Genomic DNA, 220,590 nt, shown 5'->3' with positions numbered 1-220,590 from the left:
CTCTCCTCGTGGTTCGGTTGGCTCAATGTGGCTGTCTCTTATTAATTACAGGATCCTATCTGGAATATAAGGCTAACTTCTCTATGACATCACTGGACGTGACATCTCAGAACCTAGAACTTTGGCAGACGGGGGGCTAATTTCACTTTTGTGCCATGATGAGTTAGTCAACGTGTGGTCAGCCAAGAATCAGCCAACTGCAGGCCTTGTGTGCAGAATCAATAATGTGTCTATTTATTTTTGATCTTCTATCATCTATTTCCCTGCATCCTTCTTCCTTCCCCAACCCCTCAACCACCAAATGAGAAATAAGCAAGGTAAATAAATGAAAGTTATTTCCAGTTAGTGTTTTGAAGGGATGATTTTGCAGTTAAGAAAAATACCAAAGCCTTAATCCTATAATAAGTTTCTTGTAAATTTGTGAGTCAGAGTCCCTCTACTGTTAGTTTGCTCTAATTATTTAGGAGGTGATGAAATTCCACTCTTACAGACTGGATCAGGGTTTGGCAAACTTTTTCCGTAATGAACCAGATAATATTTTGGGCTTTATGGACCACATGCAGTCTTGGCTGCATATTCTTGGTTTTTACAATCTTTTAAAAATGTAAATACCATCCTTAGCTGGTGGGTCTTACAAAAACATTAGCAGTTTGCCAAAGCCTGCAGATGATCATTTGTTATTTTTCAGAATTTAATGTAAGCAAACAACCCAAACATGGCCGTGACCACTGTTCTTCAAATCTTCTTCAGAGCAACAATAACAAAAAAGTGAGAACTAGCAGAATTCTACAGTAAAACAAAAACAGCAAAATCTTTCTTTCTGTTTTTTCCGTACATCCAGTCAGGTTTCTCTGGAATGAATTACCTGCCGTTCCTTTTTGTGTGTGTTAGATGAAGTATGAAGTATCAATGTTTCTTATGTAGCCATACACCAAGTTGGTTTTTGTAGTGATATTTGTCAGTTGCCTCCCAGCACCCATTTCCTTCACTTTCCACCAAAAATATGCTGATTTTTCTGTGGGCAAATTTATCCTTCCTCCATTTTATCTCAGCTATGCAGTTTGTATGGGATTAATCAAACGCTAAATCCAGGGTTAAACTCTGATCACCTTAATCCAACCAACAATCCTACACTTTATAGGCAAAGGGTTAATGAAGAGAGAACAAGAAAGCAAGAGAAAGCAATTCCTGGCACTTGTGACAGAGTTACTAAAATTTCCTCTTTCTCCATCTGGATTTAAACAAGATGCTGGCTGGCAGCAATTATAAAACACACAGGAACCCAATCTTTGGTTAAGGCCAATATTTCAGAAAGAAGTGAGGAGACATAGAAGAAACCTGGGTTTTTGGTGATATCTTGATCCACCGGATTAAGTGTTGCCAGAAGCTCAGTCTAAGTCTGGAATTCTCATTTCCATAGACAGTAAATTCCTTTATAGTTTAAATTGGATTAAGTTGGGATTTCTGATACTTCCCTGGAAAGCATTCAGAAGCAATATTATAGAAATTCCTCCAACTGGGTCAAATTGCAAGAACTATGACTTCACATAGTCATTGATGTTTTAAATTTCTCATATAAGGTGCAAAATAGTACGGCAAAATCTCACTTTAGCAACGAGGAATTTAATTTCTGGCTTCCCATATGTCCGGGCTCAAAATATTCATTAATGCTCTGAAATGCTCAGGGAAAATGTGGAAGGAAAATGAACTTTGGACTCAAACAAATGTTATTTTTCCGTTTCATGGTATACGAGAGGTGCTAGACTTGGATAAAGGAACTCAGTTTCAGATCTAAGTGCTGGTATTATGAGATCTTGAGCAAATTATTGCTTATCTAAGCTTCTATTTGCTCCTCTGTGAAATGGAGATAATGTCTACTTCATAGGGATATGGTGAGAAATAACAGATAGAAAGAAGTCTAGTCAAGTGTGTACAATCCCTAGCCCAAAGCCAGCAATCCATTCTGGCTTTCCAGGTTTATGTCCCAGAAAGGGCTTTCTTAGCTTTTAGAGAATAGAAAACAAACAGCAATTCAATGTACTCCTTTCTAGGCTGGCAGAACTCTAAAAAGGAAAAGAAGCATAGATTATACCCTAGTGTGCACAAGCCTTAGATGGCACACTGTGTTGGCCACACCATAGTGTTGGTCAACATTTATAAACTGAAATATTTTAGGAATAAACAAAGCCGCATACTCATCTTGAGAAAAGTCAGATCTGGCAGCCCTAGGCCTATCATCCTGTGTCGCACGATAACTGTCAGATGGAGAGTAGTGGCTGCCCCTCTGGAGGGGCATGCTCTTTCTAGTTGACCCGTCTTCACCATCTTCTGTTGCTTACAGAACTTGAGGTGGAGTGGCAAGATGCCATTTTTGTTGTGGGTGTGCAACTATTTTTCTTCTACTACAATAATAGATATTTGAAGTATTTCTAATGTGTTTGTCCATTGTCTGTTGTATTCTTTTTCCTTTGTCCCGAGGGCGTTTTAATTATTTATGTTACTTTCCTGGCTTCTATTGGCATTTGAGTTTGAGACCTCTGATTTTGATGCTTCCACTATCACAGCCAGGAATGTTATTCACGGTTATGTATTGCAGATCTTATCATCTCCTTCTCCTCCTCCTTCTCTCCTTTTCATACAAGAAGGAAAGATGGATGTTGAAACATATTGAACATCTCCCAAGCCCCTAGTTGAGAACTACTGCTTCAAAGTGTGGTTTAGGTTCTAGGCATCGTTTTCATTTATGTTATCTTACAAGTACCCAGTTAGTTAAGGTGATTGTGTCCACCCTACAGATAAGATGAATGGGATGCAGCAAGTTTAAATAACTTGTCCTAGTCAGAAGTAATTTAGAATTCGAGTCTGGGTCACATGTCACATAGGGAGGAACACGGGTCAGCTAAAATATGCAGGTCTGTTAGAAAGCCATTTAGCAATGGATGAACTGAACATAGAGTGAATTCTTTTTTTCTCTGCACCAAGAAGACATCTACCATTTCTATCATCCTTTTCCTTATATAATCAGCTCTTCTTGAACTCCTCTCCACTGCATTTGGAAAGAAGATAGTACAGAATTAACTCTCAGAAACAGCTACTAAACCAACACACTCCTGCTACGTGCTTGGGTTCCCAGAAGTCTAGAAAGACCGGGCCAGTACTTCTGCCCTTCAGAGGAGGGCTTGTAGAATTTTCCACAGAATTTGCTGCTAAGCAGCTTGCCCAGCCCAAGGGCAGGGAGGGTACAAGCTGATGGCTCACAGAAGTCTGTTTATTCCCAACTAGAATTAAGCTCTATTAAAATCCAGAAAATGGCCAAGTTCACAAGAAATAGACATCTTTTTTGTTTTGCAGAGAGAGTGCTGTCGGTAAGCAGGGCAAGATTCTAGTCCTGGAAAAAAGCTCCTGGTCAAGAATTTTCTAGAAAAGAGCAATCCAGGCTTTCCCTTTGCCCTTGACTGGCTTCTTTGTTTCCCTGACATGTACTCACATGTATTTTCCTAGACTCATGTCTGACCTCATTGTTGGAATCATGAAGCTCCAAAACTGTCTGGGTGGAGTCTCTCAGAAGTCAGGGTTGTGATTTTTTTTTTTTTTAATGTATCCAGGGGTGGAATCCTGAGAGTGGGTGAGGAATTTAAAATCTTGAAAAATCAGCAAGAAAAAAAGAGTGGGGAAGAAAGAAGTAAAGAGGGAAAGGAAGAAAAGAAAGCTGGTGAGAGGAAAAGGGAGAGGGGAAAAGCAAAAGAGGGCAAAGTGAAAAAAAATTTAAAAAGATAAATGGAAGAAGGAGGATGAGAAGGGAATTGTATGCAGAGAGGATAAAGGACTTACAAGTAGGACTGTTATTATGCAGAGAGGAGTGAATTCTCTTTAGTGCTCTAAGAGCTTGCTCTTTAAGGTCTTACAGACATTGGCATCCCCTGGGAGCTTGGTTGACAAGCAGAACTTCAGGCTCCATCCCAGATTCACTGAATAAGCATCTGTATGCCAAGATCCCCCCGGGGATTCATATGCATATTGATGTTTGAGAGGCCCTGCTCTAGATAGGCTTCTATCAGAGAGCTGTCTGTGGAACAGTGGACCAGGAGCGTGGGCATCAGCTTGGCCTGGGAATTAGGAGAAATGCACATTCTCAGACCCAACCCCAGGTCTACCAAGAATCTCTGAGGGTGGGGCCCAGATGTATACATTTTAACAAGCCCTCCAGGCGATTCTGATGCATGCTCAAGTTTGAGAAGCACTGGGCTAGAAAGTTTTTTAACAACCGGATTATGTTGGTCTGGTGTATCATGTCTTCAACACCATGATAATGCAGGAGTATTTTTCAAAATGTTTAACGCCCTGAGTGACTTGGATGCTGATCAATCAGAATGGACAACAGCTGTGCATCTGCTCAGCTGGGTTCTCGGCTAGGTATTAACCCTTTCAGTTGCTGGATTTGGGGGAAATCCAGGGTGTTCTGGGGAAGGATTGGGTCAGCCTCAATGAGGTTGGACATGGGAGTCGCGCTGGGGGCAGAGGCTACTTATCAGCCATTATATATTCCAATAATTTCACAATTGGTTAAACTGGCCATTTCTGCATGGAACAGCTAAAGATTAGTCTTGTGATATTGATGAAAAATGCAACAACTGCTCTTCCAGACATCAAGTGGACAGCGGCAACATTCAGAAGTGAGTTATTTACCAGAAAAACATGTTTATTCAAAATAAACAGGCATGGGGCTGGCCTCGTGGCTGAGTGGTTGGGTTAGCGCACTCCGCTGCAGGCGGCCGGCCCAGTGTTTCATTGGTTCGAATCCTGGGCGAGGACATGGTACTGCTCATCAAGCCATGCTGAGGCAGCGTCCCACATGCCACAACTAGAAGGACCACAACGAAGAATATACAACTATGTACTGGGGGGGCTTTGGGGAGAAAAAGGAAAAAAATTAAAAAAAAAAAAATAAATAAACAGGCATATTTGCTTGGAGTTTCAGTGCTGAGATGGGAGTTGATAACCTTCAGTGATCTCTTTACCACTAGGAAGCCAAACTCTTCTAGGTCCCTGGGCCAATGGCTAGCCTCAGGGACAGAGCAGGAGGGAGCTCTGTTAGTTGAAAGGCACTCGGCCCTGGCTCAAGGTTCTGCGGCAGGAGTCATGATGGTGGCTAGTGTGACTAGTGCATATCTTGGATAGTGTGGAGAAAAAGACAGGCCAGTGGTCAAGGACTCAGAGAGTGATTAAGACAGACAGGACCGTTCTCACTCTTCACCCAACCCCCGCAACTTCAGGGAAGTGAAAGAAATTATATTCGCCTAAAACTGTGTCAAGGGCAAAGTGTCCACAAAAGTGAGTTATTTAGTATTACAGGAATTATTACCATCACAGGGTGATTTCTGCCAGCATGTATTTCTTACTATAAATCACAATATCACAATATGTGTAATTTAGTTTAACTGAATTGCCATTAATTACTATATGGTTTGGGATTCTTCTCTCCCCCTTAATGTTGTCAGGGGCATTTTCCTGTTATCTAATATACTCGGACTGCATGATTTTTAATTGTTGCATTCCATTTCATCATTTGGGTCACTGTGTGTTTTTTTTTGAAGAAGAAGATTAGCCCTGAGCTAACTACTGCCAATCCTCCTCTCTTGCTGAGGAAGACTGGCCGTGAGCTAACATCCATGCCCATCTTCCTCTAGTTTACATGTGGGACGCCTACCACAGCATGGCTTGCCAAGTGGTGACATGTCTGCACCCAGGATCCTCACCGGCAAACCCTGGGCGGCGAGAAGCGGAAAATGCGAACTTAACCGCTGCGCCACTGGGCAGGCCCCTGGGTCACTGTGTTTTAATTAACTTTTTTCTTATTTATGTTTTTTACAACCTTACAATCATAAAACTACACTGATGAGCATCTTTCTAATAAATCATTGTGGAAACACTTATTTAGAGTAATTTTCTAGGAATATAACTATTTCTAGTAATTTTTGATATGTGATGCCAAACTTCCTTCTTGAGTGCTACACCAATTTACATACACCAGCAGTCCATGAGCTTGCTCATCTCACCATACAATCACTAGTATCATTATTGATGTCAACACAAATGATCCATAATCAATCTATAAATCAAAATTGAGGTGAGTTCATTATGAGCCAGGTCTGAAGACTATAGCCCCGAGCCCTTCCTGGGGAAGAAAGGGCACCAAAGAAGAGGGGTGTACAGAGTGGTTATATACCATCTTAGAACAAAGAGCAGACATCGCATATGACAGGAATATCTCTTTTACTAGTGTCACAAGATGCTTAGCTGACACAGCAGATCAGCAGGTCAGTGGTCACAAGGTGAGCGCAGCAGGTCCATAATTAATCCTTAGTTTCCAGGAAGAGATGCCCATCCTTAAAGAAATGTTGATATGGGGGGAAGTTATATCCCTTCCTTTATGGGCATCATTCTTGTCCTTGGGACATAGTAAATATTTAAAGCAGATGTACAATGCACGCTCAACAGGCCACGTGAGGCCCTTTTGGAAAAACAAGGTCAGGCCAAATTAGTTTTAAACCAAATGGTTGCCTCATATACTCTAAAATATCCTATTGCTTTTCATTTATTTCTCATTAATTTTTATAACTTTAATTATTTTTTTGTTAAATTGATAGGAAAGATGGTATATTATTTTAATTCTAAGTGTATTTCCTTGATTGCTAATGTGGTTGGACATATTTCTATTTTTTTATATAAAGGTATTTAGTATTTAGTGATTTTTTTAAATAGGAGGTCCGTTTAATTTCTGATTTATAAGAAGCTCTTTATATTTTAATTTTTTTAGTATTAATGATTTTTTTAGGTATAAAAATTAATTCTTTTTAGTCAAGTCTATTGGTCTTTTGTCATTTTTTCTTCTTTTTTTAATTTTTAAATTTTTTTTAAAGATTGGCACCTGAGCTAACAACTGTTGCCAATCTTTATTTTTCTGCTTTTTCTCCCTAAATCCCCCCAGTACATAGTTGTATATTTTTAGTTGTGGGTCTTTCTAGTTGTGGCATGTGGGATGCCACCTCAGCATGGCTTGATGAGCGGTGCCATGTCCGCGCCCAGGATCCGAACCGGCGAAACCCCGGGCCCCCGAAGCGGAGCATGTGAACTTAACTATTTGGTCACGGGGCCAGCCCCTTTTGTCATTTTTTTCATTAGTTATATGCTTGAAAAGATACTCTCTTTTTGTGGTTATTTATGTACTCATATTTTTCCTAATAACAAAAAGTAATTTTAGTTTTTACATTAAACTTTTTTTGTAATGATTAAAATACTTATTGTAAAAACCTAGGACAATCAAAATACATAAGGGATAAAGGACGTACCCACACCCTCAACAAATAAAATATTATATGTACTCCTCCCTTGTTGTATCTATGTACATTTTACTCTTTAATACTTTCACTATTTATTTTGTTGTTGAGGGACGAGATGAGAATATATGTACATTTTCCCCAAGTCAATTTACCAAATGTCAATCTCTCTCCATTGCTTTGTGATGTTTCCTATATAACCTATTGAGATCATATCTAATAGGGCATGTTTAAGCATTTCTATTTTTTCCCAGAGATTTGTGTATTTATTCTTGTATCGGACCCACATTTTTTATTACACATTTAATTAATATATAAAAGCTCATATTACTTGTCACTGCAAACTTTTCTTAGCTCTGAAAAAAATCAGTGCTGGTAAAGTTATATAAAAAATAATTTTTGCATGTGAAAGACAATAGAGTATTCATATCTGACATACGGAAATGTAAATTGTGTGAAAGCTGAATGTTTGAACATTGGATCCCCCTATGTAGGGCAGGTTTGAGATGAGGTGTAAGAAAACTAAGACTGGATAAGTAGAGTCGGGTCAGATTATGGAAGGACTTTAAAGAAAGGAGTTTAAGGTTAATAAGCAATGAAGAAGGAGCATTAAGGGTTCTTGAGCAGTAACAGTGATGAAGGAAAGCCATGCTTTAGGAGGGATTAGTATGATAATGCCATGCAGACTAGGGGTGGAGACACTGCTTCAAAGAAGCATTTTGGGAATTATAGAAATTCATCTGTGATGGAATGAGGAATTTTACAAGAGCACCACTGGAGCAGAAGGCAACGCGTCCTCTACGTGTAAAATAGAAATGATGGCATTGACTCAACAACTATTTGTCAAGTTTCTATATACTCTAGGTTTAGAAGGGACAGGAAAGGCTCAGAGAATGCCACCGTTATGAGCCTTACACCCTGAAGAAACAATAATACCACTGATCAAAATGGGAACATTTTCTTCTGCCGCGTGGACTGCTGGATACCTCGTTTCCACTCAACTCACCATAACTAACCTCCAAGAGACTCTGTCCTCGTCACTTTCTCTACACTAACTCCCACAGGGAATTCAAACATTCCTATGGTTTTTTGTCCATCAGTCTTCAGGTGGGGATTCTAGTTGTGAATATTCTCCACGTGCTCTGACTTACAGATGGTCTTAGCTTTGCTCTACTCTCTCCAAGTCCCAGGAAGGACGAGCTAACGTGGGCCCTTCACACTGGCGGTCCCTAGCATCAGTTTATGTAGAACGACGAAAAGGGTCAAACTTCTTTCATCCTTCATCTAGGTCTTGGAGAGAGTCCTTGAGGATGGTTCAGCACATCTCATCAGGGTATAAAGTGGTCAGCATTTCGGTTCCAAATTTTTGGCTAATTAGAGGGTGACCTCCATCAAGCTCAAAACAGGTCTCAGTTGTCTCATCTGTAAAATGATGGGCATAGATTAATGTTAAAAGTTCTTTACAGTTTTAATGTTTTGGCAAGAAAAAAGTCACTGTGATAAATTTAGGAAAGTTGCTTCATTGGAGCAGACTACCATCGGAAGGGATAGGAGGAGGTAGGATGGCATTATTAAGGGGATCTACAAGTGTATATTGCTTGTAGAGAGAATTTCTGATGTGTTCCCTACAGGAACCATTCATTTAAAAATGTTATATGGGGCTGGCCCTGTGGCCAAGTGGTTAAGTTTGTGTGCTCCGCTTCCGTGGCCCAGGGTTTCGCTGGTTTGAATCCTGGGCGTGGACATGGCACCGCTCATCAAGCCATGCTGAGGTGGCGTCCCATATGCCACAACTAGAAGGACCCACAACTAAGAATATATAGCTATGTGCCGGGGGGCTTTGGGGAGAAAAAGGAAATAAATAAAATCTTTAAAAAAAGTGTATATATGTACCATAGTTATTAATAAAATAAATAATTCAAAAGTGTTTTCTCAATTGACATAAAAATATAATAATACTTGTGAGGGAAAGTGTTTGAAGCTGGAATATATAGCCTCATACTTCTAAAGTTTCTAAATTACTGTGCTAGAGTATTTGAGGCGGAAATCACAAGTTAAATTGTTAAAATTAGGTGTGTGATTAGAGACAGGAAGCATGGGGTAGACCCAATATTCCTAGGGCGTAAGGAAGGGAAGAGATTGCTTGTTATTATGAGGAGATGTGTTGGGGAGACCATTTCCTCTATTATAAATAATTTGAGATAAAAATCGATTGATCAGTCGGTATGGGTGAAAACTAGTTGTTCTAACTAGTCGAAGAAATGAGAAGCAACAAGAAATTGTGGCTTACAAATAAAAAGGGGAATAACTCAGATTGCGCACACAATCACACACAGCCAATTCTGTAGCTAGTAACTGTCTTGTGTCACAATGGTGTGGTTTGGTGATGTTATGCCATCTTTTGGGAAAAAACTTAACAATAGCAGAAAAGGCAGATTTTCTCAGTGTGACATAATTTTAAGGTGTTTGTTTATTTTTTCTTCAGGCATTTCAAAAATGGTTTGAAAAATAACATGTGTTATATCATTTTAATTAAAAGAGTAATAAATATTCTGAAGAGAATTTGGAGGCACAGGAAAGTACAAATAAGAGAAAGTAACTCATAATCCAAACAGAGAAAAACTATTGTTCGACTCTCAATGTATTGACTTTTAGCTTTTCCTGCACACACACAGATATTTACTAAATTGGGAGTATGCTGTAAACAGATTACTTAAATATGCTTTAAAAACATTTTTAAACCAAGAAACAACATCTTTTAATAACTCGTTTATTTTCTCCATCCTGAGTGCTGGTGGTAGAGCTCTAAGAACTTTGCCCTCCTGGAGCTGGGAGGAATTTAGAGAGCCCTTGGTCATCTCTGGTCATTTTTCAATGAGAAACTCAAAACTAAGTGAAATTAGGAGACTAATCCGAGGGACACCTGATCCAGTGCCTTTTCCTCTTCCCAAGGCCACTCCTCTGCATACCAATGAGAAGACTTTACTGTAAAAAGCTTATTCTCTCGTGAACTATAACTCCCCAAGAGCAGTCTTCTGGGAGGACCTTTTAGCTTCGATAAAACCACTTGCCAGGGATGGAGCCGCACTTATTACAACTGGTCTGGGTGTGAGCTGCCCATTTCTGCAAATTATTCTTTACTAGTCTTTAGAGCAGAACTGCTTGTGTCTCCTAGATGATGGATCAGTAAACTTTTTCTTTAAAGGGACAAATAGTCACACAAAAGCAGCCATAGACAATAAGTAGACAAATGAATGTGGTTGCATTTCGATAAAACTTTATAGTCAAAAACAGGTACTGGGTGGATCTGGCCCACAGGCCTTAGTTTGATGGCCTACATCCTAGATTAAAATACAGTTACTCAAGGAGAACAAAAATACCTAAACAGATATGAATAAATAAATATATGAATCACTATGTATCTAGTTGGACACATGGGTTCATCAAAAGATGATGGAATCATTTCTGGGTACCTTTGAACCACTTTAATTGGGGTGAGTTCCATGTGATCCTGTGAATAAGAGGGAGACACATGAGACGGCTCTGCCATTTTAGAACCATTTGAATTGCAACCACTTTTATTTTATGTCTCCTTGCTTATTAACCAGTCTTTAAAATTTTCATGTTAAGTAAATTTGATTTAAGGGGCTACATGGTTTCATGGAAAAAACTGAACTCTGACTATGTTACTGAATACCTGTGTGACAGTGAGAAAGCCACTAAATCTCTCTATGAATAAGTATTTTCATGTAAAGGTGTGTGTCTCGAGCCATGCTTCTTTGGTACACTGGTGTTCCTCAGTTGAACTGAGCTGTTCTACTGCTAAAGTGCAGCAATTGTGGTCTTTTCTTCCATTTCAGAGGATGCCAATAAACTGAAGAGAATTTCAGTTCTCTTTCATAATTTTTTCTTTACTCTTTGGCCCGTATAATCTGCTTGCTGATCCTGTACTTTTAACACTGATGTCCACTGCTACTTGACCATCACAAAATTAGCAGGAATCCAGGGACCTCAGCCCGGTCCATGGCCCAGATATTCAGCCTTCTCACCCCTCTCTTTGCGTTTTCACACCTGTTATTTTGAGCCCCCTGCTTTGCCTTGTTTAGGCTCCTCGTCTTGCTCCTTGAGTTTGATCCCTAAAAAAAAAAAAACATTCAAATTGCCTCTCTAGAAAAGTCTCTGCTTTTGCCTTCAGGCCCCACTTTACTTCTACCCCCACCTAATCCAGCCCCAGCTCTCATCACCTACTCCACCAATAGCCCCCATGGCGTCTGCCTGATCTGTAGCGGGACATGGCCTGCCCCAGAATCTACAATTAGTTGCTATGTAGTTTAAAATGTCAGTAGTTCACATTGTTCATCAGAGGGCACCTTGACCTCTGATTGCTCCAAACCTAAACACGTTTGAGAACTGCTGATCTTTGAAATGGGGCTAAGACGACTTGGCTTGCCTACCGCACTGAGTTGTTGTGAGAATCAAATGAGATTATATATGGAAACTGGCTTTGAAAGCTTTGAAGTGCTCCACAAATCCATGAGATTGTTATTGTCATTCACTTAACACAGAGCAAATAGTCTCTGGGCATCTATGTGAAGGCATAAAGATGAATGACATAGTTAAGACATTTAGAAGTTAAATAGAACCTAGGTCTTAAATTTACTGAAATAGAGTTTCTCCTTGGCATGTTTGGGCAAAATCCTCTTTTGGGTTTTGATAATGCGATTTCACTATAGAAGCAAACAACTCAAGGAGAGGATTCAGAGTGTATTGCTCTTTAATAGGCATATCTTCTCTCTCTCCCTCTCCATCCCGTCCTTGCTTCCTTCCTTTTTTTTTTTTTTTTTGCCTCGAACTATGCTTTTGTACATGCAATATAGCAAACAAAAGGAGTGTTTGGGGGCATAGAAGAGGTAGATTTCAGTGTGCGTGAGTCCGTTTGTCTAGAAGCTGCTGGATGGTCAGGTATATAGTTCAATCACTTGTGACTCCCTAGACCTTTCCCACTGTCATTCTTTTCAATGACACTCATTGGGACGTGTGATCTAATCTGAGAACTCTGTCACAAGTGCTGCATGTACTGCAGGATGAAGGAAAGGCACACAGTCTACAATTCCCACTTTGCCCAATATGAACAATTCTGGGATAAGGACACCTTGTAAGAGCCTTTCCTTGGCACTGGAGTTGGTAGGTAATCAGCCAGCCTTGTCACTTTAAAACAGTTTGGTGCTGGATCAAAATATTTTGCACCCCTTTCCCTCTATCCCTTCCCCAGATGCCTTCCTTCCTCTCCGCCACCCTCCTCTCCCAAGAGATAAGGCAAAACATGGAGAAAAGCCAATGCAGGCAGGCCTAGGAGATTATATTACCACTTTCAAAAATGTAAAACAACATGAATTGAAGATTTCAAAATAAAACACAAGTCTTTATTTAATTAGGCTATTTAGGGAGGGCATGGGAGCAGGTTAGGAGTAACTGGGAGTAGAGAAAGATGAGAATTTGGAGAGCAGAGTCTCAGAGAAGGGTCTTCTGACCCACCCTGGGGAATTTTCTCTCGAAAAGGACAGGATTTCACACACAATGTTTATAAGATGTTGGGAATATGAACAGTGCTGTGTGGCAATCACTATGCTAGATTGTCGCAACAATGGATGTGTGGGAAAAGGGATTTTTGACCCTTAGTAGAGCATATAAGTCAGTGTGATGGGCACAGGTCAACTTCAGGGGCATAGATACCTTGTGGTAGGAAAGGAAATGGTAGCAAGTTCTCAAAGGATCTTCACAATGTTTATTCCAGAGATGTCTCATTTTAAGGAACCAGTGCCAAAGAGAAAAAGAATGGCAGATATTACTTGTTTGGGAAAACTGTAAGACAATCTCAGGACCTCCAGATGGCTGAGAACACATCAGGGAGGGGTGAGCTGGAGCTTCTGCAACAGCAATGGATGCTCAGTAGGAAAAACATCTACAATATACAGGTGCCACGGTCAGGTCCAAATTTCATGTGCTTCCAAAAATAGAGAAGGTGGACCCAGCACATCTTCAGAGGTGGCTTTGTTGCTTAATGACACCAGGTTAAATTCCTTCTCCTATGTTGGCTGGATAGAGTGAGACCAGATTTATCATCTTCCTTCTGAGTCAGTGCTATTGGCAGGGAGTTAACCCTTGCAGATAGTCAGGGGAAATCCAAAGAGGAAGAAAAAGCAAAGGAAATTGTGCCCTTGGTCCACATGTCCTCCCTCCCTACTTGGGAAGTAAAAGCTTCCCCTTCTGCTTTATCCAGCAATTTGAAAAGCTGGTGGAGAAAACAGCTAAGCTGGAGACTGTGGAAATTCACAATACGTACAAAGAGTCTTGGGACTTGCCAGCTTCTGAGGGAGAGGTGGTATCTGGCAATGGGGACAGGGAAGTGGGACTTCTGGAGAAAAGAAGTATTAAAAGGAGAGTATAGAGAAGGGAAGGTTTAGACTAGGTCTCTCTACTCTATTAGGAACAGCTATGAGGGGATATCATGAAGGTCTGGGTATGGCAGCCTTACACTTTATTGTGGAGAGTGAAGGGACCAGAGAGCTACATGAAGAGGCATTCTCACCTCTTACCACTAAATCTGTTAGGTTTTGATTTTATCACCTTTGAGAAAAAATTACTGACTCTTTTTTGGATCATGTGTATGTGTTCCTGTATGTTTTTCCTCAAGAGGGGGTGTAGTCAAGATCTTCAATAGCAATGGGAGGAGAATATTTCCCCAAGTCAATGTCATATAGTTTTACTGTAAAGAGTGCATGATAAATGAATCTAACCAGCAAAGATCCCTAAATAGAGAAGACATTTAAAGGGTTGAAGATGAGGAACCTATCGCCTGGTTGAGTGAAGATGCCAAGGATCTAGCTTAGGGCATGCCTTGGCCATTTCCACATGCCCTCCACTCTTTGATGTGGACAACTGATTCTTTCTTGCTCTTAAATAAAGTCATATGCAAGTGTACCTTCAAGCTCCATTTTTCAATCACGTTACTGCACCTAGAAAGCCACCACTCTCTGGGATATAATAGTGATGTCCAGTACATTCTCGTACCCTTTTATTATACTGCAGAGAGAGTATGAAGAGGATGATTGCTGTCCAGTGTTGCAATTTATCTGCTCTTCTTGAGAATGCAGTTAGAGAGAATCTAAACAGGGAAGAGGTACATACTCCCTGGAGGAAGTGCTAGTCGCAGTGGCCAAGATTCTGTTCTTCACTCTCTTCCTAATGGTGTCACTCTGGGTAAGTCCCTCACTCCTGAGCTTCATTTTTAAAATCTGAAAATCAAGAGAGTTGCTGGCCTCTAAGGAGCTTAACTTTACTAACGCCCTTTCCCCTTCCAGTTACAACAATGCTGCAGAGTTGTGCTCTCAAGGAGACTGACTAGTTGTGATGGTGCCCACACAAGCCCATTTGGGAAAGGCGCATTTCCTGGGAGAGAGGTATAGCAAGTTGAAGATCAGCACAAAAGGAGAAAAGGAAAAAATGATCATATCATCAATCCAAAGACAAAGTCAGAGTGTAAGGGTGTAGTCCAGAGACTGCTGCCAAAAAGACAGGCCCTCCAGTGCATGTTTATGTGAATCACCAGGGAATCTGATGACAAGGCTGATAGTGGGTGGAGAAGGCAGTTTGAGTGTGCGAAAGGGAATGACTATTATAAGAGGTATCTTAGGGGGAAGGAATCTGGACGTAGCCAACTCCTTTTTCCCATTGTCTCCACTCAGCTATTAGGAAAACCAACAGAATTAAGGGGAGAGTCAGGATCTATGAGCATTCCACAAGGAATCACACAAACAAAAACAATGATGCTTAGGAAAGAGCCTTTCTCAAATCAAAGTTCAGGGTTTCAAAGAACTCATATGTTTTTTCCTTTATCTTGATGTTTATTTTTTATTAGAAATAGCAGAGTTTAGAGAACACAGAGACTCAATAAGGCTTTTCATAGATCTAGAAATTACCTCTAGAGACTTGGGCCAGTAATTCACCTAAGCCTGTAAGTTGTCATATGCCAAATACTGTATGGTACAATGCCAGGAACGGAAGATTTCATCTGATCATTTCTTACTGAATCCAACATACTACAACAGTAAGATATACCATTACGATGCCAATTAGAACACACCATGACATTGTAAGATGCGTGCCCATTTCAGAGATGTTAAAATATGAAAAATATATATATTTTGGGTGACTGAAACATGTTAAATATCTTAACTCTGTTGAATATTGTGGTTTCCGTGAAAGTCTAACTTTAACTTCTAGCTAGACAGTGTTCTATCTGGGGATGTGGTCAGGTGACTCCGGACAAGGTTTTATTAATGCTCAAGACCTTATTCCAGTACCTGGGCCAGAATGCTGAACACCAAGTGTCTAGAATTGAGTGGGGAGAGTCACTGGTGTGTTGGTAGCAGGGGTGCTGGGTGGTAGGGTACAGACAAATGGACTGTCTTAGTAAATTGACAGCATGGTACAAAAATGAGTGCTCTTCAACTCCAGTTCCAAGCGCTTGACAGTACAGTTATCTCAATATTGTCCCTTCATTAGTGGCAGAGGTTTGGGGACATCAAGGCATCAAACCCATAAGACCCACAGAATGTCTCATTCACCTGTCTAGAGCATCAGAACGTCGCGTTGGGGCTAATGTTGCCTGTACTTTCCTCTGAAGGGTTCGGTTTTCAATATTGGCGTTAAGTTCCTCCAGTCTAGCTTGGTTGAATGGACAGAAATATGGAGTTAGGAAATGGGAGAGTAGGGGTTACAATCTCATAGACTGTTAGTGTGGCAGCGGAACTCACAAACAAATGTACTTAACTGAGAAAAATGGACTGATTCAGTAATTGTGTGAGTACCTGCTTATTTGGAGGCTCTTTAATCCTCACAAGTAGGAGTAGGTCCTATTATTGCTTCTATTATGCAGATGAAGAAAGTGAGGCATTTGGACAAGTGAGGGGAGGGCCAGGATTTGAATATGGGTGGTTGAATTGCAGAGCTTGTGTTTTTAATCACTGCACCCATAAATAAGAAATAAATCTTACCATTAAGGAGATTCAAACACATAAACTAGCCATGATATAAAGAGAAAAGTGCTTTAATAGAGGTGTGCACAAAGTGCTATCGAGCCCAGAGGATGAAGTAATTACGTTCAGAGATGTTACATTTTAATAAGAAAACTGAGCATGAGAGTGAGTCAGCTACATTGTCTTTTTAAGGAGGGACACATCTTATCATTCTATAATTTCAGACCATGGGTTTCCTGGGTACCATGTATTTGCCTGTTTGTGGGTTGAAGAGCAATGCATTCACTCCAAATCTTATGGATATCAAAAAATAAAAAATAAAATAAAAGGTTCATTGATAATAGGCAATAAACGTGATGTAAACACTTTTACTTGAAGAAAATCTCAAACACACACAAAAGTAGAGAGGATAGTACAACGAACTAAGCGTCCCTCACACAGCTTTAGCTATTATCAACATTGTGCTCTGCTTGATTCAGCTATACCTGCCTCCCCCTACATCCAACAATTTTTTTTCCTCTGGAACATTTGAAAGCAAATCCAAGCATCTATATAATTTCACTACTAAATACTTCAGTATGACTATCTAACACACCAAACCTTAAAAAAATAATCAAAATACCATGATCTCAATCAACAAAATCAACAATAATTCCAAACATTCATCAAATACCCAGCCTGGGGCTAATTTTCCTGATTAATAAACATGATTTTGATGGAAGAACTTTTATATTTTCGTGTGTAGAATAGAGGTAGACAGTTTCCCCTCTCAGTTCTATTCTGACCTATTTGTGAAGACACAAACATTTCTGAGGGGCAATTTAGGTCGTTAGGAAATAAAAACAAAATGAACAGTTTTTATAGATCACACATAGAGCAAAAATTTATTTGTAAGGTTAAAGCCACAAGGTAGATTGAAAAACAAACCCTTGGCAATGATGGAAATGAAACAGGATGTGCCAAGGTCAGTACCACTGAGGAGGTGGGCTGCCCAAACTCCACCCACATCGAGGAGCCTGACAGTCATTTTGCACAGGAAAGCCGAGCAGCTAACTCCTGAGTGTGGTTTCACTCTTTTTCTTGGACCAAAGTAATCTGTCAATATCAAGTCTTCCAAAACCTCATCAGTACATCAATAGGTAGTTATGCGCTAAACTCTTCTCAGCATCCTCTGAATCTATCCAGCCTTCAAGGTAACTATCATCATTTTTATCCTTCAGATTTCTTCTGTCTTTGATTTTGGAAAGGGAAATTATGAAAACAGAATTGAAAAATTCTGTTGTTTTCCTCTGAGAAAGAAATTATACATATATATAGATAAGCCATATATATATATACGTTGTCACGCATTGCTTAATGATGGGGATACATTTTGAGAAATGCACCATTAGGCAATTTTGTTGTGCAAACATCATAGAGTGTACTTACACAAACCTAGATGGCAGCCTACTACACACCTAGGCTCTATGGTAGTAATCTCATGGGACCACCATTGAATATGTGGTCCATTGTTGACTGAAATGTTATGCAGTGCATGATTGTATATATGTACACACAAACATTATCTCAAATATCTTATTTTTATGATACAATATTCCTGGGGACACCCCTAGATGCTTTTTTGTTATATTGTATGAAAGCTTTTTTCCCCCACCAGTCTATTATTTCATTCATTCCTTAGTTTTTGGGTTTTTTTTGTTTTTTTGGTGAGGAAGATTGGCCCTGAGCTAACATCTGTTGCCAATCTTCTTTTTGCTTGAGGAAGATTGTCCCTGAGCTAATATCTGTGCCAATCTCCCCCTGTTTTGTATGTGGGACACTGCCACAGCATGGCTTGATGAGCAGTAGGTCTGTGCCCGGGATCTGAACCCATGAACCCCGAGGCACTGAAGCAAAGTGCACAAACTTAACCACTACACCACCGGGCCGGCCCCTGTTCTTAGTTTTTATAAAGTTTAGCAATATACATAAAAGGAGTCAAGTTAGTAGATTAAAGTGTGCTATATATCGGAAGGTAAATTAAAAGAAAACCAGGTAGAACTGTTCGGACGGTTTACAAGTTTTTAACTACCAGAGTCGGGGACAAGCACATCAGTAGGAATCGGTCGAGTTTAATGTCCCATTCTTGTTTGCCCTGTGTGCACTTCACTGCTGGTTGTCTGGGTACTAGATCCTCAAAGTACAGGAAGGGTATTAAAACTGTGTTAAAATCTAAAGCATATTAAGCGAACATAGTGTGAAGCAAAACTTCCAGGTAGCTTCCCTTTGGGGGAAGCTCTTGGGTGTGGTTTGGAAGGAGTTTATGATAGGAGACTAGAGGTTCAACTAGACCAGTTCAGCTAGATGGGAAGTTCAGCTAGACCAGACCACAAAGACTGACCCTGCTCTAAGAGGAGGAGAAAGATGACTGTAACTTGGGTAGATGTGCTTTTCCTTCAGTTTACTACAGAACTAGCAAAATATTGGTATAACGGTACACGTGAGATCAAGAATAGAAACGAGTGGAAGTGCCTTCCTGCTGCCTCCCTCGTCCCAGTTGGTGCAGTTATCAAAGTGCGATTATCTCGACAGCCCATGCAGTGAGGAATCAACCAGAGCTGCCGCCTATTCTACTCTTTACTTTGGTGGCAGACACCTTAGCACTCAAGAGTCTACCCTAGTAAAGTATAAGCATATTCTTACATGCTGCGCCATGGTGACAGGCTTCTGGGTTCCATTTCTGTATTTTTGGGTCTACTCAGGTTTCAAGTGTAGCAAACAGTGGCTTAAGACCGAGATCATGAACTATTTTGATAGGGATACAAAGTTTGTGGGTGTGTGTGTGTGTGTGTGTGCGCGTGCGTTTAGGAGAGCTGGCTATATCTCACCTGTTGCTTCTCCTTCTGAATCTTAATACGTCTCTCTCTCTCACACACAAATACACTCGCATGCGGAGTATATTTATTCTGGAGTTGGATATCCCCATTGGTTTGCCTGTTCTACTCACTGGCATTGTTGACTAGAAGGAGTCTCAGAATGAGGGAGGGCAGAGCTCACTCTCCCTGTGTCCTATATAAATTGACCTTTGGGTGGTGGCGGGGGGGGGGGGTTAGAACAAAGTCAACACCATCTGAAAACTCAAGAACAAACAGTAGAAAGAACAGTGTGGAGTAGTGATTAAAATGGTGGGGTTAGGCGAGAATTGGGAGCAGGGGAAAGTAGTCACAGGTAGAGGAACTAACTTGTGTGAAGGCCTCAGGATGAGAACACAGATATTCAGAGAACTGAGAGCCAGTCATCATGAGGTCTTCTCAAAGTTGCAATTATGACTTATGGAACATTTTGGGCTGTCCTTTAACATAGCCTGGAGTTATTTGGTGGGACTCTTACAAAAACCAAGGCTACTTTGTGATTAGTAACACTTTCTTTTGCAAACATCAGAAACATAGACTGTAATAATAGATGACCACAGTTATAAAGCTTACTTGGGGTTGAAAATGCAGCCATATTCTAGCTAAGGTTCATTCTCTAGAAAGTGTGCTGTGGCTGACTACTCTGAACCCCAGCCTTGAACTTTTGGTGTTGGGCAGTAATTTCTAGATCTTGTAGGCATTGCTTCTCTGTACCTCAGTTTTCTGAAGTGTAAAGAGGAAGCTTTGCAGAATTAGCTGAGATGGGTTGAGGAGGGGCTGAGAAGACAGAGGGACACCAACATTTATTTAGCCATGCTAAATGTTAGGCATCCACATAATCTTCAATTCTCATAACTTTATGAGACAATGTAGGAGAAAATACAATGTAAATTACAAAGCAGAATACAAACGATAAGGAGTGCACAAAAGAGTTTGGGAATATTTCCCCTTTGACTCTATGTTTCACAGATTCTCAATATAGCTCTTCTGAAGAATGTGGTATAATTGAGAAGAGCACGCAGGCAGTTTTGGCTGCTTTTTTTGCAGTCTTCACCTTCATCCATTCTTTCAGGTTTTTCTAGTTGGCAGGTTCGCACTCTTTACAACCCTTGCTGTTCGGATACCCGCTGACTTACAGAAGCATAAACTTGCTTGAGCACTCTGCTGGGAAAGTAAAAGAAGAAGTGGACGTAATGAAAAGAGGAATCAATGATTCAGAAGGGCGAGGATCAGATGTGTAATTAGACAGGTTGGGACTTACCAGGGTGGAGCGAACCCACTAGAAAATGGTTTCTATTGAGGTGTGGGTGTGACCAGCACTTCCTCTGAAGAGAAGGGGCAGCGTCTGCACTGTATCTCTTAGAGACACCCAAACAGATCGACGTGTGCCTCTTTAAAGTAGCTTGGCTTCGTTCACAAAACTTCACAGCTGAAATATTCAGCTGAGGATCCTCTCCTATATTAAGTGGCTTTGCCTCCTGGTCACAGCAGCTCAGAACATGTAGCTGCAGTGCCAGTGGAGGACCTGAGGCCCTTACAACATCCTTGCCGCTTTTCATTATTTTCAAAACAGTCCTTTTCTTTTAGTTTCCATCCAAGTCTACATTTTGGGCCCAGGTTACTTTGAATGGCTGGTTTGTAAGATAATTAGGGGAAAAAGTGAAAGTCTGAATTGCTGTCACTGCCTTCGGGTCAGAGTTAGGAGGAAATCATGAGTAATTAAGTATAATCCCTTCACAAATATGAATATTGCTGCTACTCTGTTGGTTGTTAAGGAAGCAAAGAGAGTAATTCTGATGCAACTTGGCTGGCAAATTTGAGACATTGTGTCACCTGGAACATAAAGCGCAAGGATACACTGTAAAGACACACTGATAGTTTCAATAGTTAATTTGTTAAGTTCTTTAATCTGATCATCAGCAAATATTTTCCTCCTGTGTATACAAGTGGCTCAAAATTTCTTGATATTTCCTCTTGGTGACAGTTTCCATGTTTATATTAATCATCTTGATCTGAACTCTTCTCTAAAGATTCCTGAAGAAGTGTTTAAACAAAACTATACGAAGGCAAGATCTTTACATGTATACAATACATGCCAATGCATATGCCAATTACTTAGGGGAAACAGAAGGGTGACGTATGCATTAATGCGGGCCTTTTGCTTCATTTTCATCAATTTAAAATTACTTTTTATGAACATGAAAGTATATTTATGAACATAAAAGTAATATATTTTCATTGAAAGTAAGTCAGAAATAAAGGGAAAATTTGGATAAGAGATAAAAATCACCCATAGATCCACGTCTTAGGGAAAATCATTATTAACAGTTTGGCAAACCTCTCTCTATGCGTGTGCATATTCTAGGTAATTGAGAAGACACTATAGACACATTTTACCTACTGTTTCCTACTGAACATTATGCCATAATCATTTTTTCATGTTATTAAAACTCTTTGTAAATGTAACATTTAATGGCTTCATAATATTTAATTCTATAAATATATCATGAATTTCATAACCAATTCCAGGATTTTTAGTCATCGAAGTTGTTGATTTTTTAACATTAAAAATGCTGTGATTGGACTATAATTAGTTTTTGGGTGGTGAACATGACGTAATCTACACAGAATTCGAATTATATTACAATGTACATCCAAAAGCTATATAATGTTATAACCCAGTGTTACTGCAATTAAAAAAAATTAAATTAAAAAAATAAAATAAAATAAAGCCACCATTATCACACTTAAAAAAAGTCCTGTGATAATTATCTTTCTGCATAAATATTTGCCTCTAAGTCAGAGTTCTTTTTATGGGGTTGCTTCTCAGGCAAGGAATTACTGAAGTAAAAGGTATGAATGCATATTTTTAAAGTTTTTGATACATGTTGCCAAATGTTTTGAAGAAAGGTTGTACTAGTTTACATTCTCTACAGAGGTTCATGAAAATTATTTTATCTAATAGCCAACTGCACGTTTTCACTAAAACAAACATGGCCACCACCATCACCAAAAACTGCCAATTTGGAAGGCAAAAATTCACCTCATTTAAATTTGCATTTCTTTTATGCTTAGTGAGACTGCTCATTTTCTGTCTGTATTTCTGTAGTGAATTGATTTTCACATCTCTGCCGAAACAAAGTCTTTTCTTACGGCTTTCTATTAAATCATAGCATTTTAGAATATTCTTCTTCTGTCACGTATGTTTTTGCTTGTTTTAAAATTCAGTTTATGTTAATTTTTGACTTGTGAGAGAAGTTTCCACAATTTTGTAATCAAATGTATTTATTTATTTTGTAGGTTCTCTATAATTTCATTTTTAACATTGTTCTAAAATAATTTTACAGTTATTTAAATTGTACAATTCAGTGGTTTTTCATATATTCACAAAGCTGTGCAGCTATCACCACTACTTAATTGCAGAACTGCTTAATTTCATCATCCCAAAAAACCATCCCGCCCCATCAGCATTACTCCTCCTTCTTTCCCCACCCACTTGCAGTCCCTAGAGATCTGCCTGTTCTGAGCATTTCACTTAAATGGAATCATAGAATATATGGCTTTTTGCATCTGGCTTCTTTCACTTAGCACAATGTTTTCAAGGTTCCCAGGATTAATGCCAGTCTTTTTTTTTTTTTTTTTTATCTCGTGCTATGTTTGGTTTTTGCCACATCTTTTGTCTTTTCTGAGAAGCCACAGGAACTCAAAATTTATTTGGCCATAATACACTCTAACTCACTGGCTTCATTTGTTCCTCAGCTTCCACGGCTTCTTTCTTTTTACAAAGATTTTTAAAATTTTTTTCCTTTTTCTCCCCAAAGCCCCCCAGTACATAGTTGTATACTCTTCGTGTGGGTCCTTCTAGTTGTGGCATGTGGGATGCTGCCTCAGCGTGGTTTGATGAGCAGTGCCATGTCCGTGCCCAGGATTCGAACCAACGAAACACTGGGCCGCCTGCAGCGGAGCGCGCAAACTTAACCACTCAGCCACAGGGCCAGCCGCAGCTTCCACTGCTTCTTACATCAGAGCATTAAGCATAATGGGTATTAGTTCGAAAAAGAAAAGCTTTACTATAGTAGAGAAGTATCTTTCTAGTTTGAGTTTTAGAGATTATATTAAGAATAGATTTTAAATGTTGCCGAAACGTTTTCTTACATCTATTGAAATGATCACATGGTTTTTAGTACTTGACATTCCTGTGATATAGGGTAGGAATAACTTTACTATGGTTGCACAATTTTTTCATTCTTGTGGCGAAAACCATATTCCACTGGACCGTTTTTATCTATTGTTGTTAATTATTTTATGTTTGCTACATGGATATTCCAAAGTGAAGTAGTGTTCGAATACAGTGAAAAAAAGCACATTTAGAGGCAGACATATCTGAGTTTTAATTCAAATGCCAATACTTATAAATCTGTGACCACAGGCATTTTCCCTTCTCATTTGTATTACGTATTATTTTTGTAGATTTTTAACCATGTGAGTATGGAAAATTTCATATCTTGATATTTTCCTCACTTTTTATTTTTATGCTTTTTTTGGTGAGGAAGAATGATCCTGAGCTAACATCTGTTGCCAATCATCCTCTTTTTTTTTTCTCCCCAAAGCCCCAGTACATAGTTGTATATCCTAGTTGTAGGTCCTTCTAGTTCTCTATGTGGGACACCACCACAGCATGGCTTGATGAGTGGTGTGTAGGTCTATGCCCTGGATCCGAACTGGGGAACCCCAGACACCAAAGCAGAGCAGGTGAACTTAACCACTCGGCCACCAGGCCAGCCCTGATGTTTTCCTCATTAAACTTACACCGCATGCATTTTCTATGTTATTGCATTATCTTTGAGGGTTGTACAACATGTGATTCAGAAATGTGCTCAAGGTAGCATAGTTTAGACTTCCTTATTGTTGGGCCTTTCATTCATGTCCATGTTTTCACAGATAACAATAATGCTATGATGAACTTTATTATGCCTAAAACTTGCTTTATATTAACTCAAAGCATACAAAACTACTTTTAAAGATTTTAAAGATTTCCTATTTCATCCCACATTTGCCAGCATTGTTTATTAACGTTAAGAATAAGTCACTGCTAGGGGCCAGCCTGATGGCTCAGTGGTTAAGTTCACACGCTCTGCTTTGGCAGCCCGGGGTTCACTGGTTTGGATCCCAGGTGCAGACCTACACACTGTTTATCAAGTCAGGCTGTGGCAGGCATCCCACATATGAAAAAATAGAGGAAGATGGGCACAGATGTTAGCTCAGGGCCAGTCTTCCTCAGCAAAAAGAGGAGATGCAAATGTTAGCTCAGAGCTAAGCTTCCTCAAAAAAAAAAAAAAAAAGTCACTGCTAATCTGATAAATAAAATGGTTTCTCACTTTTGTTTGAATTTGCATACTGTATTTGGGAGGTTGAACATTTTCTCACACACATAAGAATTTGTTGCATTTCTTTGGTGAGTTGTCTGTGTTCTTGAATTCCATAATTTATTTTCAATTTATATAATAAAGACATTATAATAAAAACATTATTCCTTGGTCTGACATAAAAATGTGTCTTTATACTTTATGATTTTTTTTTTTTTTTGGTGAGGAAGATTGGCCCTGAGCTAATATCTGTTGCCAATCTTCCTCTTTTTGCTTGAGGAAGATTGTCACTGAGCTATCATCTGTGCCCGTCTTCCTCTATTTTGTATGTGGCACACTGCCACAGCATGGCCTGATTAGTGGTGTGTAGGTCCATGCCTGGGCTCCAAACCCGCAAACCCCGGGCTGCCTAAGCAAAGCATGCAAACTTAACTACTACACCACCGGGCTGGCCCCTGATTACGATTTTTTGAATGACACCCAGAACTTTCTATTTACTTATGCTACCAAATCTGCCCATCATTTCCACTATGATTTTTCTATAACTTGTAGGTTTAAAAGGTTTTTTTAAGCCTCCAAATTCTTGAAAAAAATTAAGTCTAAAAACCATTTTCACGCTTTTAATATGGATTTTTAACTTCTCAATCCACCTAGAATTCATTTTCATGCAATGAGAATACAAATCAAAAGAATTTCAAATTTTTACAAATTGTCTAATTCCAGCCACTGAATACCTCTGTCTCTCACTTTCTAACATTTTATAACAAAAATTCCACTGATTATTGATCACTTATGAGTTTTTAACTAGAATATTTGAATTTCTATGTATAGAGTAGCATACTGATGCTTTTGTGATCCTTGATTCAGCATTTAATTATTCTAGCTTTTTACTATGATTTTTTAGTAAAGATGGTGCTTTTCATTATTTTTCTTTAAAATATTTTAATTTTTAATTTTTTCCCCCCATTGGGACATATTATATAATAGGTTTTCTTTTTCTTCTTCTTCTTTTTTTTTTGGTGAGAAAGATTGGCCCTGAGCTAACATCTTTTGTCAATCTTCCTCTTTTTTTTCCCCCCAAAGCTCCAATGTTGTTGTATATCCTAGTTGTAAGTCATTCCAGTTCTTCTCTGTGGGATGCTGCTGCAGCATTGCCTAATGAGAGGTGTGTGGGTCCACACCCAGGATCTGAACCTGCGAGCCCCGGGCCACTGAAGCAGAGTGTATGAACTTAATCACTCAGCCACGGGGCTGGACCCTCCATTTTTTTTTTCTTAATGAACATTAGAACAAATAACTTGGTCATGCTCCAAAAAAAAAAATCCAATATGGCAAGTATGATTGAAATTTCATTACACCTACAGTTTTATTTTGGAAAAATCAACATCTTTAAGACATGTTGTTCTCTCATCCAGGAAATGGCATGATTCTTATTATTTGAGCATTTATAAATGTTTATAGATATAATTTTATAGTGTTCTTGCTTGAGACCCTGCACATTTCTTATTTATATAATAGATACATACATGTACATAAATACATATATATGTATAAGTATATATATATATACACGTATATATACTGGTATTGTGAATACGATATATATATTACTGATATTGTGACTAAGTTATTGTATATTATATTATCTTGGTATATTATAAAGTAGTTAAATATATAATACAAATATAGTAATTATTATATATATTACTGATATTGTGAATAGGATCTTTTCCACTATGTGTTCTGTTTATAAATGACATCCAGGAAAACTCTTTATTTTTGATATTTATCCTGTAACCATCCAGTTTACTGGACTCAGTGTTTCTAATGGATTTTCCCACCTTTGGGTTTTCATCTTACAAGGGATATCATCGAATCTTCTGCCAAAACGAACACTGTGACTCTTAATTTTCTCATATTTCTATCTTTTATTTATTTTACAAATTTCTGTATTATTGCTTTGGCTAGAACTCACAGAATAACGTTCAAGATCAATGGGGGTAGTCTTTTTACTTTGTTTCTAATTTTAAAAGGAAGCATTTAATGGTTCACTGTAGGACTAGTTATGGTTTGTTTGAAACAGATATACTTTAGTATACTGACAAAAACATTTACTTCTTTTTTTAGAAATTTAAGATTTCACTGTGAATATATCTAGTACTGAAATTTTAAAAATAACACTTTCAACTACATGTAGTATTATTACGCTGTGACTCATATTTGTAGATAAGTAGGCTCTCATATCATTTGCAAATCTCACTCATACGGAGCTTTACTCCCTTGTACTGTCTGTATGACACAACGAATGTGACTTAGTCTGGAATATAGGTCTTTTAGTCTATTCAAAGTAACCCAACACAAATTCTACTTAGTAGGTACACTCAGAACTGAATTTTGTTTTCAATTGCAGTAGCTTTCCATAGCTTAAACTTTCTGGTACCATCTTTCCTTTTATTACTCGGATTTCGAGATTCACTTTGTAGTTTTATGATTACAAATGACAAAGACCAACATAGTTTGGAAGTTGATGGGCTATAAATAAACTAAATAAAAGGCGTACTCATAAGCATGTAAGGTTGGTCAAAAAGGGTGAATATCAGAGGGAGAGGAATCAATGGCTGTGGAAAGGGCAGGACAGTGAAGAGAACCATAGGACAATCAAGATCTTTTTCATTGTCCCTGCATTTCTTCATAGTGTTACAAGGCACCCTATGCCCTATGTGGGAGTAGTTCTCTGAGAGGATAAAGATGAGTTGATTGTGATTTTCCCATTTTAAACAAAATCTAGTGTTTGGCTTTATTTTCCAGAAGTCTGGGGAAGTTTTTATCCTGGGAGAAGTATAGTGATGGAGTTAGGTGATGCAGTGGGGACTGAGGGGCAGCTTAGCTCCGGCTTGGGCAGCCTCAATTCTTTTTCGCAGCTGGGCCCAGAAGCACAGTTCTGGGGAACTTTTCCCATTTGTCTTTTTCCTTCCCTTTCCTTGTCCTCCTATTCATATCTCTCTCCCAAACCAGTGAGTTGTAGACCCAGAAATGGGCTCTCTGTTAATCTTCCCATTCTCGCATTTCTTATTCCAGCTGTGAGAAGGAAGGGGCACACTTTATTCTGTGAACCATAGTCATTATGCTTTCCCCCCCATCCACTTAAGCTGATGCCTAAGGCTTTCCAAATATTGGGAAAGGAATTAGCCAGGCTGCCCTCAGCACCAGGATAGCATTCTGTGTGGAGGGTGGTAGGTCCAATAGCTACTCTCTGATTAAATAAAAGGAAACCTTTATTGTTACACATATTGCAAAGAAGATGGAACTAGAATGAAGGGGTCTTCTTCACTGTAACTTCTTGGTGTACTCCATGTGATCCTGTATTGCTCCAGTAGCATAGATGAAAGATCATTAATCCTCTTCATTATTCCCTGGTCACGTCACAAAACGGCACTGTCCAGCAAAATATTATTTAGTAGCAAAATATATTTTAATTGAAAAATCATTTTAAGTAACTGAATAAAAATGGGTACCGGGAACTTTCCCAACAGACAGCAGAGTATGTACATTTTGTGAGAGTGGAGCAGCATCTATTTAATATATTTTTATATAGAAAATACAGGCATATTTAAAAATGGAAACATGTAAGAAAGTATGTCCCAAGGAATAACAAAATATAACACAAAATCGAAAGGTAAACCCAAAATAACAAGTTTACTAAAGAAAACAAGACCCAGCACCGTGTTGGAATTTCTTTGTGTAAGTTCCAGGATGCCCAGGACTACCAGGAAGAGATGATCCTGCTTTTGGGAGAGCTGTTTGGTTGTGCAGTGCTTAAAACCCAGTCCTCCTTTTCCTGGAACAAAAAACAAAGAGATTCAACAGAAAAGACTGAATTGAAGAGTTAACAGCTCTTTCGGGCTGATTCAAACAGGATTGAAAGTCCCACACATCTGGGAATTATCTGTGATTTATTTGCACAAATGGGGGTCATTCTTGAGAGAACTAAGAGGCATGGTGAACAGGTGCTAACTTAGGAAAAGATCTGAGAGTCAGCAGACCTGAGTTGCAGTCCTGGCTCTGTCATTAGTTTCCTGTCTGACAATCCTCTCATCTGTAAAATGAGGAGTCTGGACTTCTTGAACCTGAAGGTCTCTTAACAGCGTTAACAGTCTCTGTTTTTCACTTATGGCATTTGTTGAGGATCAGTTTTCTGAAGATGCTCATAGATGAGAGGAAACACCATCTCTTTCTTAAGGACTGAACTGTCAGGAATACTACCAGGTCAGTCTTATTCATCGGTAGAGAAGGTTACAGGTAGAGGGATTTACTGCATGCCACAAGGTATTTCTCCACCAGTTATCACTGATGCTTGAAAATTGCTCTATCAACAAGTATTTATTGAGTATCAACTTTCGTGCCTGTACTAAGTACGGGGGATACAATCTTTAAAGCACTCAATCTCGTGGGAGTGAAGGAAATAAAAAATTATTCGTAAACACTTCTTGTTTCGATTTCTCAGACAAGCCCACCCCCACTTCAGGGAATTATCCTCCACTTTTCCTTCTTCTGGGAATTGCCAGCCTCCTCTCCCCTGTGCCCAAAGGTAACGTAAAGGTTTTGACAAAATGACCCTTCATGTTGGTACAACATAACCCAACCTAGGACCACACTTGACTGATCCATGGTGGGCCCTTGAATCAATCTAGGCTAGTCAGTTCCTCTCCTGGAGTGGATCAGCACACTCTTGGTGGATACTGTAGTGCGACCTGTAAAAGGTGGGAGCTGTAAGGAGTTCTGTTCTATGTGAGCTGAACAGCAGAGAAAACCACTCTGCAGCAAGAGAGAGGATGGAGCACATGTTGGAGAGAGGAGGTGAGACGGGAGGGGGAGAGGCTTCAGGTGGCTTTCAAGTCCTCAGTTTGGTCCTCCTGATGCTCAGTTACCCCATATCTTTGGGTTCCATGCAAGGTCGCTCTATTGTGATAAGAAATTCCTTTCTTTGCTTAAGGTAGTTAGAGTTGCAATAAGAGAGTCCTAATTAATACAAGTCTCCTGGAAAAATTGATCACAGTATAAGGAGTAGGGGGCCGGCCCAGTCCTCTGGGTTGAAAGTGACCTTTCCTTGAATGTGGGATATGCCTCTCAGCTTAACTTGCCATAATCTTTTTGATTCCTTTATCAAAATTTTGCATAAAAACATTGAGATTCTGTTTTCTTTATTAATAGACAGTATTTTCACATAAGCTAATAACTACCCTTCCCCTGGTGAAGAAAGAGCTCCTACCGTATATTAGGGAACCACACAAGCTTTGGGTCTCCTTTTCTTATCTCTAAGATGAAGGAATTGAAATACAAAGACTAAAATTATAAGAATGTTATAAATACTTCCCGTGCCTTTTTGAGTCATTGTCATTCTTATTCCCTTATCTTTTCTTTCTCACTCTCTCTCTTTTCTTTTCCTTTTTCTCTTTTTTCCCAGAAATCCATTCCAGTTTGAATCTCATTTTCTTAAATACTTTCAACTCTGCTCTTAGGTAAAACTATCCTCTTTACCTTAAATGCTTCCAAATATACTTGTATAATCCAAATTTGCTCCTTGGTGTTCAGTTTATTTTTTTAATCTCTGCAGAGATGGCAAATACTTGAGGTGATAAGAGGACATTCACTGGCACAAGACAGATTTTTTTGTTAATTGAGTTTGCATTTAAATAGATTGTTTGTCTTTGCAAGTTGACTTTGACATTCTAATCAAAATGAATGAAAGGAAATGGAAAAATAAGAGTTGTTTTCTGTTAACTGAATTTCCTACTTTTTAAAGTGAATATGGAAGTATCCATTTGTTTTTAGTGATTCCTATAAGATGGAAGTAAATGTACATAATCAAATCTAAGTGATGTAATACACTGATGTATATTGAAAATCTTAAAATGGAGCTGGTAATATTCCAACATTGCAATATTTGTGAGGATAATGTTTTAATATTCGAAATATTTTATCATGGTACAATGCAATACGCCTGACATTTCCTGAGGTTTAAAGAAGTTTAAATCTTGAGAAAGAAGAACAAAGCTGGAGGCACCACACTCCCTGATTTCAAACGATATTACAAAGCTATGGTAATGAAAACAGTATGGTATTGGCATAAAAACAAACACAAAGATCAATGAAACAGAATAGAGAGCCCAGAAATAAGCCCATGCATATATGGTCAATTAATTTATGACAAAGGACTCCAGAATATACATTAGGGAAAGGATAGTATCTTCAATACATGGTGCTGGGAAAACTGGACAGCCATGAACAAAAAAACGAAACTGGACCACTATCTTACACTATACACAAAAATTAACTCAAAATAGAGTAAAGACTTGAATATAAGACCTGAAACCACAAAACTCTTGGAAGAAAACAAACGGGATAAGGTCCTTGACATCAGTCTTGACGATGATTTTTTGGATTTGACACCAAAAGCAAAGGAAATAAAAGCAAAAATCAACAAGGGGGCCAGGTCAAACTAAAAACCTCCTGCACAGCAAATGAAACCATCAACAAAATGAAAAGATAACCTATGAAATGGGAGAAAATATTTGCAAGTCATATAACTGATAAGGGGTTAATATCGAGAACATACAAAGAACTCATACAACTCAATAGCAAAAAACAATCTGATTAAAAAATGAGCAGAGGGGCGCCGGCCTGGTGGTGCAACGATTAAGTGCAAATGTTCTGATTCGGCAGCCCGGGGTTCGCCGGTTCGGATCCTGGGTGCGGACACGGCACCACTTGGCATGCCATGCTGTGGCAGGCATCCCACATATAAAGTAGAGGAAGATGGGCACAGATGTTAGCTCAGGGCCAGTCTTCCTCAGCAAAAAGAGGAGGATTGGCAGCAGTTAGCTCAGGGCTAATCTTCCTCAAAAAAAAAAAAATGAACAGAGGATCTGAATAGACATTTTTCCAAAGAAGACATAGAGATGGCCAACAGACACAAGAAAAGATGCTCAACATCACCAATCATCAGAGAAATGCAAATCAAAACCTCAGTTAGATATCACCTCACACCTGTTAGAATGGCTATTTTTCAAAATGACAAGAAGTGACAAGAAGTAACAAGAGCTCGTGAGGATGTGGGAAAAAAGGAACCCTTGTGCACCGTTGGTGGGAATGTAAATTGGTGTAGGCACTAAGGAATACAGTATGGAGGTTCCTCAAACAATTAAAAATAGAACTACCATATAATATAGCAATTCTACTTCTGAGTATTTACCCAAAGAAAATGAAGATACTAACTCAAAAAGATATATGCATCCCATGATCATTGCAGCATTGTTTGCAATAGTCAAGTTGGAAACAACCTATGTATCCATCCACGAATGAATGAATAAAGAAAATATGGTATATATATAATGGAATATTATTCAGTCATGAAAAGGAATGAAATCTCGCCATTTGTGACAATATGGATGGACCTTGAGGGCATTATGCCAAGTAAAATAAGCCAGACAGAGAAAGACAAATACCGTATAATCTCACTTATATGTGAAATCTAAAAAAAAAAACCCCCAAAACCCCCAAAAACCAAACCCATAGATACAGAGGACAGATTGGTGGTTGCCAGAGGTGTTGAGTAGGGAGTGGGTGAAATGGGTGAAAGGAATCAAAAGGTACAAACTTCCTTTTATAAAATAAATAAGTCACGGGGATGTAATGTACAGCATGGTGACTATAGTTAATAAGACTGTATTACATATTTGAAAGTTGCTAAGAAAGTAAATCTGAAAAATTCTCATGACAAGAAAAACAAATTTTGTGACGATGTATGATGATGGATGTTAACTAGACTTATTGTGGTGATCATTTTGCAACACATATATACAAATATTGAATCATTATGTTGTACACCTGAAGCTAATATAATTTTGTGCGTTGATTATACCTTGATTTAAAAAAAAGATTTAAATTATTTCAAAAATATTTTCCTTTTGACTTATTTTTGTGATAATCTTTTCTCAACTATGATATTTGTCTGGTTAGAAATTAGAAACTAATTGACAAAGATATTTCTACATAAATTTTCTTGAAGTCAATGAAATAATGAATGTATAGACATTAAAAGATGTGAAACAAAATTTTTTACTTTAAGTATTTCTTATCAATTTCAATATTATTTTTTATGGTAATAAGGAATGCAAATGAACATCAATAAAATGTATTGACTTTATTATTTATTTTACATCCTTGCATATGAAGGATGCAATCTTCCATTCAAGAAGGCAGTTAACTTGTTTAATAAACCTTTTTTCTTTTTTCTTTTTGTGGCAATGTATGGAAGGCTTCGTGACTTTGCGTGTCATCCTTGCTAATCTTTCCTATATTGTTCTAATTTTAGTGTATGTGCTGCTGAAGTGAGTACAAGATTATATATTTTTGAGATATCATTGTTTTATTTGTCAATCCTTAACTAATATTTCTTTGTGTTGGCTTGAGTTCAGATTTAGAGAGTATATCTCAAAATGGATATTTATGGATACAAAATGCTTACACTCAAACTAGAGATACCATCTCACTCTTGGGACAACTGAGCTAGAATTTCAATTTCTCTATGCTATAAATGAACATCAGTTTTTGGTTGACTTACCTGGAACAGTCATGTCCTGTCCAAGATGAGAGACAATGGCATCGGTTTGGTCTTACACATTTTCCACCATTTAAGCAGGGAGACTGGCAAACAGCTAGGATGGAAAATTCATACATTTACTTAATTAATATTTAGCAATTCTGAAGATGTCCATGAAGGCATGTAGAATAAGATTTGACTCTGCTTTCTGCTCCAGCCACCACCATTTCTCATAGACTGTTTGCATTATGCATTTCTGCCACTTGGCTTGACCTCATGTTGCTATGTAGCACGACCTCCCTTTTTCCATCCAAGCTAGTCAAATTTCAGATTTAAGTCCCCAGATTAAGTGCTACCTACATATTGAAATCTTTGCTGATAACTCCAAGTCCACTGATTTTTCTCTTCTTTAATCTTTTTGTTTGTGCAACTAATTTGACACATTCTGTTTTGAACTGTAAATTTTTAATATGCTCAATTAGATTGTAAATCTCTTGAGGGAGATAGCACTGAACTCTATGAATGATTGAGCCATTACATCAGACATCAGCTCTTATGATAATAAGTCAGGCACACAGATTGCCTAAAATAACAGATGATCCAAAAGGCTTTGTGTTTGCTGTGAAACACATTTCGTGGCTTTTACCAGCTTTAACTGGGATTACAGAACCTAGAGTAGAGTTAAAAATTAACCACAGATGAAACCCTGAGGGAACGCCCAAAGATTTACTATATAGACATCTTCCTCACAATCCACAGTCTCACGACCAAATTCTTCATGTACAAGAATCCACTTATTAAAAAACTTAAGGATGCTGGAAACAGATGAATTTCTAACACCAGCAAGTTTAACATATCAAAGAGAAAGAAGAACTCCCTGTAGGAAGAAAATAAAATGTCTGTTGAGAGGAAGCTGAAAATGAGAAACATTTCAGTCTCATTATTTCAGCCTCATTATAGCTCAGAAAGGTAGGCTTCCCCAGACGAAAAGCTCATCTTTGGTGAGTTATAAATAAATGTCACTTCTTTAATCACTCATTCATAAAATATGCGGAAAGTGCCAGCAAGTGCCAGGCACTTGATAAGCACTGGGTGGGAAGGTAGGAGACAAGAAGTAAAACGCCAGTTTCTGCCCTTGTGGAGCTCGCTTGGAGAGTTAAGAGTAAGTAAGTAAGCCACAGAATGCATGTATTTACACTATGACAAAAAGAAAATTATGAAACAAGCCAGGATTAAAGATAGCCAAAATAAATCCCAATAATCTAAAATCAACTCTCCATAGATTCTCCTTGCTAATATAAAAAAAACATGATTCTTTTTCAGGAGCATGATGATGATCTTTTCAGGTGCCTGACCATACTAACAACCTAATCATTATTTTTGCTTCCCCGTCTAAAAGCTTAACAGCCTCCTCCTTTCCTATAATATGGGTGCCCCCATGAGTCCCATTCTGGGTCACCTTCTCATACTATGTGTCTTCTTCACAGCCTTATTGTTTTCCCATGAATGTTTTCCGCTGATGATTTACATATCTCCACCTTCAATCTGGATGTATCTTCCAAGAACTTAAAGCATCAATCAACTGGCTATCAGACCTCTCCCTTGTAGGTTCCACAAGCCCCTCAGTCTCAGCATGTCCATACTTAACTCCTTACCCATACCTTCAAACCTGCTCCTCATGGGTTCTCTATCTCAGTAAACGCACTACTTTCTACCCAGGGGCCCAAACTGGAAATACCAGTCTTGACTCTTCTCAGACCTTTACTCCCGCAATACATCTATAACCGAGTAGTGTTGATTCACCTCCTGAACTTCTCTCAAATCCATCTTGTTTGGTTATCGTTTCTCCAGACTTCATTGCCTCTTGCCATTTCTGCTTCAATAACTTCCTAACTAATCTCCCTATCGTAAATCTTGCTTTCTGCCATCTTCCATGCTGCTGCCAAAATCATGTTTCTCAAAGAAAATTTGATCACATGATTTTCCTGCTTAAAACTCTTCAATGGCTTCTGTTGCTCACGAGACATAATCCAGCATCTTGAACTTGGTTTGTGATGCAGCTCCTAATCTGTCTCTGCCCATCTTTACAGCTTCATTTCCAGTCACCGCCCTACATTTTCTCTATGGATGTCCTCAGCTATACTTTGCTGAGCACATTTGTGTTATACTTTCATGCTGTTGGCTAGAATGATTTCGGAGTGACTCTTCTTGCTATTCCTCTGATTCTGTGCTTGTGAAGCCTTTTCTGAATGTCTACACTTGACTAGTTTATCCATATGGCTCTAAATAATTGTGTGATGTCTATAGAAATGGAATGTTAGGAAACAGATTGTTGTGGTATAGAGCAAGTTTGGAGATAACAGGAAACTTACGCTGGGTCTTGGAGGTTGGGTGAGGTTTGAATAGGCAGAGGAAAGAGGAAGACCATGAGAAAAGGCTGAGAGGTGGGAGGGAGAGGGGCTGCAATGAGGAAGCCATCACTGCAGGGGACAGTGTGTGACTGGTAGGATGGGAAGTAAGGTTTATCAGGTGTGCCGAAGCCAGTCTATGCAGCACCTTGGAAGTCAGAAGAATTTGGGCTAGACGTGGAGACAACAGGCAACCATTTTAGGTTCTTAAACAAGGCAAAGACATACCAAAAGTAGTACGTAATGATGTTATTTTGGAAATGGGGATGGGAAGGTCAAGTAGTAGATGCTGGCAGTGACTCAAAGAAGAGATCTTTGACGAACTAGTGACAGTGTGATAGAGGAGGATGCAAGAGATACTGTGCAGCAAGGAACAAAAAGAGTGCTGATCTGACAATCTCAGGCGAAGGAGAGGGAGAGTCAAGGATGTCTGCATCTAGAAGAACGTTGCCACCACCTGCAAAAATAAGATGCCTGGAAAAGGGCAAGGCTGGTTTGCAGGTGAGTGCAATTTGGCATGCGTGAGAAATGTAGGTAAATATCAAAGTTAATTTGTTATAAAGAAATACTATATAGATTGCTTTAAGAGTTTCATATAAAAGCTTCAAATTTAGGCTCTGGTACATTCACCTTTTCTACATTCATGGATGGCCCACTTTTGGTTTTAGGTAGGGTGACTGCATGTCGGATTTTGCCTGTGACAGGACCTTTCACTCCCATTTCCCTGGTTTACTTACGAATAGTGTCCCTTTCACTCTCAAAAAGGTCCTAGTTTGGAAGCTAAATTATATGGTCACCCCAGCCTTAGAGCTCATGACAAGCTCTGGTGTCCGCAATTCTGTTCTATTTTAAATTTTACCACACTGGAAAGGTGGTATAAATATTGTTTATAGGAATGATGGTGGAGTGTTGGAGTTCATAGTAAATAAATATAGCAAGTTCTATTCTTTTAAGAGTTGCCTAAAAATTAGGGCATTACAAAGGTAAAAATCTGTCATTTTTTAACTGATCAATTTATTAGACATTTACTGAAAAACCTATCATATGCAGGCACTATGTTAGCTACTGGGGATAAAAATATCACAAAGAAACATCCTTGCCCTCAAGTGGCACATAATCTGGTGAGGGTGAGGATAGATTGATAATCAAGCAATTAAACAGATATCAAAGTATAGTGGGATAAATGCTATATTTGATATCTCAAAGGGTCGCTATCAGCAAGGGTTGCTAATGGGACGTGTTTGTCACCAATCAATCAACAGTTTGTTACTGTTGTCCAAGATAAGGAACCATCTCTTTGAAGAGTTTTCTCACTTTAACCTAAATTGTATTTATTTAGAGCCTTGTTCTTTCTAAATAGTCACCACGAATTTTATAATTTAGCTTCGTAGAGTTTAAAATGAATATTCTTCTGAACCTCTGCATGATGTTTTCTCTACATTCTGAAAAATAGAACAGATGACATGCAGAAGGCTGACAACTGCATCAACTTTGATGCTCTTCTTTGGCACATGACCCTGAAAGGTCAGTGTTGAGATGACCATTCAAGGGACCATCTGGAGAAATTCTTGAGACACTTAGGTAACATTTTGTTTCACTGCCACCTCTGAATCTGAGTTACACTCGTCAATGTCCTCTAGGGCTGCATTGAGCCAAGTCACTAAGAAAACAAACCATGAGAGGAGGCCTACCTGTGTGACAGCGAGACCCCGTCCAACCAGGTGGGCAGTCACACTGATAAGGGGCCACACAGCGACCGCCATTCAGACAGGGAAGAATGCATATTGCTAGAAAGGAGATTGAAAAGGATTTGATCAAAATACATGCACACTCAGTTCACGTGTTCTAAAAACACTTTTCAAGAGGAGTAAAACCTTGTGTGACCCACTAGATAATCTTCCCGCATGTGTTCTGTTTATTAATGAGCATCACTGGAAAAACACAATCAGGAAAGTAAGCCTGGACCCTCAGGCTGATGTAATGGTCCTAATGCCAAATGCACTCTTCCGGGAAGGACACACCGTAATCAATGTCTGTTAAGTGCTTTGCTTTCTCTTCACAAAATAAGCAGAATGTCCTCCATTTATTATTGTTTCAAATCTCCATTACAAATTACATAAAATGCTCTAAGAGGGTTTGGCTGCCTCAAGGCTCTCTTCTTGCCTTGAATTAAATGTGAGAATGGGAGTCGGATGGGCTATCCTGTAGGCTCGTGTTGGCAACGCATTAGTATTAATGGGACCACTCACCCTTCATTTCCTTGGAGCTGAGGCCTGATGCTGTCTGAATCAGGCCTCCCCTATGACCTTGATGGCAATCATTCCTCCTACTAGAATCTCTGAGATCTTTAAAGAAGCATAGTGTGTTTAAAAAGAGTGAGATTGTCTTTTGGCTTGCTACTCAAAGTGCAGTTCTCGACCCAAAAGCATTGTCGTCATCTAGGAGTTGGCTAGAAATATAGACTCTCAGGTCCCAACCCAGATCTACTGAATCAACATTTGCATTTAGCACCATCTCCCAGATGGTCTGTATGCACATGAAAGCTTGGGAAGCCTTGGTCTAACACAGGAAGGCAGGCATATGCTCAGCCAGCTAAGCCAGGCCTGTTGTTGGGGTCCCCGAGTCTTCACACTCTCAGCATTAGAGCAGGACGAAAATGGGAGCCCAAGTGGGAAGGAATAATTAGGGAGAAGAGGAAGGAAAAATGCAATTTTTCTTCTTTCTTAATCACTGTGAGAATGCTTGCTTTGGTAATAGCAGCCAAAATTTATTTCCATCTTATATTTTCCTTTCTAGATTAGTTGAAGCAGAGTCATGAGCCACATAACAACATTTCGGTCAAAGAGGACCTGCATATACGATGGTATATGCCCATATACTGTCCCATAAGTCCCATAAGATTAGTACCATATAGCCTAGGTGTGTAATAGGCTATATCGTCTAGGTTTGTGTAAGTACACTCTATGATGTTTGCACAACAAAGAAATCACCAAATGATGCATTTCTCAGAATGCATTCCTGTCGTTAAGTGATGCATGACTGTAGTTAGATTTTAAAAAGTTTGAGAATCTCTTATAAAATGTCTTGCCTTAGAAAAAACTGATATAGACCAATGGCCATCACATTAATGATTCGATGTGGTTTACATACACCACTCCCAACGAAACATGAAATTATTCTATTCTCATAAATATTTGTTAAGATATTGAAACAAAGTGTAGCTGAGACATTTAAAAAGAATTTAAAACACTTATTTATTTAGTTACTTTCTCCTGAAGTTCAAATTCAAATGTATTTTTGTGAGAATCAAAATTCTATATTAATTTGCCAAGCATTGTGTCGATATAGGAGGGACAACTTTCCTTATTTTCTTAATTGGAAGAACTACACTTAATGAAAAAGAGTGAATGGTGGGCTGCAAATATTACCTGTAAAGTGCAATGTTATGCAATGCCATGAATTTATACCAACTGCAGCAGTGAGTGGCGTAGTACATAAATGGACTGGAGATAAGGGAAGATGAAGGCTGGGAAATCCTCTATTACAAGCTCCTTCCCAAGAAAAGTCGTGGGAATTTTTGCCAGGAGGTGTGTGAAGATGGCTTTGGATGGATCTTGATAACTGTATTTTCAAGGTCACTGGTATTCTAGATCTTCTGCAACTAACTGACATATTCAGATGGGCCCTGGGTGCTCTGTCTGGTCTGTTACAGTAGTTAAGCAAATGAATTTCTGCCGCCAGTAAAGCCAGTTCCTAGTAACTCCCCTGAGTTGGCAGCTTCCAGGCAAATGATAGGACTCAAAGTAAGATTTAGGACAGACTCACGTTCTTCACAGAGGCGCCCCATCCAGCCGTCTGGACAAGAACAAGCATTTGGGCGTTGGCAGACACCTCCATTCTGACACGGGAATCGACAGACAGCTGGAAAAGAAGCAGGAGGGGGTCATAAATCTAGGGAATTTGCGAAGGGTGACTGTCAGAAAATAGGGTTGCTCATTTACATTTCATAATATTTCCTTGTGTCAAGCTTTAAGGAGGAGAAACAAAACTGAATCTCAAGATTCAGTTGGGGATGAACCTGAGGGGCTCAGGAGAGGCATAAACAAGCTTGGGTAGTTCTAAGAACGTGGCTATGGAAGTTTTAGTAATCTGGGGACTCAGGGCAGGAGGGGACAAGACAGTTGATATAAAGATGGTCTCTTTTGATCTACACCAGGGGAAATGTCCCTTCCAGAAGATTTGAAAATGCCCTTCCAAAGGTGGCCTTTGATGGCTGGTAGCTCTTGGGTGCTGCCACTGCGCCTCAGTATGTTAAAACAAACAAGTGTAGAAACAAGCAAACACACAGCCCTCAATGGACTTCTGACTTGAAGTGAAACCTGGGCTATTCCTTGAGGATGCCGCCTCCTCAGCAGCCCTCTCAAGATGGGGTCGCACATTCTCTAACATCCCATGTTTGGCGATCTCATTTCTCATAGTTGCTTCTAGACAATTAATCTCCTTTCTCCTGCAATCACCCTTGCCTCTTTTGAGGCTCATGCGGCTCATTCATTGATTTCCTCAATTCTCTCTGCTCCACAAGTCATTAAAGACTTTGGCCTTTCCACCCCAAATCCAAATCTGACCGTTGTCCACATGGCCATGTGGACAACCCATCCAACAACTTGATTATTCGTTTAGTTCCTTGGTTACGTCTGTCTTGTTCACTAGCATAGTTCCTGACTTTCAGTAAATATTTGTAGAATGAATGGAATAATTATTATGATTGGTAAAAAAAAATCCTATTTTATTAGAAAAGTTTAAGTTTTAGAAGGACATACCAGGAAGCCTCATTATCTACCTCTTTCTATTTTGTAGAATTTTAAGCACAGAACTGTTTTCTCCCCCCAAGATTTTATTGAACACACACACACACAAAATTCATCCTAGGGTTTGCGAGTTCAATCTAGCAAGTGAAGAGACAGCTGTGCTCATGTGAAAATGGAGTTCTTGTCACCAGCCCTGAGTATGGCCAGGGAGACCATGGGGTGGGCTCCTGTTCCCTGAGGCCATCCAGTACCTCTTATCTCATACGCAGTCCACTGGCTGGGCTGCCCTGTCTATGATGGGGCTCAGGGGTCTGCCCAGGATGGGTGGGTGGAACTGGAATCTGTGATGAAACACTTGAGTGTCCAGGAGGTGTCCTCATGGCCCAGACATGACATAGCTCTCCTTAGCAGCCGGAGAACACTCCCCAGATTTGGAGAGGACACTTGCCCAAGGAGCCATGATTGACTCAGGAAGGGGTTGAGTACTGGCCAGAGTTCTGTGTGCAAGCTTTCAAAACTCAAACGCATAAAGTTTATGAAAATGACACAGATGTTAAAAGAAAATTTAAGGCTAAGGAAAAATAAAATAGCATGCATACAGTTGTTGACTTCCATATATATTTCCCTACAGCTTCACTAAGAAAGAACCATTCAAATATTTCCTTACCTCTGCAAATAGGAGGTGATGTCCAGGTTCCATTCTCTAGGCAAACACTCCTTAGGGAACCCTCCAACATGTATCCACTGTAACACGAGTAAGTGATCATGTCCCCATACTGATAATGCACACCTCGAGCAATCGCATTTTCTACGTGAGTTGGTGGACCACATGAGATTTCTACAGGAAAACAAAAGAATAATTTAGCCTATGCTACCAACCCAGCCAGTGGATGTCTCATCTCTAAGACTGAATTAGTTTAAAGAGCAAGATAAATACATAAAGATAACCTTTTCACCTATATAATATCTAAATGATACTGGCAACTAAAAGCATAATCTGCTGCTGTCTAGAAAAATTAGACGTGCAAGATCAAAGGTTTTGTCTCCTGATTCAAATGTTGAAGGTGAGCTATTTTATACTCAAGGCAAGAAGTCTGTAGGAGATCAAGAATGAGCTCTGGTACCTTGCCAGAGAGGTGGCTGTAAGGGAAGTTCAATGCAGCATGCTTATCAAATGAGGAGAAGCATGGGGGTTATTTGCAGTTTATGTTTCTAGAGTAGAGATCATTAACTGCAGTCCTGCATATTCCATCACGGCTGTTTTATCAATGCCTAGAACAGTGCCTGGCATGCAATGGGCTCTTGATACATATTTGAAAAACGAGTAAATGAATGAATATTGTTTCTAGCCTATAGATACTCAATTTACACACCTAGATGAGGTTTAGGGAATTCAGGGTTTCACATTAATTTCCCTCTTTTCAAGGCTGTAAAGCAATGACTTTCTACTTTGGAATGTGTGAGACTGACTGATAATCATCTCTTTTGAAAGTGACATATACTGTATATTTTAACAAAATTTTTATAACTAATTTGCTTCCAGAACTTTAGGAGAAGCCTTGAGATAACTAGAGTTATTCTGAGGCTCACAACACAAGGACTGGATTGGAGTCAGGACTCAGCAGTATCCAGTTTGTACAAGCCTAACTTTTGGATGAATCTTCATGAACTGACTTCTAAAAGGTCACTTAGTGGTCATAATACTATTTAAAATTTTTCACAGGGGATGATCAATTTGTATCATCTTTTCAAATTTTCTTCAAAGGTGGATAAAATATTAATTCAATTAATCAATATTAATAAATTAAAACATCAATTCAAGTTGGATATCAAAGACGCATTGATTGTCTTGTGTTATCAGAAACTGGGAAGAAATAAATGAGAAAATACTATCCCTTTGCTCAGGCAAAAAGGGAAAGATAGACAAAGAATACTGTAAAACAACTTAAAAAGAGCTGTATTAGAGCCCTGGATACCATCCTGTAGAAAAATTAAGTAACTTGAATTAGTTAAATTGAACATAAATTACTAATGTAATGTATTACTATTACTAAATTGAATGTAACTAATTATGGTTAGGACTGTCAGGGTATGAATTGCAGTGAAAGTGGCATTTGGACCAGGCTATAAAGCTTGAATGGATCAGAGGGAAAGAGTTTCTAGGTTGGGGGAACAGAATGTAGAAAGACCACGGAAAGCTGATGGTTGGTTTGTAGAAGTGGTTATCAAAGCATGGACTTCAAACCACTGATCTGGGAATCACCTTATTAAAAATGCAGATTTCTGGGGTTTCTAGCTTATAAGTCTGCATCTAACATACTCTCCCTGCGTCATTCTCAGGCACACTAAATTTTAATCATTGATTTGCAGGCAAACATATCAGGATGAGGTGAAAAGAATGAGGGAAGTGGCTGCTCTGGTTCCTCAGGCAAGATATTTGTTCTAAGCCAAAGACTTCCTGTCTAATAGAAAATACAAAAGAGGCATTGAGGAAAACAAACAATAGTGGGAACTGCTTCTCTCCTCTCCAAGGCAACTGCTGATCCTCTTAAGAATATCGAGGAATAATTAAGCACGCACTGAAGGAGCGTTTGTAGTAAGAGCATGTCTGTCTCTTCTTGCTCTTTCTTCAGCGCCCTGAGTGGCGTCTCAAGGGACCAAGGCCAATGTGAGGAATCAGGCCACTTGGGCTGCTTGAGTTCAGGCTGGCGGCTTTAAACCAGCCTAGAGGCTCAAAGCTGATACATTCTTAGTTCTCCTCATTTCCCTAGAGGTAGATTTCATAAGGATCGGGGACCCAAATCCCAGCTAAAATTACAGTACACACTTTCCTGGAGTAAAATAAAAATCCTAATGCTACAGTAGGCTGCTAGTTGAAAATTCAGGGACTTGGTGTATCTCTTCTTGTAAGGAGATATTGCTATTATACATCAATTCATTTATTTTTCAAAACAAACTGACAATATAGATATTATTGGCTCTACTAACACATGAGAGCTCTAAGGTTCAGAGAAGTTAGGGCACTAGCATATGTTCAGAGTTAGAAAGTTTTGAAGATAGAATTCAAATCCAGGTCTGCTCTGATTCCAGAATCCCCCTGGTCTTCATATGCACATTTCTTATCTCACTACTTGGAAAGCAAGTGTTGTGAAGATGGAGCCATTGTAGGCAGACTAGATTCTTATACTATGTAGCTCTGTGCCTTGCATCTGGCTAGACTCAATGAATATTTGTTCACTGATTGCTGTAGAGGGAGTATCTTGGATTACAATGAAGCCTGGAGGGCAGGATGTTGGGCAGGGGAGATGTTTTAAGTGCAGAAAGTGTGCGTTAAGAGACGTCAAGTGGGGTGAGCCCTGTGGCCCAGTGGTTAAGTTCCCATGCTCCTCTTCGGCTGCCCGGGGTCTGCAGGTTCGCATACTGGGTGCGGACCTAGCACTGCTCATCAAGCCATGCTGAGGCGGGGTCCCGTACAGCAGAACTAGAAGGACCTACAACTAGAATATACAACTATGTACTTGGTGGCTCTGGGGAGAAGGAAGAAGAAGGAGGAGAAAGAGAAGGAGGAGAAGAAACAAAAGAGATGTCAAGAGTTATCACAAGGCAGCAAGAGATGCTGTCAGATCACATGTTGTGTATCAAGAGGGTGCTAGCCCAGAGCTTCTCAAATTGTGGTTCCAGGACCAGCAGTATCGCCATCAGCAACACCTAGGAACTTGTTAGAAATGCTAATTCTCAGGCCTTACCTGAGCCCTCCAGTCTGACGGAATCAGAAACTCTGGGGATGGGGCTCAGTATGTGTTTTTAACAAGCCCTCTAGGTAGTTCTGATGCAGGCTCAAGTTTAAGAACCACTGTGAATAATTTTTTATTGCCTCCATAGCCTATTAAAGGATAGTTTATGGACTCTGACAATGTGGAGAAAAACTACGTATTTTAGGTTTAATATCTTGCTTGCTCTTAGAAGAGCACATTTTGAAAATCTGTTCAGTGAATCTTGGTCAGGTAGGTTTCAGCCTAGTTCTGGAAGATTTTTTTCCTTTTATGTTTGGAATTCAAGGTTTTTTTTTGAATTTTTACAATTATCAACACACAAGCTGATACGCATGATAAGGCAGAGATGTAAACATCTATAACTAAGTTCCATTAAAAATAATCTCACAAGGATGAGAAAACATTCTGCACCAATGAAATTAACTCGATTCCACCGGCTGACTTACTTTCACATTTGGCACTTGTCTGAGTCCACGTCTCATCAGGGTTGCAGGTAATGACGCCTTGGCCCTGGAGTAGAAAGCCTTCCCTACACTTGATCGACACGTTCTGATCAACATAAAACTCCTTTTCAGAAAGCAGAGCGTTCTCGGGGATCACAAAAGGGACAGGGCATGGATTTGCTGTAAAAAAGAAAAGAAAATGCTTACTGATATTTTCCCTCTTTTCTTAATTTCTTTCTTTGAAGGCAGAGTATGAGCCCTGTAGGAGCTGGGTTCTCAGGGACGGTAATATGAGGCTTAAAAATATAGATCTTCAGACATTAAACGCAGACTTGCTTTGCATTCACATGAAATTATTTGTAAGGATAAAATTAGACAAGATCTGAAAATCCTAATGCATGGTCCTTAACCTCCTGGGTGGCAAATTAAATTGTTGTCTGAAGTTATGGCTTACAACATTATTTTAGATTGTTTTTGATCAGCATTGGGGAAACAAAAGGTATGCTAGAAATCAAGGAGTTTGTCAAATATTCCCTTAATATTTGAAAATATTAAGAACATAGAGAAAGTGCTTCTTACTGTCGCTTCACTTTCTTTTACTGAAGTCCTTCAGTAGGATGACCCAGAAGGTCATCAGACATTTCTAAGTGAGTTGAATACGACTTCAGACCCACATTCCTATAAACAGGCTATTAGAACTTAAATTGTTGAGTTTGCCAGGCTTATTGATAAAAATTGATTCATTTCTGAAGGAAAAACAGGAAATGATGATAGTGCAAGGATTTCTTGCTGCAAGCGTGTGACACACATATCAACACCTATTTCTAGCAGTTTCAAGTTTTCTGATTTTCAATGGGCGCTAATCAATCTGTGAGTGAGGTAGGCGTCTGATGAATTCTAAAGGCTCAGTTACTGCCTTATGACACGTACTTCGCACAGTAACCAGAGCTCTCTCAATTTATACCTTGTCTGTGAATGTTTTCAGTCCAGTGGTTACAACTAATTATCTTTATTTACTATACTTATATATACTTTATTAATATCACACATTAAACATATTTTCTTTCTTCACCCCTTTCATATCCCCAATCAAATCCATTATACATTTACACCAAAAGGTTTTCATTAAGTCACATTTCCTCTTAGTACCTTGGACTTGCAATCATCCAAGGAATCTGATAAAAGCCGATTCTCAGACAGGATATTTTAGATAACACAAGTAGATTTTTAAAACACCCCATAGTATTTGGTCTGGATATGCACAGATCGCTTCCTCAGGGCCAAGCACACTGATCAGTGGAGTTTTCTCTATGTTTTAGACATTTGGGAAACAAATCATGGAACTGAGTCTGATTAAAACCTCTCCTAAAGTCAACACACACGTTTGCAGAGAGGAACTGGCTGGCTCCAAGTTCCATTTTCAGTGCAGTACGCCTCAGGAGCGCCTTCAAGGCTGTAGCCTCGGCTGCAGGAATACACCACGCTGGGTCCTGCGGTAGTGTTTTCGATTTCCGCTTTCCCGTTCAGAAACCCAAGTGGAGATTCACACTTGCTCTCTAAAAAGAAAAATAAAAGCCTCATATTAAATGCTTCTCCCAATCCTCTTTCCTTCTTCTGCTACAATTGCTAAAGGTACTCAAGGCATCATAGAAAATATTACAGCCTACTCATGTGTGAGGCACAATGATACCCATAGAAGGAGAAAAAAAATCCCAGCATGCCGAGTTTTGGATTAAGACAAGCAGACAATTAAACATTAGTATTTTGCCTTATTGACTCTAGCTGTCTTTATGTATGTTGCCACCTTTCGTTGTTAATAATGCTGGGGGTATGGATGAGCAGGTGGGTAAAATAAAGGAATTTTCATTTGTTAAGTTGCTACCATGGCCAAGAACTTTCCAGACATTATCAAATTTATTTCTTACAACTAGAGTTGGCTAGATAAAATACAGAATGTCCAGTTAAACTACAGTAGCAGATAAACAACAAATAAACTTTTAGAATAAATATGGCCCAGATATTGCATGGGGCACATTTATATTAAAAATTATTTTTAATCTGAAATTTAAATTTAACTGGGTATTCTTTTTTTGGTTTGTCTTTTGGTTAAATCTAGTCACCTTACAACAATTCTGAGATTATCTCATTTCACAGTTGAAGGAAAGTGAGGCTAAGAGAGGTTAAATGATTTGGTCAAGGTCATATTGCTTGTAAGGAGAGATTAAAGATAAAATTATTGGATGGTAAAATATAATAGGAAAATATAAAGGACAGGAAACCACGAACCTGGGGGCAAATTCAGATAAAGGACACATTATATGGTCTAGGGGTATACAGACCCCATAAACTGATGGGTAATTTTAGTGTAATTATAAAGAATGATTTTGCACCAGTGAGAAATGTTATTCATAGGAATGTGCTAGGAGGAAAGCAGGATCACCCTTTCAAAAATCATAAAAGAGTGAGTATGTCTTAATTTTATGATGTTTGTGTGGGTAGAGAAGGCAGTTCAGACCACTGATCCTCAACTTTGGCTGCACATTAGAGTCCCTGGGAAGCTCTTACGCTTAGGGCCCTATCGCAGACCAAATGTATCAGAATCTCTGTGTTGTGGACTTAGCTTTTGGCGTTTTCTTAAAAGCTCCCCAAATGATTCTAATGCTCACTCAGAGTTGAGAACCACTGGATTAGATGCTAACTGACTTCTTTGGGCTTCTTTCAGTCTGGTGAGTATCACATGTCTTAGGACCATGGTTCTTAACCTTGGCTGTAACTTGCAATCACCTGAAAGTTTGAAAAATGAATTGATGTGGGGTCCCCACCTTCAGAGATTCTGACTTAACCGATATAGGGTTCAGATTGGGCAAGAGATTTTTCAGAGTTCCCCAGGATATTCCAATGTGTGGAAGACTGAAAACCATAGGGTTGAGGCAGTGCTTCTCAAACTGTAATGGGCATAGGAATCATCTAGTGATCTTGTTAAAATGCAAATTTGATTCAGTAGGATTGGGGTGTGGCCTGAGACTCTGCATTCCTAACAAGATCCCAGGTACTACTGATGCTGCTGGTCTACGGGCCACTTTGAGAAGCACGGGTCGAGGGAATCCTCCTGACTTGAACAGGCTTCCTTGAAATCTGATTGATACAGATATTGATATATTTAATAATTTAGTAAATTATATAAAGATTGTATAAATCAGGCTGCTCAGTATGAACACTTCCCCCCCCCAGAAATATCTGTATTATTTTACGCCTAGGAAAAAAGCACATAATAAAATATATCAAAATATCAACAGTTTTTATCCCTGAGTGGTGGGATTAAGACTATTATTTTCTTTCTTGCGTATTGGTGTTTTCTAATTTTCTGCAAAGAACTTGTATTACACATTTAATAATTTAGAAGGAAAAGAAAAGCACAGAGAATAGCAGAATTCATATAGAGCTTTTTATTTCTATTTTGCATTGCAGAGATAGGAATATACAAACCACTGTCATTGGAGTTTGAATTAAATCTGCCACAAAGCTGAAACAATCCAGACATGTTTCCTCTTCATTCCCCACTCCCCTCTCCTGCACACACATTCACATACTTTTTGTTCATGAACAGCTGAGATAAAAAATGCTATTATCAGGAAACCTCAGTGATGCCTTTCTGTGACTTGAGAGGTTACTCAATATGTTTTTCTATATAATATTTATATAGGTTTTTGAGAACTAAAAACACCCACATTCTCCATTGGAGTTTCAGCTATATAACATTCCTTAAAAGACATAAGATTCCTGTGCACACAAAAGCTGCTCGTTAATCTACCCCAGAAGATATGGTTGAAACAACAGTGAACGAAGCTTCAAGTACATCAAGTCTCAGGGCCAGCTCGCCCGTGAACTTAATTTATGATATTGGGCAAGTCACTCACTTCACCTCTCCTGGTCCCTATTTACTCATTTGTCAATCAAAGGGGCTGGACTATATCATCTAAGGGGCCCCTTCCAGTTTGAAAATTTAATGGCTCCCCCAGGAATATTAAGAGAATAAGAAAATTTAAAAGCTTGCCACTTTGATTGGTTTGTAACTATTCTAACTAAATACATTGTCTTTTGACAGAGGAATCACATGGACCATATGTTGGGAATAAAGTCATGTGTGTTAATCTACATCTTGCTAAATCAACTTGGCTGTTATAAAATGAGTTAATGCAAAACTCCACAAAAAATGTGAGCATTCATTTATTTGACAGATGTGCCAATATCACTTTAAGATGATGTCAGTATTAGCTAGTACTGTCACCAAAAAGCAACAGCTCTAAGCCTTCTAATTTATAATTATTTGAGGGAAAAGGAACCCCACGAAAAAGAAGGCAAATAAACTCAATAATTAACCAGCTTCTAAACAAAATGCTTGCAATTCCCGGGTCAGTAATCTTATGCTCTACTCCAATTTAATCATTAATCTCTACTACAGTTTTTGACCCTTTTATTGGTTTGGTGCCCTTGAGCAAAAACCCATTAAAGGGTCTCATGCAGTTTATGGAGTCAATTTTTTCTTTAATTACAAACCGGATTTCTAAAGAAAATGGGCTTATACTGTTATTTTGTGTCCTCAGCATCATTTTTGGGACTGCTAAGTGCCACTTAACTTACTTTTGCACGTGGCTACCCCTCCACTCCACTGGCTGTTCTCCTGACAGGTGCGTTCTCCGTTTCCCTGTGAATCAACGAAGAAAGGTCATTGACAGGATCTTAACTATAATGAAAAGATAATAAGGGAATGCAAAGTCATCTCAGCTATGAACTTGAATCTCTCAGCACTAGAATGCTAAATAAATTCACTAAATAAATATAGTTTAAGGGGTAGCTTTACACTTTCAAAAATGTTTCATCAAATTACTTCAAAATTTACACTCTGGCTAATTAGTGTAATGAAGGTACAAATTTTGTTTCACTTTCTATTTAAATGACAACTAATTATAACCAATAGCAAAGAATGATGAAGAACATGTTTGAAACGTCAGAAGTATATTTGCTTGGTATATTTTGAATTGAATTTATTTTTCAATACCTGAGGGGTACAGCGAAGAATATGAATTGTTTTTTCTACACTCGCGAACAAGAAACATGTCAAGATAGCTCATTGGTATGAAGATGGAATGTTTTGACAATGCAACATATCCATTAAAAATAAACTTCCCTAATAAGAGCCAGAGCATGTAAAATTTTAAATATTTTGGGTAAAAATCTTTCTAAAATTTACTTCCCTGTCTTCTGAAATAGAGTAAAATGCATATAACTTACTTGAAAAATTATTTATAATTATTATTTTGAATATACTTTTTGTATATTTTTAAATATCCCACAGCTCTTGGCAGCTCTATATATAGGCTGTTTGCCCCCTACAGTTATCACAGGCTTACATAGACTAAGACTATTGTTCTTGGATTTTTGGACATGATTTTTTACGCGTCCTTGCTTCCTCCTTCTTTGTTGTTCATCTTTTACTATAATCATCAGTGTTCTTAAGGATACCCCTTTTCCATGCTTTAAATTCATAATCTACTATGGAATAATAAGTTAAATTTTATAATATTATGTGTTAAAAAAAGACTAGGTTCTAAGTACTGTTTTAAGAGGCTTGACTCTAAGGCAAATATATGAACTCCAGCACGTGGATTTTGTCACATGTTTTTTCATTGCTCAGAGCCCTTTGGCTATCTTACTGTCTTGAAGCTGTGTTCTAAATTAGAAAGAAGTCTGAAAAGGAGCTATCATCTCTACTTTGTTTTGCTTTGTTTTGTTTGTTTGTTTGTTTTTTTGAGGAAAATTAGCCCTGAGCTAACATCTGCTGCCAATCGTCCTATTTTTGCTGAGGGAGATTGGCTCTTAGTGAACATCCGTGTCCATCTTCCTCTGCTTTATATGTGCGATGCCTGCTACAGTGTGGCTTGACAAGTGGTGCATAGGTGGGTACCCGGGATCTGAACTGGCGAACCCCGGGCCGCCAAATCGGAATGTGTGAACAACTGCCGTGCCACTGGGCTGGCCCTTACTTTGGTTTTTATCTGATTTACTGATGTCATCCTTATTGTTCTATTCAAAGGTATTTCTATTCAAAGATCTTCTATTCAAAGGTCTTTAAATGATCAGATTAATTACTGACAAATCCTTACCTGCAAGAATTTCATTGACTTTGATGAAAGGATACCGTCCTGACTTTCAAAAAAATATTCATTCTATAAAATTAAATGTTTCTTAAAAATATGTACTCATTACTTTCTTCTTATTGAAAAAGCAATAAGTGTTCATTATAGAGAGGTTGGAAAATGTAAAAGAAAAACAAAGTTTTCCAGGATTCTTCCTCCAGAGATAAACGCTGTTAACATTTGTTGTACTTTCTATGCTTATATACTTAGGTATGCACAGGAAAATATACTATTCTAGTTTGTGAATTTTTTTTTAATTAATTTCGAGGAAGGATGTGGCAAACCATAAAAGCCAGCTCTCTAACTATTCGGGTTTTCCCAGAGTGGACTATACTCCTATAGTTAATTTTAGTAAATAGTTTAGTACTTTTTCTGTTACTATTTTTTTCTTGTTGCCTTTCCTCTCATGTTTTGAAAGATAAATATTCTGTTTTGACTATGTGAATTTTTATTCCAATAAAAACTCAGATAAATCTATTTTCTATAACTGTTGATGTGAAAAAATCAAATATCATCTCATGGCTCTCTCCTCAGTAAGTTGCAAATTTCATCATGCATTTCCATCTTTCTTTTTCTCTCTCTGTCCCTTTACACATCTTGGGTTTTTCTCTCTTTTTTTTGGGGGGGTGGGGGGAAGATTAGCCATGAGCTAACATCCGTGCCCATCTTCCTCCACTGTACATGTGGGATGCCTGCCACAGCCTGATAAGCAGTGTGTAGGTCGTACCTGGGGTCTCAACAAGTGAACCCCAGGCTGCCAAACCGGAACGTGCCAACTTAACTGCTGCACCCCCAGGCCAGCCCCTACACATCTTGTTTTTGGTGAATTAAACTGGAGTTTTAGGTCCAGATTAGCTTTAGGTTACTATGTTTGACATAATGTATCTGCTTAATCAACAATTCGGTTAGACAGCTATATTAAGTTCTAGAATAATAGCAACCACTCTATTTCTCATTAGCAGTGATTTCATAACATGCCTATCTCATTTTTGAGTTCTTTATTTTGATTTATTCCTCAGTTGCCTGTAGGAATTTTTATTTCAAGATTGCATGTGTTGTAAATTTTTTGATATTTAGATGACTCAAAAATGTTGTGTACCTTACATATAAATGAAAACTTATTCATATAGTACAAGAATTTAACATGATTTACATTAGTTGTTCTAATTGCCTTGTCTGATTTTGGTAATAAAAAGAACATTGGAAGTGATGCTAATAACTCCCCTATATTGAACTCAGACAATGGATAAAGGACCAAGCTCACCACTTTTTTTCTCTTATCTCCAGCCCTTGCAGTAACTTCACAAATGTGGTTACTGCATTTCTACTATAGACAGGATGAAACAGGCTCAGAAAGGTTTGGCAGGTTCCCCAACATCTTCCATTCAGCAAGAGGACAGAGCCTGTGACAGAGGTCTGACAGGACCAAGTGCCTGCTCTTAACCACTTTCCCAGCCATTGACCTTTGGCATCTGAGGTACTTGTTAAAAATGCAGATTCTTGGCCTAGGAACATACACTCCTTTTTACAACTTCTCAGATGATTCTCAAGCAAGTGGTTCATAAACCACTCTTTGAGAAACACTGGGAAACATCTCAGAGCAGTGGTTCCCAGTCCTGGCTGAACATGAGAATCACCTGGGAGCTTTTAAAAAGCTACTGCTGCCCTAGACTCAACCCACAGAGATACTGAATTAATTAGTCTTGGGTGAGAAACAGGCATTTGCATTTTTTAAAACACTGTCTTGCAGAAAAATTCAAAGACATGAAAAATACAACAGTAGAAAGGACAGTATAACGACTCCCATGCAGCCAACACCCAGATTACACAATTAACTTAAGGCCAACCTTGTTTCACCTAAGGCCCACTCCTTTCCCATGAACCTGCATTATTGTGAAGCAAATCCTAGAAATCAAATTACTTAATAGTAAATATTTCAATAGGAATGTCTAAAAGATAGGGGCTCTTAAAAATTATAACCACAATAACATTATCACACCTTAATGATTCCTGAATATTAATGAAATGTTGAGTTAGTGTTCAAATTTCCAATTGTTGCATAAATGTTATATTTTATCTTGTTACAGTTCACTTGAATCTGGAACAAAGTAAGGTCCACAGGGTTTATTTATCTCTTATGTACCTCTTTAAATCTACAGATTCCTTCTCAGTTTCCTTCCCTCTTACCCTGTCAATTTATTTGTTTCAGAAACCAGAAAACTGGGTCATTTGTTTTGTAGATATTTCCACACACGGAATTTTGCCGATTACCTCACTATGGTGTCACTTAGCGTGTTCCTTTGCCTCTGATACTGGTTGTTGGCTTTAGAGGCTTGACTAGATTCAAATTCAGTTTTTCTTGTTTTTGGCAAGACTTTTTCATAATGGTGTGTTTTCCCACCAGGAGACACATAATGTCTGGTTGCCTCTATTTTTTCTGACACCAGTAGCCATGATGACAACTTAAATCCATTAATTCTTAAGAGTTGCGAATTCTGAGATTTAAATTCTATCGTTTATTGACTGGAATACTTCTATAAAGGGAAACTTCCTTTCATCTACTATTTGGTTATCCAATCATCCAGTTTCTTCCTCTTTCGTTGTCTGTTTTCAAAATAATGAATTTGTTCTTGAGTATCCTCTAATAGTTACCAACTAATTTTCTTTTAGTATCATTATGAGTCTACTGTCACTCATGACATATTTGATGTGTTTCAGTCCATTAAAGTTATTACTCTTATTGATGCTAAAACGGTCTCATCTTGGCCCTTGGGGGCCTCATCCAGTTGGCCCCTGAGTCTTTTTAACATGTAGCCTTTGCTAGGTTGCCTGCTATCTCATTTGACAAGCTTTTCAAGGCTAATCTTTTACATTTCTTGTCCCAGACCTGGCATCGCTCATTTCTACAAGTAACTGGACATCAATATATTTTTTAAGTTTCTCTGGTAATTCTAAAATGTGGCTTGGAGCAAGAACAATTGCTATGGCACCTCTCTCAATTTTGTAGTTAGTTAACATTAATTTAAAAAAATTGTAAGGTGAATTATCTACTTCCTCAAACTTAATGACCCATCAGTTTGCTATATGTTTACATTTTATACCACTTTTCTTCTTAATAAATTGCAACACTAGTACTCTCACATGAAGAGCAACTGGGTTTCCAAAACAGAAAAACGCTCCAATTGCAATCAACCATTACATTATTATCCTTCCTTTTTTTTTTTTTTTTTAACTCTTTTAAGCAGTTAAAACAACATCCATATAAGCCTAGTTCCAGCTTTCATGGACCTCTTTATGACAATTCTTTGATTGCATGGTCAGAAAAGAATGGAGTGCACTATACAAATTTAACAGATCACTGGCAATGAATAATTCTGCAAAACGTACATTAAATACCACTACACAAACAAAAACAGCAGAGAAGGGTTTCCTGAAAAACCAGATGACAACGTTATATAACGTAAAACAGGCCTCTTAAATTTTAAGTTTGATGATATGATCATGCTTTCAGCAAAACTGACTGCAGCATTCCCACCAAAGTAATAGGGAGACCGAGGCGCTGCTGATGGAGTTTTAATATTACAAAGCAGGAGTGGTCATGAGACCTAACTTAGTATTTGGTTAGAACTGCGATGAGGAATTTTCAGGCCAGATCTGCCATGTGGGAACCTGGCATCTCAATCAGGAACTTGACAAGGTTATTTGAGCCCATTGCTGGAGGCAATCCTAGCTTTGCATACCTAAATCCTTACAGTCACCTCCATACGGTGACAGATGGGCTGCCTTGTTGCAGAGTATGATTAACAGGAGGCAGAAACACAGGTTAAATGGGCAATTGAAGTCACAGTACCAGTCTTGTGGTTGGTATACTAATTTCCTCTTCCTTTACCATGGCTTTAATTTTTTTAATTCAAGACTTATTTTGCCTTTTAAGATTATAAATCACCTTAAATATTTATTGTAAAGTGTTAGGATAAGATAATAAAGTATAAAAAAATCTTTTAGAACCAAAATCAGTGAAAGAAATCAGTGCTAATAATGAAAATGTTCCCAAGTAGATCAGAACAACAAATTAATTCTGGTTAAAAGTTTGTTCACTTACTTCTAATTCATAGCCAGGTTCACACTGATAAATAACTGTGCTTTCAAAAGTGTATTCACTGCCAACCACAAATCCATGCTCTGGACTTTCAGGTTTCCCACAAGAAACTGGACTGCAGGATTCATCAGAAAATGGTGGCTCCCAGGTGCCATCAGGCTAAATAACAAATAACAAATTATGTTACATTTAGGAGTTAATATGTATGAATGAAGAAGTTTGCAAATACTGATTGTATGGCAGAATAATCTCCGAAATAATAATCAAGAAGATCTAGAATTTGGTCTTTCTGCTACTTTTTATCTGCAGCCTTAAAAAACACGTTATTTATTAGACGGCCTTAATGGTCATCTCTAAACAATTTTAGACACTTTTTAAACACAAAAACCAAGCTTTTTGTTACTAATAGAATCCATTAAAAAAATCAAGGACTCCAAGAAATATGTTTTCATTATGATGGATGAGGACTGGATGGTTGGTACAAATATTTCATGACATACCAACGCACCCATATATTTCACATAATTCTACAGTTTAATTTAATGTTTATGAGAAATAGCAACTTATAGGCATACCACTCAAAGTTTAAAAACTTGCCTTCGTTTTCTCCATTCCAACATGAATACTTGAAAACATTCTAGTATGTATTTTGGAGCGGGTCATGTACTTAAAAAAATATATATATACTTATATATATATACACACACACACTCTTTTGAGCATCTATGCGTGGACCATATGACTTATGCCTAATTTGTCATGAATATCTTGTTATAGATATTTTAACATTTTATCTAATGAATATCTTGTTATAGATATTTTAACATTTTATCTAATGAATATCTTGTTATAGATATTTTAACATTTTATCTAAATGTTTTTTCACCTCCTCTTGGCACTTTCTTAGTTTAAAAATGGGAATATTGGAAAGAAAGATATATTTGATTATATTTCTACCAAAAAACTTCTCAAATCCTTTGATATGATTGGAAACTTGAGGCATTTTTTTCTTTTCAGGACAGCAAGATACTGCTTGTGTGGGGACATATACATTTATATATATAATACATATAAATGAATTATACTTACACATTCTAATTAAGATAGGGAGTCTTACCTGACATGTTGATGTGTTAACCCCCTCATTGGTATACCCTTCTGCACATGACACAGAAACTTGCTTATTCACACTGAAATCATCCCCATGAATGAGTAGATGTGTTATGTTTGCTGGCAGAGGACATTTTCTGGGACTGCAGGAGATTGTCTCAGGGAACCAAAGACCATCTTTCTGACAGGTGAATGTATCTATATCTGTATCCATCATATAACCCTCCAGACACCTGCAATGGAAAAGCCAAAATGAGCGCCTTAAAGTGAGTACAATATAATTGATGATCTGTTCTTGGATTTAAGAAGCTGTTAAAACGCTCAGTAGACACTTTATGTGATATATAAAATGGATTCAAACATCAGGTAGATGGCATTGCCATGCCAAAACACCAACACAGCAATGATAACCAGATCGATCTTTAGTTATCCACATTAAGGATTAGCCAAGACAAGTCGCTTTAAATGTTGTTGATATTATTTACCTTCATTGTGGATAATATCACTATTGAATTCATTTATTCTAAAAACAGATGACAGTTCAAGAAATTCTAGACAAAGTCATAAAAAGACTTAGATACCAGTAAGAATATAACACAATTAATATTTATTGGGTATGTACTTTGTGCCAAACACTGTTCTAGGCCTTTGAAATAGGGTATTTCTTTTAATCCTAATTATTAGCTATTATCATGTAACAGTAGCATGGGTGTTCAAACTCAAGTTCAATCTGGCTCTAAAACTCTCTGTGATTTTTAAATTTGCATTTATTTGCTCAGCAAATATTTACATAGCACTTATTAAATTCCAGTCACGGTTCTAAGTGCTCTACAAATGTTAACTCATTAAATTCTCATGTGAACCCTATGAGTAGGTACTATTATTACCTTTATTCCCATTTGCAGATAATGAAACCGACATCAAAGAGATTAAATAATTTCCCCAAGAAGTGACAGCTGAGATTCCTACCTAGGGAATATGGCTCTAGAATCCAGCTTTTGCCACCATACTACACTACCTTTTTAATTAAGCCACTTAATTAACTAACATTTATTAGGTGGACATATTTTTTAATTTCACAAATTATAGACTAGGTAGAAGTCCCAGGTTTTGCAAGCTTGGAATGATCTGTTTATCTGCTATTAAGTGAAGATCTGAAAGAAGAAGTAATCAACAGACAATAAGGAATAACAAACAGAGAAGTCTTGAGAAGCAGGCGATACGTGACTTCTCAGGATATCTGACACACCAACATCCACATAAAAACTTGAAAATGCATATCAAAAGCAAGGAATCATTTTTGTTTTTCTTCTCAGCGCATGAGCCACTACTCTTTAGCTTTCTTATTGACAATCTTCCCCCGGGTTTACTTCTTATGGCAATTAAGAGAAAATGAAAGTAGGATTAAAATGCCCACAACAGACATGCTTAAGAAGAGTTGTTGAATTATTAATAAACTCTAAGAAGCCAACCTGTGAAGGATAACCCATAATTCCCTTGGAGATGTTAATAAAATCTAAATTGACTTAGAGAGTTGAGATATCTTTGAACATTTCAGGGATTTATTCCAACAAAAACTTAATTTAAAAATTAATTCCATTATTTTCTCATCCTTTTAAATAATACATTTTACATAGAAAAGTTTTCCAGCAAAAATCACCTTTGTGCATTAAATGCTTAGTTTCTTCAGATAGCATAGGTTGGAAGTCCCCTTAAGAATATCACCCTATTTTTATTGATCAATGAAAGTGGTCTTTTGACCTGAATTCTTCAGCTTTTGCCTTATTTCCTCAACATCGGCACGTATGAATATCATCATAAAGTGATATCACAAAGAAATTTACCAGCATGACCTTTGAAAAACAGCCTTGTGATTTAAGAGATGCTAAAGCTAGCTAGAGGATCTTGCTGTTTCATGAAACTCTATGGAATATGGCAATCAGGGTAATTATATTAAGAACTACAACCTGAAAATGTAGAATTTTATCTTTATAGTCAACGGGTTTCTATATAAGTATGGGTAGAATAAAGGCAAGTGGTAAAAGCTTTAGTTTTTGGAGAGCAGTCCTGAGGTGGTATTTTCTTCCTAATGAGCTAAATTTTTGATCTATGACTTTTCATTTTACAACGCTCCTGCCTGCACCCCTTGGAGACTGAAGAGCCATGGTCTTACCTGAGTTTCACTTTACTTTCATAGGTGTGTGCCTCTCCAGTTGCCACTGCATTGGCAACAGACGGTGGGGGTCCACAGGACACTGGCTCACAGACGGGATGAGGCTGGCTCCACATCCCTTTCTCCATACAAATCAGATCTGAACTGCCTTGTATGACATACCCAGGTCTGCAGTTGTAAGTGATCACATTTTCCTCTAAAGAGCCGCTCTCAGTGATGAATGCATTTGGTATCACTGGGAGAGAACCACAAGAAGTGTGTTCACAGCGTGGGAAGCCAGAGCTCCACTGGCCATTGGCTTCACAGGTGATTTCAGAAAGTCCCAGGAGCTTGAAACCCTTGAAGCACTGAATCTGGGCTGCCTTTCCACAACCAAAATCTGTCCCATTGACAGCTCCATTTTGAATTACTGGTGTGGAACACCTGCAAGGCAGGCAGGACGGTGGGCTGCCACTCCAGGAGCCATTGGAGAGACACTTTCTTGAAGGACTTCCATGGAGCTTATAACCAGAAAAGCATTGATACTGTATCTGGCCCCCATGAGAAAAGGAAAAGCCATTAGGGAAGCCATGAGCAAGATCTTCAGGAGGTCCACAGTTGACTGGTTTACAGAGAGGAACCTCTGCATCCCATGTCCCATCCGACTGACAGGTGAGTTTTGGAGCACCATGCAAGACATAGCCCTCCTGACAGTGGAACACTACTTCCTTCCCCAAACCATAGTCTAGGCCATCCATCGCCCCATTTGCCACCTGTGGTGGGTTGGCACATCTGACAGGCACACAGATGGGAGTGGTTCCACTCCAAGTTCCATTGGTAAGACAAACACGACTCCTGGCTCCCTCAAGTAAGAACCCTACATTGCAAGTATACTCAATCTCTTTTTGGAATGTATACTCATCTCCTTTCACCTGGCCATTAGCTGAGATTGGGGGTGAACCACAGTCCACAGGAATGCAAACTGGCTCATCCCCATCCCAATTTTTATTTCCTTGGCATGTTCTCCTCTCAGTGCCATTCAACACATACCCAGGATTACACTCATAGTACAGCACGCTCAGGTATGTGTAGTTACTTCCTTTGATGGAGCCATTCATAACCGGATTTGGTTTTTTGCATGAAATGGCCTCACAGCGTGGAGAAGTACCACTCCACTCTCTATTTTGGAGACAAAGTCTTATGTCAGAGCCCACCAGAATGTGTCCCGGTTTGCAGCTATATTGTGCAGCGCTGCCCATGGTAGTCTCTGTAAAATGCAAAAAGCCATTTTCAGGAGCAACAGGCAAGTCACATTCGATTGAAATGCAAGATGGTGCACTGCCATTCCATGTTCCATCTTCCTGGCAGATCAGTACAGGGTTTCCCAAAAGTTCATATCCTGGATTACAGGTGTATGAAACCATGGTGCCATATAGAAAGTTTGCTGAATGTGTAGCAGGAGATCCCTTTGTGTTTTTCCAGGTTTTAGCCACTGCTCCCAGATGACGAGGAGGGTGAGGAGTCACATGTGGAACTTCCATCACATCTTCTTCCTGGTCAAAATATCCCTGACCGTCTTTGACCTTAGTACAGTCTCCAAAATCAATGTGAGGAGGGAGACCACAGTCTATGGGTACACAAGTTGGGATGGAGCTTGACCATCCTGACTCTTCACAAGTCTGCATGGCATGACCAGCTACCTGGAATCCAGGGATGCAGCTGTAGATGATCATGGCACCATAGCTGTAATCTGCACCTTCTACAAAACCATTTTCAATGGGTTGTGGAGGATTACAATGGATGGCGTTGCAAGATGGGACATCCACATCCCAATTACCTGTCTCCAAACAAGTCAAGGCTTTGGGACCTTCAAGCCTAAAGCCTCGGTCACAAGAGTATGTAATGGTTTGCCCATAGTGTAGGTTTGTGTAAGTGAATTTGCCATTCAAAATCTTCTTGGGCTTTGGGCACTCAATGGGTTTACATGTTGGTTTTCCTCCAAGCCAGTGACCATTTTCTCCACAAAGGGTGGTAGTATTTCCCACCAACTCAAAGCCTGGCTTGCAAGTATAGAGAGCTGTGCTGAGATAAGCAAGACCTTGCACATCAATGATGCCATTGAGGATTTCTTCAGGTTGGGGGCATTCTACTGGAACACATTCTGGCAGTGGAGAGCTCCAGGTACCATCAGCTTGGCAGAAAGTGGTAGGATCTCCTCTTAGGAAAAACCCATCCACACAAGAATACTTGACAGTGCTTCCAAAATGAAGAGCAGAAGAAGGAGCAGGAACACCAAAGGAAATCAGGGGAGGTGGGAGACATAGAACCATCTTACAAATAGGAAATGAATCATTCCATTGCTGGGATGGCAAACATTTCAGGACAGAGGGGCCCTGTAGAGCATGCCCTTCTTTACAGGAAAACATCACCACTCCTACCTCAGTAGTCAACTCCTTCAACACGAGCTGGTTTTCCAGGAGGGGTGGCTCTGGGCACTTGGTGGGCACACACTTTTGGTTTGGCTTCTTATTCCATTTGCCAGATTTCTGGCATGTCCAAGAATTGTCGCCAACAAGCTCATAACCCTCATTACAGAAAAACTGAACCTTGGACCCTACTTCAAAATTTTCTCCTTTCATGTAGCCATTCTGGATTGGAGGAGGTTTTCCACAGTTGAGAGGGATGCATGACAGAGGAGATTCACTGTGCCAGTGGCGATTGGCTTGGCAGACAAATACAGGACTTCCAACTGACTTATAGCCTGGATTACACTGATACCTCACTTCACTCTCAAAGATCCTCCCAGTTGCATGCTGCATAATAGGGAGAAAACAATTAAGTACAATTTATGTAACAGATAATATGATTAACTAAATACATTAAATAGTAAAAAAGAGACTAAAATGTCTACATTAAAATGAATCAACTTAGACATAAGCAAATGAGGACTTATGTTTTTTCCAGTAAGTCCACTCTATGTTTTTCAATAAGTGAACAAAACAAAAGGTCAATTAAGTAATCTTACTGCAGAAATGTTGACCACAGTGCTGCGGCCATAATACGTAAAAGATCAAAAGTCTCTAAATTGATTGATGAATTGATAGAGTGATACAGAAAATTAGAAATTACTTGGTAAATTCAAAAAAATCTTGCTGACCAAAGTCATGCCATAGTTTGTTGTTTTAATAACATAAAGGGAAACACACACGAACATACATTTATTTGTTAATGTTGTTTTATAGTACAAAAAGCACACAAAATATTTTTCATGGATATGGTCCTAGGAGTTTTATCAGAGTTTTGTGTTCATTCTTAACATAATTGAAAAAAATTATGCTATAAAATAAGGATGGGAAATAAAAAGCAGTATTTTATCTTTAAACAAAAGTTTAATCTTCATGATCTCAAAATTCAAATAAATAAGTGATTCATATAATAAAAGGTCACTTTTAGGCGGTACAAAAAGTGAATTAGTTATGAAAACTAAAAAGATTACTATGGTTCTTTGTTAGTGATAATGGTAAAGTCTAGCTTCTGTGTTGTAGTGACTTCTCAGTAATTTGAACATAATTATTTGTTTTGTTTACTTATTTATTGCTTGGGGACCCCACATGCATGTAAGCATGATGTCATCACAGACTTGATCTGTATTATTAATTACTAGATCTCCAATGCTTATCTGGCGCCTAATAAGAGCTTCAGAAATATCCGTTAAATTAATGAATGAAGAAAGCCTCCTTACATAAACCATATACCATCTTCCGATAGAAAGCTAACATATCTGAGCAAAAGTCTTAAATAAAAGGCGTTTACTATTATTTTGTTGTTGTTAAATAGAAAAGAGAAAAGGTACTATATATGTGTGGGTTTTTATAAAGTGTTTAATTAGAATATTATTTATTTAAAATGGCCCTTGATTTGGAGGAATAGATCCTCATTCTCGTTTTCTTGATGCTTTTAATGAGAAGACGCGTGTTAGCGTGAAAGCAGGGCATGAGGGTCTGACGTAACACTTTGTCCATCAGGGCGACATTGCCTTTAAGCTCACTCAAAGAAGCTCACAAAAACTGCATCATAGTGAGTGGATGGTTTACCTCATCTTTTCTCTAAAAAGTAGAAACAGTCATATTTCTCTAGGTTTCATTGAGACCTTGATTTCTATAAAATAAAACATACATCTATCTTGGAATAACTTTTTTGATAATGCAAAGTGGTATTTTATTAAAATTGGCTTATTCCAACTTCATGGTTAGGGCTAAGATATTGCTACAAAGGGCTTCGAGTGTCTATATGCTAGCAGAAAGTAGAAAGCTAATATATTAAAAGGATTCATAATGTCTATCAAATTTTCTCCAATGTTCACTACCTATAGATTTAGCTACTTCTGTTTTTCAACAACTAATCTGTTTACTGCCTCTGCTTCTGAATCCCCCGTTAGCCACAATGGGCTGGGCCTGTAATGAAAGCCATGGATCACTTGCTAATTAGTCTCTTACCTCCAGAAAGGCATTCTCTACCTTAGGTGGTTCATTGCAAGATACAGGGTGGCATGTGGGTGTGGGGCTACTCCACTGTCCTGTGGCTTCGCAGGTACTCTTCTTCTCTCCTTTGACGTAGAACCCTTTGTTGCAGCTATAAGCTACCATGGCCCCAAAACTGTAGTTTGATCCACTTGCATAGCCATTCATGATGCTTGGTGGCTCTCCACAGCGCACGGGGATGCACTGGATGGACAAGGGGGAAGGGTTCCACTGCCCACCTCTCATACATTCTATCTTGGCTGAGGTGTTCAGTACAAAACCTTCCATGCATTTGAAGCTTACAACTGAGCCTGCTGCAAATTTGGCTTTGCTCACAGATTCTAAGATGCTGTAGGAAACAGATGGAGGTTTTTCACAGAAATGAGCTATACAACGGGGCACAGCCTGACCTTCTGGGGGAACCCACTTGCCCTGGGCATTGCAGATGAGCTGGGAATTGTCTGCCAGGCTGTAACCATCTGAGCAGTAGTAGAATGCAATGTCTCCAAATAACCGATGGGCGGTCTCTGGAGAGGCATGTTCCACGTTGGGGGGCTCATCACAGGAGACGGCCAGACACTGCTGGTTACTTCCACTCCACTCGCCACTGGCCAGGCATTCAATGGTGTCAGGACCAGCAAGGGTGTAGCTATGAGATTGGAAGGAAAGAAACAATAACTAAGGATAATATCTGAGAAAAGGTGTTTGCATCTTCACATTCTGCTTTTATTATTTTATCTGTCCAATAACGATTTTACTTTTACTCTTTAAAACAATACTTACTGTTTGAATATTGCACTTATTGATCAAATGACTTTCATTTGAGATATAGAAATACATCTTGATATTAATATTAATGCTTGTTCAGAAAGGGAAGTGGCCCTAAGATTTTTGCTATTTAAAGAACTCTAAAAATTGTTACACATTTCCTTAAGAAGAAAAAGTGAGGAGCAAGTTATAATTTTGTTTGACTCAATTCAAAATTGGAACTTCAACTGTCTTTAGATGGTTTTAGTTGGTTGATTTTATCCCTAGTCTTTGAAACAATCTCTGATGAGCCACATGTAGCCTACGTATAGTTCATAGTTATGCACTTATATATATTCAATGAACTTTAAAGCAGTGATTATAATTTTGTGTCTGATGTTTCCTAAACCCTTAACCATGTGGTTAGAGTTAAAAGCTGTGTTCTGCACATGGGTCTTCTCTTCAACCAGTATGAATAAATTCTGCTTAATAACTCTTAGTCTTTCTTTATGCACAAGGTGTTTTCCAATATATGATGATAGACTGAGGACGTAAAAAAATCTTAAATTACTCTCAAATGCTCTTTCAATGAAGCAGAACAAAATACTAGGATATGCAGTATTAGCATAATTACATTTTAGTCATTCTTATTTTCATTCTCACTTTCCTACTGAAGAGAGATGACAGAGTTTTAAAGGAATGTCTAACAACTGATCAGTTCGTCATTTTGATATTAAGGAACCGTAAGGGGACTAAAATAATTTGGCACCTAACTTAATCCTTATTAGACATATTAATTTCTTCATTTCACAGATGAGTGAACGATGGTTCAGACAGGCTAAGAAACTTGCCTAGAGTCACACAGCTGCAAGCAGCAGAATTAGGATCTGAATTTGGTTTATGGGATTCCAACACTTATACTTTTTCCATGACATTGCTCTGTCTTTCTTCCTCTCTCTTTTTACAATGAGGTAGGTTAAACCACAATTTGTGGGTGTCCTGTGGGAACAGTATTGCAGTGTCACGAGTACAAATCATTTGACCCACACTTAAGCAATGATTCTTCAGTCATTAGTTAGTAAACATTTCTCCTGAGGTCCCTTTTAGTTTTTTATAAGAATTAGCTATTTTGGAGGGGTTGGAATTCCTTCACCCTCACTGGCAAGACTTATGAAATCTATAGGAGACAGAGAGGTCAAGGAAAAAAATGATAGAGCATCAGCAGAAATGTGTGCATTCACCCTACCTGTGGTCATATATGATGCTACGGACAGAAGTGGTCTCAGAACGAATATGCCGAGATATTTCTACAGCTGAGCACAGTCTCCAGTTAGGGTCTGCTGCAGTTCAGTGTTGGGGATAAATTCAGTTCTTTGTATAAGAACCTGAACTTGATAAATTTTTAGACAACTTCTGTCTTGGAGAATCCAGGAAGGTATACAAAGATAATGATAAAAGCATAATTTTATTATTAAAAAACTCATTATCTCAGGTCTGAGTGCCCAGATTCTACTACTCATGTGTCACGTGTGCTCTGGATGGAAGTTCCATTTGGAGAGGCTCCTGATGTTTAAATTTTTATGGCACACTTTAGATGCTTTTATAGCACACATTGAACCACGCATCATTATCGTCATGAGTCCCTTGATGTTGCCAGCATATTTCACTGGTTGAACTTCACAGACATCACCTGAGACATCCCTGATTTGTTAGGATCCATTGTACCATCTATAAAATACTTCCTTTATTTCATGGGACTATCTGCTTAGAGGCAGAAGCATCTGTCTCCAGAACCTTCCTTTTTCCTCAAAGTCTCTTGAAGACACAAAAATGGTGTTTTGTAATTTGGCAGCACTTTGTTAGGCCTCTGACCCATGATCTTCTGGAAAATCTCCACCACTGCTCCTCCCTAATGGAAAAATCATGGCAAAGCTCTTCTGGAGTGTAATGGAAGATTACCATCAAATACATATATTTTGAACAAATGAATTTAAAGAGTGTATTTTGGATACTATCCCTATTTCTTAGAACCTACACTATCCCTTTCTCTTACCTAAAATCTTGACTTTTCTTTAAGTGTATCAATCAACATTAGTCCTTCACTAAATAATTCTTAAGGGCCATACTCTGTGCTAGAGTCACTTCCTTAGGGCAGGATGCAATGCCAATGTATTTAGCTGTTTACATGTCTGTGTCCACCCCCGACCCCTCCCACCCACACTACCTGGTGCAGTATAGGCCCCTTCACACAGTGGTTGCTTACAGTAGAAATGATTGATCCTACCCAAAGAATGAGAAGAGGAGGAAATTCTTCCCAGATAAAATGGCTTTTGAGGGGAGTCTTGAGAGTGGAAAAGGAATCATTCAAGGCAGAAAAGTAACATGAGCAAAGGAGTATGGGGTGTTCTGGGAACTTGCGAACAGTTAGGAATGGCCTATGAACACCTGGAAAAGGAAGTGATGATCACCAGGATCTTGTGTACTTTTGACAGGTGGTGACAGTTGATGGGTGAAGATGTGACAGGCACAGATTACCTGGAAATGGTTTCCGAAAGTTCCTTTGACAAAGACTCTCATAAGATTTTAGCAGACAAAATGTTGCTAGGACAGAAACTATTTAAGCAGTTTATTAACTGGATGACCCAAAGAGTATTGATTAATAGAAATAAGCTAGTTGGGAGTTTCACATCTTGTAAATGCCACAAAACTCTATCCTTAGTCCAAATGTCCATCAGTTTGTAGGCAATACATAACTGTAGGGTGGGGAATAAGGGTTTTCATAGGCCAGTTCAATGTTTACAATCTTACAAGGTAATATTTAACAAAGATAAAATGGAAGGTCCTCCACATAGATAATTTAAAAAATTGTGTAAATTAAAAAAATGGCTTAGTGGCAGCCAATGTGAAGGAGTTTCACTGAATGTAAGTGGAATGAGTCAATGGTGACATCCTTAGAAGAGTTATTGCGTTTCTAGAAACTCATTTGTCTAGGAAAAGAAGAGGAGAAATGAAATAAATACTTATCTTTTAAATACGATGTGGCAGTTCCTAGATTTGGCATTTTTATTCTGTGGTAATTACATTCTAATTTGATGTGTCAGTGTGCGTTCAATTCTGGGTACCACAATTCCAACTGGGCTATAGACCTATTGGAATAGGTTCACAGGAGAGTGACTGAGATTGAACAGACTTGGGATCGTGTCCACTTATGAGAAAGAGAAGTGCAGACTTGAGGTTGAGCTGGCTAGAACGTCTGTCTCTACATCTTCACTTCCAAAGCTGCAAGCTTGACATCCTAGCCAGAGGGAGGATCATTTCTCAGTCATAGAAACATGTGAAGGGGCTGAGATCCCTTGCTGAAGCCTCTCAATTATCTCTAATGATCCATTTGTAGGAGAATCTTGGGACCAGGCTATCAATACTTGAATGGCTGGCATTTTGGAGGTGCCAAGAAATTTACACTGAGTGGCTTCAAGAAACGGAACTAAATCTGTGTCTTAGATTAGATAACATATCCAGTGTGGATGGGGATAAAGGTTTATTAAAAATAACTATCTTCTAAAATATATCAGTTAGTCTTCTAAGATACTAAAGAAGGATATATGTTCTGAATGACAAAAAAAGAGGAATTAATTGCTAGCTATTGCCTACATAGAACTGTAACTGGTCTCTGATCAAATTGTTGCACCACTTCATTATGTTAGAAGTCTGAATGTGTGTTAAGATTTCTGGGAGACATATTTCGCCTGCTTACTTTTTAAAAGAATTATTTTAAAAAAGATAAAGTTTTGTACATGTGATGACGTATGTCTTATAAATGTTGGCTACCAAAGCAGGAAAAATTGGAACTGGCACATATCTAAAACGCTGGAATATTTAATTTTATTCTGTGCGACATTTTTTATTCTCATTCAAGAAACGTTGGGGACACTCTTGCAGACTGTCGTTTAAAATCAGGCTATACAAATTATAAAACAAATCGTTTTACTCCATAATTTCAAGGAAAAATGATCCATCGATATTACAGTGATGCCATAGAAGGCCACCTTTTAGGAGAAATTGGCTGTAATACAGTAGCATATTTTTGGAATAATAATGACAAACGCTTTGAAAATGGGCAGAGGAATCTTCAGATGCTATTTCCAGTGATTTGATTCACACACTGAGGGGAAGCCTGTTAATGAGCATGTGCCTGGGAAGTTTTATGAGAGGCTCCCAAGTGGGTTATTAGCTCTTCTCTTTTTAGAAGAAGAACCTTACAAGAGCCTTAAAAGAGCAACATATTTAACGAGCTGCAATTTAATAAGAGCAGTGGAAAGCATAAATCTGCATCCGTAATTATTTCTGTTTTCAATTAAAAACGATGATCAAAAATTTTATCTTAGTAAATTCAGTAATGCATTTAAAAGTCTATATTTGAGAGGAATCAAAAGGGAAACATTCTAATAGGATTTTAGGATGCCAATGACCCTTCCTTCTCTCTGAGCTTCTCACCAAGAGTCTACACACAGGGATGAAAAGAAAAATGGGAAACAAGTGACCACTTTGTTAATTTGGGTAAACGGTTGAGAACCCCCAGGGCAATGTTTTGATAAAAGGTGAATTTGGAAAGCCAAGTTTAGGGCAGGAGGCAGAAATGAGGCTCCTTGCTTCTTTCCTTCTCTGCCATTCATCTTACTACTCCAGTCTTCTAAAGTATCTGCTCTTTCATCCTAAACTTGAGACTGGATCTTTCCCCCTTAATTCAAGGAAAGGCTGGTACAAAGCACAACATCAGTAAAGGAAGAAAAAACAATGAGACTGAAGCAAGACTGCACATATGTGCATGTAATTAACAGGCCTGGGTGGCCTAAACAGTGTGCAGAACAGTGACCGGTGTCAGGCCGTCTCAAGGGAGAATAGAGAGTTGAGAGGGTTAGAGAGGGAAATAGGCCCTAACCCTCTTATCAGGCCAACAGCATCTTAGGAAGTGGAAGAAGACAGCAGGACAGGCCCCATTACACAAAAGCCATGACTTGAACACAGTGCTGCCATCCTTGCATAGAACAACACAGTGCATGCTGACCTACGCCCATCAATCACCTAGGGGAAGAGATCGAAAAGGACAAAAAGAGAGAGAGAAGGGGGCCAACTGACTTCCAGTTCTGGCTACAAGAAAGTCTGAAAACCCTCCCTATATAAAACTTGATGAAATATAACAAAAATTATTTTAAATGCGTAGCTGAGCTGACAAGAAAAGAAATCTCCATGTGCTAGAAATGAAGAGGAAATTAAAAAGTGAAAAGTAAGCCTGTAAATGAATGCTGTGGTTGTCCCTGGATTGGACAGGAAAGGGAAGAAGAGAGGATGGGACATACTGCCTTGGAGTTCGAATAGAGAGCAACAGCAGAGTCTGGCATGACCCTAGTCCTAGCAGTTCATTCACAGGATATTCGCTAGAAACATTCCACCTAGAGGCTCGGTGGGATGACAAGTGAGATCTCTCTATTTGCTGGGCAATTTCTTTGCCTGTTTGTTTTTTTGTTGTAGGAATATTGGCACTGACCTAACATCTACACCAATCTTCCTCTATTATATGTGGGATGCTGCCACAGCATGGCTAGATGAGTGGTGCCAGATCTGCACCTGGGATCTGGGCCTGTGAACCCCCGGCCACCAAAGTGGAGAGCGCGAACTTAACCACTACGCCATCGGGCTGGCCCCAGGAAGAAATTTTTAAATGAGTCACTCCACAGGGGAGAGATGGGGCCATCAAAAGCTAATTCTTGCACTGACATTTTATTGTTAAAGATTTCTTTTTCACTTAAGAAAGTGTTAAGATTTGGGATTTCTGTCAGCTGTTTATACAAGTGTTTGACGCTCAAGAGCTATTTGCAAGGAAATATTGTCGCCACCTGCTGGCAGTCCAGTATTAGTAGGACGGTCTTCCATCAGGCGAAACGAATTTCAACTTCCATGCTATTATAGAAAGTGTGTCCTCTTATCTGTGCTGGAATCATCATAATAATGGCAAAGTTTGCCGATTTATTGAGTCGTTTTCCAGCTAGTCTATCACTATGTCATTTTATTCCTCACAATATCCATATGAAGCATGAACCTTTAATGAACTCATTTTATGTAGGAAGACAATCAAAGCACTGAGAGGTTATACCATTTTCCCAAGGCCACACAGTTAATGATGGACAGAGCTGAGACACAAATCCAGAAAATGGTAACCCCTCTGCTGTTGCTGCTTCCAATTGCGTGAAGAGCAACTCGGGTAAATCTGCAGTATGAAAGCGCTATTACTGGTGAGGATATTTACTGAGGAAGCATGGGGAAAAAAGAGATGACATGCCAGTCAGATGACCTGGGATTAAATCACCCCTCAATTCTTTATTGCCTGCCGAAGACCCTAAGCAGATCACCATCCCAGAGTGAGCTCTCCTTTCTCCGTAATTCACAGGGTTTCCATGAGGAGCAAATGAGACAATGAGTGTGAAAGCAATTTGCAATCTGCTCCCTGGTTCTACAAATTTTATCTCTGAATTAAATGAGATTATTAAAAATGTAAAAATCTGAACTTTATTATCCTTTTTCCTGCAGATGTGTCATCTTTTGTTGTGACTTAAGTCTTGCCTTTGGTTTTGAAGAGGATAAATCTACAAATGCTTATTTTGATGTGTTTTTTTGCATCTTTAATTAAAGTATAAAGATATTTTCCATTGAACTACCCAATGTCCATTATGCAAGGCTTAATTTGATAAGTCACTCTAATTCCAGGAAAACATTGCTCCCCTAGGAGAATATGCTCCCTTTCTGCTGTCAGAAAGCAAGAGCATAAAGCTCTCTTTGGCTCTGGCTGCTGGGAAATTTAATTGAGTGTTCAGAGAAGCCCATGTCTGCAGTCAGGGAACATCCACTCCCAATGTTTCTTCCCTTCCCAGGCTCTACTCACCCTTCTTTGCAAGTGTAAGTAACAGTGTTCCCAAAAGTGAAGTTACTCCCGGTGATGACAGCATCTTTGATGGCTGGCGGCTCTCCACAGAAGACAAGATGACAGGTAGGTGGCGCTCTGTCCCAGCTGCCTGACGCCGAGCATTCAATGACGGAAGGGCCCTGTAAGCTACAGGAAGAAAGATGCCACCTCTTTCATTGGCTATTTATTTACTGCTATGGAGATGAGATAGGAAGGAGTTAGAAGCGCCTAGGGGACACGAGGAATTCTAATACGTAAAAGTAAAGTTTCTTCCTATTTTCTTGCTTTATATAAAAACAAGGGAAATCTGAGCAGGCTATAGACCATTTAAAACCATGAATATGCTAAAAAAAATAACAACTCGGTGCAAAACACAATGCTTAATGTGCTCATTGGTGGTGTTGTAGGGCACTTCAAACCTTGCAAATAGCAGATTACTTGGAGGAGAAGGAATTACGAGACTGGTTAGGACCCAGTGACAAGGGAGACAGATACCCAAGAAGTCAGGATAACTGAGGTCCAAGGGTGTCCGTCATCCTTGCCACGAGCTTGGGATCTGAAGTGTGTGGCTCATGACTCTGACCTTTGGTCTTCTTTTGATTTCACAACCTCAAATCCTACATCATGGCTTATCCACCTTCACTTGCCAACCTGATTCTGATTGTCTGTATTACTCACTCTGCTTCTGTTCACTTCATCTGTTTCACTTCAGATCCTGTTGGCCAAGTTTCTGATCACAGCCTGACTCTCTCTGCTGTCCCTTCTGTTTGAACACACACACACACCTTTCATCAAATTAATCTTGTACGGTATTAAGGACCCAGGCCCTTACCTTGGTAAATTTTTTATAACATCTCATGTAATGCTGAGTGTAAGCTTGGTAAGTTGTTTACCAAAAAATCCAGGCATTGTGTTATGCCTCACAAACACTTTTGCTTTCATGCTTAATGTCTGAATGTTTATAGCAATTGAACTAGGACTCTCAGAGTCAAAGTTAGATGGAATAGTTCCCTGGGCATTTACTATGAGCTAGGCTTCAGGAAGCATACAAATTTGAGAATATCTTTTACATTTAGAAACTTGTATTTAAAGTCAGTCAGTCACATGCAAATGAAACCTACTGAGTAAAAAAATGAGTAACAGTATTGTAACAAGCGTGGCTGGTGTCTGTGAACTTTACCTGTATCCACTCTCACACGAATATGATGCAGTAGAAAGGTATGTAAGCCCACTCACAATATATTTCCCATTATTTATGTTTTCGGGGCTAGAACACTTGACTAGTTCACACACAGGAGGAGAGTGGCTCCAAGAACCACCGGCAAGACAGGATGACTCTTTATCACCATCCAGAGTATATCCTTTATCACACCTAGAGAAGATAAAGGAAAATTAGAGAATATAATTTGCTTTATTTTGCATAATTTCATCTGTGCCAAAACCTCCAAAAATATTGTGAATATACTCATATAGGAAGAGTTCTTTTTTTCCTACTGAAATAATGCTTTATAATTATTCTTTTTCAGGGTTGAATACTGTACTTCTCTCCCATAAGGCCCTTGCTGAGCGAGAAGTAGAAGGATAGGCTTAAGGATTTGGCTTGCCCCTGGTGTGTGTCATGGATTAGTAGCTGCAAACAAAATTCTTGGTTGGAGATTGGTCTGGTCTAGTATAAGTCCCTGAAATATTGGGTTTGGAGTTAAAGCTCCAACTTATAAGCAAGACTATTTATTAGCTTGCAGGGCCGTCCTACATGACATCCATTCTGAGAGCATCTCAAGGAGGTGCTGGTGGCAATAGTTGGGTTCTGGTCAGGGGATTTAAGGATTCTAGATATGATGACCATTAGATTATTGGATTAGAATTCTTTACACTACACATGATTCAATTAATTTCACAGCAATTTAAAAACATCCTCTGGGATTATTCTTCACCCTTTCTTCCAGTATTATATCACCACCAGTGTGTCGTCAAAAACTTCTACAAACTAGTTCTGGTCTTAGATACTTACCTATATACTACTTTACTGCCATAGGTAAATGTTGATCCATCAATGCCACCATTTTCTGGAATAGCTGGTGCACCACAGGAAACAGCTTAAAGGAGGAAAAACAAAAAGCATTGCTTTTCTTAGCTAATGAGTGCAAAAGTTTCTAAAACCCTAGGGGGCAGTTCTCGGTTTTCCTGTCATGTTTAAATATGAGCCTAATAGTTGGGCTTTAAATACAAAGAATATTGATACAACACTCGACATTTCTATACCTTAAATTCTAGGATGGCCAAACCCCACGAACATGGGGAATTTACTAAACACACCTTCACAATATGGCATCAGATGACTCCATTCTCCAGACTCTAAACATGTGATTTTGGTTACTCCCATCAGCTGGTGTCCTTCTTCACATGAAAATGTGACTTCAGCACCCACTGTATAAATCTCACCAGAAGAGTGGCCATTTTCTGGATTTCCTGGAGGCTTACATTTTACAGGTTCTTGAAAGAGAGAAACAGTTTTTGTGGGACAATAATGGGCTTTCACACAACCATGCAAGGTCTCATTACACTGAAGATACCAAGTTAGACCCTGAGGAAGAATCCTCTGAAGGGAGATGCATGAAGCGCAGCGACATGTTGGACAATTAGACAGGAACACATATATGTACATTTCTTTCTTTATTATTATTTTTGTGTGTGTGAGGAAGATCGGCCCTGTGCTAACATCTGTTGCCAATCTCCCTCTTTTTTCTTTTGTTTTGTCCCCAAAGCCCCAGTACATAGTTGTATATTCCAGTTGTGGGTCCTTCTTAGTTGTCTATGTGGGACGCCACCACAGCATGGCTTGATGAGCAGTGCGAGGTTGGTGCTCAGGATCCGAACTGGTGAACCCTGGGACACTGAAGTGAAGCGTGCAAACTTAACCACTATACCACTGGGCCAGGCCCCAAGAAAATATATTTAATAGAGATTTAAACAACAATATTTTGAAACAGCAATGAGTAACAAAAATATACAAAATTTATCTGGCCAAAAAGGGAGTTGTTTATTGGGGAAGCAGTGGTGGTGCCAAGGCCTGGCTGAGAAGGGGTTCAGCCCCTTTTATTCCTCTGGACTTCACACCCACTTTTTAAGAGTAAATGACTTTCTTTCAACCTAATGTAAAGGCTGTACTAAAACACATTTAGGAGAAGTTCTCGGCCTCTCGTTCCAAAAAGACTACAGATTAGAAGCCCTTCCTATGTGCACACTTGGGGTTGGCCACCCCTTCTAGAAAGGGAAATAAGTTCAAGGGAGATTTCCGGGTTAGAGTTGAACAAGAGGAGTCAATAAATACTTGAATTCTTAAAAAGGGAAGATACATTGATTCAATCTTTCTGAAGATCATTTTGGCTGCATAAGTCATGGACTTTAAATGAAATACTCTCAAAAAGTAAATGCAATTATGACTTAATTTTGAGACTTCCTCTTTACTTTCTGTCTTATTGTTTTCTGATAGTTGCTTTCTCACAATAAATGTAGAAAGACGTTGATGGGTTGAGAGATGAGCCAGTATTATCAAAATTATCACAAAATACAGAGAGGTGGTAAGGCAAGATCTCAATTTTTTTTCAATGATATAATTCTGTGTGGCCGAGGCAGGGCAAAGATAGTGACAGCAAAGATGTGATGAAGCATCTTCTTTGCTCTGACTGACGCGCTAGAGGTCATTGATTATATTTCTAAATCCATGCTACTATTCTCGTACTGTGTAGACGTTTCTTCAGCATTCTTGTGATATAGTTGGCTCTCAGTTTTGCTTTTCCAGAAATTGGGAAGTTGGGAGAGGCATGATGCTAATTTAAAGCACCTTTAGCTGTTACTTACATGTCTTTTTAGAGAGAGTTTATCTTTTCCATCTCCCCTTTGAAGTTGAAAATATTGTATTATTTTTAAATAACACATATTTGAAATATACACTTGAATAAAAATATTGAAATAGACTTCCCAGTTATACATATACAGGTTACCTGCACATTTTTTCCCATCTCCTGTGTAGGGTGGGATACATGAGCAAACGTAGGATCCATTTGTATTCAAACAGGAAGCATGCTCGCTACAATCTGACCCAACAGCACATTCGTCAACATCTGAAAAGAAGGCAGTTTACACACAGTAAAGTTGATTGAGTTTTCCTATGTATCAAACATTTGTTTTTACTTTTAAATCATTACATATCATCTAATGTATAACTATATATAGTTATATACATTTTTATATATAACCATATAAATTGTTTTATAATATAGAGTTATATATATTTTATAGTTATATTTATTTTACATATATATTTATATATAACAATATATATTTTTATAAACCTAATATTATATATAAATATATTTTTATAAAATTTATATATATTTTTATAAAATTTAAATATAACAGTCATAATCACATTGCAGATATACAATAAAATCTATTATTTCCACAGTTTATAGGTGGGTAAGTAGAAGAACTGAGATAGAGAAAGATACTCTTACTACTGAGTCTGATAAAAATTTAAAACATTTTTGGCACTTCTGTGGACAGCTGCTTTCTCACTATGGCTTGCCCAGAGCTCACTTGGATGAGATGAAGTTAACAAAGGAATGTCACAAGAGAGCCTCAGGAATTTGGGATGACTGTCTCCCATGGAGCTAGAATAAACCCACACAGTATTTGCCAAGATTGATCTCACCAAGGCACGATGGTGAAATGCCATTCCAGCTCCCATTATCTGTACAGAACATCCTTGAATCACCCAACAAATAGTAGCCATTGTTGCACTGGTAGGTCACTGTGCTGCCAGCGTGGAAGTCCTCAGCTGAATAAAAGCCATTCTCCAAAGGGGGTGGCACCCCACAGCTAATGCCTGTAATGTGACCAAGAAGAACACAACTGCATTAGGAGCAAAATGCTCAAAAGATATTTTGTTGAAACTAGCAGTTGAGTTAAGCATGAACTTTTCGCTGCACGCAAACATTAGACTGAAAGTGCTCTAGGGGTGGCAGCAAGCTATAGCCATATCTGTGCCCTGGGCATCTAGTATATTGTCTGGCTCATAGTAGGTATGCAATTCATTCATTTACAAAAAGTATTTATGGAGGTCCTGCTACCTGCCAGACACTCTCCTAGGTGCTGAGGTTACAGTAATGAACCAAACAGACAAAATTCCTGCCTTATGAAGCCTACTATCTAGTGGGAGTAGAGAGACAAGAAACAGATAAATGTATACAACATGTCAGGTGGGAACACATGCTATGGAGAAACTCCCCTCATCACCCTATCCACAATAGCAGTCTTGCTTCCACCCAGCCCTCTCACTTTGTTTTTCCCTACTCTGCTTTATTTTTCTTCATAGGCCTTACTTCTGGCCCTTGCTGTTAATATTTACTGTAAATAAATAATATTATATTTTCTTGTTATTTCCTGCCTTTCCTTCTACAGTGTAAACTCCATAAAAAGACAGACTATTTTCCCATCTGCTGCATCTCCAGAACTTAGATCAGTGTCGAGCACATACTAGGTACTTTACAAAATGTTGAATAAATGAATGAACGGATGCACCCAAGTCAAAAGATCTCTTCCTGTTTTTTCACACCAAGCAATGACCCATCTCCCTTTGGGCTTCAGCCCCTATGTCTGTTTTTCCTTCCCATCCTGTTCCTTGTGCCACCTGGCATACAATCACAGGTGAGGGTCTCTTTGGATCTTCATTGCCCACCTCTTTCGTGGTGCCCAACATAGTTCATTGCACAAAGGAAGTATTCAATGAATATTTACTACTATTAAGTATCTAGCTTTTATCTAGCATTCCTGAAAAGTGTTCTTATGATGCCAACGTTTTTCAAGAGCTACTGAAATGCCTTCAACAACAGCAGCTCACGTTCACAGTGAGGGAGCGGTTGTGTCCACTGTCCTTGATTCAGACAGTACTGCACAGGGTTCCCGACCATCTGGAAGCCTGGATCACAGAATAGACTGATTTTGGAGCCTGGTTTTAAGTTTGCTGATGCAGTTCGGAGATGAGGTACCGATCCTTCTAAAGGTGGGCAATCTGAGGGCAAAGAACACAGGTACAGAGCTTGTCAGCAACATAGTGGTGGCTTCACCAGGTCAAGAGTTTCAACTCGTATGTTGTAGCAGCATGTGAGAGACACTGTACTGATCTTAAAACAGGGCAACACGTAACCAGATCACTGGCAAGGAACATTACTAGAAAAAACTATTTGAGTCAACAACCTTCTCTCTTTCAGCAGAAATCTGCTGAGTATTTTTTAAGGCAAAAAATAGTATTTTATGAATATTAATGAAATATTCTTGTAAGTTATCAAAAACCATGAATTCTAGGACAGCTTTAGAGACTTGTTGAAATATATTGGATTTTATGAGGCAGTTTTGATCACTCAGGGTTGGATTATTCAGTGTGCGAGTTGTAATGTCCACTGTTGTTCTCCGTGTGCCACTTGCCCCTAGGTGGCTGCTAGAAAGTCCAGAGCTCAGAGAGTATCCCATCTCAAAAAGGAGGGTAGGACTTTGGTGGACATTTAAAACCTCAACCATATCCCTCCTCTAATCTTATTTTCCTTATTTTACCTTTTTCCTAGTTTCCTCCACAATTAATTTGTACCCCATTATACAGAACGTACTTCAGTATTAAAAAAAAAAACAAATCCTTTGGTTGAAGGCAGGGTCAAAATGAATTACTAGTTAAACATCACACTGATAGACACACACTATTTGGCCAATAGAGAATTTCAAATTGTGTCCTTTTGCCAGAAAACCCCAGAGTAGCTAAGAGATAGCAGAAGCTATGGAAGACGGAAACTCTAACCAGAACAGAATATGCTCTTGGAATCGATCTTCACTTTCCCCACAATTCCCGACAGGAAATCAGGCCAGGCTAACACGTTTCCTTTATTAAGTTCCTCTGGGCATGAGGTAGCCAGCGATTTCACCTGAAATTTTAAAAACACATCTTTAGATAAACCTTACTTGTTTAGGGAAGACAGAGTTATTATATCTTAATTTCGTCCCATTGAAAACATTTGCAGATGGAGTGGGGCGTGGAGAGAAGTAGGGTTTTGCATGATATGATTTCAGGGGCAGCAGGAAAGTTGTCTTTCCTCTCTCCTCCACCTCCACCATTTACTTTCCCAAATATTTCATTCTTGCCAGAAATTCTGAAATTCTACGCATACAATTTGTCTAAAGCTTTGCAGGTTGCTAACGTGTTGTACAGATTCCCCTTCTCCACTCTCCTGTCTTCTATCTCTGATCTAGAGTTGAGGAAACTGAGGTTTACACAAGTTCTGCCACTATAATAGTAAGAGAAAACATTTACCAAGACTTTACTATGTGCCAAAAAATGCCATGATCGTACATGCAGTATTTTGTTCAATCCTGCCAAAACTCCTCTATGCAGTTCTGTTTGTTCATTCTTCATAGAAAAGAAAACTGAAGCTTATAGAGATAGAGTAATATGCTCAACATCATCATCATGAATTCATGGTAGAACTGAGATCTTAACTGAGGCTGTGGGACTCCAGATTGTCTACCTACGAGCTCATCTGTTACTCTCTGTACGATCTCGTGCCAGCCTAAATTTCTGCATCTTTAGTCAGAGGGATTTGCAGTATTATTCTCTGATTCTTTCCGGCTCCAAAATGACAAAATTTTATAAATTAGTCATGTCCAGTAAAATTTAAAAACAGCAGTAGGAAACTGAAAAGGAGATTCATTGAAAATTACTTTAGATAACCTCTGCCTGATTTAGCCTATGACCATAGCATCAAATGATATTGGTGGTAAATTCTGAAAACCCAGAGGTTGCAATAAGATAGAGCATCATTAGGCTGTTCACATTTTCACTAGGTTTGTACCTTTGTATCTCATTACTGTCATACACTGAAAATGGAATTGACCTGCTGTGGAGACAGGACATAGTCCCAGAGGTTGAGCTGGCTTATGGAGCCCACAAAAGACTCAGCTGGGTTGAATCCCTCTCCTTTTTTGTCTTGTTCTTGCCCAAGAACTAATGCTCCACCACCTAAAGAGAGAAGGAGAGAAACAAGGAGGAAAACTGGCCTGATTGTCTGTTATTCCTAAAATGCTAACTAGATGAAAAAGCATAGCCAATATAAATGCATCAGGGAAAATTATGGAAAAGCTAAATTATCTATAGTTTATGTTTTATCAATAAGGACAAACTCAATGTTTCATATAGCAACTTAAAAAATGGTTGGAGAGGATTTAAAATATTATTGGATTTATAAATATTTAACTATAAAACTACATATATATATATATTATTTTATATAAACAAAATAGCTAAGTCCTATTTTGCCTACTTTCTTCCAGGAAATTACCCTCTATGACAGATCCCATATAGCTGCTCTTCATTTTTTTATTCTTAAGCCTACAATGCTCAAATTTCTATCACCAATTCTAAGGAAGCTTCCAAAGTTGCCAGTGGCCACCTAATTGCCAAATCCAATGGAAACTCTTCAATATTCACCTCTGGTGACTTCTCTGTGTCATATGTTTCCATCGATCATTTCATTCTATTAAGCTGTCCTTCCTTGTGTACTGGATGGTCTGTGCTTGCCCCTCAGAGCTCCTCCCACCCTTCTCCAACTGTACTTTGTACCCCCAAAGTTTGACACCTATGGACTGTACCGCCTGGATGCCTTGTTCCTTTGGTTTCTGTTTGTGCCTGGCAAACAGAAAGACCATCAGGAGGTAAGAAAGTAGGATAAGAGGGAAGTTTAATTTCCTAGATACCTTCCTGACAGGCAACAGACTTTCAGTGGTTGCTTTCTTCTATTTAATATCATTGCTCCTGCTGAGTGATTTCTCTCCATCATTATAGGTTTGCCTGAATTCTGGCAACAACTCCCATCCCTTGTCACTTCAGGCCCATCCCTGGTGACTTTCCACTGTTGCTAGTCATGAGGTGTTTTACTATCATACTGTGGTTCTCTTAACCCTGCCCACACCTTTGAAAATACTTCCTTCATTAAACTCTCTTTAGTTACCCCCTTGTGTGCCACCTGTTTCCTGCCAGGAGGCTGATGGATTCCACTTGGTTTCCATGACAGCATCCTCTCCTGGTTCTCCTTGAGCCTTTCTGCTCAGTCAGTCTCTCCTCTGCCTGCCTCTTAGATGCTGTTGTGCCTAGGATTCCACCCTGGCCTCTTCTCTTTTTCCTTCAACTAGTCTCCCCATCTGATCTCACTCACCTGCCAATCCACGTCTGTAGCATGATTTTCCAAACTACATCTTCTTCTTATAAAATTAATAATTAAAGATTAATACATGCACATGGAAGGAAATTTGAAAAAAAAATAAAGTATAAAGAATTCCTTTCACCCAGAAATAATCACTGAACAGTTTTGTGTACTTCCTTGTAGGTTTCGTTTTAATTTTTATTATTTTTTTAGTATATGTGTATGTGTGTGTGAGAGAGATTTTAAAACACACAACTCAGATCATACTATATATGATGTTTGTATCTTACTTTTCTTCTTGAATATGTTGTCATTTCATGAGTTTGAACAGCTATTTTATTTTATCATGAATGTACAACAATCCATAATTTATTTAATTAACTAACTAAACCACCATTTCTTATTGGATATTGGAGTTGTTTCCAAGTTTGGTACCAAAATAACACTGAGATAAATATACTGATGCATAACTATTTGTTCAGATCATTGGTTATTTCCTTTAGATTGATTCCTGGTAGTTGAATTGTCGGTTACATGCAAAGGGTTCCTCTAAGGCCCTTGATGAAAGTTTCTAAATTGTATCCCAGAAAGGCTGTATCAATTTTAGCACCTGCCAGCACTCTTCAAGAGTGTTCATTATGCTGAATCCTTGCCAAATCCTACCTTATCAATAAAAACAAATTTGTCAATTTAATATAAAGTGATATCCATCTTTGTTCTTAGCTGCATGCATTCCTGTAATTAGAATTCCAACAGAGACTTCAAACTCAATATGTCTAAAACCAAATACAGCATCTTTCCCCACTTCTAACCCCTACTCTGATAATTGTGCTTTCCCTAGAATTCCTATCTCAGCCAACAGACTCTTTAACAAATCTGATCGCCCAAACTAAAGCCAGTCATTCACTAAGATCTGTTGATTGGAGCTCTGCAAGATTTATGGACTCTAATTCATTCCTACTGCTGTGGGAAGACAACCATCGCCTTGGTGGCTGCTATTACATCTTCCTTGTTCTATTTTCCTATTCTTTTTTTTTTTTAAAGATTTTATTTTTTCCTTTTTCTCCCCAAAGCCCCCCGGTACATAGTTGTGTATTCTTCGTTGTGGGTTCTTCTAGTTGTGGCATGTGGGACGCTGCCTCAGCGTGGTCTGATGAGCAGTGCCATGTCCGCGCCCAGGATTCGAACTAACGAAGCACTGGGCCGCCTGCAGCGGAGCGCGCGAACTTAACCACTCGGCCACGGGGCCAGCCCCTATTTTCCTATTCTTTTAACCTACTTTTCACTCTTCCATCAGAGTTTACTTTTTTTTTTAAAGATAGAAATGCTCTTTTTCTTACCGTAAACAAAATATATGTTCACTATGAAAATACCAGAAAGGAATAAAGAAGAAAATAAAAGCCACCTGCAATCCCACCGCCCAGAGAAGAGACAGCTGAAAACAAGAATACTCTAAATTAAACACAAAAAGGAACCACCACCCCATGTCACCTGAAAATGCCACTTGCTGCTGAAACACATCTAATGTTTCCTTATTTACTACAGGGAACTGGCAACCATTCCTCCTCATATGACATATATCATAGAAGAGTCTAGATAGAGCAAGGTTATTGCTAGGCATAATGCTGAGAACCTGGGTTGCCTAATACTTTTGCATTCCTTGTAACTAAAACTCTCTGAATACTTTTTAAAAAGTATTTTTAGAAGAGAGTTTGAGTTCTACTGGGAAAAGTGCATAAAAAACAGACAGCCATACACAGTGCTCCAGCTTGTATACTGGATATACTCGTAAACTGTGTGCACTAATCAGAAAACAAAACCTACAGCCTAAAACAAAACACATGAGTGATTAATCTCCTTGGAAGGCCGTCTAGTAACCACGCATTGTTAGTTCAACATGCTGCTTAGTATTCTCAGTACAGATCCCCAAAGGCATTTCTTGCACAGAGAGTCACACAGCTCACCTAGGAAAAAGTTTCTAGTAATTCACAGTCCAGATAATCAGGAGGTAGTAAAGGGAGAGATAACTATTGATCTCTATCTAAAACTGAAGACAACAAAGCTAGCAGGCTTGATTTTCATCTAAGCACCATGACCGCTAGCATCTAATAGAATTATATTTCGTTTGCTAAAGCATACCAGGTATGGCCGAACCAACAGAAAGGCCCACACCGCCGTCAGATAATTTCCCATCGATATAGACTTTCCAGGCTCCGTCAGCACTTGTCCAAGTGATTGCAATATGATGCCAGCTTCCATCATTCACGGCTGGACAGTCTGTTATCTTTTCCTTGCCATTCACATAAAGAACCCAGCTGTGGAAAGATTCAAGGGGATATAGTCATCAGTCACATGTTGTAATCCCATCTGTGGGGCATATTACTATTTGTCTTCTTTTCCTGTTTTTGTGGGAAAATCACTTTGTGTAAACACATTACTTTTTTTCTCCATTTGGTCATATTTCATAGAAGCATATTTAATTTTCTAATGAAACTTTATTGTAGCTCATTGAAAATTGGTCTGTGTTTCTTAAACACTGAGGGGGTAGGAAAAAGTCTTAGGATGAGCCTAGAGACGACAGTCCAATTTGAGATAATTCACTAACTGCTTACTTTGGAAAGAGTGAGTCAAGAATGGAAGGAATGAGAGTTGTGCAAATGTCAGACTGGTTTTCTTCCTCTAGAATGCATGTTCCTAAGACCAGGAACAAACTCCAGAAGTCTCACAGAAAGTAAGTCTGTCTCTCGGTTGCCAAAGCTGTCACAAGACAGAGGAAGCATGTCAATCCAAAGAAAAGAATAATTGGAACTAAACAAAGGTGGCCAACCACAAGAGGGTTCCAACAACCATGTCACTTAGGGAAATGTCAAAGATAATAAACAGTTTAAAGGGAACTATCTTCAGAAGCAAATGGAGAAAAAGAATAGATTAGGGAAAATTGATAAGGAAGATAAGAATTCATTGAATTCCTTTCCCAGCATCTTGTCAGCCTCTATTTGAAGATATTTATGAAAAAATTTTTTTTAATAATATTGTTTCCCCTCTGCATTTTCCTATTTTCCTCCCCCTATTCAAGCAGGCAACAGGTTCTCTCTTTATATATATTTTGCCTCAGTATAGGTTTTTGCAAATGTCTTGGATTTTGTATCTGAAAGTTTGAGGCCACTAGGAAGATGGTTTGAGGATGGGGAGATCTCCACCAGAATAGTGAGAGTCCCAGGGACTGAGGAGAGGGAAGAGAGCAAAATGGGTCTCTGAGGCCTGTAACCCGCTCAGTAGCAGATTTGGGCAAATCTGAGAGGAAAAGGCCATGTGGTGCACCACAGAATCTATCTAGATTGAAGGCATAAACCCTCAGGCTTGCCAAGGATTCCGCAGGCGGCAAAGAGCAGTGGTTCCGAAGGGACCACAGAAGCTGAGCAGCGGACAGCTCAGGGATAAGCAATGGGACAGATGACCAACGATGGAAGTCCTGTCTAAGTCTGTGGATCTTTAGCAAAACTCTGTGGTTTGTAGGTAATTTGAGAGAATCTAAGGCAGGAAAAGCACTCAGTAGTGAAAGAAAACAGAGAAACAACTGAGATTGACTCCTCTGACAGCCCAGAGGGATGGGGCCCTGCAGTTGCAATTAATTGAGCCAAAAAGAAATAAAGAAATGTCATCCTGCACACCTAGGTTTGTAGACTGATTCTTATTCAATACATGTGTCTCCCACGTGTCAATAAAATCCTTTGACCCTGGAGGCCCTGAGATGCAAAAGAAGGAGCACCAGTCTTCAGAGTCAGAGTTTGAGACTTAGTTCTGCCACTCCTAGAGTGTGAGATTTTGGGCAAATCATTTAGTTTTCTTTTTTAGAAACTTTGTTTTACTATATGTAAAATGGGCACTAGTTCCTCAGGTCATTGTGAAAATCAAATGAAGTACTTAGAAAATACTAGTACTTAGTAAAATACCAAGAAAATTACTTAATAAACAGCAAAACACAATACATGCATAAGGTATTATCACTAAAACTTGGCCTTCTCAGAAAACATGTCATGATGCCCTATTTGATTATTGTCACCCTGCTGTCCTGCTGGAGCACCTGATTCCCCTGCTCTCCCACCCCACCCCCAATGTCAACTCTAATGTGGTGCCTGACACTTCTGCTTACCCATTATAATCAGTCAGGAGGAAGGTATTGTCGCTGCCCTTCTCAAGTGCATAGGAGATTGGTGTTCCATAGTTGGTGGTGTCAGAGGATTTCATCCAGAATGTGCAGGTCACAGCACGGAGAGATGGAAGCACGCCATCTAGCATGACGTAACCATAGATACCAGAAACTTCAAAATCCAGGTTAAAACCCATAGACTGTTCTGCAACGAATAAGGAAAGTGTGCAGACCATGGCACTTGTGAGGCATTTTTCAACGGTCTAAGGTAAGCAGCAGGTAAGCAGTACTATTCTCAAAGAAGCTCATTTCAGGAAATATGATGATCTGAGGACCAGTCTCAAAATTAAATACATATTATGTACAAAGTATATAATACATTCTTCTAAATAAAATAATCAATGAGTATCTAAGATAGGAAAAGTACTTGGTAGTGAAACGAAGCAGAGAAACATGGAGTAGCTGGAGGGAGAGGTGGGACTGGGAAGTTATTAAGGATGGGAGACTCTAAAGCAAATCTGTTTGCTGATGGAATGACTCAGCAGAGCAGAGAAACTGATGTTGCAGGAGAGAAGGAGGAGTAACTGCAAGGGCAACATTCCATCCCTACTCAGGCCTCTGGCTCTTCCCTATTTCAGGAGCAATTCAGCTCTGCCCCAATTCTGCATACCCCACTGAATAAAAAAAAACCTCTACAGCTTAACTAAGACTCCAGCACCCTGAGAAAGCAGGTTAACAATGATTCTCACACATGCCCATGAACTCTGACCTTCTAAACCAAGTGGCTTTTCAAGGGTCCTTTCTAAACATGGAGAAGCCAGCCCTGCTGGTTTAGAGGTTAAGATTCAGCACTCTCGCTGCTGTGGCATGAGTTTGTTTCCCGGTCAGGCAACCACACCACCCGTCTGTTGGCTATCATACAGTGGTGGCTGCAAGTTGCTGTGATGCTGAAAGCTATGCCACCGGTATTTCAAATGTCAACAGGGTCATCCACAGTAGACAGGTTTCAGTGGGGCTTCCAGACTAAGACAGACTAGGAAGAAGGATCTGGCCACTTACTTCCAAAAAAAAAAAAAACTGGCCACAAAAACCCTACAAATAGCAGCAGAGCATTGTCTGATAGAGCGCTGAAAAGTGAGAGGATGGTGCAAAAGGACCGGGTGGGGTTCCGCTCTGCTGTCCACAGGGTCCCTAGGAGTTCTGCTAAATTCAATTTTCTCCATTTCCCCCTTATATCGCTAAGCTTCAATTTCCTTACTTGCACTCTTGGGGATATTAAAAATATCACCTAATCTATTGAATGGCTGTCAAGATTAAATAAGTAAAAAAGCTTGGCACAGTTTCTGGTATGTGGGTAGTCTTTGGGGCAGGTAAAAATGGACATTGCTATTATCACACTAGTTTAAATATGGTTATTAATACCATTGAAATCATATATACCTGTTTCACATCTGCTGCCTGAAAATCCTGGCCGACATTTACAACTGTATGAGTTTAACTCATCCACACAGGTGGCCTGATTTCTACACGGGTTAGACTGACATTCGTTGATGTTCAGTTCACAGCGTGGCCCTGTGAAGCCTGCTGCACACTGGCACCTGAAAGAATGCAGAATGTTGTAACAATTAGAACGGTTGAAGAAAGGCATCAGAAGAAGTTGCCCATTTATGAAAACGTTGTCTCAAAAGACTTTGAAAATGGAAATGCTGAAACATATTTTCCACAATGAAACAGTGCTTTAGCTGTTAGTTACTTATTTTAGTTCATCTAATATTAAACTTATTTAAGACAACATATATTAGAAATGCTGTAGTAGCAAAAATAGAGTAGAAAGTAGTTCTGGTCAAGGTAAAGTATTATTCACACATTGGGAATGTCTCTCCCCAGAGAAGTCCTGGGAAAAAAAATAAAAAGTTCACATGCTGTTTTAAAGGCTTTATATATATTAATCCAATCTTCATAACAATGAAGTAATACTATTATTCTTCCCATTTTACAGATGAGTAAACTGTGGCTAAGAGAGGTTAAGTAATTTGCTTAAGACCTCTTGTTACTAAGTGGTGGGGTAGGATTTTGAACCCAACCTCGCACCTTGTTCTTAATCAGTATGCCATACAGTCTCTGTGGTATGCAACAAACAATTTATACCCATAAGGATGGAAAATATATCTGATAATGTCAAATGTGACAAGGGTGTTGCAAATAGGAAATCTTATATAGTGAGTAGAGCTACAATTTGCCCATGTCAAGGGACGTTGAGGATTTTGCATTCCCTGTATATCCATTTCTTGTTATGTACTCTAGGAGATCACTGCACAGGTGCACAAGGACAATGTAGCAAATCTTCACAACAGCAACATTCTACATGTTTATGGAGAGGAGAATGGGAAAATAAACCACGGTATAATCAAGCAATGGAATACTAATCAGCAGTTGAAATGAATAAACTAGAGCCAAATGTATCAACCTTGATAACACATAATGTTGAGTGGGAAAAAAGCAAATTGCAAAGGATATATATAGTATGATACTCCTTATGTAACATGTAAAACTATACTATATACTGTTTATGGAATCATGCATGCAGTAAAACATAAATCCGGAATGAGAAAACTATGTGCCAACTTCAGGATAGTGGTTGCCACTGAGGAAGAATGTGTGTGTGTGTGCACGCGCGTGTGTGTGAGGGAATCCAAATCTATCTTTAGAGCTTATTTCTTTGAAACAAATGTTGTGAATCAAATATGGCAAAATGCTAAGTTTGATAATAACAGCGATGAGTACATGACTTTTATTAGTCTTTTCAATTTTCTGCATGTCTGAAATATCTTTTTAGTTAAAAACGACCTGTCCAATAAATGGCAGCTAATATAGTTACCAGCACGTTTATATGAGAACCTCTTTGATACTGGCCTAAAAGTGACTAATAGGAATAAATGGTGCTTTGGTTTAAAAGAAAATCTCATTTGGAATTGGAGGGGATCTTTACTGAGTTCTCTGAGTTTGATGGTAAATCTCTTTTGGCTAGAATTTCGATCATCTTTATCCTCCCATGTTCATTATAGCACTCCAATATCTTTGTCTACGAAACAGTTCACTTTGGTGACAACTTACATTCTTTTTGAATAAGGGGAGTTTACCTTCATCTTTCTACAAGTTAGGATTTAGAGAAATTTGGTATTCATCAATTATTTTGGGAACTCTTGTTATTCATCTGGACACTTCTCATTGCCCATGGTTAGGTGCTATATGCTAGAATATGTAAAGAGCCTATGACACAATGATGCTACACTGATAAGACCTCATTTCCTATATTGAGGGTGAAAGTCTTGTTGGAGAACGGTCATGGAAGGGGGCTGAACCAGAAGGAGGCTGGGAAGTATTGCAACTGGGGTAGACTGTTTTTCTTTTAACTTTTGTAGATTTATTGAGCCAATAGCATATTGAGGATAATAAAGTTTGCTAAGAGGTTTCAGGCAAGACCAGTCTGTCTTCTCCACTGCAGGAGCCACAGATCCTACAGGGAGAAGGGGATGGGATAGGGCAGGCTTGACAGTGATGACAGAGACTGTTGGTTTTCAAATCATATCCTACTGGCACGCTAAGAGCTGCCTTCTGAAAGCAAAGTCTTTCTCCCACCAAACACTACTGTTTTCAAACACAAAAACTTAGCTTTTATTATTTTGTTTACACTCATGTTAGATTTCTTTTGACGCAAACCAAACTAAACTAAAAAAAGTTTGAAAATTATGAACCCAGAATGTAGATTGGTAATATGAAAGTACGACTGCACAATTCCTTTTGATTTTAGCCAGTGAGAAAACTTCAGCTAGAATATAAGACATTTAAAAATATGAGTTTTGTCTAGTGCTTCTGCGTAATTGTATTTCATATCATCTTTCATGACTTCCCAAAGACACAACAGTGGTTCCCAAACTTGGCTGTGCTTCAGAATCATTGGGGAACTTGAAATATACAGCTTGCCTATTTCAAAATTACAGACTCTACCCCAGACTTAGCAAATCAGAATCCCAGGTGGTGGGGAGATTCTACTGTAGCCTATCCTTGGGACAGCATTTGGGAATGACTGACTTGGGACTCAAAATAATATACCACAAAGACTGCAGGATGACTAAATAGTTAAGAAAATAAAAATAGCATAAAGAACCAGGCTTAGTCTTTTACCTGAAGCTATTGGCACCATCTTTACAGGTAGCTCCATTTCTACATGGTTGACTGAGACACTCATCCACGTTTTTTTCACACCGGGTACCCAAAAATCCAGGTGGGCATTTGCACAAGAATCCCCCAACCTGGTCTTCACAGACTGCATTATTTAAGCATGGACTTGACTGGCATTCATTGACTTCTGTTTCACAGTGCAGGCCTGCGGATGGTGAGGAAGAGCAAGAGCCCAAATGTTAACCCCTTGGGAAAACTGTGATCAAAGTGCTGACTTCTTGGAGGATGCTGCTTCTAAAGGACTGGAGTGGAGGCTGCAGAGCCACTGGCCTATCAAACTGGTTTAAGATCCATCCTGTAACGAGCGCTGGCTTTTGCAAGTCATTTTAGGACTCTGCATTTTTGATAATCTGCTCTTTTTATCTCACCTCTTGGTAATGGACATCTAGTTGAGATAATGTTAAAAAATAAAACTAGTAAATTTAGCTCAAAGTTTTCCAGTTTCTTCAACTTTGCCTCTTTTCTTCACTGGCCATTTTCTTTCTTGGATTTCCTCCTTATCAATTAAGTACACTTTTTTTTAAGCCATATTATTTTGCATCCACTTGCAATAAGATCTTACATGATTTATATCCCAGGCCATTCTTGAATGTTTGTCTTATCATATAAGCTCTTGTTTTCTCTCTCTTTCTTTTTCTGTCTGTCTCTCTCTCTCCACACACACACACAAACATATTATTTTTTTGAACTGTTTGAGAGTACACTGCAGACCTAATGCCCTTTCACTCCTAAATACTTCAGTGTGAATTTCTTTAAAAATAAAGACTTTCTCTTATTTAATTGTGGCATAGTTATAGAATCAGAAATTAGTGTTAACATACATAATGTTAGTAAATGTAATGATTTGTAGTGCTTTACAAAACTTTAAGAAAATGTAGGAAGAATGGAAACCTCTTACCTGCATATCCTTTCACACAGGTGCAGCGATAGCCCGCCAGGCCATCGATGCAGGTTCCTTTATTTAAACAAGGACTGGAGCTACACTCATTTATATTTTCTTCACATAGTTGACCTACAAAGAATCACAGACTATTTGAGCTGGAGAAAACCTGAAAGGAATCTCAGACTAATAGTTTTCAGGCAAGTTGTTCAGTGTAAGAGCAGAACAACTGGAAACCATGGCTAACGTGTTTGTGAAAAATTTTTTCTTTGCCAAATATATTGAAATAAAATGTTTTCTTCCATTCTTCGAACTGCAAAAATTGTCTAGCAAGCAATCTGACATTTTCGGCATGCAGTAGAAAGTGACAACCATGAATATTTAACCATTTTTTTAATTAAGAAAAGTGTGATTTTGTCTAAAAAATTTTATCACATTGTCTGCGAGCTTGTTCTCCCTTTTGTTTAATTTATTCTTTAAGTCTTTAAATATGACTTATTTATCTACTAGTTGAAGATCTGTACCCTTAAACAACATATTCCCACTACCCCTACCCTCCAGCCTCTGGTATCCACCATTCTACTCCCGGTTTCTATGAGTTTGGAGTTTTTAGATTTCACATATAAATGAGATCATACAGTAGATGTCTTTCTGTGTCTGACTTACCTCTCACTTACCATAACCCCTCAAGTTTCATACATGTTGTTGCGAATGGTAGGATTTCCTTCTTTGTTATGGCAGAATAATATTGCATTATATGTATGTATGTGTATACATATCATATTTTATTTATCTATTAACTCTTTGATGTACACTTAGGTTGTTTATTTTGACTAATGTAAATAATGCTGCAATGAACAAGGGGGGTGCATACATCTTTTCTAGTCCGTGTTTTCATTTTCTTTGGATAAATACCCAGCAGTGGAATTGCTGGATCATATGGTAGTTCTATTTTTAATTTTTTAAGGAACCTCCATACTGTTTTCCATACTGGCTGTGTCAATTTACATTCCCACCAACAGTGCACAAGGGTTCCCTTTTCTCCATGCCCTTGCCAACACTGTTTTCTCTTGTTTTTTTGAGAATAGCCATTTTAATAGGTGTGAGGTGATATCTCATGGTGTTTTTGATTTTCAGTAATGAAATATGAATGATCCCAAGGTTTCTATTGTACGAACAAGAAACTCCCCTTACCTGTGTAACCCGATGGGCATTCACAAACGAATTCCCCAACTCCGTCTTTACAAATTCCACTGTTCAGGCATGGCAGCAAGCTGCATTCATCAATGTCTATCTCACACTTTAAGCCTAAAAGGCAAACCAAACACTGAGGAACAACCAAAGAGAAGGATTCACAGCAACAGAACCGTAATCATTTACAGGTAATTATCCCAATAATCTGAATTTACAGGGAGTGGTGGTGGTGAAGGAAAGGGCAATATTTGTTAAGCGCTACCATCCAGTTAAATATTTAAAGAATGTACTGCCTCTTTCTAAACAGATTTAAGATTTCCTTACAAGGATACATAAAAGATAGCAAAGGATCCCAAGTTAGAAGCAGGGGGAGAAAGGGAAACCCAGAAGCATAAAATGGAGCCAGAAATTAGTTTAATTTCAAAGTGATAAATATAAAGTCATATATATTTGCTCCCAGGGTCATTTGGCTGAGGGGTGGGGGTGGGGCTAAAGCGTGCCAGAGCTCAGCTCATACACCAGGTGTCCTAGAATGGGGCTGCGTCTTCCCACAGGGTGCACACAGACTATCTAGGGGCCAGCTCCGCCGGAAACCCACATTCTTCGTCTATACCGCGGGGTCTCAAATGTGGCCTTTGGGCCAACAGCATCAGCCATCACCTGGGAACGCGAGAGAAACGCAAATTCTCAGACCTTCCCTAGACCTGCTACTGAATCAGAAATTCTGGGGTTGTGGTCCAGCAATCTCTGTTTTAAGAAGCCCTCCAGGTGATCTTCATGCATATCAAAATTTGAGAACCATTATCCTTTATTAAGCTCTTTCTCGACCACCACTCGTTTATAAAATTTTAGGACAACATCCATTATTTCTTATGAAATGTCAGGACAAAAATTTTTATAAAAATTGAAACACATAGACACACACATGAGCAAGCTGAAATAAGTAGAATGCTAGTATTCTTGAGAGTCCTGGCTATGTTTTGTTTTCCAACTGTCCTTTTGCTTATTTTGTGATGAATTCTTTTATTCAAATACCATTTTTTCTCATTAAAAACATTTTCTGTTGGTTGCACAAAATTCGAAAAAATGCAGAAGCAGCCTTTCTAGAAGAAAACAGGGAATTATTTTTAATAAATTGCAATTTTAAGATAGAGTTCACTTCTCAGAAATTATATTTCTGGACTGAACTGGAATGTAAACCGAATTGCAAGAAAACATAAATTCTTACATAATTCCTACATAATCAAGTCCAAAGCCATATTGTTTTTCTAAGCAAAGCTTCCAGAAAACAAAGCAACAAATCATAGCTATTCACATAGCCATTCCACTAAGTGCGAAGCAAATGAGAGACACTGGTGTTTGTTCAAAAATGTTTATGCTGGACAATCTGTTCTATGTTAAGTGTCATGCATTTAATTTGTGTTAGAACGAAACCCCAGACACGGCCTCCGGAAGTGTATTCCAATTTAAACTGTGAATTACGATGTGACTTTTTCATAGAGAAAATGATCATTTTTCTTTCAAAATATGCAAAGAGAATTGTCATTTGTAAGATATGTATACTTTTTTCACCTATTGGTTTATCTTGTTCAACCAATTTTGTGTGCATTGATACAGTCTAATGTCTCTTACAGGGTTTATTCCAAAACTTGATAGTGCAAGTCACAATGATTTCTTATGAAAAATACATTAAAATTTGCCTTCCTCCTCGTTACCTGTATATCCACGTGGACAGAGACAAACGTAACCACGCCCAAGTTGTTGGCAGGTTCCACTATTGTGGCAGGGGTTTAAGAAACATTCATGGAAAACCTACCAGTGGCAGAAAGAAATTGATCAGAGACAAAACACTCTATTCATTTCAAAGCAATCCTGACTAGGGAGTTCGAAGGTCTGCAATAGTAGACAGCTGGTTCCTGTTTCCTTGAGTTGGCTGGACTGCTGCCTGCATGACGTTGGTGTCTGCCATATATGGGCACAAATGATATATATTATTCTTGAGTGGTGTTCTGGTAAACCCAAGCAGTGTTTCTAATGCTGACTGCATGGCAGACTCCATTTGAGGTATTTTTAAAGTATACTAAGGACAGGGCCCCAACTCAGACCAACTGGGGAGTTGGATCTGTGCATCATTTCTAAAAGTTGGCCAGCGGATTCTAATCATTCTTCAGGGTTGATAGTCACTGCTATAGAGGTTCTTACAAATTTCTGTGTCCACTAGGCTCAGTTTCAAATATGCCTTACGAAGCTCTTACAAGTTAGTATCTTTGGACAAGGCTGTAGGAAGTTGAAATAAGACATATAACCTCATTATCCTTCTTAAAAATACTTAAAGCCAAGGTATTTATCATGATATTGCACAAGGTGAATTCAGAGTAATGACTGAATCTACCAAAATAATTGGTCTTTACTAGTCTTTAAAAAAAGGAAAACAATTATTTGAGCTATGTTCATGAGTTATGTTTCTTAATTTTTTTAAACTCACACCTTATTCCAATAAATGATTTTTTTTCCTGGCAAAAAAATTTAAATAAGGGCCTGGTCCCATGGCCAAGTGGTTAAAGTTCCACGTGTTCTGCTTCAGTGGCCTGGGTTCATGGGTTCCAATCCTGGGTTCTGATCCCAGGTTCAGACCTACTCCACTCACCAGCCATGCTGTGGTGATGTCCCATATACAAAAAGTAGAGGAAGATTGGCACAGACGTTAGCTCAGGGCTAATCTTCTTCAAGCAAAAAAAGAGGAAGATTAGCAATGGATGTTAGCTCAAGGGGAATCTTCCTCAGCAAAAAGTAAAAATAAAAATAAATTAAATAATTTTCATGAAAGTTGAGTAACTCTTCCTGCCAATCAGAAAAGGCATTTGGCTAAACCAAATGCCCTTATTCAAATAATGGGTATGCTTGTGGAATGTGTTAATTATTAGTGAATCAAAAGGCTCCCCACATCTACACATTTTCTATGTCAGACATTCCTGGGAAAAACTCTCATTTTTGGTACTTTGAACTCCTAATGCTACATTTTTTTAAAGTTCTTATCACAAGTAAATACAATTATTCATTGATAATATTCATGAGTCTTGATTACTTAACTGCTCTGGTAGTTTTCCTCTGTGTGACATGCATAATGACAAATTGTCTTCCAAATATTCCACTAGATAAAATTTTATACTTAGAAAATGGACTTGCCTGACTGCTGACTTCATACTTCTTTTTGATATTCCCAGTAGAAGCAAGTGGCACTATACTTTCCTCTGCTGCTGAGAAAGTTGAACTAAAACCTAATAAAATTAATAGGAAAACATTAGAAAAATATATTAGTGTGGTAGATATTGCCAATAGCCGACCCTATCTAAATACTATGGTCAAGATTCTGGTTCACAGAGTGGGTAAAGCCACATATATTTTGTTTTAGTAATACTAAAAAAAGAAAGCATAGAGATGGATGGGAAATGTCTTTAAATCCTAGACTCTTAGAAAGAAAATTGGAAGTTATCAAGTTCAGCATTCCCAAAACAAGAATCTTTGAGACATTGTCATCAAAAAAGGCGTCAAAAGGACAATTTAACAAGTCTAGACACTCAAATCCACTGAAAACAGTAATATTCAGAATTGAAGCTACCACAGAGATAAGCAAAAGTCTCCAACTTGGGATTATGTAAGAAATGAAGTGTAACATCTTACTGGAACAATCTGTGATGGATCTGGCACCAGTGATGGTTGTAGTTCCATAAAAGGGACATGATAAGCAGAAGGATTTCCCTGGATTGGGTTGGTAGTAGTCTTGAGGACAAGGATAACAGGGCATTAACCCAGAACGAGAAAATTCTCCCACTGGACAAGGTACTGCAAAGGTAAACACAAATCATTTGTGCATATGAAGCAACATACTCTACATTTACAAGAAAAGCATTAACCTTTGGTTGTAAGAAAGCTACTGAATTGCTAATATATTCTCTTGCACATATTTAATACCTATACCATTTTATCACCCAGACAAAAATGGTGTTATTTTCTTCCTGTCTTTAACAACACACATTAACTCAATAAAAATGAGAATTGCCCATATAACATTGTATTCTTCTTTTTCCACTTAACATTGTATCATAAGGATTTCCCAAATTACTCTCCAAATTGTTAAATAACATTGTTTTTAATAAATAAAATATATATTAACTTCCCACTGACAGATCATAATCGATCTCACATTTCCTCCACTATTAGACATTTAGGTCATTTCCATTTGTTTGTTATTATAAATTATGCTGACATGAAATTTTCTACATAAACCTGTGTAAATTAGCACTTATTATTTCCTTGGGATAACAGCTGAATTTTAGTAGTTGAATAGTTAGATCTAAAGACAGGAAAAATTTGAGGCCATTAATACATAATGCCAAATCATTAAAAGAAATAAAAGTTCCGATTTACAGTCCTATCAGCAGTATATGAAATTGCTCTTCTTACTGCATACTCATCAGCATTGACAATGATTATTTAAATGTTTTTCAATTTGAAGGTGAAAATAGAATTGCATTAGTTTTTAAATTTGCATTTTAATGATAAACAAAGTTGCTTTTTTTTCATGTCTATCAGAAATTTTTATTTCTCCTGTATTTGTCTATTACTTATTGGGCAGGTTCTTTCTTTTTACTTTTAAACCATTTAATGTCATTTTGTGTGAGACATGCTTTTTGTAAACAACACCCAGTTGAACATTGTCATTTAACCTAATCTGAAGTTGTCTTGCCAATAATTGATGGAATATTAACCAAATAAGAAAATAGCTTCAAACTTAACATAAGCCAGGATCTTCTTCAACGAGTTTTGGTTGTATTTGGTAGAGGGAATTGGGGTAGACAACCTATGACTAACTCCTTGGGCTGGGGTTTTAGATTGTGACCTAAAGATGAATTCAGGTGGAGTGTACTCTTTCCTTGTGTGAACTGGTGTCATCTGTGTGAGCCCTGAAGCTATTATAAATTGAGAAAACTAATAAAACTATGAAGACTTGTCTGCATAAATTTAAGTATAGAAGACAGAACATAAGGAAGTAGTTACTCAGGATATCAGCATACTTATCATTTAGGTTTTGGATTCTTGATAATAAAAATTGGTAAAGCAGAAATAATTACCAACATGGTTGAAAAATTTAGAGATGCACTTGAGGCTCCAGGGAGCAGATACTCCAAGTAGTGCATCTTTTTTTTATTGGTATGACAACAAACATTAAATAAACAATAAAGCATCTGTGGTCATCTCAAAATGTTTAGATCAAAGTTCTTATGCAGAAACAGCCAGCCAAATCTTTTGCGAAAGAGTTCTTTTACAACCCGAACTGACAAAAAGTCAGGAGTTGAATCAAGAGATGGCAGAAGATATCATAGCTACTAACGCTTATTTAGAAAAAAATATTTCTTGTGGCTACATTTGTTATATTCATGAAAAGTTTTAAACTATAAGTATCTTTGTTTCACCAAGCATAGATTAATCTGCTGTTTGTCACTAGATCTCAGAGTTATAGACAGGTCTTTGCACAAACATATTTATAAACTTGTTGCTTTCAAAATGAGTTTTCTGAATCTCGAGTTTCCAAAAAAAATGATTGCTCATTTGGAAAAGATACCGTCTAAACAGCTAATTAAAGTAGTTAATTGAAAGCATGAATCTTCCACTGGTAAAGGTATAAATCTTCTGTCTGAGAGAATATCTATGAGTGTGTATGATATGGCAAAGATATAAATTCTGTCATGGAAACCCAAGATGCTATAATGAATTAAACTGTTTTTTACATATAAGCTTTTTCAGCACAATCTTACCCTCAAAAAGAAAAAAATGACTACGCCCCTAAAAACTGACAGAATGTCAAAAATTACGCTAAGATATAATAGCAAAAACTTAAGATTAAAAATCATTAAGCTGGTTGGCTTCTCAAAACAGCCAACACGTTGTTGTGATGTGTATACTTCACTTTTTGGCATAGAAAGTGTAAAATAACTTTTCACGTGAAAATTAGTTTAAATTACAATCCAAGGGCAGACAGTTGTCATCAGAAATATGCTTTCCAGGAATGGGCAATCAGCATTTAATGCATTATTTATACATGCACTAAATATATATATGGAATAAATATATATATAGCATGTGAATGCATAAACAGACACACATAATAATAGCACTATCTAGTACATAATACAGTATTACACACGCACGCATGCATACATATTCAATCCTAATGGACTCATTTCATAAGAAAATAGAGGAGAAAGTTTCATTTTGAATCTTGGCCAAAGAAAATTGGTTTCTGAGTCAAGAAAAATGGGACAAAATCCTTCTAACTTCTTCTATTGTAGAGCGACAGGGAGAAAGAAAAAAATCTAAGTATGTCAAAAGTGATATTAAAATAGAATTAAAAATGGTGCATAGAAATGACCAGGGAAAAATGTAATCCCACATATCTGTTCCTTGACAGTGTTAACACATACAGCCCTGGAGCCAAGTGGATTTCGCCCTTCAAATGGGTTTCCTAAGACAAAGTCAGGGATCACAGTCTTTCATCCTGAGTCTCCTTTTAACTTGATCCTTGAGGGTCAGGGTAAGAAATGTTGTCATCCTCGTCCAAAAATAATCTTTCCTAATCCTATGGGACCACATGTGAAGAACACCATCACCAAAAAATCATTGTGAGATTTATTCTTCAGATACAAATAATTTTAAAAAAATGAAAAATTTCACACTCTTGAGTTTTTAACCATACACCCAAGAATGTTCAATATCCTAAGTAGTGATAAAAAATGAAATGTATAAAGCATATAATATTACTTTAATACAGTATTCTACTTAAATATAATTGCTGTGCCAATTAATGATATTTTAAGTTCAACATGTTAAAGAATGCAAAAAATAACAAACTGTACATGCTCATAAAAATAAATCAATACAAAAAAAGAAAACAAGAAAGAGAGAAAGGAAAAGAAAGAAGTTTAAAACTAAGAAAAGAATATATAAGGGACTGTTTTAGAACTCAAACACACTTAAGTTTAAAGTGAAATGGTATTTATCCAGCACCACAGGAAAGAGTGTTGAGTTCTGTTATTCCCAACTCCCACTCGTGGCAAGCAGAATGTGGTTAAACTTGTGCTAGGAATATCAGGACAAATGGGGCAGTTACCAGAAATTTAGAGACTTTCTGGGAAGTGTAATTGCTTAATTGCAATAATTTCATATTAGACAAGCCTCAAGGCTTATTTGGAAAGCTAAAGGAAAAAAAATTGTCAAATATGAATTTGTCTCCCCGTAAAAATTCTAGCTGCTTTTTGTGGTTGGAGGGAGAAAGAGAAAAAAGCAGAGAGAGACAGAATCTTTTACTGCAGACTTTCTCCCAAAATTAGTTTGTGTATTGACAAAAATAAAAGAGTCTTTAGTAGACCTATTTCAACCATAATGTCAAGCCGTGTTGGATTTTTACTTTAAAAAATCCAAAGCTGGTATTACACAACAGACATAGTTTATGAGTTTCAATTAGGTTCCAGTTAAATTCTCTTCTCAGCTCTTTAGTGAAACATGAGGTCTATGAATGCTACTTGCCCAATTCCTTAGGTCCAAAAGACTTTCATCTGCTGTGATCCTACTAGACTGAGATAATTTAAACAGACAGAGTATATAAAAGCCTGTAATTCACAGTATGTTTTCCCTGTTTTCTCCCTGCAGCCCTTAACTTATGAAGACTACATCTCCCAAGATACAGCGCTGGACACTCCCCTCCCCATACCACACAAAAGTATCCTACGAAGCTGTTTTCTAAGAATGCGTCTCTACCTGGATGTGGATGTACATATGATTGGAGTGTAGTGAGGGTGGGAGGGGTGTGTGTGTGTGTGTGTGTGTGTCTGCGCGTGCACTTATAGCTTGAGAGAAATGGGGAACCAGCAGATTGGTTTCTTAAAAACAACACTCTTTCAATAAGGGAACAGCTTTTAAAATTTCAGATTGCCATGGATCTTAGGTTTTTAAATAAAGGTATAGAGAATGGAGAGGATACATAATTTTTTGAAAAGTTATCTTTCCGCGAGGCATGCTTGTCCTGTTCCCAGCAATGCAGCACAGGTAGGCCAACTACTTTTTATTTTTAATCCAGTTCTGTTGACTTTGCAAAAGGGTTGCAGTTTTTTGGAGTTTTGGGCAGCAGGCTGACCTTGACTGTTCGTCCTAGTTTCACTGTCATTCTAAGATTTTATGTCTTATTTTTGTTTACATCTTCCGGTTTTTACAGTGCTGCAAAACTGTACTTGGTAGGGATGTTGGAAACATTTGAAAATTGTAACTCTAATCTTTTTATTTCTATGTAAACCAGTGGTTCTCAACATGTGGTCCCTGGAGCAGTAGAATCAGCATCACTTGAGAGATACTTAGTTAGAAATGCAAATTCTCAGGTCCCACACCAGAACCACTGAATTAAAAACTCTGTGTTTTAACGAGCCCTCCACGCTGACATCTGAGAACCCAAACTAGTGGCTCTCCACTCTTCCTGTCACTTTAGAATCACCTGGAGGAACTACAGAAGAAAACCAAGGCCCAGACAAGTTAAATCAGAATGTCTATGGGTGGAGATTGGGCTTCCAGTTTTTACAAAATACTGACGCAAATGTGAAGATGATTCTAATGTGTAGCGAGAGTGGATAACCACTGATCCAAATCTTCAAACTGTAGGGAATGAAACGTCATAATTCACAGAAGGTGTTTTTAGAGTTTCAAGGAACCTTAGTCAGGATTTCATTTTATAAATGAGGAAACTAAGTTCCTGGTTGAGATGGATTTCTACCATATCACGAAGTTTATTAATGTTGGGACCTGGGACCAAGTCTTGTACTTTTGTGTTCCAAATAACACATGCACAGTGTTTATATCGCTAGTGTTTATACTTCAGTATTGACTGGCTGAATAAAAGGCAGCTCTCCATAAAGAGACAGTTATTTACATTCTTTGCATACAGTAGACATATGGTTTTACTGAAAATATTTCACTGCTCCATGCACAGAACCTAGTAGGTTTGGAGAAATATCAGTGTCTAAGGGTTTGATAACCTCCACAAGCAGCAATGTCCACGGCTCCTCTTTTCACAGTTGAAGTGTTTTCTGGGCAGAAGAGGCAGCTCCGGGAACCAAATGCTGGCTGATAACTACCCAGCGGACACGATTCACAGGTTTCAAGCCCATTTGATGAGTAGGTGCCTTGTTTACACTGAGCTGAAAAGAAAAACGTAATATAGTTAATAACGATGACATTAGCTGTACAAAATGAGCACCGTGTAGGATAGGCGCTCATTTTAGGGTATTCCAATTTATTTAGGACAGAATGAAGGACACGAAGAACTCAAAGAATACACATTATATTTTAAATTTCCCCACGCTTCTATACATGAATAAGTTTTAGACTCATTTCTAGTAATGTCTGTTATCACTTAGCACTTAGTGTTTGACACATGGAAAGTATCAATAAATCGTTCTTGAGTGAAGTTAGAAATAGGCATTTCAGAAAGGCTGTACACAGGGAGCTTGTTCTTGTTCTAGTTCTCGTCTTGTACACTGTTCTCTTGAGTGGCCAAAACAAAACCCCAAATAGGGCTCAAGCCTCATAGCTACACTGTCCCTCTTGTTGCTCTAAATAAGAACGGGCCCTCCTGTCTGCCCCTACATACAGACACCATTTCATTTGAGGGCTGGTGGAGTAGAAAGTAAAAGTAGTCTTAGCATCAGACCCAGAGAGGTTAAGCAACTTCCTAAAATTCACAGCAATGGTTTTGCAGCAGAGCCCACAAAGGACGAGGGCCAAATTCTCAGACTCCCAGCGCACCATCCTTCCCTTCTGCCCTTGTCCTCCAAATGACTCTCATGTTCAGCATTACTAACATTTTTTAATGCACTTCCAATCACCTAGAACTGCTCTCGGGTTTGTTTTTTTTGCCATTAAGCATCTACACCTGCATTTGCAACAACAGCAGGAAGGCACAATTTTGAAATTCCTTCTTTTAGGTATGTCTTACTCTAACTTTAATTATGAAAGAAAACGTTTCCATCAGGAATGCTCATTGAGAATAACAGTAAAAATATTTTGAAACCATTGAATATTTTAGTAGCAAGAATAAGTGCCTATGCGCCTGTAGTTATTCATTTCCAAGTAAATGGAGAGTTTGATTTCATCACACCAAATATTATTCTAAGAAAAACAATCTAATGATTGCTAAGAGTCATGAAAGTCCTTTCTACTGACTGATGTGAGATTCAACCAAAAATCCAGTCTATTTGATGACTGTGGATTGGAGTTACTGACAGTGGGGTTTGACTTAGGGCAGTGCAATGTTTCCAAAAGGGAAGATAAATGGACTTCTTATAGTGGGGAAACATTCAGGTAATATTTTATAGTTAAAAGAAGGAAAAAATAAATTAATGAAATAACTTTCAGTAATGGTCTTATTTCATCCTATCTGCCACTTAGATTTCACAACTGGAAACATAATTGAGGCTTCTTCTGGGCAAAATGTGCAAGAAGTGTCTACCTTTACACTCAGAGCTGCTTCTTGAATGGAGATACTCTGTGTAAGTCCCAGGCGGACAGAGTTTGCACTCGAGTTGCCCTTCTTCATCTTGATAGGATCCCATCAAGCAGCTTTCACAGACAGAATGCTCCAGGGAATAAGAGGTTCCCAAAGGGCAATTGACTGAAGAGAAAGTAAACAGCAAACACTGAATGCAGGAAACTTTCAAGGGAAGCAACGGAACACACTCAGTTCTCTTTTTCTAAGGCGTGAAAGCAATAAAGCACGCTTCCAGGCCCTATTGTTTATGGGTTAGATTCTGCTGCCAGAAATTTACTCACAAGCCAGACTTTCCAGAAATGCATTCCTAGAAACTAACAATAGTGGAATTTTTTTTTTTTTTTGAGAAAATGCAAATTCTCGTTGATCGAGCTTAGGGCTTATATGACGGGGGCTTTAAAGTGTGAGTTAAACCTATGATAAATCAGATTACCCTGGGAAACACACAGCTAACCAAGAAAAGGCTGCTGGAAGAAAAGGATAAAACAATGAACATTTAGGTTAATCTGAGGCTTTAAGATTTTAAAAATGGCGGGGGCTAGCCTCGTGGCCGAGTGGTTAAGTTCGCACCCTCCGCTTCGGCAGCCCAGGGTCTCGCTGGTTTGGATTCTGGGTGTGGACATGGCACCGCTCGTCAGGCCATGCTGAGGTGGTGTCCCACATGCCACAACCAGAGGCACTTGCAACTAGAATATACAACTATGTACTGGGGGGCTTTGGGAAGAAGAAGAAGGAAAAAAAAAGATTGACAACAGTTGTTAGCTCAGGTGCAAATCTTTTTTAAAAAAAAGTTTTCTTAGCTCTTCCTCTGAATGGTTCCCCTTATGAAACTGACCGCTTTGTCTACTCCAGCATCATTTCTAGAAACCAAACAGGCAAAGGTGATGAGCCTAAAACAGGTGAGTTAAGTAGATCCCTGTCTCTGCTTGCAGGAATTACTGCCCACAGGCATTTTCAGAACTAAGGGTGTTGGGGAAACAGGCCAATTTTAGGATCTTCCTTCTTTGGAGGTTTGGTCCACTATTTGGCAGGCTGGAATGGCTCAGAAATTCTGAGACCAAAGTGGGACGTTAAACCCACTGAAAAGGCTGCTAGCAAAGATAGTATCCTTATAGAGGGGATGCTTGAAATTAGTACCTACGTGAGTCTGAGATGTTAAAGTGTGGAAGGATTACCTGGGAACTTACTAAAAGTGCAGATTTCAAGCCCCTGCCCCCAAAATGTCAGATGCGTTAGTTCTGGGATGGGGCCTGAGTCAAGATGCATTTTAACAAATACTTCAGGTGATGCTGACAAAGGTAGTCTGAAGACCACACTGAGAAATGCAGAATGTCTATCAAGGTGACTCCTGATTTTTACTCACAAAGCAGGGAGGAAACAAGAGCAGGCTTGGAATGACAATTTTAATGTGCTTTTGCTGGTTGAGTTCATCACACTATGAAAAACCAAACTGAGCTCTGGAAATAGCAATAAGAACAGTTGAGGAAGGTTTTCTGACCAGGACGCAAGATCTTATGCCTACAGACAGACTAACACAAGACTCATGCCATTTGGTTCAGTTGAGTGTAGAGAGTCTGGCTAGAGGAGATTCCACTATCTATAAACGATGACTTATTTGGAAACAGGCTGGAACTGACCCAGTTTGTGGCAGTCTAAAATAGGAGTTAAAAGTTAAGGGGCTAGGGGGAAGGAGAAAGGGGAGTGATTGCTTGATGGGTATGGGGTCTCCTTCGGGGGTGATGAAAATGTTTTGAAACTATGATAGAGGTTGATACTGACCCTGATATCAGTTTCCCCACATTAAACCCAGCATATATGGGGTTAAAACCAAAACACTCATTCCCTGCTTACTCTCTGGCTTCCTGGCTGCAGAATCCACTATGCTCCATGGAGACAGACACCGTCAAGGACAAGCACCTGGACTATCTCCTCCCCACAAAGAGATACAGACTGGTGGGAAAGCTGCTGACCAGCAAGGTCATGAGCTCCCTCCTCTCTGCAAGTGTCTCAAGGCCAAAGACAGGCTGGTGGGAAAGCTCCGACCAGCAAGGCCATACGCTCCCCCTCCCCTACCTAATGCCGCAAATAAAAACCCTTCCTTTTAGCTTTTCGGGGAGTTTGGGATTTCAGCATTAGCTGCCCTCTCTCCTTGCTCAGCGCTGTGCAAAAATAAAATTCCTACTTTCTTCCACCACACCCGGTGTCAGGGATTGGCTTGCTGCGCAACGGGTGAGTGAACTCACTTCAGGTTCGGTAACAAGGTGATGGTTGAACAACATTGTGAATGAACTAAATGCCACTGAATTGTACCCTTTAAAATGCTTAATTTTATGCCATGTGAATTTGGCATTGGCGTCCTAAGTGGGAATCTTAGCGACATCACCTAACTGTCTTAATGGGTTAGATTCACTGGGTAAATTTTTAGTCTCTCTGGCCTCAGTTTTCTCATCTATAAAAAGCGCTTAATAATAATGGTACCTCACCGAGTTGCTAAACAGGATTAAAAACAAGAAGTGCTCAGCCAGCATACAGAAGTGGTCAAAAAGTATTAGCTATTATTGGAGATCTGCTGAAAGCTGTGAGGTCTAAAGATCCATAAATAAAACTAAGATTTGAGTCCCTCACCTGAAATAGTTTTCTTGTCCTGACCCAAAGTGGCTACTTGGATTCTTGAGACAAAATAGTAATAATAACAACCACATAACAGTAGCAAAATGTCTGTTTCTCTTTAATGCTCCTTTATAGTTGTAAAACGGTTCTACCCATCTCATTTGACACAATAGGCCCCAAATATTTTTGATTTCACGGAAAACTCTTACCACACATACGCCCTCTCAGCACTGAGCCTGGTCTGCAAAAGAGGAAAGCCTTTTCCGTTTCTAAGGAATTGCTGTCGGCTACAAGCATTTCAGATGCAAGCTGAAAGGAATACATGGGCTCCTTATTGAGGGTCCTTTTTAGCCGATTTGTGATAGTTTCCAGTGTCTTAATGAGTCGTTGCTGATTTTCCAATTCAAGGGTATCATTTCTTTCCTCGGGTAATGGCACACTAGCTGAGATAAAAACAAGACAAAAAAAAAAAAAAACACATAACATACACACACGGTGTTTCAGGAAGCCATTTGTAGTTAGTTTTTACCAAAAAGAAATAGCGTATTAAAAATCTTTAAAGAAAAATAAGCTCAAACTTAACTACTACTTACTTAGCAACCAGTACACGGATAATATTAAGAAGGATGCAATTTGCTTTAATCCCTCTCTTGTATGCTGGATCCACACCATCTTTTTGCAGAGTTCTTCACTATAGCATACTAAATTCCTGTAAATTCTTGCTTTTTAAAAACATGCCTTAGTTCATCATGCCGAGATGAGAACAAAGCAGGGTGCTTATTGCTATGAGAACCATAAAATACATCTATGATATTAAATTGTAAAAAATGACAAGACAGGTAATGGTGTGCGCCCTAATTTTCACTTCCAGGGTCATTTCCCGATAATGACAACCAATGGAAGATTTGAAACATAGGTTTCCGACCAAGAATTTCACATCATATTGTTTTTACAAATAGAAAGTCTATCCTTACCTGTGATGTTAAAAATTAACTTGATTTTGTGGTCAGATAACGGGGCATTTCTTTTAGTCCGTGAAGATCTGGCTTTGCCAGCGCCCGTGGGTGTTTCTCGCACAGCATCCAAGAAGTCATCGTAAGAGTAATCCAGCCTGTTAGCTGTGCCCCAACCACCCGGTCCTGAACAGTCGGGGCAGAGAAACAAATGACTCTACAGGTGTATTTCTATCAGCTTTTAGGTTCCATTGTTAAGCCACAAGTCAAATTGCCCTTGATCACTGCTTAATTGCCCATAATGTACCTCTTACACGGTTTCATCTATAATCTTATATTGTAATTTTTAGGCAGTTCATATTACATGTAGATTACCAATGAATTACATTAAAAGTAGAAAGACCCAATTAAATGAAATGTCATTTCCCTCCCCCAAAAAAGAACTCCATTCTTCTCATTAGTAGTCCTCTACTACAAAAAACTGTATTCAGTAATTATTATTATATTTTGAATTCCATCAATAAAAATTCTGTGTAAAAAAAAGTAGAAAAGTCTCTGTGGAGCTACATAGGCAGTTAAATTATTCAATCTTTGATTTAATAGTTAATTATCTTTGCTTCAGAGATAAAGAGAAGGTGGGTGCACAATTTTAATCAACTCCTATTTCCCTTCAGGGTTTGCTCCTTTTTTTTTTTTTAATATCAGCTTTATAAAAATGCACACAGGCAGATTTTCTTTTGTGAAGATTATTCAAGATATTTGCCTATCTATATCATATTTTAGAGGTGGGGTAATTTCTGAAGGAAGCATATAAGTTAAATGTTTACATATGTATATATAAAGCAAGCACGCTGGAGGCAACATGGATGTGTGCGATTCTTTAGATGACCTTGATATCATTGTGATCAACCGCATGGTTTCAGATTGTGGCTTCTCAATGTACACGGTATGGCTGTACAATCTTAGTTAAGTTACTTTCATCTCTCTAAACCTCAGTTTCTTCATTTATAAATTGAGATAGTTATTCTAAACTCATAGGTTTGTTTGTGGAATAACAGAGACAAGTTTTGCAAACCATCTCGCTCAGTATTTGACTCATCCTGAACCTCAGGAAATGATATTAATATTGGTCAGAACACACTTGTTGCATATTTATATGCTTTAAACATCAAATTCTATTTATACGGGCCTATCCACCTAAGTAAGTTGTTTTTTGAGAGTTTTTTTTTTGCTTAATTTATGTTTTTGGCCATTAAAATTTGCTGAGATCAATATTTTTATCACTTGAACGTTTTTCCCACATGCATTATGTAGCTATTATAGAAAAAAACCCAGATGAGTAAAAAGAAAGATATAAAAAATTACCTATAATTTCACCACATGGAAATAACTATCATAACATTTTAGGCAAGTTTTTTTCTATGAATTTATAAACACACACACATATATATAAATTTATGCATGCATACACATATATATAACTGGAATAAAAATAAACATACAACACTTTTAACAAAACAAGATTATACGATGCATATATTATTTGGTAATCTTTTTCCAAATTTTCTCAACAATATATTATGGTATTTCTACGTCAAACAGTTTAATAATATTCTTTTCTACAGCTATACCACAAACTAATCAGGTTTCTATTTTTAGACTTTTAGGTTATTTCAAAGTTTTAGAACATCCTTGTATATACAATATTTCATAAAATGTAAGACACCATCAATGAGAAGACACATCCCAATTTCAGAGATGTCCAAACGAAAAACGTGCATCTTAGAATTTATGAAATGTAGTATATCTTTGCACATTGGCATGATTTTTATCTCAAGAAATATTCTTAGAAGTGGAACTTCTCGGTCTGAGCATTTTTAATCTTTTCGATACGCATCACCAAATGCCCTCCAATTTTTCCTCTGCAAACAATACATGAGTATGATTTTTTTCCCTACCCCCTTGTCAACTTTGGGTAGTATGATTGTTATTGGAATTTGTTAATCTGACAGGTCAAAAATAGCATCTCATTAGAGTTTTAATTTGAATTACATGATTATTATGAGGTCAAACCATCTTAATATATTTATTGGCCTTTTGTTTTTCATACATTATGACTTGCCAAGGTGTTGTAAATATTACACTGATCTTGTTACTCCCTATTGTAAAGACATTCAAGGAGGAAGGCTTGTTTCTTAGGATCACTTGTACCATATGCCCATGTCTGAATCTAGAAAACGGCCATGATCAGATGACAAATACCTCCCATCTCAAAGCTTTATAATGACAACTGACTCCTTCTATGTGAAGCTTTGTATCTGCGTGACCTCCTTCAACAATCTGGGAGGGGAAACCTGGGTCACGTGTGATAGAGAGGGATAGTTATTCCAGATGTGCCACTGCCAACTCCACTTTATATTATTCTGTCTACAACTCTACTGTCCATTATCGCCACTGAGAAGTTGTACATAATAGTTAAAAATGGAAAAAAACTTGAATTCTACCAAAAGGAAATTGTTTACATAAATTATGGCAAATTGATTGATGAAATAATATGTGGCCATTAAAATTGTACTGAAGTACAATATTTAATGACATAAAAATGTCCTCAATATAATGTTAACTGAAAATTCATCCTTACAAAATAGTACGAGCATATATACACACACTCATCCAGTTATATCTATATTAATATATTAACAGAAATTATTTCTGGGATTGTAGATTATCTTGATTTCATTCTTTGTTTGTAGCATTTTTCAAATTTTTGCAATAAACATATATGCACAAATAATTTTTTTAAAATTTAAAAAGTCTAAAGCAACAGTCAGGATCACTCAATGCTGAATCACTAAATATATTACAAATATGATTAGCGTCTGAAACGAAAAGGATGTCTGCTGTCGTGTGAATTAATACTATCTCAAATAACCTTCTAAGCACTTTACTTATACTTGTACTTACTCATTTAGTCCTTACAATGGCCCTAGGAGTTCAGCACTCTTTTATACCCATTTTATAGGAAGAAACTGAGGCACAGAGTAGCTTAATAACTTGTTCAAGACCACACAGCTAGTAGGTGGTGAAGCCAAGATTTGGACCTAAGTAGTTGGACATAGAGTCCATGTGCTTAGCCATGACACTATTTCATTATCACTATTATTTTTTTAAACATTACTCTGGAAGTTCTGGACAGTTCTAGAAGAATGAAATAAAAATAAGAAGTATAATTACTAGAAAGGACGATGATTTTGCTAATCAAGAGACACAACTGAACTCTCCCAGAAATATTAAGGCAGTAAGCTAAATGGCCAGATAAACCAGCAAAAAAATAACATACCATACTTTGGAATAACTGTGTTAAAAGTTATATGTCAATTATATCTCAATGAAAAAACATCAAAATTCCACTTGACGGTGTGTTAGACTTGAAGAGATTGTCTTAACATATTCTGGGTGAGGAATCTGAATATTTCACATGTGAAACTGTTTTAAATTAACTGCAATCTAAATTGAATGCCATATAAAAATTACTGATAGTACTTTATAACTACTGCCATTCTCTTCTAAGATACATATCAATATTTGAATTTTACAATCATAATTAGTTTTGATTTAGTTTTAGCAACTTAGTTTTCTTAGTTTTATCATCCTGAAGAGTTTGGATAATATTTTGAAATAATTTATTTGATACCCCAAATTTAATATATCCATAAAGATTATTAGGAACAGTATCGAATTATCCAGTCATCCTCTAAGATGATGCATAAAATAATAAAAGTTCATTTTTCTAGTTTGCCCCACTCTTTTGGAATTAGTTTCTTATTTTTCAGATCAGTCTTGCAAACTACTGACACTAAAGAATTTAATTACCAATTGCAAAGCCATTTTCATATTCATAATTATATTCAAGGCAATATTTTTTGGTCAGGTCCTCCAGTCTGCAGTCAATGTCATCAGCATCACTACAAAATGATGGGACCTGCAAATGAAAAATGAAGAGGACAAAATGTAATTCACATCTGTATGCTTTGGATAAGCCCTTGGCCGCCCTGGCCTTCACATCTCCATCAGCAGGAGGTAGGGGAGGGCCCCAGAGCTCTGCCTGTTCTTGAAAAGGCTCCTGACCCTCCTCCACCCCTCCCCTACTACCTCTCACTGCCTGTGGACCTCCAAGATCAGTCTCATGCTTTTTCTCTCTGTTTATGTCACTTACCACGAGAAGCCCAGGACTCCTGGGATATCTCTTGTCTCTGAACTTTCACCCCATGGGGCTCTTTGGATTCCTTTTCTCTATCTCCTACCCCTCTCCAACTCCCCAAAACCTTCCTCTAGGCCCTTGAAGCTCAGTCAGTAATCAGCAAATCTCCCATTATGTTTTTTTTTTTACCTCCTCTCTATATGTTCCCTTCACCTTTGCTCTCAATGAAACCTGACTTTCCAGTTTTCTCAAGCGTGGGTGTGGAGGCGAAGAAGTGTCCTCCTCACTCTTCATTGCTGTTTCCAGATCATGCTTCCTCGCACCTCCTTAAACCCTCACAGTTTTGAAGCTCCTGCCATCAACTATACCACTCGTTGCCTCTCCTTGTGGCCATCATCTGCAGCCTTTCCCCACTCTGAGACACCCCTCATTCCAAGAACATTTCGTAACTGTCCCTGTTATAATTCTTGGTGATTTCTATATCCACCCAGCTCATCCTTCCATCACCTTGGCTTCTCACTTCCTTTTCCTCTTCTCCCGTCATCCAGCCTTACTTTGTCACTTACTCTCATGGTCATACCCTTAGACCTCATCATTACCAGTAACCACACCCTCTCTTACTTCCAGGAATCCAACAATGCTAGACTTCCTCAGAATTTATAATCCATTGACCCTCCCACCTCTTCACTGCCCCTCAGCTGTCTTCACTTTCTTATTCACCCATCTTAGACTCCATGGTTCATCACCACGAATTACTCCCTTGCATGTGCCCTCCCCAGTTTGTTTGTCTGGAGAACCCTTATCCTCAGTTAAATTAATCACTCTGCTTTCTCCACACTTGCATCCACATGGTCAATTACAGCTGGAGAGCCAACACAACCTTGCTTACTGCCAATCCTACTACATTCTTTAGTATATCAATTTATGCTCTCCCAGAAAATTATTTTATACCATCTTTTCTTTCTCAAACCTCCAACAACTCCTCCCTGTCCTTACTCTAGGCTGATCATTCTGCATCTTTTTCACTGATAAAGCAGTCAGGAAAGATCCTTCTTTCACATACGTCCACACCATGTGTACCCACTCTTGTATATGTGTTCCTGTATACTCTGCCTCCTCGACTCCTCTTTCTCGCACATCCTACATCAAATCTACTACTACTAAATCTACTTCTAGAATCTATCCAAAATCTAAGCTACCCACTCTGTTAGGGATATAAATATGTATATGACATATTTCCTGCCTTCAAGATGCTCAACACAGTTAAATACATTGCTTTGCCTTCCTGTAATCACTGAAAGAGTCCTGAAGAAAAATGCACGAAAAGGAAAATTCTTTAAATGTTCGATTATCTCATCATAAAAGAAATACAGCCCACAGTGGCATTTTTATCATACTTTAAATAAGAAACCAAACATTCTCAAACCACATGGACCCTAAGCTTCTCTGACTTTCTGCCTTAGAGTGTTTTTAAAAATTCAAAACATTTTAATACAGATTTACTTATAATTCACTCCAGAAGTCCAAAACTGAAGAGTAATGCTAAATATTAGGAGCAAGTTTGGATCACAAAGAAGAGAGAAATCATCAGGACAAGGAATTTCTGTTGCAGGTGACCCAGAGAGGCTATGAAAAGTTCAATAGCATCCTTTAAAATATGACTAACAGGGGCTGGCCCCGTGGCCGAGTGGTTAAGTTCGCGCGCTCCGCTGCAGGCGGCCCAGTGTTTCGTTGGTTCGAATCCTGGGCGCGGACATGGCACTGCTCATCGAGCCACGCTGAGGCAGCGTCCCATATGCCACAACTAGAGGGAGCCACAACGAAGAGTATACAACTATGTACTGGGGGGCTTTGGGGAGAAAAAGGAAAAAAAAAATCTTAAAATATGACTAACAATGAAGGAATACTATTGACATACCATTTTCCCCAGGGTAGTCTCAAATGCTTCAGAAAACTTCTTCAACAGATCTGTGTCATCACAACGAGTTGCTTTGTACAACATCTCAAAGGACTTGAAACCATGATTTGCAAAACGTTTTACTGGAAAATGTGGGAAAAACAATTTCAATTGGCTAGTGTTTTCAAAACAAAGACTTAACTTTCAATGGAATAACTAAAACTTAGTATTTTAATTCTAACATGATTTGTGGGATTGTTATAAAAACAAGAGATGACGGTTAAGAAAGGTTTCTAGGCATTAACTGACCATCATAAATCATGAGCCAAGCAGCCCTGTACCCAGTTACCCAGTGATGAATTCTTTACCTTCCAATAGTATGAGAAAGTGAGCATTTAACAGAAAAGGAGAGATGATAATTGTTTTCATTATAGTTGTGGGAATTTTTGAAAAATCCTGGCTGGGTCAAAGATATTATATTTTGTATTCATATAAATTTATAACATTTTTATTTATATTATATTTTCAACCAAGAGACACTGAAAAATTTCTGAATATTATGTGAAATTATATTTCTTGAAAGTGTAATTTCACAGAGACAAATTTCTCCTTGGATCAGAAGCTGGTACAGTAGGCTCAGCAAGATGTCCCAAAATATTCAGAGATAATGCCTCCTAATGGCATGACCATTAAAATCCCACCATCTGAATCTGTGATGTGAGTTACTCTATTTACTTTCCAAATTTGAAAAAAAATAGCTGTAGTAACTGGGCTTTACTCTTTTTTCAAGACATTGGCATTTAAACTCTACCTTAGGTACTGGATCAAAGATTCACTCCAGAGAGTATTTATTAACACTAGACTCGGCTATATAAAATATTGGCTTATTTTTATAACAATATGTATTTAAGATTATAGGATAGCTCTAAGTCTAAATCACATCTAAAGAGAACGTGACTGATCGTTTTCATTCCATCAGATATGTTGGCTCTTTAAATATAAGCTCTTATGCAGACTATGAGACTATACTTGCAGTTCAAGTTTACAGATTAAGAACAACATGCTGACAAGTCTCTTCATATATTTCTAGTAAATAACAATGAAAGGGCCCCGATAGTTTTGCCTTAAATTGAATCTTGTCCTATAGCAATTTAATCAATAACAAGACTCTGCTGGGCTAATATTTTAAATTGAGGGATGAAGATTTCTCTTAACCCAAAAACATTTCAAATGCATGGTACCATTTTCCACTCACCAAAACCAATCCCTATAGTAAGCCAATTTTCCTCTTTAATGCTTAGAAATGTACACACATAGGCAGATGCATATTCACACATACTAAAGGAGTCCAGAAATAAAGTAAAACCTACTAGCACAGTCTGGCCATTCAGTGGAATATGGTGGTTTCCAGATGCCATCTTCATAAGCACAATAATACTTCTCAGTAGACCCTTCTGTGAAATCATAGCCCTCCAAGCAACTTAATGTGCAGTTAACTCCAGCACTATCCTGAGTGCATACAAAATCCCCATTTACAGGTGTGAATGGAACTTCACAGGGAGAACCTGTGCAAAAAAATTACGTTATTCATATAAAGTGGTATAAGAAACATAAATTAAATTCCAGGAGTTGAAAGCTGAACTTTGAAACGGATTCCTCCTGTCCACCACTATTCCTAGAAAAATTTTCACCCTAAATCCCAGTGTGGGATTGCAGCAATGTCTGCTGTTTGATTCCTAGGTGGGCATAGTGGAAAAGCTATAACTATGTGTAATTAGAGGTTGCGCATATTTTATGAAAATCTAAAAGTATTTCTGATTTTGAGTTGTTATTTTGGGCATTCCTTTAATAAAAATGAAAACTAGGCAACATCCAGCAACTACATTTTCAGAATGTGTCTCCTCAAGCATTCAAAATAGGATCATGACGATACACTTTGTAACTCTGGAGAAAATGTTATCAAATTGTTCATTAAAGACTACATTGGAAGAAAATATTTCTGTCTATCATGAAGTGAAGTAATAATTGGAAACTTAAATAAAATCTGTTAGTATTCTAACTTTAAAAATCTACTCCTCAGGTGTTGGCCCGGCAGCATAGCGGTTAAGTTCACATGCTCTGCTTTGGCAGCCCGAGGGTTGCAGGTTCAGATCCCAGGCACGGACATAACACCACTTATCAAGCCATGCTGTGGCAGGCGTCCCACACATAAAATAGAGGAAGATGGGCACGGATGTTAGCTCAGGGCTAATCTTCCTCAGCAGAAAGAGGAGGATTGGTGGCGTACGTTAGCTCAGGGCTAATCTTTCTCAAAAATATAAATGTACAAATAAATTTTTAAAAAAATTTTAAAAATATCTACTCCTCATAGCCTATTTTTGTCCACAAAATAGGGTGCAATAGCAATTACATATATAAATATCAACTAGATTTTGGAGGCTTGTGAAGAGAATACCTTTTATGACAATGTGGATGTCACACGTTCTGTAATTGCCTGAGGGGTCAGTGGCTGTATAGCGCACCACAGTCTCCCCGTGAGGGAAAAGCTCTCCTGGTGTGTGACTTCTGGTGATGACCAATACAGCCCCTAGAAAGGAAAGAAGGAATCCAATTTGGGGTCATTGGTCTGCAGTCACTTTATTAGTCACTTTATTTGATCTGAATTTTCATTTTCTATTTATACAAACCAGCTGGACACTCTATTTATGTCGATTTGGCCATTCATAGAAAATAAAAGATGTAATATTTATACTACAACATAGAAACAGTAGACTCAAAAACCTCATTCAATTAAGGCATTTAATTAAATTAACTAATTTTAATTTATTAAATGATTTTACTTGAATAGATAAGCCTATTGGAACATTGGAAATTTAATTAAGAAATCTATTTAACTTGCATTTTTATTTTTGTTTACTGGGTTTTAGTAAAACCTTTAAAATGAACTTCAATTGTATTTGCACATTTTTTTCTGCTTTCCTATGAACTTTTATAATTTTGGGGGAAAATGTTTAAGAAATGAGCATGAATACATGAAGTGCACTAGAGATAGCAATAAAACGCATAGTTTATATATTCAGAACAATGTAAGCTTAGAGACTCAACAAATTTATTAGAACATCTTCAAGTACAAGACCTAGCACAGGTTTAATAAATGTCCATTGAAAACTGAGTGAATGGGCCAGCCTGGTGGTGTAGCGGTTAAGTGTGCACTTTCCGCTTTGGTGGCCCTGGGTTCACCGGTTCGGATCACGGGTGTGGACATGGCACCACTTGGCAAAAGCCATGCTGTGGTAGGCGTCCCACATATAAAGTAGAGGAAGATGGGCACGGATGTGAGCTCAGGGCCAGTCTTCCTCAGCAAAAATAGGAGGATTGGCAGCAGATGTTAGCTCAGGGCTAATCTTCCTCAAAAAAAGAAAAGAAAAGAAAAGAAAACTGAGTGAAGAGAATCTCCACGGATAGGTAAGATTAATAATGTTAAATTATATATAATTATCCTAGTATTAAACATATTAACTTATATAATGATCCGTTCTACTTAGATAGATGTAATTTACTTTTCATTTCTCTTTTATCCCTTTTAAAAGCTCTTTCAAATAAAACATAATTCAGTGTTACCATGCTGACAACAAAATTCCTGCATCCTCACCTGAGTTGTCTGAGAACTGAGGCTCATCCCAGGTTACAGCATGCTCCTTCTCTGAGACCTGGATTGGAGGTGGGGATCTGCACCAGTCTATGCTGGGTGGTTCCACATCTAAAGAACATGAAATCAGAGAAAGAAGTCACCACTGATATTCCAAATTGAGGCAGTTTGCAAGAGAGAATTGAAGTCTACTTGTCCGGCAGGCAAGCTTGACTTTGTTAAACACAAGGCTGGCCCCGGGGCCCCTTTGAGGGTGACGTATGTTTTATCCCTGATCTCAACATCAAAAGAAAAAGCGAATTCTTTCTATACTCTCTTCTGCCTGTTGAAGAAGAAATATGAGGTTACTAAAATCACCATGAGCACAGCAGTGTGAAAGGCAATTCTGGATGCAGTGGGCATTTAATTTGTGATTTCTGCCTCCAATAGTTGAGCTGATCTACCTGGAAGTGAAGAGAATCTTTCCAGACAAGCAGAAGGCGTGAAATGACCAAACCAGTCACTCCCATGATCCTCGTCTTATCTGAAGGGCCAAGCTAGGGCTGATAGATGGTTAAATGGAAGGACCAATGGACAGAGATTTGAGTCATGTGGCAGAATATGCAAGATGTAAGTGAGGATGTGCTCTTACTGGAAGGCCAGGAGGTTACGTCCAAAGGTGGAACACTGGAGTCAAAGATTTCTAAGGTTGATAAATTCCAGGTATAGACAAAGAATAGGGTGTGGACATGGGGATAGAGGGCTCCAGTGGAGAGGGGGTGAAAGCCACAGTAGAAATTAAAGAACTGTGAGTCTGTGTTGCTGAGCGTTGTAATCCACATCGAAGGAGGGATTTGAGGTGGCCTAGGTGAGCCAGGTTTCAAGCTCTGACTGAATGTGATGGAATTTTTAGGATGTCAGTAAAGGACAATAAAGAAAGTGTATAGGAGGTAGTTTTCATATGATTATTGATTTTACACCTTTGAAATATTCTCATATCCATAATCACATGCCTTTGAGGGAGACTAGACAAACATTACTTTTCTAGTCTTATAGGTGAGGAATCTCAGACCAGGCAAACTTAGGGGACTTGAGTGGGGTCATTAGGCTAGTGAACTATAGCCACAGGCATTCAAAAAGCTGCACCTATGAGCATATATTTAGAGTCCTATTTTAAGCTATGTCTTATGAATAAATGTTCAACTTTTCTCTTTTCCTCATGCTTGTCATGTCATTAGTACAGTACCTTTAATTGACCATTTTTCTGGACTGTAAACTCTGTTCATCAGTGATGGAGCCTCCTTTGCTCACAGTTAGGTCTCCACTCATTGCACAAGACCTGGCCCATAAGAGGTGCTCAGAAAAAGTTGTTGAATAAACAAAAGAACAGAGGAATGCTCATAGGAGGTCAGTGCACTTTGCTAAATCAAGTCAATTCACTGTTAAATTGACAAACTGGCAGTATTTACTATTTTTGCAAGAGAAATTGCAAATGGGTATTTCCTAAATTTTCTAAACTTACCTGATTTTAGCCAAACATTTTATTTTTCCTTTTTCTCCCAAAGCTCCCTGGCACATAGTTGTGTATTTTCAGTTGTGGTCCTTCTAATTGTGGCATGTGGGACGCCACCTCAGCATGGCCTGATGAGCGGTGCCATGTCTGCACCCAGGATTCGAACCAGCAAAACCCTGGGCCGCTGAAGCAGAGTGGCAAAATTAACCACTGGGCCAGGGGGGGCCAGCCCCTTAGCCAAACATTTTAAAGTTGAATTGCAGGTACAAGAGAGCAGTAAGACTAGGTAAAATATTGTCAAAAGAATTGGAGGTACCAGCAGATGCTTTGTCTCCAAAAGAGAGGAAAAGTCCGTTTCAAAGTGAGCGAGGCAGCATTCTCTGGAATGCTAAGCAAAAGCATTCTTGCTTCCTCTCATTTATCAGTAAGACACCAACACCCTGTCATCTGAGGAAAACAAGAAAATGTAGGCTTTGGAAAATCTTCCGTCTCTGTCTCTCGCTCCCCTCCTATACTCCCCCTCTCCCTTTCTCGCTCCTTCTCCAGCTCATTCTTCTTCCCCATTTCCTCTGTCTCTTTCATAATTTGAAAACTCAGCTAGACACTTGAGTACACATTTTACATTTCACCATGCTGACTCTTCATTGTGAAAAATTAAAACTTGGCAAACTCTTGAACCACATTTCCGTGTTTAAAATCACCATAGAAAACAAATCCAACATATGTTTCATGTGACTGGGGAAGTCATATTTAAAACAACACTGAGAAAGCAATTAAGAAAACTAAGCACTGCGAGATGAATGAGAGTGATTTTCACTTGAGTTTTTTTATCTACTTTTACCAAAACTTATAATTTCTAGGGTCAGGAGCCAGTTTGATATACATAAGTTATTTCAATGAGTCATGGAAAATTCTTAAAATAAAATAAATTTAATGTGTTGAATTTTAAAATAAATATATTAAAATATAGCTGAGACAAATATAGCAAAATGTCAATATGTTTACATAGAGCTTAATGTGTGTCAGACTCTAGTTCAAGTGGTTTATACATCTGAGCTAATTAAAACCCTCACAACAACTCTATGAGGTAATACATTTATTCATTCTATTTTTGGATGAAGAATCTGAGGCACAGAGAGGTGACTCATCACATTGCCTTTAAGTGGTAGGGCTAGATATGGACTCAAGCAGACTGGGTTCAGAGACTGTGTTTCTGACCACTACAGACAGCTAAATATTCTATTTCTCCACATATTACACTTGGTGGTGGGTATCTGTTATCTGTTGACTACCTACTGAATTGACTGAAAGCACAAAGACCAATTGGGAGATGCAGTGAACCAGGCCAAAAAAAAAAAGACTGATCTACAGCAGTGGTTGTGAAGATGGAGAGATTGGGACAGATTCCAGAGATACTATGTAGATGAAACCAGTAGAACCTGATAACTTAGTGGGTGTTGGTGATAGAAGGAAAGCAGTTGAGGATGACTTCCAGATTTTTGCTTGGTAGCTAGGGGGTTGGTTGTGCCATTTTCTGAGCTAAGAAATATATTAGGTTTAAGTGAGTTTGAAATGCCCATAGGACATTTGCATGGTCCAGTAGGCAGTTTTATACATTAGTCTGAATTTCAGAAAAGAGATCTAAGCTGGAGATAGAAAATCTGATAGTTGTCAGTTAATAAAATCACCAGGAAAACTATAGAGAGAGAAAGAGAAGAGAGACAGTGGCTGGAACCCTGGGGATGATTCACATTTGACAGTTGGTCTGAGGAAGAGAAGCCTAAGAGATAAAGAAGGATAAATGAGAAAAATGGGGGGAAACCAAGAAAGACTGGTATTGGAGAAGCTAGGGAAGGAGATGGTTTTGATAAAGAGAATGTGGTTAATAACGTAAAATCTAAGGAAAGATTATGTAAAACAAGGAGTAGAAAGTACAATAGGAGTATCTCTAGAGAACATCAGTGACCTCGATGAAAGCAGTTTATAGTCATGCATCGCTTAATAAGGGGGCTGAGAAATGCATCATTATTAGGTGATTTTGTTGTTGTGTGAACACCACAGAGTGTACCTACACAAACCTAGATGGTATAGCTGACCACACACCTAGGCTAATGTTACTAATCTTATGGGACCACTGTTGCATATGCGGTCTGTCATTGACCGAAACGTTGTTATGCGGGGCTTGACTGTATGTGAGTGAAGGAGACAGAAGCCAGACTTGAGTGACTTCGAGAATAAATGGCAGTTAAGTCAAAAGAGATGGCAATCATTGTGAGCTTCTCGAAAGGCTCATGTGGGAAGAAATCAAAGAGATACAATGATAGTTAAAGAGTATGTAAGTTTCAAAGAAGGAGGAGCTTGAGTAGTTTTCAATGCCAGTAGGAAGAATCAGTGGGAAGAGAGCTGTTGAAGAAAGGAGAAACAAAGCCTTTGGAGCACTGGATTGTTTTCACAAACCAACCCAAGTAATTTGAAGACTTACCAATAACTTTGATATGGAAAGTGCAGCTGGCTTGGTTACTGGACAGGTCAGTTGCTGTGTATGTGATAGCAACATCTCCAATGGGGAAAAGGTAAGGTGGAGTGAAAGCTGGATGAACGTGGATTGACACCTTTTGAAGACAAATATTTTGAGAGTTAAAGTTAAAATCAATAGCACATTTATTCTTTTTTGATTTACATATTATTAGTAAAGTGAAGTTAAAAGTGACAAAATATTTCGTAGATAGCAAAAAGGAAAAAAAATTAGGCACAGACTTTTGGTGTATTTCTTTCCAGACTATTCTATTTACATAGTTTATAGCATTGGCATACGTATGAAATGTTGTTCTTTGTTTTTTAAAAGTAACATTTTTTATGTATTACATAGTCTTTAGAACTTACGACGACTTTTAAATATCTCCATAATGTTCTGTAGAATAAATACATGGTCATTTCTTTAAAAAAAAATCTATTGAAGGACATTTAAATTGGTCCCAAATTTTACTATTGTAAACAGCACTGTGATGAAGTTTTGCACAGAGAATTTAAAAATATTTTTATTATGTCTTCATCATAAATTTCAATGAGCAGAATTATTGATCTCAAAGTCATTAAAATTTTATTGATATATAATACGAAATTGCTTTCCCCAAGCATGGTAATAATTCGCATTCCCATTGTCAGTACAAGTTTGAAGCATTTTTCACTAGTTTGCTATTTGTCTTTTAGTTTAGGAATTTAAAAAAATACAAATTAAAAAATCCTTTTGTAGTCAAACACATTCGTCTTTTCCACTGTATTTAAGAAAATATTTCAACACACAGGTGCTACATTTAGTACGTTTAGTGTGAATTCTCATTAGATCCTAAAATACATTTCTGTACTTTTCTTAGTGTTTGATGATGATGATCATGATGACAATGAGAATGCACGCTCTCATGGACTTTTTCATGGAAAGTGGAAATCGCACATAAGGGACCACCCAACACGGACATCATCTATAGTACGTTTAGCCCGAAAAGTCACATTTGCACTTTTAAAATCTGATTTAAAAGTGACCTTGTTTTTAGTTATCTAAAGACAAATATCATGATCTCACTTATGCATCGAATCTAAAAATAAAAAAATAAAAAAACAAAAAACCCAAACTTATGGATATAGAGAACAGACTAGTGATTGCCAGAGGTGGGAGCAGGGCGTTCATAATGGGCAAAGGTGGTCAAAAGGTACAAACTTCCAGTTACACAATAAATAAGACCTAGGGATATAACATACAGCATGGTGACTATTGTTAAGAACATATTTTTTAAAAAGTTACATTGATTGTAAGTATGTTCAACACAATTATCAAAACAGTGATATATTTTTGGTGTTGTGTGCCCCATATATCCCTCCGCATATTCTGGCTGGCACAACTTATACATATTTACATGCAGGTGTGCAAACAATATACCACTTAAGGGCATCTTTATGTATATTAATGCTAACGGTATAAATTTAAGAGGAAGTTAAATTCCTAAATTAATTCCTTTTCCAGTATCTGATGGATAATTATCTCAAGCTATTGTATATGTAATATTAATATACTATGTTCTGAGTAATTCTGGTTTTAGAAAAGTTGAATAAGAAACACTGAAGTTATCTCCTTCAGATTGGCCAATAAGCAATCATTTGGGGCTCACTCATATTTTAAAAGATATGTTCATAAATAGGAATTAAGATTGCTTGCACATCTTTCTTTCTTAAAAGATCTTCAGACCCTAATAAAGCAAAGAATTATTAGTCAAGTAATCTTGGTGGATACAAAATACAACAAATCCATGGAATGAAAAGTTTCCATTTTAGAAATTTTCATCTGAGATTTATAATTAAAAACTCAAGGCTGATCATTCTTTTATCAAGTGAGGAATTAATATTTATAAGTAGGGTATATAGAGAGAGTACTATCATTAGAGTACAGTCATGCACCGCCTAACAACGTTTTGGTCAACAAGGGACCACATATATGAGAGTGGTCCCATATAATTAGTACCATATAGCCTAGGTGTATAGTACTATACTGTCTAGGCTTGTGTAAATACACTCTATGATGTTTGCACAAAGATGAAATTGCCTGATGACGCATTTCCCAGAACGTATCCCCATTAAGTGATGCATGACTGTGTTAGTAAATCTTCAATATCACACATATTCAGAATCCATCTGAAAAAGTATGCAAATATTTGCACAAACCTTACCTTTTCCCCAGAGTTGTCTTTAGCTGTTGGAATTTGCCAGGTGATATTAGCAGAGTCTTGCTGTTCCTGAGTCTTAGCCTCTATGTCCTTAGGACAGCTGATTTGAGGAGCCTCCACATCTGACTCAGAAAATAAGCAAATCAATTGATATCTTGATACATAATTCTAAAGCATTTAAGAAGGAGGTAAAAACATATGAATACTGTGTCTCACTTTTTACATACCAAATCTTGATTGATTTGGAATGTGCAACTGCCTTCAGGATAATTTATCTCAGCATGGTTTACAAGGTCCTTCCTGAACTGATACCTGCTGGCCTCTCAGCCTCATCTCTTACATATCCCCTACGGGAATTCACTCTTCACATTGAATACTCTCAGTCCTCTGAAAGCTCCATGGTCTTTCTTGAACCTGGATCTTTGTTCATGTTCCTTTATTTGCCTGAATCAATGCCCTCCTCCCCCTTTATCTAGACAACTCATATTTGTCCTTTAACTCTCAGCTTAGACACAAGCTCTTCAGGAATCTTTCTCTGATCCCCGTGGTCCATTTTAGGTGCTCATTCCATAAGTTCCCACAGCCCTCTGCCCTTCCTAACCATAAAACTCAACACATCATTTTGAAATTGAAATTTCTCCTTGAATAGAATTTAAGTTCTTTGAACACCAGGGCATCTCTTGTCCCATTATATTATATAGTTCCTGGCATATAATAGGAGCTTGATAAATATTTTTTGAATAAAATAAAGAAATAAACAGAAAAAAAGAATGTTGACTGTGGCAAGAAGGAATTACACTTGAAAACAAGGCAGTCAAGTAGAATTAATTAGTAGTGCTAAAATGTACTGTCAAAACAAACAACAAATTAAAGCCAATGATATCTTTTGCAGTGTGAAACTTTGTAGCACAGATACTGAATTAGATGTGGCAACGTTACACATATCCACATCAGTCATTGTAGAACTAAGTTTTTAAGATATAATAAATCCCATTAAGAACATATTAGGTCTGTAACTTGTAGCTGAATATACCCAAACTGATACCATTTGTGTCTCATATCTTCTTGTTTCTTTAAAATTTTATTCAATTTATATATTTTTTTTCTTGGAGGGGCTTACACTTGGACAATTTTTCCTCGCAAAGATGCATTAGCATATTGACTGAGAATCTAAAAAAAATTTGATTTTCTGTTCACACTTGAATAATAGCTTGACTGGATTTGGAATTTAAAATTTATATCTATTTTCTCTCTGTATTCTCAACATTGCAACATTTCCTTCTGGCATTTAGAGTTGTAAATAATAAGTGTAATGAGTCTGATTCTTGTTTCTTTTGTGCAATTTCCCTTTCCTCACTAGAAACTTTAGGTTTTTTCATTAACCTTGGACCTCATAAATTTCACCAGGAGTAGTGAAAGTATGCCTGTCCAATACTGTCTATTTTTTATCTAAAAGTGCAAGCTTTTCTGTGGCTCATGGAAACTTTGCTCTACTGGCAGGAAAATTCTTGTCCTCCATCCTTTTCCTCTCTCCTTCTGGAACTCCTTATTAAATGGACATTGGAGTGTCTCTACCTATCGTTGGTATCTCTTAACTTCCATTTTTCAGTTTTTTTGGTTGGGATGTTCAAACTCCTTGCTTATCAGTTCTCTATTCTGAGGGAACTCTCAATTTGGTTCTTCAAATCACTAATATTGTTTTCAATAACATCCATTCCACGTTTTTGCCCTTCTTTGAGTGATATTTATGATATTTTTACTTTTAAGAACTCTTTCCTGTTTTCAACACCTCCTTTTTCATGGCAGTCTGCTCTTGCTGCAAGGAAGATGGCGACATTCTCCTGTGAATATCAATGGAAGGAAGGTTTCAAGGTGCTGATAACTTATTTTCAGTTGATTTAGTGTCACCTGCTTTATATGGGCCAGAAATTCCTCAAGGATTTTTATCTCCTAATGGAAAACTTTCCTGATTTCCAGCTCTAACATATATATATTTTTAAATGTATGCTTTTTTTGGTGAGGAAGATTGCCCCTGAGCTAACATCTGTTGCCAACCTTCCTCTTTTGTTTTTTTCTCCCCAAAGCCCCAGTAGATAGTTGTATATCCAGTTATAAGTCCTTCTGGTTCTTCTATGTGGGATGCCACCACAGCATGGCTTGATGAGTGGTATGTAGGTCTACGCCCAGCATCCAAACTGGTGAACTCCGGGCTGCTGAAGCGGAATGTGTGAACTTAACTACTGTGCCACCAGGCTGGCCCCTAGCTCTAATATTATCTCCATTTTTCTATTTCTTCTATCATTGTCTAGCACATTGTGATTGGATTTTGTAAACTCACCACTTTGAAACAGAAATCTTCACAGCATATTTTCGGGTAACATCTACCATTTTATCATGCGTTTGCAGCAAAAGTTGCAAAAAGGGACAGCCCCATGCTGCACCAATACGTCAAAAGATAAGAATTTCATTTTTAACCTGATCAACGTAGAGGACCTACCTTTACAAACAGCTGTCTGAACTCTGGCACTCCATTTTCCAGAGGTGGTACATCTCACTTCGTCTCTGACTCCAGACAAAATGAATCCTTGGCGGCAACTTAGCTGACAAACCATCCCAGGTTTGGCTGGCTGCTTGCCACAGTTGGGGGGGGATATGATGACACCTTTGGGCTTCTGAAAGGTGGAACAGTGGCGCTCTATCATAGGGAAACGAGAGAAGGTTATTTGCGTTCCCACAAACTGCAAATGCCACAGATTTTCTTTACCCAAGAAGAATACAATTGTGCTGGCTTGGCATTGATATGTCACTAAACGATATCTTTATATGACACCAAACATATGACATATAGTAAATAATGCTAAACCATATCCCTTTAGTTACCTCATGTTATTTTGCCAGTGTATCAAAACCTTGAAATACGTCTAACTGATATTTTAATTAATGACAACTGTGACTTTTATCTTTTGCTTGGAGCACCTTCCTTCAGTTTCCAGAATATTCCTTTATGGCTCTGAAGTAAAATAGTAAATTGGATTCCATCTTTCACGGATTAAGCAACATATTCAGCAATCCGTCTCCATTTTATGAATTTTTTTGGTACCATCTTTAAACAAGTATATTATGTGAAAAGTTTTTATACCTTCCCTAAGATCGCTGTGTTATAATTAGAGTCTTGAACCTTAATGTTTGTTATCTTCAGCATAAATGAAGAATAGCATATGAATCAGGCAGAATGCAGATAGAATGGAAAATCAAGATTAGGATTTAATGCAGAGTGTGTGCGCACGCATGCGCATGAACCCATATAAACGTTTGTTTGTTGTAGTAGTGACTGTGCTGGCAGCACTGGTAGCATCATTAGTCTGTACTCCTCGTGTAATAATTGCTAACACTTATTCAATATCTAGTACGTGCAAGGCATTATTCTGAGTGCTTTCCATGTATTGACTCTCTTAATCCTACGCATTAAGGAGTCATGTTGTTATACCCATTACAAACAAGAGTGCTGAGGCATAACTATGGCAAAGTTACCCATAGTTAACTTTCTTGAGGTCACCCAGCAGGTAGGCGGCAGAGTCCATGGGCTCCTAAACACTCCACCTTCATGCTTCCTCCCTGAAATGATTTCCTTCAAACCTCTGTGCCAGTGAAAGCAATTTTTCTTGAGAAATTGGTGTTTCTTTATTTTTGCACAGTATGTGCCACGTGACTGCCTAGACTTCCTGTTCTGCTTTATCAAGAGGAAAATCAGAGCCAAATTTGTGGTTTGAATATAATGACTAAGTGGGACTCAACATCTTTTATTTAGGGATGATTCTTTATAAATTAAGAAAATTATCCTTTTGTCTGTCATAATTGTTGAAGATTTTATTCCCTGCTAATATTCTCTTTTTTATTGTTTGCTTATTGGGTATTTTGGGTGAACATGTCTTTAATTTTTATATAGTCTAATCTACTGATGTTATTTCCATTGCTTTTATACTAAAGTTCTGAGATTGGTTAACATTCACTTACATATTTTAATTATACTTTCATCTAATTTTTAATGGATTTAAAATTTAAAATCTATGAAGACTTTATGTTAGTGTCTGGTGTGAATTAAAGACATACAAAAATTTCATTTGTTTCATTTTGTTTTTCCCAAGGAGCTAGCCAATTTTCCTATATTATGAGCTGAATAAATCTTTTCTTCTCAACTGATCTGTAATGCTTTCTTAACAATACATGAAACTAAAAGTTTCAAGATCTATTCAGTCCCCTTGATGTGTCTGGCAATCTTTGCAAACTCTTCATTTTTGCAGCTTTCGTATATATTTTAAAACCCAGTAGAGTTACTTTCTCTTTACTATTATTACTCCTCCCTTTCAATCTTATTTTAGTGATTTTGCCTGCCTGTTCTTCCAGATGAACCCTGGAATCACTCCCTAATTCCAAAAACGGGGCAAAAAAGAAAATCTCTTTTAGGCTATTGAATGAGGTTGCATTTTACCTATCCGTATATTGGGAGAGAACTAACATTTTGATTAAATTTCATAAAAATATCGAAGTGTTCTTTTTGTCTCTCAGTAACATTTTGTAGTTTGTGTAATACAGGTCCCAAACATTTCTGTTTAAGGTTATTCTTGCATATTTTATATTTTCTATAGATCTTTTGAATGTGATTTTTCACTATATATTCTGTTTATAATTGTATGTGGAAAAGTTGTCTATTTGCTATCTTTATGACTTGAATGAGCTCTCATTCTTTTAGTAGATTCATTCAATTTTGGGGATAGACACATAGTTTACAAATGATGATGATTTGGAATCCCAGTAGCTCTAATCGTGTGATTTACTATAAGAGCTAAAGTTTAAAGAACAATAGGAAACAATATGGATGATTGTGAGCATCCCTTTCTTTTTCCAGATTTAATAAGATTGTCTATATTCTTTGCATAAGTGACTGTAGGTTTAAGGTGAACATTTTTTTATTATGTCAGTAATCAATATGAGTTTCTTAGAATTTTACTGAAAATGCTTTAAATGATAATGAATGCATTTTTATCTTCTATGAAGTAATCATATGAATTTTTCTTGTTTATTATAATAAAATAATTTATTATGTTGATAGAGTACCTAATTTTAAACCCTTGTCACATTCCTAGAATGAACTCATTCTTGTGGATGTGGATTGCTAGTATATTTGCTGTCATAGTTTTCTATCTGTTTTTGATAATAGCTGTCAGGTGAGCAACAAAATAATAATAGTTTGATAATATGAACTGATTAGCTTTCCATTTTCAGAGCCAAATTATATGGTATGAAAATTTCTTTTCTTAAAAGTTTGAAAGAATTTTCCCTCATAGATCCTTCAGTTGTTTTTGGAGAAGTAATTAATACTCTCATAACATTTTCCATTTCTTTATAAGTAATTATACATTTGCATTTCTACTTTTTTCTTGATTCATTTAAGAATTCCCATTTTCTTAGAAAATCATACATAATATCAGGAATTTTAAATTTGTTTGTTTGTGGGGGTTTTTTTTTCCCTGAGGAAGATTTGCCCTGAGCTAACATCTGTGCCAGTCTTCCGCTGTTCTGTATGTGAGTTGCTGCCACAGCATGGCTGCCAATGAGTGGCGTAGGTCTGTGTCTGGGAACTGAACCCATGTCTCTGAAGCAGAGTGTGCCGAACTTAAGCTTCAGGCCATGGGGCCAGCTCCTCAAGAGTTTTAAATTTATGTGCACAAATTTATGTATGGTGTTTTATTATTCTTTTACCAACCTCAGACCTCTATATACTTTGTTATAGCTCCTTAGAAAAATTCCATTTTTACATTTTTCTTACTTATATTTTAAAATCTATTTTATTACTTTATTCAAAGATTTCCCTCTCATCCATTCTACTGCATCTCATCTCCCTTTATAGTTCATTTTCCTTTACTTAATTATTATTAAGCACTTCTTTCAACTCTCCTTGGAATTACTTTTTTCCTAACTTTTGAACTTAATCTTTAGTTACTTTCATTCTTTCTGTTTAATAATGAAAAGAATTACCACTATGAAATTATATCAGTGTATAATTTAGCCCACATCACTTAACTTTGGTTTTAGGAGTTTCTCAATTTCATTGTTTAAAAATTGCATTTTTTAATTTCTCATCTGTCCATTTAATTAATTTCCTTTACCTCTCTTTGTATTGGAGTCTTTACATTTTGGGGTTTTTGTCTAGTTCCATATTTCAGAAAATGTTAAGAACAATGTTAATAACATTGGTGCTGTTATATGTATTTTAAATAACCTTTCTTTTTTGCTGTTGGCTTTTTAATAACACAGACAATTCATTTGAAGTACAGAAACTTAAACCTTTACATATTCAAATCTATTGTTCTTTTCATTCTTAGGAAGTTCTTCTCCATTAAAAATTTGGATTGCCTTTTTATTTTTAGAAAGTTCTCCTCCATTAAAAATTCTTATTTTTCCATATAGTTCATTCTTTAATTTGCCTAATTTAATTACTTTATCTTAATTTAGTGATTTTTTGTGTGAGAGTCAAAACTGACTAATTTTTAGATAAACTTTTCCCTCATTGGTTTCTTAAATTTCCTTTATTGAATATTACATTCTTCTATAAACCAATGTTTGTTTAGCCAGTTTGCAGTTATATGCAGTTCTATTGTTCTGTGCATCCCTGTACCATTAATGTGCTATTTTAATTACTATCAGTTCATGATCTGTCTTATGATAGTGAGAATAAGTTCTCCCTCATTGTACCTCATGTTCAAAATTTTTCAGTTTTGCACTTTATCCTTTTAAACACTTTCTATTCATTTCTGTCTATATATATATATTTTTTTTTTGCTGAGGTAGATTCACCGTAAGTGAACATCCATGCCAATCTTCCTCTATTTTTTAGTATGTCGGCCACCAGCACAGCATGGCCTCTAACAGAGTGGTGTAGGTCCAAGCTGGGGAACCAAACCAAGGCCACTGAAGTGCAGTGCACTGAACTTAAGCACTAGGCCACTGGGGCTGGCCCCTCCATCAATTTTTTAAAATGGGAATTTTCATAGTAATTATGGTTATTGTCATAATTTGGAAGCTACAAATTCTGCAGCTCCTCAGAATCCTCAGAATTGAGTAGTTCCTCAATAAATTGTAAATAAGGATGCAATTCCCTTTGATGGTTATAATTCAAATCCCCCAAGATTTGCATCCATTTAAGTCAGTACAGAGACGTGCACAATAATTTTAAAGAAAATTTACAACAGAATAACACCACAGTAACTTTATTAAATGTATTACCACTTTTAATGAAAGACTGGGTCCCTCATAAGAGGAATTGGTCCATATAGAACTAGGGAAAGAAATGATTCTCAGGAGTAAACACTAGTTTTTACATAGAAATTCTAGCCTGAGAAGACAGCTGTCCCAGCTAAAGAGACTTATTATTCCATTGTTAAAGCACCTTTTTTATGGTGACAGATCCATCACCTTCATGTCATTTAACTCCCTGAAATATCTGAAGAAGCTAACTCCCTTTCTTCTCGTTTTATGCTAAGTGTGTTTATGGTTTGGGTACCCTTCTAGCTTCTGCCTACAGGGAAATACAACGCTTGTCAGGCCTATGTCTTTCAGTACTCATAATAGTAGGTATCTCATTGTTAATGAACTGAATCTTTGTTTACTAATAAATTTCATTCTCCTGTCCAAGAGAGATTTAATCTCCTCTCAGTATGATAATATCAGTTTTTCTGAGCCTATACAGTGAGGGTCAACTCTTGAACTGTTAACAAATCCCCCAGGAAGTCCAACATCCTTCCTGGCAACACCCTCCCTTATTACCAGCCATGGATCCAATACTAGATTATACTAGAATAAACCTGTAAGTCAATTTGGAAGGAGTTGACATACATATAGTATCTAGTTTTCCCAACTTGGGTCCTGGCACATTTCAATTTATTGCCTACACATAGTTCTTCTTCCTTTGGGAGTTGGTTATTTAATTACATACCTGCTAGTGCTCCCAGGTATACTGTATCCAACACACAGTAAGGATCCACTAAATGGTAGTTCTCATAATCTCATCATCATCATTATTATTACCATTATTTGTAGCTACAGTGTATAAGAAGCAGCAAACTGGAAAAACTACTGAGTTTATTCATTCTGGACCGAATTTCAGTAGTAAGATGTCATAACCGTCAGTGGAGGACAAGGCAGAAAATCCTCTGATGAAATAGAATTTTAGGGTCCATCTTAAGACTCATTGGTTCATAATTTTGTTCTTTCATCAACAAGGCAAAAGTAAATTGTGTTTCAATGGAATACTACTCAGCCATAAAAAAAGACAAAATTGGCCCATTCGCAGCATCGAGGATGGACCTCGAGGGTATTATGTTAAGTGAAATAAGCCAGTCAGAGAAAGACGAACTCTATATGACTCCACTCATAGGTGGAAGTTAATATATTGACAAGGAGATCTGATCGGTGGTTACCAGGGAAAAGGGGGGATGGGGGGAGGGCACAAAGGGGGAAGTGGTGTACCCACAGCATGACTAACAATAATGTACAACTGAAATCTCACAAGGTTGTAATCTATCATAACATTAATTAAAAAAAAAAGTAAATTGTGTTTAACAAAGCACGGGAATTACATAGCATTTGCTTTTTAAGAAATCCACGCAAATTGGCCCCAGTTAAAAAAATCATTACCATTTGAAGCTGTAAACTTCAGTGACTTGGAAAATTGGCTTCTGGCATAAAAGTCTTTCTCCCAGTTGAACGGAATAAAACAACATATTTGTTTCTGTATCTATATCTCTGTGCATCTGAATATGTGGATATGTATTTATATTAATTATGAATCAGGTTTTAGTTCTAGATCTTCACAGAAAAGAGAATAAATCAGAGAGCAAGAGAAATGAATCACCGAAGGCACCATGCCTTCCAGAACTTACCCACACACCGGGGTTCTAGACCATCCCACTGGGCATTTCCTTGACAAGTAAGCTTAGCACTTCCTTCTAGTCTGTACCCTTCATCACAGGTAACCAAACATGTGGTCTTGTAGGACATTTCCCCTGCAGAACAGCTTATGCGACCATGTTTGGGTTGGCGGAGACGAGGGCATGTTCTTACTATATAAAATGAAAACAGATCACATTTTACTAAATAAGGACAAAAAATGATAAGTTTAATAAGACCTACACATAACAAGCAAGAAGAGGTCCTTTTCTTAAAATGGCAAATAGCAAATAACACACCATTATTTTTTGAGTTAGTATGGGACAATCCAAAGACTGTGTTTTATCAAATGCATTGCCCAAGCAGTATCACTGTGTTCAGCCATCTGCCCATAGGTGGGAAGCTGAAACTGTCTAAGGAGTCTGGCCATAAATGGATGATGATGCTTGTAGAGGGGGTGCTTGACAAAGGGAGGTATCTGCAGTCCTCAGGTGGGCCTTTGCTGTCATTTTCCAGGCTACGTTCCAACAAAAGGAAGGGATATTTTCCAGAATAGAGATTTCAGGTTCATGATCAACTCAGTTCTCAGATTCCATGGGCATATCCTGGGCCTTTTAATGATCCCAACCTTTGCCAAGCTGCCCCACATCTGCCATCTTAAATTCCAATATCCTACTTTCTGACCATAACTCTGGACCTTTTAGCTTTACACTCCTTTCTTCCCAGACACTTCCTGTAAATCCTAGCTCATAATGCTCATCTTGACTTATGCATTAACACCGTTTTGTTTGTTTTTTGCTGCTGTGGCAGACTGATGGTTGCACACCCATTAACACCCTTCCCAGTTTTGGTCAGCCTAGTAATAAGAACAACCAGAAGAAAACAACTCCCCATCTCCATTGCAATGAATAACAGTCAAGGAGATATAAGCTGCAGCTGTTTGGGACTCCTAGAAAGATTTTTAATGGGGACTATTTCAACTGAGAGAGTACTTTTTGCCTTCCCCTCTTCCTCCTTTGTTTGTTCTAAAATACAAACATGAGGGATGGCACCCCAGTATATTATAGTATAAGTATAGGATACCATAGGATAAGTATCATGCACTAAGATGGTAGAGCAAAAAAACAAAAAAGTTTGAGTCTCTGATGACAATGGAGCTATCACACCAGCTTTGGGTTACCAACTTCTGTCCTTTTAGATGGGAGAAAAAGAAGATAAGCACTTAATTATAAGTGCTTAAGACACTGCTAGTATTTGGGCCTTTGATACCACTTGCTATATGCAATTCTTAACTCTCTGTCCAGCCTCTATTCACTTTTCCTTTGCTAATTTTCTAGAGAAAGATCTTTTCCCTCTTTTGGCTCATGGCATTTGTGTATGCTCCAGCCCTGCTCAGGGGTAGAGCATTTAACTTAGGATCACATTCCCCTAGTCTGAGAAGTGACTGAGAAGTCATCAGGTACAACTGATGACACAGTTCCTTTCTCTACCAGCTTTGAAATCACCATGAGAGCAGCCAGGGGGATATTTACTAAGCTTTGGATGCTAGAAATGCCCCTGCACCTCAGCTAGCCTCAACATCACCAGCAGTGGAAGTGCCATGGGTGCCCAGAGAGTCCTGCATTTCCCCAGTGCTTCCACTTCTGATTCTCCAGGCTCAACACTACATCAGAGAGCTACAAGAGGCATTCAGACTTCTCCTGCTTCTGCAGGTTCCTAAACAATGTCTGTGCTCTGAGTTCTCCTAGGAGGAGTCTCTCACCACCCAGCCCACCAAAATCCCGTAATGTGTCTTAGAGTTCATCTCAATCAATCCCATAATGCCCTATATTCCTGTTCGTGACAATCTCTTGGAAAGCCCAATGCTCCAAAGTCATCCATCGCCTACCAGGGTCATCCCCATAGAGCTCTGATCCAAATTTAACTCAAACTCTTGCACCTGCCCTCTGGAATACATGATCAGTATTAAATAAATCCCCTCATATCCTAAACTTCCCTTTGGAACTTTTCCTTTGCTTTCTTATCCTAATCAAAATCTTATTGTCTCTCAAAGACATGGCCTGGAAGTGAAAGGGGTATCTTCTTTGCTCCTTATTGCCTTCCCAGATGTCATTCTCTTTCGCTTCTTCCTAAAAACCCCCAGCTCCCTCAAAATATCATATTATACACCCAACATCCTTTTTCCCCTTAATTGTCAGCTGACCTCTGGGCCACTGCTCATTCTCTGAAGATTTTATTCTCTCTCTCTCAAACACACACACACACACACACACACGTTGGTGATTTCATTATCAGTGTAGATGATCATTTCAATTTCCTGGCGTCATATTCTTCACCTCCTCTTCTCCAATGACCATTCCTTCATGCTACCTCAGCCTCCCCTCCATTGCTTTATCTTCTAGACCTCGCCATCACCAATCCAAACATTCCACTGTCTGACAACAACCTCTTATCTTCCCGAATCACTCCCTCAAGTGCCTCAAACTCCATCAAATTCTATACCTTACTGGGGCCTCCAATCTGTTGTGTGTCCTTCTTTAGGGAAAATCATCTCTAAAGAGATTATACAACACTTCTTTTCTTCCAGTTCTAGTTTAGATCTGCTCCAATTAGGATTTCTAATTGGAGGAGAGTAAAGGAGAAAGGAAAGAGAAAGAACAAGGAGAGGGGAGAAGAAAGGGAGAGGAAGGGAGGGGGAAGAGAGGTAGAAGAGAAGAAGAGGAGGGGAGGGAAACGGGAAAGTCAAAGGGCAGGGGAGGCGAAGGGCAAGGCAGAGGCAGTTGTGGGGGCTGCACAGATGAACGGAAGTGCACCCTTTCAGTCAGATGGCACATATATCCCTGTTGGAAACAGAGATACAGAGAGGAAAAGAGAGTGGATTCCTGTTGAATATGCCAAAGGATGGACATATATACTCATTTTAGTAGCTTACAGATATAATCCTACAAGCATAAAGCATTGTACAAAAAACCAAAAACAACTCTACAAAAAAACAAAGTTCAGTTTGCTCTCAGAAAGCACTTCTACAATCCTAAAGACCAGAAGACAACACAGCAATCTCTAAAGAGTTTTGAACAAAATCATTTGGGACTCAAGAATTTTCTTGGGACTCTGGGTAAGATGTATTTTTCTTTCCTCTACTTTTCTGCATTTGCCAAGGTTTCCTATCAAGCTTTTATTTATGATAAAAGCTTAACTTTAAAATAATAGGAAAGGAAATTGGGGCAAAATATTCAGCACATATTCTACTGAAGTCACTGTTTGATAGAATCTATTCTGAGGGAACACATTTAAATTATATTAGTTGGCAAAGCATAAATATTGGGTGCTTTAAATATATGTTTAGGATTGATTACTCCTTAAAGAAAATTCAAGAATTAGATGAGAGATTAAACATCAAGCCCTAACATTTCAATTCCTGGGATGTTTTGGATCAAAGTCCAATATAAATGATAAATGAGTGGGAATACTTTGCTTTCCACATTTTTATTTTTATTGAGTGTGTCCATCATGTAAACAGAATTTTTATTGAGTGTGTCCATCATGTAAACAGAATTTTTATTGAGTGTGTCCATCATGCATAACACAATGCCAAGTGCCAGGAGGGATTAAAAGGTGAATAAGATAAATTCCTATGATCAAGATGTATGAGGTCTGGAAAACCACATTAAACAACTGCTTTTAGATTCAATAAACTGCTGAAATCATTCCAGCTTTCCAACCCAAGACGAAATAGATTTGCAACATCTCGCAAGAGTACTGATAGCAAATTAGAGTTGATGTTTCATACCCATGCAAATTATTCTGCTTCTCAAATGTTGGTCTTAATAAACTTTCATTGCTCCTCAGGGAAAACAAAGCAAATGCAATAATTCCTATTTAGTCCTTAAACATTTTACACTCCTTTTCAATCAGGAATGACCATTTATTATCATTTTTAACAGGAAGGTGCTTATCTATTAGTTTCACCTTAAAATTTCTTTTTTATCTCAACAAGATGAAAAATTCTGCAGGAAAAGCTTCTTGACTTACATTCACGTTAAAGCAATCCCTAAATATTTATCTAGTCTTTTTAGAAAACAGCAACGTAGTCTTTTAAGAGAGCAGTCTACTGTGTAGAAGACAATGTGGTAAGATACTCTGGTTCTCATTTTAAAGACTAATCAGATTTTCCCCTAGATGCACACTTCTTGTCAATCTCCAAATTGTGATAGCATCTATACTGAAAGTAAAATAAATGTGATGTTTTCTCTCCAGGGTAATTTTTCCAAAAATAGTCGTAACCTGGTTGTATTTGTGGGGGGAGATGAGTTCAGAGTCTGCTTATGCTGCCATCTTGACGAGATCTCCCCAAAATAAATCTGATGTTAAATGTAGGGTTCTTGTTGTTTGAACCATTTTCTCAGGAAAAATACTATCATAAAATTTAACTTACTCTGATGCTGGAGTTTAGCTAGTTATCATTGAGAAACCACCAAAGAATCCTTACTAGTTTAGAAAGAAATGCAAAATTCAGATAAAATTGAAAATAAGTATAAGTGCTTTATGAAAAGTACAATATGAGGACTAAGAATCAAGACTACTAATTATTCAACATTACAAAACATTAGTGATAACATGAAATTTGTAAAAGGCTTTATTTACATTTTACACTGATCTTTCATTTCTCTCTCAACTTTAGAAAGATTTTCCAGACAAAAATAACTAAAATTATTCTCTGTCCCTATAATTAGATTTAAATTAGATCTGTAAAATACTACTTTCTTCATACTACCCACCGAAAACAGAAGCGAATCCTTATGAAATTGCCATATTCCATTGAATCCCAGAATGCCCAATTGTAAGGCACATCATTATTTTATGTGCCACTAATAAAGAAACAATAGTATCTATGGAAAGATTTAATGCCACTGATTTTAAGGTGCACCTCAGTTTTAGAGATTTTAACATGTGGGGAAAAAGTGTTTTAGAATTAATGAAATACAGTATACTTTTCACGGCCAGCCCTTGTGGTCTAGTGGTTAAGATTTGGCGCTCTTACCACCACAGCCGGAGTTCATTTCCCGGTCAGGGAACCACATCACCCATCTGTCAGTTGTCATACTGTGGTGTCTGCATGTTGCTGTGATGTTGAAAGCTATGCCACTGGTATTTCAAACACTGGCAGGGTCATCCATGGTGGACAGGTTTCAGCAGAGCTTCTAGAATAAGACTTCCTAGGAAGACGGACCTGGCTACCCACTTCTGAAAAAATTGGCCATGAAAACCCTATGAATGGCAGCAGAGCACTGTGGGATACAGCGCTGGAAGGTGAGAGGATGGCGCAAAAAGACCAGGCAGGGTTCCGCTCTGCTGTCCACAGGGTCACTAGGAGTCAGAATCGACTCCATAGCACTAACAAAAATATGTTTCACAGAACAATATCTCAACTAACTAAATCCATTAATGATAAGCTAGAGGACGGGGCCTGAGAAAGTGTCTTCATTTAGGACAAGTTTGCACACTAGTAAATTAGGTAGTAGCTTTGGGGATGAAATTGAAGGAATCTTAGGAAGATCCACAGTCCTGTAACATCTCTTACTTTGATTAAAATTATTTTATTTATATTGGACTATCAACTGAAAGTACATAGAAGAGAACAAGCCTGCTTTTTAAAAATGTGAATGCGTAGTGGGAAGTGACACAAGCAGACTATCGATATACCTATTTATTAATGCACTTATCAATATATGTATTTGTTAAATTCAAGTTCTCAATCATTCATGAGAGCTATAACCAAGGATTGAGGGGGAAAAATACATTATGTGCTCATAATGAACTCACAGGCTAGCAGAGGTGACAGAAAAGAAATTTTAAAAAGTGAGTGTGGTGGTTTATATTGTAACAAGTTCATTAAGTTGGGAAGCATGTTGACAGAATCCCTTTTTATGGGCCAGGTTACAGTTGGTCAAAAGAAGAACTTGCATTAGATTTCGGAAGGCGGAAGTGAAGCAGTGATCATTGTAGTCAGACTCAGCAATGGACAAATGCAGACATGCCCAGTGGGTTCCAGCTTGTCTTTGCTCGCCTTCCTTGCACGTACCCACTGCTGACCCTGTTGACAACAGGTGGCTTCAAGCTCACTGCCAGGTTTTTGGCTGTAGAGCCATGGGGTGTGGTTACACAGAGGGGATGCTCCTCTTAGACCTATCAACATGTTTCTCCTTTGTGGTTCCACTTCAGCGGCTGAGTGGGCTTGGTTTCTCAGATGGAGTCTGTAGTAACTCTTCTGATGTTCCATCTTCTTTCTGGACTTTCCATTCGCAGCTCATTCCAAGATCGTGTAAAGTCCCATTCCAAAGTCTCTTATCCCATAACACGAATGGTAACCATGCTTCCCCGACTGACCCTGACCCTGACACAGCGTAGGATGCGAAGGTTGGGATGTAGATTATGAAATTGTGGAGAGGCTGGGGCCGGACCTTATCCTAAAGGGGCTGTCCACCTGCTTTTCTCACTATTCTTTGGAAGGCCAACAAGTCGAAGGGTACAATGTAATGTTTTCTACCCTCTGCCATGAGGTGGAAGAAGGGGCAGAAAGTTTACACAGAGTTTATAACTATTGACTTTACAGGAATAGATCTAAGAAGTTTTCTATGAGTAACTTCTTTAGTAGTAGGCTTTTTACCACTGAGATTACATTACTGCAAATGTCTGTCCTTTGTCTTCCTACGTAAACAGTAGCTTATCTGAGTTTAGAAATCCAGAGTCTAAGTCTTTTTTTTCGGAATCCTGGAAACAATTCTTATCTTCTAATAGTTAGAATGGCTAACAAAGGGCTCAAGGCTAGACTGATTCTCTTTCCTTTGTAGGTAATGTTATTTATTTCTAACCGTGAAACAGGCACAATTTCCTACTTTTCCAGGGCATTTAGAAATTTCACTAAGATTATTTCCAGACACAGATGTGTTTTTAATATTTTTTTTCTGGCACTCAGTAAGTGATTTCAAACTGAATATCAAAGATTTTAGTTGTGTATATTTTCAGGATTTCAGCTTGGGGATATATTCTTTGATCTTCTATAGTGCTTGTCCTCCACTCCATTCTCTCTTGGGATTCCTAATATCGAAAAAAGACTATTTCCTGTGACTATTCTCATGTCACTTTATTCTCTCATAATTTGTTTTAATCTTTGAAAGTTTGCTCTATTTTCAGAAAAAATTTCTTGAGTTTTCTAATCTATTAATTTGGCTTTTAACCATGTCTAGTCATTGTGTCAGCAATCGTTCTTTTCCCTAAGAAATCTTTTTGCGCTCAGATTTCTCTCATTTCTTGGAATCCTGGTCTTATTTTAGCAATGTAATTGCCCTTGAATCTCAGTGATTTTGTTTTTTTCCGTTTTCTTTCTGATCTCCTTTGTTCAATTTACTTATTCTTTCTCTTTTTGTAAATATAGATAAGAGTCTGGAATGGGACCTGATGTAAGCAAACTCATATTTATAGACAGGTTCAGTATTGGTAGCTGATAAATACAAACAGTGGATGTCACTTGGGGTTCACCATAGACCTTGGAGTGGTGAGTAGGTGGGCTTCCCTAGGGGTGTGGGAGCCAAGAGAATTCTAAAAGACTGAGCTGAGTGACGTGGGGTCTTGAGGAAGTCAAATCCTCAGCAAAGCATATTGCCAAAGGATGCCTAGGGGACGTGGTCAGGGCAAGGTTGCCAGATTTAGCAAAAAAAAAACCAAAAAAACAAAAAAAAAAAGCAAATTAGGATAGCTAGTTAAATTTGAATTTCAGAAAATCAACAAATAATTTTTATTATAAGTAGGTCCTAAATCTTATATGGGACTTATACTAAAAAATTATTTGTTGCTTATCTAAACTTCTTATTTAACTGGGCATCCTGTATTTCATCTGGCTGCCCTAGGTAGGCAGTAAACACTGTATTCAGAAGCTTCGTGGGCAGGCATTCTCAAGTCCTTTTCCTTGTTCCCTTCTTCCTTTTTCTTAGTAACCTTCCCTTCCAACCCTACTTGTGAAACCTTAGGAAGTTGCTGTGCAACAGTTGTAAGCAGGAGGAAAGTAAGTCTTAGAGATGGCAAGAGAGGAGGTAAACTGAGGTATCATTCTGTTTGTTGTTTCTCTGTATTTGATGGGGGTGCCTGAGGTTCTACCTGAGGTACTGTCTCCTTTTTTATTGGCCTGACCAGGCTGCTTGAGATCTCACTTTAGCACACTGCCACTTTCTATAGCACGTTGTCTCTTCCAAGTGAAGGCTGAAGACGTACCAGTTGGTTAACTGCTCTTATAGCAGAATACTGGTGTGGTTCCCTAAGTTCTGCAGTCCCAGTCAGCATCAAAGCCCCCACTCTGACCATTCTCACACTCTCCCTGGCACCCTGCCTCTGGCTGCTGGAAATCTGAGGATTGGGGTCACCTGTCCACTCATTTCCCAGGCAGGCCCTTCCTTTGCTTGGTCATAAAAGGCGCATAAAGGGCATCGTTTATGATGATGTGGTCAATTGAACTTAGTAGTTCTGACTTCAAACTTCCTATAATTTTTTCTCTTTCTGTGGTCTGTGGTCTATGAAATGAAAAGAAACTAAGAATTTACTGCTCCATTAGAATTTAAATCAAGGAAATCAAGCAAGACAATCAATAAACAACGTGAACTGGCAGTTTGCATACCTCTGCAGGAGCTCTCTGAACCAGACCACAAACCATTGGGTAGACACAAGAGGATGCTGCTTCCCACGAGGTCAAATCCAGGGTGACATCGGACTCCACAGGCTGCATTAAAGTGGTTGTTGCAAGTGTTTTGGATAAAATAACCGTTTTCAGGAGGCCTCAGGGCAGGGCAGTGAACAACTAACATTTACAGAAATAAGATAAAAAAGTAAAGTTAGCCTTTGTCTATAAAGCATCTTCCATTTTTCTCTTTTTTAAGAGGACATTTTATACATAGAGCTAAATTACTCACAGTATTCCTATTTACTGCATTTGAAATTCTAAGTGCATATCTGGAAGAAGAACCCTTACATCTCACTCCTATTAGGTATTTATTCCCAATTAAATTTTAAATACAGACTAAATATCATTTTTTAAGCCCTAAATTCTTCTAATTTTGATATCTTTGTGGATACATTTTCTAGCTCTTGACCTCCACATGTTATTAGCTATTTTCATTCTTAATTAAGGTGGCATGAGATAAAGAACCATTAAGGCCAGCATATTGTGCTACAAATCCCAGCAGCCACAGCTTTTTATACACGTTATGGGCTAATTAAACATTTTTAGTTTTGTGGTGGGGAAGATTGGCCCTGAGCTAACATCTGTGGCAATCTTCCTCTATTTTGTATGTGGGATGCCACCACAGCATGGCTTGGTGAGTGTTATGTAGGTCTGTGCTGGGGATCTGAACCAGCAAACCCCAGGCCGCTAAAGCAGAGCATGCGAACTTAACCACTACACCACTGGGCTGGCCCATAAACATTTTCAGTTTTTGATATGAATAATATTGAGACACTTTACTCATAAACAATTTTCTTTAAATGGATTTAACTATCACCAGGGCCCAAACTAGCTTATTTGTTATTCAAATTTGTTGTTAAATTTGTGGCTTTTTTTCTTTTAGATTCTTTTCAGATCTTTTCCAAGTACTAAATCTTTCTGGTTTCATAGTTACATTACTCCTGGGGTCTCAGATCTTCTTTCTCCAGAGCAAGATATGAAGAAATGTTATGTAATAAAAGCAAAGGATTCCCCCCAAAGATGATTAGGGAAAGGAATCTTAAAGATCATTCTAAATGAACTGGATGAAAACACTGGCATTATTTCCCTAACAGAGATCAGCTTTTATATTTCCTATCTGCCAGCGGTGGGAGACTTACCTTCACAGGTCTGGCCGGATGCTCGATACCCCTCCTTGCAGACACAGTCTTCAGGGGACGTACTTCCAGGTCGAGAGGTGTGATTTTCATCAGGACATGGAAGACAAGTGCTGATTCCTCCTGGCGAACCTTCTGGTTTGTATGTCCCTGATGGGCAAGCTGTGGGCAGAGAGCGACTCAGGCAAGTCCATCTTATGTGGTACATCAATTGAGAGTTAACATTTTTGAAACTAATTAGGGGGAAAATCCAAACAACAGCTTTTGAAAGAAATAATAGTAAAATTCAAGCAAAGAGAGAAACCAAGATTTTTTCTTAAAAAGAGTGATGCAGTTTGTTATTTGCAGGTTGTACAATGGCCTATTATGTCCCACAATTAGTTACAATCACAACACAATGCAGCATGATATGTCTGGGCTTATTTGTGGGAAAATTCAAAGTAGCAATGTATGCTATGGGACTAAAAGGAATCAATGATACTCGACACAAAAAAATCTTGACAAACATGCTATACGCCATACTCCACCGCCCCCCACCTGGCCAGCTCCCCTCCCCCACGGCACCCCCAGCACCCTCTCCCAGCAGAAGAGAGGAACTGTAGATACTCAAAAAGCACTTAGCCCATTGTTTCTGTTCAAAGCACTCGACAAAGGGTAGGAAAAGTGAAGGGCTTAAGGGAAATAATCCAACTGATGGGAAATAGGCCCTTTGAAGAAGAAAGAATTAAAGACCCTGCTTTTCTCAGGCTCAAGAAAAAAAAGATTAAAAGCAGGATTTAATTGACCTTGCTTCCTATCCTCCCTCTGCACTGACAGTGTGGCTTTGAGTTTGTACTTACTGTCTCTGCAGTTACACATCTGTAAAATAACCCCAAATTAAAAATTCAATAATAGAGAAATTGTGGCAGAAAGGGATTTGCAGTCTGAGTTAAGCCAATTAAATGTCGTAGAGTCCCAGCATGCATGTAGAAACCAAATAATGTACACTTATGTGATGATATTTTATACAAATTATCTCCTTTAATCCTCATAGTATTAATAAGTACTAATAAATATTATCAATAAATGCATTAATTATACTCATATTATTATATCCATTGTAAAATGAGAAAATGGAGACAGATTCAACTACTTGACTAAAATTACTAAGCTAGCAGGTGACAGAACTAGAATTTTTTTAGTACTTAACATTGGTTTATTACCTCTTTATGTCGAAAATTCAAATTACAATTATCTTGTTGTAAGTTAGTAAGTCAAATATTTTTAAATGGTAGCACACTCCTTTCTTCTTCCTGTTGTCATTGTCTATACCTATTTCTGGGTAGATAAGCTCTGGCTTATTCATTTATTTTTCAAAAAGACTTCATTCTTTTTTTTAGATCAGTTTGAGGTTTGCAACAAAGTTGAGAGGGAGGTTAGAGCTAGAATTTTAAAGCAAATATATATATATATATATATATATATATAGCATTCACTATGCCCCAGGGACTGTTCTGTGTATTTTATAAATATTAGCTTTTCAATTTCCTTAAAAAACCTATGAAGTAAATAATTTTATTAATCCTATTTTATAGATGAGAAAACTAAGGCACTAAGAGGTTAAATAACTTGGTAAAGTTACACAGTGAGTAAGTGGCAGAGCTGGGAGTCGAACCAAGATAATTTGGATCCAGAAGCCAAGTTCTTTACCACCACATGTGCTGTGTCTCAAATCCAGGTCTCTTGGATGCTAAAGTCCTTGTTTTCATCATTATAATATGCTACAAATGTAAACAATCATTATTAAGAGACAAGATGCATAACATAATGTAATTGTTAGAAAAAAACGTCTTCTAAAATTCTTGATTATATTTAAAACATTTTCCCATGCTATGTGGTAGAAAGTTCTAGATCTGGATAGATCTGTGACAATTTAAGAATGAGAGAAACATTTTAAAAATAGTTATAATGATATGTGACTTATAAAAAATACTTCAGGATAAAGAAAGGGAACATTGCTTCAAAGCATCGTATTACTAAATAGTGAATCATTATTGAATTATTCATATTACTGAATATTTCTGTCTACAAAAATTTCAGTAAATATTTGCACAGATCCTCAAGAACATGCAAAACAACATGATGTCCTTTAAACAGAAGTCAGCAGCTGGGTAAGGGAAAATGATTAAGATAAACAGAGATGGAAAAGAAAATATAAATTATAACGGTAAAATTAAAATTGTTACTGGAGGCAGTAAAAAGAAAACTCCAGAACAGAACTGAGTAGACACAGGGGAAGTAATAGTTGTGCTATTCATGCAAGAATATATTCTTTACTTAAAGCTTTAGCACAAAAAAACTCATCAAGTTTCAGGCAAAATTAATAAAAAGTGATTCACATCCAGGATGAAGGAAAAGCATTACAAGCATCTGGCAAAGAAAAACAAGATACTTATAAATGGGAAAATTGAACTGATATTTCATTCCTCCTGTGCAAAATCAAATGCCAGGAAAAAGAATGGAATAAGACATACAGCTATATGGAAAAAATATTATGAACCCAAAATTCTATATCTCAGCAAGCTATGGGTAAATATGAGGGAAGAGAAAGACCTTCAAGGATGTGTGTGGCTTCTGGAAATAAAGATATATTTCATTGACTGAGGAAGAAATCTAAATAAAGAACTCAAGAATGGGAAAAAATTGCATCCAATAAATTGCTTGGGATTAGGAAAGAGGTGGAACATATAGTATGCTGCTAAATATCTTGCTAAAATAATTGTGAAAATGAAAACAAATATCAACTAAAGTCCCTTCTTATAAAGAAAAAATATATGCTCTATGGAAGAAAATAATCATCTTTGCACAATATAAAGAAGAAAAGTTTAAAATATGAGAGAAACCAGGAGATGGGTGGAAAGAGGAAGAAGGTGAATTTCTCATTTCTTTTCATTTACACCAATATGATAAAACTCAAAGAAAAATACAGGTTCAAGACGAACTCTATATGACTCCTCTCATAGGTGGAAGTTAGTATATTGACAAGGAGATCTGATCGGTGGTTACCAGGGAAAAGGGGTGGTGGGGGGAGGGCACAGAGGGGGAAGTGGTGTACCCACAACATGACTAACAAAAATGTACAACTGAAATCTCGCAAGGTTGTAATCTATCATAACATTAATAAAAAAAAAATACACCTAACTATACACAGAAAAAAATGTATAACCTCCAAATCAGTAGATTGGGAAAGAAAGATAGAAAAATATAGGAAATAAAAGAAACAGCAAGAAAGAATTTAAAACAGAACAGCACAAACTAAAGTTATGGAAGTAAAACCAAACATATCAGCCATTATAAATAGTAATAATGGGTTAATTTAACCCTGTTGATAAGATATAAACCACAAATAAGTTAGATATACAGGTTAAAATAACTGGACGTACAAAATATGTTAAATATTTCAAAAATCTTCACAAAGCAAACAAATTCCTATCTTAAGGAGAAACAGAAGTTTAATATGTAAAGAGCTTTTTCTAATACATGAAAAGATATGAATACTCCAGTAGAAAAGCTGACAAAGAACAAGAACTACAAATTTACTGAAGAAGAAATGTAAACGACCAAAAATCAAAGGATAAACTGTTTAGCCTCATTCATAATAAAGAAATGCAAATTAGTGGCTACCTTTTAACTTGGCAAATTTTTAAAAGGATGTTAATACCCATTGCCAGCAGGCACGTGGGAAAACAGGTTCTCTCCTACTCTGCAGGGCAATCTGAGGGTAGACATCAAAAGCCCCAAAGGGAGTTTTCCCTTTGATAGAGCGTTTCATTTCTAAGAATTTGTCCCAAATAAAAGCAAGCAAAAATGTATGTATAATTGTTATGCATCATTACACAGCATTGGAGACAACACAATCATCTAGAGATGGGGAGTTAGTTAAATTCTTATGATACATCCATCCAATGGAATATTAACCATAAAAATATAATTCTCGATATGGAAAGTCATTCAAATTATGTAGCTGGGGTACAAAAAGCATGTTTCAAAGACTATACGTGTTGTCTGATCCTCTTTGGCTAATAAATACATATATGAGACAAAGGAAATGATCTTTAAGGATATGCATACATGGTACACATTCATGGCAGAATTACGAGGTTTGAAGGTTTATTTTTGCTGATCTACATTTTCTAGTTTTGCTACACTGAATAGGTATTACTTGTGTAAAAACAATTAAAAGTATATAAAAATTACATGTAAAAGAGTCATCGTCTCAAATCCTCTATTTCATCTCACTCTTATTGGTTCTCTACTCTCAGACATCATTTTGATTCCTACTTCTCTCTCTATCTCCTTCAATATCCAAACGAAAATCATGTTGTTTGGATTTTAAACAACTCCTTAAAAATCCTCTGCATTTCCTCCCCTCCCCTCCATCAGCTCCTATCTTAGATATGAACGTGACATCTCTCATCCAGGTTTTTAGCAAAGTCCTCTTTCTACTCCCTCAACCTTCATCTCTACCCTTCAGTCCATTTTAGATGTTGCTGCCTGAACATTTTCCTAAAATATAAATTTGATCAAATCGCTTTCTACCTAAAAACTGCACCAACAGGATGAGGCTCTCTCTCTTCACTCTGACATAGAAAGACATCTTTGATCTGTCTGTAACCTTCCCGCCTGTCAGCTAATGAACCTGTGAATTTCACTTCCTTGTTAGAACCTGCTTCAGAATCAAGTAGAGCCTGGTTTTGCACTGCACCTCCCTATCTCAATCTACTGGATTTAGGAGTTTGAGAAATTTACTTAATTTCTCTGAGACTTGGTTTCTTTGTGTGTAATATTAGTGGTACATCCCTTATAAATTTGTTATGATTAATTGAAATAATGTAAATAGAGCGACAATGACTGGCATGTAGTTGGCGTTCAGTAAATGTTAGAATAATGTCCCCAACTCTTAATTTTCTTGCCAATCAAAGAGAGAATTTCTTTTATAAGTTTGTTGTGCCCAGTAGATGCTCTGGTGCTTGGTAAATATTACTTCCCTTTCTTTCCCTTTCCAACTTCCACTCAGCTTCTGCCTTTGCATAGCCTTTCCTTTCTCTGAGTGAACCTCCAGCATCCTTCAAGACTAGCTCGTTTTTCAAAGCTTCTCCAACTTCTTCAGACAGTTTTCATCGCCTTCATTTCTGTGCCCCCAGACCACATTACCCTTCCCTCTGCTCTGGCACATATTACACTGTGTGTGATATATGCACTTGTCTCTTTCTCTCAGTGGGTAACATGTTTTTGTGAATTCAGTCTCCCAGTTATCTGACTCTGCCACTGCCCATCCCATTGCCTGACCCAGCAGTCACTCAACCAAAGAAAGGCAAGAAAAAACAAGCTCTGCTGGAAAGTAGAGGGTGTGTTTAGTGTGGAGGGAAGACTCAAGGCAGAGAGACTAACAGTAGGATGAAGTGAAAGGACATCAGACTTGGAGTCAAGACAACTGAGTTGCAATCTTGGCTCTTCCACTAATAAGTGATGGGGTCACCGGCAAGTGACTTTCTTTTCCTACAAAATACAGAAGTTACAATTAATCATGTCTATGACCTTTCCAGTGCTAACATCTGATGATTCTATAAATAGAAGAGTACTGAAAAGTAAGTTAAAGAAATCTTCCATATGACCAGTCAGATTCTGTCTACGGATTTTATAATTTATTTTAAAAATAATATAGTATAAAAAGGAACCAACCTTGCACTATACCCTCCAAAACATTTTGAGTAATCAAGAGTTTATAACACTGGAAAACAGTGTTTTGGATAAAAATATCCAAAAGCGCATTTGGAAATGTATTGTGAAATTCAAATGATAATGGAAAACAGACTTCAGGAGAACTATTTAAAGGCATTGCACAATTCTAGTGGGAGAGGTGTAATCAACTTCTTTGATTCCCAAGGGGGAAAATTCCTCATCTAAAACCAAGAAAAAGTTGAAAAGATGAAATAAACTGTGGTTTGAACAAGTTTCACAAGTGATGGTAAGGGCTGGGGTATTTTTTTTCTTTTTAATATGAAATATCTCCCCCCTGGAAATGTACCAAATATTATTTCCTAATTGCTCTTTTTGTTGTTGATAAAATAAGCACTTTCTCTTTTCAGAAACATCTTGGCGGTTATCAGCTACTATTACTGGAAGTGTGACTCTTGAAGTTATCATGTTGTGCTAACATTAGATTCTTCTTTAGCTGATAATGCAATTCTTTGAAATAAAATAAAACATCAACCAGTTTGGAATTTGTAAAATACAAAGAAGTCTCCATTCTCTCTAATCTATCTTATCCCCTAAGCATCAATTCCTTAGATAAGTACTTTAGTTAATATTGATAATATATATTATACAGTAACTTAACATTTTATAAAACTCCTCCTTATACATAATCTGATTAATTTTTTGAAAATCTCTATAAATATGAAGAGCCTCTGTCCCTTGCACAATTCCTCTTTAAAAGTTAATGAGTCTCTTTAAAGAATATAGTTTTAGGGCATTGCATCAGCTAGATTCAGGCTGTGCACTACACAACTCCAAGGGTGCCAATTCATGTGAATTACAATGTTGCCAGGAATTGTGCAACTCAAACGTCCCAGTTTCTGTTATACGTAGGTAGAGAACCCAGCAAGAATCTGGGCCCCCAGAGAAAGGCTCGCTATTATTACAATATTATGCTTCTTCTCAACTTTATGCATTTGTTTTGAATAAGGAATCTGTTCCTACAAATAGTGGTGCTAGGATTTTGAGCACAGGATCCCTTACACTAGAAGAGAACCAGTTTTCCCCAAGCGGAGCCAACATTTACACAAATACAACACAAGGACCAATGCATGCATACAAGGGATTTTCTTTCTATCAGACAGCCCAGATTCTTTTTTGATCAATGAATTAGGTGAGGAGACTTTTAACTGCCCTGGATTCTGCACATCTGAATCTGTGTGAAATGAATTAGCATCCTGCCAATCTCCCTGGTATTGATTAGCTCATTTGGCTGGAAGACAGACTACTTGGACAAAATTGTGAATTTGAGCAAGTCTGTGGTGCCATAGCAGCAAATGGCACCCAAGCTGCAGGATGCCATGTTGCAAATTTAAGCATCTGCTCAGACTAGAAAGGCAATTACTGATGGATTAGGACAAGTCTATCAAAAACCAAAGCCAAAACCCTCAAAATTGTCATATGTTAAGAATTAATATATGTGTACACACATATATATGCACATAGAATCACACATAAATACAACCTGGCTGAGTAAAGAATATTAAGGCAAAGTCTTTTTTCATTGAAAACTCTATATTCTTAAGGTGTCCACTGTCTGGATAAGAAATGTGAGATCATCCTGAGTTTTATAATTAAACCTTTGCACATGTGGACTGTGACAGATGGTAATTACATTTTGTGTGGTGAATATGGTGTAATCTATACATAAATCGAAATATAATGATGTACCCCTGAAATTTATCTAATGTTATAAAACAATGTTACCTCAATAAAAATAAATAAATAAAATAAATGAAAAAGAATCCCTTACTCCCAAAAAATAAAATAAAAATAAAGATCATTAAAAAAAGGCCCAAAAGCTTTGTGGGCATGCACTTTTAGGAAAGGCCTCTGGAGATTTTAGGATTATCTTTAACCTTATTTATTCTTTCCAAAATTGCTAACAACTCAGAATTGTATAAAGACAAAAATAAAATTTATCATAAGCTAAACCACTCTGGCTTAACTATTTTTTTAATGTTTGATATTCAGATTGATCCCAATTTTTTACAATGATAAACAAGTTTTCTATAATCATCTCATTCCCTTATATCTTTCTTCCACTTAAAAAATTTTTCTTAGGCAAAATAACATTAACTTTTCAAACTCATTAGCCTATTGTCTATTACTTTATATTCCCATTTTCAGGAATAAAAGTACATATCTTATTGTACTCTCCTTAGGACTCGGTATTAACAGTTTTTAAAATTATCAATTAACCATTATTTAGATGTGAAATCCTGTGAATTTCAGTGCAACAGAGTTTCAACTTGAACCTAGCATGGATCTATCCCTGAGATTCAGACATGTGTAGGCCTAACAGAAGTCCATTTGCTTGAAGAACTTGAGAACCTTCCAGGAGAAAACTTCATCCTAGCCATAACATTCAAAATATTACAACCCAGGATGGCATGATCATTGATCGATGAGAAGAGACATTAGCTATAGCATCAAGCAGATTTCTGCATGCCCACTTATGTGCCTGAAGCTACCTCTCTAGGTGCTGGATTGCGGGATAAGCCAGTGATCCTGGAAAATGGGTCAGATCATTAAAAGGGCAATCAAGGGACTTGGGGCAGCAGCTTTTTACCAACCAGTACATAAGTATTTCAATATTTTAACAACTTTTACAACTGTACTGCATATCTGCTGAATATTAGGCAGTCTTAAGCAATGAGAGAATGGCACACATTGGACCTAATAACACTTGACCTTAGCAGTCAGAAAGGAAGAAAGATTCTGAGTATAGTTTGGTGTTTGTGATCAAATCTGTTTCCCTTTGGGTCCTATAAAGAGTGGTAAGTTATGACTAAAGTCTCAGGCCATAGTTGCCTTTGATCCTTTTCTTTCCCCATCTTTTCTACCTCATTTCAATAAGACTTGAAGGCCTTTGGGGGTTTGGAAATGTGGATTATATCAGTTGCTGTTGTCCATGCTCATTATTGCTACACTAATTTAGGACCTTATTATTTTATGACCTGATTGATTCTGTAATCTCTAACCATACATCTCTTCTTCTAGGTTACTTCAGATTCAGTGATTTCTGGCCACAGATGCCAAATTAATATTCCTATAACACAGCTTTGATCATACCATTTTCCTGCGCAAAACTCTTTAATGGCTTGCAGTTGCCAATTAACCCAAGGCTATCTCTGTAGATTGGAATTCAAGTCCCAGCATAATTCTGTCCCTACTCTTTACCTTCCTTGCCCTGAATCCCACTAGTTCTACAGATTTAGCCTACTTTCCCATCCATACAAGCTACCTCCAGTCCCCATCACACGTTTGTACTTTCCATTCTCCACAACAGTATCCTCATTTCTAACTGTCCTAATCCTTTAAAACCCAGTTCAATTCCTATTACCTCCATAACTAAAAGTAAATACTTTTTGAACAGCTATGGTATTTTGTATATCATATATGTCACTTCATTTTTATTTTCATTCAATCTCAGTTGATTAGAACTAGATTAATCATAATACTTGGTTCATGACACACATTCTGACTTCTTTATAGTAATTATAGCTCTATTTCATAACAAGCTAGTTTAAGACAAGTACTGTGCAAGAACCATATCTTCCAAAGGACGTAAAAGATTTTAGACAAATAGTTCAAAAGGTCAAGGGACAGATTTAAATGATTTCCTTCTGCAGTTTCCATAAAACCTGATTCAGAATGATCCATTCTGCCTACCGCCCATTCTGATGATCTGTGTGGTCTAGTCTACTGCACCTTGAAGTATGCCACTTAACTAGTAATTTTTTTTTGCTTATTCCCATATTAAAATGTTTGGATTATTTTCTGAATAATCTGTGTGTAAATAAAATTGCAAACATTTTACTTTGGCAATTGCAATGCTTTCAACACATTAAATTTCACCATGTCACCACCTTTCTCCCACTTCATCCATAAAAGTAGGGTGTGGTGCAGAGGATCAAGTGAGAATCCTCAGATGAGAATTCTGCTAATTCTTACTGGCTCTGACACTGTCTGACTTTCTCTATATTATGTAACCAACTGGAGAACTGGTTATTCCACAACAACAGCATGGGTAATCATGTTTGTAGCCAAGTAGTTGTAAAATTAAAAATTTTTGACCCTCTGTACAGATGTAGTCAACCATCTGTGGTCAACCAACAAACTGTGGAATGCAAAACCACAGATAAGGGGGGACTACTGTACATATATGACAACACATAAGAGGGATGTTATCCAGACTTGGGGCAGGGGTGAGGAGGTCAGGTAAATTTTGTTGGTCAAACTGATTTCAGAGGTGAGACCAGAATCATGCAGAGAAGTGAGGGAAGGTGTAGGGAGCAGGGTGATGGCATTCCAGACAGAGGGATCAACAGATGCAGACCCAGAGGCAAGAGAGGGTTTTCTTGAAGACCGAGGGGTTCCCTCTGGCTGGAGTACAGGGAAGTGAGCCTAGAAAAGTGAGTGCCAGAACCATCAAGGCTGGATACGCCACATTCAAAAGCTAGTACTTTATCCTTAAAACAATGAGAACAATGACAATGTTCTAAGTTAGTGTATGTGACAAGATCACTTTGTGGAGAACAATTCTGAAGGACAACAACATTTAATTCTCGAACACATGGTATGATTCACTCACTCCCATATATCCCTATACATAAAGATGATTTAAGAAGTTTGAGTTACGATTAATTAATGCTTTGGGGTTTTTTTGCTTAATTGCTTTTATGTTTTTCTCCATAACTCTTTCTAAAATTGTTATCCTTGATTTATTGGCCATTAACTATTTTTTTCCGTTTTACTTTTGGTTTCCGTGGAAATAAAAGTCATCATCAGGCATAAGACATGGGAAAAACTGACAGCACCACGTTTCCACACAGAGTGTCCCTAAATAAGTTAACACACAAAGAGCAATATCACTGTTGGATACAACAAACATGGAAAAACCTGTCAACAGAGAAGAAATGATGCACACACAAAAAAGAGGATTCTGTTTCCGGAAGTAGACAGAAGATGGAGTAGACCATCTAGGGACCTTGAGACCCAAAGACTGGCTTAGTGCTAAGTTTGGGGTTTCCTTTTTCCTCACATATCTCAGACTTAGAGCTGAAGAAGCTGACAACCCAAAAACACCAATAGGAATGGACAAAAAAACCCCAAACAACAAAATATTGCTCTCTCTAGCCAAAGGATGAAGTAAAGGGCAGCCTAGTAAGATAGATCACTTTTAGACAATAACTACTCAACAACTCTACTCCATCCAAACAGTGCAGAAAAACTGTGGCCCAGCCCCAGCCATACCAGGCAGAGGCCAAGTGGGGAGCCCAGATTTCCACTTTTGCAAAGCTCTAGCGAGGCACTCCAACACCTCTGCCAGAGTGGTATCAGAGGAGGCTAAGTAGAGAGATGGGTCTTTCAAGCTTATGGAGACCACAGGGGTGAAGGTTGTGTCTCACTTCCACACTCATCCAGAAGTAACAAGGGGTCCCTCCCCTGTCCCATTGGAGTATGTCAGAGTAGGCCCAGTGGAGAGTCAGGATTTTCACTACCATCAAGCAGTAAAGGGGTCCCCTCCTTGTAGTGTCAGTGGAGACCATGTGGGGAGCAATAAGAGGCACTCCTACTCCTCCCAGCCAGCCTGGTATCAGTGGAGGCTTAGAAAATAGCCAGAACTTCCACCCACAGCAGTAATGAGCATCTCCCTCACACACACATCAGTGTCAATGGGGGCAATGTGAGGAACCTGGATTTCTATGTTCACCTGGCAAGAACAAGGCAATGCTCCTCGTCTCCCTCCTTCTGCTAGAGGAATGTTTACATAACATTCTTGAAATGACAAAATTATAGCAATGGAGAAGAGATTACCGGTTGCAAAAGGTTAAAGTAGGGGTAGGCAGGGGTAGGAGGGAAGTGTTTGGGGTTCTAAAAGAGCACATTATGGATCCTTTTGGTGGTGGAATTGTTCTGTATCTTGACTGTATCCATGTCAATATCCTGGTTGTGATATTATAATATACTATATTATACTATACTATATTATACTACAGTTCTGAAAGATGTTACCATTGGGAGATACTAGAAAAATAATATACAGGATCTCTCTGAATTATTTCTTAAAACTGCATATGGCACTAGAATTATCTCAAAAGAAAAAGTGTGATGAAGAATAAAGGAGCAAAAGGCAGAGAAGCAAAATTTCAGAGTGCATCCGGAAATATCCAAGATAGAGAAACTGCATCTTGGAGACTAGGGTATCCAGGTCACTACAGTGGTGTGGCTGGTTGGAGGTCAAGGATATTTCTTCACGCCTGACAATTGCTTTGTAGACACCTGGATACATGGAACAGGATATGATGAAGAGTATACAGGAGCATTAGAATGACTAAAGAGGAGTATTCCTCCTGTATAAATTCACAAATTGAACTTATTCATATATCAGTTTCAATAAAATTTTATAGTTCTTCTTGAGGGTCACATAATTTTCTTTCAACTTATTCTCAGGAAATATATTATTTTTCTTATTATTGTAAATGAGATTTCATCACATTTTTTGAACTGAATGTTTCCTCATAAAAATTTGTTGATTTTGAAATATTTATCTTGCTATCTTACAAATCTATTCTATTTATTCTTATGGTTTTCAATTGATTTCCTTGGATTTTCTAGGTAGACAATAATATTACATGCAAATAATAAACTCTTTTGTTTAAAATATTAAATATCAATAGTGAAATAGAACAATTTTGCTTTATTAATTTTTATGGTTAAATCTTCAATATTTCATGTATCTGTGTATTTGATTTTTTCTCATAACTTGTTTTATAGTTCATGACTTATTTTCATATAATTGCTTCCAGATTTTGACACAATTTATAAATCTCAAGTTTTAATGGAAAATTTCCCAACCACTAACATGCTATGTATAGTAATAATGCTTTGCAAATAATACATTCGTTAAATGATTGTTCAAATGGTAAAAATCCACAGTACCCCGGAATGCTGTCTCGCAGTGTTTTATGAATTAAAACACCACCTTAAACCATCAATCACCAAGACATGCAAATAGCTTTACACACACAGGCACACAATATCATGGTTTTAGGACTACATTTGGATAATAATCTCAGGAACTAGATAACATGAAAGAGATAAATGTGTGATTGGCCACTTCCTACTGTTGAACTTGGCCTTCCAGATGGCTTACTTTGACTCCAAGCCAGTGCTTCTCAGGGTCAGTAGACTAGTTCACCTTCACTTCTCCAAACAAGGAGTGGAAAATTCCCAGGAAGTTGGGAACCAAGCAGAGTTTCCATATGCTGTGTTCTAGTATCTAAACATGTATCTGCTTTATTTATTTACTCATTCATTCACTCACTCAAAATGCATTAATGTTTACTCCAAGACCATGGGCTGTGTAGCAGAGGCCATAAAAAAAAAAAAGGAGACGTAGACATAATCCTGCCCCAAAGGATTTCTCAGAATATCCGAGAAGAAAGACTTACCCCAAATGATAATACCATGTGGGAAGCATTAACAGAAAAATGATATTTAAGAGAGTCAAAAAATCTAGATCTAAGCGTGCCAGGGCGAGAAGGAATAGAGGGAAAGTTTCCTAGGAGAAGTGAGCTTGTTGCAAATTCTGAAGGACTGGTAAGAATTGAACAGATACACAAGACATGGGACATTCTAGGCAAAGGGGACAAAAATGCACAGGCGTGGAGCCATGAAAAGGCTTGAAGTGTCTAAGCCACCACAGGCAGTACAGGGTGGCTGGAGCATAAGGTGCTGCAAAGTTCACACCCAAGAGATAACTTCACCCGAGTAGAATCATGTGGCTTTATTATTTCTTCTAAAACTTTAAAAAGAGATATAGTAATGTTTTTTGAATCTTGTGTTAAAGCATTCATTCAGTTTGTCAATATGGAACAGGGTTTCTGAAGCTCAGTCGAGATTGACATCTGGAACTTGTCAGCGGGTATTTGGTGTACTGTAGAATGTTTAGCAGCATCCCTGGCTGCTAGCCACTAGATGACAGTAGCTCCTTCCAGCTGTGACAGCCAATATTGTTTCCAGACATTGCCAAATGTCCCCTGGGAGGCAAAATCGCTCCCTATTGAGAACCATCACTGGTTGGGCATAATAATTTAAATTAATAAGCACTTATATATGCCAAGCACTGTAACAAACTTTTTACACACATTATCTCATTTAATTTTTATAACAATCCTGCTACTATTAACCCTATTTTATAGACAAGGTCACTGAGGTCCAAAGAAGTCAAAGAACTTGCCAAGAAAAACACAGTCAGTGACAGAAGTAGGATTCATGCCACTCATTGCCATCAATAACTATTTACGAACGCAAGTTGTATAACACCTGAATCTTATCTATCTTGGCACCACTAGCATGTAGCATACTACAGAACACATCATGATTCCACTGAGCCTGATTTCCTCTAGCTTGGGCTATCATTTTCAAATTGCTAACACTGGCTACTATTCAACTTTGGCTAATCATCTAACATTTAGAAAGCATCAACCCTGTGCTGCAGACCCCATGGAACCAAACATTTGGGATGTTAAGCCGCAACGTAGAAGCAGCTGTTTATTTTAAATGTAACCTTGAAAGAGCAGCAAAATATTTCTGGATCGTTTCCTTGATAGATAATGACTGTGCACTGAGTGCTATGGATGGATTGTAGGCAACATAATGGCACAGAGACAGCATGATTTTTGGGATCACAAAGAGCTGGGTCTGCAGGCTAACTTCTTTGTAGTTGAATGACACTAGGAAAACTTCCCACATTCTTTAACACACTGTTTCCTCTTCTGCAAATGAGGAACATAAGTAGCAAAGATTTTGCAAGAGACGTGTGAATGTGGCATGAATCATTTTAAGAACCAATTTCCAGAACCTCAGCATTCATATGTAGTCTTACCTAAATGGACGTGCCAGAGAAAGTATCTATGGTACCTTTTCACAATTGCCCTTCATTTTTCAAAAGAAATGCATACATTTCACCCCTTCTAAATCTTATTCGGGTGAATTGCCCCAAGGTGATAAACCTCCGGCATAATTCAAAAATCTAGATATCTGGAAACCTTCCTTTAATTAAGGTACAATAAACAAGTCCTCTAAGAAGCTTTCCCTATCTTTCCTATGTTTCAATTTAATATCTTTCAATATTTCCTGACATTGGAAATGGAGTATTTCGGTCCATTTCTGGGATGTTTTGAATGCAGATACATTGTAGGGTGCAGAGCTGGGAGTGAAGGCATTGTTCATTTACCACTTTTCCTTTTCAATCCCTGACTACTGTCAAAAAATATATCACTTCTTTAGAGGAGGCCTATGAGGGCAAAGCGAGGAAGAAAATGTCCATAAGAAATATTGAACGTGACAGCGACTTATTTCACCCAGCTGACAAACTCAGGGCAGGCACTCTGCTTCATTTATCAACTGTAGATTTCTAAAGTAATATGCTTACCGCTGGAATGTGTATTAGCTTATTTAGCCTTTTTCTTTCCTAAAGTAAGTCTGATCTGGAGGACAGGTTTGACTGTAAAAAATATTTTCACAAATATGTTGCATGGTAGATATTTGTCCATAAATTAGACTAAATCTATGACTCTAAGATTTTGATAAGAATATATTAATGCACATTGTAAAGCAAAATAATTTTATCAAAAACTATTGAATTGCTGAAGGTTTATTAAAATTTGTACTATTTTGGTTTTCCCAAACACAATTAGGTGCTCCCAAGTGAAAGAGGAACAGGTAGTCTTTAATAAGTCCTAGTAAAGTCTCTTTGGGGGACTTCCCAGAAATTTGAGAAAGTGAATGATGATAACGATTGGGTAACAACTCCTTTCGCAAGTCAAAAGTTTTTCCAATTCTTCAATTTCAATAAAATTGAAAAAGGACTTAAGGGAATTATCAGCTAATAAATCATTTACAATACTTTTTTGATGATGGATAACTCAGTTAACTTTTGGCATGTAATTCTGGAGGAACTCAAAGAATTGAGTAACGTCATTTTAACACAACTTTTTCAAGTCCTTCTACATATTTGTACAGAGAAGGTTTTCAGCACTAAAACCTATAAAAATGGAATTGATGCTGTATGTTCTCATATTCTAATAGTGAATAACAGAAATCCATGGATACATGAATTAATTAATGATCCATCTCGTTAAGAGATGAATCTCCAATAGTATCTTATTTTTATGTGTAATAAGTATCAAAAATGTATAATACATTTGACAAATTATAGACAAATAATCATAATAATAACTCAATTGAAAAGCAATTTTGGTCAGAGAAAATTTAAAAGTTAATTTCGAATTATATCTACAAATTTTATAGCAGAAAAGTAGAATTCTGTGCTCAATAAAAGGCTTAAAGATATAAAAATTGATTGCATTAGAAAAGAATTATGTGGTAGAAGCAGAACGGAAGAGATCTAAGAAACCAAGAAATCATGTAAAGTTTCTGCCTTAAGAAAAGGTTCTTGTTCACAGATGGACACTACTAGAAGCAATCAAATTTGCTATAGTATTTAGATTTCAGTGAGTACATTTAAAAATGATATAACAGTTTTATTTTAAAATGTCAATACAGTACTATGGAAACACCATCTTTTAAAATCTTGCCAAAAACTTTTAAATGTCTACTTAAAAATCAATAAGGGGTATGTGGGATTTCAATATTTTTTCATGGGTTCCCTGAGCAAAAATATTTGAAGACTACTGATTTAGCAGATGTTAAATGTTTTCCTTTTGTCTCCTTTTCATAGTTTTTGGAAAGAGTTACTTATAATGGGGCTGGGGAAAAGAAGAATGGAAAAAGGAAGATTTTACAATGATAAACAGGAACAGGTCATAAACCTTATTTTGACAAATTTAGAATATTGGGTATACTTTTACAAGTATTTCTAAAGTACACAATATACTGATTTTGAGGGGCTCCGGTTCAAGATGGCGACATAGGAGGACCTGGGCTCACCTCCTCCCACAGACACACTGATTCTGCAGCTACATATGGAACAACTTACTCTGCAAAACCCCTAAAAACTGTCTGAGCACCCTACGCCTCAGGCAAATGAGAGAAGGCCCACATCGAAGCAGGTCGGAGAGACTAAGACACAACCTCACCTTAAACCCCATCCCCTCAGCACAACCCACAATCAGGAGGGACCTCAAAACCCAGAGCTTCTCCCTGAGGAGTGAAGGGTTTGAACCTCACATCAGGCACCCCAACTTTTAAGACCTGAACTTGTGAGATGAGCCCCCAAAACACTGAGCTTTGCAACCCAATGGGGCTCGCGTCCACAAGACCCATAAGACTATAAGGAACTGAGAAACTCCTCTGAAAGAGCTCAAGAACACCCCAGGGCTCAGTGCAGAGGCAACTGATCCAGAGGTGCCCACACAAGTGGATGAGGCTCATTTGCTAATCTTAACGTATCCGCCAGAGGGGCAGGCATCTAATTTAGCACACCTCTAAGAACCTGCAGGCTGGCACACACCATCTTCTCCTTCTCCTTGCTCTAGCCATTTTTCTTTTAACACTAGGCTTCCCCTCAACTCCCCAGCAGGGGCCATCTATACCCTCTCTCTCTGCCATACTCTGGAGTCCCACAGGACTATAACCAATGGAGAAAGAGTTCTTAAAAGGCTACAGCTCCAGGGCACAGCAAGAGGCAACAGATCCAGGAGCTCAGTCTTTCTGTGAAGGAGGCCTGTTAGTTTATCATCATAGCTGCAGCCTGAGGGGAGGCTTCTAATTAAACACACATCTAAGTGCTGACTGTCATCCTTTCCGAGACCTTCAAGGGAGGGCACTATCTTTGTGCTCTCTCCCTACCATGCTCCAGAGCGACAGGATCTCCTGGAGGGAAGCCTTCACATGCACCTGGTGCCCCAGTTTTTGTGGTAGCTGCCCAGGGGAAGCCACTTGATCGCCCGGCTCTAGGGGCCAGGGGGGCTAGTGTTCTTGGGTCCCATGGGACTGTAACAATTGGCAGGCAACCACACCCAAGGCATTGCACAGACAGCCAACTGAAACACATCCCCATCTTTCTGTGAAAGAGGCCTATTTGCTTGTCTTGGAGCTTCAGCGTGAGTGGCAGAATTCAGGTTTGGCACACAATAGGGGTCTATAGAGGTGCTGTCAGGGAATGGAGGCAGGTAGATGCCATCTTTGCACTCTTTCTGCTTTGCTACAGCTCGCCAACATCTCCCAGAAAGGAGCTTATACACTTATGTGGAGCCTCGATTTTTGCACCTGCCACCCAGGGAACCTTCCAGATTGCCTGGCTCTGGTGGCCAGTGGGGCTTACACTTGGGGTCCCACAGGACTGTATAAATTTGCATACTTTAAAAGCTGCTGCCTGAGGGTCTGGCTTCCTTCCAATAAGCTTGAATCTAGGTGCTGACTGAGATTCTTCTCTTTGGGACACTGACAAGTCTCAGCACACCCTTAATTCCTGGGAGCCATTAAAATAAAATGGGCTGCTTGGACAATCTCAAAGTTTTGAGAGACAACCAAGAGCTAGGGCAGGGTTGAACCATAAAAGTCATCTCCTACAGGAGGCCACTCCTTCAAGACTGGGAGAGGTGGCCGTTCAATGTATAGAAACCAACACAGAGTCAAGCAACATGAAGAAACCAAGGAATATGCTCCAAACAAAAAAAATGACAAAAACCTTAGAAAGAAACCTTATTGAAATGGAGATAAGTAATTTACCTGATAAAGAGTTCAATGCAATGGTCACAAAGATGCTCATCAAACTCGGGAGAAGACTAGAAGAACATAGGGAGAACTTCAACAGAAATAGAAATTTAAGAAAGTACCAAATAAAAGTGACAGAGCTAAAGAATACAATGACTGAACTGAAAAATACAATATATCGACTTAGAAATTTGGTCATATTCCACACCTAATTCTATGCATTTTCGAAAACCGTTATAAAATCATGACAGACTGGAAGATGCACTCTCAGGACGGAATACCTACCCCATTCCATACAAAACTGGGCAAATTAGCCTACTCTAGGCAGCCATGACCCATCCTCCTCCTTAGGTTGATGGGAACCAGTGTCAACATGCTAGCAATATTCCCTCATAAAAAGCAAATAGGAATACATTGTCTGAATTCCTTACACCTTACCAGGCACCACTGGGGATGTTTTTGGGGAAAAAAGTCAGCTAAGCTCTGCTCAGAGAACAAGATTTCCAAATGTTTTGGTTTCCATTCAAGAATTTCTAGAGCTCTCTGTCCTTTCTCTTTCCAAAAGAATGATATAATATTTAGGCAAGAAAATGTGTGTGAGTGTAGGGTGGGGGTAGGGGTTTGCGTGCATGTATTTACATGCATAATAAAATATTCCCACATAAGGATTCTAGTGTTTCTATTTCTATAGTGTATCCTCCTTTTATGAAAAATAATATAATTGGGGCTTTGGCTCATTATCCAGCCCTCAGCCTTGGCCCCCATTGAGTTATAATTTTCAATCTGCTAATCATTCCAAACTCACTGAAATGGACTCAATCTCTGCAAAGGAGCAGTGTCCTCAAGATGCCTATTGTCTCCATACTCGGCATCTCTCAAATCCCTTCAGGGGAAATTCAGAACAGCTGCACTGCTTGGATTTACAACAGGAGTTCACTGGCTATTCACAACTCATTTGATGATCTAGCCATCTAACAATGACTAATCTCGTAAACCAACTGTACACTGTGTTGGCTTTATTGTGGACAAAGTTTAACCAAATGTAAATATTTTGCATTCAAATAAATTAAATACATTCTTTAAAACATCTTACCATGTGCCTTTGTTCTAGAGACCCTGTGGTGCCCAAGGCAGACATGGAAAACAGGCAATTGCCAAGATTTCAGTGAGGAGTTCTTGTCCACTTAAGATTCTGGTGTTCAAGTTGACCTCTTACCTACATCCTTTTCCTTGAGCACTTACTATAGGCTCTGAAGGCAGGCATTGAGGATACAGAATGAATTAGAAAGTCACTGCCTGTTAGAAGCACTAGTCTGACGAAGTAGGAACAAAGACAATAGTTGGGTGTGGTGGGAAAGGAAGCCAGAAGAAGAATGAAAAAAGGTCTGAGGAATGAAATAGCGTGGTATTTGGGGGAAACTCTAACTAGTTCCAGCTTTTAGCTCAAAGGGTAAATAGAGGTCAAATCATGCAAAGCCTTTATACCATGTTAAGGAGCTTGAAGTTTATTCTATGAATGAGTTAATTTAAAAACATAAAGTAGCTTTGTAATTTATATAACTTATTTTCTTCTTTCCCTTCCTAGTACGAGGTTGAACCATATGAAGCTGCTATTTTGTGGGTAGAAAATGATCAAATATTGATGACCTCATAAGGGTCAAACCAATACTTAACAAAATTTGAAATTATATGTTTAATTGTGTGTTTATTTGCTAACTGACTATCTCAATGGCTAGACTGTAGACTCTGGAGCCTAACAACTCGGGTTCATATCCCAGCTCTCCTAGCTGTGTGACCCAGGACAAGATACTTCACCTCTCAGACTTTTAGTTTCCTTGTCTCTAAAATGGAACAATACTCCAGAGAGTTATTATAAACATTAAATGAGTTAATATATATCAATGTTTGGAAAAATGCCTGGAATATAGTTAGTGCTATTTAAATATTAGCTATTACTATCATTATCAGTTATTATTGCTATCATCACCATCATCAGCAGCATTGTCCAAATGCCCTATGTTAAAGATGAAGTGTGAAGAAAATAATATTAGACCTGAAAATGGAAACAACATCTTCTTTTCATTAGACTCCACAGTTTGGCAGTATGGTTCCCTTAGCCAAAATTCAATAATCCTAAAAGAACATTTTCTCCATCCTTTAAGCCTGATCTTACAGTGTTAAAATCCCCAACCTGAATTTCTGAGCCATACAAAATATTTACAGTAAATAAAACTGAGTTAGGTAGGTTTTTAAAAAGAAATACATCATAGGCCTTTTATAAAGCATTGATTTACGAAAAAAAAAAGATTGATATGCAAGTGTTCCTAGCCTTTCATCATTTCTGGTTCCCCAAAGAGTAATGTAGAATGAAGGGGAGAGAGCAAGAAGGACAAAGGTCTGAGCTAGGGCTTGGAAGGTACATGAGCGTGCGTGTGTGTATGTGTGTAGGGAAGAATTTGAAAAGGAAAGTGCAGAAGAGTTATGATTTCTAAGGTAAAGGAAGATGAGAAAAGGGAGATTTTAAGAACTGCTGTGGTCTACATATCGCCATTTTGGAATTAGAGAAAATCAAGCAGAAGACTGGTATTATTGTGAAATTTATTTTGGTTGCTGAACTGGATTTCTTTGACTGCAATGCCTCTCTTAGACAGGGCCACTTGGAGGATGGCTTTATAAGGATTACAATTGTGTCTAAAATTCTCTTTTTCTCACAGACTTTTTAGCCTTAAACTTCTGTAAAATATGGTTTCTGTGTCCACTGCCATTATACAAGTGAAAGAGATATGCATGAACAAAGCATCATCCTACTTTGGATTATCTGTTTATTATCTGGTCCTCACATCTGTAAAACCTATTAGCACACACTCTCCAGGATCATCAGCTAAAAGCACTGATTATTTTGAAACCAACTCAGAGAAATTTTGAGCCAAGGGAAATTAAAAACTGGTTCAAACTTATTAAATAATGTCTTCTAAAACTGAACTCTTTGACAAAGTATTACTTGTTAGTAATCTCTAATGAATATATTCAGGCTTGCATTCAAGTTAAGCTGTAAATGATATGGAACAGATCCACAATTATTAAAAATGTTTTTATTCGTCAGGGTCTTGTCCATGAAGCAGCTGCTTAACGTGGCAGTGGTGCTCAGGCCATTTTGAGCAAAGCCACTGCTGTGGACACGGCTTCGGGAGGTCACTGTTTCAAGACCCTAGCTAGCAACCCAGACTGTCAATCACCCCGAACAATGAGGGAAAAAGAGAAGGAGATCACAGTAACATCGTAGTCATCAGCTTTCTCTGAAGTCTCATGGGCACCCTTCGAGACAGTCTAGTAAAAAGAAAGAACCCTGGACGCAACGTTGGGAGACCTTAATTCTTCCTCAGCTCTGCCACAAATTTCCTAGTTGACCATGGGATGGAGTTTCCTCATCTCCCAAGCGAACGGTAAGAAAAGCCCTCACAGCTAGCTCTAGTATTCTACTTTTCTATGAACTTAATTAACAAATATAATCTGCTTCAGCACGTAACTTTTCCCTCATCAAGGCAAATAACCTCTCCTTTGTTCAACATTCAATGGCACCTTATCCCACTCACTCAGTATTCTTGAGTTTCACTGGATGTTGACCAGGTCAAACCTGTACTCCTCTTTCAGTGGGTGCAAGGTTCTTGACGGTATTCACCTGCATGCACAGCTCTCTCTTCCTTATCCTCTCCATAGCACAGTTTCTCAGGTTAGGGCCACTAGTCTAGCCCAGAACAGTGGAGTTTATAAAATATATGGTGTCACTTGTGTTCACGTATCTAATACTTGACGTAATTATTTTGACATTCATTCATTAACTTTCTTATAACAATATTTATATTATCTCACAATAATGATTAACAATAAAAGCTACCACTGATTGAGAATTGATGTGCCAGACACTATCGTAAGCACTCTAAATATATTCTCTCAATTAAACCAACCATATATACATATACATAAAATACATAGGTATATAAATGTAATATATATTATATGATACATATGCATATACACACATCTGTATACTTCTATATACATAGATATATATATACATACATGTGAGTATATATACATATATATATATATATAACTCTACCACTATTAAGCCCATTTTACAGAAAAAAACTGAGAATCAGAAGAAATTAATTGTCCAAAGACATACAGTTTGTAGTTGGCAGAGGTTGAATTTGAGCCAGATCTTTCTGCATTTTTAAACACTTTGGGCACAGTTCAGTGTCTGTGGTTTCCGAAAAGCAACTTATACAAGAAGCTATTTTCAAAAATGCAAAATAAGTGGTGTGGTATCTTAGAAATAAAACAGGACTCAGAGAAAAGAGTCCTGGGTCCCTTCTCAGGTCTCAGGTCGTGCTGATGGCTGGATATGCCATCTTGAGCAAAATACTCATCTATCCCAAGACCTCAATTTCCTCTTGTAGAATGAGGGGTTTTGAGCAGATAATCTCTCAGCTTTCTTTTGGCTCTAAAGAGGAATGGTTTGCCTCTGAAAGGCATTGTTTCTACAATGAGGATAAATACTTAGAATTCCAACTCTTCACAGGAAGAGGTAACATCCTCTCCAGAGCAATAAAATGACTATCAGGTTATCATCCTTCAGATCTTAGTTTAGAGAGGACAGTCTTAGTCTGGCCTTCCTTGGAGTCCCTTCTTCAGACCACAGGCCTTTTTATTTAATAACACACATCACAGTTAGCAATTACAAATTGATGTGTGTGATTGCAGCGGAAGTTCCAAGAAGGTAGGTACCATGTCTGTCTGCTCACTATTGAAGCCTGCCTGGCACTAGGCTTGGCACGGAGAAGGTGCTCAATACCATTTGTCAACTAAATGGATTTTAAAAGGGGCTCACGACTTCCAGGTTTTCACTACTGGATGATTTACAGATAATAATTCCTTCTGCCTTTCTGAAAGATAAGAGTCTGGTAATGAGTCTTTCATGCCATAGGAAGGATATAATTTATTTATTTTTTCTTAGCTCTAGCATGCAAGAGAAGCCAGTGATGAGCACTGCCTCCTGCAACTATACAAAGCCCATTTTAGAGTTCCAATATCACTTTTCCTAATCCCTTGGAGACACATCCTGAAGATGATGATATCAACATTTATAGCGATGAATTCTATCTAATTTACATCTTGCATGTAAAAGGTATTATGTTAAAGCTTACTAATTTAAGAGAAGAGATGGATCAGCAAACCCTGTGCTTGGTATTCTTGGCTAAAATCAGCAATGCAAGTGCTCCTGTCCCTTCACCTGAAGCTCTAGTGATGGGCTCACCCAATCTCATACATTCTACTGACTGCTGTACCTTTCAGCCTGGAACGTACGACTGCAGCTGCCACAGCCACTTGGGTAACTGGAGGCAGTGGGTTTGTGAATTGCCTCCCTTTCTTCCTTCAGTGTGTCCCCAGGGATGCAAGATTATAGTGCCATGGAGTGGTGAGGGCTGTGGCACAGTGTAGTTGAGGATGTTGGGTGGCCACACGGCAGTGGCTTGTTGGCAGGGAGCAGCTCAGTCTAGGACCACACGGAAAGCAGACATGCTGACTACAGCATGGAGCAAAGAAAATGAGAGCCTCTGCCTGTGTTTGGTGGGCTAGGATGGGAGGAGGGAAGGAGAGGGTTTTGGGGAGAGTGCCAAGCTGGGCTGTTGATTAAAGTGTGGGAAGATTCAAGGGGAGGCATTTTGCCAACCCAGAGGCAGTTAGGCTGATTACCCCACCCCCCCGCCCCCCCGCTTTCTTCTGCTTAAATGAGAAATCCTGCTGGGTGGAATGGGAGCAGGGCCAAGAAAGGAGTGATTCTGCTGGGTGAGCATGGATGTCGGACCCAGGAAGGATGTGTCTGCCAGCTGGGATCAGGGCCAGGGGAGAAGAGAAATTAAGCAAGGCGAGATGAGGGACAACAAGAATAAAAGAAAGGAAATATCCTCCAAGAAGAAGGAGAGAAAAAGGAAGGAGAGAAATCAGGTCAGGTAGATGAGGAGAGCTCCGTTCCTGTGTTGCAGAGCAGGCCAACCAACCTTCCAAATGTCAGAATAAAATAATGTTCACATGAAACAAGCGATGAAAGATCACATGGGACAGCATAAAGTAAGCCTACTGCTCCTACATTTTCCTGGTGGGTGTTAATTTCCACGGGTATACATTTTTCCCAAACAGCAAATCATGAAAAAGCTGAAAGTTATAAAAACCATGTTGCTTTTTCAGGTAAAACAGAACAAACAAAATCCTTCACAGGAAAACCACGTACTACTTCCAAATATTAGATATTTCCTAAAATACAATGTAGAACACAAGAATCCTAAATGGCTCTTCTTGCCTTTCTAACAAAATACTAAAAATATAAAGATCCTCTTGTAAGGAAGCCTAGGGCAGGAAGAATTACAAATGTTAATGAAGAGAATTTCATTTTGAAATGATGTCACTTTTAGAGTTTTTTGATGTCTGTTTGTGGAGACTTGTGAGGAGCTAAAAGACCATCAAGGAAATGTTGCATTTTTTGGTGACAAATCCACAATTTACATGTGGCCTGAGGACCAGAATTATACTGGCTTCCATCTGAAACAGAGAGTGAGGCATATTTTGGCTTAAACGCCTAGAACACAGAAGTGGCTATTGGTTGACTGCAAATAAGAGGCCTCAAATCTTCCTCCTCCTAGTTCTGAACTTAGGCTTCAAGAGGACTCGCAAGCTTCCATTCTTCCTCTTGGAACTCTGCCAATACCATGTGAACAAGCCTTTGGTAGCCTGATGGTGTATGAGAGGCCACATAAAGGACAGCTCTAGTAGTCCCAGACAAAGCCATTTTAGACCAGACTCCAGCCAGCTGATCCACAAACAGATAAGAGAACCCAGCTAAATCAGCGGGGCAGCCTACCCAAGTCATAGCTAATAACAAATGCATAAGTCGACAAAGTTGAGACCAAAATTGCTGCCCAGCTGACTCATGAGCAATTAAGTACTTACTGTTTGAAGCCATTGAGGTTTGGGATCATTTATTACACAGCAACAGATAACTGACACAGTTACACACAAACTGGAGACTTACCTGTGCATTCATACTGTAGACCTTTCCCATAATACCCCTTTTCACAGATGCACTCAAATTGACCCGTGTGTGTCCCACATTTGCAGCTTGCCATTCGGTCACAGCAGTCTTTGCCGGCTTCACACAGATATGAGCAATGGGACATATCCTCTTGAATAAAACTCCCAGAAGGCAGATCTACCAAGAACATTTGACAGAGGGTAATAATAAATGAATTAACAGTTGAATGTTACAATCTCTAGTTACAAAAACTGAAGTGCAAGCTGGAGCAAATATCTTTTCATATCCATCTAATTCCCAGCTGCTCCCTACTCCCACCCAAACATGAATGTCTGTTATTTGCACTACCACAGACTGGGAATTTGCTTCAGCCAGTTATCTCAGTCTGGGACCTCCTCACAAGTTCTTGAGGCCATGCAGGGTGAGGCAGAAATGAAGCATTTCAGCAAGGAATCTCCAGATGCAGCAGGAAGTAACACAGTCGGCTCTACAGGTCACTCCCTGGCTTCCACACCAGCAGTATTCCACTGCCTCAGAATGAGGTCAGGCTGTAGTAACCAGACTTCCAAAATCCTTGTTCAAATGAAAAAGTAAAACTAGAATCCTGAATGCTGTGTAAGGGTGTTGATGTGCGAGCTACTAATTAAAGAATAAATACCAGCACTTCCATAGTTATTTGATTAAAGACTTAAATAACAGCACCACACAAGTTGAATAATAGAAACAGAATGTGGTTTATCTCTCAATTCTAGGTAAATTATCATGTTTTATGTAAGTGGAGATCATACTGATTACCTGAGCCATGCTCTGAAGTGAGGCATGCTGGGAATTCAACTACTTAGGCAAAAGGTGTTCAGAAAGTGACTTCACAGGGCAGGGTAAGGTTGAATATGACTATCAGAATGGATGGCCTAGAATCAGACAGACAATAAGTTCCATTTACCCTGCTGAAGAAGTTCAAAGGTCTTAGCCCAAATTCCAGTGCTATGTAGGTCCATGGTGCTGGGCCCAGATACAGTGATGGGCCCCTAGTAGGAACTCAGATGGGTGAGTTTCACCAAGACACATGGACTGCAACTGAATACCTGGAAAGGAGATTGGTGAGGGCCTCAATTATGGAACATCTGTCTCTATGCCTTAAGACTCTGAACAATAAATAGGGGCAAAGTAAAGGGAAGACTCCTGCCCCAAGGGAAAGAGACCAGTAAGACCAGGTACCCTGTTAAAGCTTCATCTGATAGATTGTGGTGTGGGTAAAAGGGCTGTAACGTGGGCACTTAGCTCTGAGACATTGGGCCACAGGTTTATTTTGCAGTAGAGTAACTTAGGGAGTAAGAAAAATCTAGCTATGAAGACTGGTGCACTGGAATTCCGGTCCGGGAGAGAGAGAAGTGAGTGAGTTACATATGGAGAAAGCTATTCCATAACCTATACCTATTGAGAATGACCTGAAACAAGGACAGTCTTGAGACCAAGAGTGGCTCCATCCAAATTGAAAGTAGCTTCAGAGAATACAGAGGCAGAGGAAATGAGGCTCATTTCCTTTCACCTGATCATCTCTTTTCAGTGAAAACACCATCTTTCCTCACCAAATCTGGAAACTCAGTCACAGTATTAAAACACTCTAGATAGTAGTTTATTGTAATAAAAATCACATCTCCCAAATTCCTGTTGCCTTATAGTAACCAAAATCCTTTCCTTGAAGGCTCTGTCCCCTCGCAGTTTTTGGGTCAACTCAAATTAGGGCAGAGGCCCCAATCCAACAAGACAGAGGAATGATAGGACTGGAAATAAGCCATCTACAACACAGTTAATAACACCCACAATTTCATAATCCCATCTAGTAGCACAGCCACCCTGTCTTCTCACTTAACAGATCAGTTTCCTCTGAGAAAAGGAGACAGGAAGGAAGCTCCAATTACTGAACTTCTGCCATGTGCCAAACACTATACTTGGGGAAATTTAAATATTTTATTTAATCCTCCTGACAAAACTATATGGTACATGTTACAATATCTCCATTTTGAAAATAGAGGAAACTGAAGTTCATAGATGTTAGATAAACTGTCTAAGATAATAACAGTAGTGGACAGTTGTTGAGTGCTTAGTATAAGCCCTCAGTAACTTTTCTAATCACTTTATATGTATTAACCCATTTAACCCTTGTAACAATCCTATGAAGTAGGTACTATTCTTGTACCCTATTCTGTTAATAAGAAAGCTAAAGAGTGCAAAAGTTAATTTGCCAAAAGCCATTCAGGTAGTAGGTGACTAACAGGGATTTTTTGCTATATCTGTAGCTGGCCTGAGATCCTGTTCTAAACTCTTCACTTGGAACTACAGTAGGGCTGACCCACTTATTATAAACAATCACTAATTGCCAGGAAATCTTGTGTTGCCATAATTTGCCCATCAAACTGAATCTTTCATATGGATACCTACAAAGATCAAGCCTAATTCGCTGTGCAGCTTTGGTTGAGGCCAGATCTCCCGTCATATTCTCCCAATCTGCACTTTCTTTCCTGGCTCACCAAGACACGAGCCCATATTATGCCTGGAAGTTCATCTCACTAAAATCACGCAACTAAACATCCGTATAAATGGGGTACAAAGAACTCTAATGATGGATTTACTGATTTTATTCCCTCTTGGGGTCAGTCCTCTGCAGCTTATACGTAAGCATATCTATCTTCAAATTATCAGGTCAGGAAGTAGCTGAAAAGTATTTAGTGTCACTATATCTTCACGTGTATTTCTGGAAACATTCTGGTGAGATTCACTCTACATGTCTCTGAATGTTTACTTCATCTTTCCAGATAACTGTAAATGAGATCTAAGTCAAGGCTTCCCACTCTGTGTGTGGCTTCAAAACACACCTAAATTCATTCCATTGATTTTAACTATTCTAGGTGGGAGCATATGAATATGTTAGTGAAAATATATCACAGCTGTTAAAAAACAAAACAAAGCAAATAGTCTTGTTGCAAGGTCAGAATATCATCTCTATTGATGAAGTTCAACACATCTCATAGTACACAGAGGACATATGGGCATCCTGCTCAGTGAAAACCTCGAGTTTGGTATTACCTTCTGGTGGGTTTCAAGCAGTAAGCAAGAAGGAAATCCCATTTAAAGGCACAATGCTACGCCATTAGGTTTCCATTACCTTCATGTAATGCCCGGCGAGCTAAAGCCTCAAATTCTTCAAAACTGTGGAGCAGGTAGCAGTGTTCCTCCTTTGGGGTGGAAGCCATGTCATTCAGTTCTCGAATGTTTCCTTGCCATATGCCAAAAGTGAAGATCTCCACTCCAAAATCTCGCAGCGAGGCGGCAACTGGTCTAGGATCTCCCCCATTGGAATATCCATCAGTAATGAGAAATATAACTTTTGTTGAGTTTTCTCTAGAATGGCGAAGAATTTGCTGTAATGAAATAGGGAAAGTTAGGATGAGTTTGTACTGCGTTGGCCTATGTGCTTCCCTTCTTATGTAAGGTAGTATTTGTGAAGATTATTAGCATTTCACAAGAGTGAGGGATGGAACTCTGATTGGTGAGAGTAAAAATAGGCAGACTAGAGCCTACAATGGTCTTCTCATGGAACCACAATAAACCTCAAAAGCATTTAAAATATATCATCATCGTCATCGTCATCGTCATCATTGCCATGGGGTTTGCTAATGAAGAGCAACAGATTTTTATAGAATAAATTTTTATTGATATTATCAATTACTGTTAAACTATTTTTTATTGACTTTCAGGCTCAAAATATGAACCAAATCTGAGTCTCATGTGTCTACTTCCAAGCATATTTACCTAGTGAGAGAGCTAGTTATCTACTCACCTACCTACCTAACTGAACCACCTTAGCATCATCCACTAAAAGCCTAACTAGAAGAAAACTTAACAGAATATGTCTTTTCCAGAGTTAATAATGGCTCATTTGCTTCCTATATTTGTTTTTCCACTGCTCCTCCAAAATTGTAGAATTGACTCAATACTTCATTTTTTTGGACCACCCAGTATCAGCTGTTTTTGGTGGTGTCCTATCTTCATGAGAAAATACTGATTCACTAAATCTGACACTGGAGCTTTATTATTTTAGGACAAGTGAGTTCTGGTTTATAATGTTATATGCTATTCCTTCTTTATAGATAGAAGGACAAAGTGAAACCTTTTTTTAAAAAGGCATCTATTTATTGCCATTGATGCTTTGTAACATCAAACTGTAAAAGGTACAAGAAATCCAGTGGTGACTCTGGCTTGTAATTAAATTTGCTGTTGTTGCTTTTCATTAGAAATGGGTAGAAAAGGTAAAGAAACACCAGAGTATAGTTTCTGGCAAGTTTTTAGGCGGAATTCAATGTTTATTAAGCAACAATTCAAGAAACACTACATTTAGAAGGTTGGAAGAGCAACAATTGTATCCTATGTTCTGTTAAAGTTAAAAGGAGATATTATGATTTAAAAAATAACTTTGCCTGAATTCACTTTATGGGGAAGACTCAGCTATAAAATCCAGATTCTTTCAGATTGTAAGATTCATGTCTGTTGAAAGCATTTTCCATCAGTATAAAATGAATAGGTATTTATTCGAATAATTCTTACCAAATTTTTTTAGCGTTGGTGAGCTAAAGATAAAGCTGTTAAACCTGAATTTAAAGGCAATGAAACTGAAAATGACTCTAGAGAACATCTGGAAAGCCGGCAATTTGAGAAGAGGTATTCAAATACTTGACCGCACTCCTCAAAAAGACAAGTGAAATAAAGGAAAATAAATAGTGCGGATGGGATCATAGCGAAGACAGGCACAGAGGGCAGGTGTGTGTGGTAGAACAGTATGTGAGATATTAACAGAGTCATTCCCCCAAATACACAGACTGAGGGGCCCAATCAATGATATCAAAATTCTTGGCACTTTTTTCCCCATATTTTCAAACTTATTGGCATAAGCCAGTGATAATAAGATCTGTTTATTGTCTGCATCAAAATTCTTGGCTGTTAAAATCTAAAAAGCTGCCCCCTTACTGAATGACAGGAAGATCTGGACAAATACTTGGTAAGTATGAGATATTTCCTTACTCCAGACAAGGAAAGAAACTCTGAGGAAAGGAAGAGAAAGAGTTAGAGGGGAATAAGAGATTTTAGATGCTGCTGTGAGGCTGTGTCCTCTACGCCAATCCCTCCACACCCCAACTCAGTCACAGAAGAAGAGATGATTGACATCCCTTTAGGTATAGGGATCTATAGGTCCTCTTTCCCTTTGGATATTTGAGATAGTGGCCCACAGAAGTGCCCTTGGTCACAATGACATGGGACAATAGAATAAAACTATGCGGGATGTTGAAGGAGAGAGGACCTGATGAGTCTTCTGTACTCCTGGAAACACTTAGGAGAGAGAGAGTTGATACAAGATTGACTCCTGAAGGAGTCTGGCAATATTGAGGATGTGGCAGTGGAGGACATCATGGACCGTATGAGCCAAAGGCCAGATACAGATGTGTCTCTCTCAGGCAATAACTGGAATGGACTAAAATACACACACACACACACACACACACACACACACATTATTTTAGTTCGGTACCACCTCTGGGGAAAAATCCAATTTTCTGTTATGGATGGCATGAAGTGAGATATTATTTTGTCTTTAAAATTATTCATCAGTATTCAAAGGGTAGCTGCTCATTCTAGTACTCCCAGATGTGGCAGACTGTGTTCACATTATCCTTGCTCCTTACTAAGTGATAAACTCTTCTTTCCTGAGTTGATCCCTAACCTCCACGGACACTCCTGTAGTTTTTGCTCATTTGATTACTCTCTCTTCTACAAGACCACAGCAGCTAACTGTAAGCAAGACACTAAGAAAGTGAGAATTGTGATGGAAAGGAGGAGAAGACAGAAAAAAAGTAAATTGTCCTTTTCAATATGGTACTCTTGATAGCGCCTGACACAGAGTATGTGCTCATAAATATTTACTCAATGAATGAATCAATGAATGAGTGGTGTGGATAAACTCTAGGATACTTTAAAGAGAATTACTTGAGTGAGTCAGTCAAATGAGCAATGGGAATGTACAGAATATCTGTGTGTGTGCTTATTATGTACAGTTTTGTACAAAAAAGATACAGATTTCTTTTTGTGCCCTTATTGTCCTTCTGACATGAACAAATACTCTCCTGTAATACTAATCTCAGTTCATGTCAATAACATTCCCTAACAACAAGATTAGAATTTGAGACCTTGTTGTACTATTCTTTACATACAGAACACTTTAAGCTGTGACTCTATCACAGCTGAAAAAGCTTCTTTAAGCTTTTTCTTCTCTTCTTGCAGAGAACCGATGAGTATTTACAGGAACCATTATATCTGTTGGCAAGACAATATATTAAGTTTAAAATAGCAAGAAGAATAGCAGTATTAGTAGTCCAAGCAAAGAATTACACAAGATCTGGGTTTGGAATGCACTTTAAAGATAGAGGAGGAATGGATGATTTACTGAAAATAATTTAGCCCCCTCCCCCAATCTTTGTGCTTCTTCATACTTAAAAAAACCCATAATTCAATAAAAACATTTTTCATTCCACAGATCTAAGAAGTAAATAGAGCTGTGGTAATGTTTGTGGAATGTGGTAGAGGTCCAGCACTCAATTCTCTTTTTAGTGTTCCTGAAATAGTTTACATCATCCACAATCCTTTGTAAGGCATTTAAGAAATCGAATTTTTTGGTCCAGAATATTGAATGAGGCAAACCCTTTGCTGCCAAAGAAAGACTCAACATGGACTTTGTATGGCAAAAAGGTTATCACCATCTGTATTATATCAAGCGTCTGATTAGTTTGTATAAATATCTGGCAGGAAAGTAAGCTCCCCTTGTCCAGCAATAGTCATTAGAATGATAAAAATGCAGGGTTGTGCAACATTGTTCTAACACCCGAGATCCATCACCATTACACAAGACTGCCACCCACCCTGCCCCCCAAGTCAGGCCACAAGGGAACTCTTTTGAAAAATGGTCTTGAAAGAAAAAGAGAGGTCAAAATGAATCTGACGTGGGGACAATATTTGCCCTTGAGCTCCATTAATTAAACTACGTGTAGATGTAACACCAACCACAGCACAACCTTAGCTGCAATTACCCACTGCAGCCAACCTTCACTGAGGATAGTAAGCAGAGCAGCTCATAAGCCCTCTTTTAAAAAGTTCGATTTCGTGCACGGATACCTATTGTGACCATATCAGAGCCACTCTCCTTCAGGAAGTAGAAAACTAGTAAATTACGTCAGTGCTTCAACTTGATTTCCACATGTGTTTTTGACCTTGTTAGGAAACATTAAGTACAAACAAAACACCGTAAACTACTTACAATACTTTCCTCACCCTTCAAATTCTAAAATTTCACCAAGCTTCATCTGTTAGTTAATATTTTTAATTTGAATACCCAAATATTCTTCAGTTCAAGGAATGTTTTTGTTTTATATTTTTGAACAGGATTTCTGGGAAAAGAAGTCACTCATCTTTTGGTTCATCATTTTCCAGACTTCACATATTCTATTCATTTTTCATTTCTATCTCATCCTGCTTTCTTCTGAATTTGGTGGAACTGTCTCAAGCTTTTCTTCCATATCACTGCTTGGGTTTTATGCAGTGTTGTTTCACTTCTCTTCTAATTAAGAATTAATCCTGGCATTGCATTTATTTTTCCCTCTTACAATATTTCTTTATTTTACACAGTTTTCTCTTTATTCCCTTCAGCTTCTCAGCCAGTTTTGTTTTCATTTCTGTCCTTTATCCATCCTCATTTCTCATCTCCATTTCAAGGTTTTATTTACTTACATTGAGTGCATGGAACAAATGCTTTCTAGGATTTAGTTCTGCTTTTCATAGTGAATTCTTGCATTTTATCTGTATCTCACATTCTAGCTTTATTTCATTTAGCAAAATATTTTCAAAGAAGACATATAGAAGGTTTTTTTTTTTCTCTGGGGCTGGTCCCATGTCCAAGCACTTAGGTTCACATGCTCCACTTCAGTGGCCCAGGGTTCTCTGGTTCAGATCCTGGGCATGGACCTACATGCCACTCATCAAGCCACGCTGTGGTGGCGTCCCATATAGAAAAACTAGAATGATTTACAATTAGGATATACAAGTACATACTGGGGCTTTGGGGAACAAAAAGAAAAGGAAGATTTGCAACAGATGTTAGCTCAGGGCCAATCTTTCTCACCAAAAAGTAAAAAACAACAAAAAAAGTTTTTTCCCCTCATCCATGAATGAAGAAGTATATCCAGCTACTATTATTACTATTAAAACAAACTGATAACCTATCCAAGTAACCGACAAAGAGGGTTAAGAAAAAGCCATACACTGCGTCTGTTTAAAAACAGAGAGTCTAGATCAGCACCGTCCAGTAGAATTTTCTATAACGACTGACATGTTATCTGCTCTGTTCAACACAATAGCCACAAGTTACATGTTGCTACTGAACACTTGAGATGAGGCTATTGTAACTGAGGAACTGAATTTATAATTTTATCTAATTTTAATTAATTTAAATTTAAATAGCCACATGTGGCTAGAGGCTACACTATTGGACAGTACAGGTCAAGACAGATATATCCCATTCCAGGAGGGAAAAACACAAAAAGTCTAGAGCAGGCCTATGAAATATTCTGTAAACTCAAGAACTGCAAAATGAACTTGAAGACTTAGAAGAATACATCATTTAATACCTAAATAAGATGAAAATAAGCACAAAGGAGTGGTGCTCAGGATGTAGAAAGTCAAAGTCTCCATGGAAACAGGAACTGAGAGTCACAGAAAGAGAACAGGCTAAGAGGAAAACAGAGATGTGTCACAGGAGAGGGATTTGATAAGGAAATAATGCAAGGAAACCCAAACACAATGGAAGACACAGAAATTCACATTGGCAGTAGTGAAATAAACTGTCAGAAATTCAAACTGATGGAGTTTAGTAGAAATTTTAGTGTAGAAAAGCTGCCAACTAACCCCATTTATAAACATAGACGCACAATTCTGAATAAATACTTCCAAACTGAATTCAACTAATATTCAAAGGATCTTTCCGCTTTACTCAATAAGCCTGACTCCTCAAATGCAAAAATAGGTTAAAATTAGTAAACCTTTTGCCATAATACAACACAGTAATTGTCCCAATTAAAAGAAAAAATAATCTAAGATACTAAGAACACATTCAATAAAATTAAGTTCTGCTTTATTTTAGTAAATATTTCAGAATAAAAAGATACCTCATTAATATGATAGATTATCTATCTCAAAGCAACAACATAAGTTACACTTAACTGTGAAAACCCAGCCTATTTCCCAATTAGAGAAGGAGCAATCAGCAATTCTAAGTATTTTCACTATTAGTTAAAATCATTCTGAAATTTCTAGCCAAGACAATAAGAGACAAAACCACGATAAGCACTGCACTTCTTAAAGCTTCTGCTCCTTCTCAAAACATCAAAATTAAAAAGGAACAAACTGGAAAACATATTAACTAAGCTTATCAAATAAAGTATTAAGGTCCTTAACATACAAAGAACTTTGACATACCTCTAAAGGAACAGAAAGAGGAAAATAACAGAAACCTAGGTGAATGTTTTGACCAAACAAAATGAAGACTAAAAAGAAAAGATGCTATTTGTCAGAAAACCAGAAAATCATTTAACTTCACTCATAACCAAAATAATGTAAGCTAAATAATAGCAATACTATTTTTTCACTTCTCAAATGGCCAAAGATTTTTTTTAATTTAAAAATTATAAAATAAGTGGGGAGACATTCTTCTATCGGAAATGCCACCTGGATTGATAATATTTGGAGTGCTGTGTGACACAGCAACCGAAGCCTTATAAATCTCACACAATTTGAACTACAATTCTACATCTAAGACTATCTTAAGGAAATAACCATGGATACCCATAAAAAATGATCAAAAGGATGTGTATCCCAGAATAACTTGCAATAGTAAAAAAATGGAAACAATAAAAAAGTCCAACAATAGGTTACTGGTTAAATAAATTACAGGGAAATCACGAAATATCATTATAAGCCCTTTTTGAATAATATTCAATTTAAAAAGTAGATAATCAAATACAATGATTTTATTACATTAGTGTGCAGGTACTGCAGGTACGTGCATGTATGTAAAAGTATGGCTGACAGTACATACATCAAAATGATGGCTATCTCTTGGTAGTATATTTAGGGGGTTTTATTTGCTTCTTTATTGTAGTTTTATATCATTTCCAAATTTTCTCTTTCTCTTGTTCTCTATTCCTCCTCTGGGGAATGTCATGCGATCTCAGAACTTTGAGTCTCACCTATAGACTAATGACTCCTCAATCTATGCCAAATTAAACTCAAACTCCCAATGTAAAGTTCACATGGCCCAGTAGACACCTCTGCCTGAAAGTGCCATAGGCCTCTCAAACTCAACACATCCTCTCCAAGCACAAATAAGGGTTCCCACCTCTTGTTTTGAAGATACATCAATATCTTATATAATTAACGTATAGTGGCACCATAATCTATCCCATTTTACAAGTCTGCAATCTAGGAGTAATCTATGATGCCTTCTTTCTGTCACCTTTAGCAATGCATCCAGACCTGTATACTTCACCTCAGAATTATCTACCTACCTCACAATCCTATTGCCCAGCCTCGGTTCAGGTACGGCATATTGGTTCTGCATGGATTATTGTAAAACAAGAGCTGTTTTAAGCATCTCTGTCTGAAACTGCTCTTCTTTCATGTCCATTGTCTGACCTGCCATCAAAGTTATCTTTCTGAAATACTGACTTAATCATATTTTGAAACTTCCATTATTTTTCCTGTCTACAAAATAAAGTCTAAATTTCTTTACATGTCCTTTTACTATCCAGTCCCAAATAATACTTCCAGAGACATGCCTTACCACACCCCTTTCTCCCGCCTACTTCCCCAACCTACCTCTTCTACTATATTCTCGCTACACTAGTCTTTTTGGAGGTCTCAGAACATACCAACCTTTCCTTATGTTCAGTCTGCCTAGAAATTCTTAACAGCTCTTTCTCACCTGCCACCATGTCTACTTCCACTCTTGCTAGTTCTTCAAAATCCAGATCAAAGTTCATGTCCTCTTTGAAACTTTCTCAAATTCTTCTGCTGTGCAGAAAATATTAAATCCACCTCAGTGCTCCCACTTCATTCCATTATTCTAACTCCATCACAATTATAGGTAGTGCTTATCTATCTGGCTATACCCTTAGCTAGATAGCAAGATACTCTATGGCAAGGATTGACTCATGTTTTACTCTACTGAAGATCAAAAACCCATTAACAGATGAACGGATAAAGAAGATATGGTGTATATATATATACAATGGAATAGTACTCAGCCATAAAACTCAATGACATCTGACCATTTGCAACAACACGGATGGACCTTGAGGGTATAATGCTAAGTAAAATAAGTCAGACAGAGAAAGACAAATATCTTTGAGACAAACATGATTTCACTCATATGTGGAAGATTTAAAACAACAACAAACAAACAAACAAACAAACACATAGAGACAGAGAACAGACTGGTGGTTACCAGAGGGGAAACAGGATGCAGGAGGGGTGAAATGGGTAAACGGGGTCATTTGTATGGTGATAGACAGAAACCAGAGTTTTGGTGGCGAACAGGATGTAACCTATACAGAAGTCCAATTATGATGTATGCCTGAAATTTACATAATGTTATAAACCAATGTTAAATCAAGTAAAGAAAATAAAAATTAAAAATAACTATGAAATAAGTGGAGGAAAGAATAAACAAGCAAATGCCTGAATTCTCACTAGCTATATGGCAAACATGCAGAATAAACTAATAAATTCTAGGCCAAGTTACAGTAAATCTTGTTCTGCAATTGTGAAATGAAAACTCTTATAAATATTATATTTAAACTTATTTCACCAAATCCATATGGAGCTTATGTTATATACCAGGCACCGTGCTAGGGATTTTTAATTATGCTATTTGATGATACAACAGAACCATTCCCTAACAACAAACAAGCAAAAAGTAAAACAATGACAAAAGTATAACAGGAAAGAGTATTCTGTAGTAACTGAGCTTTCCTATATATACTGTAATATCAAATAAATCATATTTAGTGTGTCTCATTTATTTTAAGTATTAACTCAGGTTTCATAGACTGAAATTCTAGAACGAAAAAAGAATGCTGGCTTGGGTAACATTTAGGCTATTTATTACAGTCTAGCCAAATCACAGAAAAACCAGAGGGACAAAAGAGAACATAATCTCAGATTTATGATCACAGAGTTTTTCCACCCACATACATGCTTTAGTTATTAAACAGGGTCACAAATCATTTTGAAATGGACCCATAGGGACAGTACATCAAATTGGGAAATGATGTGTACAGGAGTTGATGAGTAGCAGACTTAATCTAGACTGTGAAAAACAGAATAAGCACGCAAAAGACCAAACAAATTTCCAGTGATGCCAGATTCCACCATCCATTCTATAAACACACAGGGAATAAAGAAAATCTGAATAGCCAAAAGTAAAGTCATCAGAACTGAAATGAAAATGAAAGAGAGCTAAATGACATGTCACTTAAACAAACCGCTAATTTATTACAAGATAAAAAAATCAAATTTAAATGTATTAATATTGTTATGAATAAATTTACAAAATGATTTCAGTTGACATGTTAAATGCTTATAACAATATGACTGAGTAGCAGTTAGTCCATAAAGTCAAAGATATTAGAGAATTTATTCATGTGCCTCATATCAAGAGGCCAAAGGAGAAAGTAAGATAATCTCAAATGATACCTGGGCATCAATCTATGGTTTTACAAATGACTTAGGCAAAGAATCCGCAGACTCTTTACTTAATACGACAAAGAGAATTATCATAAACCAATGGGCACAATCACTCTTGAAGCACTCTCATTAAATTCAGGGACAAGGTAAGAATGTTCCATCATGTCTGTTTGGCAAGTCTAGCCAAATAATGAGGCAAGAAATAGAAATAAGTGTCATAAAAAAAGTACTCATATTTCAAATGGAAGAATCAAGTTGATTCCATATGGAAAGGAACTATTGAGAGGTGCTGAGAAAGAGTTATGCACATGAATAGCTACTTTATCTGCAAAATTTACCAGTAACAACTGACTAGTAATAGGAGATTTGAAAATTCAGTTGCGGTATATCTACATGATAAAATATACTTGAAAGGTAATTTTAGGAAAATTTTATTGTGTGGGAAAAATTTCGTTATGCAGCTTTAAAAATAAAAATTAGAGAACACGCTTTTGATACATATTTACATATAATCATATAGGCACTCACACACATAAAAAAAGGAAGAGACAAAAACTGTAATAGTTACTATATTATCCTGTGTTATCTAAAACTATCAGTGGATATATAATTTCCGCAATAAGGTAAAGAAGCAAAAATTATTTTTAGAGAAACACCTGCAGACTTTTAATGGTTACCATTGAATTAAAGGTATTTGGACAGTTTTAAGATAAAAATTTATGAAGGATGGTCTTAACCACGTTTTGTTGTCAATAAGCATTGGATATCCACTTAATTAGCTTAAACAAACGGTATTTATTGGAAGCATATAGAAATATCTCTCCATACCCAAGAAGAGAGAGAAGAACTGGACCTCAAGAGAGACTGGAACAGGAACAAGCTGCAGGAACCACAGCGGCTGCTCCTTCTAACCTTCCATCTGCTTCCTTCTCATGGGGGCCACGCTGTATCTTTTCTCAGTTTCTGTCCTCACACCTTCATCATTCACTTCTCCTTACAGTGATGGGATTCCTCTGGTTCACTGTGTAGTCTTAACTCTATATTCCCTACATACTGGTAAAAAAAAATCTACTGTGTCAGAGCTCTTTGTGCCCTGGTCTAAATTTCCAGGAGAAAGAAAGAATGTAAACAATTCATCTCAATCTCTGACTTGCCACCCTCAATCCACACAGAAAGGGACACCCTCCATAGGTGGGCAAAGGACTGAGGAGGCGGCTGTGTGTGGTTCTCAGTGAAAATGGTTGTTGATGGACACGGACTACAGAAGAAATGAGCTACAAGGAAAAGGAAGTTAATGTTACGCCTAGATTTACCTAGGAGAAAAATTGCTTTGGAAATTTATCAGATCAAACTATCCTTCCAAAAAAGCACCAAATGCCAGGAAACGTGGTGTAGGGATTGGGCTAATCCAAGTGTAAAACTATTATTGAGGAAGTAGAAAACTGTTATTTATGATTCAAACTGTCAGGAAAGAAATCATGCTGTTTTACCAGGAATTTTAATAGTAACTATGAAGGAAAAGTTTAGTGGGAGTCTAGAATAGACAAAAGACACAAAGAATCTAACCATCATATCGCAAATATTTGGGCTTCAGGAATAACCCAATTCTAAAACTCTACAAAAAGCCAGATATATTTCAAATCAAATGTACTGACCCATGGGGAATTCAAAGGAATGGGGTTGAGGGGAGATTTTAAGTTCATGAACTTACAGTGTATTTTATTTGTTATGGTTATCCTAAATTTATCAAAAACACATTTAATTGTGACATTTATTAGTATTCCAAATAAATGACATTTGGAAGTGTTTTTGTTTTTCTTTTCTTTTTTTGTTTTGTATTTTAGTTTGTATGAATGATCACATGAACTAGCATTAAAGAGCAAAAGATTCTGTGTTTCATATTTCAAAAAAAACCACCACTGAAATTAAACCCCAAATGATTTACGGTTGAGTTTGCATAGATTACGAGATTTATTATATGTATATACTTAAATAATCAATGACTGTAGTAATATTTACATATGTCATCATTCAAAGGAATTGAGTTTTAAAATTACCTTGAGTATAATATAGTCTCTGGTGGGTTAATCAATTCTTACAATTTAATTACACACTGGCACTTGGAACAGTGACAGTGTTCCTTAAATATGCATTGGATATGTAAATTAATCTAGTTTATTGTCTAAGGTACTTGAAGAAAGCTTTTTCCAAGCTTTGGTGATCATAAGCTGACTATTAAAGCAAGGTTTTTTTACCCAAAGAAACTACTAAAATAGTCATAAGGGAAGTTTTTTTACTTTTGTGAAATGGAGCAGCATGTAAAAAAACAGGAATATTAAAATGCAGGGGAACACTGAGTAGCTCAGAGTAGGATAAACTGAATTTAGTTGGAAGACCAAGTTTTGTACTGAGGTTTGGCATACAAGTTTATAAACTTAAGTTCACACTGTATGATATTTTGAGACGGGGACTAGATGTACCTAGGACTAGAAAAATGGATTTTGCTTGAGTCACATTTTTATTTTAATGAAGGGTGTGAGCTTGAGTACAGGCCTTGGATCAGAGAAACCTAAGAATTCAGAAAACTAGATAAATGAACAGGACAGAGGCAGATACGTTGCAAATAGAAGCTATGACCTCACACTGCCTCAGTGTCTTGGTCTCCGCAACGATTGGCAGAGACATCCGCCAAGGTACACGAGGTGGGGGATGCTAGCCAATGCAATTCTTTGTATAAAAATGACATCGGAGAGGCAATTTCCCGGACTGAACGGGGTGAAGGGCGTGGGTGATGACGGTGATCACTTGGGATTATCAGGCACTTTAGAGAGTGTCCATTCAAATGACAGTTCACTCCTCTTAGTCCTGCGTCTGCTCCATTTGGCCTTTTGCTTGGCCATCCACATACCCAAGTCCCCCTCATGGCTGTCCTCTCTGCCTCATGTCTTTGCAATGAACTTCATTGATGAGTATGTACCAGATCCGCACCTACTAGATCTGACAATATAGCATAGAGGCACTATTACATGGTGGTTAAGAATTTAGACTTTTGGCCCAGACTGCCTGGATTTGAATTCCAGCACCTTGACTTACCAGCAGTGTAATTTTGGTCAAGTTACTTATACTCTCTGTGCCTCAGTTTCCTCATCTGTACTTGGAGATAATAATAATAACCTAACTGAGGAGGTTTTTCTGTTGCAAGGATTTAATGAATTCATACAGGGAAAGGGCTTAGAGTGGTACCTGAAAAATAGTAATTACTCATTATCATTATTATGATTAGCAAAAGGAACTTTTAACATGTAGCTAAAATATGTCTGTCAAGTAGATAAGCCAAATACAATGAAACCAATATTTCACTCAAAGCTGTGAATGAAAACAAGTAGGCACATTTGTGGAGGCTGACAAGATAGGATTAGGAAAAATTATGACTCTATAACCAATAACCATACAACTCCACCTGAGCCAAGAAGAGGTGATAATGTCTTGGGCTGAGGAACAGAAAAACAACTACTTGAACCTGTGCTGTTATGAGGATGACATTATGGGAGTGGTTAAAGGGCAGTGCTGACAGTGACATGGAGAAGGGACAAGAATCCAAAACTTCAGATGCCTGTAGATACTGAACTCACTGGAAGGAGTGCTCTCTGAGGTGCTGGGGGGTTTGCCTCCTTCACCAGCAATACTCACATTGCTCCCTTGGGAAAGTGGTCTGAAGAGTAAATTTGCTGAAAATACTATAATCTATCATTTAAAAGTCAAGCATTCATTGAATATTCCTTTGAGAAGATGCCATAACTATCCTTGTTTTAGTTAGAAAAAAAATCAGAGACGCACAATACTATCCTTGATATATTAAAATTAAAACCATTAAGTATACAAAGATATCTCTTTTCAAGAATTCTAAGATTATAATGAATACCATTTTCTAGGTCCCATAGCAGACAGAAAATCAAATAAGATGGGATCTCTGTCCTCAACAAGCAGAGGAGTGACAGACATCACCTAGATAACAAGTGCTATGAAAGAGTTATATACATTTCCCTATAATTTCCTTATCTAATTAGATATGTCCATACAGCATTTCTCCACAATTTGGGAAAACATCAAATAGGTGAATATAGATGACCCTGAAAAATTCCTGCAAAGAACTATACTGCTGAGACTTAAACTACCTCTGTCTACTAAATTCTGATATTAGGTCTTATGCCTTGAAACTATAGAAGAAACTATAGAAGGAAGGGAAAATTTTGAAAGAGCAGAAAGTGAAAGGAAATAAAGAAAAAGTCATTGGTGCTTTCTGTGTTTGTGGACTCCTAAACGCTGGCCAGTGTTTGTGTTCTTTGGAGAACTCTCCATCTTTCCTCAGTTTCCACTTCCAGTAGTACACCCAATAACTTCTTACTACTGGAGTTGCCTTGCTTAATGGGCAATAAAGGGAGTCATGTCCAGCTATTGTCCATGGTCCTCCTTCACCCCTGGAAAAGTCACCCATCCTTGCTTTGCCAAATGTTGATAGTGCAGGCTGTTCCTCTGAGGTCCCCTTTCTGCCTGCAACAGTAGACACTGTCAATGCCCCCCAGCCTCACCCTCCATCATCCCCATATTCTAGTGTCTGGATCTCTTTGTCTGAGGGCTTCCTTTGGTACCTGGAGACCCCTCTGTCCACTTGCACGGGAGGTGAGAGTGACAGAGAATTAACGCCCTCCAGGGAGCAACTCTCAACAGTGATTGACAGGAGACGGTCTACGGATAGCCCAAATTCCACTCACTTGTAATAATTCTAAGGCTTGACTTCTACACTGGCTCCCAGTGTTCCCCAGTGGGATTAAGCACCAGTTACCTTTCTGTTGTTGGTTCCCTTCCTTGTCTCACGTCTCCACTCTGCTATCAATGTTTACTAGCTTCACTTCCCAAACTGCTTCTGGCAGAACCCAAACTGAAACATCGGCCCTGCCTCTGGCTTGCTTTATCTCCATTAAATAGGCACAGGGGTAAACCAAGACTTCTACTCAAGTAAATTGCCAACCAGTATATACAACGCTGGTCTCCCCTTCACTTAACTGCTGGAAGGGGAAAGCACTCCATGAGGGGCAGGAGAGATTGGCCTTTCAATATGAACACTGATCTTCCCCAAAGCCAAGATCCCATGCCTGCTCTGTTCCTCTGTCTCTGGTTTTCTCTTCTCCTCAGTTCTCTGATGGTATAAACTTGATTAGGGTGCTGGGTGGGAGTGGTGGTGGGGATAGTTGATTTTGTAGGGCGTGTTCTGCACAGTAGCCATGAACTCTGGGGAAATGTATCCTTCTCAATTGCTGGAGGCCTTCTTTAAAATGTGGAATATCCAGTGCTCATTAGTTTAAGCCATGGGTCCTGGTGCCAAATCTGGGACAATAAAGAAAGTCCGACATAACATCCCATTGCAGACGAGTATTTAAAATACAGATTTTTACTACCGATTAGATGCATATAGCCTAAACTTTGTATCTTTATTGCTAGAAAATTCCAAAAATAACAGCCTGAAATCATCACTTTGGGAGCAACATTTAAAAGCCAAGAATGCATATTTTGAAGCAAATTGTGACTAAAAAGTGAGAAATCTTGGCTAGAAATTACTGTGAAAAACACAAACAAAAATTGCTTAATTTCTTTCAAAGTCAATTGCAGATTCATCTGGAAAGGTAAAGCCTATAAAATAGGGTTAAAATGATGGGGCCTTATTTGCAGATATGACTCCATTGGTCGAGGTGAAAATGAGTGAGCCAAGTTGAAAGAGGTGCCCTTATCAAAATACCCTATCAAACAACACATTTGAATGTGCCTGAACTCTTGCCATCATCAACAGCAGGCAAAGAGATTGCCTTTTACTGCACAGAACAAAAATCACAATAAAAAATGAAGCTGGAGAGCTAGAGAAGGAGAATTAATTGTGGAAAATGGGTCCTTTGAGGCAACTATTTCACTTACATGTGATAACACTGGCGGATTAGAGAATATCCTTCTTCTCTGAGAATGTTCTTTGATGAGTATTGCTAGTCAGAGTAAGAGAGACTGACAAAGCAGTGGGTCAGCATCCCTCTCCCCGTGTGACAAGCCAAAGGAGGGCCACATTCTCCTGATCTCTCAGGAAGGCGATGGAGTCAATTACTCCCATCATCTGCAGCCTCAACACCCTGCTCTGTGTCACATCCTGGCCAGCCATCCAGGCTCCTCTTCTCAGTGAACACCTGCTGGGAGCTTGTCAAGCAGGGAAACAACTACTATAATGTGTGTGCAGATTTTTATGTGAATCTGGATTCTCAAGATCCAATGTGACACTAGGAGAGAGGAGAGGCACAACTGGGTGAGTAACAGGGTCCAGTAGGGTCAGGGCTTTCAATCCAGCTCAGTTATCCCATCCTGACAGACTCAATGCTATAGGACTTGGCAATTGACAAGAAAAGATTTGAAATGCTTCATTTCAACTTCCTGATAATAAGCTAATGTGTCATTTTCTTTCTTAACGCAGAGCTGTATTATGGAATAGAATACAAAGTTCTCATGAATATTTAAGACCAAAACTGAGATGTAAAAGGATTTTTACATTTGAGACCAATCACTTCAGGCTATGCCTCCAGATGCCCCAAAGGTATGTCTTCAATCAGCTGTGCCTAGGTAGACATTGATATTTCATTTCCTAGTAAGTAATACATGGTCATTATAAGTACTTTTTCAAATGCAGAAGAATCAGATGTATTTAAGTAGGTAAATATACTATCTGTGGGTATATAGTATTAACATTTTGAAAATTTTCTTCCCAGTTTTTTTCTGAAGGTTATTTTATGAAATTGGACTTACATATACAGTTTTATATACTGATGATAAACACACAGAGTTTCAGCTCATTTAACATGAGATTTGGCCAATTTACCTTGTCATTAAATAGTTTTTAAAAATATGATTTTATTGACTATAATACATTTCAGTGTGGCTATGTTATTTTATTAAATCTCCTTCAGTTGTTAGAACTGGGGAGTTGCTGCTTCTACTTTGCATGTGGAGTGTCAGCCATCAGTTACCCTCTGGCTCCCCCAAACTCCCATTTCTCACTCTTCCCCTGGGGGGGAGGGCTTCCTCAGCCCCACCCTCTCCCCTTCTCTTTGGCTTTGGCTGCCAGGAAGGAGCCGCCTAAGTTTTACAGAGGTAGGCTCCATGTGCCCGGCACTACCTGCTCCTGGGGAGGCAAGTCAGTCTCATTTAGAGATTCAGTATTAGGAAGCTGTGCACCTCAGTCACATTCTCCATTACCAATATCATCTTTGAAATTAAAAAAAAAAAAAGAAAAGAGTATATGAGCCAGCCCTGATGGCCTAGTGGTTAAAGTTCACGCTCTTACCACTTCAGTGGCCAGGGTTCAGTTCCTGGTCTCAGAACCACACCACTCATCTGTCAGTACCATGCTGTGGCGGCAGCTCACACAGAAGAACTAGAAGGACTTACAACTATGATATACAACTGTGCACTGGGGCTTTGGAGGAAAAAAAAGAAAAAGAAGAAAAAAGAGTATATTTTGCTATTAGGAGCATTTTAGCAGGAATTAAGAAAATAGTGCATCACCTCATGTCCCTCAAAATATATTTTATACACTCTAGCAATAACTTACGACTTGAAAAATATCCAACTTGGACTTTACTCAGTAAATGACTAAGTAAATTAGTCAAATGACTCAACCACGTAGTAAGTCCTGCTAAAAACTTTCTTTAAAATATTTCTTTCTATTAATCTTGTAAGAAGTCATTTTTTCATTAATTTTGAATTACATCCATTCACATTAAACCAAGTAGCTATCACTAATTCCACATACGTAGTAATTAGAATCTAGCCTTAAGTTTATAACTTTCACATGTACTGCAGCTACGAAAGAAAGGCTCTGAATTTGAGAAATCTTTATTGTTTAACTCTTTATACAAATAGAATAGCAACTGCTTGAATGACCTCAGAAGAAAGATGGATAGCAAAAACGACGAATTCTTTAAAAATCTTTTCATGAAGATTGATAAGAAACTGTACCTAATAATGGGCTGCAGATTTCATTTTTCAACACTGTCATCCATTTCAAGCCAAGTGCTGTACTAATATCCATGAGCTACAAGAATAGCTCTCACAGAGTTTACCTATCCACCCATGGCCTCCAAACCAGAGCAGGTTATTGTACGCAAGCAGATTCTATGCCAGAAACCCATTCTTCATATGGCCTGGGGAGCTTTAGAGAACAGTCTTAAATATCTACGGGAAACCTACAATACAGAACCGGAAAATCCTCTTAACTTAGAAGCCTCTTAACCTACCAGCTTACTCTAGAAAAGCCAAAGAAGCACGATGTTTTCCTGAGAAATGTTAACTTAGGTTTACTAAATTTACAATAAAATATTGATTTTATTTTGTAATACGCTTTTTCCCCCCATCACTCTCAATATAATCTTTTATTTGGGAGTGAATGCCATATTATTTAGAAGCTTCCGGTTTCTGGGAAACTAACATAGGAGGTTTCTTTTGCCAAGATTTAAATGAACTGCTCTGGAACTTAGATAGCTTTTACTCAAGAAAGTATAATCTAGCACAAAGACTAAGGCATTTTTCAGTTAGGCAAGGTCTGAGTCTTCCATTTTGAGCCGGGTCAGGCCAGTGCCACTTGAGGGAGAAACGAAGTGGGATTTCCAAACATTTTGCTGGTTAGACACATGCTCATCCTGACACACTGGTATGGCTAAGACTGCTCATTACTTCCTCAGCATTCCATCTCTCCTTCCTCTTCAAGGGTGAGCATGAGACCAAGTTTTCCCCAATGAGATCTACATGGACGTATTGTGTGGATTGCCACAGAGTCTCCTTAAAGAGTGATGTGACTGTCTTTGTCCTTTCCTCCTTCCTGAGGTTTGGAATAAGCCCCTGATGATAGGAGCTCCAACAGCCACTTTAGACCATTAGACCTGAAGATGGTGGAGCAGAGAGCTGAAAGGAGAGACTCTGGATGCCTGAAGACACCACAGAGCTGTCATATTAGAATTTTCTATTCAAGACAATTTGAGAGAGAAATAAATGTTTATCATGTTTAAGCCAGTGGTACTTTAGATTTTTCTATTATATCCAGCTAAACTTACTCCAAGCTAATTCCCTGGGTTTAAAAGGAATCTCAGGAGGCAAACTAGAAGGGATTATATCATCTCAGATTCTGCCAATGATTGGTCCATGTTAGACCATGGAATAGCAATCAAGGACCACAACATGAAATTCCAAGGGCCAGGTGGAAACTCTGACGAATTGAGAGAAATCATACCCACAACTGCTACATAGTCTAATTTGCCAAGAGTAAGCCAAAAAGTCAGATTTTAAAAAAATGCTATCTCTTGACTTCAAAATGTCTGCTAAAATTAAAATACATATATTGCGTGTGTGTGTGTATATATATGGATATTTCAAAATACACACAAATGTGTGTGTGTATCTCTGATTGAAATGCACCCATGGGATGAATATAGCCTGAAAGCCACGGTTTATGTCCTCTGGGTTAGAATTTTTGGCTTTATATCTATGTAACACTTTTACAGCTCTGGAAATGGAATCTCCCACTTCTTACTAAGTTTTGATGCAACTCAAGACACGAAGGGAATTAGTAAAACATGGGTGAGGATAGGGGGTAGAGTGGAGGGGAGGAGACAGACCAGATGAGAAGTCAGAAGACTAGATTGACTCTATTTTTGACATTCACTTAGCTTTTTGATTAGCATTTAGTCACTTAACTTCTCCCAGAATCTGATAACTTTCCTGTAAAACTGAATCTGTAAAACTGATTCTGTAAAGTCACAATATGAAAGAACTTTGTAAATTACAAATCACTTTACAAATTAAAGGTATATCTGGTCAAGAATGAATACATTTAGTAATTCTACTTCATGTCCACTATTAAGAGAAATTCTCTCTTAGAACATGTATCATAAGGACATTGGGGGGGACTTTTCTATCCTTTGACCATAGAAGCAAGGCAGGACAGAGCAGTCTATCCTCTCTCTGTGTCTAAGAATTTGCAGTCTTTGATCAAGAGTTCTGATGATGCATTTCAACCAAACATAATTTAATACTGGCAGCTAATAAGGATAAATATCTTTAACAGCAACTGTAGATGTACATTCTTATTACATACCACAGTGTCCTATTTGCTGGGAAAAACAAAACTAACAAACAAAATATATGCAAATGCTAGATTAAGAAGAAATTTGAATTCAATATTTTGGAATTATTTGCTCTCTCTCTCTTCAAATCAAGAATTTTGGTACCATTTTTTGACTAGGAAATACACATGAGTCTGGGTCTATATTATGCATTGAAGATTCATTCATTCGTTCACACTTCTAAAGTTCTGATGGGATTACAAAAGAAGTTCCTATATAAGACCAAGGCAATATGAGAATTGTTTAAAAGTTTAAGAAGCACAAAAGAGAGAATGCTTCCAGAGGTACATTTAGAAATATATCTTCTCAGATGTGGAGAAAAGGGAACCCTCATACACTGCTGGTGGGAATGCAAACTGGTGCAGCCACCATGGAAAACAGTATGGAGATTTCTCAAAAAATTAAAAATAGAAATACCATATGACCCTGTTACTCCACTTCTCAGTACTTATCTAAAGAACATGAAAACACTATTTCAAAAAGATACATGCACTCCTATGTTCATTGCGGCATTATTCACAATAGCTAAGACCTGGATGGTACCTAAGTGCCATCAACAAGGGATAAACAAGATGTGGTGTATATATATATACACACACAGTGGAATACTAACCAACCATAAAAAAGAACAAAACTGTGCCATTTGCAATACTATTGATGGATCTTGGGGGTATTAGGCTAAGCGAAGTAGGTCAGACAGACAAAGACAACTACCATATGACTTCACTCATATGTGGAAGATAAACAAACACATACATATGGAGAACAGGCTGCTGGTTACCAGAGCGGAAGAGGGTAGGGGGAGGGTGAAAGGGCTAAAGGGGCACATATGTATGGTGATGGATGGAAACTGGACTTTTGGTGGTGAACATGATGCACCCTACACAGAAGCCAAAATATAATGATGTACACCTGAAACTACACAATGTTATAAACCAACGTGATCTCAATCTAAAAAAAGAAATATATATTTTCAGTATTGAAAAAGAACTTAGCTTCTGCAACAGTAATTCTTGACATCTAAATCATGCTCTGAGTTTGGAACACCTGAATCCACTGCAGATTGTACGACTCCCCCGCCCCTTTCTATGGGAAAGGAGAACCCAAACTTTCCTTATTCTTTTAGCATCTGGGCCATCAGAAAGACTGCTGCAAAGGCTATTATCCTTTTATCGTATGAAAACAAAATGGTCCTACTTTCACTCACCAGCGTTTTAATCTAGTGGCATCTCACACATCTCCAGGTTTTATTGGAAAACTTAAAAGCAAATACTTTCTTCCCATGAGGCTGAGAGAGCAGATTACTCTCCAGGTAAAGGCGTGAATGTGTACCAGTGTGCACATGTAACGATGATGCTCTTCCCTTGAAGCTAAGAAGAGCTTCTGCCTATCTATTCCCAGTCTTCTGGCCATCTGAAGCTCAGATTTTTGGCAAGACAGCACATTCCCCACCAGAGGATCATATTTCTAGAACTCTGGAACAACGAAGAAAGCAGAAATTTTTTTTTCAAAGGAAGCTTCATGCTATGTTTATTTAACAGATATTTAGCTCAAGTGAAGTGGGAATGAGGGGCTCTGATTTTACTTTGATGTGAAAGGCTTAGGAGATGGAGAGGCCTGCACGCATAGTGGGGTCAATCCAAAATATGCAGTTTAGGAAAGGCAACACATAAATACATGGTGAGAAGGAAAACCAAGAGGAAGGTTTGTTATGAAACAATCATTCCCAGGAAAGGAAAAGCTGACGAGCTTTCGGTTAATTTCATAAAAGGTTTTCATGTAATTAACTCCAAGGTGCTAACTCCCCATTCTAACGGTCGTGTCTCTGGAAGGATCTGTGCTAACTACAGATTTCACTCCTGTAGTCTTCGCTCTCTTTGATGAGCACTAGGCGGTGGTGTTTAAAAAGAAACAGTCGACACTGCGGTTTATCCATTCAAATAAAGTGTGAGAACAGTGTCCACACGTAGACTCCCCGTTAAGTTGTACAATTCTGACACCAAATAAAACAATGAAGCAACAGTTGGAGTTTTTGTTTAGTCAATCACATGTGCTGAAAGATGACAGCAAATTTCACACTGGTAAAGGAAATTCTACATCCTGAGATTTTACATAAGAGGCATAAGGTGTTCGAATTGTGTGGGGTAGCTGTGTACTCGCAAACACGCATCTACATGTATGTCTGTATCTGTGTCTGTGTATAGTTGTGTGGGCATTCAGTTTTCAAGGGAAAATGTTTGAAAAGCTAACTTTTCTGGGGAAAGTAATTAATTACCTCAAAAATGTACCTATGGTCTTCAATTTCACAGATCACAGTCCCTTCCGATATTACCATTCTGTACACACACTGGAACTGACGAACTGTCTAATTTCCATGGCGAAATGTGAAAGTTTCATATCCAAGCCCAAGCCACACAGCTTACCATTTTCAAACTCATTCTGAGACGAAAAATGCTTACCTCACCTCTATGTGAAAATTCACATTCAAACCTCACCAATGCCATTTCTAAACACTAGTCATCTTCTATCAACTTTCTCCGAATATCATATTTTAATTATACCTAAGAATGCTCACCAGAGGTTTGGGAAAGTTACAATAAAGACATGTAGGTTTCCAGGTTAGACAGAGACTGAGTCCAGCCAACCCTCTCCTGCACCTTCTCGTAACCAAACCAAAATGAGAAAGAAAAATACAGTCAAGGAGAAGTTCAGTGGACACAAATTTTGAGAACTTTCTGTTTGTTAGATTACAAATGGATCCAGACTGAAGAAAGGCACTGGGAACCTCGTTGGCAATTCTACTTTCCAAGACAGGATGTAGCATTTGGAAGGAGAAAGCTGAAGACAGAGCAGGTCTTGAGGCGAGCAGTGCATACTCAACTCATTACCCATTTAACTATTTTGGATCAAAGGTACTCAGAGGCCCCAGGCAAACCTGGCCAAACCAAACAGAGGAGCTGGGATATGGCAAGTTTCTCCCTGATGCAGTAGGGATCTTCTCTGATGGAGTAGGCAGGGACATCAGGAACAAGGCCAGACACCGGGACCTCATGAGTATTTGGACTGGAGGCCAATAGAGTACTGGGTCTGCAAAACTGAACCCTGCCCACTGCAACTGCTTCAATAAACAGAGAGCATCTTTAAGGCATTATTTCATCTCTTAAAGGCAAAAGTCTTTCAAACTTCACAGGAAATGCATAAAAGCACAAATGAAAAGAAAAAAGATTCAATGGAGTGATAAAGTGATAGATGCTATCACCAGAAACAAAATTAAAAGGCAAGTGAAACACCAAGAAAAAAAAATACTTGTCTTGTACTTAGAAGCAGAAGAGTTAATATCATTAAGATTTAAGGAGCATTTGCAAATCAATAAGGAAAAGAACAATCCTCATACGAAAAATGGATAATAGTCCCAAAATATTTTAATGGATAGTCAAAAAAGAAGAGCTGGATATGGCCAATAATATACGAAAAAAAGTGTTCAGCCTCACTAATAAAGAAATGCAATTGAAAATGGGACTCCATTTTTCACATATAAAGTCGAGGTGGCACATTCAAATGATACTAACCCATTTGGCTGCATCCTAGATACTGATCCAGGCACTGCATATGGGAGTGCAATTTGGTACCAATTTTCTGCATGTATCAAAGGCCTTAAAAAAAATGGGCCTAGTCTTTGTTGCAACAATACCTACCACTTCAGAAATTTGCGTTAAGGAAATTATTAGCGATATGGGCAAAGATTTAGTTATCCAGTGTCATTTGTAACAGCCTAAATATATAATATTGGCAATTACATGATAAAAAAGGTATGTTCTACAACGGAATACAGTGTGGCCATGAAAAATGATAAAGTAGAAGGGTATTTCTTATTATGGAAAGAAGACAGAAAATACGGTGTAATAGAAAGTCAAGTTACAAGAAAGAACATACGATATGATCTTTTTTTGAGTAAACATTAAGCAGGATATACATACATGTATGAAAACATACCTATTACCTAGACAACTGCAAAAAGTCAAGAAGGGTATGTACCAAAATATTACGGTATATTTATAGGAAATTTTCCTGATTATTTCACCAAGAATCCAGATACAGAAGACATGCTAAAAAAAATCAACAATGTTTCTATACATCAAGAATAATTGCTTAAAATATAATTTGAAAAGATGTCATTCATGATAGAATGAATATATTTAGGTCTAAATAGAATACAGTTAGGTCTAAATTTGGAAAATATATGCAAGATTTAATTACTAGAAATCTACAACTTTACTGAAGTATATAAAAAGAACTGGTTATAAATGGGCAAACCATACTTTTTCTTGGAAGGACTATTACTATAAAATGTAAATAATCCCCAACTTAATTCAATATTTTCTATATTGAAATTAAAATCCTGGCTGGTTTCAATTGGAATATGTGAAAATGAATTAAAAATTCATCCTAAGTAATAAATACATAAGAAGTGATGTAAAAAGAATAGATAAAAGGAGAGAGAATTTGCACTACCAGATATTTGAATATATTGTAAAGTTATAATAATTAAATCATTTTTGCAAAGCTTAAAAACAATAGATAAGAGGATGGAATATCTTATTATCCAGGATAACAAAAAATTAATAGAAAGCCATGGGGAGATCAAATACCCATAAGCATTCAGTATATGATAAAAATGGCATTTGCTAAATTGGAAAAGGATAGATGGCCATTAAGCCAATGATACCGGGACAATTGGTTAATTATTTATTAAAACATAAAATTAGACATCTTTGTCACACCACACACTAAAGTAAGTTCCGTATGGATTCAATTGTTAAATGGAAAATTATTTCTCCAATTTGGGAAATGGGAAGGCCATTCTAAGAATATAGGAAAATATAAGATCTAAAGGACAAAGTTTGATGGATTTGAATATATAAAAACTTAAATCATCCATCTAACAACACTGCAATAAATAAAAGCAAAATGTTTTGACTTACATGTGAACTGGAAAAATATTTGCAGCATAAACAAAATACAGTTACTGGCCTTACTATATAAAGAGTTTTTACAAATCATTAAGAAAACAACTCCAAACATGTGCCATAATTGCAAAATGGACAAAACATATAACCAAGTGATTATCAAAGGAAAAATACAAATACCCAGTAAGTGTACTGGAAAATGTTCATCCTCAATAAAAAATATGAATTTGTTAAAGTGATACCTCTATTCACCTACCAAATTGGCAAAGATCTTAAAAACAGTAGTCTATGATATTGGTGACCACGTGGCAAACTTACTGCTGTGATATTCTGCTGGTGGGAATGTAAATCTATACAACCCTTCAAAGGAGAATTGGACAATATGTACAAGAAATTTACAGACGTTTATTGCCTTTAATTCGGGAACTTTATAGAAATTCTTCGTAAAGAAGTAATTAAAGGGCTCCACAAATATTTATGTTTACCATAACTTGCTTAATAAAAAATCTAAGTGTCTGACCATAGGTGACGGGTAAATTATGATGTATGTATTCAACAGAATAGCATGCAACTAAGGGAGATATACGGTATCTACATTATATTAGATATATCATATCAATAATGTAATCATTTCACGATATGACAAATGAAAAATGTAGGCTGCAAAACAGCAAGACACCAATTTGGTTAAAAGTATGCACAGATGTGCATACTGGGCGAATGTAAACAGCATGTAAACAGTGGCTTTTTAAGAGTGATGGGATTGTGGTTTCTTTTCCTTTTCCTCCTTTTTGCTTCATTCATTCCACAAACATTGCTATTACGTGTCAGACAGTTCTACATGTTCCAAATTTTCTTCAATTGAATATATATTCCTTTGTAATCAGAAACAGTTAAATTTTGTAAAAGTCCGTCATCTAATCCTGGCTTCTCTTCCAGAAGCTAAAAGTCTTGTAAAGGACTCAGAGCAAAAATAAGAAGGGCATGGAACGAAATGCATACTGAAAGCATAAAATTATGTAAAAGAGAACTGGGGAAATACTGAGCTTTCTCCACGTCTTACCTTTAGAGACACTTCCTAAAACGTACTTACCTGTTCTGGCTTGGAACGGTCTGTCCCTACAAGCGTGAAGGTGAACAGCATCTTAAGGACCTCTTCCTAAGAGGGTCCTTAAAGATGCCCACTTAAAGAGCCTGTCACCCCGATAAGAGATTAAAATCCATTATCTCATGGGACCCCCACAACAATAGGAGGGTAGGTGTGACTCTGATTTTGTGGATGGGGACGCTTGACTTGGGAAGGTTGTGGCTTGCCGAAGATTGAGAGAGGGGTAGGCAGTAGTCAGTGGGAAGGGCCGGGGATGGGGGCCGGGGTCGCGGAGGGGCGGGCGCCTTACCGCGGCTTGCTGGAAGGCGCCCTTGGTGTAGGTGCCGCCGCCGCGGTAGGTGATGGCCGGGATCTCTTGGCTGAGCAGCGCGCACTTGTGCTGGTGGGCGCGGCGGGAGGAGATGTAATCGACGCGCGGCACCACGTTGTTCTTGGACGAGAAGGTCACGATGGCCACGCGTGTGGCCGTGGGCACCACGGGGAAGTCGGACAGCAGCTTGCGGACGAACTTGAGCTCGCTGAGGAAGTTGGCTTGGCCCACGCTGGACGACTCGTCCACCAGGAAGACGAGCTCCAGGCGCTCGCTGAGCTCCCGCAGCCGCCGCACGCGTCGCCGGAACGCCTGGCCCAGTCGCTCCACTTTGCTCTCCGCCGCGTCCTCGCCGGGCGCGGGCGGCGAGGGCAGCCTCCCCGGAGCCCCGGGCGCGGCCTCGGGGAAGAGGCGGAAGCTGAAATTGCGCGACGGGGACATCTGCTGAAAGGTCGCCCAGCCCGAAACGAGCGCCAGACCCCAGCAACAAAAGGCCAGGCGCGGCCACATTGCGCTGGAGACGGAGCGGCCGGCCCGCAGCGCAGGCTTCGGCCCCGGCGCGGAGAGATGCTCGGCGGCCGGGCTCGCAGAGGGGCGTGCGCAACGCGGGGCGCGGGACGGCGGCCGCGAGCCTCAGCGCCCTTTCATCTGACACTGGGGACACAATCCAGACTCCTCCGGCAGCTCGGGGACTCGGGAGGGAACGCGCGCGCTCTCTATCCCTCTCGCGCTCGTCTTTTCTCTTCCCTCTCTCCTCCTCCTCTCTCTCCCTGAAGCCTATAAAATGTTTGAAGGAAAGGGGGCAGTCAAGGAAAATCTCCCGCTTCCCTCCTTCTCTCCCTCTCTTCCTCCTCTCTCTGTCTCTCCCTCTCCCCTCTCCTCTATCTCTGCCTCTATCTCTCTCCTCCCCCTCTCATTCTCCTCCCGGGATCTAGCCAAAGACTCGGAGATTCCATGACACCAGAACCCCGCGTCTGTCAGGCTGTCAACATTCCCGCAGCAAGCGCACCAGCGCTGGAGCCCTGATTGATCCCATATGTCTGGCAGGAGCTGCAGAGGAATTCACTGGAGATGGATCCAGATACCGAGAGTGCCACAGTAATTGGAAACACTTTGTAGAGGAAAACACACACGGACTGGCCAGAGTTGAAAGCATCATTTGAAAACTGCTTGCTCACCTTTCGTATCTCTTTTTCCCTCTTCGGTGCCCCAAAGCCCTCAAATAGATGTTTGACTTTCCTGTGGGGGATTTCTGGTTAGTGGGGTGTGTGAGTGTGCAGACTTTTGAGAGCCCCCACAGATCACACCACGTAGGGATTACGTCTACCCCTGTGCAACCCATAGGGATGATTTGTCATTGTGCATCATTCATGCATTTGTTTATTCATCCATTTGTTCATTCCTTCATTAATTCAAAAAATATTTTTGAGTGCCTATTATGTGTCAGGACACCAACAATTTAGGGAGGAACAAAAATTAACATGGATCTTGTCCCCAAGGAACTCATAGGGTAACAAGTGAGGTGACCCTTAGCCAGATATTCCACAAATAATATACATAGTTACAGCTATTGGTGCTAAGTGCTATGAAGGAAATCTTAGGTAGACAGACTTGACCTTGGAGAGGCCAGGGAAGCCTTCTCTGAGGATGTGGAGTTTGTGCTGAGATCTGAAGAATGAGTAGGGGGTCCATTTTCCCAAGTCCTCTTTCATGTGCTTGTGGACTGTTTCAACAGGTGAGACCCATAGAGGTCTATTTCCTTGGCTTTGAATGGTACCTGGCACATAGCTACTTTGAAACACAAGTTGCCTTGGGAGGGGAGGATGGTTTCCAAAGCAAGATGCCAAAGGGAGTGGTACAAGTGCAAAGAGGAGCACACTTTGCATAAGAGGTGGGGTCCTTGGTTAAAAGATTCCAACTAGGAGTCTGGAGTCCTGTGCAGATATGCATCTGCAGTCATATAAACCACCTGAACCAGGTCACTTCCAATCCTTGGCTTCAGTTTGCGCATATATTTCACGATGGAATTCAATAATTTCAAAGTTTCCTCTGTCTCCAATATCAGATGATTTAATTCCATCTATATTTAATGAAATACCTTCAGTGAGAGGTATCATAGTGTATTGGTTGAAATGCTAGGACCCTAGAGTCAGTTTGCCTGGGATGAAATCTTGGCTCTGTCATTCACTGGTTGTATGACCTTGACATCAGTTTGCTTATCTATAAAATGGAGTAGTAGTAACAGCGTATTGAGGGTTATTAAAAATGTAAAGTTCTTAGGACAGTGCTTAGAATACAACATGTAATCTATAAATGCTGGTTGCTGTTATTGCCACCTTTAATCATAAATAGTCTTCAAATATTTATTTTTCTAACAATATTTATTGACCCCCTACTGTGCCAGAATGGTAGATACTGAGGATTTAAAGGTAAATAAGACTCAGTTCCAGTCCTCCAAAAGTTCAAAGGATATCAGAAGAGAACATAGATTTGCAGTTACAAAGCAGTAGGACAATTGTAAGAATGGAGAAGGGGGAGCAAGAAGAAAGGTCTAAATCTTCCTGGGGCATGAGCAAGACCTCATCTGAGCTGAGGTTTAAAAAAAAAAAGAGAAAGTTTGTCCAAATTTCATCTACTCTGTGTTATTTCAAACACATCATCAAGAGCCAATATTTTAGGACTTTTAAGTGCCAAGTACCATGGAAACTACTATGTGTACCAGCACATGTGTTCCCCACAAAAACCCAGGGAGGCAGACAACTGCTTTAGGACTTTGGTTGCAAGCAATAGGCACCCAACTTCTTCTCATATAAACAGAAAGGGATTTCTTGGCCTATGTAACTAAACCAGAGAAAGGACAGGGGTAGACCGGTCTCAAATAGGCTTGGAAAAGGAAATCCTACCTAGGTCTTCAATTTTTCTCTCGCTTCTGTTGCTGTCTGCATGTTAGATGTAGTCTCTGTCTTCAGATTTATGACCTGAGAAGGAAAGACTTCTCCAAGAGGTCCAGTTAAAAAAATTAACAAAAACCACCACCACCATCACCTTAAAGAAGGACTCCACTGGAGTGGGCATGGATTGTATGGCCATCACTTAACCCTGCAGTGTGGATGAAGAGATGGGCCATTCTAGTTGTTCTAATTTAAGTCATATGCTCAGAGTGGCAGAGACTCCTAGTCACCCACTCACCACATCTGGTCTCCCCTTCTTGAACAGTGCTAGAGCTCCTGAATTTTGGCTTGGCACAATGGTGCCTGAAATAAAGACTATGTATCCCATCCAGCCTTGCAGATGGATGTGGCCACGTAGCTAGGTCCTGGGCAATGATCTGTAAGTCCTGGTTTTGTGTGGCAGCTTCCAGAAAACCTTTTTAAAAGACAGCCATTGTCTTTTATCTGTTGTCTCTTCTTTTCCTTCCTTATTCCATCTTTCTGCCTGGAACATAAATAGGTGGCAGAACTGTAGCAGCCATTTTGGACCCTGAGAATGATGTTCATATTCTAACAATGGGTGAGTAATAAGCTGGAAAGAGCCTGGGTTCCTGCAGACCTCCCAGAGCAGAACCACCATATTCACCTCAGATTGCCTATCTACCCCTTTTGCATTGAGTTTTTCTGTTATATCCACATGAACTTGATCCTATAAACCCAAACCTGTAGCCATAAAGGTTATCCTCTCAATATATGCTTTCATGAATGTTCTGAAAAAAAGAAGACACAGTGAATTGCTCATTGGCTCTTGAATTTGCCCCGAAAGGTGACACACATCCATTTCTGCTCCATTTCATTGGCCAAAGAAAGTTGCATGGCCATGTCTAACTCCAAAAGGACTAGGGAAGTACAATCCTGCCATATTCCCAGGAAGCAGAAAGCTAGAAATATTTGTTGAACAGTTACCATATTGAGTCACATGACAATGGGAATACAACTGAGTTCAAAAAGCAAGGTAGAGACAAAACCCTGAGAAGCTTAGCCTGCCCTAAAATTTAGGAGGTTCCTATAGGAAAGAATTATTAATCAGTTCTGCAAGGGCTTTCTGATCTTTAGTTTGGGACAGTCAGTTTGCTTGATGCCTGCTATATTTACATCTAACTGTGCTGAATTATGTAGCAGTGCCCAATTCTAGCAGGAGTTTGTAATTGAACACCTATGGGAATTAGAATAAATTTTTCTTTTCCACATCTTGCTTCTCAGCCCTTCTTGGAATCTTTGCCTTTCTTGGCACAAAAGAAAATCCAATTATACTAAAATACAGTTGTCAAAATATTTTTAAAAACTAAATTTGTCATATAGTAATATATGTACTTCTTTATGGCCACATTAAATAACATCGTCTATCAACTCTCCTAGTAAATGCCTTATTTTCAAAGTATTGATGGACGTAACAATATTTTGAGTTATTACCATGGGTTTAGGCATATTTAAAGATCCCTGGACAATTCTGACACGTGCCCTACGGGTGAGAGTATAAGGCTAACGTATTCTGGCATTGTGTACTTCCAATGGACTGAAGGGTCAGGCCTATGTTAATTTCCTCATGGTAAGAGAGTGGGACATAGAGAAGTCTTGCCTGAACATTATTAACACGGCTACTTCAATCTTGGCACGGCATCCCAGAGCTCTCTAGTGTGTTATATTCTCTAGTCTAGCAGTGGTTCTCAACAGGGGGTGACTTTGCACCCCCTGCACCAGGGAACGTGGGCCATGTTTGGAGACACTTATTGGAGAAATGGTGCTACTAGCATCCAGTGTAGGGGCCAGGAATCCAACTAAACACCCTACAATGCACTGGACAGCCCCCACAACAAAGAATCATCCAGTCCAACATCTTAATAGTACCTAGGTTCAAAATCTCTGGCCTATACCACACAGAAAATGATAAACTTTCACTAAACCAAAAACTGGGTTGGAGAAGCAACCTAAAGGTACGGTAATGACAACATGGAGCTGATTTGAGAAAAACTACCCTGGCTTCATCCCATGAAATAAAGACTTCTGTGAAAAAAAAGTGTGCTGGTGGGTAAAGGATGGGTGATGCATTATATTTTTCTTACCGCCTGCACCCTGATTCAGATTCTCATGGTTTGATCAACCAGAAACTGAACTCAGTCCCTGTCTTTCCACTGGGACCTGCATAAAGGACACTTACCTTCACCCCACTCTTCACTGCAACCCTCTTTCTACATTAAAGCATGTGCAATAAAAAGATAGGACAAACTTGTGTTTGGGGAAAGATGGAAGGGGGCTGAGGAAGAGAACAGAGTGGTGCTGGCAAAGATCCTTCTGAGATGTCAAGAATCAAGATCAGTAAAGGGAATCAGAGGCAGGAAAATTTCCAGTTTCCCTGAGTGATGGGAATAATGTCTTGTTTTGTTTTAAAATCTATGACATCGTGTTAGTGAATCAAAGCGACAGGCAGTAGTGACAGGAGGAATATGCCACCTTGTGACCATATTTTATAAGATTATCTTTCTGTTGCGAATTTAACAAAGACATTCTCTCACATACAGAGGTGGGGAAAATATGCCATCCTGTATGTTTCTTTAAGGAGAATTACCCAAAGATGGAGTTTATGATGGAAAAGCCCTAACAGTGGACATTGCAAACAACTAAAAAGCAATAAATATAAATAAATGTTGTAAATCTGGTTATAACACTAGACGCAGATAAAAAATTAAAAAATACACATCACTTTATGTGCTTTATATAATTTAATCCTGTCATAAATCCTGAAATAAATATAACGGTTACTCCATTTTTATAGGAGAAGAAATAGAGCTATATGAGGTGGCCATAAATTCTGGAAATATAAACGGTTTATTGCTATTACATTTCAATGCATGGCATGTTTAATGTGCTGTCCCTTGCTGGCAGTGCAAGCTTGCAGTGAAGGTGATATATTAATCCATCTTTTGTGTCAATCCCTGTGTTTGTATGGATGATGTACTGCCTCAGATAGTTTGGTCTCTGATTCCTATGGAAAAAAACCTGAGCTTTTAATAAACCCCAGAGGAAGTAATCAAGGGAGTTCAGATCTGGCATTTTTCTCCACACAACCATGTCAGCCAATCCAGCTTTGGAAATTATCCAACCAGTCCTTCACCTTCTGACTTAATGGGATGGTGTACCAGCCTGCTGGAACCACTCCTGGCACCGTTCCCAAGTCTGTCATATTCCGGCATTAATTGGTCACTTTACATAATGAAATGCATCTCTTCAGACATGTTGCTTCAAAGAAAAATGGTCCCAAGACACGTGCTTTCCACAGGTCACACCACATCACCACCTTTGCCTTGTGTTTGGGTGGCTGAAGTCCAGTGTGGGTTGTCTTGATTATCTCCTGACCCAACATCACATCTACCAATTTGTTTGCCTTCTTTTTCACATAAGAAGTAGCTTAGCCTCAAAACAGTCTTTGGGAAAGCAGGTGTTCTTTTCCAAGAGGTCTGAGCACTATGAGCACGTGTCCAAAACTCAGCTGGGATTATCCTTAGCTAAACTTCACAGAACTTCCATCTCAAACTGATAAAAGGCACAAGTATTGAGAATCTTTCATGTGGTGCTGAAAGGCACCCTCAATTTCTGGAATGCTTGGTAAGCTGACTTTTTTTGAGCTGGCTATTATGTAAAAGGACCACTTCTTTTACCTCTCCAGAAAGAGTCATCCACAAAGAAGTGTGCCCAGAACATTGCCTGCATCCTTGAATTTGTGAACCAGCTTTTGAAAGGTGCTATGGGAGACGAGTTCTCTTACACAAGGACATGCATTGAAGGGCTCTTTAGATTCACTGACAGGACCAATTCTTTTATCCACCTAGAAGTAGCAGCTCAATGTATTCATCTTTTATCATCTTCAACCTGTGAAAAATATAATAGTATTGTATATCTCTCCAGACATTACGTCCAAGGTCAAGGCTTGAACCAAACTCCACTTGTGATCGTAACCACTATTTTACAGGGTGCTCTGCTAAAAAGAAATAATAATAATAAAAGCTTTTAAAAAGGCACATCCTTTTTATTTGTATCTCTTTTCCTTCTCCCACCAGTGTGTGAAATGTGAAAGGATCAGTAAAGATAATTAATTTCCCATTGACAAACTATACTACTGCCACACCCAATTGGAGGAAGCTATAGCTATACTTACTTTATACATTATATTTTTAAAATTATCATACAGTAAAATTTACTTTTTGTGTGTGTATAGTTCCATGGATTCAAACACATCTATAGATTCATGTAACCACAACCACAATCAGGATGCAGAACAATTCCATCACTCCAAAAAGCTCCCTTTATAGTCACATCCCCCCGTCATCCCTTACCCCTGGCAACCCACTGATCTGTTCTCCAACACTATAGTTTTGTCTTTTTGAGAATGTCATATAAATGGAATTATACGGTATGTAATTTTGGGGGACTGACTTTTTTCACTCAACATAAAAACTTGAGATTCATCTAAGTTTATGTACAGGTTTTTGTGTGAACTTAAGTTTTCATTTACTTAGGATAAATACCCAGGGATGGGATTACTAAACCATATGGTAAAGTATGTTTAACATTATAGGAAACTGCCAATATGTTTTCCAGAGTGGTGCATGTACTATTGCTTATTCACAAAAGAAACATTTGAGAGTTCTAGAGGCTCTGCATCCCACCCAGCACTTGATAATGTATGTGTGTGTACATATAATATTACATATAATTCTAGATTGATAGTACTCCTCTTTCTCTGCCATCTCAGGTATACTATTGAGCCCATTCAGTAAGTTTTAAATTTCAGTTATTGTATTTTTCGGTTCTAAAATTTTCATTTGATTCTTCCATCTGTTGGAAGAATTTTTCTATTTTTTCATTTGTTTCGAGAGTGTTTCTAATTGCTCATTGAAGCATTTGTATGATAGTTGCTTTAAAGTCTTTGTGATATGATTCCAATATCTGTCATCTGGCATTGTCTTTTCCCATGCAAGTTGTGATTTTTTTCTTTTTGGATGGTGAGTAATTTTGAATTTTACCCTGAATATTTTGAATATTATGAGATTCTGTGTCTTGATTAGGTCCTATAGAAAGTGTTGGCTTTTTTGTTTTAGCTGGCAGTTAACCTGAGGAGCTTCAGATCACAAGATTCAATCAGCCTCATGTGGGAGTTGATTCCAATGTTAGTTCAGAATTCAAAGTTTTTCAATGCTGTTAGGATATTTGCTGTGTGTGAGCTCCCCATGGTCAGTCTGGGACCTGAGTGGTGTTCTCCCTGATGGTCCATTTACTTATTAAGATCAAATCCGTGCATGAGCAGCTCAGAATTCCCAAGCCCTTTGCTCCCCATGATCTCTCCCTTACATCTCAGTTTTCTGTGGCTCCCCTTTTCTGTCCTCTGCCCCCAAAGTTGAGACTTTAGTTACCCCATTCTCCTGCACACTTCTGCAACTATGTTCACATTTGGGCCAAATGGCAAGACGACAGGGAAGCTTGGCCCCATCCTCCTGGATTTACAACCCCACCAATAAGAGAAAGTTCTCCCTCTAAGTTTTGGTCCTGCAAATTTCTGTTGCATTGCAGCCTCTGCCATCACTACTGCCGCCAAGAGTCTGCCTGAGGTTTGAAGCATGAAAACAGAGAGAAAAAAGCAAACACTCTCTCTCTCCCACTCTCTAAGCCTGAACTTCAATGCCTCCTCTAGAGCTCTCTGTCCATATCTACGCCTACTTTTAGGTTCCAGACTTGCATTGAGCCCAGGGGATCCTGGAGGGGAAGAAAATGGTAAACTCGCTGCTGGTTCAGTGGTATTTTGAATTCTAGTCTTCTTCCCCAAGCCACCTGCTACTGTTAACTGTTCCAAGTCCCCATATAGTGGCTCCATGCAACCTTTACAGAGTTTATAGTTGTCACCAATGGGAGAGACAGTGTGGAGTGTACTTATTCCATCTTACTCAGAACTAGAATCATTAATCTACATTTCGAATAACAATTTTATTTTTCTCCATTACCTTTCCAAGGTTGTCTGTTCATTTAAAGTTCTATACTTCTTAAGAAAATTTTAGTAATTTGCATTTCCTTAGGAAATTGTCTTTAATTTACATGCAGATTTTAAAATTTATTAACATAAATATTTAAGTAGCATGCATTTTCAATTATTATTCTCTTCCATCTGTGTGGTGTTATTTAGTTTCTTTCCAATGTTATATACTGGTAATTTTACTTTTTTTCTCTTGATTACCCTCATGAGTATTTTATCTATTTTGTTGTACCTTTTAGAGAGCCAGCACTTGGACTCATTATTTTTGATGTATTAATTTATGCTTTTATCCTGAACAATTTCTTTTGAAGTTCCTTGACTTGAGTCTTCCATTCATTTATTTTCATTTATTCTGTTTATTTATTTATTTATTTTTTCTTCTTCTCCCCAAAGCCCTCTGGTACATAGATGCATATTCTAGTTATAGGTCCTTCTAGTTCTGCTATCTGAAATGCAGCCTCAGCATGGCTTGATGAATGTTGCTACGTCCAAACCCAGGATCCGAACCTGCAAAATCCTGGGCCACTAAAGCAGAGTGCACAGACTTAACCACTTGGCCACAGGGCCAGCCCCTATTCTGTTTTTTTAAATAGAGCTTTTATAGATGTAATTTTCCACTGAGTATAGCTTTAGCTAAATCGCATGTATAGCATTGTTATTATTTTCTAAACAAATCTATCATTGGACTTTTATTTCCTCTTTTGCCTAGAAATTATTGAAGTGGCTTACATTTTATTTTATTTTTATATTATTATTTTAACTCTAAGTATTTGTATATTTTTTCAACTTATTTTTGAATCAATTCCCAAGTTTATTTCATTGAGGTCAGAGAACAGGACTGTACATCTTCTGTTCTTATTGAAATTTCTTATGACCTAATATATAACACACAGTAAAACATGCCATTAGATTTTGAGAAACACTAGCATTTTTGGTTGTAAGATATAAATCTTCTATCTTATAAATCAACTTCATTGTATACATTATCCAAATGCTCTATATCCTTATTCACTTTAATCTATTCCATCTGTTCAAGACTGAAAATGTGTTAAAATCTGGTACAGTCATTTTTTGACAACTTATACTTGTATTTTTAGGGTTTGCTTTATATTTTATGTGATATATTAAATTTTATGTGCAAATGTTCATAATAGTTACAGTATATTCTCTGTGAATAAAGATCCACTCATCAGCAATGTAACTTCATAACTTCAACAACATAAATAAAATTAGCGTGTATTCATTTAATATATTTACCTTGAATTTTACCATATCTGGATGGCACCTCAGCTTTATTGTAGTTAATACTACTATTATTGTCATCATCGTCAACATCACTATTTGCAATTTCCTTCTTATTTTCTTACTCAGTCTTTTTTTATCCCCTTTTTAAGTCTGTCGCTCTCTCTGAGATGCCTTAGGAAGATGTTAGATTTTGGATGGATTTAAGAGGTAATATAAATTAAATCATAAATAAACCGGAAGAACGTACAGGTGAACAGTTACAAGACTGTAGGGTGGGGAAGAATGTTTCAAGCATGCAAACAAGGGAAGAAACCACGAAGAGAAACGTTAATTTATTTGACCATATAGCAATTAACACTTTTATTCATCATAAAATATCATAAACAAATTAAAAGGAAAATAACAAATTGGAAAATGGCAAAAAAATCTTATCCTTATCTGTAAAGCACCCTGGTAAGTCTGCATTATCAAGACAACTGAAAATATAGACAAAGGATAGTGGAAAAGCAATTCAAAAAAGAATAAATTCAGATGGACATTGAGCATATGAAAAACCATTCAACTACATTTATAATTATGGAAATATGCAATATGACAAAAACAAGAACCCTTTTTTTTGCATTTCATGTTGGCAAAAATTAATGAAATTATATTCAGCCCCAGAAATGACTAAGGCTGATTTGGCAGAATCAAAGCACATATGCTTCCATTCTTCCATCCCTCATGACGTTAAACATCACTAATTTATCTTAGCATTCTTTGCTGCTGGACCCAGATGTGGTCTTGCAGTCCTTCTCATCAGGAAGTTCCAGGTGACCAGCATTAATTAATCGATTCTGGTACTCCAGATGGAATCTACTTGCCACCCCTAACATTTGATGAAAGTGGAGCTACACGGTTCTACAAGGTTAGCCCTTGGCAACCTGATTCAATAATATAACGTTTTTAAAAAGGTTTGATAATGATCATATTCTTTAGCTAGGAGTCCTTTCTAAGAAGATCATCAGAGGTGAACATACATATTTTGTACGAGCCTGGAATTTACAGCACTAGTTATAAAAATGAAACGTTGGGAATATTGGAAACAATGTTAACATATAATAATAAGAGAATGGTTAGATAAAGCATATTAAACGCATACAAAGAAAATTTACATACTCATCATGCTTACATTTTCAAAAAAATTTAATATTATAAAAATGCTCGATACATACTGTTAAGTTGGGAGGAGGGAAGCAAGAAATACTTTTGTGTAATGTGAATTTAAAAAAAATATGCGCAAAGAAAAAATAATGAAAGGAAACATACAAATATGTAATAATGTTTATCATAGGGTAGAGCAATAGCTATTGATGGTTATTTTATGCATTATATTTTAAGCTACAAAAAAAAACAAAGCTACAGAATATGCTTTGTATCTATGTCCAGATACATGGATAGATATTATGAAATATATCAGTGGTATCCTATGGTTAAATAATATAATATCGTAAACCTGCTTTATGTAAACAGTGGTTTTCGATGATTTGTTGTTGTGTGCAAACCACCCTAAAACTGAATGACTTAACACAATAATTTATTTTTGTCTTTCATGATTCTGTGGGTTAACTGGGACCAGTTGTCTCTCACTCGGTTCTCACACGATTGCAATTAGACAGAGGCTGTGGCTGGAGTCACCTAAAGGCTCAATTGAGCAGGACATCTAAGATGCCTTCTTTACTCACATGTTTGAAACTCAGTGCATCTCCCTGTGGTGCTCTCTGCAAGACAATAGCCCAGAATTTTTATGTGGTGACTCACAGCTCTAAGAGGCAAGAAACAGAAACTGCTGGATCTGTTAAGAGTGATGACTGGAGATGGCATGGCATCACTTCTGCCATAGTCTAATGGTCAAAGCAGATATAAAGCCTATCTACATTCAAGGGGGTGGAGAAATAGACTCTACGTCTTAACAAGGGAGTAGCAAGATCACATTGCAGAAGATCATGTGGGATGAAAAATTTTGTTGTGGACCTCTTTGGAAAATATACTTTGCCACTCAATATTAGAAGCAAATCTGAGGAATCGCCTACATGCTCTTCAACTTGCCAGCCTGATACCCAAGGATTTTAATTCTTCAAAGAGCTTTAATATAGTCAGTACATCTTAAGCTGGTGTAAAGTCTAAAAAATAGGAACTTCTCTCTTATTTCACTACTTGATAAACGACCAATTTGCAGTAGCTTAATTTATCCCTTATGGAATGTGATTTGATTTCAGACTTACAATGTTTGCAAACTTGAACAGTTTAAAATGAAGTAACATATTCCACAAACTTCTGTTCATCCTGTTAATTTTTGCCTTGTTTGCCTCCAGCCAGATGTTTCTTATACTTAATTTGCCTAACAATATTCAGGCTAGGAAACCAGTCTGGCAATAAAATAATGCACCAAACATACCCACATTTATTTTCCATATCCTTGGCTCTTTCTAGATGTGCTTGCATTTTTCAACATCCGTAACTTCTATTGAACCCAGATGGAATCTATGTTTGCCAGGAAAGAAAGAAAACAAAACATGTAACAGTATTTTATATCCGTACATGTTATACGGAAATAAAGGTATAATACGCTCTTAAAAATCATGCACACCAGGCATTTGGTTTAAGAAAGTGTGGTAGGCAACTTCTGAAAATGATTCCTAATGACTCCTGCCTCCTGATATTCACGCTCTTTTATAATTCTTTCTCTGTGAATGTGGGCTAGACTTACTGACTCACTTCCAACAAATAAAATATGGCAAAAATGTCAGGATGTCACTTACAAGATTAGGTTACAAAAAATACTCTGTTTTCCATTTTGCTCACTCTCTTTCAATCTCTCCCTCTGTTGCTCTGGGGAATGCCAGTTGCTATATCATGAGATGCCCTGTGAAGAGGCCTACAGGGCAAGGAACCCATGTCTCTGGCCAATAGCCTACAAGGACCTGCAGCCTGTCAACAGCCATGGAGTGAGCTTTGAAGTGAAACTTCTGAAGCCTGTCAACAGCCTTATGAGTGAGTCTGGAAGCAGACCCTCCCACTGTCACCCCTTAAGATGACTGATGCTCTGGGCAACCTCATGACTGCAATGTTGTGAAATATTCTGAGCCAGAAAACTCTGCTTAGCAACACCTGGAATCCTGAACTGTAGAAAATGTCAGATACTAAATGTTTGCTGTGTTAAGCCGCTAAGTTTTAGAGTAATTCACCATGGCAGTTGCAATGTGGGCATCTCAAGCCCATAGAGAAAGCTCATGTCTTTGTCTAGAAGAAGAAAGAAATGGCCCTCTGTGATCCAAAGCATATGGAGGGAATCACCATTATTTCTTCTTTGTCTCTCTTTTCTCTTGCTACTTCATCCTGAAGGCTATCAGTAGCATAGACTGCACACAGAGTTGAGGGCTACAACTTGAGAGAAACTCTGGCTTTCCAGTCAGAGGGTCAGAAAAAGGAACCATAAGAGACAGAGAGTGTAGGGGAAATTCCAGGGAGGAGAGACCTGGAGAAAGAGATCCCGTAATTCCGTGTATGAACTGACACGAGTCCTCACTCATGAGCTGCAAATGCATGGAACAGACACAAACAAGCATAGCTTTGAGAACTGAACTACAATATAAATGACTACCCATATCCCAGACTAACCCGTGAGGTGCATGCATGGAGCTGACCCAAACAGTGCAGGCAGGACACTGAAAACTGAACTTCTGTTAGAATTGCCACCCACAGAAGGAGAAACAGAACTTGTAGTCTAAATCTAACTGGGTTGGTTGACTGCTAAAACAAAACAAAACAATTGACATCTCTAGAGGATTTTAACAGGACTTAGAATATCACAATATAATATTCAAAATGTCCAGGATACAACCTATAAATACTTTAAAGAAAAAGAAAAATCTGATCACTTTTCACTGAGAAGACAATCAACAGATGCAAACCCCAAAATGGCCTAGATATTTGAATTATCAGACAAAGATATTAAAAGATATTACAAACATATTCCATAAGGTAGAGATGAACACTCTTACACTATTCAGAAAAGTAGAAGTTTGGAGCTGAGAAACTGTAAAAATGAACCAAATGGATATTTAAAAACTGAAAAATGCACTATCTGAAATTTTAAAGAGTTACTGGATAGAATCAATGCAGAAGAAGATGACAAAGGAAATATTCAGTGAACTTGAAAATAGATAGATAGAAATTATCCATTCTGAAGAACAAAGAGTCAAAAACAGATTGGAAAGAAAAAAAAAAAGAACAAAGTCTCTGGCACTTGTGGGACAATATCAAAGTTTTAACTTTGTGTCATTGGAGTCCCAGAAGAGAGGAGAAATAGATTGGTGTGAAAAATATGTATATAGTTGAAGAAATAATAGGTGAACACTTCTTGAATTTAGTGAAAGACATAAATTTACAGATTCAAGAAATTCTGCACCGGCCCAGGGGTGCAGCGGTTAAGTTCGCGTGTTCTGCTTCAGCAGCCCCGGGTTCACCGGCTTGGATCCCTGGTGTGGACATGACACCACTTGGCATGCCATGCTGTGGCAGGCGTCCCACATATAAAGTGAAGGAAGATGGGCACAGATGTTAGCTCAGGGACAGTCTTCCTCAGCAAAAAGAGGAGGATTGGCAGCAGATGTTAGCTCACGGCTAATCTCCCTCCACTCCCCCCCCCCCAAAAAGTTCTGAGGACCCTACACAAGATAAACTCAAAGAAAATCATGCCCAGACACATCATAATCAAACTATATATACATGACTTTATATACATAATCAAACTTTACATATATATAAATGACAAATGACACAGTATATACAGGGAACAACAATTTCAGTGACTACAGATTTCTCATCAAAAACCGTGAAGGCCAAAGACAGCGAAATAACAACTTTCAAATGCCGAAAAAAAGGAATTGTCAACCCCAAAATCAATATCCAATGAAATGTCCTTCAAGAATGATGGCAAAATAAAGACATTTTCAGCTGACGGAAAACTAGAGAATAAAGAACCAGCAGACCTGGTCTAAAAGAAATGCTAATGGAAGTTCTTAAAGGTGAAGAAAAGTGATAACCAGAGGGAAACATGGAACTGCAGAAATAAAGGAAAAGCAACAGAAATGGTAAATATCAAGGTAAATATAATAGAGTATTTTTCTCCTTTCAAGTTCTTTAACTATAACTATGAAATGCAAAACTTATAACATTGTCTGGTGGGGTTTTCAATGTGAGTAAATGAATATATATTATAACTATATATAAAGAAGGGGGTATAAAGGGACCTATGTGGATATAAGTCTTCTACATTTCTATAAGTTCCAATTAAAAAACAGAGACCAACAGATTAGATTTTTTAAAAAGAGTCAACTATACGTTGACTACAGGAAACCCACTTTAAATGTAAATATATAGATTGATAAAAGTAAAATGATAGTGAAACATATACCATGAAAACACCAATCAAAAGAATACTGCAGTGGCTATATTATCAGACAGAACAGACTTTAGAACAAGGAAATATTCTCAGGGATACCAAGAGATATTTAATTTGGATAAAGGGATGAATTCTTCAAGATGACATAATAATACTAAATGTGTATGCTCCTAATAACAGGCATCAAACTATATGAAGCGAAAACTGATAGAAATGAAAGAAGAAACAGATAAATTAACAAATATAGCTGGAGATAACTATAGTCAATAATCAATAGGATTAGCAAGGATATAGATGATTTAAATAACACTGCCATTTATAGAAGACTCTGTCCAACAATAGCAGAATACACATTCTTTTTAAGTGTTCATAGAACAATCACCAAGATAGACCAGATCCTGGGTTATAAAACAAGCCTTAATCAATTTACAAAAATGGAATTCATACAAAGTATGTGGTCATTATAATGGAATTAAACTAGAAATCAACAGAAAGACATTTGTAAAATCCCCAAACATTTAGAAATTAAACAACTCATGGGCCAAAGAAAATATCTCAAGGGAAATTAGAAAATATTTTTAACTGAATGCAAATGAAAATACAACATATCATACTTTATGGAATGTGGCTAAAGCAGCACTTAGAATTTATAGCACTAAATACTTATATTAAAAAAGAAGAAAGGTCTAAAGTTGACTATGTAACCTCACATTAAGAAAATAGTGAAGAAGAACAAATTAAACCCAAAATAAGCAGAAAGAAGAAAATAATATACATAAGAACAGAAATAAATGAAGTGGAAAACAGAAAAACAAGAAAGAAAATCAATGAAGCCAAAGAGTGGTTCTCTGATTAAAACTCTAGCCAGGCAGAACATGGGCAAAAAAAGAAAGAAGATGCAAATTACCAACATTAGGACTGAAAGAGGGGCTATCACCACAGACATTACAAAGACAATAAAGAAATATGACAAACAACTCTATGCACATGAATTTAACAACTTAAATGAGATGGATCAATTCCTTAAAACTATCAACAACCAAAAGTCACCCCAAACCAAATTTTTGGTGACTGAAGGGCACTTATCTTCAGGCTTTATTTAGGACCATTGCCTGCTCCCATGTGCTGTTTCTTCAGCCTCAGGCTGATTTCTCATCTCCCCAGCTCCAGTTACCATCAAAACTTAGTCCTGAATTTTGATCATTGATTCCTTGGTCTACCCTTTTTCCTATGAACCTCTTATTCCATTTCTCCCTACTTCCCAGACTATCCTTATTTGCAGGAGAATTGATATGATCTTCAAGAACCTTGGACAGCTTAGGTTTCTGCAGAAACATTTTGAAGAGTGTCTGATTAGGCTCTCTTTCTAGGAGTCCCTCTCCCCATTGCTCTCCACCCAAATTTTCTCAGCATCAGTGTGCATATTCTGTATTAGTGTACTTCGGGTAGGTCCAAAGCACTTGCTTGCTACTCTCTACATGGTCAAGTGCTCAATCAAGGGCCTTTCTGCTTCCAGCATCGTCATAGATGCGTTTGAGGATTTGGACTACCTCCAATTGAGCCTCTCTCCCTCAAGATCTTCTGTGACTTTCTGACTCAGAACTTAACCATTCTGGCAAACTTTTCTGTGGTGTGGCCAGTAGTCACATGACAGCAATCTCTTCCTGTGGGTCTTGCAACACAACTCCCCTAACCAACCACTTCTCAGTAGCATGTGACTTGTCTCACGAGCTTTATTTCCTGCTTTAAAGGACCAACAGAGTCCTCAAAGAAACTAAGTTTCTTGCCCAAATAACTGTGGTCAGGTTAGGACATTAAACAGACATCTGCTATAGCTCTTCCTTCTAATTGGAGGGAGAACTCAACGTGTTTTATACAGCTAAGGTCTACAGATTCTGGTTTATGGCTTAACATCTAAGATCCCTCCTCTCTTGTCAGCTTGCCAGTTAGTTTGTAAGCTGGAAAATACGTATACCGAAAGCATAGTTCTCATCTCTATCTGAAAGTGATTAAGCAGTTTTTACCAATTTCTTATTGTTTTGGAGTGGTATCCCCAAACTAATATTGCCAGTGAGGGACAAATACATACTGCCAGGCAGCATTTTGCCAACAGCTTTGTAGGCATGACAAGGGTGATTTCCTGGCAATATTTTGAGAGAATACAAGAGCAATGGAGTGTGCAATAGATTCGCTGGTTAAGCCAAAAAGTTACAATGTTTGAACTTCCCAACAGCCACCCCCATAATTAATATGGATTTCTTTAAACCACCAGAGCTGGGCCTCGTTCCTCTCCCACACTCCCTGGGATTTCTGACTCCAAGACCTCCCTATGATTTAAGACTGGGAGGACATGGTCTTTATCGTGTCTCCCAAATTGAATTCTCCTCTTTATTACATGTCGACTACTAGTTTCTCATTGAAATGATCCCCAACTTTGCAGAGACACCTGAATACTGGCATCTGCCCCTCCCTGAGCTGGGCCCTTGGCCCCGTCTTTTTTTTTTTTTTTTTTCCATAACCAGGATCTGTGACACATCCTTACCTTGCTACTCCAAGAAAATATAACTCCTACTCCCCTTTTTCCTTCCTTTCAGCAGCTAGCAGGCACCACCTTCCATCCCCTCTTCTACATAATTACTTCTTTATGCTCTACTCTTTCTGTAAACAGGAATTTCCCTTTTTGTCCTCTTGTTTCCCTTTCTAAATCTCTAGAATTATAAAACTTAGGGCTTGATTTTCACTTTGAAATGTTTCCCGTTTCTGGCACCAATGTCACCAGAGGATTTATAGCAGACTAAGTGAAACAAAACAAAACAAAACAAAGTGTGAGGTGAATGAAGAATAAAAAACGCCTGTTACAGATAAATCAAAATGCCAGTCAGTGATTATTTTCTGATAATACATGTCTTCCAACAATTTATAGTAATTCTGAGAATGATAGCCACTTTGAGCATGCAATTAAATGAATTTGCATAGTCTTTCTCCTTTAGAACACTGATTTTCAAATTTGAATGCTCATTAGAATCACCTGAGACATTTATAAAACACTGATACCTGGGGTCCAACCACAAAGACTTTGATTTTATCTGTACGAGTTGTAACCTGGGCATCAAGATTTTTTAAAGTTCCCCAGGTGACTCAATTGTGTGACAAAGTAACTCTGTGCAGCAAACTTTAGCATGGTCAGAATCACCAGGAGAGACTGATAAAACATAGATTGACATGGGTTTGGATAGGACCTGAGAATTTCCGTTTCTAACAAATTCTCAGCTGAAGCTGTTGTTCTGGAGGCCATACTTTGAGAACCACTGCTTTAGAGCACTTCCATGTGCATGTGATTCTGTTAAAAGGCAGGCCTGCTGCAGCAGATGAGAGATTGGACCTGAGATTCTGCATTTCTAATAAGCTCTCAGGTGATGTCAGTGCTGCTTCTCTGTGGACCGCACTTTATACAGCAAAAGATCAGAGCACAGGAAGTCAACTATTAAGAGTAGGACACCAACGGGGCTGGCCCGGTGGCTGAGTGGTTAAGTTCCTGCGCTCTGCTTCCGTGGCCCAGGGTTCGGATCCTGGGCGCGGACATGGCACCACTCATTAGGCCATGTTGAGGTGACATCCCACATACCACAACTAGAAAGACCTACAGCTAAAATACACAACTATGTACTAGGGGGATTTGGGGAGAAAGAAAAAAAAAGAAGATTGGCAACAGTTGTTAGCTCAGGTGCCAATCTTTAAAAAAAATCCAGTAGGGTACTAATTAAATAAATATGATTTTGTGAAAATAATTAGTACCAAAGGAAAATTTGGAGGAAGTTTTCAACTGTAATTTCAAGATCATTACACATGTAGAACCAATCAAAATGGAGTCACTTATGTCAAGGACAAAATGGAGACAGTCAACACAGGCACATAAAGAAAACTTAGCCTAACCTTACAGGAATTTATAGCTCTTCTCAGAAATCAGCAGAGGACACCAGCCAATCCCCAAGCGCCAAGTCTTCTCATGCTACCTCTGGACTTCCTCGTTCCCCTGACTCAGCTACCCTGATCCAAATAAGAGAGACCGATAGGCAACCAATCAGCTGTAACTTCCACATTTACCCCAATAAAATCCCTTAGTCTGTGGGCAACTCAGAGTTTATTACTCCCATACCCTCGAGATTCCCAGCTTGCAGGTCAAAAATCGTGCAATAAACTCATCTTTCTGCTTTGTTTATTTATTGTGCAGAGTTTGGTTTCTGACACACGGATACGTGATAAAAATTTCATAATTTTTGAGGAATTACGAAAAACTTTGGATAATGTCATATAATGAGAAAACCAAAATTACTCTGTCTTTTTAAGATAAAAGTTTCCAAAGTTCAAGTCCCAAAAAACATTGAATGATAATATATTTTAACAGCTTTATTGAGATGTAATCCACTTACCATAAAGCTCATCCATTTAAAGTGTACAATTCAGTGGTCTTTAGTATATTTACAGAGTTGTGCAATCATCATCATAATCTAATTTTAGAATATTTTCATCATTCCAAAAGAAACTCCATATTCAAAAATTAATCTTCAGTGTTTACATCTGTTCGGCATTTTTTAAGTGTACATAATCAGTCCTAACCAAGAATGTAAAAGTAAAGTACTAAGCCACATTTCTGCTTTTAAGTGTATAATAAACAGTATCAGATTTGACTCTGACCATTCTGCAAAGTAGGAGGAACACATGAAGATTCTGTTGGTAACGCAATTGGTTTGCTAACATGCTGGTGGATCTTTCTAATTCTCTTATCTAGAGTGACAAGGTTATATGACTTGAAGTGCATTTTGTTAAACTTGAACACATACAACTAGCACCTACTAAAATATACCACAATCCCTGTTAAGCCCTGATAGTTATCTGATGATCCACTAGCGAATAAGTTCATTTGGAAAGAAAAAGCAAATGCCAAGAACCTTGAAAGAAAAATATAGCTTTTGTGGCAGTTTTTAAAAATCAGTGTCTGAGAAGTGCCTATTAGAGTAAGAATTGGAACCACTAGGTTCATGAATAATTATTTTGGGCCATTTTCACAAAAGAGTTCTAATATCACAATTTTGTTTCTACTACCCACTTAATATTTTTTTTATTTTCTGGGCTTAAACTTATGCTTAATAATTTTTATACTCCTACTACTTCTCTGCAAGTGCTTATTCCTTTCTATAAAAATCACAAATCAATTTCTGAAGTTTGTTTAGAACTTTCTATACCTTGGGCAAAGAGGGTCTTGTAATAGGATTGAGAGAGAACATTTGGCTCTCTTTGTGTTCTTCTCATACCTATTTGAAAGCAATGGCTTCAGTTTCAGGAAATTCTGAATTTTCTGAAACATCTGAATGTGAGATTTCCAAATTCCAAGACAACATGCAAATAAACAAATAAAATGGCACTTCAGTATTGATAGCTAAACCTTAGACTTAGGATTCTAGGTTTTAGAGGAAGTGACAGATATAAAAATGGCAAGAAAGAGAAATATCAAAAAATGTTAAAGAATTTGATAAGGCCATCTTTCAAAATTAGGAATAAGATATTTAGCAGATTTTAGTAAAAATAAAAACAGCAATATGTGTATTTATCTCTTTCAAATTATGATTCTTCTCACCAGCTTGAGAGCTCAAGTCTGGAGGTATAGATGCCATGGGTGACCAATGCCAGTGACCACGACATGAGGAGGTGATGGTGCGTCTGGGCTTTCTGTAAAATGAGAATGTCCTACTAGACACCACTTTTTAGTCTACTTTCTTTTAGGGGAGCACGAAATGCTTTGAGAAGCTTATGAAATCTATGGATCCTCTCTCAAGAAAAATTCAGAATTTTGCATAGAATTTCCATAGATTGCGGATGCCCTGAGGACCACTGATGGATGAGGATCCCCAGAGCCCAGATTAATCGTAGAGTTCGCACAGTACTTGTCATGTCATAAGCTGTAAATACTGCTGCTGCTGGTAATAAACAGCTTTGTTTCATGAGGTGAAGAATGAGGCAAACCCACTTGTTTTATAAATGGAGTTTCATTCAGGTTAGTGATTAGTGAAAATTCCTCCCACATTCTTTTAACAGGCTGTCTGTCAACATTCATTATCAGTGTTTACTATTTTGAATGTTGATTCTTTTTTGATTTTAATCAGTATTTTTTGGCAACTTGGGAAAGGATCTATTTGGAACTACTAATTATTAATTACTTTGTACCAAGCACTGTGATAAGCAATTAGTCTGCATTAGCTCATTTAATCCAAACAAATCCTGCTAAGTAGGTTTTCCTAATGAAGAAGTTGAGACTTAGAGTAACTCCCAATGGTCCCACAGACTATTTTGTGGCAGGAATAACTTTGTTTCATTTAGTGAAGAATGCGTAGAACACAAATCCTTTTTTTTTTTTCATAAATTCACCTTCATTGGCTCAATAATTACTGAAAATTTCTTCCAGATTTAGCAACAGTCTGTTAATAACCATTTTCACTGTTTATCGTTTGGGATTTTCATTATTGTCTGGTTTTCATCGATATTTTAATGGAAGCTCTGGACAGGGTAATAAATTAAGGGCCACTAGCCAGAGGCCATTTTAACCCTTCTATCCACCGTTCACACCCACTTTGTCATTTCTGTGGAATAGCTCCAACACTGCCATTTGGCTTCCTTATTGTCCTTGGCTTTTTCCAAGAATCTGCTACCTGGATTATAAAACTGAAATTTATTTTATGTTCTACACCTGTATGCCTTGTTTTCTTTTCCATTTATTCTGGTTTCATGCTAAATAGGAAATTAGTTAGAAAATTATCACTTTAACGTGTTCATTGTAAGGTTATGAAGAAAAGAACATGATTTTTGTAAAGACTATCATGCCCAAATTTATTTGGTAAATATTTGTCGTTAATGTCGATTAGAAATGGAAACTACTCACACTGTGATCATTGGCATTCCCTTTTTAGTCTTCTAGGCTCTTCTGCCTTCTGCTTCCACCGTTTAAAAGCTTTAGTATGCATATTCCTGTTTTCGGCTTCACATTTTCATACTCGACACATTCTCCTTGGGTGACCTCATCCACTCTTAAGTATTCATGACATGCAAACCACCATTTCCAACCCAGACCTCCCTCCATATTCTTGACTTGTTTAATCATTTACAACTTGGATCAACCATCCAGTTTTCCACGGACATCTCAAACACAACACGTCCAAAAGGAAGTTATCATCATTGACAATCCTTCAATCTCCTGCCTCATCCATTTCTCTCTGACAATTCACCCGTAAAGAATTAACTTCTGATGTTTCTCACTACCCCACAACAATCAACAGCATTAATCTATTCATGTGAAATTCAGAATCACCTACATTCATCGGTCCATGTGGTATTTTTACTCATTAATCACCATCTTCTGCATACATGAGTAGGAAGAATAGCATCCACTTATTCCAGCAGGAGTTTTACAATTATATTAAGGACTTTTCAAATATATTTTTGTGTGATTAAAATGATGGAATATCTTTGTGTGAATTTAAGTATAAAATGCAAAATATTCCATCTCCATAAGTTTTTTACTTTGTGCTCAGAAAATATTGGCATTAATATCTTTGCTCAAACCATCTGGGTCCTGGATAGATCATGTGTTTTTGATAATTACATGTGAAAACTATTTTTTGCATCTTTAAAAATTACTTTAGGAGTGCTATTTACTAAATTTGTTGTCTTTTCTGTTTTTCTGACAACATATTACAATTAACTTGCAATTCAAAAGAAAAATTGGAAAAGGCTTGTGTTTAAGCAGTTCCAAGTGAACATCACAGATATCAAATGATCAAACTAAAATATTAAAAGCTGTAGATGACTAAAATGTTTCTTTGACTTACTGTCTTTTGTTTTGATGTAATTTTCCTCCATATTTAAAAAATCCTTTAGCACCATCTGCTCATATAAAACTTTGGCGTGCTTAAAATATTTCATTTCCAGACTCTGCAGTTTTGAAATACCTCCATGAAAGTTTCTTAAAGAAAATAAATTGGAAAAGGAGGTTCCATTTCTCCTAGCTTGTTTCTTAACAAACAGCAGATGAATTACTCAAGAAACACAGAGCTGCATAAATATTTTATTATAATCGGACATTTCTCTTCTGATTTTCCCTCTCACCCTATGGCTATATTGTGCCTGAGGAAAGAATATTTTATGTGCTATGTGCACAGTCTGAACAATAATTTCCTTTAAAATATGTAGATCTAGTTTTATAATCTGAACTGTAAAATGTGATGAATTTCCATGTAGCGTCATCTGTTTTACGGATAAACATTTAACAAATGACTAGATTACCAAAATAAATTCTTCAAGGGAAGTTGATAGACTGAAGCAATAATACCAGGAAAAGAAATCCAATAAAGTAAACAGATTCTTCCTGTATGAAATCGAAGCATACGCTTAGATAAAAATCAGATTTTGCCAATTTTGACAGTAGTAATGGAGGATTAAGTGACTCGCTTTTTTTAATGTGTACAACTCCAAGTCATTGATATTGATTTAGAAATATAAATAGGTGATATTAAGATAGTGATATTGAAATTGTGGTAGAAGGAATAGCAATAAGCCAATAGTTTTCTCAGAGAAGACCAAATATGGGTGTTAAAAATACTTTACAAGAATATTCATCCTTTCAGTCATTATTCAATATTCACCAAATACCTGCAATGTCTAGATTCTATATTAGTTTCTGTAATGAATAAATAAGTTTCCTGGAATTTTTAAGAAAATTTATTCATCCTCTTGCAGATGCAACTGGACTCCTTCCAGTATTTTCTACTCTAACCCACTTTCCACATACTGGCCAGAATTAACTTTGTAAAGTTAAAATTATATTATAAGATGAAGTTCAGACTCCCTAATATGGTTTACAAAGCAGTTTATGGTTTCACTCTTGCTTACCTGTCTGGCCTTGCCGCTCTACCTCGCTCTCCAGCCATACTGAATTACCTAGCGTTCACCAAAGAAGTCACGCCTTTGCATGCTGTTTCCATTGCCCAAATTATTTTCCTTTTCTCCTTACCTGCTTCCTTTTTCCTGCCTTTAGTTTCTGGCCTAAACATCTCTTCAGCTAAAACTTGTCTAAGGAATTAAGCCTGGTCAAGTGAGCCTCTTACGCTGTCAAATGCTCTACCCCCTAGCTATCACCCCCAGGTGAGCCCCTTATGCACCACATAGCACTAGGTGCTTCCCACTTTGTAGCATCTAACACAGCAAGCTAGTTACTTGTCTGCCTCCTCTTCTAGACTGTATACTCCTCAAGGATAGCTCTGGAAATCTCATTACATGAAATAATGCCTTGGCACATCTTGGTGATAATTTGTTGAATGAGTAAGTGGAAAATTGAACCATACATTCTTCCCATTTATTTTAGTGAGGTCATTTTATAGTGGCAAATGTGTGAGGTAAGGAAAATTATCCCTGGCTTCACTACTTGACTATATCGATTAAAATATTTGATGATAAATACTCACATATTTTCTTCTTTACACATTTTAATTCTAATTTATTATTAAAATGTTTTGTACTGAAATCAGTGATGCCCAAATCTTTCCCATTGAGAAAAATAAGTGGTTTATTCTTGCTTTGATGTATTATGATGTATAAAATCCAAGGCAACTCCAAAATCAACTTAAATTTTTTTTTTTAAGTAGGAAGTAAGAATTAACTAACCTAGGGAAATAAATATGCTCTTAGTAGAAAGATGAGGACTGTGTCTGGGTAAATTGTTTTGGTCTGCATAGTATAACACATAAAAATACTGAACTTCTAAACAACTCCTTTTATTTCATTGGTATTTTTTCTTTAAATATTTTTAAATATGGATATGGCATTCTAGTGTTACAGCACAATTTTAAACAAGATCAAATCTGTAAACTAAATAAATTTGCACCTATGCATATTTGACTGGAAGGAATTGCAACAAAATGCTAACAATGGTTATCTCCGGTTGCGTTTTATTTTCATTTTTTACTTTTCTGTATTTTCCTAAACTTTGACAATGAGTAATCAAAAAGAAAACCAATAAACATTTTTACATACAGGAAAGAGCAGAAAAGATAATGATATTGTTTGAGAGGTCGGTAGATATGGGCATTCTGTAAGTTTCTTGCCAGCTTTAAAATTCTATAATTTTATGAATTCTCAATTGGACTACACAAAAATGTGATTTCAATCCATACCGGATACAGTAGAGATTCAAATAAAAATGCCAAATGTTTATTCACAATAGAAATAGTTAGTGAAAAAGTTTGCATATGACTTTGGTCATAATAAAAGGTGAATGCCTTGATATGGTAGGTACTTATCATGTGTTAAGTGAATAAATCCATCTATTGGTCTGTGAATGTTAAATGATGTTTGCGTCTTAAAATCCTGTCTCTGCTGCCCTCCAGTGGCTCACAGGCTTAACTCTGAAAGACTTCAAATGAGAAAATCAAGCGCCTCCCATTCACAGATCCCTATTTTATGGGAGTATCAATGTTCAGGCTTGCTATTTTTCTTGGATAAATATTACCTTGATAGATCAAGACCAAATCCCTGAGATCAAAATCCATCTCCTCTCATCTGCAGAAGGTGAAACTGGAGCAATGGTAATAGATGGTGTCAATAAACACTAACATTTGTACATTCATACGTTATAGAGATTTTTCAGTTGTGTTATCACATAAAACTCCTAATAACAAATAGTGGTGATAATCATTGCAATTCTTTTATTTGAAACAGCTCTGGCCCCTTGTTGACGTACAAAGTGGG

The 220,590-nt window shown here is 38.0% G+C and overlaps 1 protein-coding gene across 1 annotated transcript; it reads right to left on the bottom strand.

Moving 5' to 3' along the window:
• Positions 1-27,889: 27,889 nt before the first annotated feature.
• Positions 27,890-196,318, bottom strand: SVEP1 (sushi, von Willebrand factor type A, EGF and pentraxin domain containing 1). The gene is made up of 48 exons (XM_014834470.3): positions 194,073-196,318; positions 167,824-168,079; positions 164,658-164,834; positions 139,085-139,243; positions 137,883-138,062; positions 129,208-129,387; positions 122,766-122,963; positions 120,272-120,390; positions 118,036-118,165; positions 114,065-114,172; positions 112,868-112,999; positions 111,783-111,977; positions 110,434-110,555; positions 108,188-108,296; positions 104,336-104,500; positions 103,571-103,804; positions 100,713-100,874; positions 99,241-99,402; positions 93,842-94,003; positions 93,347-93,438; positions 91,876-91,972; positions 90,161-90,274; positions 88,985-89,098; positions 88,030-88,231; positions 85,285-85,442; positions 83,848-84,049; positions 81,834-82,009; positions 78,390-78,514; positions 77,300-77,423; positions 76,352-76,522; positions 75,164-75,337; positions 74,454-74,573; positions 72,766-72,942; positions 72,461-72,545; positions 71,630-71,821; positions 70,429-70,596; positions 62,721-63,393; positions 58,246-61,037; positions 56,080-56,305; positions 54,966-55,121; positions 49,308-49,371; positions 46,049-46,222; positions 44,670-44,846; positions 41,118-41,288; positions 39,468-39,563; positions 37,334-37,429; positions 33,256-33,349; positions 27,890-28,470 (listed from the first exon to the last, which is right to left on the bottom strand). Exons 1-48 carry the CDS (start codon positions 194,601-194,603, stop codon positions 28,449-28,451), a joined length of 10,713 nt encoding a protein of 3,570 aa, XP_014689956.2. The 5' UTR covers positions 194,604-196,318; the 3' UTR covers positions 27,890-28,448.
• Between the last annotated feature and the right edge of the window lie 24,272 nt (positions 196,319-220,590).

Source organism: Equus asinus, chromosome 10 (assembly GCF_041296235.1).
Source record: "Equus asinus isolate D_3611 breed Donkey chromosome 10, EquAss-T2T_v2, whole genome shotgun sequence".
NCBI lineage: Eukaryota > Metazoa > Chordata > Mammalia > Perissodactyla > Equidae > Equus > Equus asinus.
The sequence above is the reverse complement of the archived record's forward strand: the minus strand, read 5'-3'. Positions and strand labels throughout refer to the sequence as shown.

Bases quoted from the DNA above. Each gene is read 5' to 3' on its own strand.
- SVEP1 (XM_014834470.3), bottom strand. From the start codon at position 194,603: ATGTGGCCGCGCCTGGCCTTTTGTTGCTGGGGTCTGGCGCTCGTTTCG. The intron at 138,063-139,084 runs GTAAGTCTCCCA...TGTAAATGTTAG, and splicing joins ATCCGGCCAGACCTGTGAAG to TTGTTCACTGCCCTGCCCTG. The intron at 72,546-72,765 runs GTGTGTTTAGTA...TCCTCCTTTAAG, and splicing joins TCTGATGCCATATTGTGAAG to CTGTTTCCTGTGGTGCACCA.